Source organism: Podarcis pityusensis, assembly GCF_964106645.2.
Source record: "Podarcis pityusensis genome assembly, chromosome: 12".
In the NCBI taxonomy this organism is placed as follows: Eukaryota; Metazoa; Chordata; class Lepidosauria; order Squamata; family Lacertidae; genus Podarcis; species Podarcis pityusensis.
This window is the reverse complement of record NC_138037.1, coordinates 17,543,166-17,831,523: the sequence shown is the minus strand read 5'-3', so window position 1 is coordinate 17,831,523 and position 288,358 is coordinate 17,543,166. Positions and strand designations below refer to the sequence as shown.

Genomic DNA, 288,358 nt, shown 5'->3' with positions numbered 1-288,358 from the left:
AAATCTTCACTCTGCAGACCAATCTTGGCCCACTAGGGGATCCCCAAACAATGTCCACCTGCCCATCAGCTGACAGTCCTTGAGCTGGGAAAACAGCCCACCCCCACCCTGGTTTAGAAATGAACACTTGACCTGCCCCTTGATCTAGTCCCTATCCAGGTTGACAAGCAGGAGGATACCAATTGTTGGAGAGGGGGAACAGGTGAGACGAATTTACTTCAAGGTCTGCTTGTGGACTTCATCTGGATGACTGCTATGAGAATCTTGTTGCTGAACTAGAAGACCTTTAGCCTGCTCCAGCTAGGTTCTTCTTTTATTTATTTTGGGGGGAAGCAGATCCAAATAATCATTCATTCCTAGATATGCCCAAATTTCTGGGAACCTCTGCCAGCAGACATGTCCAAGAGGCCATCATAAATGTGTGCCTGACAGATGGGCCAGCTATAAAAGATTGTCTCCTGTCAATGGCAAGCTTGGTCGTATGCATGTAGAACTTAGAAATAAATGTTCCATGAGCTGCGTTCAACAGGACTCGCTCCCAGGTAAACATGGAGATGATCATATAATTGTGAGCCTGTGCAGCATGCTTACATGGAAGTAAACCCCACCAAGTTCAGTGGGGCCTGCTCTCAAGTTAGTGTGCTCATGTTTGTAGCCATAGCCCAGGGGTGAGGAACTGCAGCCAAAGGACCCAGATGCTTAGGTTCCATGGGTCATATAGACATGATGTCAAGTGTAGGACAGGTGGGCATGGCTTAGGGAAAACAGACTCCTGGGCCACATTTGGAGCCCTCTGGGGCTGAATTAGGCCCTCAGGCTGCTACCAAAATCCTATTTGGATTTTTGAAGGATGACAGTTTTAATGCAAGCCACTGGTAAATAAGACGATGGCTGCCAAATTAGAGTACATTCTGTTGTGCGCTTGCTGTCCATAATTTTCCAGTTGCATTAAAAATGAAACAGAATGTGTAGTGCCTTGTAAAACTAAAACTGGCATAAACAGTTTTACAGCTGATACGCCTAGAGTGAGCAAATGCACTAGCTGTTTAATAGCAATGGGTTATCAAATTTATTGTTGAAAACCATCAAGTTTTCCATCAACCTGCTATTGTATTTTCCACTGACTGTTGATGTTCCTGGAAAATGTGCCTAGTTGAGGGGAGGAGGATAAATCATGGTATTATTATTATTAATAATAATAAAAAATGTCAACCTGAGAAATGTTGTTTAGGAGCAGTAACTTGAGAGAGGCAATGCAGAGGAGCACTGTCTTTAATAAGTAATTTTTTTACAGTGGCATAGTAAACTTTGCAATATGCAGTTTTAATGTGTCACTTGTCATATCCATTAACTACTGAAACATAATAGCACTGTAGCATATCCAACCATCTCTCTCTCTTGCAAAATTAAGTACATATAAATAATAATGTTGCTGGTTGGAAGCCACATTTTTTATTTAGACTCATTTTACTGGGCATTATAGAGGGAGAGGAAGGATCAGCTGAAAGGAGAGTCTGACCACACATGAGGAAGAACTTTCTGACAGTAAGAACTGCTTGATAGTGGAACAGACTCCCTTGGAAGGTGTGGTGGACTCTCCTTCATTGGAGGTTTTTAAGCAGAGGTTGGATGGCCATCTGTCAGGGATGCTTTAGTTGTGATTCCTGCATTGCAGGGGGTTCAACTAGATAACCATTCTATGATGGCAGGTTACCATTTTTAGTAGCAGCAGTATATTTATCATAGCATCTGGTTTGGGCCATTTAAAGCAAAAGGACCTGAAATTGGGCATGATTAACTTGCTCCATTAGGGTGACAGACAACACATTCTTACATCTGGTTACTTGAAAATATATAGTCTTATTCTCATGCAAATTACATTGGATTTAAACAAATTGAACAGGATCAGAAGCTCTGCCTTCAAGGGTTACCCTTTTTTTGCTTCTTCATTTCTCTCAGCATTATGTACTGTTCTCTTAAACAACACAGAAACATGCTTGGAAAGAACTTTAAATATTTCATCATATCCTCACAAATGGATAAACTAGATTTGCCTGTTTTGTTGACTGAAAGCCAATTCTTGCAAACCCATGGGAATATTTTACGTAAGTAATCACACTATCGAGTTCAAATTAATAAAGTGTTGTTGTTGTTTTTCAAGATTAGGAAGCGGAAGAATTATGTGACTGCCAAATCTTAAACCCAAAAAGGGGTTTGAAAATAGTAGAGCAAATACATCTCATCCCTCAACTCTGCCCAGTATTTTGTGATCATATATCCAAAGAGACATCACACAGATGATCAAATAAAAAATGGTCCAGGAAAAATTAAGCATATCTCTGAAAGTGTCCACAAAATACCTGAAATATAAAACATTCCTAACATAACAGATTATAGTAATCAGGAGTAAAACTGGCACAGGTTACTGATTTATACAAATTAGGAATTCTCTCTGTGTGCTGACTAGAACAACGCCTTGCTTCAGTGTGGGTGGCAAATAAGTATCTGAAGTTTCTTCAGGTGCCAGTTCTGTCTTTTTGTTTTTTTGCTAGGACTAATATTCTTCAAGATATGACAAATCCCTCATTAACCAGAGAGTTACTGGGTGATTTCCTTTATGAGGCAATTACTATTGTGACAACAAGGAGTCATTGAGAGTACCAAAAGATCCCTTTACAAAAAAATAATGCCTTGTGGAGTCACTTAAGAAATAACTTTGTAGCTTGTGCTTCTGTTTGGCTACTGTGAGAACCAAGTGCTGGAGGATCACGTATACAGAATCATAGAATTGTAGAGTTGGAAAGGACCGCAAGGGCCATCTAGTCTAACTCCCTGCAATGCAGGAACACACATTTAAAGCACGTTGCTTCCCTCAAAAAATCCTGGGAATTGTAGTTTGTTAAAGGTGCTGGGAATTGTAGCTTCAAGGCAACAGTTCTCAGCACCTTTAACAAACCTCAGTTCCTGATATACTTTGGGGGAAGCCATGACTGTTAAAATGGTATGAGTGATATAATTGTGGATGTGACCTATTATTGCTCTTTTGCACTTATTTTTCCAAGTTGGTAGTTGAATACATACGATACAGAATTTGACTGATGCATATGGAAGATGCCAGTCTAGTTTTGGTAAGGTAAGAATATTCTGAATAACTGGACCAGTTTACTTGGAAGTACTGTAGTTTCCCAATGAGTTAAATGTGGATACTTCCAAAGACATTAAGCTGGATTTCAGCCAGGGGTTTTCAGGCAATGCTTACTATGAATCTTTTACATATTGGGATCTATTGACAATTGCCTACTGCCAAAAGGCACCATTTTGGTACCAGTTAATGTTTCCCACAAGTATGGAGAAATGATGACAGGGGCAGAGCCAGCAACTCTCAAATCTACAAGCACACGCAAAGCCCTCTCAGACTTGGCTGCTTCTGCAAGGTCCATCTGGGTATGTGGTCTGGCTGGTACCACTGATCTGGGAAAGCTTGGGTGGAGCCAGGACTGAGTTGACCAACATAGTACCTAACGTTGGCAGAGACTTTTCTGGTCACTTAAACAGCTTGTCCATGACATTCATTTCCCTCTGGCAATTTGGTGAGTGGCCTGAGGTGTCACTGGCGCTGCATCTTGCCCCCTGCCCAGAAGTTTAAACTGGCAGCAGCTCATACTGTATCTACACCTAGGAATATATAAATGAAAGTATGGATGCACACTAATATTAATACTTACTCGAATCTTCCGAAAGAGGGAGGCGGACTTCCTGTATTGAACCTCCCCATTTCGATGCCAGATTAAACGTTTAAAAATCCAATTCTTCCCAATTCAGCTCTACTCACGGGTAATTACTTTAGAGTCAAATTGTCCACAGGAAAAAGTCAGCGCTCTCCAGCAACAGCTATGCGGCTTCGCTCCGTGGAAGAAGCAGATAATTCGAAGCACCACGCCACTCACCCCACATCGCTCCGGATCCCCAAAACCAGGTTTCCCCGCGAGTAGGGGAGGCGCAAAAGGTGCCTGCCGAATCCCACATTCACAGGCTTCTCCCGCCTGTGATTTTTACGGGTCTCCGCCTTCGCCGTGGCGGTACAGACCCAAATTCCCACGGGGCAAATTCCTCCCAGTCAGAGGAATTCAGCCATTGCCGATGGCGCCAACCCGGAAGTCCGAAGTGATTCATAACTTTCATTGACAGGTTTTCTATAATAGTTTGAAAGCGTTCAGAAGGCTGTGACAGAAAATGAGTAGGGAAGAACTTGACATGACTTAAGTCAACATCTAAACTCCATAGTCATGAATCATTGGAAGAAGCTTGGGTTTTTAAAAGGGATGACTGTATTTTACTAGCAAAATTCCTGCCACTTTAATTGAAGGGGTATTTGTGGAGGGAGGAACTGTCTGCATCAGAAACCTAGCATTGGGTGGTGGATCATGGTTTACATAGCTTCCCCTGTGTACATGCACTTTGCAGAGGAGAAGAGGAAAGATCTCTGCACTGAGAAGCTTACAGTTTGTAATTTGACACAGGGAGAGACAACAGAGAAAGAGCCAAGAGTTTGGAGAATGGATTAATATACATTCATTTGCTTGTATTTAGGCTTAGTTACATAGTAGGCCTTCCTCAACCTGGTGTTCTGCAGATTTTGCAGAACTACAGCTACCATTATACCCAGTGCTTTTCTTCCTTAAAAAATGTTTAGGGGTACTCTCATTTTCCTACTCATATTGAAATACTGCTCCTCAATGAGGCCAAACTTAGATTCACAAAATGTTTAGGGGTATGCCTACCCCTGTGTATCCCCAGAAAAAAAGCACTGATTATATCTAACCATTGACCATGGGCCATGCTGTGACCTCTAAATATTGTCTAACAATAGATGTATTGTCTAACAATATCTGGAGGCCCAAAGTTGAGGAATGCTACTGGACCAGAAGGACAGCATTCAGATAGCATTTAATTCTATCTTTCTACTGTTCCTTACCTGTTAATTTCCATGTTTTATGCGACCTTTCACACAATGTAAAATCCACTTCTAGAAATCTAGCAGAAGTTTAGTGCTCATTTCCATGGTAATTGTTTCCAGAAAGAAAGAAAAACATTTGCAATCCTGGAACCTAGAATTTCTCATGAGTTTTGCATTGTTAATTTCCTGCAGTTTTCGTGAATTAGTTTCCCGCACTGCTCATGTAATGAAATTTTGGGTGCTGTTTTGACATACTGCATGGTAAATCATGGGGGGAAAGAAATGTGTGTGTGTAGAAAGGGTGAGAGAGTTGCAATATGTCTGATGGTGTTCATTGTTGTGTCACATCACACTTGCAGGTGTGGATGAAATGTAGCATGACATGGCAGTATATCGATCAAAGAGCCACAGTTCTATAGCACAACAGGTACCACAGTATAAATGGAAGATTAAAAATCAAGACAGAAGTGCTAGCATTATAACCAGTAAAACTACCATAATAAACTCCATGTCTGAATGCAGCTATGGTTTCATGAAGGTGTTCTGCGAAGCAGTTCCTAGAATAAGGAGCAGCAAAAGGGAAAGAGGCATGTGAGGAAATCAGTCTTGTCTAACCTCCCAACCTAGGGCCTTATAGATCTTCTACAGTCTCAATGTACTTGCAATACATGATGGTCTCCTTGGAGTCTCTGTACTTATTGTAGTCATTAGAGCAGGACTGAAGAACAATTGCCCAGCCTTGCCCAGCCTTGTGCTCTCCACATGTTTTGGACTACAACTCCTATCAGCCCTAGCCTGTATGGTCAATGGGAGTTGTAGTTCAACATCTAGAGAGCCACATGTCCCCTCCACAACTTTATAGTATCATAGGAGGATGACTAAAAGGAGGGAAATAGATTTACACAATAACATGGCCAAGCATGTGCTCCTAAAATTTATTGAGATGCTTTTTGCGGTCACCAAAATTCGAACCACATATCATTTCCTGTGTAAATATTGGATCCAGAGCAATATTCTCTTTTGCTCACAGAATTAACATATTGTTTTAGGTTGTAAACAAGTGGCTATGTGGGTAGAATGTTATTGGAAGAACACCGAGTAAAATTAATTCCCAGAGGCATCACTAGGATTTACTATGACTTTCCAGATTGTTAATTTAGTTCAGTAATTGTGCAGCTACTGCTCAGTTGCTGTACCTGATCCAGAATGCTTTTCTCCAATATGGCCTATTGTTGTATTTTCCCAACACATAGGCCACAATATTTTGCCCTTTAGAAAATGCAACTCCTTTCCTACCACACCCCTAATCCTACTACATCAATTACAGCTCAGAGTACAGCATGTAACACACTCAACCAATGTCTGTAGGAGCATGACTAGTAACCAACACAACTACCCAACTCCATCTGCACCATTCATTGTGACTACTTTTTGCAAGGGTTACTTTTGAATCCTTTATTGAAACAGTTCCTCCACTCTCCTGCTCTATAACTCTAAATACTTACCTAGCTTGCTGGTTTCTTATGTTTCTCTTTCCAAATTAAGCAACACGTGACTTAACTCTCATAACTTATTGGTGGAACTAATTTAGTATTAAGATTACCATGCTCTATTTGGAATGGTCTTTTGTGTTTCAGAATTGGAATGATTATTTTATTTGTTTCTATAACTGTAGATTCTGCTGTTGTAACCCACCTTGGGACCTTATGGCAAAGAGTGGGTAAGGAATATTGTTTATAAGTAAAATTATTTATTTGTACATGCAAGTATGTCAACATCCCTTTTCTATGTGGATGTACATTTGTACATGTTTCTGTACATATTTTTGTTATTTATAATTAATGCATATTATTATTACAACTATAATAAAAAAAATTCCTTCTTTGCATAATGTATACCCTACATTACTAATACAAATAGGCACTTGAAGTAGACAATTTCAGCAAGAGTGGCCTTTTAACGCACATTGTTTTGGGTAACTTTTCCTTTCCTTTATACCGGTATTCTTCCCCCCTCTCGAGCTCTGCAGCACACATCTTTAGGGCTGCAGTAAAGGGCATGTGACCTAGGCAACTGGCTGGGCAACTGGGCTTGGGGGGGATGCTAAGTTCAAGCCTCACCTGTTGTGCACTATCTACTTAAGTATCCACGCAACAGGTGAAACAATAGTTGAAACAGTTCATCTTCATTTTCAAACTGGCAAAACTGACGTATTTCCCCAACACTGTCTTTCTTTACAATGTTCGTTTGGTGTGAGCATGTGGTGCTTTTTAGTTTGCAGGAAAACAAATCGTACCAGTGCTCATTTACAAACACCATGTGCATGAGTGTTTGTGATTAGATCAATTGTTTGGATCCAGACTCAGCTGGATTTAGGTCCTACTGAAAAATGTGAAAGAGCAGATGAATGTTCAACTTTCATTCTAAAAAGTAAGTCTGTAGCTCCTTCATTAAGGAAAAAGGTGCAGGCAGTATTCTACTTAATTCCTCCCTGTGGTGTAATTAAATGACTTTTAAATAACTTTGAACATATCTGGCTACTTGTATTTATTATCAGGCTGATCTGCAATTTTTCAGCAAGCTCTCTCTGATGTGCAGAAATATCCTGCCTCTGTGCATTCAAGTGGTAGGACAGTCATATGGAAAAGAAGGCAAGACTCCTGTACCTTTAAGGGTTGTGTAGAAGGATTTCAGCTGGTGTAGCTTGTCAGGCAAGATACACCTGCTGAAACACCCTCTTCTATATCACTATTAAATGTGCAGGGGCTCCACCTTCTTTTTGCATCTGGCCACTGTAACTGGTAAACCTAGACCCATATAATTTATGTCTTTGCCACCTTCAACGGGTTTCCCAGGGCAGTCCAGTGCATATCTTCTGGGAAGCGAGTCCCACTGAATTAAATTGGACTTTCTCCCAGATGTGTATACTTAGAAGAGCGCTATTCATTTGTCAAGGGGCAGGGAGATATTATCAAGAACTCACTTCTTCAGACCTGTCCCCTTCCAGTAAAGGTAAAGGGGCCTTGACCATTAAGTCCAGTCGCGGACGACTCTGGGGTTGCGGTGCTCATCTCACTTTACTGGCCGAGGGAGCAAGCGTTTGTCCACAGACTGCTTCCAGGTCCAGTAAAGGGTAAAGGTAAAGGGGACCTCTGACCATTAGGTCCAGTCGTGACCGACCAAATTGTGAGAAAACAATGTAAAGAAAAAATCAGAAACAAAGTCTAAGAAACAGAGACCAAGAGAGTAAAAAATTCTATTGAATTATTTTCTCCTTTACCATTTTGTTTTGTTTTGCACTACATTTTTTTTTGTTTCCCTACCATTATTTGGTATACAATATATCCTTTTCTTTACCACTCCTCTTCACCTTTTATCCACTGTCGTCATCTTCCACCCATCCTGTCTTTTCAAGCTATAGTTTTAGCTCTTGAGATGCAGCAAGAAAATGCAGTGAAATAGGAGACCCCTTTCTGCTGAGCTAAACCCCATTTGACAGTATGTCATATACTGTAAATACATCTGCATTTTGCATAGCATAAGGAAGACGTCTGACAATAAACAGAACAAGATAAGATGTCTGAAATGCAATATTTATGTTGTATGATTCAGCTTTTAAGTCCTGCCAGGCCTGCATTTCAAAATGTGCTCAAGTCCAAGTTTACAATTCTTTCTACCCAATATTTTAAAAACGATGTGTTACCAGTTTTGTTAACGATGTTTTGATGTCATAGCACATTTTGGGTTATATCAAATTGCCTTCCTCCACTTATAAAAGGCTTTTAGATACAACTGAAGCTTCTGGGAAGGGAACAGGAAAGAAGGTGATTTTTGCACATTCCATCTTTCTCCTGTAGCCACCCCTGCATAACTTCCCAAGCAGTTCTAAACTTTAGAGGATGGTGTGTAGCTTAGGAGTAGAGCATCTGTTTTGCATGCATTAGATCCTGGGTTCAATCTCCAACACCTCCATGTAGGGCTGGGAGAGACTCCCTGCTTGAAATTCTGGAGATCTACTGTCAGTCAGTGTGGAGAATACTGAGCTAGATGGGCCAATGATCTGACTTGGTATAAGGCATCTCCCTGAGTTCCTAGGATCTCCCAACCTTCTGGAGCAGATTTGGAAAGGTGCAGGGGGATGCAGATGTGAGTGGGAACCAGTGAAAATTGCCTTTCTCCCACTTGTGGAAGACTCTGATAGATTGAAGAACTGTTCAGGGAAGATGGGAGCTGCAGTCCAGCAACATTTGGAGGGTTACAGTTTCCCCACTTCTGGACTACATAGACCACTGCTCAGACCCCCATGTTGCATATTCAGTGAGCTGGTCTGCTTTTACAGCTACCAAAAATAGTTGCTAGCGTTCTACAGCAGAAGTGAGCAGACGTCTAGACTCTACTTTGTGATTTCTTTCTTCTTTTCCTTTCTTTTCCTTTTTATTTTTATTTTTTTTACAAAAACCCTGAGATCTGTTAACTGGAGCCTGATGAAAAAAGGCATACCTTAAGATTGTCAGAACTCAAGAGCCCAGGAATTTGTTTTGAGTATGAGAACTAAGCAGAGCTCACTGTCCTTCCACATGTACAAATCTCCACTCCTGGTTACCTCAGGCTTTCTTCAGTTCACTAGTATAATTTAGAGCAGGATGAGGAGAACATTAGCTCATAAGAAGAGCTCTGCTGGATCAGACCAGGTGCTTATCTAGTAGCTAGTAGCCATTGATAGCCTTATAATCCAAGATAAGGAGAATCGTTTTTTTACTGCTGTTGTTAAACACAGTGACAGAGAGTAGTCAAACTCTCTGTAGTCAAATTCAGGGCGGGCACTGAATGTGCTCCCAAGGGGACAGGATCTGGCATGGCCTAGCATATCACCCCCCCCCCAATGCTTCCCCACGCTACACCACTGGTTAAACAGTTGGGAGTCAGACATCCTTGCCACTCTACTACAAATGACTCAGATATTTGCTGGTCGATCCTGATCACCTTCTCTACCCTACACTTGAGGAATGCCACGGAATGCTAAGAACCATGGGCTGTCTGTAGTACTTGAGTAGCGGTAATTTTAGCATGGATAAAAGGTGCCAGATCTCAGAATGTAAATCTTTATTGTGTTTCCCATTCACCAGTTTTTGTAACATTTCTGTAGGCTCAGCATCTCTCTGATTAACACAGTAGTTCAATGGTTACGGAATCTATTTATATATACACCTAGTCCCTGAAGTTGTTTCTTGTTAATGCTGTTACTGGGGGTACTCTATGCACCTCTATAAGCATGCCCACACATGCACCTGCTGATAAATGTGTCAGAGTGGCACATGCATTTTCAGTATTTATTTATGAGCATTAGTAATGCCTGTAAGAAGAATGAGCATCAAGCTATCTGAAGAAGCCAGATGAACTGGGGACAATGTGGCTTTATCGTTAAGGAGGTACAATATGACACTCCTACTTTTCTCTTGATGAGATTTTTTAACAAACACAGTCAAATCCTCTATATCCTCTCAGATCCTGTTTGTATAGACTGAGAAATCAATGCATTTCATTTGGGAGGGCTGGGAAACATTGCATTGATCTTGCACTATTAAATATATGCTTGTGCATTATGTAAATATTAGTTACTATTTAAGCCCACTGTGCACCTGTAGCGTCAATTAAGGGAAGCTTTATTGCCCAATGTTGGTCCACTGGCAATAACAAGTCTCTTGAGTCTGGCACAATAGTTTGCTTCTGGGGATAATATTTGGATATTATGTGGTAGAGTAGTTAGAGTAGTTTGTCATGGGAGGCCAAGATTAAATACACACTCAGCTGATTGGGTCACCTTAGGCTAGTCACCATCTCTCTGTCTAGCCTACCTCACAGGGTTGCTGTGAGGATAAAATGGGTAGGGGGAGAACCATGTACACCAACTTGAGCTCCTTGGAGGAAATGCAGGATATAACTATGATAACAAAAAAAATCAACTTTGGAAGCTGATTTGGAAGCATTTACCTTTATTAGAATGGGGGCCATCAAGCTCAAGTTGTATAGTGCAACCTTGTATATGTCCATTCAGAAGTTTATTGTCTTTTCTGGGACTTACTCCTAACAGACTTAATAAACAGAAGTCCTTATATAGTGTGCTGTGATTGAAACAATTTGATTGTAAAGTTTGCTATCAGAAGTTTTAATTGTTCTTCTCATGGCCTATTTTCTCCTTATCACAGATCATATCATGATTTTGGACTCACTATTAAAACATATCATGATTCTATGTGGCAGTAAGCAATAATAGGCTATTAATGGAGTCCTCCAGCCTTTCTGGGATCTTTGTTGTAACAATAGTCTTTAAACAAAGATCTTTAAACTGTATATTTATATATACAACTCACTACATGGCATAATTGTTATATTATAGCCAGGTTTCTATTTGCTCAGTGCAAAATTCTGTTTAAGTGCAAAAGATGATCCACATTCTATATATTAGCTGAATTCTACGACCTGTGTACTTTATGTAAATTAAGCAATTTTTGTGTAACTTAGTACACAGCTTGCAAGCATGGGGACAAGCAAGCAGAAAATGTTCCACATTGGTGCTATTTAAAAAGCACTTTTTAGTGTGTCTTTTGAATTCTCAACCATCAAGTGTTTTCATAGGATGTGATTATTACATCTGTTTTGAGGATTGGCATAGTGAGTAGTCTATAGATTACAGTGATCCAATTACTGTACCAAGACCACATAGAATGTTAGGGGCCCACTCATTGATTGAATCTAGGCATATTGCCTTTCATTTTCGTGATTTAATTTCAGAACCATACTTAGGTATCTAAAGACCTTCTTTTGCTACACTTAATGCTATTTCATGGTTTCTCATAGCTCATGCATGGAGCTTTTTTGGAGACCTGTAAAGAGCCGACCATTCATATAGACATACGCAAACCGAACCAAATTGTTAACAGATGCAGTAATATAACAGCTCGGCCACACTGATGTTTGCAAAATGAAGTGTAACGACAGAAAAGGAGAGCTTGTTATTGTCTTTTATATGAAACCCATCAAAGCAACTAATGACGTGTGTGTATTTTTAACCCTGCTTTAGGGGGGGGATGCAATGTGAAGTTTAACATTCCTACAGTTTAACATATAGCTAGCTTTCTTTTCACTCCTAAATCTCTCCATGCCAAAACCATACTTTGTCCCCAGACATTTTCCTTTTTCACTCTATCCTATAATTCTCTAACCACAAGGTTATAAGAGTTCAGCTCCAGCGAGATTAATTGAAGGCTGCAGACCTCTCATCCACAGGAGCAGGAGCCATTTTAATTTGAGGGCCCTCTCTGCTAGCTAGTGCAACACCCACAGTTTACACAAAAGTCCATCTTATAATGGTTGTCACACCCCAATTACATAACGCCGTTTCACCAGGCCTAGCAATGAACCCAGTGGTAATTAAAGGGGTCTATAATTCCAAAGTATCTAGCTTGTTTTGTGGAAATAAATTATAACAATTGCTTAAATCTGTGCATTTGGGATGGACATGATGCATTTTGTTGTTTGAGATGACAGACAAGATGATGTCCATCCCCATTCCATGTATAGAAGTTGTGACTGCAGGACTTAAGATAACAAAATTAATTTAGGGAGTGATGGGCATCAGGCTATGTTAGAAGTGTGAGACAGGCTGTATGGCATATACAACTCTGTCAACCAACACCTCACCACCACTTGTCACCCCAAAGCACTCTGTGCTGTTGCCCAGTGGGTCTCCAGGAATATTAGAGTGGCTGGGAAAACCCAGTCAGATGGGCGGGGTATAAATAATAAAATTATTATTATTAGATATCAGGGAGTGGCAGGGCTCTGAAGTGTATGTGTGGTGGAGGCAGGGGACGAGGAGAGTGACCTAGGTGAGGGCACCAGTGATTTGTGGAGTATCACGCCACCCACAAGGAGCCAGGGGATGAGGGAGAGTCAGGGCAGTCTGAAGCAGAAAAGTGAAGAACAGTGATGACTTCAACCTATCAGATGAGAGTATATAAGCTGGAGGAGGAGAGAGGTCCCACTGTTGCTGCAACTGCTCCATATGGCCCAGATCAAACCCTAGCTCATGATTACTCATATCTAAAAGCAAAGCCAGGAAGCTGAAGTATATTATTAATATACCAACACCATATGGAAATCCTGCAGTCCTGTCCACATTTTCCTGAGAAAAAGCCTCACTGGGCTAACGAAGAAAGCACACAGGATCAGGCTGCACCTCTCCAAAATGCCACTCGAACAAAATATTTTTCTCCCCCCTCCCTTAGAGAGCTATAATACAATCACTATGAAAGACAGAAATGGGAACCTGAAATACAAAGCAGCAAGTTATTAGACTTGCTGAAGGCTAAGTAATGAATCAGCTCTTAGACTTTGGGAGTGCCTGGCTCCAAGCTCCAAGAACACAGAGAGAGTTAGAGGATAAAGTAAGCACTAGTTTTGGGGGAAGAGCCAAGAAAACAACACATGGGCAACAGCATGGTTCTCAGGCCAGGGCCATACAGCCTGACTGAAAACACATGATCCAAAATGAAGAAAACAGAAGCACTGCCCAGAATAATCAGTAGCATTTAATCCCACAGTATAAGTAACAAGTAATTTAAATGTTCTAAAACCTTCCAAGTCAACCTGGGTGTCACACCATTTGACCTGGAAACTCTATACTGGTAGGTTGTGATGTGCTAGTGATGAGGAAAAGCACTATGTACATATTCAAAGGAATTTTGCCATTATTTATATGTCTCAGACAGAGTTATAACTTTTCAATCAACCAATCAAAACTCTGTGCCTTTAGCAACTGTATAATAAGTAGAGATTTGCCAGTGAATGTGCATTAGTGAGAAAATATTTACATTTAATTTATGCCTATCATGCAACCATTAAAGGCTCAGCACCTTGTCCTGGGGATGTATGTATTCCGTATGCAAATGATTTAGCTATGGAAACATTAAATTTGCTTCTGCTATTTGGTTCAAGCTTCTAGGTAAAGGTAAAGGTAAAGGGACCCCTGACCGTTACATCCAGTCGTGGACGACTCTGGGGTTGTGGCACTCATCACGCTTACTGGCCGAGGGAGCCAGCGTTTGTCCACAGACAGCTTCTGGGTCATGTGGCCAGCATGACAAGCTGCTTATGGCGAACCAGATCAGCGCACAGAAATGCTGTTTACCTTCCCGCCAGAGTGGTACCTATTTATATACTTGCACTTGACAAGCTTCTAGTCCTCACCAAATGACTTGGTGTACTTGTTCTCATTTAATGTTCTCCCTCTTGTTTGTGCAAGTGCAATTGTGGCCTTTAGGAAGGCTCCCATTGAGGACCCACTTCTTGGAATCTGACCTGGTGCCTAAGGGTGAGACAAAGCCAAAATGAAGAGCTCCTGACTATTTGGAGCTACGCAGCTAAATAAGAAGAAAAAAGTGCTTGCCCCTACAGAATTAGGACAAGTCTCAACAAGTGAATAGTGACTATGGGCTGTGGGAGGAAGCAAAAAAAAAAAAAAGGAGCTATGAAATTAACACACCACATCCTGACCCCAACAAGGAGAAACAAACCTCTGAAAGGTACAGACATTCTCATTCTAATTAATCACAGAGAGTGCCAGAGAAAGAATCCAGAGCCACCTGATGTGTGTAAAACGTTAGTTCTACCCAAATGACAATGCAGCAGGTGTGTGCATGGGAAGGCTGAAGGCAATGACTTCAGAAAAGGGAGAATGGCTTTTAGGAGATCTGCCTCAACCTGTCTCAATCCACTCTTGAGAAAGAAATGAATGGGCCAGGGCCTCAGGTGTTGGCACAAGGCAATGTGCAAGTCAAGGAGCAGCAGCACAGAGATGGCTTAAAGCCACCTTTACATCAGTTCAGTTCAGCTGGAACTGGAAATTGCTCCCAACATGCATTGGCCGATAGCTGCCAAGGAGGTGTGAAAATATCAATAATTACACTTATATAGACATTTCAGATTATTACCTAGTTAAGCCTCACTGCCAACCATTTGTGTGGGGGTAAGAAGGCTGTTGTTCATATTCTACTTATCTTTTAAAGATTTGCTAATGTCAAGTTAAGGAAAGATATTCATCTGTTGAGGGCCCATTTCCATATAATATTTTATGTTCCTGCAATGACTTCTGGATGCCACCCTAGATTCTTGTTGAAGCCTGTGCAAGGGACTATGCCTGGAAATGTTACAGGGTTACCTCATTCCGACTCAGCCCTTGTCACACACGTTACAACTTCCTTCCAAATGTTAATGCGGAAGCCCTAAACAATAAATTGAAATCTGAACCTCCAAAACTGCAAAAGGGCTAATTTTATCTTCAAAACCAACTGACGCCACATTAACATGGCCTTCTTATAAAAGTAGGGCTACAAGCAATGGAGATGAACCCGTGGTCATCCAGATGATATGGGACTACAACTCCACTCATTCCTGATCTTTGGTCATGCTCACTGCGACTGATGGGAGATGGAGTCCAATAACATCTGGAGGGCCAAAGGTTGCCCACTCCTGAGCTACAGACTCTTCCAGGGGTAAAAGCAAGAGCACAGCTATTTCCTACATGAACAGGGATGGTCAGCTTTCAAGGGGGTGCTCTGTTCTCCCGGCAGTGGTTCACTATAAACTCAAAAGAGTCTAGTTTCCATAATAAAATGATGCAAATATATGTAGACTGGTTGACTTATTAGATAAGGAGGAAGCTCTCTGCTATTGCAGCTGCCTTGAAAAAGGTGGAACCAGATGGAAAGAAGACAAAGTGCCTACCAGAGAGGAATGGCAAATTAAGCAGTTGGAGTACGCCGAAATTGCAAAACTGACCGGAAAGCCCAGGAACCAAGAAGAAAAAGACTTTAAGAAAGAAAGGGAAAAAATCACAATCTATTTAGGAGACCACTGTAAGCAGATTAAAACACTTGCAGGATTTTAATAACACTTGTAGCGTAACAAACACTGTGGATAATATGAAGAGATACAGTTTATGGCCTGTGAAATAATATGCAGTTGAAGATGTTGACAATAGGACCCACGGAGGGGAGGGTGGGAAGTCAGGAGATTCAGAGAACTCTCAATACAGTGGTACCTTGGGTTACATACGCTTCAGGTTACATACGCTTCAGGTTACATACGCTTCAGGTTACACACTCTGCTAACCCAGAAATAGTGCTTCAAGTTAACAAGTTTGCTTCAGGATAAGAACAGAAATTGGGTTCCGGCAGTGCGGCGGCAGCAGGAGGCCCCATTAGCTAAAGTGGTGCTTCAGGTTAAGAACAGTTTCAGGTTAAGAATGGACCTCCGGAACGAATTAAGTACTTAACCTGAGGTACCACTGTATATGGTTTTGTATTTGATATTGTTATAACTTCTTGTTTGTAAAATCAAATAAAAATTATTTCCAGGGGAAAAGGGGGGGGGGGAGCTGCACACAGAATCATCTCTGCTATTGCGTTTCCACCATCCCTCACATCATTCTGGCTATAGTTTGGCACTCGCAGGGCAAAGATGTACAGGTCAATACCTGCATGCAGAACTGTTGTTAAAGATATTGGGGAAGATCTGCAAATAAAGTTCGAAGTCACAAGGGGGGGGAGGCGGAACCAATCTCACCATCTTTGTATACCTGCAATAAATCATTTTCTTTGCCAGTCTCATATAAAGTAGGTGGCCAAATTCCCACTCGTATCTTTTGAATCCTTCAGAGATGCAGCCAGCAGTCAAAAATCCAAGAGAAAAACTTGCATTTATAATATCCTCCAAATGCAATTTTTGGACAACATCCCCGTCTGAATTCAAGAATGGGGTGGGATGACTTGGGCTAGGCTGGGCAAAATAATTGGATTGACATCTGGATATTTGCCACCTTACAAATCATTTTAAATACAAAGGGGGGAAAAACAGGATATAAGAGTTCTGAGTAAGTTATATATTACCTCTGCGAAGCTTCTGCTAATGTATCCAAGTTATAGCCGTCAATGTTAGAAGGAGCATGGGCAGGTTGGTTCATACTCCATGGAGGAGGGAGCTAAATATGGGGAAGATCTGGAACATGGTTGCTGGGTAGGAGAATTTCTCCACATAGGCAATGAGTACCTCCTAAAAGCCATGCTTCTGGATTCCTACATGAAGAAAGACTTTTGTAAGCATTCATAGACAGGATGTGTCATATAATAACTAGAAGTCTCCCAAGCAAGCCTCTAAATAGCAATAAAACAGCATAAAACAATTTATGTTTTTATACTGTTGTAAACCACTGTGATATGTTTTTATGATACAGTGGTATATATTTTAAATAAATAAATACTTAAAATCTGGGAAATGATAACCATGTGCAAATTCACTGAAGAAGTACAGCAAGCATAGAATTACAGAAGATACTCTGATGGCATATTTTCTGCTTCTGCTCTATATGAAAGGCAGTGAAGCTTCTGATCAAATACTGATTTGATCAACTACAGGTTTTTTTCTGTCTGTGCTGCAGTTTATATAATTTACACATCCAAAGTCTATCCATAGTTAGCAATAACGATTGGCTACTACATATAACCCATAAGCCCACTCATTATAAATTAAGGCGTGTAATTGGCAAGTTTAAATTATTGATTTATTTACTTTCTCTTAATTTATAACTCTCTTTTCTTCCCTCCATCTGCTCATAATAAAAAATCAAAATTCATGTCCAGTTAAACCAGGAGCCCTCTGGGAATAAGGGTTTTACAAGTCAGGCAATGATGGGGCATTACACACAAAATTCCCAAAGACAATAGTGGTTAGCAGGGCTTTTTTTTCAGCCAGAACTGAGTTCTGGCACCTCTCAGGTGGGTGCCATTGCCATTATAAGAGAACAAGGGAGGTGTTCGTGGTGATTTCCGGCACCTCTTTTTCTAGAAAAATAGCACTGGTGGTTAGTGCTTATAGGAACTGGGAAGGAGGAAGGCAAGGAGACCCACAGTAGGGGAACCATCTTCTGACTGGCTGGCAGGTGGGGTGGGTTGAGGACAGGCTGAGGGTTGTTGGGGCAGTGCCCCATTTGCCCTAATGGACCAGGGCCCAGGGCCCAAAGAGAAAAACAATGTTAAAATGTGAAGTATTTTACTACTATGGGTGCATTCAGATTATTATTGTGAGGATTATTGCATTAGTTTTCCTAGTTATGATGCTATTAGCACTTCTGTCCTAGCTTCTAATGCTCCTTTTACATTGCAGTACCCATTCTGTTCAGGAACGGTGGATTATTTATGTCCTGCTAAATTCAGTGGTACCTCGAGTTACAGATGCTTCAGGTTACAGATGCTTCAGGTTACAGACTCTGCTAACCCAGAAATAGTACCTCAGGTTAAGAACTTTGCTTCAGGATGAGAACAGAAATCGTGCGGCGGCAGCAGGAGACCCCATTAGCTAAAGTGGTACCTCAGGTTAAGAACAGTTTCAGGTTAAGAACGGACCTCCAGAACCAATTAAGTTCTTAACCCGAGGTACCACTGTATCTGAGTGTGACGTGACATAACAGCTGATGTCACCAAATATGTCACTCCCCACTCTTTATACACGTGTATTTCTGTGCCATGAAAATGGTGGTGGTGGGGAACTGTTGTTATTGTCATAAAGGGCAAAATAGTTTCAAGGTCCTTTTTTCCACCCGTTTATTATCCATAGATGTGATAACTTGTTCAATATACGCACTTTTAAAATTGCACACAAACTAGTAGTTGAAATGGGCAATTCTTCTTCACCCCATACCTGGGAGCCTACACAAGCAGTTAGGCTAGTCTCACATGTGAAGAGGATTGGCAGTTGTAGTGAGGGAAATTGTACTCTGCATATGCTCAGAAGCACTCTCTTTCATTACTAATGCACAGGGTCTAGGGCTGAGCTCTGGCAATCTCCTGAGCATCAGAGATTAAATTAAATCCCAAGAATGCCCCTAATTCAGAGGAAAAGCGCTATAATGTAACATTTACCCAGCAAAGCAGAGAAACGTGTATTAATGTGTTCTTTACTATGATGCAATTGCAGAACGGTTTAGCCAGCTGGTGGAAAAGCCTTATGCAAACACTTCTTGCTAAGTGGAATCTGTTTTGTGTGCATGTGGTGTGTGTCTCCCCTTCTACAAGAGCCCACAACTGCATCGGCTAACATGGGCGGAAAGATCAATGTGTACAAAACGGTAACCGAATCACAGACACCAGATGCAAGGCCAAGTGTTCAGTTATACTGAGACAGCTGAGTCAGGAATTCAAAAATGGGAGGTGGGGTGGAGGGAAAGAAGAGTTATCAGTGGGTTAAAGCTGTGTAGCTGCTGGCAGCTGCCACCTGTCTGCCTTTGCTCTCACATTCCTGATTGCTGGCCCATAGGCAGTTGTTAACTAACTTGCCTTTCAGTGGCCCCTATTCCTTTTGCACCAGACCTTTGACAGCTTATCTAGCTTCTGAGGGCAATCATCATTTAACATTGCCCAGGTGTAGGAAACACAGGAAACTGCCTCATTCTTGAGTCAGGGACCATGGGAACATCTAGCCCAGAACTGTCAACACTGACTGGCAGGGGCTCTCTGGGGTTTCAGTCAGGGAGTGTTTCCCATGGGAGAACTCAACACTATTATTCTATGTGAAGGGCACTGCTTGCCATTGTTTACTTGTAATGTGGAATGGTCGCTTCAGTTGCGTAGACTGAAGAGACAAATGTGGCCTTTGAAAGCAGCCGTTCCTTGGCATTTTGGAGTGAATATTGAATGCCCTCAACAAAGCATGCCAAACTGAACTGTTTTTGTTTGTTTGTTTGTTAACTGAATTTGAGAAGGCCATGTCTACAACAACCCTCATCAGGCAAACTTGAAATTTGGCGTGGTCTGTCCTCAAACTACACTGCCAAGTTTCAAATCAGACCACTGCTATGCAGCCATTTTCAAGCCATCAAAGTTACAAAAAAAAAAAAAAGACACCAATTTTTTTCAGCTTAATGGCAGAATGCTCTTTACCTGACTCACCCTTGACAAATAGGACTACAGCTGTGGCCTTATAATAAAGACATATATTCATTTTATTTATTTGCATCTCTCTTGTCTCCTCCCCTCCCCCCAGTTTTTCCTGTTCCTCACACCGCCTCATCTAACTGTCATTTTCCAACTGTCAACCTCTCTGCCTGACACTCACTCCACCCAACATTCCATTCAACACCCCTCCCCCTCCCCCCACTTACCCTCTCAAAACAGGTTCATGCTGAGCATTTCTGGGAAGAGCCTTGTGAAATCCCTTTGTCTTGCATTGCTCCCCCCCCAGCCTTTAATAAACTACAAACATGTAACACATCTACTACACAAAAGCACCTCCTGAACCTAATACATCAGACAATTCCCCCCCCCCCCCAAAATGTAGTGAAAACAGAGAAATCTTTATGGAAAGCACACCCCAGGAAAGCGTGTGGAAGAAAAATGCACAGAACTTGTCAACAGCCCCTCGTCAAATGTTGCAATTGTTAAAAAAATAAGCCACTTATTATTGCTTCTACCCCAAATGCAGCAAAGACCATACACAAACTTACTGCTCCTGTTCTGTCAAGCTTCAAATGAATCTGTTCAACCATTTTCTAACAATAAACCACAGAACTCCCCGTTATAATAGTAGAATGATTTCCCCGATCCCTGAGAAGGATTGTTTTTTTAAAACTACTCTGGATATTTCTGTGAGGGGAATATGGGTCTCCAAAGAATTCTCAGCACCCTTAAACCAACAAAGCTCCCAGGATATATATATATATATATATATATGGAGTGAAACATGGCTGTTTAAAATGGCTCCTTTAAATATACAGTGCAGATGTGGCGGTAATGAAAATTATTTTTGCATGATATGGACTGAGACAATTCAAAGAGCAGCCATTAGGATGAATAAGTACTGAGCCACTAAGTCCGTAATAGTAGCTGCTTGTTTGTACAAAGCACATATTGCGCCTTTGTGAAGAAAAGTATGTGGCTGCTGCTGAAGGAAAGCATTGCTGGCTTGTTTACTACAGCCTTTAATCATTTGACACAGAGGAAAGCTTAATTTTTATTTCCTCTTTCATCCGAGATATCAGAGTCTCACTTGTTGCCAGCATTTAACACGATTCCCTCAAGACCAAGCCGCAGATGCTCAGGCAGAGCTGCTAAGACTAGAGCTGGCTTCAAATTACTTATAAAAGCACCTGAAATTTCTGCTCTTTGGGAAAGGGACCCATCTGGTTCTCAAGAGAGTAGGCCAGCAATGCTACGAAACACTAAAACACTGTATACGTGTATATTAGGTGTTTTTTTCCATGGCTACATAATGAGTGAGCAAACAAGCGCTTTTTATTTCTTGTGTGTTCCTGTGAAGTGCCCAGGGAATAGATTTTTTACCTCAAATCGCAAGTAGGGGTGAAGGGGCTGGTTTAGTAGCAACCTACCCAAAGTAGCTAGCATTGGATGCAGCCTTTGATCAGCTACGAGAAAATTGCCTGTGGTAGAGTACAACAACTCTTCCCCATTTTTCATGATGTTTCTCCAGTCTGGAGCCACTAGCTGCTTTGCTCTAGTACCTATGTGCAGCTAGAACACTATATCAAAAAATCGCTTATTTCTGGAGTCATAGAACCAACAACACACCTTAATGCTTCACTCCATATTTGCTTTTGTTGTATTTTCCCCAGTTCTGCTACTTTCCACTTCTCTGCCCAATTCTCTTTTTGGCACTGACATTAATAGTTACCGATCCACCAGGGACTATATCTAATCATGCATCAGCATGTCTCTACTGTTGCAGGAAAAGAGATGTTCCATTTGAGATTTGTTTTAGATTTGTTCAAATACTAAGCCATGCTTCCATAACAATTGTGGTTTGGCCTTGTTCTTAAAAATGGAGAAATGTTTCTTATCTCATTTTCAAAGTTAGAATCCCCCAAAGGACAAATAGTTAATATTCTCCCAAGTGTGGGAAATGTTGCTCTAAAACACGACTGTATTACATTCAAATAGAAATATACACAAACGCCTTCATTTCCTAATATAAGGCAGCCACAAATACACACAACAATTGCAACATAGGATCACATTTCCTTCCCTGAAGAAAATGTTCATTACACAGTTTGCTTTTCCTTTTTATATACATTTTTTAAAAATCATCTCAAGGGCAGAAAATTCACTTGCTCTGACTTTGGTCAAAAGAGCTTCTCAAACACACACTGAAATTCCCAGAGGACTTGAAAAATAAACAGCTCATACTGAAGAGCCCAGATTTCATCCGCTCTTTTCCATAATGAGCTACGCAAACAACTGCTTTGCCTTAAATAATTTAAAATGCTCCCACTAGGCTCCTCTTCACTTAATAAGCAGGAGCAAATCCTGCAATTACAGAGTGCTTCCCACAGCATGGAAGTCATGCCATTATCATAGGATCACTATCTAGAACCAAGCCTCAATTTTCACAAGAGAATGCCAAGGGGAATATGCACACTGTTGCAACCAAACAACTGATGAAATTCCAATGTAGACCCAAGTTTTGTACCATTTATTCTGGGTAATGTTATTAAATTTGGAGGAAAGGCAAAACTGATCCCAATCAACTGCAACAGTGTTTTTCAGAGTCCTATCTAGTTTAAGAGGACTAGTTGTTAATAAGGGGAAACATGGCTGCTTCTTTTTTTTTAAAGCTCACAGCAGAATTAAATATAGAAAGAAGAATAAATATCTCAATCAGCTGACAAATACACAATGCACTTCAATTAATTATAGTGTTCAGTTAACTCAAATGCACAATGTTATTATGTCAAAAATGTTCTGGAGAAAAGTCTATCAAGCAAAGAGATAGTTGGCTTGCCTGTTTGCTACTTTTTAAGATATGTCATGTGTTCTCTGAGTGGAAATGAGAGGTTTGTTTGTTATGATGAAGACAAAGGGGGCAGGATAAGTAATATTGCAAATTCTTTTATTTTCTGCCATAAGCAATGGCATCTTCAGTTTGGGCTAAAGCACTGAATCTGGAGATGGGAGACTAAATTGATCCTGGAAAAGAGAAAGGAACACATTGCAGGCATAAAATAGCCTTCTATATCGCAAGAAGAAAGTGGGATGTTCAGATGAAGAAGAATTGATCCTCTGAAAACGAGGTCAGCATCCAATAATCAGACAGAAAACCTGTGTTGGGCTTCAGCTTTCCCTTTTCCCTTTTAATTGCAACAAATGTGTTGTCCCCTGCAAATTGGCACAAAGTTGTAAATTAAATGTTACACAATGACACCTTTACCTGAAGGAGCTCAAGGTGCAATAAATCAAAGTGCCATATTCCTTTCTACTTTTTAAATCCTCAAAATAACACTACAAGGCAGATTGACCTGAGAGACTGTGACTGGCTCAGGGTCACTTTCATGGGTGCATGGGGCATTTGAACCCTGGTCTTCCAGATCTCTAACCACTTTGCCACAAAATGATATCACACTCTAAATGATCTTGAACTACATCTCCCATCAGTCTCAGCCAGTATGGCCATTGGTCAGGGACAATAGGAATTGTAATGCAAAATATTTGGAGAGCACTAGGTTGGGGGAGGCTGCTTTAATTGGTTATGGCTTTTACTTCCGCTCTCCTGTTTAGCAGCCTTCATATTAGCTACCAAATAAATTGCCATTTTAAATTAATTTTTTAAAGCAGTAAGTAAAACAGCTTTTTTAAAAAAAGGAAAACCCAACCATGTGGTTTCTTAAGCAGTGTTTCTTAAGAGGAAAATGATCTCCCTCCTCAAGGGCTATTTAGAGAAGATGGTAGTATCAGCTAAGCAGGTCAGCAGGGTGGCGTAGCCCAAAACAGCGTGGCAATTATTAGTTGGCAAGCACTGACAGCTGAATAGGCTCAGGAGACAATGGTGGCAAGTGTGGTTGACAGGAAACTCATTTGCATTGATTTTAAACACAGCGCAAGTCCTACTGTCAATGCAGATGGGAATCGGAAACTATGCCTCATATAATTAACCCCCCACCCTCCATTATTTAAAAGGGCCTTCTTTAATTATTATGGAGTGGTAGAAGCCATGTTAGATTAACAAATGGAGCACATGTCTTTAGGATTTTCAGATGCTGCCACAGAACTCCTACTTCTTGCCCTCTAGGCATATTTCCATATAAATAAGTTCAATTGTAAAGTCAGAAGCCCATGGCAGGCCACTCTGCTGCTAGAGATGAGGTTCACTAGTTTCCAATTGCCTGGAACAAAAACAAATTCAATGATAATGCCATACCGGATTACCTGCGAGGTCTCAACTTCAATTTATTATGTGCCTGTTTACACATTGATAGACTGAAGGCTTGCACTGAGATGTCTGATTCATGCATACAGTCCCATATTTAAATCCTCTGCTTCACTCTAGGGCTTCGGTTAAATCTCTGCTTCACAGGTGGTAGATTAAATTAAGAAGAGTAAGTTGAGAGCATTTCATGCAACTAAAGTGCTCCCTAGAAGGGAATAACTACAAATCTATGGCACAATGTTATAGAACTATGATGTAGATAACATTTTGTTTCGTGTTCAATATTCCTTTTGCTCCCCAAAGTATTAAAATTTACCTATCTTATATTGTAAAAATATATATACTAAAATAGATAGGGCTTCCTCCGAATACTTCAATATGAGAAACAGGCATTTCACAACTCTTGACTGTCAGAACATTACTCCCTCAGACAGTTCCTCTGCCCATTGTGGGACATCGCAAAGCATTTCATTTTCAGCCCATGCTTATTTTATTTCAGACTGTCCAAGCCCTGCCAACTCTGATTTATTTTTATTATTATTACCTGAATTACTCTGTGTCGCAAGGTGCTGAACCTAACAGCGCTTTAGAGATGTTCCCACATGAAATCTCCTCACGGAGCTGTCAACAAAGCAAGGCATGTTGGGACCCATTCTTCCCTCCCCACACTCACAAGAACAGCACAAACAAGGGAAGGAGTGGGTTTACTGGCCCTGACAGGCCCACACTCCAGAGCTCCTTCTGGGTGTGAGAATGAGTAAAAAGAGAAAGAAACACCCACAGCGCATATTTTTATTTACTGGCGAAGCTCCTCTTCAAATAGGGGATTTTTCCTCTCTAATATCCTAGCGGGCTTTTTTTTCTTTTTCTTTTAACAACCTCAAATTTTGTCAATTAACTGAATTAGCCCAGCTGGATCAGATCACAGACCTATGACAGCACATTCACACCATACATTCAAAGCACTTCAGCTGCCTTAAACCAAGAATTATGGCAGCTGTAGGTGATGAGAGTTGTTAGGAGATCCATGAGCTGCCCAGAGCTACAATTCCCAGAATTCCCTGGAAAGTGGGAATTAATTGCTAAACTGCTCTGGAAATTGTAACTCTGTGAGAGGAATGAATATGGGTTTCCTAACAACTCTCAGTACTCTTAACAAACTACAACCCCCAGAATTCTTTGAAGGAAGGTAAGCCATGACTGTTATAAAGTACAGTCAGACCTTTGATCCCAAATGCCTTGCGAGTCAAACGTTTTGGCTCCCGGATGCCGCAAACCCAGAAGTGAGTGTTCCGGTTTGCGAACATTCTTGGAACCCAAATGTCTGATATGGCTTCTGTGGCTTCCAATTGGCTGCAGGAGCTTCCCGCAGCCAATCGGAAACCGTGCCTTGGTTTCCGAACATTTTGGAAGTTGAATGGACTTCTGGAACGGATTCCGTTCAACTTCCGAGGTATCACTGTAGTATACTAGTGCTTCAAATGTATAGTGTGAATGGAGCACCAGTCAAGCCTCCTGTTTCTCCACAGGGGCTGATCAGATGCCTCTGGGAAGCCTACAAGCAGGGCATGAAGGCAATAACCCTCTCTCACTGTTGCGCTGTAGCAACTGGCATTTCTCAAGGACCAGTCAGAGCAGCTGGAAGCACCTAGCCAGCTGCAACAACCTTTAGATGGTTTGATCTAGCAAGACCATTGTTTCACCTTTTTAGAAGCTACATCAGAACACACAAAGCTGCACCTTACCGATGTCAGATCTGTGGTGCTTCTGGCTCAGCATGCCCTTCTCCGACTGACAGAGGCTTTTAAGTGTTTCTGGCAAGGCTTCTTTCCAAACCCTATTAACTCAGGGATCCTTTAACAGGAACATGAACTAGGCACACATGCAGCATAAAGTAATTTGGTTGGCCGTTAATTGGAGTGACCATATGCAAAAGAAACGAGATTTCTGAACTTTCATTTGGCATGTGTTAAACTATGGGATTTTCTACCACAGGATGTAGGGATGGCCAGCAACTCAGATAGCTTTAAATGGCGATCAGGTAAGGCTATCATTGGTCATGATGTCTATATTACTTCCAGTATCAGCTTACCTCTCTGAATACCAGTTGCTGAGCATCTTAAGGGGGAGTATGCTATGGCACTCATGTCCTACTTATTTGATTATTTTATTTATATACAGGACCCCAGCCTGCTTTTTTTGCATCTGACCACCCTATGTGGCATACTGCCTAATTAAGGTTCTCCTCAAGTATTCCAATTTGATTACTAGGGCAAAGTATAGCCAGTGAAACAGTGAGGGCCTAGAATGTGGAAAAGGGAACAGCCAAAAGAATGTAAGAACCGTTAACTGGATCAGGCCAAAGATCCATCTAATCAGCATCCTGCTTTCACAGCGGCTAACCAGATGCCTATGGGAAGCCTCCAAGCAGGACATTAGTAAACCAGCAATCTCCCTGCTTGTGATTCCCAACACCTGATATGCAGGAGCAAGAATATAGCTTTATCCTCCCATGGTACTGTACATAAAGGTGTGGCATTTCACAATGAATGTGATTCAGCAAACAAGCTCTTCCACATCACTAAGCCAAGTTGTGTTTAGCAGATAATGTTATTGACAAACAATGAACATTTAGGATTACACTGAGTTACAGGCTTGAAACAAGACACCATCACTGGTGCCAAAATAAATTGCAAGGCAATTGCAAGGGGTCTAACTGCTTCACAGCTGCAGCAGAATGCACTTCAATATTGAAGAAAATAACGGGCACTCAAAAGGCCAATAATTATAGTATTTCTCATTCACTGAATGTGCTGAAAACAGGGTAATCTCAGCTGCCGTCCTCTTAACCTTGTGTTTTTATGCATCCATCCCTCTTGTGATAATTGTCTAAGACGTAATTTCTTTTTCCTCTACCCCCTCCCTCATGGAAGTTTAACTTCAGCTGCATAGAGAAGTAACAAAATGAAGGAATGGCCTGGGTGTGGGAGATGCATTTTCCAATTTGTATTGAGGAAGTATTGTCCTCTCTTAGGGAGATCACCTCTACCACCTTGCCTTACAAAATAATATGTTTATTCACCTTTTGGTACAAACAGGGCTTCCAAAGTAGCTTACAAACGTATTACAACAAGAGAAGAATGGTGAAATTTAGCTGAGAACTTAATAGAAATGTTGAAAAGTCAACCTGGGATCCCAAGCAATAACCATAACTTTGAATTGTTTGAGTTTTATTAATTTTTGTTCATTTTATTGCATGTTGTGGATTGTTTTTGTGCACACTGCTTAGAGTTGTGAATGATTAAGCAACACATAAATGCGTTAAATAAAACAAATAAGAGGAAATGGATCACATACACAAGAGAACAAAAGTGGACAGACTTCCATAAAATTTGCCTGGTTTAAAATATTGTTGCAAATTTAGAAATAATCGCTGTAATTTAAATAGAAATGCAATCCGTCTCAGCAGTGAGGAAGCCTCTGGCCAGTGTTGTCTGCTCACGTCAGCTGCCCTGGTCCAGCCTCTATTCTCTTTTCTTAGCAGTTTTTTATCTTCAGACAAGGTTTGGAGCTTCAAATAGAGTATTTCTGAAAACAGAGGACTGTCCTTTGTCAAGTAGGATATATGGTCATCCTAAGCACATACCATCCATGGCACACACACACAGTTTGAACAGTGGTCATGAGTAGGGCAGAGGGCATGAATGTTCAGTCAAGACCTGCAGCTGTTTGAGCATACTGCCTCTCTCATTCTGTCTCTACCTTGCCTATATTGGGGAAAAAGTATTCTTTACTTCAGGCCAAATGTTTTTAAGAGCTGGAGGAAGTTCACATTCTTCCATACATTACCTTGCACAATCTTGGCACACATTTACCCTACATCCTTATCCATTTGTTTAAAATAAAACCTTTCAATGGGGAAGGGAAAGTGTTTGCACACTGCACTGCAATGATGCTTCAAGCACCGGCAAAGTGTGGCACCTCCTGAAATGAAAACTTGACATCCACTTTGCTAGCACAATACAAACTTAATTTAATTCCCGGCTGGTCTAACAGGAGGCCATGCTCATACCATTTCAATGTGTTCGGGGAAATGTGGTGCTGCAAGAGATGGACATAAAAAGTGGAAGTGTAATAAATAAAAAGGCAATAAAAAAGGAGTAGTTAGCGCTACATTGCTGTTTTCCAACAAGCCTGATGAAAAATAAAAACATGCTCTAGCAAAAGAAAGCACCAGAGAATTTGGGTTATAAAAGTGCCAAGGAGGTTTTGGAAGAGTACAATATATAAATAAAATACCACTGAATTAGACAAATTGACATCACTTTATACTCTGGAAAGGGCAAGCTATCTAGCTTGCTAACGGTTCCCGTTCCATCCACTTTTCTTTCAAAAGTCACAAGTTCACAGGCTCTCAGGAGATCTGACTAGAGAGGAATGCAGCCGCCATAGAACTGCTTTTTATAAGCAGGTGTACATTCCACAGTACAATGGATTCACTCTGGCCCTTCCACCACAATGAGAAGTATGCACACCACCCCAAACATTTTATACTTGGCTTCAATGCTCCCTTAAACCTTGACCTCTCAGAAAAGGCAGAGAGGTAGCAAAGCAGAGGGGCAGTCATGCTTTTAAAACAGGAGGCAGAGGTAGTGCTCCAGCAGTGGTGTTGCACAGCAAGTAAGCAAGTTAGAGCAGGGGTGGACAAACAAGGGCACTGTGTCCCATTTCACAGCTTGAGGCAAAATGGGAAGTGTCTCCCTGCCCAGCTGCCTCTGCCAGTGGTGAAGTGGTACAGACATTAGCACCAATTTCTGTTGAGATCTCACTGGAAATCAGCGCTGATGTCAGTTCTGCTTCTCCCCCAGTGGCGGGGTGGCAGGGTGCCTGTGAGGGTGCTGTCTCGGGGCTTCCACCACCTGAGATAGTGGTGTCACCCTGCCAGATGGGTTGGTCTGGGCCAGAAAGTAGTTTGGGATCTACTGGTAGATCTCAAGGTGATTTGCAGTAGATCAGAAAGTGTTTGACCCCCCCCCCCCCAAGTGGTTTCACAATAGCAACCAAAATGCCTTCCAAATAAAGCTTGGGGAGTGGAATTGTGTATGACAGGATCTTCAGATCAGTTTGGGTTGTAAAAATATGCTCCTGGGCTGAACATCTGCTCAGAAGTACCTTGGTCCTTGTTCCACAGAGTGCAGAAGCCTGTCAATCATAATATTCTAGTAAAACCACCAAGCAGAACCTGACATCTGCTCAGGGATAGGAACATGAAGGAAGGTATGCATTTCTTACTATGATATCTTTCAGTCAGACGCCATATAAGAAGGGCAAGGAAAGGATGCTGAAATCCAACCAGCAGTAAACAGGAGAGAAAGGGGAATGACCATTCTACCAAACTGTACGAGAGCCAGTGTGGTGTAGTGGTTAATAGCAGTAGTCTCGTAATCTGGGGAACCGGGTTCGCGTCTCCGCTCCTCCACATGCAGCTGCTGGGTGACCTTGGACCAGTCACACTTCTTTGAAGTCTCTCAGCCCCACTCACCTCACAAAGTGTTTGTTGTGGGGGAGGAAGGGAAAGGAGAATGTTAGCCGCTTTGAGACTCCTTAAAGGGAGTGAAAGGCGGGATATCAAATCCAAACTCCTCCTCTTCTACTAAAATGAGCAAAAATCACAGCAGCAGCATGCAGCAAGTGCATTACGCTTCCTTGTGCTACTGCAGAGTAGGAGGCTGCGTGGTTTGCAAAAATGCTATTTAATTAGGGGAAAGCCAATCATATCAACCTCCTAAGCATCCAAACATTTTTAGGGGTAGCAACTAGACCACAAGTAGTTGAATTTGCAAGAACACAGTATAGAATTAAAACCTCTCTCCTTTCTTCTTCATACCCAGCCTCAAGCTCCCCTTCCTTCCCTTTACCCAGCAGTCAGGTAGCTAAGCCAGAGTCCATGTCAACAATTAAATATGTCATGTGCTCAAATATTGTTCTAAAAATCTCATGAATAAAAGAGCCCATCTCCTTCCGGCTCCTTCTTGGACTTTATATTATTCTTTCCCAAAACCTTAATAGCTGGTTGATGTAACTGCTGCTGCTGCTTGCCCTTGTGGACTCATTTCCCCAGGGCATTAGTGCTATTTAAATTCCACTACACTTTTCACAGCAAGACTTAACAAGTTTCTAGCAGATTAAAATTCATCAAGATGGTATTTTGTACTCTGAGCCAATCCAAAGAATTCATGGCATCTTTATATCTAGCCAATGGTCAGGGATTATGGAAGCTGTAGTCCAAAAACATCTAGAGGGCACTAGGATGGGGCAGGCTCGTTTATCCTAGCAAGGATACTTGCAATTTGCTAGCAGACAGTGATGCAAGTTCTTAGCTGCTATATGCGGCTCCAGTAGCTTTGTCCCACCCCACCACTGAGCGGAAAAAAAGTTTAAAAATTATTATACTGCTATGGCCACTTTAAAAATGTTAAGGGGAAAAAAACACTCAGGAATGTGTCTTGAAATAAATATTGTGCCAATCTTTTGCCATGTTCTACACAAGACTATTTCTTGAAACTTGCTGCTGTTGTACCATGGATGACCCACCTGCGGCAGCTGCTGCTAATCTGAGCAAAGGAATGGAGCACTGTGAGCCTGATAGAAATGGTGTGCGGTTGCTGTGAGAAAAACAGGCGGTGGTCCTCCAACAGGGCTTTCTGGTCCCAGCACAATTCATTCTGAGTAAGGAGTCCTTCAAGAGTGAGGCACTGTGGGTGAAGTTGTCCTGGAGACGATCTATGCCACTGCAACTTAGGCAGGATGGTGGCAAATCCTGCTCAAAGTTTAATGGTCTCTGAATGGCTCATCGATAAACCAAAAGTGGAACAATAATGGAAAAGATCAAAAGGAGGCTTTTAAGGATTCCTGGATGGGTCAATGTTTAGAACAGGTATTTCGGTTATGTTTAGGAGAGTCAAAAGAGATGACATACTGAAGGAAATATTTGCTAAAACATCCTTAGGGACATGTTCGACAAAACGCAAATGCATCTGTTTGCAATCCTAATGTAAGTTCAAAGGTTAATCATTTCCCATTGTGCCATTTGCTAGAAAAAGTGCAGCCACAAACAAAGAACTGTTTCCTGGCTCCTTATAACTGGTTTACACACAGTAGTCACATGGTTGTGTACTCACACACACACCAATTCTTTTAAAAATAGATAAATTGACACAAATAGCCCTAATCATATTGCAGATGATCAGAATCCCCGTTTCCAGACTTGCACTTCAATGCTGGACAGCGTAACTTGGAATATGAACAACTGCCTTAACATAATAAAACTAACTAGACCACAATCTCACTGACGTGAGATAAACCCCACTGAGCTTAGTGGGCCTTTGCTTCCAAATAAGAAACACACAGCTACCTGCAGGTAGCTCTGCGCAGCTGCAGAACCCATGGATGGAAGTGCAGATAGAACAGTAATTTAGATGTCCTTCAAAGTTGATTTATTAATTAAAATCAAATCACCACAACATATTCCATTTCTTTATTTATTTGACAAGCAGCAGTATCATGTTCTTTTTACATTTTAATGTAGATACAATTATTATGTTATCTGCCATATTACAATATTTAGTCTGTTTTAACTTTGTCTTTTAAGATACATTAAAAAACATCAACTGCAAACGTGGGGGGCATGGAGGGGGTGGAAGGGGGGAAGCATGGTATCCAACCAAAATTTCCACATTTCAGCAATACTTTACTCATTCTTGTTTAGTAAAGTTTTAAGAAATGTCATAATGACATGAGCTTGGAATATCTATAGGCTTTTCATTTCTTTTCGTTGACGCTCATGACGTGGCACTGGTGATGTTGTAAACAGCAGAAAAAACAGGGGCTGCCAAAGTGACCAATTATGGAGACACAGCAGGCCTGCTTTTTTCCCCCCCACAGGACACACCAAGCAGTGACAGCAATGATCTCCGTACAACCATACCTGCAGGATATTAACCTCATGCTACATAGCTGTACTCATCTGCTGAGGACTGGCTCCGCTCAATGTATTGTTTGTCAATCAGAACTTCAATACACTTCTTAATCATGCTGATACTTGGATTAAACCTAGCTCTTGATTGGCTAATGACCTGAAAGAGAGAGAGAGACGCTTTATTTAACATACACCTAATTCAAATGAGTTATAAAGCTTCAAAACAAAACCAATGTCACCTTCTGCACATCATTCTAAAAGGGCATACATTCATTTTTTTCCTGAACTGTGGGATAGTTCACATAATATTATTTTTCCTCCTTGTGAACAGTCTTGAGCTTTCCACAGAGTATACAGTCGTACCTTGGTTCTTGAACGCCTTGTGACTCGAACGTTTTGGCTCCCAAATGCTGCAAATCCAGAAGTAAGTGTTCTGGTTTGCTAACTTTTTTTGGAAGCCGAACGTCCAACTTCTGACTGAGTGCAGGAAGCTCCTGCAGCCAATTGGAAGCCTTGGTTTTCGAACGTTTTCGGAAGTGGAACGAACTTCCAGAACCGATTCTGTTTGAAAACCAAGGTACAAATGTACTTCATGTGGAGGAATACACATGTAAACCTGCTGGTAAAAATGGAAACTGCTGCAGCTATTTCCATAATCAGCACTGCTGGTAAAATGACTTTTGTGACAACAGAAATTATTGCTGTCAGTTGCTGTTCTCGTGTACCACTCAGTTTACAGCACTTCTCTAGGCAACCTCTCACTGAAAGCCCAAGCATCTTTTGGGTGCATTATGACACCTCTATGTTGTTTGATTTGCATCTGCTTGGGGATACCTAACATGGCATTTTGTGCCCTATGTTTTGTATTTAAAGTTGACAGTTCTAACACCAGAGTTCCAATGTATATATAGCATTAGGGGCTTCCAACCTGGCCAAAAACAGCAATAACCAAACCACTGTCCTTAACAAGATCTCCTACTACATTCTACAAATTTCCACCAGAACAGAATAAGTTACATGTTTTCATCAAGTCCATAACACTGGTCAGCACATGCTCTTACCTCCTGAATAAGAGCATTGTGTCGCAGAAGCTTCCGCGCTTTCATGATACGAACTATAGCAGCTTGAAGGTACATTTTTCTATCTTCATCTACAGCGCTTCTGGTTTGCTCCATTTCCTGCAACACACACACACAAACACACATATTAACTGATTTATATACCAAGAGACTGATTCAATAGTCTAACAAGGTATAATTCAGGGGGTTGGCTGTGAAGTTTGCACCAGGAATGCAGTCGTGGAATTGTATGTTCAGGCTGTGCATTGCACTGTGCTCATAGCTAACACTATGGTTTCTGTTAGTGAATCCTGATGGCGACGCTAATGCTATTGTGCACTTGGAAGTTAAGGTGAGTTGGATCTCAGCAGTGTCTGGATGTGAGACCACTGAAACACTCTCTAAGCTACTTAACAAAAAGTCAGCAGACTCACAGAGAAAACAGGGAGGACTTTGTACCATCCTGGTCCTTGCCTGGTCTGTCCTCCCAGCCAGCAAGTGTCGCGCTACAGCATTTGCTTGACCTGTGTATCATCTGGCTGAAGGTAACAGTGTTTGCTCTGCTTAATAGCGTGGGTTATTGCCTGATTGCTGGCTGAGTGAATGCAGTTGGGGGGGGGGTTCCAGGGCCTGCCTTGCTATAACCAGCTTGACACCAAAGGGGTTTGCCACTTTTGAGTCATACGTCAGGAAGAGACGGGGCAGGGGCGCCCCATACTGTCAGTCAGGATATAGAAGGCACTGTGTGAAACACCTGTGACCCTCAGCTAGGGTGAGAGCCAGGTGGAGGGGAAGTCTTGCTTTGTGGAAGTTGTGAGTGAGAGGCAGGGGGAAGAGAGTGGCTAGGGGATTTAACATCAACTTCTGGCTGTGTAGGATGCATATAGTACTGGTCCTGAGCTTGCTATTCTGTATTCAAATCTCCAAGCTGCATATGGGGTGAATTATGGCATGCTAATGCTTCTGGATGGGCAAGATTTCAGTGGTGTTGGGCAGGGGAAGGCACATTTTGAGCAGGGGTGGGGGCTGACCATCAGGGACAGAGGCCTAGGGATTTGGTCTCCGATCCTTATTTCAGCCCTCTGACCCCATCAGAAGTTACTGGTAGCATATCCACTGTCTCCTCTGGTCTGGTGGTGCTGTTGCTGAATGCTAGATTGGTCCATAATAAAACCATGCTCATGCACAACCTGATTGTGCATAACTAGGAGGTTGAGGTGGGGGTGTTGCTATTGTCCATAAGAGCAACATCTCCTTGGCCAGGAAGCCTCTTGATCTTGGGATGGGCTCAGAGGGTCTGCATCTGGTATTGGGCCAGAAAGACAGGGGTGCTGCTGGTCTACTAAACATCCCTGATCAGGCTTGCTAAAGTAGTCTCTGAGGAGGACCCTCAGATGATAATCTTGGGTGATTTCCATATCCATATCCACATGGAGGCTGCTGTCAGGCCAGCTAGAGACTTCATGACATCCATGACAACCATGGGTCTCTCTCAGATGGCCATTGGTCCAACACACCAGGCAGGGCACACTCTTGATGTAGCAGGAGTGCAAGGCACTTCCTTGTCATGGTCAGACCCCTGTCATTATCTGGGCGGACACTGGCAATTCTCCCCTGTAAGAATGGTGGGCCCATTCAGATGGCCCGCCTTCAGAGGCGTGATGGAGCTGGAGCAGCTCCTTGGGACTCTAAGGAGTTCTAGACCAGGGTTTCCTAAACTTCTCAGCATCCCTGATCACTGGCCCTGCTAGTTAGGGATGGTGGCAGTTATTGTCCAATAACAGCTAGAGACCCAAGTTTGGGAAACTCTGCTCTAAACTATGGACCAGGTAGGAGAAGACTGGAGCACAAGTGGCTAGTCTCGCTCTGAAGCCAACCGAACACTGGCAAGAATTCACAATCATGCTTGCCATGTGGAAGTGTGGGCTGTGAATAAAGCTCTTTTTGCAGTTTGCATTATGTCCTCTAGTAGCCAGCCAGCTGAGTAATTATGGAAGGTCCAGAGGTTACTGACTCCCAGCTATCGGCCAGTTGCAATATCCGGTTTTTGGAGAAGGTGGTGGATCAATTGGATCAGTGAAGTAATAAGACTAATTTGATAAAAGTTTAGTTCATTATGCAACTGAGATTCAAGAAATATTAATTCTTAGCTTATCTAGATATCTGCCATGACACATGGTTGAAAGGAATGACATTCCTAGTTCAAATGTTTTATTTTTCAAGCTGTAATCACTGTGAACAAGTTGGAATGACTAATGCTGTTAGCTGTAAAGGACTGATGAGACTTAGAGCAATTTGGTAAATTGGAAATTCCCAATTTAATCCACACTTCTCAATTTGAAGCCCAGTTTGCACTGGATCGCCTTGAAAATGCCATGCTGTTTATACTAGCAACCTCATTGCAACGATCTTGCTTGCCTCCCATTAACTCTTTCTACTTCTAACACCAAAAAGTTAGCAGTTTTAAAAATAGGTTTCAGTTTTATACTATTCATGCAATTCAAGCTAGTTCATATCAAAGAAGTTGATACTTGCCTGCGGTGTATCTTTTTGCATTGATGTAGTGATTTTAAATTTTGTCCGTTTACTGCTGAAGTTCATATTTAATGAAAAAGTAGACTCTGCTTCTACATCTTCCTGCAATGAGAAAAGCATGTGTATTTCACACACAAATGATGCCAAACACATTAACAGCTTGTCTGTTTCCCCAAGAACAGTGAACAGCTTGCATGAAAAATATCTAGAGTTACATATGGCTTACATCTTCGCTGTTGAAATATAAACATATTGCTATTTTTTTTTCTTCAATTTGGCAGGTCTGAATTATTTAACTTCCCTATGGAGCAGTTTGGCAACTCAAGGCACTCAAGATAATGCATTTTACATATATGATTGTTTTTAAAACGAGCCCAGTGCAATTGTTCCACTACGCTGAACACAAAAATGCCTAATGTTGTTAACAAGATTGAAATATAGCAAGACCAATTACTGAAAAATAATTAGAACATGTTTTAGTCTATCAATCCTGTGACATTCCTGGGGAAAAGTTAGAAAGTGCACTTCCTTGTCCTCTTAAATTGAATTACAAAAAGGCACTGAGGAAAAATGGACCATTTCTTACAGATAATCTCATTTCAGCCTATGGGGATAGATATAGCTTTAAGAACATGAGTTTGTTGCACTGCTCAAGGATTAGGTTTGTAATAACGGTCTACTGCCTTGTCTAGGAGACCCACAGTCAGGAATGTTCTGGGTAAGCTGTACTTCAGGATGTTCTTTTTGCTAACTATGGAAACTCAAGTCCCCTCAGATGCACAGGAAACAGGCACACACAGCACTCCAAGCTTCAGTACTTTAGGTGGGATTTTTGAGGTTTTGTCCATTTTGAGGAGTAAAACTTCAAGTCATTTTTACCAACTGTTTCTGAAAGAACACTGAGTTTCAAAAGCAGTTTGCAAAGGGGCATGGGGACTGGTACTTGAGAGGGACGTGGGTGGCGCTGTGGTCTAAACCACTAAGCCACTTGGGCTTGCCGATCGAAAGGTCGCGGTTTGAATCTGCACAATGGGGTGAGCTCCCGTCGCTCTGTCCCAGCTTCTGCCAACCCAGCAGTTTGAAAGCATATCAGTGCAAGTAGATAGGTACCGCTGTGGCAGGAAGGTAAACGGCATTTCCATGCGCTCTGGCACTTGTCCCGTTGCACCAGAAGCAGTTTAAGTCATGCTGGCCACATGACCCGGAAAGCTGTCTGCGGACAAACGCCGGCTCTCTCAGCCTCGAAAAGTGAAATAAGCACCGCACCCGTTTGATGGGACTTAATCATCCAGGGGTCCTTTACCTTTACCTTACTTGAGAGGCATGAAGTTCAAGGTTTTTAGGCAGGTGTAATTTGCATTGTTCTCATGGACAATGTGTTAGAATTCCTGCTCCACAATGGCTCTTATGGGATTGTTGTATTTCACATGACGTGGTATGTTTTGACTCCACAAAGTGGGAAGTGATAGAGACAGGATGTTTGTGTTACTGTGTTCCGTGAAGTGGGACTATTGTCCTTTGTTCTTTCTCTTTGCTGTCTGATGCTAGAGAGAGAGAGGGAGCCATGTTGCAGTGCTCCGTGTGTGTTTATACATAAATAAAGTAGATTAGCCAAAATGCTGAGTTGCTGAGGTCTGTTACGCAAGCTGCCAAGACTCTGTGGATCCCTAAGTGTGCCAATGTCTGTTGGCATCGGTCGCTGTGATGTTCGGGCAGAAGAAAGCTTTTGAAGCTCCTGAACGAAAGACCAGGAGGGAGAGAACATGCCAGTCGGGCATGTGTCTCTGCCAGGGTCCTTCTCGAGTGTAGGTCAAGCTCCTGACACAGTGTTCCAAAACCACATAAAGATGTGGCCAATCTGAAATTCTATAAGCAAAAGATGAGGAACCTGTGGCTCTCCAGATGTTGATGGACTCCAACTCCCATCACTCCCAGCCAGAATGGTCAATGGTCAGATATGATGGGAGCTGCAGTTCAGCAACATCTGGGGAAGCACAGGTTGCCCTCCGTTACTATACAAGCTGTGGGCGATAGTGACGGAAGGCAGTGCTTCATCTCCCCCATAAAACAAGCACAAAACACTTGCAAATGTCCAGCAAGTGGAGACAGAAGCAAATACATTCTATGTCCCTTTGGCGACGTACCTTCTCAGAGTCATGGTTGATCATTTTGACATCAAGTAACGACTTGATCGTTTTTGTCAATTCCTTCTCATTCATCTGCGTACTGTCTTGAAGTTCTCTATAACTGACAGTTTCACTGTTGTTGAAGGCAAGCAGCACTGCCATTTGGTATGTTGTAACCATGGCTACATATGGTTTGCACAAATAATTCATTTTAACTTCACCTGCAAATCAACGATGCATTTCATGAACCGGTTTAGCTCACATTACAAATTCTAAAAATGGCACTCTCCTTCAACGTGGGGCCAGGCATGGAGTAGCCCAAGGCCTGGTGGTTAACCGAACCAAGCATGCAGAGAAGAAATGAGCTAAGGGTTTTATTAACTGGTTCTCTCAGTGAAAGAAATAACTCAAATAAAGCATGTTTCTGTACACAGCTGGGATACTGAGGTATATAAAAATTATGCACAGTGTGAGAAAGTGGATAGCAAGACATTTTTCACCTTCTCTCATAGTACTAGGCCCCAAGACCACCCAATATGGCTGAATGTTGGAAGATTCAGGTCAGACAAAAGAACAAACGTCTTCACACAGCGCATAGTTGAACAATGGAATTTACTCTCACAAGTAGCAGCGCTGGCCACCTATTTGACAAATTCATGGAAATTAAGGTTATCAGTGGCTACTGGCAATGATGGCTATTTACTACCTATACTGCCAGAGGCAATGTGCATCTGAATACCAGCTGGTGGGAAACGTAAGTGGGCAAAATATTGTGGAGTTAAGGTTGTTTGCTGACTTCCCATGGGCATCTAGTTGGTCACTGTAAGAACAGGATGCTGGACCGAATGAGCTGCCAGTCTGATTCAGTGGGGCTATTCTTATATTCTTTCATTTAGTGTAGTCATCTCCACATCCATTACTCCCCAATCCTGTCTCCTGGTGTCTGCGTTAATTTGTTCCTTGTACACACACTTCCATAATGCCCTTCTGTCCCAGCTTTCCAGGTCTTGCTAACAAACCTTAAACTGTTCCAGCTCAAAGCACTGTTGAAGAATCAAACTATGCCGAGTTGCCTGTATAATCAAACTGAATCTTATGCTAACATTTTCTTTTTTCAACCTATACTAATAACTGGGTGTTTTCCAAAAGGCTGTCTCGAAATACAACTCATTTCTGGAGAACACTCTGTTAATATCGCAAAGATACAATCTGTAAAGCAATAAATCCTATAGGCACGCTTCAAAGGAGATGAAATTAAGATACCTATTAGTGCTAAATCAGCACAACCATATTAACAATGTCAACGAAAGTAATTTTAAGAGGGTTTTTAAAAATTTACTAAACTTCCAAAGGATTTATGGGTTCCAATAATAAAAAACTAGTATTAGCATATTAGAAATTTCCAGAAGGTAAAAAGCATGCACACTTATTTTACCTGTGCAGAGATAATGAAGCCAGGTGAGTTTCCTCCCACTGAAATGCTGACTGTAAAATAATTCAAACTGTAAAACAAAATCATTCTTTGGGTCAAATATTTTAAGAGATTAAGACCTCAGCCAAATACCTCAAGACAAAGAATTCTGGTTAGTGCAAAGCTTAGCATAATAATACACAATAATACAATGAACCTTCTTCAAATGTCAGATATAATGCAACATATGCTTGTAAACTCATGAAGCAAAAAGATCCAATCACAAAGAAAGTGCAAACACAGAATCATGGAATTGTAAAGTTGGAAGGAACCCTGAGGATCATCTAGTCCAACCCCCTGCATTGCAAGAATATTTATTAAGAGTTTAACATTTTAATCATCCTACTCCCCATCTGAATACAACATTTTAACCACTGTAGAACTGGGTAGTGGGGTAGTGTGTGTGTGTGTGTGTGTGTGTGTGTGTTGCATCGCTACCAGCACTCAATGCTTTTGATAGCATGGTTTGGGCTAGGCCACACATCTCTGAAAGATCACTTCCTTTCCTACAGACCCTCTTGGGTGTTAAATTCAGCATAGTATGCTGGAGACATGCATCTTTACTCTGGCTTTTGACACTATGCATTTTCAGGACCTTCTTTTGACGAATCTGTTTTAACTATTTTTTAATATTGAAGTTTAAATTGCTGTAATCTGCCCTGGGACCTGATGGTGATGGGTGGATAATACAGTTTAATAAGAATAATAATTACTATTATTACTGCCAACTTTAATTAGTACAATTATTGACTTGTATCTTTAACTGGATCTATTAGCATTCCACTGCAGAATATACCTTTTTATTTATTCATAGTTAATCACTTTATATAGATTTTTAATATGACCAGCCACCACCCTGTGAAGAAAGTAACTAGCTCCTTAAGACACATGAAGCAATTTCAAGCAAGCAACTTGAGAGGCAGGCAGTTCCCGCTCTTCTTAAAGCTTAGACTTGCTGGGCGACTGACAGTGTTTCTCAGGAAATGTGTGTTGGTAACTCCTGAGCACACCATTGAGTCCCTCTTGGAAGACAGCAAAAAGGTCACTAGAGGAGCCAGCAAATCAGGCTTTGTTTAAGGGTCCCTTAACTCTAAGAATTAGCTTCAAAAGCTGCTAGGTAAGCTCTAAATTCAGAGCAAGTCATGGATGAGAGGAGTATTCCTAGTTCCTTTCTTTTTCCCTTACTTTGAGCTAACTAACTATACAGCAGTATCTTCGGAGATGGTAGAATGTAATACCACACACTAGTCTATTTCCTAAGAGGGTTAAATCATATTATTGAAACTGGCCACAGAATCTTTAAACACCACAACAGAACTTTGAACATTCTGTCTTTTGTTAAAGGAGGAATTGGGAGAAAAGCCTGCAATTCTTCAAGCAAATCCAAAGAATGCCTCATGCTATACTTACTATAAAAGATAAACCAAAAGATTAATAATTCACTAATGATAATTAATAAAGGTTTATTATTGGAATTGAGCACTAGATAATTCATGAAAGTCAAATGCACACGTTAACTATTCAAGTAATAGCCTTTAGAGCTGTATTTCATATCTTTCCTATGAAGAAACATTTATCACTCATTACTTACATTAATTGCTCATTAAATAAAACTGATAGCTACGGTGGAGATTGCTAATACAACATCAAAAAACCCCGGTCTAATTTAATTCACAAGCCTCAGGGGTTAGAATTTATTGGGGCCATCTCCCACTGACACAAGGAGGTTCATAAAAAGAAAAAGCACAGGAGAATTTCCATTTCAGAGCCTCCCCTTTTCCTTTGAAGCCTGTCTGAAACCAGCTCAGAAAAAAGGCAAACTCTATCTAAATTCTAAGTACATTAGTTAATTTTGTCTGATCAAATAAATTAGAAAGCGGGATTTAGAAAGCAAATCACTGATTAAAATGACAATTTAAATAGCACAGGGTTAAGCCCTTATTAAGGCTGTTGCTAACATTTCAATTCTGCAAATCTGCAAGAAAGGTTGATGTCAACTAAGAATTTGTGCATCAGTCCCGTCATTACCATTCACTATGTAGCAGCATCTGCCCCAAGGGATGTACACAAAAAAGTAAGAAGTATCCCTTTGTAGTCATGCTGGACAGTCCACTGGTATCAAGCTGTTCCTACTAACCATAGCATTTTAATGTGGTGCATTTCATACCAGTTTGTAGTACTAAAATTTCCTACTAACGTCCTTTGCCCATCTGTAAGGACACACAACATATTTCTGCTTCTCAGGATTGGGTCGATATCTGGTTTTTGACAACATGATATATCAGCAGCTAAATACCGCAATATGCTGATTTATCAGGATGTCTGAAATGTATCTCGGCTGCCTCCCCACTTTACCAATAATTACAATAAAAACAGCAGCGCACCAGCTCTCTCATTATAAGCCGCCAGTTTCCAAAAACCAGTTGGAATAAGAAAGTCTTAACTCTGATGCCCAGTTAACTGCATATGAAACTTAGTAAGAATGTACCACTCGACAAGTTACTGTAGTTATATGTTGTTCTCGTATTTACATGAAAACCAATAACAATTATTTGGATTAAAAAAAAAAAAGTCTTAAACTGCTGGCAGGAGGACTACAAGGAGGGAGCCTGTCTAGCTTCTCTAAAAGGTAAAGGGACCCCTTTTAGGTCCAGTCGTGACCGACTCTGGGGCTGCGGCGCTCATCTCGCTTTATTTGCCGAGGGAGCCGGCGTACAGCTTCTGGGTCATGTGGCCAGCATGACTAAGCCGCTTCTAGCGAACCAGAGCAGCGCACGGAAACGCCGTTTACCTTCCTGCCGGAGCGGTACCTATTTATCTACTTGCACTTTGACATGCTTTTGAACTGCTAGGTTGGCAGGAGCAGGGACCGAGCAACAGGAGCTCACCCCGTGGCAGGGATTCGAACCGCCGACCTTCTGATTGGCAAGCCCTAGGTTCTGTGGTTTAACCCACAGTGCCACCCGCATCCCTCTAGCTTCTCTAGGGAGTTGCAAAATCTGGGAGCAGTCACTGAGAAGTCCCTCTCCCGCATCCCTACCAAGCGTGCCGGGTGGAAGGTTAGAAAGGAATGGCAGCAAAAATCCAACAATACTGTGATAGTATCTGTTGTCTTTTTATTTCAACTTTTTAGGGCAGAAGAGGGAGTAGAAGGGGAGACCAAATAGCCCCAACGTATTAGGAGGCAGGAATCCAGTGCAAATGGAGGATGAAAAGAGTGGAACATTATTAGTTATGCTGCCTGCAGAAGAAGCTGCCAAAATGTGAATTTTACATGGTCAGATTACACAGTTGGCTCTGATGAAAGGTGGTTGGTTGTTGAGGCTGTCTCAAGCACTGGGTATTAGTTACAAACTGTCCTTACCTGAAAGAAGCCCTCCCTTTATGAACAAACCAGGGACCTGAGTTAGGATTGACCAGCTTCTCTGTACCCAAAAGAATTATCTCCCACCCACTATCATAACCTTGCCACTTTAATTTCTACACTTCTTGGAACTTGTGAGAAGATGCACAAACTGCAGCAGTGGCAGTTCTCGGTTTCCAACCCAAAACCAAACAACGACTGATACCACATGAAGGATGGAAGGAACAAGCCTACAAAACCAACTGTTAGGAATGGGAAAAGTTTAGAAACTTTTACAATGCCTTTTAGGTTTGCTATCATAGGACAGCTATGTTTCTCACCTGGTCTCCTAATATATACGCAGTCTGCCAATCCTCACACTGGTAAAAGTGAGGTTGCTATTTAGAGTGTTCTTGGTAACCAGGCCCCCAGCCTATAAAGGCAGAGAGTACCTCATACTCTCCGAGGAGATTCTTCCAAAACTCTAAAGCATCCATATTTATATATATATATATATATATATACACACACACACACACACACCCCGCCCATCTGGCTGGGTTTTCCCAGCTACTCTGGGCGGCTCCCAACATAATATTAATAATGATAATAATAAAGCGATAAAACATCAAACATTAAAAACTTCCCTAAACAGTTAACAGCCTAGCAGCAAACAGGAGCTTTAAAGACTCCATGGGAAAAATCACCTCATGGGCAAAGAGCAGATACTTCCCATTCTTCCACTATGTCTAACCCACCAATCCTGATAGTGCTAGGGAGAAAAAAGCAGTTTTTTAAAAAAGAAAATGATGGTGGAAGAGGAAAGCTAAACTGTTTCTGACTTCTTAGGGAACGAGAAAAGGTTCCCTAGCAGATGGGTGTCAAATTCATTTTATCTGACAAGTTCTGTGTACGTGCCACAACGGAAGTAACTTCCAGTCTGAAGGCTGACTACTCCTTTCCCCAGAGATCTGAAAAGATATTCAGCAGCCATCCAAGATCTGCAAACAACACAGAACTGGTCGGATTCTTTTCATTTAACTAGTCACTTGGAAACAGAGTGGCCTCTTCCTTTGGTGCCACCAAGTTGCATCAAGAGGTTAGGGCCGAGCTGATGGCTGTCTAAGTGGAGGAAAATAAAAAGGGGTCTTTAAGAGAGCTTGGTATTTTCTTTATGTCAACTGGAGTACATCAGGTTGCAAGTACAAGGCTGTTTTAAAAGGAAAAGCCATCTTTCCCCCCAAACTGCCACAAAAGCAACAAGAAATCAGGAACTATGTTCAAGAATGAATTCTCTGGCTATAAAATGCACAATGCAGACAGAAAGATGTGTCTCATGGTTTCTAATAATGGGAATATGACCCAATCTATGTTAATCAAAGTTGCCAGAAAGAAAGAAAAAACAAACCCTGACACTAAACATGGCATATGAACTCTTAAGACAATTGTGCTAACGATGAAGTAGATGCAAAAGATCTTCCCATAATGAAGTGATGGAAATTGGAGCACTCTTAGAAATAATATATTCCAATCAAATATCATACGTAATTTGGATCGTGTTTTAGGAGGTAAAGTCTATCACATGAAGAAACTATTTTCACTGGAGGAACAATATTTTGCTTTTTCTTAAAACCCAGAAGGAACAGAGAGTTTCTGAATTATAAAATAAAATGTCAGTAGCAATTAGTGTTTTCAAAACTGTTAGGAGCAAACTATGAGCCAGTGGCTTGAATTCAGTTTCTTTCTGTGTGTGTGTGTGTGTGTGTGTGTGTGTGTGTGTGTACGCAAGTATGAGAGAAAATATATTTCAGTAGAATCAGCAAGAGTTTTATGACACAACTAATCTTTTCCTAAGCACCCAACTTATAACCTATAGAAAGAACAGGTGGTTTTTCAAATTATACAGAAGAACATCAAAAACCGTGCTTGCCAGGGAACACAGGATTTATGCTAGCTGTACACATGAAAAAAAAAACCTGAATCAAACTACTTGGAAACTGAACATTTTATCCAGACATCTTACTGATATTCCCACATACAAAAAACCTTGTTTATTAGAAAAGTCAACAATACTGAAATTTCAGTCACCTTCAAGTTGTGATATACCAGGGTGTTAAAAGTTTCTAATGGTTGCCAGAAGCTTAAAGCTGAGTATTTGCTGCTAAATTTGGGATGTTTCTCACGATTAGCTCCAAAAATATATTAAGCAGCAGTTTGTCCAAGATGAAAGTGGGCAGAGGCAGTGAAAAAGTGTCCAGAGCATTCAGTGCTCAGCAAGGGAGTATGGAATGCCAAAAAGTAAAAGCAGCAGAGGGGAGCAATGAACTTATGAACACACAGGTTTGTCTCAATGCACCAATACTACAACCATGAGAATGGGGTCAAGTTAATCAATAGCATAAACTTGTTGTAAATCATAACACATAGGAAAATATGCAGCGAGCAACATATACTGGAAGGATACTGATGCACCCCCTTGTTGGAGACAGTATACAGTATTCCAAACACTTTGTATGTTTTTATGCTTGCAGGTTACATTGTAACTTAGAGAGAAGTACAATTAAACTTCAAATCTGAATGAGTCAAAATGGGAATTTTAAATATATGTTTACTGGCAATTTGGAAGTGCTAGACATCAACCCTTTTCTCTGTCACAGGAGGATTCTCATAATATTAAAGGATAGGAGATTTGTGCTGTCCTGTTAGCAGAATATAAGTTATCATACCTCACGTTCCTTACAGAACTATGAAAGCACTTTGTGACAGCATCCAAACTGAACAAGCATTTAGGTTACAGTGGAACCGTCCTCCTTGCGAATGCTGCAGGTTGCAAGTTCCGCTAACCTGGAAGTAGATGCCCCTTGTTGCAAACTTTGCCCCGGGATGTGAGTGGAAGTCGCGCCCTGGCAGCACAGCAGGAGCGGGAGGTACCATTAGCGAAAACATGCCTCATGTTACAAGCAGTTTCGGGTTACAAACGGACCTCCGGAACGGATTGTTTGTAACCGAGGTACCACTGTATTTATATGGATTGTGAATTATTTCTACACTAACACTGATCAGTTAAAGGCGGCTTTTCTTCTACAAGCTGGTGCCCTCCACATATGTTTGAACTATAGCTCCCATCATCATTGACCAATGGCCATGCTGGCTACGGTTGATAGGAGTTGGTGTCCAACAACATCTGGAAGGCATAGGTCAGGGAGGGCTGGTTGAAGAATTTCAATTCTCAACGTAAGACTGTTAGTTATTAAATCTGCAAGAAATCTCCTACTAACCTACCATCTGTACACTTTTTTCCAGTTCCTGAGGAATTGCAAATGTAGATGAAGGCGCCTGAGTCAAAGGCCACGCACCAGCCTGAAAAATAAACACATTAAATACATTGTGTTATACTAAAACTTTTCTAGAAAAGGCATATAAACCAGCTGTCATTCTCTCTCTCATACGCCCACCCCCACCCCCACACGCCATGACAGCCAAGCTGAAACACAGCAACCTTCTTTGAAATTATGGGGTGCAAATGGAAACCCATGGAATACCATAAAAAAAGTTTCAGAACACAAAACAAAAGCTCCCCACATAGGAAGACTTGGCTCCAAAGCAGAGAAAGCCAGGACTCTCCCATCTGTCAAAGCCAGCTGATAAGGGTTTCAGTCTTGATTGCTACAGGCTGAAAACTATGGCTGCTTTCCCTACTAGCAACCAAGGAAGGAAGGCTGGGTTGACTAGAGATTGACTGTTCGGGCACATACTGTTTATCCTCCCATACTGCATCCATCCAAGCTATACCTGGTTGTGATCACTCTGCTTTTCTGCTCTTGCCACCTTGTCCCCGGAGTTGAGTGAAATGCTTCGAGCCTTGGTTTAAAGCAGGCCTGCTAACATGGGTCCCAATTTGGCCTGCAAGGACGTTCCCCACAAACCACACCCATCTACCCCATATCTGAATTTCTGGACACAATTATACAGGGACACCTGGGAGTTTTGAACACACTCCCAGTTGCTCCTTCATAAGTGGTGCTCCCTATCACACATATAGCTTGGCCACACTAACTGTACTCAGACATTCAGAGTGAACACAAATGGGCTTAAAGTGGGGAGCGAGTGACTATGCACATGCAAACCCCAGTCCCAATGCACTGAATGTGGGAACGCCCTCCCAGCAGATGTCAAGGCAATAAGCAACTATTTTACTTTGAAAAGACATCTGAAGGCAGCCCTGTTTAGAGAAGTTTTTAATGTATAATGCTGTACTGTATTGTGTTTTTAATATTCGGTTGGCAGCCACCCAGAGTGGTTGGGGAAACCCAGTTAGATGGGCAGGGTATAAATAATAATAATTATTATTCTTATTTCTGAATTGGAACAGACATGCACAACAATATTAGCAGCAAGGCCTGCATGCTCACTCCCACCACCCATCTCCACTTTAAGGCCACATGTGTTCACCCTGAATGCATGAAGAAGGCTATTTGAAATGAAGCAACACACACACACACAAGCACACGCCTCAAATACCTGAAGAACATATATCTGAAAACTAATTCCCAAATCTACGACGGTGTCCTGATTTTTTATGAAGTTGTTGAATTTGTTGTTAAGATCTGCACTGACACTCATGTCTGTATACATTCGATGAAGCTTGCTAGTAAACTCATAACCACAGGCTTGCTGGAAAACAAAAAATGCACATACAAGATTTGTAGTTAAGGCACACATAGGCAGTCAGCAAGTGAGTAGCCAGCTTTTGTTTTAAAGAGCTACAGCATAAATACTGAACAGGCACACCATCTTTACTTTTGAGGACAAGCTGTAAAACCACTACAGCACTTGGGGTTGGAAGTGCGGTGACACTAGGGTTGAAACTGTATTTCTCTTTTAAAAGCTACCTGATAATAGCAGATATGCTCTCACCCTCGACTGTAATCCAGAAAACCACCTAAAAGGGCTTTAGGCATGAGGGCAAGGAGGTGCTCAACCTAAGTGGTGCCATGAGGCTCAACAAACAGAACCAACAGCCATATACACACTGATCGCAGCAGTGCCAGGACTAGTTTTGGCTGTTCCCAAGATACCAGCTGATGAGCTCTGCAGAACCAGACTGTGGTAGCAGACAAAATTAAGATGCATATTTCAGGCAGCAAAAGCTCCACAACGGGTGGGGAAGCTGTGACCACATGTTGTTGTACTACAACAACAACTCCCATCACCCATAGCCATTGGCCAGGCAGGCTGGGGTTGGCAGGAGTTGAGGCTCCAATAACATCTGGACATCTCAGCTGTACTGAGAATGGCAAGGAATGCAATTTGTCAGCTTGCAGCTTTTGGGCACCATCTGCTGGTTGGTTTTTAAAATGACAAGCATCGGCTAGCTAATTCTCAGATAAAAAGTACAGACTGGACAATCCCACCAGAAGCTTTTCGGGGGGTGGGGGTGGGTTTGCAATCGTATGATTTTATAAGCACAATTAAAAGCAGGTTCCTAAAATAAGCATGTTTAGGGACATTTCCTCAGAATCAGCTTAGTAGCAGCTTAAAAGTGTCAAGAACGGCTACTACTGTACTGTTGATTTTACTGTTCTAGTAAGCTGGAAATTACCTTCAATTTGTTAATCATAGCTTCTTCAGAGTCCATGGACATAGACAAACCATGTATAAGTCGTTTTGCCAACATTCTGGCATAGAACTGTATAGAAGAAGAGCAAGAGTTCAGATTTCTTTGCATTTCAAGACACTCTCCGAGAGAGGAAAAAACCAGAATATAAATAATTTTTTTAAAGCGATTACTTACTTTTTGGAAAACATCTTTGTCGTCAATGTATTTGAAAACAGTAATGAAGCTAGTAAGTTTGTCTTCTACTTCATTTTCTGTCATGCCTTTTGCGGATTTTTTTAGCAAGTTGTCACAATACTTGGCCAGCTCAAGTGTAAAGAAAGAAGAAAAGGACATTCGTCAAGCTGAATAGTATTAAGGGGGGGACTAACAACGTAGTTAAGGCAGCATAGTTGTGTCTTCTTTTGCAAAAGGTACGTGCCACGGCGAGTACTTTTAAGAATGCACAGATCAAGTGTCCAAAGAGCTTCACACACACTTTCAGTTATTGTTAAAAACAGGCTTGTAAGTCAAGGATGGGCAACCTGCAGTCTTCTAGATGATACTGGTTTACCACCAGCCATGCTGTCTAGGGCTGATGGGAGCTGGCATCCTACAATATTTGGAGGGCACACAGGTGTCCCACCATACTTGTATGTTAAGAACAGGGGTCAGCAACCATTTTTTTTTTAAATGTTTATCTTTATTGTTTTAAAATAGATACATTTATGCCAGGAAAGCAAACCAACCAACCAACCAACCAACCAACAAACATACATGCAATCAAATAAACAAACAAACTATAAATCGACAAACAGACATAGTTATGTTCGTAAGATCATGGAAAGAAAGCATTTTGCATTCTCTAAACCAGGGGTCAGCAAACTTTTTCAGCTGTGGGCCCACTGTCCCTCAGACCATGTGGTGGGACGGGCTATATTTTTTTGGGGGAAATGAACGAATTCCTATGCCCCACAAATAACCCAGAGATGCATTTTAAATAAAAGGACATATTCTACTCATGTAAAAACACGCTGATTCCCAGACCGTCCGCGGGCCAGATTTAGAAGGCGATTGGGCCGCATCCGGCCCACGGGCCTTAGGTTGCCTACCCCTGGTTAAGACAAAGCAAGGACCATTTTGCCTCAACAGGGCATCTCAGTACTTAGATGCACTAGTCTGGAAAAGCCTTTGAAAAATCACAGGATGTTACCTTAATAAAGTTAATGCTTACATCTAAACACTTTAAACAAGTATCTGGTACTTACCAGCTCAGGAGCTTTGCAGATAGACTTTGGTTCCCTATAGTTCACTACGGATGTCAAGGCCTATTTCGGAACACAAGAAATGTATCAGCCCCACTCACATGGTCATACATAATATCAGAGCCATTCCAAGTGGGTCCCCAACAAATGTATATCATGCTTCTTCAACTAGATCCTGGCAAAATCAAGCTCTTCACAACTGTTTTTGATTACTAAACATTTATTGGGTGCTAGCAGTGTACTGTAAGGTACAAAAGTGTATATCAGGTATACACACAAAAACAACAAACACAAAAAAAACCCTGCTCTGGCCACTGGGTAAACCTAGTGTAAAACGTAAAGGTGAAAAGTCAAGCCCTTCCCACTAACTCAAGACTGAAACATTCAAGTAACTGCTTTTAAGAAAGTCTCAGGACAATATTGGGGAATAGTATAGCTGCTAGATGCAAAGCATGCTGGGAGACATGAATATGGGTGTCTGTTATTAAGGACTGCATTCAATGTCTGCAAAGGATATGTGTTTTAGGAACGCCAAAAACTAGATTTCCAAGATTTTAGAAATTGTGGGTTATATTCAGTGCTAGACAGGTTCAGAAGAGACCCAATGAAGTAAATGAAACTAAGCCATGCCCATTAACTTCAACAGGTCTACTCCAAGTAGGACTAGTACTGGATACAAACCTAATACAAGTAGGTTAGAAAGGAGTTAGTCTCCTTCCAACGTGCAATGAACTTACAGGTATTTTGTGATAATAAGCAGGATTTTTAAAAATGCAATACCATTGTATGATAATTACCGTATTGTTTGCTCTATAGGGTGCACCAGCCCATAGGGCACACCTAGTTGTTTTTTTGGGGGGGGGAATAAAGAAAAAAATTTATTTCCCCCCCCCCCCCCAGGCGCGGGGCTGGGACGGGGGAAGCCCGAGCTTCCCCCAACCCCAGCCCCCAGAACAGGCTGCTATCCGCAAGCCTTCGGAGCCCGGCGGGAACTCCCCCGCGCTCAGAAGCCTTGCGGATAGTTGCCCGAAGCCCGGAGAGCCCAGCTCTGCGCTCTCTGGGCTTCAGGATGCAGGCTGCTATCCGCAAGCCTTGGGAGCGCAGCGGGAGTTCCCGCCGGGCTCCCAAGGCTTGCGGATATCTGCCCGAAGCCCAGGGTGTGCTGCCAAGCGCTCCCCGGTCTTCGGGAAGCAGGCTGCTATCCGCAAGCCTAGGGAGCCCAGCAGGAACTCCCGCCGCGCTCCAAAGGCTTGCGGATAGCTTCCTGAAGCCTGGAGAGCGAGAGGGGTCGGTGCACACCGACCCCTCTCGCTCTCCAGGCTTCAGCGAAAGCCTGCATTCGCTCCATAGGACGCACACACATTTCCCCTTCATTTTTGGAGGGGAAAAAGTGCATCCTATAGAGCGAAAAATACGGTAAGTGTACCTGCAAGCGAGGAATGCAAGTATTTAAAACACTGTATTACCAAAAGGAGTATACTTCTCATAACTGAATGATTAAAAAATCCACAATGGTACTGTGTAGGCCATTAACCTATGCCTCCAATTCCAAATTTGTGCGCATTTTCCATAACTGCTCATTTATTGGGATAGAAACCTATGGACAGACCACTGTAGATGACTACGAAAAGCCAATGAGCATGTGTAATTCAGGACCATGGATTATGCTTGTGAGTTTCCCAGTAAACACAATCCACGAATGGTTTGTTGACATTAGATCCTGAAGCACATGTGAATGGTTCTCTCTTTTATCCATCTAACACAGTGTGGAAGATTAGTTTAGCACAGGTGTGGGAAACCTATGGCCCTCCTGATCTTACTGAACTACAACTGCCATCAGCCTTAATAATGGTCAGTGGGCAGAGGTGATGGGACTTGTAGTCCAACAACATCTGGAGGACCAAAGGTTTCCACTATCTGGTTTTATACAATGACATCCATGTACCAAAGACTTATATGTTTAAGGAAACCTGTGCTTATTTATTTGATTTTGCTTCCAAATTGACTTGAAAACATTAGATAGCCATCCTGTTCCAATTACTTTATGTCAGGTGAAATCATTTATACCAATTTATGATGCATCAAGTCATATTCACAACTGACATTCAATTTCACTATTCAATGCAACAGGTAGGATTCCTCATAAATTATGTTCCTTACAATTATTTGATAGACGAAGCCTTTTCACTAGGCTTACCTTGTCAAGGGCACTCATAAATCGCTGGTCACCGTTCAAAACGCTGCTGATGAGCTGAACAAATTTACTGTGTACTTCCAACACTGACTCCACAAACTGAGTGGGCATCTGAGGATAGAATCACAGGTATGTATTTTTTTCCAAATGCAACAGAGTAATATTACAAACAGGCACTTTGCTTGGCCAAAAGGTGTTGGGAATTATGCCAGAGAGAAAATGTGAAGTGCAGCACAGGCCCTATAATGTCTACTCAGAAGTAAGTCCTACTGGATTTGATGTGGCTTATTCCCAGGTACTAGGGTGTGAAAATGTAACAGAATAATACAACCTCCAGGGAATATTTGCTGTGCTCAATTTACACAACTGTGCATCACAGAATTCACGTTGCATTAGTTTATGCTAGCAATAAGTACAGTTACATGTCTCATATAGAAATGTAGTGATTGCACCTCTCTTATTGAAAGATTGGCAGCAAACTGCAGCTATAAATGCATTTACTTTAAGCTAGTTCCATTCTATTGGTTCCCTGGGTGCATGAATACTAAAGGACACATGAGCATATTAACAAATGTCAGATTTCACACTGTGTTAGAAAGAGTAGTGAGGAGCACTACTACCATGTAATCATTTTTGGCAGGGTCAGAAACACAGTAGACTTTCTTACACTGATGACATGTTCAGTAATAAAGGAATGCCATGGCTATAATAATAGTTTCTATCCCACTGTATGCTAAACCACTAGCTCTTGTGAAAAAACAAAAATGGCAGCAAAGAAAGCACACAGATTTAGTATAGACTAAATGGCGACAACCTTATAGAAGCACCCCCCCAACATCATCTTTATGCTTAGATTGATCAGAAATTCCACGCTATTCCCATTGAAGACAAAACTTACGTTTTCCTGAGAGAGATTGCTGGTTGCTCTAAGGCCCTCATCATGGATATGATTTTGTAGTTCCTGAATCATATGAGGTAATCCACTTGGCACAGCATGAAGCAACGTGTACATATTTGCCATGTCTGCAAAAAAGGAAGGTCCAGGTTTTCAGATGTACTAAAAAAAATAAATCACTATAACAACATCAATGTTTAAACAGCATAATGATACTAAAAAATGAAGGCACCACATACATGCAAATTTGGCAAAACTGCAACAGGGAAAGGAGAGGCTGTGGTCAAGACTATGCTGTAATTCAGGGGTGTCCAATGGGTCGATCGTGATCGACCGATCGATTATGGGACATCCATGGTCGATCCCGTTATCCTGATTGATTTCCCCCTCCCCCCCAAAAAAAACTCAACTTTGGTCAAATCACTGCCAGCTTTTTTTATACTGGGAGTAGATTGCAGTCTCTTGGGAGGTGGAGATGCCTGCTTAATTAATATGAAAATTAACTGAAATTAAAGCAGAAAGGCTCTCAGAGCAGTTTACAAAAATTAGGAAACCCCCCCTCCCAATTCTCATTACTTTACATATCCTAGACCACCACCACCTGAGCAAGCACTGGTTAAGCTATCGTAAGTCACTCAAAACAGCACCAGTGAAGAACCTGTGGTCCTCCGGACATCGTTGGACTCCAACTCCCATCAGGCCCAGCCTGCATGGCCAATGCTCAGGGATGATGGAATTGTAGTCTATCAACATCAAGAGAGTCACAGCCTCACCACCTTTGCTTCCCAACATGGGCAATAACAGCACAACATTCTTCTAGCTTCAAGGTGTATTTCTAAACCTTTGATGTATTCAGAAATTGTATTCTGTATGGATGTTATGTATCAGAAAGAGCACTTGCTTACAGAATTGCTTTAAAGTAATGTGTGAATATATTGTTACCAATGTTCCTGCTAGAAAATACTATGAAACTTTGTTACGATGTGTGAGACGATGATATAGACAAAATGACAAAATTGCCCTGGAACAGATTGCTGAGCTGTGATACTGAATCATCAAGTATATGTGGATTCCTTCCAGTGCTACAGAAGACCTCAGTAGGTTACAACCCTGTGTTATTGAGATTACTTGCGACAAGGAAGCTTATTGTGAGGACACTATCCCTTTAAGTGGTTGTGCTTAAGCAAGTCAGGTGAGACTGGAAGGAGCCTCTGGATAGAATGATGCAGCAATAGAGAAGCTATGGCTTCCTTTAACAGAGACTCCTCATTTTGCAAGTTAATAAAGTTTATATTATGTTTATGGACATCCTGGATTCTGAAAGTTATTAATCAAAGAACAACACATGGCACCAGAAGTGGTTGGGCGCAGGCCGGACTGACTGCACAGAGTAACAAAGAAGGTGGAAAAGATACAAAAGACCAGGGAGGGAGGGAGATTTTTTTAAATAAGAAAAAAAGATGGAGCATCTAGTAACTCCAGAACCTCTTGCTTGCTCCAGGAATGCAGCAGAGTGCTGGAAAAGATTCAGGCAAGATTTTGACCTCTTTATGAAAGCAAGTGGAGCTACAGAGAAAGATAGAGAGCAGAAGGCAGCTAGTTTTCTAAATATTGATAGGTGAGAGGCGTTAGCTTTATTCACTCAATTTGCAACTGAGTGAAGAACTAACTAATTATGAGACCACGTTGCAGACAAATGAAAACTTCGAGAGATAACAGTTTCATAAAGGTAAAGGTAAAGGGACCCCTGACCATTAGGTCCAGTCGTGACCGACTCTGGGGTTGCGGCGCTCATCTCGCTTTATTGGCCGAGGGAGCCGGCGTACAGCTTCCGGGTCATGTGGCCAGCATGACTAAGCCGCTTCTGGAGAACCAGAGCAGGGCACGGAAACACCGTTTACCTTCCCGCCGGAGCGGTACCTATTTATCTACTTGCACTTTGAGGTGCTTTCGAACTGCTAGGTTGGCAGGAGCAGGGACTGCGCAACGGGAGCTCAACCCATCGCGGGGATTCGAACCGCCAACCTTCTGATCAGCAAGCCCTAGGCTCTGTGGTTTAAGCCGCAGCGCCACCTACGTCTCTACCAGTTTCATAGGAGAGTACAAAAGGCTGGGGAAACATTTGAATCCTTTATTGCACATCTTAGACTGTAAAGCAAGACATGTAATTCTGTAGGGGTATATGGGGTGTTGGGAGAGTACGTCTGCTGGGAGACCCGTCGTGCTGTTTCTGGGGTAGTTTGTCCACCTTTGGTCCCCACCCTGGACTCAGCTCTTACCTGTGGTTCCCAAAACTGTTGGCATGCAACTGTATCCACACCCCAGGAATGGCTACGGCTGGCCAGCTAAACTAAGTAAGGGTAGCCAATGGGTCTTAAACCCTTGGTAAATTAGGGACTTGTCCAGTCAATCTGCCACACAGAATAGACAAGACCAATAGCGGGTCCAAAGGTAAAGAATGTGGTTTCTGCAAGTGCTGTAGAGGGAAGTGAGGGACAGATGGGGCTCATCAACCTGGAAAGGTAGCCCATCTAGGAGAAAGAAAACTCTAATCTTAAACCTTGGCTGCCTTGTGGCTATACTCAATCATGAGAAAGGCTTTGGGAGTAAATCCTGAGAAATAATCCGCATCCCACTGCCTTGTGGGACATCATCAGGAGAGGAAAAGGCCAAGGAGTGAACCCAACACAAACCCAGAGTGCAGTCCCTAAGGTGGTTGGATGGCGCCTCTTTCTGGCAATTCCTGCATAACTGAGTGTTCACACTGTAGGAGCAGACATAGACCCAGCCAATGTCCTGCATTTGGAAAGACCTGTAACTTTTGCAAAGAACAAATTCACTTTGCAAAGGTTTGAAGGCAAGCACAGACTGGGCTCAGATCGAAACAAAGAGGATTACAGCACCAGCACAGGAGAAAACTTTTATTTGGGAAGTCTTCCAGAGGCATCAGGATTCAGTTACTGGACTGGACTCTGAATACAAATGGGACTTTTGTTACTTACAAATTGGATACTGGAGCTCAAGTAAATGTATCTGTATCTGAGGCTGCTGTGAAAGACTTGGGAGAGAAAGCCAAGCCATACAGCATGCAAACAGCTCCAACTTAAAACTTAAAAGTGGAAAGCTTATTTGAACTAGGGGAATTTGGAAAACTGATGTTCAAGTAAGCAACAAAATGGTAAAGTTATCATCTGTAGTTGTTGTTGCTGGAAATGGGATACCTATATTGGGACTGAAAAACATGTCAGATTCTAGATTTTATTAAGAAGTTGTACAGTGCAGAATGACAGGGTCACATGAACACTGAAGATCATGTGTCTTTATTGGCACTGGTAAGCTCTCAGCAGATTATAAAAGAAACTGTTTGAACCCTATTTTCAAGTTATACATGCATCCAGGAATGTCCGGCTGGCTCTTAGAGATAAAAGAGGAACTAGATAGACTGATTAAACTTGACATTATAGAGGAAGTTGAAGAACCCAAAGAATGGGTTCACTCTCTAGTCATAGTTACGAAAAAAGATGGATCCCTACGGCTGTGTCTGGATCCTAAAGAACTGAACAAATAAGTTGAGAGAACATTTTCCAATTCCTACTAGAGAGGAAGTCTTTGGTTAAATGGCAAGTGCAACATTTATTTCATATTTGAATGAATCTTCTGGATTCGGGAAGGTGCCCCTAGAACAAAATAGTAAATGACTGTATGTTTTCAATACTCCTTTTTGTAGGCATTGCTTTACTAGATTGCCTTTTGGAATTTGTTCCACCTCTGAACTCTTTCATAGAAAGATACAACAAATCTTTGAAGGGCCTGAAGGTACTAAAGTTTATATCAATGCTGTTCTGATATGGAGGAGAACATTAGATGAACATAACCAGAGACTACAGAAGGCTCTGGAAAGAGCTTGTAAAGCTGGCTTGAAATAGACAAAAATGAAGATTTAGAGTTAAGGAAATAACCCACCTAGGAGAAAAGTAACACTGATCCCAAAAGAATCCAAGCAATCACTAACATGCTACCACCAGCAGCTAAAGAGGACTAGCAAAAATTTATGGGCATAGCAAACTTCAAAATAATTTCATATTTTAATATATGAACAACCAATATTGGCAGAAGCAGACCACAAGAAATTGGTAGAGCTGCAAAATGGAGTTTAGCAGATACATCTTCCAGGTTAGACAGACTGTTTTCTGAATTACAATCAGATGATTTGCAACCGGAATATAGCTCTGGTAAATGCTTAGTAACTGAAGACACTTTGCCCAGAGCTTATAATGGGACTAAGACTGAGGCAAATTCAGATTCTGGAGTAGTACAAGAAATTCTGGTCTCTAACCAGATGTGGTCCATAATTGCAAGGGCCACAAGCTCAGGATATTATTTTGAAACAAATAATACAAGTAATCAATTCCAATGGATGTGGAAAACACAAAACAGTCCTGAGAACTATTTTGCAGGGGACTTGTATGTGCTGGATGGAGTTTTGTTCAAAGGCACCATACTGGTGGTTCCTAGATCTAAAGGAAGAGATGCTGCAATGGGTGCATGAAGGACCTATAGGCATGGACAAATGAAGGTTTGCTCCCCACACAGGTGTTGATTGAGCAGCACTGAGGAGATGCTTCCTGCACAACACCACCAAAGCCCTTGGACGAAGTGTTGGTCCATAGTTTTCCCTTCTCTCAGAAGTGGGAAACATTGATAGCATTGCAGCCTTCTTTCTCAGGTTTCCCTTAGTGGCAATGGGTGCTTGGAAGCCCCGCAAGATATTCTGGTGCGCAGGAAAACCTTTTTGTTAATCATGTCACATCATAATGACAGCACGTGATAAGCATGTAGGTAGGCTGCCCACTTGTCAATTCTGACCCATGAGGCTGATCCTGACAAGGATCTACTCTGTGGAGCCAAAAGGGTTCCCCCCGATCAAGACACTCGAGAGTGTCCCTTCCTGGATCACTATGCTTATTTATACTAGAAAACAACATAGGTGACTATAAATTCAATTAAAAATATTAAAAAGGTATATTATATTTTGAATTCAAACTTAATCACCCTGTATGTCTTTACCGTTTCTCTTCTCTTGTCGGATAATGTTATGGCATTCTGCGTGAAGGAACTGTAAGTGATCTGCTACCATTCGCTGTTGGCATTCATTAATTACTTTGCCATAGGAACTGGGGTGTAGATATTTTCGACACCTCATTTCTTCATCTTTTAATCTACATAAAACCTAAAAGAATTTTTTGAGATGGGAGAACAAAACGAAGCACTGCATGGTTAATTAGGGGCAGAACAAACATTCAAGTTTAAAGTAACAGAAACAAATTATGATCAAGGGAACTACCGTATTTTTCGCTCTATAACACGCACCCGACCATAACACGCACATAGTTTTTAGAGGAGGAAAATCCGTAGGCATGCCACCCGTAGGCATTTCCTCCATAACACGCACAGACATTTCCCCTTACTTTCTAGGAGGAACAAAGTGAGTGTTATGGTGCAAAAAATACGGTATTTAGGCAGAATGGATGCCCCAATACACTGCAAACTCCTGTCACAATTGCTCATATTCTTGAAACAGAAAGAACAGTGAACCTTATCCTGACTCTTTAGGATGCTAATCAAATTTATTGCAATCTTCTTAAGTTCTCTCAACTATCATCAGCTATGCATGATTGTCCATATGGATAGCATGAGATCTCTGAATGGAAATAGGCCTTCTGAATATCTCTCTTATAAATCAGCATTAGAAGTCAGCTGCATTTGAAGAATGGAACCTACTTAGAAAAATAAAAAAGCAATCAGTTGCTAGATATCTCCATTGCAAATGGATATCCTCTTCACCCTACCAAAAAACTTTTAGCACTCAGATCAACTTTAGAAGCCCTATTTTGGGTTTCTCCACTGCCTGGTGGCAGGTGGCTGGATATGAGGAGCATGTTAAGTGCCTTAATCAATCGGGCCAAGGTCCACAACTCCAGAACCCAAGGGTAGCACTCCACCTTGCTAGGGGGCAAGAAAGCTGAGCCTCATCCCTGAAAATGGTCAAGTTCCACTGCCGCACAGGTTGCTCACCCACATTTCTCATATGCCATGGAAGCTGACAATCCAGGAGTCAAATGATCCCCAAATGATAAAGTTTACAGAATGCAAAGTGCTTTCTTCCATGATCCTATGAACATAACTTGCGGAGTATGCTAGCCCCTCCCACTTGCCTTAATTTTGGTTGTTTTGCTGCCTTTTAATGGTGGCAACCTCTACCCTGGCTTATATTTTTCCTTTTCCTGGCAGTGCCAGTATATACAAGGGGGACCCACCTCCTCCCTGCCTGCCTTTTTCAAGGAAGGGAGATGGTACAAAGCCTCCCACAGGTGAGAAAGAGGCAAAAGCGTTGGCAGTGAACGATGGTCACTGGCATGCGTTGCAGAACCCCTAAAGTGCAGGGCCCAGGGCAGTCGCCCCATACTCCCCGAGATGGCCCTGCCTATGATGTACAGAAACTAATGAGCTGGTGTATATTTTCTCTTGAGGAACACTGAATAATTGGCATCTATGCTGCACATAAATATGAGTGCCTTACCTTTTCCATATACTGTGAGCAGTTTGACTCTTGCATTAAATTTGAAGCTTCTTGTTTATAATACTCCCCTGTTTCATTCAGAAAAGGACACTCAAAAATTTCCTGATAAAACTAAAATGAGAGAGGGTGATCAAGTACAAATAAGGCAAGGGACGGAACAATTGCCACAATAAGCCAAGACAATGAAAGAAAAAAGAAAGAAAGGATCTTTTACCTTCAGAGGGAATTTCTTCTTATACTGTTCAACATGAACAAAGGAGTTAATAACCCCATGGATTACTTTTTGATTTGGATCTTCTCCACAGCGATCACTGAAAGGTGGAAAAAAGAAGCTCTCATAATGCATGCAATTTTACACATGGTCCAGACTTCAAAACCAGAAAGACAAATAGGCCTGGCTGTTGGTAGCCTTTTCAAGGACCAAGCAGTCTGCTGTCTGCGCTGTTCAATTCACAAACCCTTTGGGGAGTGCATACATAATGCAGGGGTAGCCAGTGTGGGGCTCTGCACATGTTATGGGGCTACAACCTCAAAGCTCCCTGGCTGGGGCCGATGGGAGTGGCTGGACTGCAGCATCTGGAGGGAACCGCATTGACTACACTTCATTAGTGGAAAAAGCGAAATGCAAACTGACACCTATTTCAAAGTGCAGGCTTGTACTCTCCCAGTCCTCAGGCAAAGTCTTTGGATCTCATTCCCCATTCCCACCCCTTCTGAAGCACTAAGACCTCTCAACGCAAAACAGCCAAAACCAAAATACAGGTAATCTTTGTTAGTGCATCTACCTTAAAATTATTTAAAAACTGTATGCTTGTTTAATACCATCAAAAAATATGTAATAATATCTTAAAATACTATTTCTGTAATACTACCCAAGCATATTTCATTTGAAATGGAACTTGGCACCTCATTTTAATTTTTAAAATTTATAAAGTGCTTCTCGATCACCTTTGGATTTCTTGGCCAGAGCTCAGGGAGGCAGAAGCTGGGCTATTTCTTACTGAGAACAGAAGGGAAGCCTCAATTTCTCCTTACTATCAATTATTCAAGCTTTCCAGAAAGCATGGCTTTCTTGCTAGCGGAAGCAGGCAGAGTCTTGCCTCACTTGCACACAAGATTTGGGTAAGGGGAGAAAAAAACATTAGGAGAAATGTTTCTTTTATTATCCAAACTACAATGCAACTGAGGCTTCTGAGAGTCCTTCTCGCCAGAGGGCAATGAGCATTCACACCTGATAAACAGGTGAGGGTGACCTGTAGCCTGGCTGGCTTGCTCACCTATGGTGGGTTGAACAAGCCACAGTCCACTTTTTCCTTTTAAAATGTTTTCAAGGTGAGGCAAAAGCATGAGAGAGAGAAGAGTGGAGGAGAGCAAGGTAGACCAAGAAAGAGGAGAAAGTTCAAGGTATACTGTACAATATTCCAACTACATCCCACATTGCAGGCTAAGGATAAGGAGTTCTGACACCATTATATGATGCAGGCAAAAGTGCACAACAGCAGGAAGAGAGTCAAGAGAAATGTGTTTTCATTCCACCACATATTAAGAACAGGAAAAGGGGGGAAGGATGGCTTCGATGTTTAATAGCTGACACCTTACACTGACCTTACATTCTTATTTATGCCAAGCAGATTAAAACTTGAAAGCAGTGTTGCCACCAAAACTGGTACCCTCGAGACTGAACAGAGCGAAAATAAACAGACAAAAAATTAACCTAATGGCTTGGAAGCAACAAGTAGCAGACCTTCAGTTTCCTCCCACCTTCCTTGAACAGGCAGCAAAAAAGCAGAAGGTGGGCTTCTAAAGGACAAAAATTAAACCCAAGCAAATGGCAAATCCAAAAGTGTCTTAAAATCTGAGAGGGACTTGCTTTAGGCTTCCCTATGGTAGTTTCAAAACAGAAAAAGAGCTTCATTCGAGGCAGGCAAATGTATAAACCATTTCAGCTACACTTTGACACAAGCTGTATTCTAACATGCTCATTATCATCATGCAACAGATAGCAGGGGTGCGGTAGCAAGATCTACGCCTTTCTGCACATCACGCTGCATGTCATTGCAACCCCTCCTGGAGCCCTCCAAGAATTCCTCACACAATTTAGAACCCTGCAAGGTGTCGTGCTAAATGGGACAACTCTTGCCAGCATGCCTCTTCCTCCCCGTCCAGGAGTGAACTTGAGGCCAACTGAATCATAACCTAAGAAGATAATCAGTTAGGTATAACTTTTGTTCTCCAGATTTGTTCCTTGGTCTTTCACTTATGCCTGTGCTAATCTTTCCCTGACTACAGTACACGCAAGCATGAGACTGTCACAGAAAGAGCCATAGAACAACTAAGCTTAACAAGAGGCAAATGGAATGCTTCCTCGTGACTGGTTGCCTCTTCTCTTGGTAAGATGCACTGATTTCAAGCCGCAAACCTGCATGACAATGTCTGGCTCACTGTCACAAGGAAATGTTAAGTTCCATAGAACACAATTCTAATTGGTGACTAAAGGTAAAGGTACCCCTGACCGTTAGGTCCAGGGGTTGCATGCTCATCTCGCTCTATAGGCCGAGGGAGCCGGCGTTTGTCCGCAGACATCTTCCGGGTCATGTGGCCAGCAAGACTAAGCTGCTTCTGGTGAAACCAGAGCAGAGTACGGAAACGCCGTTTACCTTCCCGCCGGAGTGGTACCTATTTATCTACTTGCACTTTGACTTGCTTTCAAACTGCTAGGTGGGCAGGAGCTGGGACCGAACAAGAGGAGTTCACCCAGTCGCGGGGATTCGAACCACCGACCTTCCGATCAGCAAGCTCTAGGCTCAGTGGTTTAGATCACAGCGCCACCTGCGTCCCAACTGGTGACTACCTAGGACCAAATTCCAGCACTGCAGGGGCTTGGATTAGATGACCCTTTGCGTCTGTCCCCACTCTAACATTTTATGAAATATAACCTATGTCACATGAAGCTCTGGCGCAAGGAATTGGCCCAGGATATCCAAGTCATTCCCACTCCCCTTTTCTTTTTGTGTCATGCCTCTTAGATTGTATTTCTGAGGAACTGTCATCTCACTGATAATTGTAAGCCATTCTGGGAGGCTTTTGTGTGTGCTGAAGAACAATATAATAAATAACAAAATCAAGAATAATAAAAAATGTAAGGAAAAAAAACTATCTACAGACAGTTCTACGGGAAACCCTAATTCAAACTGAACCAGCCTCTGGGCTGTCAGCTCTCGGTTCTATGGAGTTACTCATATCTGGAAGTCCGGAACTAATTGTGAATGTGAAGGTTACCACATATAAACTTCTTACAGCACAATCATAGCCATGCTTACTCAGAAACAAGCCCTGTTGATTTCAGTGGGGTTTACTTCCAGTTATGTGTGGTTAGGATTGAAGCATTAACATCTGAAGAAATGTCTGTGGCTGAGCTTAACTAAAAGAAGTATCAGGTGTTCTTATGCAGAGATTTCTCCCCACCCCTTTCACCATGTCAGTTAAGATGACCACAAACTGCCTAGCATGCCTATGGAAGTAAACATCAGAACCTTTTCTTCATCAGATATGACACTTGTCTATATATGAAGGGGGAACGTGAACTCATGAAACTACTACAGTACATGTGCCAGCTGCCCAATATGCAAAAGTTCTATTGCATTCTTTTAAACATGATATCGTTTCTACATCTCTGCCTTCAACAGTTGCAAACTGAAACACACAAAACCTTCTGGCCACTAAAACACCAACACTTACATCTGCAAAACAGAAACTGATAACCCGCACAATATTCAAGAGGCTAGGTAGGAGAAAAAACATTAGGGGCAGGCAGAGGCCAACCTGAAGAGTCCTCCGTACAAACTATAGCAGCTTCTATAGATCTTAGATCAGGACAGTAAGAAGCAATCAAGAACAGTTTTACATGAAAAGAAAAGGAAGTTAAAATTCAGGATAAAAAGGGCAAGATATGTCCTAGTGGAAGACACTGATCATGCAAATGCCAGTACACACAGAACAAATCTGGTGGTACTCAGGATCGTGGCCACAGGACTGCTAACTTTACAATTCTGCCTCAGTTGCTGAGCACTGGGTCACTGCAGGTTTCACAGGAGCCCCAAGGAGCAAACTCCTATTGGGAGTATATTTTTTTCTTTCCTCTCCTGCACTTCTTAAAAGTAACAGAAGAGTCATGACTTGGCCCTGGAGTTTAATTATTTTTTCAATTGTCAAAAAGAACTGGTTTCTATGAAACACCCATCCAGGAAGATGGGAATCCTCTGTTCGTATGCTCAGAGAAGCTACTTCCATATGTGAGCTTTAAAGAGCACATTCAAGCTTGATTTTACTGTTATCTGCCCCAAACTGTTGCTTAGAGCTATAGGGCACTTCGTCCCTGTGCATTTATTTTTGCAAATGATACCAAATATAGCCTAGGGCACAGTTAAGCATGCGGAAGGAAGCCCTGCAAGATCAACAGGACTGAAGCACACTTAATTATGCCTTGGATTGTGGCTGCTCTTCGCAACTCCTGTAAAGGTGCCATAAGGCAAATTCTGTTTCACCTGACAGGAGCTTTGGGACAGGAGGTCACAAAGAAACCTCAGTGCATGGTGAAATATAGAAGGTTGGTTGGTTAGACTCGGTTGGCTTTTCTATGCATTTGCTAACAAGCTATAGAATATGCAATATTTTACATTGCTGGCAATCAGAGCCTTACCCTGGAACAAGGCTGACTGACAGAAGTAGCTGAAGCTTGTACTGCTGCTCAGTTCTGTAATACATTCAGAATTTCAGAAAGAATTCTAGATCTAGTGTCAGTCCTCTTTTTAAGAAAAACATTTATACAATACTCCATAACGCCTAATTTGAAGTAACTTAAAAGTACAACATTTGTATGGTAATTCAATAGATTCAAATGTTCTAGGCCAGACTGCAAAATCACTAGATCAAGATCAAGGTTTCACAGCAAGTAGCAGAAATGAACACTGGCTTTAGGGCTCCAATAACATCCTCTATTTACTAGGACACACTACCTGCTTTTAGAGCCAATTTCACATCTCAAAAAAGATTCTGCTTTCCCTGAATATGTTGCCAACATATAAAAACCCAGTTACGATCTAAAGAAACAACAGCAAGAAGTGAATAGTGACGTTCTTAAATCAAGAAATTACAAATCTCGGGTAAGTACAGTAAGTAAGCATATATAAAGCAGGCAACTTGCAGTAACAACAACAACAAAAGGATTAACTCACTTTTTGATTTCACGGAGGAGCATTCGAATGAGGACAGCCTGTAAAGGCTCGATCATTAACCTCCTCCACATATCAAGTGCTAGCTATTATGAAAAAATGCACAACAGAAACATGTCAGGCACAGATGATTCATTTGTTTATTTTAGATTTTTTTAGAATTAAAAACTGCTCAATCCTAAAGGATTCAGTAGGGTAATATTGCATTAAAATAGGGTAATATTGTATTTAAACGTAGAAAATAGCAGATTAAATTAAAATAATCTAGGGTTTGGAAATATGTGTTGCTGGCTGGGGCTGATGAGAGCTGAAGTTATTTCCAAATAACATTTGGAAAGCCACAGGTTCCCAACTCCTGTGATCAACAATAGCCAGTACCGAACTCAACCATCCCCTCAGATTAGCTTTGGCTACTCAAAGCCAGTCTGCATTTCTCTTTTGAAAAATCCTTACAATACTGTTGGAATGTGCAGAAAGGAAAAGTGGTCCTCGTTGGCCTGCTGCACATGTGTACAAAGCAAAAGAAACCAACAGCAGTAACACTAAGGCTGCCTCTGAGTGTATGCTCAACAGCCATGGTTTGTTCTTGCCTTACCACTCGTGGTTGTTCTGGGGGAGACAAACCACTAGTTGGTTCGGACACAAAAGCTGAGCTCTGGGAAATGTGAGGGCAGCAGGACGGGGGTGGGGGGAATCAAAGTGGCCATGATTTTTGCTCCATGCACTTGCATGGTTACTCATTCATGTTTTGCACATAATGCTAAGCCCAACCATGGCAAACTGGGCCTAAATTAGTTGAAATCAATGGGGCAAGTTAATTCCCACTGCAATCAATGGGAATAGATAACTAACTTATTGCACAATGAACTAGCCGTGTCTACTCAGAAGTAATCAGTGTTATAAGAAGGTGTCTTATATAGAGTCTAGTTTGATATAACTGCCAGCGGCTCTCCCAGGTTTCAGAGAGAGATCTCTACCAGTCGTACCTGGAGATACTGAGGATTTAACACGGGACCTTCAGGCAGCAAAGCAGATAATCTAACATGAACTATGACTCCTCCCAAGGGGGGACTTACTCCCAGGTCATTGTAGTTAGGTTGCAGGCATAGGCTGCAATCCTATAAACACTGACCTAGGAGTAAGTTCCGTTACACTCAATCGGGATTACTTCTAAGTAGACATGTATAGGACTGCACTGTTGGTTTGGATACAACCCACTATTATTTTTTACATGTGAAACAGCCCTAATACAATCCTCCTTATATCTGGGCTTTCTTTTATTCCATCAGAGATGTAAAAACTTATCAATTCCAGGGATCAATTAACAGGGTCCAGAGATGAGTGTCATTCAGAGATCAGACTTTCCTCTTTGAGAAAAATATGTATGTAGGGTTTAAGTATATGCCACCCCAAGCATCACTTCTAATGAAACAAGTTAATAAAACAATGCCTCACCAAGCCCTTATTCTTGTCAGCTTCATATTAAAGGCACTACTGTAAATTATTGTGTGTTGTGCATTTCGTACTTCTTTCTTTGCAGCTCTTTATCATCAGAGCCCCATTTCTCTTTCTGTATCCACCAATCCCACCAAGATACTGTATAATCTATATTCATTTCAGTAAGTAAATAATACAGAACAATAGTCTGTTCACTAAGGCTGGCTAAAAAACCAATAAAAGCATTGAATGCCTCACTGTGAAGACTTACGAAGGCAATAAATGAGGCATTTATTTTACTGATCCAACAAAATGGGCTATACGGTTTTCAACAAAGGTGACCATGGCAAGTTATTGTGAGGAAGAGAGAATTAAATGCACTTCTTATTAACTTTCTGGAAGAACATCCATAGATTGCCTACCTCTCCAATCTCCATCAATGGTTCACTCATATCCACACCTCCATAACCATACTGAAGATCAGCTTCAGTCAATTTGTTCTTCTTAATAAACTGTGTATTGAGGTATCTATGAAAACAAAACATATTGTGAGTGTTTTCAGATGTTTTCTGAAGCAAATCTAGGTCAGGAAAAAAAGACACATCTCACTATCAAAATCATAGAGCTGTAGGCAGAAGACAACACCACACAGGAAACAATGGCTGTGTTAGATAGAATTATTATAAATCTTTATAAAATTATTTGCTGTGTCATAAAAATATATATCAAAGTGGTTTACAGCCATGATGGCTCTGCTCTGCTGCTGCAGTTGGAGGCTTCTAAAAAAAACAAAAAACCAGTTCCTGGAAACTGGGAAGAGTGCTCTTGTGCTTGAATTCTGCTTGTGGGTTTCCCACATGCATCTGGTCAGCTACTGTGAGAACAGGATGCTAAACTAGAGGAGCTATTGCTCTGATCCAACAGGATTTTATTACATTCTTAAGCAGACCCACCACATGAATGCCTGATTACATGGAAGCCTGATGTACATGGTTTTCCTCAACTTTGAGCAGACCTGAAAGCCTACTGGAAACCTAGCTGTGTACTGAAGAGGCTTGTGCATTGCTGGATTTATGAAACAGGGTTTATGCCCATAGAAGCATGTTTAAGACCAGGGTGCACTCTCACTTTTTATAGCAACTGAAGCCTGTTCTTGTTCTTCCTCCAAGAGCCACAGTTAACTCTTTTCCCATTCCACTGTTACGTTACATTAAATGAATTAGTTAAATAAGATCACTTGGTGTCCATCCTACAAGCATTCAACAAACTATCCAAAAATATTTATCCTAAATCTATGGTTGCTGGATCCACTAGAGGATAGTAAGGCTTTCTCTTGAAAGGCATAGTATAATTGCAAGGGAAATGGACAAGTTGCTCGCATTCTTCCTGCGCATCTGCTGATCTAAACTGTCATTTAACAGCTAAACAAACCTTTATAAAACCCCACATTTCTGCATATATGCACACAACAAAGAATATATTTCATACAGAATATCTTTTTAGTTCTCATATTTTTATTAATCTGAGTTTTGTAAATAAGAGAAGCATCTACATGTTGTAACCTACATAAATAAAATAATGCTGGAAGCACTTCATAATCCTGTCCTAAACATAGTTTTGAAATCAAATTGTGACTGTGTCCATTTCCCAACAGCTTCAGCTTTCTTCTATAATTTTTTTTGCATCAATTACACTTTTAACATGTTTTCTCCAAAATTTACCTGTATAAACAGTCCATATAGTCTGCCCCTTTACTGTATTCATCCCAGTATCTATGATACATTACCAGTACCTGTTCTTCAGAGTCCATGACTCTCTACAAAAAAAAGCATAAGGGAAAAAGATCAGTTCCACAATTTGCACTGTAGTAACAATGTCAGAAATGCTAAAGAACAAAATTCTATAATACATTCTCATATCTGCACTGTTTCAAAAAATTTTTGGGGAAATACCATACATATTTACATGCTACTCTCAGGTAGGGTTGGGCAATATCTGGTTGTCAACACTGCAATATATCACCAGCTAAACATTGTGATATACCAATATATAATGATGTCTGAAATAAGGATGGAACTATGTAGACACAAACAGTAGGGCTGGGTGATATTTGGTTTTCAACTTCATGATATATCACCAGCTAAACGTTGCGATATACTGATATATCACAATGTCTGAAATAACAATGGAGCTATGTTGAGGGAACGGCTGGCTTCACGGTTTTTCCTACATTGTGATTTCTGCACAGCGCGAATACACATACACACACAAATCATGATGCATAATATATTGCCAGGTCAAAAATTATAAAACCAGTATCACAATAGGGTTTTGGACTATATATTGATATACCGGTTTTGGACTATATATTGATATACAGTAGTACCTCGTAGTGAGTCCGGCCTGTTTAGCGTCCATTTTGTGGAACGTCTGCAGCAAACCCAGAAGTACCGGAACGGGTTACTTCTGGGTTTGTCGCTTGCGCACACACAGAAGTGCAAAATTGCTCACGCGCATGCGCAAAGCTGCGCTTTGTCAAGCGTCCCTTTCATCGAGCATCCGGGGCTCCGGAACAGATCCCGGACTCAAAATGAGGTACCACTGTATCGGCTAGCCCTACTCCCGGGTTGTAATTCACAAAATATTTTACAAATTAAAAAATGACTGTAATCCTTAACAAATAGTGAAACAGCTTGTATTCACAGTCATGAAATCCTCATACAGTGAGAAGACTCATGTCTTGTACACTTTATAGTTACCTTGTGCAAATGGCGTACATGATTTTCCAAAAAATTCTTTGTTTCCATATAAAGTCTCTCCCCCAGTGGTTCAGGATAGGCCACACACAAAGCGTAAATGTCCCTGGGTTTAAAGTCAAGGATGAAACATATTTTCAAATTCTCTTAACCCAAACTTTTAACAAGATCTTAAAAACAAATGAACAATGTGGCTTGGTTTCAAGGCTTGCGCATGGAAAAGTTGCTGGCTTTCTCTTTCAGTTGCAGTTCCATGTACTGCAGAGAAGGCTGTTCAGGAGAGGCCTTCCCAGCCTAGAGAAAAAGCATCACAAGTGGGAATGTAGGGCCTGAAAATCACTAGAATGCCATGCATGGGCCTTTTGCCCTGGCCTGTATTTACAGTGTAGCATAAACTGTAAAGAAACGGTATCTTTCAAACAATCCTTTTTTGAGAACAGTGTTATTTCTCCAAGTCTAGAGCAGGAAGCAGTTCCTCACAACAAGAGCAAAGTTACCTACAGATTTTTAACAATACACCACTTCATACTAGTAGAAGCTTCAGCATGTTCTTCTTGTAAACTTTGGCTTCCGAGAGGATGTTCTTCATTATGGTCTGCTTCCTTTGAATACTCAACACTAACAACGTAACAGTTGGCCATATGTGAAATAATATCTCCTCCATAAAAATGTCTTGCAGTCTAATTTGTCTGTAATAACAGGCTACATAGTTCCTAAAATAAGCCTCCTCCTCCCAATACCCCACCTCTATTAAAGCTTTCCTGGAAGACAGAAGAGAAAAGTAAGATATCTAGCCAAAAAAATGATAATGGCACCACGTTATCATTGCTCATTATAAAAAACACACTGTCAAATTTGTTTTCCCCATAAGCCATCCAAAACACAAAGCATTGAAACAAGCAAGGTTTTTCCAGAAGGATCTGGTCCATAGCTGATGCATCTATGTGGAAAAAGAACTATTATACTCTTGGTCTTTTCTAAAGCAACTGAGTAGACTAGAAGCACGAAATAAAGGATGAAACAAAAAGAATTCTTTCTAAAATAAAATCCTGCCTATAGAAGGAATCTATGAAGCCAGCTTTTTATTTCTGAATACCAGACAATGTTGCTGCTGTTGCATTTATGAGAAACCTTTAAAGTCTGGGGAGTTCATTACATACCTAGTAGTTTTCATAAGGACTGACTCATTGTAGCAAATAATAAGCAGTTGCCCTAACCATGTTATTCTGAAAAACACAAAGATAAGCAACAAATTGTGAACTGGACTTTGAACCAAGTGGAAGCCCTTCTTCAATTCCTAAGCTTTTCTGCATTAAGATTCACTAAACTCATATATTTCTGTGTGATCAAGCCCCTCTGATAGTGACTTTTCCAATAATGATCAGAAGCTTGTCTCATGGCCCCAGAATCTGCAATATGTAGAATTTCAGTGGGAACTTTCCAAAGGGAGAAGAAAAAGTGACTAGACCTCAGGTCTTGAAATGGCAGCTGACCTTTGGGTGAAACATCTGAATTGGTCTACGCACTACCCAAAGCAATTTTCTGTTTTAAAAGGTAGAAGCTATCATCATCATTAAACAGCACCTGAGTCCTTTAATACCCAGCACCTTCATTTGATGGGTGGAGTTCTAGAGGCTATCCAACCTGCTTGATGAGATAAGGTCTCAGCTGAATTTTGGGTCCTGTTGTATTTGCCTTGCTTGGTGCTGCAAAGTCTGATTCTCTTAACCCAAATTCTGTTTCAGTTCCCTTCACACCTTGCTTAGCATCCTGGCGAGGACACTCCTGTAGCAGGCAGTGGGGGCACCCTCAAAAAGCAGAACCCTCCATAATTTGTTCTTCTTCCTATATTTAGATTTCTGTGTTTAGAACCAGAACTATACTGCAGTTTATGGATTACTGGGGCCTACTTTCCTGAAGCAACAAACAGGTTTCCAGGGGACAGAAGTGGTATTTTGGTAACCACTGGTATTATGGTAACACATTGCAAATGCTGCAATAAGATCTTGTTGAAAGCCTATCGACCAATTCAAGAACAACCAATGCCAAGAAATGAGAGCAGGGGCATAAAGAAACAGGAGTCATTTACTAGGGTGAAAAATGGAGTAAAGACAGAATGACAGAATTGTGTTAAAAGGCACCCTCCCACATCAAAAATCCGTTTCTACCAGCCTGAACTATTCAATGGAAACTTGGAAATGACTTTTACTTTAAAAAGCAAAACTAACTTTCTAGAATGAAGTTATAAAACAGTAAATTACTTCTAGTAACATGCTTAAGTTATGCTGCAAGGGAAGCACAGTGCCAGAAATATCTTGTTCCTGCAGGGGTTCAGGCTGAACAGATCTGAAGGTCAAAAGGTAGCTGAAAGTGAGTCAATGCTTTAAATAAAAGTAGCATGTGATCTTCATTGCTCTTTACAAGAGGACTTGGTATTATACTGGAGCACAGTATCCTGAGCATATTTACTCTGCTTTCAGTCTCAAGGAAGGTACGCACTATCGAAAAACTGAATTAAAACCTGCTGTGAACACCAACACATTTGGGCATCATATGAGCAAAGGAACAGCAACTGCCTACATAGGACAACTTGTTTGCACCCATCTGTAAGGTACAATAGATTCCCCTCTACTAATGCATCATGATGTACTAAGTTTACTGGGATGCAATATCAACATCATAGGTATGTAGGTTGTTTCTGTAAGAAAAGCAGGTTGTTTCCATCCCCTATACTACATATTCCAAAAGATAATTGGTCATGCATCCAGCAAAATATAGCTTCGATTCCTGGCATTTCCAGGTAAGGTCTAGGAAAGAATCCTGTCTGAAACCCTGGAGAGCGACTGCTAGTCAGTGCAGACTATACAGATAGACCAAGTGTCCAGCTTTGCATGTGCTGATGAGAACAGTCGCTCTGCTACTGAGTCATAAAGGAAATAGCTACTGACAGATTCCACCTGGCTTGAGGTTTTACTAGTTCCTTCAGTAGCATGTGTCTTATCTTGCAAACGTAAACATTCACAATTTGAATTTATAGATGGGTTGCATCCAGCTTATACAAATAATAAATTGCAAATACACTGACAATCCTTCAAAAAGGCCTTTTGTTGAACGATTCTCTGGAAAAAGGCAGTCACTGTTACCAATAATACAAAGGATGGCTATCCTTTCTTCCAGAGCAAACCATACATCAAGCTATCCACTGTCATAGTCAATCAAAGCAACAGTTAGAAATCTAACCCAACTGCAGTAAAGCAATAAACAGTAGTTCAGATGAGGCTACTTGTGCCAGTCGGACTGTTGGCATATTTATTAGGGATGTTAATTTGTCTGCTCTAAGTGAATAAAAAAGCCACATCTTGCATTCAGAATATATACCAAAAAGTCATGTACTAAACTCAATGTAATTAGACAATCATTATCATTTATCCATAGCAACAGTTCTTAGGAAGTGATCAATTCAGATTTTCCCCATTTCACTGTATGCAACATTTCTGACAACTTTTTTTTACAATGAGGTCCTCACTTTCTCAGAAACTGTCAAAAATGGGGGTCATAGAAGACATTTTATTCCAGCTGGCATAATGCTGGGCGCAAATTTATGCAAGGTTACGCCAAACCAATATCTGCAAGACACACGATGACATGCAATCAGAGGCCAGCTTCTATTAAAAGGATACGAAAAGCGGTCATTCCATGTTGATCTTTCCACATAATCCAACATAACAACAGCTTTAATTGTTGTAAGCAGCTTGTTCCATGTTTCATCAAAATCAACTACTCGTGGTTTCAAGGACATTGTGGGGCGTTAGTATTGATCTGCAAAAAAGAGAAAAATCCAGATGATTAGTTTCAAACTAATGTTAGCCACAAAATATTACTATATCGCTTAACTCTTTTGTTTTAAACCTTATAATTGGTGAGAGGAGGAGGAGGAGGAGGAGGATGTAGATCATTGTATTATTTGTATGCCGCCCATCTGACTGGGTTGCCCCAGCCACTCTGGCCGGCTCCCAACAGAATACTAAAAACACAAAACATCAAACATTAAAAGCTTCCCCAACCGACCTGCTCTATTACCCAGGCTGATTTCTGCTGGTACTCTTAGAAATCTTTGCTACAGAAATGTTGCTCTGTGGTACTTCTCTAGCGAAGTGCAATATTCCGTGGTCCTCACTGTTGCCATGTATACTACAAATAATGCGCGCAAGAATGAATCACAGAACAAACAGCGTGATTCCCAGAAAGAGCCTGAGTAGATTGGGGTCAATTACATGCATCAGACCTAGAGAGGTTTCTAGGAAAAGTACACAGAGTAGCACAGAGCCGAGAAAAAGTAGCCAAACTGTTTCCTTTTAGGTGTTTCTTGCAATAGCAAATGTAATCCCGTAACAATGAATGATTTTGCTGTTCCAACAGGAAGCCAATAGGGAGGTCGATGATGCTGCAATTAAGTAGCAAACAAACAGAAAATTTGAGTTGCACTTAAATAGCTTGCACTTCAATTGTAGAAAATTACTTTTAAATGAGTCAGTGTAGCAGAACAGTTAAGTGTACTGGAGGAGGACTGGACAGATCAAGGTTCAAATCCCCACTCAGTCATGGATCACTGGGTGATCTTGGGACAATCACTGTACCATATTAATGTCCCAAAGAGATCATTTATTTATACTGTGTATATATATATATATATATATATATATATATATATATATAAGATATGGTGTGTGTGTGTGTGTGTGTGTGTGTGTGCATTTTATGCTATATAGATTTAAAATTAAATCTGAATTTAAACACAAACCATACTGAAATGTACACTTAACCAAGCACTGAATCCAAGACTCTCTACAAAGCAAACTGGTTCAGGTCAACAAATCAGTTCTTCTGCCATCAGGAACTTACTGCGGGCTTAAACACCCCTTCTCCTTCTCATGCAAGCAGACTCCCTCCACCACTTCCTGGTCACTAGTAACCATAGTTTGCTGCTTACTGCTAATAACAGTCTGCTTCCAAAACAGAATCAGAACCACAATTTGAAATAATCCACCGAGTCAACATTGGTGCCAACCTGACCTTTAAGTGTGGTTACGGCAAGGCAAGGATATCCAGCTGAAGAGAGGATGGGGGGGCAGATATACCCATATCCCGATCTCTAAACTGCAGTTAATAACTGTACTAACCCTGGGCTCACTGAGGGCTAGAGCAGAGATTCTCAAACTCTAGTTCACAAAATCCATTCAGGTCCACAGAAAAGTTGCGAAGCAGCTGAAAGTATCTAGACTTGACATAGCACTTTGGTTTTTTGATAGCAAGAGTCATTTCAGAGAACTTAGCACTCCAAAAAGGTGCATCTGTCACACTAAAAATACTGTCATTATTAAAATATGAGTTGTGTAAGTGGTTTTATTTGTATAACATATTATAATGACTATTTATACCTAGACTCCTAGCAATTTCCAAGTGGTGTGGAATATTCAATATTCCTCAATAAGTTTGTATTTGTTCACTCATAACAGCAATACCAACATTACTTCAAGTTATCTGAGCAGACCAATGAGCCCAAATTTAGCTGATAATGCTGGCTATTCTAAAAGCACTATTTTTGCCATTCTGTAGAAATAAGCGAAATCGCCATTTTAAAACACAGCACACTGTATGCTTCCTTACTCATAGCAAAGATGTATCAATAACTATTTCAGAATACAACGAAAGAAGAGAAGAAACAATGGAAAACAAGGGGCAAACACTCGGAAGTAGAATAGAAACAGAAACAGAATAAAACCGTTGACAGTTCTCACAGTGGTGAATCAATTGCTATTACTTTTCGGAAAGATGGAAATTGGTTAATTTACTATGGGTGGTATGTCAATAAGTAAAAAACTGTTTATGTGAACAAACCTAACAAACCTAACACAGTTCTTTAAGGTGCATAATTTATAGAGTTACAATTTCCTATAGTATCTTCTTTATGAATCAATTACAACATTTTACCTTCAGGCAATTCTGTTAACACCAACTTACACCTGCATACCTATCTTATCCAGGCATACTTCACACACAAGAAGTTCAGACTGGTCTTTCTTGATAAATCTAAAAGATGTCTTAAGATGAGTTGGAACTAAAATTGCTTAATCCTGAAGTCTACAAAACTTGGGGGAAGATAGACACAATATAAGAAAACGATATCCTCAAGGACTGAACTTATCAGACAAGCGTCTGGAGGCCTGCTAGATTCTTCCCCATAACTCCCATGTGCAGCATGATAGTGATAAGTGTTTTCCCATGTTGGCTGCCCCATCACCTGATATTCAAAAGTATACCAGCTTTAAATACATAATTTTCATTGTCTCTATTATGGCTAATAGCAGTTCATGGCTCTATCTTTCATGAATTTCTGTCCAGTCCTTTTTTAAAAACAAAAACAACAAACCCATGACTAACACAGTATCAGATGGCATAATGACATTTTCCCTAATGGAGATAACAACTGTGCATTAAGGGAAATGTGGGCATGAATTTTGTTTCAGTCAATCTAAGCATGTTTTAGCTCACCCCTCATTAGCAAGTGAGCTGAGGGATAAAACAATAAAAGATAACTACAAAAAATATTCAATAATAGCATAAATGGGCCAGTTAATAAATTAAAACAACTACCCAGCACAGGGGTAGCCATCAATAACAAATGGCCAAGTCTTAGCACAAATGCCCTTTGTAAAAGCAAATAAGAGTTGGTGCCAGCCATTTCTCATGAGCACTTCAAAAATAGGAGCGCCACCATGGAGAAGGTTTTTGAGTCCCTATCAAGTGTGAAGTGGTCCTAAGATTCTACAGAATACAAGGACATTGTGGTAGTACTTCATTAGTGAGGTATGCACATTACATCTCTCCACATCTTAACTTTGTCTGAGCCTTGGGAAATTGATACCTGCTAAAGAAAAAATCCTTCCTGGTAGGTATTCTAACCAGGTCCACTGTTGAAGTCATCTTGATAGGATACATTAAGTGAATGGTGAATTTGGCGGTGTGTGAATGGATTTATAAATAGAGATACAAAACAAATGATTATACCAAAAAAGGAAAAGGTTTATATGCTAAAATGGAATGAGATACATATATACAGGTGACTCTCAACTTATGTGGTGGTTACATTCTGGTGATAGCATATAAAGCCAAAATCACATAGTCAAAGCACAGTGGGTTTAACGACAAGTGGGTTTGCAAAAAAAAAAATTCCCCTGGAAGCCCGTTCCCTTTCCAATTTTTAATTTTAATAATTTTTTTTGGCCAAGTATGTAAAGCTGATTGCATGCAAGTTAAATGTGCATAAGATGTATCCCTGGTTTACTGCAAGACACAGCATGATGTTTGTATTTTATAATGCTGTAATTATAATTCAGTTAATTCTCAACTAGAAAAAGTGCAAGAGCTATAATTCTTGCATTCACTAACATGCAGCCCAACAGTGACTATTTTAATTCATCTCTCACAAATCATTTGAGAGATGTCTGGAGAGAGCAGGAAGCAATGAAAGAAGGCTCACTATTGACTTCTGTCAAGGCAGTATCAACTACCTATCTCCTTATTTGCAATGTAAACCACAACAGGAATATGATGTTCATTGCTAATATCTTTCACACTCTTGTGCAGGAGGATTTTTTCTGATAGGATAAATGCCAGGAGAGGGTATTGTCAATGATACTTTTTTCTGGAGAAGTTGTTTTTAAGGCTATGGCTTTCTTAGAGGTAGTTCTTCAAAACTGTTGAAGATAAATTTAATTTTATGGGCCAAACAGTTGGTGGCGTTTCAAAGAACACATTTTGGATGCCCAAACTCCCAGTGGATTTAATAAAACTGTCTTGTTTTGCTGAGGCGATAATGGAAAAAAGTGATACATAAATTTTCAATTTACTGCATGCAAGCCGGATTTTTCATTATCAGAATTCTTAGAAGCATCACCTTCACTCTCAGTACCTGGTTTAAAAATCCAGCAGTATTACTCATGCAAAGCAAAACCGGAAACACTGAACTAAAACAACATTAACCCTCCCTGCATTTTGCCATTCATTTAGACACTTCTTTGTTTGTGATTGCCTTGCTATTTCTAAAATGGGAACAAAAGGCCTGCGGTTGTACCCTCGTAATGCTTGCTTGAGCACAGTCTTATTCAGGTGTTCTTTGATGCCACACACTTAACAGGTAAGGTTATGATCCCAAACTAGCAGCGCAATCCTTAACCGTGTCTACTCAGAGGTAAACCCTGATGACTTCAATGGGCGGGTGGGGGGACTTGCTCCCAGGAAACGAGCCCTGAACGAGCCAAGAGGCTTAAGCCCCATGGAAAGCAATGCAAAGCGCGGCACAAGTCTGGATCCGACCCGGAGTTTCTGAACACGCCCGCAAACATCCATGAGGTCGGGGCTCAGGGTAAAGGGCAGCAAACGGGGACGGGTCGCAGCAGCGGGACACATACCGGCAGGTTAGATCCTATGGCCCGTTCTCCAGACATGGGGAAGAAGAAGGCCGAAAAGAAAAGAAGAACGCCGGGGACGAGGCAGAACATAAGGGGCGCCTGACCCACAAGGGAAATGGGCGAGGGGGGTGGGGGGAGGCGGAGGAAAGAGAAGCGGAGAAAGAGGGCGGCCCCGCTCCCCCCCGTTACCTGGCAACAGGAGAGGCCTGGGTCAGTGTCGCCTCCCCGCCCCCTCCCCAAACGGCGCGTCTCCTGCGCAGGCTGCGGCTCCTGCCCCTCCGCTCCCCGGGATCCTCCTCACAGGGCTGCCATTACCCAGCCGCCACGGCTGCCCGTTGAGCCCCGCCCACTGGCTTCCCAGTAGCTCAGCGCGGGCAGGTTGTGGGAGGGGAGGGGGCGCCCATTCACCTCGCCCTTTTCCCGCGGCCGCCTCCGAGGCGCGCGCCAAGGCCGCTTCTCCCGGCTTGTCGGCGCGTCAGGCTCCCCCCATCAAGGTTTCGCGTTCGGCCCCCGGAGGCAGGCCGTTCATAAGCGCGCCTTCGTCTTCCCCCCTTTTTTCTCCTCTCCCTCGGAATTGCGGAGGCAGTTGGTATCGCCCGAGCTACGGGAAGCGCGAAAGGCCAAGCTTCCTCGCCACTTCCGTCCCCTCCAAGAAATAAATAACGCGGCTTCCTTTACCGCAGACGAAAAGGAGAGGTTGGGCTGCGCGTGCGCGGCTCTCTTCTTTTGTATGCGCGCGCTTCCTAATTTGGCCGTGCGTGATTACGTGCTCTTTCGCCGGGCAGGCTGCTCTTGCGTAGAGCAAGTTAGGACGTGCAAAAATAAAATAGTGGCCCCGCGGGAAAGGGAACGTTTTAGCAAAGTAGGCGTTTCTGTATTGTCCCTAGTCCTCAAGTCAGCAAATGCAAGATGGGGTATGGTGAAAGAGAAAAAATGTATTTTTAAAATTATGTATTACCGTTTGATTGTAAAAACAAAAACAAACACACGAAATCGCACAGCAGTAATAGAAATAGGCATCTCTGTGCGAGTGATGTATCAGCTGAAAGTTTTGGGGTCCAAGACTTCATAGAAATTCAGTATCTTAACGCCTGGTGAGAAGGCTGGGCTTTGATTGTACAATACAGTGGTACCTCAGGTTACTCAGATGTGGAATCCCCTCTGAAAACTCAGCAAAACCTGTGTTTTTGTTGTTAGAAGTTGGTATACAAGTTGATTAGTTTGAAATGAAATTTCAACCATTAGTGAAATTTGGTATTGACGATTTAACATAGATTTAACTTTGGCCACCTCATGAGAAGCCTCCCTGGAAAAGACCCTGGTGTTGGGAAAGATTGAGGGCACAAGAAGAAGGGGACAGAGGACGGGATGGATGGACAGTGTTCTCGAAGCTACCAACAGGAGTCTGACCAAACTGTGGAAGGAAGTGGAAGACAGGAGTGCCTGGTGTGCTCTGGTCCATGGGGTCACGAAGAGTCAGACACAACTAAACGACTAAACAACAAAATTGATTTTAGTAGACTATACATCCAGGCCAGCTTTATCCATTTGTATGAAGATAATGCTGCTGTTAACATTTTAACTTTGCAATCCCATGCAAAATATGTAAGCACTGAATAGGTTCCAGTTATACTTCCAAGCCTCAGCACTGTCTTGAATCTGAAAAAGCAGCAGCAGCAGCAGCCAACTAGAGGGCACCCGATCCTCTGCAATTTAAAGTTGGCAGACTGCAGAATGAGAATCCTCATGTCTTTCACTATTCAGCCAAATATAAAGTTCTGATACTAGTGAAGATAAATTATTTTTATCTAATGTAGGGTGTCTTTAATAACTGAGGAGAGTATTTTGACAGGATAATATTTCACACATCTGATTAAGTGTGCTGTAGTCTATGAAACCATATACAGTATACCATAATAAATTTGTTTGAATTTAAGGTGCCACAAAGCTCTTTGCTTTGTGTTGCAACAGATAAGGATACCTCTCTAGAAATTGTGTCATGTTTGCTGTTTGATTTAGAGAAACTAAATCAAGTAAAACTAGCATCTCATGCAGCCAGGTATCATAAAATGTGCAGTTTTTCCACCTTACCATAGTTTATTATTATCATCAAAGTATAAGCCAGTGAAAACATTTACAATAACAAAGAAGAGATACATGAATGATATAAAAATGTGTACAGTAAATAAAAGTGATTCTGAATTTTTGCAGAGTTCTCATAAGAAATGCATATCTTACATGGTACAATAATGGGAACAGTTACGGCTACCAATGTGATTAGTAAATCCCTGTGCTTTTTTTTCTGGGAGGCGCATACCCCTAAACATTTTGTTAATCTAACGGGAGAAGAAACTAAATTTTTAAAAAAAATTAGATTCTTCTCTAGCACTGTGAATGTCAGTTCTGTTGAAAAGCAAGGTGAATGTCAGTTCTGTTGCTAACTCCAATAGCGGCCTCATTTCCAGTCACGGTGTTTCCTGAGTCTCAGACGGAAGCGAACATTTAATATGTGAAGTAGGAGTTGGACTGTAGCACGGTGATTGGTCAGTTTCGTTGTTACCACCTCTGATGGCGGCTTCATTTCCTTTCCAGGTGATTTTCTTGAGTACCCCTAAAGAATTTTTTAGGGGGAAAAAGCACTGGTAAATCCCATGGAGTAAAAAAACCTGTAGGCTCTTTTATAAACAAGCAGGTCAACTCTCAAGTGTATTTTCTGTGCAAGTAAAAAGCTAACTTGATGAAACATTAAATATCAAGTGGGGGGAAATTGTGACAGGGTTGAGGAACACCAGGGTTCTTGCAAAACTATAAACAAGCAGCACTTAGTGGCAAATGATGTAGTTTGCAATCTCAAATGCCTTACAGAATTCTGCCAACAGCCTACTCCCAAGGCCAAGCTTTATGAAAAGGAGCACAGTAACTGCACAATCTGAATTGCTGAATTTGTATAAAGAACATCCAGGAAATCCTATTGTAATGCATTTGCTTCCAAATCCAGGAAAGACCATACCTCAGTGGTATAGTATATGCATATCACATGCAAGCCTGGTGGGGTCTCAGGAGATGCCTTCTTGGCGGCTGCTCCCAGATTTTGGAATGCCCTCCCTAGAGAAGCTAGACTGGCCTCCTACTTATTGTCCTTCTTCAGGCAGGTGAAGACTTTTTTGTTCCAACAAGCTTTTGGAAACCTGTTGCTTTTAATGAAAGGGCTGGTGCTGTGCTCTTATTGTAATTATTTGTATGGTTTCATATATGTATCCATATGTATCTATATTAACAGATTTTATGTATGTATATAGTTTTACTTCTAAAAATTTTAATTGTTATAAATCAGTTTTTTCTGTTTTTAGCAGTTCTCATTTTTACACGTAAGTCCCCTTGAACCCCATCAGGGAAAAAGGTGGGGGAATTAATAAATAATTCATAATATGCATTGCATGCAGAAGGTTCTGTTTGTACCCAGGTAAGACTAGGAAAGGGATGGGTGGCACTGTGGATTAAACCACTGTGCCGCTTGGGCTTGCCAATTGAAAGATCGGCGGCTTGAATCCCCACGACGGGGTGAGCTCCCGTTGTTCGGTCCTAGCTCCTGCCAACCTGGAAGTTTGAAAGCACACAGTGCAAGTAGATAAATGGCAAGAAGGTAAACTGTGTTTCCGTGCACTGCTCTGGTTTCGCCAGAAGCAGCTTAGTCATGCTGGCTGCATGACCCGGCAAAACTCCGCAGAAGCGGACAAACGCTGGCTCCCTCGGCCTGTAAAGCGAGATGAGCGCCGCAACCCCAGAGTCGTTTGCAACTGGACTTAATTGTCAGGGATCCCTTTACCTTTAGGACTAGGAAAGGCCCCTGCCTGAAACCCTGGAGAGCCACTGCCAGTCACTGCTGACAGTACTGGGCTAGATAGACCAATGTTCTGACTTAATATAAAGCAGTAACTCAATCTCAGTAAAGTTTACATAGCTTGTCTTATTGGAGAACTGATGCAATAGGAAAATAAAACTGCACATTAAAATATAAATTAATGATGTGCATTCCTGGTCTCATGGCGTACTCTCAATTATGTATGGTACTCCTACAGTTCAGTGATCTTGGGGAGACTATCAGAAATACATGTGAACAGTGTTTTGGGGGATGGGGTTTAATCGTCAAGTTGGAAGGGACCCTGAAGATCATCTAGGAATATGCAGGAATATGAACCCATCCTTGGTGGCTTGAACCCATGACCGTGGCATTATCAGCACCACACTCCAACCAACTGAGCTAACTGCCTTGGAAATGCTATATTAATTGCAGTTTATCCTTCCAGGCACCCCACTATGTGGAAATAAAAAAAAATCCTTCCAGTAGCACCTTTAAGACCAACTATGTGGGTTGAACATTTTCAAAATCTCATCCTTGGCAGCAAAACTATAAGCATAGGAATTAGGTTGTAAAACCTTGTTTTGAGCAAGTCCAGCTATGAAGTAGGCTGGCTCTCCCTTTCTTACCCGGCTTAACAAAGAAACAGGTAACTACTAGTATCAGTGGCTGCTAGCCAAGAAACCTATGCTCTGCATCCAGCTGGAGGCCGTTATTGCTTCTGAATACCAATCGCTGGAAACTTCCAAGAGAAAAGAGTGCTCTTGTTCCCAGTTTCTGCTGGAGGGACTTCCAAAACGCAGTTGGCTGCAGGATGCTGGTCTAATAGCTGATACAGAAGGGTCTTTTGTCCTTGCATATAGGGTAACCTATGCAGCTTTATCTATAAGCCTCTCCCTCTCTCATTAAGGAGTTCTGGGATTGCTCAGTTATAGAGGGGTGGACTAGATGACCCTTGTGGTCCCTTTCCAACTCTACACTTCTATGATCTAAACCTGTAGCTCTCCAGATGCTGCTGTTGGATGTCCAGCACAGGCAATGATCAGAAGTTCTAATAGGGAATAGTAGTCCAAAAACATATGCACAGCTAGCTTCACCACCTCTGATTTGTAACTTTTTTAAAAAAAAGCCCTCACTGCACACTCACTGCCATTGGCACATTTCCCGTCAATGTAATATGAATTACGCAGGCTGTCGTATTGAAGTCCAGCCTAACAGTAGAATCCTACCTGTTTTTACTCAAGAAATGTGCCCATGAGGCTAACCCTGCAGCAGCAGATCTCTTTATAAAGAGACCTGCTGCTGCAGGGTTAGCCTTTATTAATTTTTCTAATTTACATTTCAAAATATTCATTTAAACAACCTTAAATGAATGACTTCCCCAAATGCAAATGGATTACAAATGAATCAAATAACTAAGTATGTATGCTGTTGTTGTTTCCCCCTTGTACTATGTTTTAGAAATATATGTTTAATTTACAGAAAAATCTATTTGTTACAAAGTGATAGGATGAATGTATGTCTAAAGAAACCAATAAAAATGAATGGCAAAAATAAAATAAAATCAATGACTTCCCTTCTCTTTCCATGGTTCATTTGAATACTATACATCCCTGCATATTTTACATTAACTAGACCGTTCAGTAATCCGTTGTTATATCCATCAAAACTTATTTACACTGTTGAATTTATCTTAATGCTACCAGCGTTTTTAAATAAACACAATCTTCACCTATATCTTCAGTAAACATTTCCCAGTCTTCTTTGAACGTACGTTCTGGTTCTCTTATTCTATATCTCTCTCAGCCCATGACATTCCTGTTTAGGGAAGCTTATAATAGTTGATGAATTATTGTATTTTAATATTTTGTTGGAAGCCGCCCACAGTGGCTGGGGAAACACAGCCAGGTGGGCGGGGTATAAATATTTATCATCATCATCACGACGCGTATCGCTTTGTAAAACTTTACTCGGAAGTAAATCCCTACTGCTTAATGGAGCTGAAATCCCTGGTCTGTCAGCGAGCGCGGCCAAAATTCGGACAGGTAGCCTCGGGGTCTCTGTTTTAACACAGCAACGTTCATTTTGCATCTTGCGAGCGGGGGCGGGGGTGTGTTAACACCCATGAAAAGCACCGCAATCACCCTCGCTCTATTTCCGCCCCCCCCCCGCCGCCGTTCCCGATTAGCCAATCAGTGGGCCGAAACGTCGGCTCGGCGGTTGGCGCGAGTTCCAGCCGTTAGGCCGCCTAAGTAGCCAATGGGCGTTGGCCGGTGGGGAGGGGGGGCGAGGCTGGCCCTCGCTGGCTGTGGCCCCGCCCTCCGCTTCCCCCACTCTCCCTCTTTCTCTCTCTCTCCCCCCCCTTCCTTTCGCCGCCGGCTCAGGTGAGCGAGGCTAAAGGCGCGGCGATGGTCGCCATTTCCTGAGCAACCCTCCCCCCCACCCGCGGTGACGGCGCAGCGGCATCAGCGCTGACGTGGGGGCGACGCGCGGCCTCGCCCGGCCCAATCCCTCCTCCCCGACCTACTTTCCCCTGTGACGGGGGCGCCACGTACTCGGGTGAGTCGCAGGAGGGGGCGGGGACAAGGCGGGAGCGCGCAAGGCGGCCGGGTCCTTCGGAGGGGGCGGCCCGGGTTTTGAGGAGGGGAAGGCGGTTGAGGCGAGCTCTGACAGGCAGCTCGGAAGGGGCTAGGCGGGACGGCGAAGACCGGGAGAAGCGGGGCGGGGGGGGGGGGCAGCATCGGCGGCGCTCGAGGGAGGCTGAGTCAAAGCCTGGCTGCTTTCTCCCTCACACGCGAAGGCCGAAATCAACGCGGCTTGGTTGTGACACCCAGAGACCGGCCTTGCTGCCCCCCTCTGCGCATGTGCAGAGTGGCCACCGTCCCACGCACCGTGGCAGGTTTCAGAAAACACAGTCAGTGCTTTTTTCCTTGGAGGGACGCAGACCCCATGACATTTGGTAAATCTTAAGTTTGGCCTCATTGAGGAGCAGTATTTCAATATTAGGAGGAAAATGAGAGTACCCCTAAATATATATATATATAGAATAAAAGCACTGAACACAATAATACTAAATGTACAGCGCGATCCTGTTTAGGGTTACAGTGGTGCCTCGCAAGACGAAATTAATCCGTTCCGCGAGTCTCTTCGTCTTGCGGTTTTTTCGTCTTGCGAAGCAAGCCCATAGGGAAATTCGTCTTGCAGAACGACTCAAAAAACGGAAAACTCTTTCGTCCTGCGCGTTTTTCGTCTTGCGAGGTACCACTGTACTTGAGGGGAAGCCCCACTATGTCCCCCTATAGTGCATATGTGCCAGTAAGTATCCGTAGGGGAATGGCCGCAGCTCAAGGGCAGAGCATCTGCTTCGCAGGGCCTTCAGGCAGGGGTGGGAGAGAAATCCCATTTGAACCCGCTGCCGGTCAGTGCAGACAATAGTGACCTAGATGGACCAATGGGCCTCACTCAGAAAGTAAGGTAAAGGTACCCCCTGACCATTAGGTCCAGTCGTGGCCGACTCTGGGGTTGCGGTGCTCATCTCGCTTTATTGGCCGAGGGAGCCGGCGTACAGCTTCCGGGTCATGTGGTCAGCATGACTAAGCCACTTTTGGCGAACCAGAGCAGCGCACGGAAACGCTGTTTACCTACCTACCAGAGCGGTACCTATTTATCTATTTGCACTTTGATGTGCTTTCGAACTGCTAGGTTGGCAGGAGCAGGGACCGATCATCAGGAGCTCACCCCCTCTCGAGGCAAGCCCTAGGCTCTGTGGTTTAACCCACAGCACCATCCGATGGACCAATGGGCCTGACTCAGAAAGTAGCTTTCTGTATTTCCTTCCTAAAGGCATAGTCTTCAACATGTTTATGCAGGAGTAAGCCCTGCTGAGTTAAAACAAACTTGTTCCCTAGTAAAACGTGTTTTAGGATTGCAGCCTTAATCCTGAGTTTGTGCTTTTTCTCCTCTGGTGTTTCCATCCTTTTCAAGAGATTTCCTGTTTGGTAACTGCTGCTGCTGAGGGTAGAGTAAGGACTTTAGTAGAAAGAAAGGGGTTAAGTTAAGCCCTGCCTTAGGCTAGATATGAAAGAGGAAGCAACACATTAGGGATGTGGAGTAAGAACTCACATGGAGATAAGAAAGCAGAATTATGGGGAGGCCTCCCCTTAGTGATAGGTTTGGGCTTATCACATAAATTAAGAACGAGAAAGGAAAATTTGAAAATAAAGTAAGGAGGGTTCCATTGTGATCCAGTGGCTGCAGTTGGCCTCTAATAAGCAAACACATCATTCAGAAGACACAATGTTATGGTCTCACTGTCTGATCTGGCCTTGGTCAAGTTATGTTATCATAGCCTCAGTTTGAAGGCAAGAAAGGAATCCTAGCAATGATCTGTCACACTCTTTTGGTAAGCATGAGCACACAGATTGCAAAGCATATTACAGTTTAAATTTTAACAGGATGAGCCTGGGAAATGCAGTATTTGCTGATAGCAAAAGAAAGAATACATTCTGTGTACGGAAGGAAAGACAGTAGTTTACAAAACATTAAAGTGTATTTTTAGCTGATTGGTGTGATGTAACCCAATGCAGACCCCCCTTATAAATGTTTCATAGGTCAAGTCTTGTAAAGCTGCTTGGCTGTTAGTATGAAATAACTGGCTCTTCATTGAACACAGTGGGGCTTCCTTTTGAGTAAGCATGCCTAGGATTGCTTTGTTTGACTGTTTCATCTGTCTTCCATGCATACCCTGCCACAGATTGTAGAGAAAATGTAAGAAACAAAGGCACCATATTCTCCAGCAAGGCTGAAGGAAGTTGTCAAAGGAGCCACCAGTTTTTCTTTATCTTGAAATAGAGAACACTAGGCTTCAATTAGAAAAAAGGGACTGTATGAGGGGTAATATTACAAACAACCAAGGCATACATAATCTCCCTTCAGACTGTATATGGAAAGCCTTCATGCAGACCCTGGCTGTCTTCAATAACTTTGACTTTCAATTTTGTTGATAAAAATATCTAATTTATTTGTTGCAGGGTGGTGTCTTTTAAATACTGCTTAAATGGAGTAAAATAACTAGTAAAGGCAGTGCTTCTCTCTTCATCTTGCCCTCCCCCCAAAAGCTATACTCTTTAGGCATAACAGTGTTTAGTTGTTGGTTATACAGAATAACAGAGCAAGTGAGACAGTATCTGGTCCAGTGAAAGTAATCTTATACACAAAAACAGGAAACATAATTGAAAGTTTCACAACTTTCAAGGAATAGGGGTTTTTTGCCGTTATTTCTAGTGTTTAAACGAACTAGTACATCAAAACAATAGCTCAAGCCCTGCACTAATTTTAAAATCTAAAAGTATAAATGTAATAAGAATAGGGGTTGCTCGTGCGTAACTTGCCGCCACTCCTGGCTAGGTTGCCTGGTTAAACCTTTCCTGTCCGGACAGCCCTTCACTTCATGGCTGTCTCAGTCGCTAGCAGAATCCGTCAGTGGGCGTCTCTTAAACCTTTTCCAGCATAAAAGCTGTTTGACGCCAAGTCTCCTCCTACTCTCCCTGCGCGGAAGTCTTCTGCGCAGAGAGGGTGTGGGTAGCGGAGGACCCGTGCTCTCCCCGCTGGTCTCCGGCGAGGAGTCCTGGAGCCCCCTCGCCGATTCCCCCATCTTTCCCCCTTTATCCCTGGTGTTACGCTGATTTCCTTCCCCACCTGATGAGCTGCCTCTCTCCCTGCTGGGCCCTTCTCCAGCATCACTTGGGAGCCTAGCCTCCGCCTCTGGCTCCGATGTCAGTTCCCTGACAATAAACAAAAGGGAAGCAGAGGAAGGAAGGTACAGGAGAAAGGTTAGTTTTACATGACATATTAGTGAGTTTCTTAATAGGCATTTAATTCCAGTAGTGATCAGGTTGATCATCCCTTTATGTTATTGCTGGGACAGAGGTGATATAGCTATGTAATAGTCCTTGGTTCCATGTAACAGTAAGCAAAAGGTGTTTGGGAACACATAAGTCAAGAATCATTGCACTGTACCATGTCATATAATGAGGTTTGGATTTTCCTCTAGAACATGTTTATGTATGTATTGTAACAAGAAACGTAGCTGTTTAGTGTACCTTATACCTCCATTGTACCTGGATTATGGGTATGGGTTTATTGGCTTTTTTGAACTTGGAATGTTAAATGAAACAACTGCTGTTTAGTATGTTCTTCTGTAAATAGTCACCTAAAAATGATGCTGTATTAACTATAGTTACCTGAAAAGGACTTGTTTTCAGCTAAATGTGAGATTCATGCTTTTTTCAGTCAAAGTCACTGTAGTGAGGAAAATTTCAGGCTGTGCAGTATATGAAGCTATGTTTAGCATTTTTTTCCTTCATACTTTGACATTTCCTGGACTAGGATGCAGCTCCAGAGAAGCAGCACATATGATTTTTATGTCATCACGAGTTGAAGTGTGAAATTATGAAATGCAAGGTTTCAGAGTCTTTGAAGCCACAATGAAAAATGGAGAGAAATTTCTTTCTCTTGCACATGAACATGAAAAAATACCCAGCATCAAGATTTATAAACTACATCCATAAACTGTTAACTGCAAACAGTATAACAAGGCTTTGCAAAAATAAACAAAAAACAAACCTATAACTTGGAATAAAGTAAAATTTTGAAAGTGTACTTTTAAGACATCATCAGCATAATGCTGCATATTCTTATTCAATTATTCAGCAACTTTCATTATTTAACATTTGGATCCACTCTTGTTTCTAGTATGTGAAATAAGATTCTGTGTTTCCTGAGAATATATTCTATAAAGTGCAAAACTATGTAGATTTGTTGTAGGATGTATTTTCTTGCATCCAGGCGGGTGTCCCTCCCCAAATAAAGGTTTGTTTCCAAAGTTTGAGGCTCTTCTTTGTGTTAAAACCCTTCTATATTTGTGCTGGGGAGTGTTGGAGGTGCACTCTCACTTCACATGGGGTAACAAGCCTCCTAAACATGTCAAATCAATGGGGCATGTGCCCTACAACAAACCTATCCCAGAATCTTTGGCCATGGACAGAAATTCTCTGGCAAGTGAATGCATATTGTTTACCTGATGTATGGAAAATACTTGCTGACAAAAGTTTGAAAACCACAGTTGTGGAGTATGAAATCTCCAAAAATTGAGTTGAACATTGTGGCATAGGTACCTTGGATCATACAGTCTTCCTTGCATCGCAATTAGGTCTCCAAAACTCTTGTCAAATCTTTAATTCAGAACTTTAGCTAAGGTGCTCCCCCCCTCCCAATTCTTCACTGGGTGAGTGTGTTCCATAATACTTATAAAATCTCTTGCGTGTGATTGAACGAAAGCTTTTTTTCTCTTCTGCGCTTCTGTTCAATATTCTAGTGAACCTTGTGTACTGTAACATTGTGAGTGTTGGTTGCTATGGTAGTTAGTTATGACATCACAAATGGAACATAACTTCACTGCAAGGTTCACTAAGAGGGAGAGTGGTCTGGAGAAGGAAGAAGTCCTTAAAAAAAATTCAATCATAATGAGCAAATGTGGCAAAAAACAGCATGCAAGAATTAACATAAGGTAGCCATTGTATAATTAGTTATTGTTAAAATTTGTTTCCGCACTGCAAATATGTAGAATGTGTTTCATATATTAGTGGCTCAGATAACCTGAGGAGCAACCAAGCACATAAAGATCTTAACATTTAGAAAGAAGGCTTTTCTTTATGTATTCAATCTAATGCTCTCAATCTGACTAGCAACAAAGTTGAAAAATTTATGTCAAACTTTTTTTTTAAAAAAAATACTCATTTACTTGCTAGGCATGTTTTTTTGTAGGAGCCAATTAATGAAATGTAATATGCCGCAGGGATCTATCAAGGGCCTAGTGTTGTACAACATATTTATAAATGACGGCTAAAGTAATAGAGAGGATGCTTATCAGATTTACAGATGACACCAAACTGGGAGTGGTAGCTAATATCACAGAAGATAGAACAAGGATTCAAGACAAGTTTTACAGATTGGAGAACCGGGCAGACTGGAAAATAATAAAATGATTTTTGGTATGGACAAATATAAGGTTCTACACTTAGGGAGGAAGAACCAGCTGCACAAATTCAGGATGGAGGACACCTTGACAGCAGTACATGTGAAAAGGATCTGGAGGGGGGGGGTCTTAATGAGTCCACAAGCTTAGCATAAGAGATGTAGCAGCAAAAAGGCTAATGCAGTTCTTGACTGCATCAACATAAGTTTAGGGTCCAAAACAAGGAAAGTAATAGTACTACTCTATTCTACCTGGTCAGACCCTACCTGGAGTACTGCATCCATTTCTGGGCACCACACAGGATATTCACAAGCTGGAACATGTGCAGAAGAGGGCAACCAAGATGATCAAGGGTCTGGAAACCAAGCCTTATGAGTAATTGCTGAGGGAGTTGGGTATGTTAACCTGGCAAAAAGAAGGCAGAAGTGAAATAATAATCTTCAAATATCTCAAGGGTTGTCACAAGCCACCTTGTTTTCTGCTGCTCCAGAGAGTAGGACTTAAACCAAAGTATGCTAATTATGAGAAAGGAGATTCTGACTAAACATTAGGAAGAACTTTCTGATGGCAAGAGCTGTTTGACAGCAGAACAGACTACCTTGGAAGGTGGTAGGTGCCTACATTGGAGGTTTTTAAAGAGGTTGGATGGCTATCTGTCAGGGATTTTTTAGCTGCAATTCCTGCATTGCAGGGGATTGGATTACATGACTCTTAGGGTCCCTTCAAAGTCTACAGTTCTTTGATTCTATAACCCTTTATATCATATAGCTGCAGGTGCCAGAAAGCCAAGACTGCCACCATCACGGTGGCAGCTGCATCTCTACATAATTCACATTCACACAGATAGACACATGTTTTGGGGTCACTGTGATAACCTAGTTACCTTTGGGATAAAGAGAATTACATGGTGCATTACACTGAGACTTTTTGCAGACATGTGGTTTCCATATATGGATATCATGCACTGCTTAAGAAATTTTAAAAATATAAAGTGGTATATAAATGCTTTTAAATAAATAAGTCATGATGTCCACTGAAAAATGACATTAATAACTCTTGATTTCAACGAGTCTGCTTTGAGTGACTAATACCTGATACCACCCATAATAATTAGCTTCATGTATCCTAAGCTAATTCTACAAGCCAATGTTACAGGTTGAAAACAACTACAGTTCCTTCAAAATATTTCTCTCTCAAAAGATTGACATGCAGAATTTACTAGCCTACAGACAAAACCTTGATTTAGGAGAAACAAAGGCTGAATGACTTCCAACTGAGTTATTACACACTAGAGTAGTTTAACCCCAGTTCCAGCTGTTTAATAGAATGCTTTCCTTTCTCCTAAGTGATACATAAAGCTATTGACTTTAGACGTATTTTAAAACCAATGAATTTAACAGAAGTTTCTGCAAGAAAAACCTCTGTGTGTGTGTGTACTGGAAAATTGTTTCAGACCAACGTGGCACATTCAGCTACAACTTGTGTCCCAGCATCTGCTGTGATGTTCCAAGGAATCATGGAAGGCCCTTTCATTTCCTTGTTGGCACTTCCAAAAACATCTTCTCACCCAAAGGTACCAGTTTGGTTGCTTATGCCATCATTCTGGTCCTGGCATCTTGAAACGTACCGAGCATATGTTTGTCAAAGACACTTCCTGTAACCATAAATGGATGTGATCTTTTCACCTATCTGGACATGCCTTTTGGTACCTGAACAAACTGGGGGTTATTATGAGCTTCTTGTCCTTAACAGTGCAAGGACTCATGTTTTTATTATTAATTTTATCTCCTCTAACTTGTTTTCTTAAATACAAAAAGAAGAAAATCATGCTATTTTAAAAGTAAGAGCATATATATTGTAACATCTGCTATTTTACATAACCCAAGATATAAGATAGAGACCAAAACATAATATGTTACATGCACTCCAGTCTCTTAGTAGTGAGAAGTTTCAGGGCTCCCAGCAAAAACCTTGGGTTTTCTTTTCTTAGAATGAAGGTAATTGGAGACTTGCGATGCTAATGTGATATAAGTCTTATTTACACACATACTCTGCACAAACCTGTGATGGAAAATTTACTGCATTAACACTCCAATAGATCCTGTCCTGTTCCTCTTCAGATTTATTGGAAGTACATAGATTTGCTTTCTCCCAGAGAGTAAATCAAGCCTCTGTGCCTCTTTCAAATCCAGTTTCAAGGCTATTGTTCCCTTTTGTTCTCTTTAACTGCACAACAAACCTCTTGAGGACACCACCTCCAGCCCCTGGGTGGAGAATAAAGTTCTCTACCAGTTTGCTCCTATGGCTGCTTGGCTAACTAGCTATGCAAAGCCCATTCCTTTGAACAAATATGCCAAGCTAAACTGGTCCAATCTATTTTTATTTTCTTAGCAGTCTCTTTTTACAACCAAAGTCTCAGGGCTTGGGTGATGGTTCAGCAAACCAGTTAACAGGCCTGCTATTGGGACAGCAATGAAGCCCAAGAGATACACTACTAAAACTTGTATACTCAAGTGTAAACCCTGTTGAAATGGGGGGGGGGGGTGTGCTTATTCCCTGGTAAATGGGGTTAGGATTGCAGCCTAAATCTAATTCCAATCTATTTATACTAGGCAAAAAGGTAAGGTAAAGGACCCTTGGATGATTAAGTCCAGTCAAAGGTGACTATGGGGTGCAGCGCTCATCTCGCTTCAGGCCGAGGGAGCCGGCGTTTGTCTGCAGACAGCTTTCCAGGTCATGTGGCCAGCAAGACTAAACCACTTCTGGCACAACGGAACACCGTGACGGAAGCCAGAGCACACAGAAATGGCTTTTTATACTATGATAATCCAAATGGACCCAGTTTATAAGAAAGCCAAAGCCTCTGTGATTCTATGATTCCTGGCACACTCACACAATGCAAGTAAATAAAGCATAGCCCTTACATTATTGTAGCATACTGCTTGGGCTGATTCTGCTGTCCTGGGGTCTTTTATAATTTTAAGCTGACAACGTTCACTAATCCACCACTTTTCTCAGCTACATCTCTACAGTGGTACCTCGGGTTACAAACACTTTGGGTTACAGACTCCGCTAACCCAGAAGTAGTACCTTGGGTTAAGAACTTTACATTAGGATGAGAACATAAATCATGCGGCGGCAGTGGGAGCCACATTAGCTAAAGTGGTACCTCAGGTTAAGAACGGTTTCAGGTTAAGAACAGACCTCTGGAACGAATTAAGTACGTAACCAGAGGTACCATTGTATTGGTGTCAATTGCTCCGGAGTCTAGTATTTGTCCAACAGTATTCTAGCTGAAGTAAATTAGTTTGCAACCTAAGTTCTAAGTTCCATTCTTCTGTAGGATGTAAACAATTCAGTAATAGTCTGAAAGGAGACCACAGAATCTTATAGGCAGCAATACTCTTAATACAACCCACATACCCTTCCAGTATTTGGGGGCAACTGTATAGTCCCACCAACTTCTTTTAAAATATACGGTAACTGTATTTGTATGCTACTTGGGTGCTAAAAAGCTTTAAATAAATAAATAACATTTCCCAAAGAAATAATAATTCAAAAGCAACAACCGAGAAGCAAACTCAGCTTAACCAACCAACCCACACACAAAAACACAAGAAATACATGGCACTGTATGCAGCCCACCAAATCTCCCTGGGGACAGCATTTCACAGTTCTAGTGCCACCTCTGGAAATTCCCTACTCTGATCACTAGAAGCTGTTTATTCCTGAAACAATGGCATATGGAGGAAGGCCTTGTCCTCCAATCTTAAAGTGGGGATGGTGAACCCATGGCCCTCCAGATATTACTGGACTGCAACTCCCATTATCCCTGATCATTGGAAATTTTGGCTGAATCTGAGAGTTGGAGTCTAACAACATTTTAAGGGGCACAGGCTCCACAGGTTCCCTGTCTTAAATAATGGGGAGGACATTCATATATCAAAAGGTGGTGTTCCTTTATTTGGGTTTTCAGCTGGTGATAAATGCACTGGAACACTCTTGTGGTATCATAATATGATGTCATGCTTTATTTAACCACATATTAAAAAGAAGGCAAAAATGAAGAGATGAAGTGAATGGTGATAGAGGCATGAATTGTTTCATGTACTATCTTGTGCATTTTTCTCTCATTTTTAGACAAATGACCATGGAAACAGGTGAATCACAGCAAGATGGCAATGCAGCAGACTCTGTTGCAGAAAGTGATGCTGCTACTATACAGTCTCCATCTGGCCAAAATCAGATATCTACTATAGCACAGGTAATCTGACATGTAACCTGACACCAACACCTATATAGTTAGCTACTGCAGGCAGGTAGAAGAATGCAAGACTTGCCTGCATACTTTGGGCTTTGGGGAAGCCGATACAACGTTGGACCTCTCAGTTCAAAAGCCCACTTAGCTCAGTGGAAGGTCTTGTGCCATTCAGCCTAGTCTGCATTGCAGAGTTCCTGTGAGGATAGATTGGGATAGAATGGGGTACAGAGATAAATATCTGAGCAAAATGTAAAAAATAGGTTTAGGCCTTTCTAGTAGTTGGGATTCTGATCATAAGCAATGCATGAACTATGTGTAAAATGATGGTGAAATCTCTACTTACATATCCAGTTTTGTCCAGAACCCCCCAAGTACACGGACTCCATCTCTGGCTTAGGTTAGCAGTAGGTGGCTATTTCATCCATTCCAAGCCAGTGTTAGGAATATCTGTGCCATGAGGGGCTGCCTTGTTGGGAACATGGCCACTGTCCTTTGTATGCAGTGAAGTTGCACCTTTTCGTCCTCAGGTGTTTTCTTTGGGGGCAAGGACTGAGAAGACAGACATGGATTGATATTCAAGGAGATGAGACAGACTCTCCTTGCCTGTAATCTGCCTCTATGTTGTTTTCATCATGTTTCTGCTTTTTTTTCTGTCCAGGAGGGCTTTTTATGAAAAAGCATTCACTCTGGCAGCACAAACTCCCCAGTGTGGTGTAGTGGTTAAGAGCGGTAGTCTCGTAATCTGGGGAACCGGGTTCGCGTCTCCGCTCCTCCACATCCAGCTGCTGGGTGACCTTGGGCCAGTCACACTTCTTTGAAGTCTCTCAGCCCCACTCACCTCACAGAGTGTTTGTTGTGGGGGAGGAAAGGAAAGGAGAATGTTAGCCGCTTTGAGACTCCTTAAAGGGAGTGAAAGGCGGGATATCAAATCCAAACTCTTCTTCTTCTTCTTCTTCTTTAAGTCACATGTATTATTTGTCTCTGATTTTTAGTGCTAGCATTGTATGAGTTGTGAGCCAGGAAGGCCCTATTTTGAAATATTATCTCAGCCATGGACTATACTAGGCAGTCCAAACCAGCCAGTTTTGAGTTCAACCTCAAATCTGCCTTATGGGGATAATAATCCTAACCTATTTTACGGGGTTGTTGGAAGAATTGCTGCAATATATACACTGCATACTCTGAACAATTAAAAAGTGCTATATAATGGTAAGGGTTGGATAATTTTGGTTAATTGCATTTAGGTTCCATTGAAATCTATCAAACCTAAGTTCAGCTAACTTAAGCCCCAGTCTAACAATTATGATACTATTTTATTTCTTTAAAGCTTATAATGAAACCTTTGAGACTTTCCCCAGTTTTAAATAAATACCATAGAGGCTGGGTCTGACCTGGATTTAAATGCCTATATTGTACAATGGATTAAGTGTAGTTTTGGAAGTTAAGCATTAACAAGCCTGGAATACTGCGCATATGCAGTAGAAGCTGCAAAATACCTATTTATCTGAAATAAATTGCCCCTGAAAGAGCTGACTGTGTGTGTGTTTCTGACCATTTCTGGAATTACTCTGTGCAGTGCTATAAAACTTTGTTTCCCAGTCTGCTAAATTGTTCTGCAGACTGTCTGCTTCCAGTAATATAGAGTCTTTGCACGTATTCAAATGCAAGTGCCATAGCTGGTTCCTCTCCTTATTGACGTCAGGATTGCTAGAACTGCTGCCACCTCCACATGAGTAATCAAGCAAACATTTGTGAATGTCAGAATTGGAAAGGGTGCAGTTTTAAAATATTGCAACTAAAGCAGAGGAGGAAGCAAATGCATCTTTCAAATAATTTAAACTTGTTCATTGTACTGTCAGTTTACCATTAGAGAAATAATTTTGTAAATCCAAAAAAATAAAAGCACAGGTTGCTTGGGAGATTCCTTGTAAACTTTCAAATATTATCCAGCCATTTTAAGAAATTGAAAAGTGCCTTTAGTACTTCTCATTGTGCATGTAAATTACAAGAGAGAGGGCTTTTTCCTGTGATTCATGCTCAGTTCTTTATATGCTTGTCTTACATCCCAAGAGGGACGCGGGTGGCGCTGTGGGTTAAACCATAGAGCCTAGGATTTGCCAATCAGAAGGTCGGCGGTTTGAATCCCCGTGACGGGGTGAGCGCCCGTTGCTTGTCCCTGCTCCTGCCAACCTAGCAGTTCAAAAGCACATCAAAGTGCAAGTAGATAAATAGGTACCGCTCCGGCGGGAAGGTAAACGGCGTTTCCGTGTGCTGCTCTGGTTCGCCAGAATCAGCTTAGTAATGCTGGCCACATGACCCGGAAGCTGTAGGCCAGCTCCCTCGGCCAATAAAGCAAGATGAGCGTCACAACCCCAGAGTCGGTCACGACTGGACCTAATGGTCAGGGGTCCCCTTTACCTTTACCTTACATTCCAAAATGAATACACTGGGCACTTTTGGCACGAACTTTTTCAAATATTGTAATTTAGCATTACAATATCATATAGAGCAAACCATTGGGCATAGTTTTCTTCCTATGCAGCTTCAATATAAGCAGCTGCTTGGTGCACTAATAGCCCCCGTACAGTATTTCCATGAATGAAATGTTGTACTAAGATGGAGAAGATTCACTTTCAAGTTGACATTAAATGATGGACTTGCTGACTCGCCTTTTGACAAGTTGCTAGTTCTTCTGTTCTTCATTTGTAAAATGGGTCTCAGAGCTTCTTTGTGTTCAGTACACAACGTAGTGTTTAAACAAGAAAAAAATTAAAAATGGTTTTTATCATTAACTTGCACAAATAGACTGTCTATTGCTGTAAAAGGACTACAAAAATGATTACCCCTCTGTCCCCATCAAAGTTATACAATATAGGACTGCATTGTCATTTCAACCAAAAAAAGGCTCTTTCAGTTTTCACTGGGGTGAAGTACCATGTGCCAGAACTTTATGTGTTACATTTCTGAAGCAAGAAGCAGAAGTATGAATTATATTTCACCTGCTATTGGAAACCCAACTGTCATTGTAATATATTGACATCAGGCAGGTGCCTTCACTGTTCTCTTTTCAGTGCCTGCTAAAAACATTTTTGTTTAGGCAGGTCTACCCTGACATGTAGAATATTGATGTGTGTTTTAATCTGTTTTTGGCTTATTGCTGATTTTATTTCATTTAATATTTTAAATAGTTGTTTTTTAACAGGTTTTCCTGATAATTTTATTGTTTTATTCTCTAGGTAAACTGCTCTAAAGTCTCTCTCTTTTTTATAATTAAGCAATGTATAAATTTTATGAAATAACTAAAGTGATATAAGCTGATATAACTTTTACTCTGTTGGAAAACAGCACATCGTGTTTCAAAGGCTAAACCTTAATTTCACCCTGGAGACCTTTTGCCAAATCATCATCACTGGTATGCAGGTGCTCACACTGCTAATGTCTTCCTGTTATTTTTCACCAATGCAATAGGTTTCTGTAGCGGGATCAACAACTGGAAGAGGATCTCCCTCTGTAACTGTAGTGCAATTGCCTTCTGGTCAAACGGTCCACGTGCAGGGAGTGATTCAAGCAACTCAGCCTTCAGTTATTCAATCACCACAGTTGCAATCTGTTCAGGTTAGTTGCATCTCTCTTAACGTTCCTGCAGGCTTTACCTAACCTTTACTTGGCATCATTGACTTCTAATTTTTGCCCTAGCAATGAAGAGAAGAGCTTCATTGTATTTCATACCAAGGGTAGGCTGCCGGTTGACTCATATTCTGCCATCAGGAGAATATAAAGACGATACTTCTGTCTGCTTCTTTAAAGAGTGATTACTTCACACCAGAGCACGTTGGCTTGTACCTTATACATACATAATGATTGTCTCATTGTTATGCCCATGTGCTGTTGTTTTCCCCCCCTTTTTTGTGTGGATAATCTAACAATATTGCAAGGTATGCAGTGGCCAGGAACTCTGCATGTCACCAATTGTGACATATATGCTAGGAAAAAATCATGCATAGATGTGATATTTAGTGTACAGTAGTTCCTTCAGCACTAGTGTTACCTTTGCTTGGTGTAGTTTCTGGACCAAATGTAAGGGCAGCCACAACAGAGCACATTTCAAAATTATCCAATTGTAAAGCACTCCCAGCAACCACAGTCACTTAAGCCTCCAGCGACAATGATGGATTGAGTACTCCTAGATAGATTACATACCTGTTCTTGCATTTACCTTTTAAGCTCTCTGGCATTATGCTCTATGTTTTTCTCTCTCTCCAGCTGCATTCCTGCAAGCTGTTCTGCTCCTAGCCCCCTTTTGTTCCTTTCTCCCACTCTTCTTATACTATTATATGTAGATTATCCTCTCCTCTGCTGCCCGTCAAAGATATATATTTGCCATTTACTGAAAAAATGCATTTCTACCTGCAGAGCTGTTTCTAGTTTGTCATTAATTCACCTTGATGTTTCCTCCTTCCATGATCAAGATTTTGCATATGCTGTTAGAGGCATTGCTAGGTACTTAAAATAACCAGGGTATAGGCTCATGAAAAAAAAATTGCATATGCTAATATATAAATAGATAGAAGCAAGTATGGCATCCAACACTCCTGCTAATGGAAGGACTAGAGGAACAGAACTTTTCATTCCTCTACTCAGCTGTCGCCCCCTTTCCCAGCCTCAAGATAGGCACTGGAGACCTGGGGGACACGCTGGAGAAAATTTGGAGGTCACACTGGGGGGAAAAGAGGAGACAGATCTGGCACTGTGTTGGCAAAACACCTCTGGCACTGCTTTGGATGTGACCCAATAATAATAGGTGATCGGGGATATGACCAGCACAGTGATTTGAAGTATGTCCACCAGCTCTGCAAGCAAGGTTTTAAAAAGTTGTGGTTTTTTTTAAAAAAAAAAATAGGGGTGGTAATAGGCAGGGAATCCAAGATCCAGTACAAAACACCTGAGGATTCAGCCCTCTGGGCCACCCCCTATCAATAGCCTTACCATTAGATGCTGGTGCTGCTGTCCTTAATTTACAAAGCATTGTTAAATTTTCAAAGCAGTTTTATGACAGTCCTGTGAGATGGATCACTGGTAGTAAAATCTTCTCTGCAAATCTGGATTCCATGCTGCAAGTTAACTCTTCTAAGTCGACTCTTTAGACGGTTAATTTTTTAAATGTTCATATTTTAGGTAGCATCAGCTACAAGTGCAGATGAATCTACAGAGTCAGAGGTTGTCATTGATTCTCAGAAACGGAGGGAGATACTTTCAAGGAGGCCTTCATATCGGTAAGCTATAATTTCGTGTTGTAACAATTGGTGCCTTTCGGTTAAAATGAGTCACTCCTTTCATGGGCCAGCTGCTTTTAAATGTATATGTGTTTTTACTTGTGTCAGAAAAATTCTGAATGAACTGTCTTCTGATGCACCCGGTGTCACTAAGATTGAAGAAGGAAAGCCAGAGGAAGAAGGAGCGCCCTCTGGCATCCCTGCCATGGCAGTGCCAACGAGCCTTTATCAGACTAGCACCGGGCAGTACAGTATGTATCCCATAACATCAAACAAGATATTTAGCTTTCGTCCTTAAAACCCAAATGTAAATTGCAAATTTAGTAAGCTAGATCTATTGTGGAGAGTGGGGGGAATATTCAAGAAAAAGTCTCAATTAAAACCCAAGTGAAATTCATGTTTACATCAATAAAGATCCCTTATAATTTACAGTAATGATCTGATAAGCAAAAATTAAATTTTGCTCACTTTGTTCCATTCTGTTTCTTCAAATCTTATGCTCTTTAATGTGTGTTGCTTCCAATCAATGTATTTCATTATATAACTGGAAGCTAGGGTACACAAGGAAGTTTGTACAATTTTCTTCCATAAATACAGTCCTTAAGATAAAAGAAATGCAACTTGCAATTTTTTTTATGAGTTTAGAATTAGACATCAGTGCACTGGGAACTAATCCTGCACTAAGCATCCTTGACTTAAAGGAGGAAACACTCCAAATCCTAATAATTGTACAAAAGTTGTTCCCACTAGTTTGTGCCCTTTGGGGATTTTGTGTAGAATCTAGTTTTTACTGTTCTGCTTTAGAGTGCAGAGGCCAACAACTTGGCATTGACTGGAAAATGCAGTAGAGAGTTGTACATGGTGACAGATAAAACTTCAATAAGCATATCTTCCATGTAAAGTATGAGCAGAGTTGAAATATCTGTGATGGAGAACTTATTTAAAAGGTTGTTTTGTCATGCTTGAGAATGGAACATTTAACTTTGCATTGCGTTGTTCCTGTTCTGACACCTAAAATCTATATCCTATAATCTAGCATTTTGTTATGAAAACTGTAACAGGTCATGTAAGGAAAAGTTAACAGCTTATTCGTATTCTTTTCTCTTTTTAAAATTCAAATATAATTTATGCAGCTGTTTTGTACTGTCTTCTGTTGTACAAGATTTCACTGATAAAAGTCATCTCTGCACGGCAAAGCATCCCTTGAGGCAATACAAAGTTGACTTAGATCAGGGTTGGGGAACGTGTTACTAGATTTTTAGTTCCCATAATTCCTGTCCATTCACCATGCTGGCTTGGGCAGATAAGTGTTGAAGTCCAAATATATCTGAAGGGCTACAAGCGCCCCTTTCCTGACTTAGACTATATCCAAATTACAAAAGTGGTGGTACACACTGGATCAGTGTTTCCTAAACCTCTGATAGCTGAGTCACCCTTATTTTCTTCTAAATCAACACAGGAGGCGTACACAGGAGGCGTACTACACTCTTAATACTATATATATATATATATATATGTGTGTGTGTGTGTGTGTGTGTGTGTGTATATGAGAAAATAGCATAACAAGGATTAGAGAATTGCAGAGGTGAAATGATGAAATGGGAGGCCTTTTCTGAGGACAGGTAATTCTGTTCTTTGCCTGTATCAGGGGAAATCACTTGCTCCTGATGCAAAGACTCAGCAGTGTTGCCTGCATTTGTAGAAGAAGACTGACTGGAAAGCACTGGTTGCAGAGCCTCAAAAGAGCTCTTCATTATTAATTTCTTATGGAACACTACTAGTTCTTTTAAGGTGCACTAACGTGTCCCAACACACAGTTTAGGAATGGCTGGATTAGAGCTGTTCCAAAGACTCTTGTTTCCATTGGTTAATACCATTATTGCTTTTGTTAAGTTGCTATAGCCCAAGGTGGAGCAATCCAGATCTCTAACCAGGCATCTGACGGCGTTCAGGGGTTGCAGACATTAACAATGACAAATTCAGGAGCTCCTCAGCCCGGTGCTACAATTGTACAATATGCAGCCCAAACAGCTGATGGCACACAACAGTTCTTTGTACCTGGGAGTCAAGTTGTTGTCCAAGGTATGCTTTCATTTTATATTTGCTTTTAAATGGCATTTGTATGTCTCTATTTGTTTTGAACTCTTAATAGATTTTTCAACAGAAAAGTGGGCTATAAGTAGCCAGCAAATAACAAACAAAAACATGGAAAAGACCCTCTTCCCTTAACAGAATACAACTACAAAATGACAGAGTTAAGGTAAAATATTTAATGATGAACTTACAAACATGAAAATAAAGTTTAATGAAGCAGTGTACTTACATAGCATGGATTCTTGGATAAATGGATGATACAGTAACTTAGTCTGAAATGTTGAGGTGGGTGCAATGTATTTCTGTATATAATTTGATCAATGTTGGCCTTTTCACTGTGTGAGTGGCTCCTGCAGGACAGGAGGTCCTGCATTGGAAAGTCTTATTTTTGTTCCTTTTTGATGTATACCTTTACTAGGACACAAGGGTTGTTTCTGTGGTCTTTTGGATGCTATGCCAGGGAGTAACTTGTTCCCTTTATAATCCTCTTCTTGCTTTGAAAAAGTCTCTTGCACTTTACTTTCTGCCTTTCCTCTAATAGACATGAAAGAAGGGTTTGTTTTAATGTAGATGGTAGAACAGTTGGTAACTTCAACTCAAGTACCACATTTAAAAGTCAAGAGTCTGCGAAATTCAAGCTCTCTTTAGAGGTTTGGCAAATTTGCATATAACTTAATGCACTCTGAAGTAGTAGGTTCTTATGCCTCCTTGCCTTGGATGTAATGTCCAGAGATGAAGCACGTAATACACAGAAGTCTGATAATCTGTGATCTTTACCAGGCAAAATGAGAGGAGAGATTTGCAAATTGTTGTTCTTTCGATTTTGTTACAAGCAAGTAGTATATAAATTTTGTTAATAAATAAAATAGCCACATACTCTTCAGCTACACATGGTGCCCAGCTTATGGTGACAAGGGCACATTCTGTCCTGCTATACTACTGTGTGTTGCTTATGTACAATGGATGATGTGTGAGTAGGAATTAGATTAAATGTTTCTTAGTCTTAGACATAACAATAAACTGCAAGGTGATCCTAAGATGCTAGTGTGAAGCCACAAAGAAGCAGGGTCAAGAGTATTCTATTATTATTAAGTAATTAAATTTCTATACCGCCTTTCATCTGAGGATCACAGGGTGGTTTACAATATAAACATGGAAAAAATACATAACACAAAAACAAACAAAAACAACCCCCCTCCAGCTTAAAAAGCCATAGATTGTTTAATTAGCCAAAGGCCTGGGATAAGAGGAATGTTCTTGTCTGGTGCCTAAAGATATATAATGAAGGTGCCAGGTAAAAGTTGTGTTCAAAAGTGGTAATCTCATTTAATTCTAATCTCATTTAGTTACCAGTTTCCCCAAAGGAAATGGCTCGGACTACAGCTGCCTCAATTGACATGTCACAATAAACCAGTGTTGCTGGGTTATTATGGTTTGCTAGGAAAGGGAAGTGTGCTGTTGAACACTGTCAAATTACACCACTTCTCTCCTTCCCTGATTCAAGCAGGATAAACAAACCAGGAAGCCAACAATTATGACTGACTTCCTGTAACATCCAAACCCAGGATTGTGGCTTGCTCCCCAACTAGCCAGTACTCCTAAACCAACAGTTTTAGTCTGGTTAGCAATACTGGCTTGGTAGGAAGGAAGAAGCAATGATCTGAGGTCTAGACCTCATGGAAAGCTGAGCTTAATTATGACGTTCTGGTTTGTTATCCTACCGGGGAGGAGGAATGAAGTAGGAGCCATCAGACAATAAATCCTGTTTGCAATAAACCATGATAAGCAGCCACTTTGTGAACACTACCTGGAAAGCTGCTACAATAATGAAAAGAGATTGCTAACTTCTCTTGTGCACAGAGTAAACCAGGCCTGTTGAGCAAAATAGGAAGGAGGTTGAGAGAGAGGATATGAGGGTGAAAAATAGTTGGAGTCGAGAGTGGATTCCATGCTCTTTATTCAGCTCATAGTAGTGAGGAGGAATGGAAGTTCCCCCAAAATATCTGCTTTATATACATTATTTACTCAACGGGCTGCATGTGATTGGCTAATTCCAGATTTCTCCTGTAGGCCAATCAGGTTGTGGATTCACTTCCACCTGGAGCTGGATTGGGTGGCTCCTGCGGACCAATCATACTGCTGCATTGTTCTAGGACCAATCAGACTGCTGCATTCTGAATCCTATTGTTCTAGGACCAATCAGACTGCTGCATTTTGGATCCTATTGTTCTAGGACCAATCAGACTGCTGCATTTTGGATCCTATTCAACTCGGTACATAACAGAGGGTTTCTGAAAATACACCTGGGTGGACATTTACACAACAAAGCAAAGGCACCTCTTACATTAACTTCAGCACTAGAGTACTTTCCTTTTGCACTCTTGTGTTGCCTCTTCAGTGACGTGGAAACTAAGCCAGGGGTGGACAGACTTCAGGCTCAATGGAACTAATTTGATTTTTACTATAACCTCCAGATCTACCAACCAGAGCCAGATCAGAATGATGGCACAGGGGGACTTCCACACACTTAGAATTGCTGCTCAGCCAAGGCATTTGTTCTCACTGATGTTGCAGCGCTTTCTCACACAAATCCATTCCTGCTTTCCCCACAAGCTTTCTTCATTTCAGCAAGCTAATTGTGTGTGAGAGAGCCTTCTAGTTGTTGCTAGTGCTAAACCTCTGGGAGTCTAAAGCTCCTGCTGATCCACTGAAAATCACCCAGAGATTTACCTGTAGATCCCAATCTATCTTCTGCCTACCCTGTACTAAAGCACTTCTGTTCCTTTGCTGCTGCTTCTGTTCCATGCCGAGGACCGAAATATGCATGATACTTTTTATAGCAACAACCATATACATTTGGTGACTCCTGTGATTGCACTCCATTGTCATCACACCAGAGGCTGAATGGAACTCTGGTTCCTAAAACTGCATATGAGAGCCTCTTACTCCAAGTAGTTTATATACAAGTGGTTATTGCCCCGTAACATTCTTCAATGGAGTCCCTATAATAGTTGTTTGCCTTGATGCTGGAAAGAGTCTATGTACAGAAATGGGAGAGGCTCACAACATGGCTGTTGGAGACAAGAAGAAATTCCTATCAGCCACAAAATCTGCAGGAAAATATTTATGAGAGGTTAGTGTGAACTGATGGGTTTGGAGAAAATCCACATCATCTTTTTTGTCTCTTAGTAGTTACCAAGAGCTGTGCAATTTTTATCATGTGCAAGTTTGCCGAGGGCAACATGCCTTGAAAGGCAGGGGGGCAATGCATGAAAAGTAGATAAATAGCAATGGAAAAGTTATTCGGGTGGGTTTATATTCATGCTTGCTCAGAAGTGAGGATAAAGGTAAGAACATACTGCCCCGAGGGTCAGAGGTACTGTGCCTCTGAATGTCTGTTGCAGGGAAACAGCAGTCCACAGAGGATATTGCCTTTATGTCTTGATTGTGGGATATCTGGTTAGTCAATGTGAGGAACAGGATGCTGAACTTGACAATCTTTGCTCTGTTACCTGGTTTTGCAGAGCTGAAAGGAGACACACTCTAGCCTCTGTCACTAGCTAGGTGACTTAGGACCAACTGGGAGGCTGCTTCCCCTGCCTCCCAGGTAGAAAATTAGGACAAAAAGGAGACCAACCTGACTCTTTCCACTAGCTAGTGAAGAAGCTTCCTTTCCTCTTCCCTCCCCTTTCTTTTCCCCTTTTGTATCACGTCTATTAGACTCTGAGCAGGGGCTGTTTCATCTTTTAATATATGTATAGTGCTTGGAGAAACGTAGGTGTTTTAGTAAATGTTAAGTTGTCATCATCATGAAGCAGGAGGGCTCCTCTTACCGTGTCTTGACTGTCTAGTATGCCACAAAAGTCAACATGGTACGAAACAGTTCTATCCTGGCTTGCCAACTTTTAATTCATACAGATACTGAATTGCATTATTGTTTAAAGTACAGTTTTCAGAACCTTTATTTTGAAAAGCGTTGGCACCGAAATAACATCTGCCCTTGCTGCAGATGTGTCTGTGGAGCCTGATTTATAGCCAGCTCCCTGGATCTGTGCCTGCCTTTGTATTGCGGGGAGAGCGAAGCTAGGCTATATAAAAAGTCTGAAGTGATTGTTTGTTAGCAAAGGTTTTCCCTGGGCTCCTGTTTCAACGAGCTGTTCCAGTGAGAAAGCACATTAATGACGGGGTAGGCTAGTGAGGTCATTATGATGTCAGTGCTGGAGCTTGTAATCCTGCACATGCTTGCTTGTTTGGAACATTTCATGTTCTGCTGGTGGCAGAGGAGAAGCCTTTGAGCAGACGCTGGCCATGGCTGTAACCAGAGACGAAACCGGTAGGCAATTCTGTAAGCTTCTTTTTCGAAAGGGGAAATTGGGGCTGTAGACCTGCTCACAGCTGGGCTGCTGAAATCCCATGGAATCTGTGCGATTTAGGCAGCCAAACTGCAAGCGGGGGGAATTGTTTGCTAGAACACCCAGCGACAGTGTTGCTGGACTAGAGCACTTAGTTACCAAGCACATTTTTTTTTATAGACTCCTGGAAGCTGTCATTAACATTTCTTTAGCTGATGCAGCATTTTAGTTAGACCGATGGGTGCTCTTTCAGTTCTTGTCTTGTGCTGTTTTTCCTTGCTAACGTGAGCTTTGAAGCAATCCTTTTATTTAAGCAGTGAGAACAAGGAACTTGTCTCCCTTGGTGCTTTTTTAGAATGATTAAACAGCTTGGAAGTATATGAAAGCTTGCTTCTTCAGCTTCCGGCAGCCAACGTGTAGTTGTGTGGACTGTGCTCACTTCAGCCATGTAATCGGTCTTCCATCTCTGACAGGTAATAAAGAGCAGAAATGAAATCTGAGTGACCCGCGTGGGTGCTCCAGCAGTGCTTTGGGCTTTATGATTTAGTTATTTTGCGCCTCCTCCACTCGAAAAACTGCCTGTTCCACAGCAGAGTTCAGCAAGCTGACGTCAGATAGATTTCCTGGAATCGCGTTTCAGCGGGGCTGGAAAAGTTAAACTCCACAAACAACAAACACATTGACGTCAGCTGCGAGTCATGCTGTGATTTAGTCAGTTCCTTTCTGCTTCAACCAGTGCTGCCGCCGCCGCTGGCATGTTTGTTACAGCGTTAATTCAGTAGCCTGCATGCTGTCTCTGGAGCTAAGTAAGCCTGGCTTGTGTGTCTTTTGTTTGTTTGCTGATCCAACTGGATATTTTCTTTAAATAATAGAATTAAAAGACCTCAGGCTCACATGAGCCAAAGGACCAGGAACAGTGCAGCAGACTTGAGTGAAGTTTATAATCCTTGTGGTAAAGGTTGCTAGCCGTGTGTGGAGGGGAGTGTGGGTGAAACTCATATTTCTGTTATATGTAGCATTCCTGGTTCTGCTTGCCAGTACTGAGTGGCTGGTTTTTTAAAAAAAATAATATTTGTGGTGGGAGTCAGGAGCGGACTGATGATTCCTTGCAGTTACAGTTTTTGTACCACAGGATATTTGGTTATTTTATGAATTATTGTTTAGTTACAGAATGAAACCTGGATTCACCCCCCCTCCCCAGTTCAATTTATATAGCAAAAAAACAGTAACAGATATAAACATTGCAGATAGCCATATTGATACCTGGGAGGGTGGGGTGGGCAAAAATCCAGAAGACACAGTTGAGTAAAAAAATATATATTAGGGCCAAGTAAAATGTCTCAGAGTAATGGAGAAGTGTTGGAGTTCTCAATATTTTTTCTGGATGTTAAAATTACAAAAAGGGGTATGTATGGGGGAGCATGGGGGGGGACGGACAAGTTTGGCATAATGGACAAGACCAGAATTCTCCAGTTTGTATCAGTCTTGAAGTGGAGTTCTGTAAGCAAAGCTTGATTAAATGACCCCATGCAATGTACAAAATAGGTTCCAGGTTGCAGTAAGGGTAAAGGGGAACAATGACACAATGGCTGTTGTGCTTTTCTCAAACTGAAACTTGGCAAAAGTTGAACAGTGTATACATTTTTGGGAATTTTTTTATTTATTTCATAAAATGTATACACTGCTTGATTGGGGAAAAAACAACAACACCCTCAAAGCAGCTCACATAATACCAGAATAGCATCTGTTTACTTCTGCATTTTTGCATGCTGTTTTAAAGCCACTTTTCTCACATGGGAATTTAAAATGCTAATGGTCAGCAGTGTCAAAACTTCATAATATGGTGGGGGGTGGGAGCAGAGGAAGAATGATATCACTGACTGGAACATTAATCCCTACCTGTGTAAAGCTACCAGACTGCAGCCTGATAAATTTAATAAATAATAATAATTACAGCAGCGGCCATTCATATACTTATTGCTGATATTTGTAAATACTTTACAAACTGCAACAAAAACAGACACCCCCCCCCCCCAGAAATGGAAGTAGGAGCAAAAAAAACAATAGGGTGAATGAGATTCCTGCTCCCCAAAATGCTTTTCTTATGACCATAGGAAGAGACAGCACCATAGCTGTCAACGTTTCCCTTTTTTTAAGGGAAATTCCCTTATTCCGAATAGGATTCCTCACAAGAAAAGGGAAAAGTTGACAGCTATGGACAGCACATCTAAATGTTCAGTCTTTATGTCCCTGAAATTCCCTGAAGAAGGACTAGCAGGGTAAGACATTCATTAGAATATTATCTCTTTTATCTATCCTACTGCTTTTTCCTCCTACTTCCCCATACTTTACAAAGAACAATATTGGACATTGCTTGGTAGTGGTCACCATGACAACAGATTCAATATATAATAATTGCAGAATTTATCTGGCTGCATTGACATTTATTCTGTTAAAGGACAGAAGGAAGAAAATGTACTTTTTGATATTTACTTGCATTTAGCTATTAATTATGTTTAGCAAAAGTGAGGTAGAGCCCAAGCAAAATCTGCCACTTTGGCAGCCCATCCCACTTTCTGTGATCATTGGCTTCGAGAGATCAAGAGAGCATCCATCTGTCTGGACAGACCTAGGCTGACCTGAGGTTCTTGCTTCCTACATGTGAGGTCTTGAAGGCCCTGTTAAAATTCTGTTTAAAAATCCCTGTGTTTTCTGGAGTTACTGATTGCTGGTACCTCTCAAAATATGCCTGCAAAATATGTGACCTGCCAGGCTGAAAATGGCCTCCAACAGCTATATATAGTGGCCTGCCAGGGCTTGAGGAACTTAGTTGCCCATTGATTAGGTAACTTAGTTGGTAGAGCATGAGACTCTTAATCTTAGGATGGTGGGTTCAAGACCCATGTTGAACAAAAGATTTCTTCAGTTGCAGGGGGTTGTACTAGATAACCCTTGCGGTCCCTTCCAACTCTACAATTCTATGGTTTCTCTTTTGATTGTTTTTATTTATTTATATTTATGGAAATATTTATAAAAAAATACCAGAGTGGTTTACAGCAATTTTTGCTATTGCTTATAAATTAAGTCACATCTATAGTGTGATAAGCCCTATGTAGAGTATAGTATAAAGTCCCAACACTTTGTCACAGAGATGGAGAAATGTCTCCTAGCTGCTAAGGAGAGGGCTTTTTCAATACAGTCATACCTCGGGTTGAATATGCTTCATGTTGAGCACGTTTGAGTTGTGCTCCTCAACAACCCAGAAGTAACGGAGTGCGTTACTTCCGGGTTTCGCCACTCGTGCATGCGCAGACGCTCAAAATGACGTCACGCGCATGCACAGAAGCGTTGAAAAGCAGCGTGCGCGTGCGCAGACGTGCTGTCGCTAGTTACTTTTGCTTCTGGATGCGAACGGGGCTCCAGAACGGATCCCATTCTTATCCAGAGGTACCACTGTAGTGGCTTCCCAGCTGTATGATGCCTTCTTCAGAAAAGCTCACTTCATATCTACATTGTGGTATTGTCCATCCCACCTTTTTATTTTCCTGGGCATCTTAGTTTTTGGTTGTTTTTGTTTTATAAGAAAACATGTTTGTAGTGCTTTTTAGACCTTTGAACATTTCTGTGTTGCTGGTTTTCTCTGCAGTAAACAATGCACTTTTTGTTCTGTTTGCACTTGAATAGACGGAGAACGTTCTCGTCTGCATCTTATCTGTATGAGCATTTTTAGGCTGTCCATCATCCACAGATCTCAGGGTATAACTTTAAAATAACACCACCACCACATCCATATTAAGTAAATAAAGATCAGGTAAAAATACCAAGTTTAAACTACCAAAATGAACTTCAGCAGCAGACTAATATCCCCAAACTGCTTGGACAAAAAAGCAGATCTTAGCCAGGTGCTGAAATGTCAAAACTTTTGTGCCTGGGGAAAGGCATTCCGTAACTGGGGCGCCAACAACTGAGAAGGCCCTATCTGTGACACTGCAGTGGTGGGACAATGGGAGAACCTCCTCTCCATCCCCCCACCCCAAATCTAATGCACTGGTCACAGAATGTGAATTAAGTTCTTCCTGGTATTCGAAACCAACATGCTAACCAACGTTTTAGATCATGGAACTGTGTGACATTTCTTTTGTGTCATTTTCTTCTTTTGTCGCAGCTGCTACAGGTGACATGCCAACTTACCAGATCCGAACTCCAACCACAGCCTTACCTCAAGGGGTAGTCATGGCAGCATCCCCAGGAACGTTGCATAGCCCACAGCAGCTCGCAGAAGAAGCAACGCGTAAAAGAGAGCTAAGGCTCATGAAAAATAGGTATTGCTATTTCAAGAAAAAGCAATGAGTTGAATTTACTTTCAAGAGCTGATGACAGGAAAGATGGGGGTGGTAAATCAGTATAGTTGCTAAGGAACATTTTCCCAAAGATAAAATTGGCCAGTGGGTTTTTCCACGTAATTTACTGGGGAGAAGAGGGCAATGCCTTCTCTCTTTATTGCTGATGACCTTTGCCGTTGAATACTATACAGTTGCATTACTGAATCTCTGTGGCTTTTAAAGCAGGGTTCCTCAGTCTGGTGCCCCCCCAGATGTTTGGCCTACAACTCCCATCAGCTGTAGCAAGCATGGCCACGCTGTCTGAGGATCGTGAGAGTTGTAGTCCAGCAAATTTGGAGGACCCCAGGTTGAAAAAAGCTGCTTTAGAACAACTGTTCTCCAAAGGCCGAACAGCCAAACTTCCACCACTTCATGTGGTAGCGGATTTGAAACAGGCTGTGGCTGTTTGGGACAAGAGTCAGCCTAGTCTGTGCAGGTTTCTAAGTCCACCAACCTGGCGACTATCCAAATAGAAAAAAAACACAATTCCTTCACTTGCTATGGGGATATAAATGGCAACAAACCTCCTGAAATTCCTTATGAGATCATGGAAAGCTTAGATTACCTTTGCTTTATAGTTCCTGAGGGGAGATAGGAGGTTAAAGTAAAGGTAGGTTATTGAATTTATGTATTGCTCCCCGCTGAAAAAGTCCTGAAGCGATTTACAACCAAGTAAAATATAAAATAACAGAATTGTATGAACACAGGGAGAGCATTCCATAAACAAGGGGCTACGACAGAGAAGGCCCGTTCTGTCTTTGTCACCCTCTGGACCTCCCTCACACACTAGTGGCTTTTGGCAATGCATATTATTGAGTGTTTTGTAGAGTTCTCCCCCTTAAGATCTATAGCTTATGAAATGCTATATTCAGTATTTTCATATATTATACAACTATATATGGTGTAGATGTGGTGAGAGGTTATATTTATGCATTTCTCTTATTGCCAGTGTTTCTGATTTTGAGGCAGGCAATTTCAGTGTAGCATCTGCTTCTATAAAGGAAGGGTGGAAGTGTTTTGCTTAATTTGAGGGGTATTCTGTTAACTTCCCATCAGCTGATTTCGTGTCTGTTACAGCAAAAAAAAAAAAAAAATTGCTGTGGGATGTCTCCCCTCCCCCCTTTTGTGGTGGTGGTCAGCTTAATTGTGCTATTTGTGTGTCTTGTTTTTGGTGTCAGTGCATGACCTCTGCTATTAATGTCTGCTGTTGGCATGCGCTTTGTAGGAAAAGTTGTCTCAATTGCAACTAACCCTGCCATTGCTCACTGCATCCATGGTATTGCTTTTTCTCATGCCCTTTGTCTTAAGTTGCTCATCCATAAAAATTCATGCCTTAGATTCCAGATGTTTGCGCTCTCTTTTTCTCTTTCATTCTCTTACCAGGTTTAGCCTTGTGTCTGCCATCAGTAACACATGTGTTACACCAATTAACACAACACACACCAATTTTTCTTAAGGTGTACTTTCTTTCTTTCTGTATAAATAAATAGCTAGTAGGATCCCAGCTTGAGTGTGCAGATGTTTCTAGGGGGAAATCTTGCCCACCCCCACATGCAAGCAGAAGTGCCTTTTGTTCATGAACCCTACAAAGAGAAGGGTGGATCCCACCCTATAAAATCTCCCTAGCTTTTAGGTGAGCTAACACAAGTTGATAGCTGAAAGCTTCTCACTGTTGCTTGTTTGGGCTTATTTACAATATTTATATACTGCTTTTCAACAACAAAAAAAATGTTCTCAGAGCTGTTCACATAGGTGACTTTCAAACATGCTTCAGTTAAGCTGTTTTGAGTCTCAGAGGAGGAGAGAAGACGCTTCAGATTGTTAACCGAGTGCCCAAAATAGTATGAAAAAATGTGCCCATAACAGCAAATCCAAGATGGAAGGTTCCCATATTTACCTAAAGAAGAGCTGGATCTTATTGTATACACCTTCGATGGAAGGGATGGACTTTCCCTTCCTTTGTAAAGAGCACAACACGTTTGTTTAAATGCTGTTCCTGTCATTTGGCCATAGCTGGTATAGTAAAGTGGCTTATAATTTGAACTGTAGCTAGTAAACCTCCAGCTGGTCTGCTCAGCCATGAACTTACTAGGGAGTCAGGCAAGTCATGCTCTGAGTTGCAGTTAGGGCTAAGATGCAGCACATCACACAGTGCTTTGGACGCTCTTAAGAGATAAGCTATAATAGTTATTTTAAAACTTAAGATCCGAAGTGCAAACCCATTCGGGTTCCTTTTAATGCCTTTATAACTGATTTGACCTTTTGCCCAAAACATGATTTTGAGGGGCAAAATTTCAGTCTGGTATCTAGACTTCAGTCTGAAGAGAAAGCATGACATTGATCTTTGCAGACAGTTTAGTTGATAACATTTTGAAGGACGTAGGCTTCAGCCCCCTGTTTATACATGCGAATATGGCAAATTATGGAAACAGATGAGGTGGGATGTTTGTCAGTCCTGTGCTTTTTGTTCTAATGCGAGTTTTGATGTAGCAAGCGGTGCTTTGTTAACATCTGAATAGAACGCTGTCCATCCATCTGTGTTGCAATTTTCTCACTCTGAATATGCTACGTTGACGCTGTTCCTGTGTTTATCATCAAGCTTTTCCCGCTGCTCTGCATTGTCTGTAGAATTGGTGGTGTGATTGTTGTACAGTTTACCAATTTGGCACTTGCTGATTTCAGCTTTTCTGGTGCTGGAGGTTCTTTTTTTTTTAATCCTGGTTGTCATTGTGCTGTGCCTTTTCCTATAGTCATTTGCCTTGTGTTGGTTCCAGGGAAGCTGCTCGTGAGTGTCGCAGGAAGAAGAAGGAGTATGTCAAATGTCTTGAAAATCGCGTGGCTGTGCTTGAGAACCAAAACAAGACTCTCATTGAGGAACTCAAGGCCCTCAAAGATCTTTATTGCCATAAAGCAGAGTAACTGGCAATGGGCAATGGACCTTTTTTTTTTTTTTTTTTTTTTGCTAAAAATGCTAATCAAGGCATGAGATGAAGCAATTCTACAGATTGCCATGTGGCCCTTGAGGAAGGGACAGTGTGTTGCCCTTGCAATCCCAGTTGTCCTTAGGTGTTTTTGAAAAGTTGCTCTAAATTTTGGAAAGCATAATGGTGTCCATCTTATATTGACCATCATCACTGCGTTCCCCTGTCCCCTCCCTGCTCCCGCCACTCCAGTAGCATGCCAAAAAGTGTTTTTGTTTGCCCTTTTTACTTCTGCTTTTTTCAGGGAGGCTGCAAAAGAATGTCGACGGCGGAAGAAAGAATATGTGAAATGTCTGGAGAGTCGTGTTGCGATGTTAGAAGTTCAAAACAAGAAACTTATAGAAGAGCTAGAAACCTTAAAAGACATTTGCTCTTCCAAGACAGACTAGTATCAATATTGAAACTGTGAACTGGCTACAGCATGTACAGATGCTTCTGCAGGCAATGTCTAGTCAACAAGAATTATGACTTTTCCTTTGTATCATTTGTCTTCTACTCCAGCCTATAACATTCCTGAAACGCTGCATTTTTGTAGATTCTTAATTGAAACTTCAGGTGTCTTTCTGATCCAGAAAGAGTCAAATGGTTAAGGCAGTGTCTGTTCCATCTTTTCAAAGTGCAACATGTGTAAGAGCTGTTCCTCTGCCCAATCTTTGCATTAATTACTTTAAATGTATAATTTTGGTTGTTCCCACTTGCACCAGTATTTTAAAGTGATCAAAGATAATGCATCCAACACAATAAAATGAAAACCACCCTAAGTATCTCAGGAAAGAGTTATATATATAAATATATATATAAAGGTATGTTGTAATGACATACATGTATTAGAATACTAGTTTACAAATGAATTTATGGCATATTTTTATATTCATCACTTTGTGAAGAAAGTATTGTATTGCTGTCACTGAGTGCCATGGTTGAAACTAGTTTTTAAATAGAACCATGTTGGTTAAACTTTGTAGTGTTTGGTGTTTATTTGAACATCTGGCCCAGCTAAGAAATTTCAAAATTTATGCTGCATGTTATGAAGTAATTTTAGCAGACATATATTTACGGTGTGTCTTATATTTCATAAGCTACCACCAGAATTGTAATGCAGGGATTTAAAATCTGCTCATGCTCGGACCCACTGTTTGCACAAAGGCTACTTGTAAATAATACTGGCGCTGGTATTTTTAAAGGTCTGTGTCATACCAATGATTCCCTTGTCATCATCTTCCAGGCTAAGCAATCTTGTTTAAAGGGTATTTCACACAACGTGCACAACCATGGTTAGTCAGCTCTACTCAGTGGCTGTTGCCTGTCAAAATCTTATTAAATACCCCAAGTGGGAGGTGATTTTTACTGTTTGAAATGTGCTGTGGATGTAAACCACATTTGCTGAAGGTGATTTATTTCTTGTCCATCTAATCAATAGAAGTGCAAAGTGTTTCTCTCCACTGCCATCCTCCGTGCTATATTCATTTGGCTATATTGCTTTGCAGTTGTGTGACGCCAGTCTCTCTTGTGTTTCCTCCTGGCCTACATTCCCACGCCTGCTTAGCTGAAGCAGTGTTTCCTGCTGATCTGGAGCTATGAAAAGAGAAAGCACATAGGGGCATCCAGCAACTCTTCAGGAACTGTGTACACGCCACACATTTAAAGCACATTTCCTCCCCACCCCCCAAAACAGAATCTTGAGAACTGTGACTTGCTGGGGTGCTGGGGGTTGTAATTCTATGAGGGGTAAACTACAGTTTATCAAGATATGCTTTAAACATGAGATGTGTATGCAGCCACAATTGCTGTCACAAACAGGAGCTGGGGGGGGGGGGGGATTTCCTTTTGCGTGAACATAGCCGTGCTTCCTTTCCCTCTGATAGCATCCTTGGGCCTTTTTTAATGCCTGCAGTTGAACCGGATAGAGTAAAATCACAAAAGACTTTGCAAACAAATATTTTGAAAACAAATACTAAAACAGATTCATTCCAAGCTCCTTCTTAGATGATGAACTGTGGATATGTGCTGTAATTAAAATGAATTGCAGTTTATTCTTCTGTTTTTAAAAAATGAAATAAAAGCAGTAAACAACGAGTACCAATTCTACCGATTTGATGATGGATCTGCTAGAAGAAATTCCTCTAGTTGGCTGCCATTTGCTTTTCAGAAGATAGTGGAAAAAAGATATCTGGAGCAATTCTCAAGACTTCAGCTCATCGCATTTGGCAAAAAAAAGACAAGTGTTTCAGTTCTTTTAAAGCATATGTGAAGTGCAATAAATATGTCATGGTGAGGTAGGTGCTTGTTGCTTCCACTTTACAAATGGTAAACTTGAAGCTGAGAAATTGCAGTGTGTCCAGGCCTAGTCAATGAAAACGTGCAAGGAGACCCTGGAACTCCTGTCTTTTGCACTCCTGTCTTTTGCAAACAGGTTATTCAGACAGCTACTACAGGCTGCTCCAAAGCAGAAGGACTTGATAAATGTTTTATGTGCCATAGAATCCCAGAACTGTAGAACTGGAAGGGACCCTGAGGATCATCTAGTCCAATCCCCTGCAATGTAGGAATACGCAAATTCCCCATATGGGATTGAATCTGCAACCTTGGCATTATCAGCACCATGCTCTAACCAACGGAGCTATCCGTGGAGTTAACTGGGCAGCAGCAAATCGTTAGTACATGTAGTTCTAGAGGTTTATTGGAAGGAATGCCTTATCATTTCAAGTTCACAGCTCTAGCCAGACAAAACAAGAGGCAAGGGATGTGGCAGTTAACCTTCAATAAAATAAAGCACACAGTGTTGTTAGAGAAGAACAAAATACTTGCTTAGAAATAGGGTACTAAAGGTCTAATGAGTACGTAATTCTTGCAAAAGCTTATAGAATTGGCCAGTAGCTTTTGTTATAGACTCAGTGGGATTGATAAAGATATTCATAGTAAATAATAAAGGATTTTGTCTGTTTCCACACTATTTTTACCTACAGTTTTACTAACAGGTGCTCCTAGAGGGCAGACGTCTTACATTTTAGTAAAAGCACACGCAATGAGGATTCCAATTGTTCTCCATTTTTATAGAAATGTTTGTCCCCATGTGTGCTCTGTTCTTTAACCTCCTCCAGCGTCCCACTGATCTTGTGAGGTAAGTCATAACTCCTTTTTTTCCTGGTTTTGTTTTACCAAGAAGTATCACCAGCTGCGAGTTGGTAACTTATCCAAAGCCATCTGATTTCAGTCTAATGTTCTAAATGCTACGTTTAATTTGATTTCGCCAGTGAGAGGAAGTAGGTGTTTCCTGTATAGGTGACTGCTTGATTCTGGTTCTGAAGCTGCCGGGTCTGTCCTCATCAGCATTCTGTTGTAGCAGGATTGCAGCTCCTAGTGTATAGGGTTTTGATCCTGGGTGTTTCCTACTCATTCCCAACATGTTCTTGCCATTGCACATCACACATCTTTGGTCACCGATGACTAACACAGCTGCTGGCACTAGGAAATATGACTCATGTAGATTTAACAGAGAGGGCTCTAAATCACGTTAACTGCATCTTGAAGTCTCTTTAAAATCGGTGGCAACAACAAGGGAAAGGAAATGCTGTTACCCACTGAGGCTTTTCCTGCCCTTTTAATGACTGCTGATTGTGTTTGATGTGGGTAGCCCAACACAATGATGGGTTTGGATATTGATGTCACTCTTACATCTTTGTTTTTCCAGCCAAGATGTTGTTTTGGCATGTGGTTCATTGCAGTTTGAGGGCTTGTAATTTCTCTGTGATCTGTTGTTTAAAAGTTTGCGGTGGCAGCTGCAACCACATTTTGAGGCTCACCTTCTGAAATATGGGCAGGTTTATGATGCCGGATCAAGAAGCGTTGGGAGATGTATTCGTGACACTTGTTAAAACCAGCCTGAGTTGGGGAGAGAAGTGTATGACGTGGGAGGGGTGTTCTACTAACTTTGGAAGAGTAGATAGTGCACATGTTATAATTTTGTACTTCTTCCGAATGTCCCAGTGGCATTGTTGTTGTTTAGTTGTTTAGTCGTGTCTGACTCTTCATGATCCCATGGACCAGAGCACGCCAGGCACTCCTGTCTTCCACTGCCTCCCGCAGTTTGGTCAAACTCATGCTGGTAGCTTCGAGAACACTGTCCAACCATCTTGTCCTCTGTCGTCCCCTTCTCCTTGTGCCCTCCATCTTTCCCAGCATCAGGGTCTTTTCCAGGGAGTCTTCTCTTCTCATGAGGTGGCCAAAGTATTGGAACCTCAGCTTCAGGATCTGTCCTTCCAGTGAGCACTCAGGGCTGATTTCCTTCAGAATGGATAGGTTTGATCTTCTTGCAGTCCATGGGACTCTCAAGAGTCTCCTCCAGCCCAGTGGCATTAGTAACCATAATAACTTTTATGTAGGCAAAATGCTGTGGATTACACAAAGTAAGATTAAGTTTTCAGGCCAGAGAATTTCATGATATTTGAGGATTCTGTGTGGCTGGGATCTCAAATCAATCCCACGAACATAAATAAAGTTGGGTCAGTGTGATTTGGGTCACTGGATAAAGGCCACTTCTACATCATTGCCTTTGCTAGTTCATAGAATCATAGAATCATAGAGTTGGAAGAGACCACAAGGGCCATCGAGTCCAACCCCCTGCCAAGCAGGAAACACCATCAGAGCACTCCTGACATATGGTTGTCAAGCCTCTGCTTAAAGACCTCCAAAGAAGGAGACTCCACCACACTCCTTGGCAGCAAATTCCACTGTCGAACAGCTCTTACTGTCAGGAAGTTCTTCCTAATGTTTAGGTGGAATCTTCTTTCTTGTAGTTTGGATCCATTGCTCCGTGTCCGCTTCTCTGAAGCAGCAGAAAACAACCTTTCTCCCTCCTCTATGTGACATCCTTTTATATATTTGAACATGGCTATCATATCACCCCTTAACCTCCTCTTCTCCAGGCTAAACATGCCCAGCTCCCTTAGCCATTCCTCATAAGGAATCGTTTCCAGGCCTTTGACCATTTTGGTTGCCCTCCTCTGGACACGTTCCAGTTTGTCAGTGTCCTTCTTGAACTGGGTGCCCAGAACTGGACACAGTACTCCAGGTGAGGTCTGACCAGAGCAGAATACAGTGGCACTATTACTTCCCTTGATCTAGATGCTATACTCCTATTGATGCAGCCCAGAATTGCATTGGCTTTTTTAGCTGCCGCGTCACACTGTTGGCTCATGTCAAGTTTGTGGTCAACCAAGACTCCTAGATCCTTTTCACATGTACTGCTCTCAAGCCAGGTGTCACCCATCTTTTTTGCCCAAGTGCAATACTTTACATTTCTCCCTGTTAAAATTCATCTTGTTTGTTTTGGCCCAGTTCTCTAATCTGTCAAGGTCGTTTTGAAGTGTGATCCTGTCCTCTGGGGTGTTAGCCACCCCTCCCAGTTTGGTGTCATCTGCAAATTTGATCAGGATGCCCTTGAGTCCATCATCCAAGTTGCATACATAAAAACCTAAGAACCCAGCTGGGTCAGTTGAAAAGGTGCATCTGGACCAGAACCTTGTTTTCACAGGCACCAGCCTTTGGGAAGCCCACAAACTGAGCATGAAAGCAAGAGTACTCTCCCAGCGTCTGTTCTCAGCAACTGTGTCAGCATGTAATGCTAAACCATGGTTTAGTGATATGTGGACAAAACTTTTGTCGGCATCCTTCGGGGATTGAGATGCCAGCTGACTAGCCCTCAGCTGGATCATGCCCTTCCAGCCATGACAATCCCCCGATCTCTGGTGCCATGTAAATCAGCGACTCAGACTTCAAAAGCCTGAGCACGCTATATTAGCAGAGCATACTGCGCAAACAGAACAGGCATGAGGTTTGTAGAAACATACTAATAGCTAAAGATTTATTAAACATAAATCAGGACAAAGAAAACATGTCGTCTCCCTTTCTTCTCCTCGGAGAGGCAGAGAAAAGCAAAAGCTATACACAAACGGAAGTTCCCAGCATACTGTGCTGGAATGTAAACAGACATGTGACACGTAACAATCCCATGTCTACTCCTTAAGCTGGAATGGAAATTCTCAACAAAAACTACCTTGAGGCAAATGTTTGGCTCATGTGCTCCTCTTCACGTGCCTGGGAGGAGAGCTTCAGCATGGTTTAGTTTAAGTTTTTACAGAATCTCAACTTCGACAGTGTTCACACTTCTGTTTACTATGTGCTCACTGCATTTCCAGTGCTGTGATTTTAACCTGTTTTCACACAATTTAATACATGTTAACTTTTTGGCTGCAACTGCATTATGTACTGAAACAGGGAGAGGCAAATGTGGACATCAACTGAAGTGTTTTGCCGTGGCCTGTTTAAGGATTTCTCTGTGGCCAGAAGGGCTAGGACTCCCTCACCCACACCCAATGTGCTTTATTGGGGGGGGGGGATGAGATACCTGGGATTACAGCAACAGCCATCAGGCTATATAACAGCAGGGGTGTTTATTATAAATACAATATTGATACAAAGTTACAAGTATTTCATGTGTTAATGAATTTGGTTTGTATGCAATGACAGAAACTTCTTCAGCTTCCCTGAAAATCTATTTTGCTTCTCTATTCTGGAAGAAGATGCTGTCAGACATGCAAAAAGCTTATATTCTCTCCCAGAAATTCCAGTAAAAGGTATTAAAGATACCAGCGATCAGCATTTTAAAATGATTCTTTGCAAAGAAGCGTTAATTAGATGAGTTTTAAAACATCCCCACTAGTTGGTATTCCTGACCATAACTGTTGAATGGTCATCCATTTGTATGAAGAAATGGGTCTTAAGATGAGTGTCTGAAAAAGTTATGTCAGACACCTTTCAAATTCAGTTGCTGGCAGTTGAAATTTTAAGGGCTCTTCAAGAATAACTATTTAATTTACTTCAACCTCTGACTTGTCCACATATTTTAAGATTGAGGTGAAGCGAACAGCTCCTGCTGTTGACACATCATTTCTTCATCCTCTGATACATCACGGTCTGCTAAACAATAGCATTTTTATCTCTGGTGTTCTTTCACAATTCTCTGACAATGCCTTGTGAAACTTTCAATATTAGTTGTACAATGCCATCTTGTGGACACAAGGAGCCTAAAATATAGATAAAAGTGTACAGCAGTGATGGCCAAACGTGGCCCTCCAGCTGTTTTGGGACTACAGTTCCCATCATCCCTGACCACTGATCCTGTTAGCTAGGGATGATGGGAGTTGTAGTCCCCAAACAGCTGGAGGGCCAGGTTTGGCCATCACTGGTGTACAGGTGTAGAATTAAGAGGTCAAAAATGTAAATGTCAGGGTGTACTTCCTTAAATCTCTGAAAGTGGTAGCTGTATACTTTATGTTCCGGTATATTAATTAAAATTCCTCTCCGCTAGAGAGCATTATAGCTGCTCCTCATCAGCTACACACCATAAAAGGGCATGGCACCAAATGAAATAATAATCCCTTTTCCATATAAGGATGTTTCCTTGTTGGAAATGTTGTTGTTGTTTAGTCGTTTAGTCGTGTCCGACTCTTCGTGACCCCATGGACCAGAGCACGCCAGGCACTTCTGTCCTCCACTGCCTCCCGCAGTTTGATCAAACTCATGCTGGTAGCTTCAAGAACACCATCCAACCATCTCATTCTCTGTCGTCCCCTTCTCCTTGTGCCCTCCATCTTTCCCAACATCAGGGTCTTTTCCAGGGAGTCTTCTCTTCTCATGAGGTGGCCAAAGTATTGGAGCCTCAGCTTCAGGATCTGTCCTTCCAGTGAGCACTCAGGGCTGATTTCCTTCAGAATGGAGAGGTTTGATCTTCTTGCAGTCCATGGGACTCTCAAGAGTCTCCTCCAGCACCATAATTCAAAAGCATCAATTCTTCGGCGATCAGCCTTCTTTATGGTCCAGCTCTCACTTCCATACATCACTACTGGGAAAACCATGGCTTTTACTATACGGACCTTTGTTGGCAAGGTGATGTCTCTGCTTTTTAAGATGTTGTCTAGGTTTGCCATCGCCTTTCTCCCAAGAAGCAGGCGTCTTTTAATTTCGTGACTGCTGTCACCATCTGCAGTGATCATGGAGCCCAAGAAAGTAAAATCTCTCACTGCCTCCATTTCTTCCCCTTCTATTTGCCAGGAGGTGATGGGCCCAGTGGCCATGATCTTCGTTTTTTTGATGTTGAGCTTCAGACCATATTTTGCGCTCTCCTCTTTCACCCTCATTAAAAGGTTCTTTAATTCCTCTTCACTTTCTGCCATCAAGGTTGTGTCATCTGCATATCTGAGGTTGTTGATATTTCTTCCAGCAATCTTAATTCCGGCTTGGGATTCATCCAGCCCAGCCTTTCGCATGATGAATTCTGCATATAAGTTAAATAAGCAGGGAGACAATATACAGCCTTGCCGTACTCCTTTCCCAGTTTTGAACCAATCAGTTGTTCCATATCCAGTTCTAACTGTAGCTTCTTGTCCCACGTAGATATTTCTCAGGAGACAGATGAGGTGATCAGGCACTCCCATTTCTTTAAGAACTTGCCATAGTTTGCTGTGGTCGACACAGTCAAAGGCTTTTGCATAGTCAATGAAGCAGAAGTAGATGTCTTTCTGGAACTCTCTAGCTTTCTCCATAATCCAGCGCATGTTTGCAATTTGGTCTCTGGTTCCTCTGCCTCTTCTAAATCCAGCTTGCACTTCTGGGAGTTCTCGGTCCACATACTGCTTGAGCCTTCCTTGTAGAATTTTAAGCATAACCTTGCTAGCATGTGAAATGAGTGAAATTGTGCGGTAGTTGGAGCATTCTTTGGCACTGCCTTTCTTTGGGATTGGGATGTAGACTGATCTTCTCCAATCCTCTGGCCACTGCTGAGTTTTCCAAACTTGCTGGCATATTGAGTGTAGCACCTTAACAGCATCATCTTTTAAAATTTTAAACAGTTCAGCTGGAATACCATCACTTCCACTGGCCTTGTTATTTGCAGTGCTTTCTAAGGCCCATTTGACTTCACTTTCCAGGATGTCTGGCTCAAGGTCAGCAACCACACTACCTGGGGTGTACGAGCCATCCATATCTTTCTGGTATAATTCCTCTGTGTATTCTTTCCACCTCTTCTTGATGTCTTCTGCTTCAGTTAGGTCTTTACCACTTTTGTCCTTTATTATGGTAATCTTTGTACGAAATGTTCCTTTCATATTTCCGATTTTCTTGAACAGATCTCTAGTTCTTCCCATTCTGTTGTTTTCCTCTATTTCTTTGCATTGCTCGTTTAAGAAGGCCTTATTGTCTCTCCTTGCTATTCTTTGGAAATCTGCATTCAATTTCCTGTATCTTTCACTATCTCCCTCGCATTTTGCTTGCCTTCTCTCCCCCGCTATTTGTAAGGCCTTGTTGGACAGCCACTTTGCTTTCTTGCATTGGGTGCATTTTGCTGTTTCCATAGACATACCTCAGTGTGTTGGAAGCACTTAGCTTTGGCAAAAGTAGAAAAGCACTTTGGTTCTCCAGAATCCTGCTAAATGGACACTTTCTGTTTCATCCTGCTTTTTAGCTTCAGGTAGGTAGCCATGTTGGTCTGACGCAGTCGAAATAAATAAAAAAATTGTCCAGTAGCACCTTAGAGACCAGAACAAACTTTGTTGCTTTTTAGCTGTGAGAATATGCTATGTTTCCTTAATTTCCTTCTATACCTAAATGTATGCCCTGTTACTCCCTCAGTAATCGGATTCTTTGTTTAATAATATTTCTGAATTTTGTAATGGATATTTGGGTTTAATTTGGCCTGAGTCCACATAGGATTAAAAATTAACTATTTTGGAGATTTATGGTGTGCCTTACCACTGAATAATTCTTAAGGCAGTTTGCAACAGGTTGCATTAATACTGGCCCCCTCCCAAGCTTACACAACCCAGTCTTCTTGTCTTCTTATTGATTGATGGGGTCAGAGCATCCTGATTCCCTTCTGTTATGTATACCCTCACAAGTAGCAGTTGAAGTAGAGAGCTCTTTTAAGCAGAGAATTGGAGAAGCATGCTCTCTGTAGCTGCTCCTTTTCTGGCTGATGGATGAGGCTAGTCTTTCCATTGCTGGTGGCAGAGGCCGGAACATGTTTTTATCTAAATGCCATTGAAACAAGTCAGTTTTTCCGGGTTCGTAGCAGGGAAGGAGAACCTCTAGTCTTCCCAGTGTTGTTGAACTCCAACTTCCAGCATGGCAACATGACCAATAACAAGGGATGATGGGAGTTGTAGTTAGCAACCAATGGCAGTGGATGATGGGAGCTGTAGTTAAGACCACAAATGAACCAACCCTGATTTAAGAGATCAAAGTAAAAGTTGACTTTATGTTTATAATGCCACATGATTCACCTTAGCATTGAAAAACATTTACTGGCACATAGTTAATCTCCAATCTACTACCCAATTAAAAGTATCAAATAAGATTGCATATTAAAAACCTCTATGTACATGGCTTCTCAAAGCAATGAAGGAAGTGTATGATAACTTGCAATTTAATGCACATCTTTAATAACATCTCTTTCATTTCCTGTTGCAATAACACATCTAGGCCCAAACTAACTTTAAAAAAGGAATCTGTGTCTTTAATTCTCAGCTCCACTGACAAACATTTACTTTAGTGATTAAAACTAGCCTCTGCTAATGAATCATCATTTTTGTTAATTTATTTATGAAACCAAAGTTTGCAGCCTAATAGAAAAACATTTAGTAAAAATTAGCATTTGCCAACAGATTTATCTCAAGAAGATCACTAGAGTTACAATGGCTCAAGGTAAAGACCAAAACAACAACACCATGATGGTAAGTGTCATCATCTTTTAAAAATGGTTCCCGTTATTTTGACAAGGAATGCTTCCTGATAAAGAAAATGAAGGGTATTGTATCTGTGGATGATTTTGTGTGCATGAGAATTTCTAGGCATATGCAATTGTTCGTGATGATGTTCTTCGTTCCAGTTAACCATGTAAGTATGGGTCAGTGTTGGCATGAATGTGATAACAAATTATCCACTGCTGATAGTTGTCAGAAATGAAATAATGAGTAATGAACTCTGGAGTGCTATATACCAACATGGCCTGAGAGCAGTAATACCCCCATACATTAGGGAAAAGGGTTTTTAGGGAAGTGGCTGAAGGCCAAATTTGTGACATCACAAAGCCACCGGCCTGCTAGTCAGCCAGTTAGGCTCAAGTGTTCCTATAACGCTGATAGGAAGTGACTAGGAAGTGATAGGAAGTAACTGAGGTTGCAGTCCTATACACCTGGGAGTAAATCCCATTAAACAATGGGGCTTGGTTCTGAGCAGATGCAGATAGGGTTGCGCGGTGAATCTGTTCAGGGCATCCTCCAGCTAAAGTTAAGCATTTTTAAGTTCTGCTGATTTTATGGGATACACTTAAGCATGTGCTTACCTGCAGTTCTGAAAGTGTTTTGCCTTAAATACACTTGACTTTGACTAAATTGTGCTCTGCGTCAACCTCTGGCCTTCCAGATATTGGTTTGCATTTGATAGTCGTTTGCATTGAAACCGCTGCTAAAATAAAGGAGAAAGCTCCATTTTAGCAACAGTTTCAACAAAAACTTTGGCAGGTAGGTGGGACAGCCCACCAATCATCAGGTGTTATTATGATATTAGATGGTTGACAGGTGGGTTGTGCCACTGACTGTCAAGGTTGCCCCACAGTATGGAGACAAAGATCTGCCTCCCTGGAACAAGAAGGTTCCTAACCCCTGCCTTAGAAAGTATGCAAGTAATTATTGGTCTTACTTGCTTGCAGAAACCAAGGATTAAATATAAACTATTAACAGATGATAAAGAAAGAGGGGGCTTCTCTCTGCCAGATCTAAAATTGTATTATGAGGTGTCTTGTCTCTGCTGGCTAAAGGAACGGGTAACTTTAAAAAACACAGAGATATTAGACCTTGAAGGTCATGACAATAGATACGGATGGCATGCATATTTGTGATATGAAATGACCAAAGTGCATAAAGGTTTTTTAAATCATGTAGTAAGAAAAGCACTTTATGGTGTATGGGGAAAGTATAAAAATTTGCTGGAACAGAAAACACCATGGTGGCTTTCTCCAATAGAAGCGATATCCTTAAAACAGGCTAACTCAAAAGCTGAATGGGCAACTTATAAAGAGTTGCTCACTGAGGGAGAACAGTTGAAATTAAAAAGCATGGAAGATATAAGACATTTAGTTACAGATTGGTTTCAATATCATCAAGTAAATGATGTGTTTAAAGCAGATAAGAAAAGAGGATTTAGTACAGAATTTTCAAGGTTTGAAAAGGAATTACTGGAAAGTAATGAGAAACTATTATCTAGAATGTATAATCTGTTGTTAGAATGGCATACAAAAGACGAAGAAGCCAAATCAGTAATGATAAAATGGGCACAAGACATAGGGCATAATATTCATCTTGAGTCTTGGGGAAAACGATGGAAGGAAAATCTAAAATTTACAGTGTGCTGTTCGTTCAAGGAAAACTGTGAAAATGATGTACCGATGGTATTTATCACCAGTAAAATTAGCAAAGGTGTATAGAACTGCTTCTAATGTATGTTGGAAATGTAAAGAAAAACAAGGCACGTTCTACCATATGTGGTGGATGTGCAAGGTAACAAAAGCATTCTGGGAAATGATATATAATGAATTGAAGAAAATGATTAAAATAACATTTGTGAAAAAACCGGAGGCTTTTTTTTATTAGGTGTTTTACGTACAGAGATTCTGAGAGAGCAGAAACTACTTTTTATGTATGCAGTGACAGCAGCAAGAATGCTCAGAGATGAAAAGAATAAAAAGTTCCAACCAGAGAGGAGTGGCTGATGAATATGATGGGCTATGCCGAAATGGTGAAATTGACCGGGAGAATCAGAGACCAGGATGAGAAGAAGTTTAGGGAGGAATGGGGAAAAAATACAGTCTATTTAAGAGAACATTGTAAATAGCTGAAAATTTTGGCAGGATTAGAGTAATATTTGTAAAAGACAAAATATAATGGAAAAGTTAATAATAGATATAACAAATTGGGGGGGAAAGGATAAGCTGAAGAAAAAGGGATTGGCAATGAAAACCAGAGAAGGCCGGGGAAAAGTCAAGGGATTCTGAGAATCCTAAAAGTGTTTAAATTGAAATCTGTTATGTAAAATTTAATAAAAAATTTTTTTTTAAAAAAGAATTCAAGTAAACCAAGAAAGGTAGGGGCAGGGTCATAGCTGAGCACTTGTTCTGCATGCAAAAGGTTCTGAATTCAGTCCCCTGCATTGCCATGTCAGCTGGGAAAGACTCCTAACTGAAACCCAGAGGAACTGCTGTCAGTCAGTGTTTACTGAGCTAGATGTAGCAATGGCCTGATTCAATATAATGCAAATTCCTGTCACATGTTTGTGTACGTTCTCCACACACTCATGTGATTGTGCACCATCACCAATGCTTATTTGTGCTCTCTGCTGAATTTGCATGACTTGCGGTTTATAATCAGTGCCTCAAAAAACAATGAACTGTCAAGCTGCAACGGTCATGTGCGAACGGCAATCTGTGTGGCGACTGAACACCGAATTTAACACCAGGTTAAAGCCACCAGAGGGAGCCAAACTTATTCTGAATCTTGGAAAAGAACTGCTGTCTTCTGTATCTCTCAGACAGACGTTTGAGACTTTTAGGCAGCACATGAATTATTTGGGTGTGTTAGCGCCAGTAAAACTGCTTCAGCTTCTGATTGCTTCGCCTTCAGTTTATTGGCAAAATCGTGTGTAAGCAAACTAAGAGCTGGGGGCCGGATCTGGCCCAATCACCTACTAAATCCAACCCGCAGACGGTGCAGAAATCAGCATGTTTTTACAAGAGCGGAATGTGTGTTTTTATTTAAAATGCATCTCTGGGTTATTTGTGGGGCCTGCCTGGTGTTTTTACATGAGCGGAATGTGTGCTTTTATTTAAAATGCATCTCTGGGTTATTTGTGGGGCATAGAAATTCATCATTGTTTTTCCAAAATATAGTCCTGCCCCCCACAAGGTCTGAGAGACAGTGGTCCGAACCCTTGCTGAAAATGTTTGCTGACCCCTGGGCAAAATAACTTTTGTGTAAAATTGCTTTCCTACCTGTACCGTGAGAGCTAACACCTTTTCCTGTGCACTGTGAATGCAGCAAACAGATGCTTGCAGTACTATCTTCATGGAGCTTAACTCCCTTTTCAGTAGACACTTGGTGTCAAACCTGGTTTTGCTACTGGGGAAGGTGGCCCTGAGATTAGAACTATTCAACCTTGGCACACCAGTTGTACTTGGGACTACATCATCCCTGACCATTGGCTAAGCTGGGTGGGGATGGTGACAATTGTAGTTGAATAATATCTGGAGAACATACCGTATTTTTCGCCCTATAGGGCGCACCGGCCCATAGGATGCACCTCATTTTTTGGGGGGGGGGGGGATGAATAAAAAAAATTATTCCCCCCCCCCAGCCACGGGGCTGGGGCGGTGGAAGCCCGAGCTTCCCCCGACCCCAGCCACCAGAACAGGCTGCTATCCGCAAGCCTTGCGCGCCCAGCGGCAACTCCCGTCGGGTGCCCAAGGCTTGCAGACACCTGCGCGAAGCATGGGGCGCCCTCTGCCGGGTGCGCAAGGCTTGTGGATAGCTTCCTGAAGCCTGGAGAGTGAGAGGGGTCGGTGCGCACCGACGCCTCTCGCTCTCCAGGCTTCAGCGAAAGCCTGCATTCGCCCCATAGGACGCACACACATTTCCCCTTCATTTTTGGAGGGGGAAAAGTGCGTCCTATAGGGCGAAAAATACGGTAAGCTGATTTCGGAAAAGGACTTACGAAAATAACTTTGGGTGTGAGCAGTGAATGATCTGGGAGCATGGATGCTGTAGCACTACTGACAATGGAACAAAAGGGGTGAGCTCTCCAATCTCTGCTTGTCTTAAAAGCCTTCAGCAAGGAACAACCATCTGTTGAAGGTGCTCTGGTTCATGATTTCCTGCATCAAGACCCCTTTCAACTCATGTGCTTAAATGCCTACAGGTTTAAATATACTTTTAATTATTATTATTATTATTTTTGTTGTTGTTGTTGTTGTTGTTATTTATATCCTGTCCTCCCCAGCTGCAGCCGGGCTCAGAGTGGCTAACAACAATAAAAGTAACACAGTTTACATAAAATCACAACCAATTAATTGAAATGCATTCTAAAATCAATTCATTCTAAAATCAATTCAAAATCAAATTAATGGCAACCATTGAGCTAGACTTCTATGAGGATTACCGATGGAGCATGTCAGACTGTGCCTTGGCCAAAGGCCTGGTGGAACAGTTCTGTCTTGCAGGCCCTGCAGAAAGATGTCAAGTCCCGCAGGGCCCTAGTCTCTTGTGACAGTGTTCCACCAGATTGGGGCCACAGCTGAAAAAGCCCTGGCTCTGGTTGAGGCCAGCCTAACCTCCCTGTGGCCTGGGACCTCCAAGATGTTTTTGTTTGAAGACCGTAAGGTCCTCCGTGGGACATACCAGGAGAGGCGGTCCCGTAGGTACGAGGGTCCTAGGCTGTATAGGGCTTTAAAGGTTAAAACCAGCACCTTAAACCTGATCCTGTACTCCACCGGGAGCCAGTGCAGTTGGTATAGCACCGGGTGAATGTGATCTCGCAGCGAGGACCCCGTAAGGAGTCTCGCCACGGCATTCTGCACCCGCTGGAGTTTCTGGGTCAGTTTCAAGGGTAGCCCCACGTAGAGCGAGTTACAATAATCAAGTCTAGAGGTGACTGTCATGTGGATCACATTGGCTGGGTCAGGGCAAAAGAGTTAAGGAGCCAGCTGCTTAGCTTGGTGGAGCTGAAAAAATGCTGCCTTTGTTATAGCTGCAATCTGCGCCTCCATGGAAAGGGAGGTGTCAAAGATTGCATGGTGCAAATGCAGCCTCCGCAGTGCTGTGAGCATAAGCAGGTGAGGGCCTGACCATCAGTCTGGGACACCACCAGGACTTCCATGTGTGAGCAAAATATAGCTATAATAAGGGCAGAAAATACAAATGAAGGCCAAGAAGGCCAAATATATAACTGGGAAATTAAACTTTTCTACACCTTCCACGTCATCTAGAATCTTAATATTGTTATATGTTTTTTTGTAGGGTGGGACAAACCTCCAGGTGCCGTCAAGGGTTAGAATTTGAGCAAACTCATAAATTCATGAATTTAGCAAAGGCTGGAAATAACAGCAGCTAGTTTTATCATGAGGCCAGCCTGGTGATGGCTCACTGTGGGTGGGTTGTTGAAGACGCAAAAGGCTGATAATGGCTTGGTTTGTTTGATAATGGTAAGCTAGCCACAAACGTAAGACTCTCTGCCTGGCATGGAGCAGAAGGTTTCTTCTGTAAGTGGAAAGGGGAGAAGTTGTTTCTGCAAGTGGTTCTGGGAAAAAGGAGGAAGTTGGCTGAACACCATCCAGGGCTGAAGAGAAGTCATAAAGTAGAGACACAGAGATGGCATTCTGGCTTCCTTTAAATCCAGTGCTGCGTTTTTTGTAGCATGCAAGCCCCTCCTGAGATGTGAATGCTCTGAACTCTCTCTCTCCGCAGTAGACTCTGGTGCAAAAATAAACCATATATCTTAAAGACACTGCAGTTTCTACTGTGCCTCATTTCCAAAAGAGAAACAAACCCTGGGCGATCTCCTGGACCCCCCTGGGATCTTGTTACCTTTCAACAGAGATTGGAGGTGGCGTGTAACTATATTTACAGTGATTATTTGTGAACTCTCCAATAAAGCTTGTAAAAGTAATAAAGCTATTTGTTTTCTATTGTTTAATGCTTTAAGTAAAATAATAATAATTCACGCAAGCACCTTCATCAAACAGCACGACTGCAACAGCCAGAGGCAACCCTAGCTGGAGATTTCCCTGCTTTGTTTGTTTGTAGTGATTTTGATTTATTGCATTGCAATAAAAAATGGAGCGCTTGGTTCATAACTCTGTGACTTCTCTGGTTCTTACATCAATCTGTCTTTGCACCTAATAGAGTTACTGAATGCGTGACTGGTCTATAACAGTAGCTGTGTAAAGCTCATGCAGTTTACTGATCAAAAATAAGAAGGAAAGAGAGTTGTTCTTCCATGCATGATGAAAGCAGGTTGCTGTGTACATTACAATTACTGGCTCCAATGTCCATTCCAAACTATAACAGAAAGTGATGTTGACATAATCCCTCTGTCGGCTCCATCCAAGTATGACAGGTACCCTACCATATTGACAGGTAGGTTGCCTAAATGTGAATCTCAACCACACAAAGTTCTGAGATGTGGACAAATGCATTTGCTAAACCATTCCACCCGCCTCTGCAGCCCTTAAAACCCATGGATTTTTTCTGAGAACCATGGACTTCCTAACTTTTAAAGAAAGTTTGGCAACGCGGTGGGCGTATGAGTGACAAAATGAAGATTTCCAGAGGGGTAGCTGTTTTAGTCTCTTGCAGTAAAAAACGAGTCCTGTTGCCCCTTTAAGACTAACACATTGATTGTGGCATATGCTGTCACCTTTGTGAAAACTAGAGTTTAAGTAGAAATAATCCTTAATGCCTTGTTTTCCATAGTTCATTTTGTAATGTTGTTAAATCCTGAAATATAAAACACATCTATGGGCTGTAGTCTGGCATTTCTAATATTAATACAAGGTTCTAATTCATTTCTGACCTGCCCCAATCCTGCAAACTAGCTTCAGTATGTTACTAAGGCTGATACTGAGTTTCCATCATTGGTTACTTGGGCAATTCCAGTTGCTGGAAACCTCAGAAGGGGATAGTGCTTTTGTGTTCAGGTCTTGCTTGTGGGTTTTGCAGCCACTTGGAGAACAGGAAGTTGGACTAGATGGGTCATTGGCCTGATCCAGCAGGTCCTTATGTTCTTCATCGCTGAGAGCTCCCATTAAAGAAGCACAATTTTTGTCCAAATTGCAGCTTCTCACAGCAACATGCAGGTAACAATGGTACTCTGCCAAGGAACATCCTCTTTACCTGTCTGATGTTACTGAAGGAAGCTACTGCAGCATCTTTTCCAGGTTAACCCTGGTGGATTCCTTTAGCGTGCCAGTTCATTTGATTTTATTGATGCGAGAAACAATTCCCCTCCCCCCTTACTAAATGATTTTAATTATACATCAGGGCAAGGTGGAATAGTGAGTTATGTGGGTGGTATAAACCCTCTGGCCAGAATGTTTTGTGTTGACTAAGAGGTTTTCAGTAATTTTCTGGCAGGGCACTAAAACCATGTTTAATAGTCCCCCTGAGCTTCATGTTATGTTTGGCTAAGATAATATGAGATTACTGCCTGTTTTGGAAGTCCTCTTTGCTAATCAACATTTTCCAACGTTCTCTCAATTCACTTGATTAATTAAATGCAAATCTTCTGGTTTTAACTTGCAGCAAATTTAGGACTTAATCACACACTAATACTGGTGGGATTACTCCAAATGATGTCTACACAAGTGCCAAACAGGCAGCTACAGCCATGAATAACTTGGATGGCTTTAAATGTGGTTTGGACAAACCCACAGAGGATGAAGCTATCAATGGCTGCTGCCTCAAGTGTCAGAGCCAGTACAGAGGTACCTTGGGTTAAGAACTTAACTCGTTCTGGAGGTCCGTTCTTAACCTGAAACTGTTCTTAACCTGAGGTACCACTTCAGCTAATGTGGCCTCCTGCTGCCGCCACACCGCCACAGCGTGATTTCTGTTCTCATCCTGAAGCAAAGTTCTTAACCCAAGGTACTATTTCTGGGTTAGCGGAGTCTGTAACCTGCAGTGTCTGTAACCTGAAGTGTCTGTAACCCGAGGTACCACTGTATGTCTCTGAATACCAGTTAGTGTCTTGTTTGGAAGCTTCGTGTAGGTGTCTGGTTTGCCACTCTGTGAAAGGGATGCTGGACTAGAAAAGCTTGTGATATGATCCAGCACAGCCTTTCCCATGTTTTGACCAAAAGGGGCAAATTGATAGAGGAAGAAAGCATCTAAACTAGGGATGGGAAACTTGAAGCTCTCTAGATGTTGGGTTTCAACTCCCATCAGTCCCAGTCTTCAGGGCCAGTAGTCAGATACGATGGGAGTTGTATTTAATCCATATATGGAGAGACACAGTTTCCCAATTCCTCATCTAAAAAGAGACAAAAAGTGCTAGGAAGGTGTTGTGTGCCTGAGAAACCTATCACCTTTCAGATGTTGCTGGACTACAACTTCCATCATTCCCTAACCATTGGCAATGCTGTAAGAGGCTGATGGGAGCTGGAGTCCAACAATGCCCGGAGGGACATACATTCCCCAATCTTGCTACAAGGAGAGAGTGAACAGAGATTGAGTGAACAGAGATCTTTGATGAACAGAGATTGAGAGGAGGTCTATCAATGTCCATGTGGCATGGTAACAAAATGGAACTTCAGAATTCAGAAGCAATGTCTGATGGCCTGGGAATCTGATTCAGAATCTGAACCTGAGGAATCCCAGCCTGCACAGGAGTCCCCGCCTCCAGGGCCAGCTGAGCTGGGGCAGGTGCTTGAACCTGAAGGGCCCTCACCTGTGCCGGATCCTCAGGAGCAGACACCAGATGTATCCACTCTGGCTCCGGAGGTAATCAAGGACCCATTGCCTGCAGGTGCTCCTCTCCCAGCCCTGTCAGGGGAAGGTGAGGTTGCCTCTGGGTCCGGTAACCCTCCAGCCTCTCCGGAGCTGCAGAGGCTCAGGGCAGAGAGGCGGAGGGAACTAAGTTCTCACAGGAGGAGTGCTCGCCTCCAGGCCAGGAGAGGCGAGTCACCTGTGAGCCGGGACCGCCCTATGCCTCAGAGAAGATAAAGGCCAGTCAGCCCCAGTCCCAAGTTGCGGGAGCAACATCGTTGGTGAACTGTTCCTGCCGGCTCCCTGACCTGCTCTCCTGAGTTCCTGACCACGCCTGACCCCTTGCTTCGGACCTTCGCTTCGCTCCTGATGGATAGCCTCCTTACCCTTGACCTAGGACCGGACTTTGACCACGCCACACGGTAACGCCCCCCCCCCCGGGACCAGCACACAATGTATCTATGAATACCAAGCACTAAGAACAAACCAAGGGGAAGACTGTTACCTGCATGTCTGTCTTGTAAGCATCTCCGAGACTGGCCAGCAATGGAAACTGGGTGCTGGACTACATGGACCTTTGGTCTAATCCAGAAGGGCTCTCCTGATATTTTTCTAGTTTATTCCTTGGGAGATCTCATGTTTTGATTTAGCACTTTACTGACCCCAGGGTGACTCAAGCGCCCTTGGTTCATCTCCTGCTGATGGGACTGGTTGACAGCATGAAGCATGAAAAGAGGAGCCAAACTTGATAATCTTTGCAAGATTAGTTAATATCTGATGAAGTGGTATCTAGTTCAAAAAGGCTTATGCTACAACAAATCTATTAGCCCCTAAGGTCCCATGAATGAGACTCTCTCTCCTCCCCCCCCCCCCTTTTTGAGCTATGAGTATTATTAGCAAGTATTGATGATGAATGCTTTTAGTTCAGTGGTAGGCAACATGGGACACTCCAGACATTTGGACTACAACTCCCATCAGCCACAGCCAAGATAGTCAATGGTCAGGAATGATACCCTCTCAAATGTGTTGGGGAAGGGGGGATGTCTAGTTAGTTTTGTTCCCATTTTTATCATTTTGTGTTTTTTATATTGTGAAATTTACGCTGTGAATTGCCCTGAGATCTACTGGTATAGGGCGGTATACAAATTTAATTTTTAAGTAAAAAGCTGTAAGTGAGGGAGAAGTCCTACTTTTGCTGTATCCCAGAATTGGGGAACCTGTAGCCCTCCAGATGCTGTTGGACTACAAGTCCCATCGTCCCTGACTATTGGCCAAATCTAGAGGGCCTCAGGTCCTCCATCCCTGCTTTAACCTGACACAGCCAGCCGCCGCTCTCTCTCATCCTTCTCTTACACTCTAGCCGCCTTGTGCCAGTGTTTGCAGTGTGTGTGTGTGTGTGTGTGTGTGTGTGTCTGTGTTTGGCACTGAGATCGCTGCCTTCTTCCGTCCTGATGACTTGACGTTTTCATAGCTATAATTATCCAGTCATAGTAGGCTTTAGTGTTTATTTAAAATGGTGGGAGCTACTGCCTCCCTACCCCCACGAGAACAATAAAAGCACTTTCAAAAGGGAAATGTAAGAAACCAAACCGAGGCACAAAAACAAGCTGTGCTGCCATTAAACAGTTTCCCATCTGGAGTGCTTGCGTGACATACAAGTGTCAGGCTGTTCTGTTCCAGACCTCCTTGCCTGTTTCATCTGTTAAAGCTAAAAGGCCCGATTTATTATTATTATTATTATTATTATTATTATTATTACAGAAGGATTATTTAACTTAATGCAGCATCCACATTCAGCGCAACTGTCTCAACCCCACCATTTTAGTCTTGCTAAAAAACACCTCAAAATTATTAATGCTTAAAAAAATAAAATAAAAAATAGAGCAACAAATCACACTCCAACAAGGAAACACAGACTTGGTGCCAAAGGAATTGCATTATGCAGATAAATAACAAAGATTTGCAAAAACTTTTTGTCTGGGTATTCTGTATGGATCCTCTTGCATCTACAGGAGAACAAAGAACACCCCACACCACCCCTTTGGTCAAGAAATGGATTGCAACATTATCGTAAATAATAAGTATCTGCATTTTATGCAGATAGAGGATGAGGTCACCTCTTGAAAAATGGAACCCAGACTTTGGGCCAGGCTTAGGGTTACCAGACATCCCTGGTTCCCCTGAGACAGTCCTCAGATTTGCAAATTCCATCCCCGGAATGTCCCTAGATTTGCAAATCTGTCCCCAGGAAATGTGGCAGCGGCAGCCTCAGCAGCCCAGAGCCAGCCTGGTAGCACAGTTGGCTCTGGTTGGCTCCGGGCTGTTGACTGCCGCTGCCACTACTGAAGGGGAACTGGGGATGTCCGGCAGTACAGATCTTCTGCCCCCTTCCCCCTTTGTTTTGACTGATGGGGGAGGCTCGGGAGTTGCGGGCGGGTGGACGTTGCCCAGGAGGGGTGCAAGGCACGTGGTTTCTCTGCCGGGCAAGGTGCAAAGCCCTTCTTTTGCGCAGAGTTTTTTTTTTAACTGGGCAACAGCGTGCTGCCTGCCCAGGACTCCCGAGCCTCCCCTGAACTCCTGCCCCCTTCCCCCTTTGGTCTGACAGATTGGGGGAGGCTCGGGAGCCGCGGGCAGGCAGCCATTGCCCAGTTTTTTTAAAAAACTCTCCCCATTTATGTTTCACAGGGTGCGAAAGAAGGGCTTTGCACCTTTATACAATATGCATGTGTTCTTGGGCCCAGGGTCTTTTGCCTCATCATCCTCACTACTGACTCCCTGTTGCTACTCAGCTTCAAAAAAAAAAAAAAAAAAAAAAAAAAGGGGTCCCCGGATTCATTGAAAAAATCTGGTAACCATACGTGCATTTGCCATTTCCAACTGTCGTGCTACAGAGCTGTGGCCAAGAATATGTAACTACAATACTCATTGCCCCTGAAGATGTGCCTTGTCTGCTGGTTACGGGATCATTTTAGGAAACACTTCATATCTGGAGCCTCTCAAGGGGAATCCAGCAGCTTGCAGCTCATCTTCCAGTTCTTCATCCTCCCAACTGCTAGGAAAGATTGGCCATATGAAAGACACTGAGCTAAACGAGCCAGTGGTCTGACTTGGTATAAGCCACAGAACAGAGGAGGCTATCTTATACTGATTCAGACCCCGGGGCTGTTTAGCTCAGAACATTCCAGGATCAAGTCAGAAACCAGGATGGCTTCTGTAAATCCCAGACTGTCCCTGGAAAATAGGGACACCTGGGGGGCTGCAGCAGCCAAATCATTAAGGTTTCACCTTCCTGAGGATTGAACCTGGGACCTTCTGCATGCAAAGCAGGAACTCTGCCCTTGAGCTACAGTCCTTGCCCAAAGAGTCTATGTTGCTGTGTGCCAATGTTCCTCATCTCTTGTGCCCAAATCATGTGGCTTCAAGCAAGGCAATAGAGTGAGCAACGAGCTTTATGCCACCTCAAGGTTTCTGTTTTGAAGTCATGCTTGCTTGACTGTTAAAATTATAGGCAGATCAAGTGGGAGAAGGGAAAATCTATAAGGCTTTTGGAATCACCACTCATTTGCAGCTATAGCTGAAACAGTGCATAGCTACCATAAACAGAAAATATTGTACATTTCTGCTATCACTAGGCGTGTTTCAGTGACAAAAGTTAAGCTGGAAGTTCCAGGGTCATTGTGCTGCCCTGCGATATTCCCATGTGTCTCTGGCCACACTTCAAAACAAACATGCAGTTAGTGTCGCTGGTATTCAGAATGGAAAGGTCCTCTCCCTCTCACCCACAGATTTAGCCTGGATCACAGTGACGTGTGATCCACTCCCTCCGCTGAATACCCATTGCTGGGAATTGGAGGTGTGCTGTTGTGCTCAGGCTCTGCTTGTGGGTTTTCCATAGGCATCTGGTTGGTCTCTGTGATAACAGGATGCTGGAATGTACGCTCTTTCACATATGGTGGACCTGTAAAAGAGTAAGAGTATTGGGAAATAATTCATAATGAATTGAAAAAAAATGTTTAAAAATTCTTTAAAAAAAAAAAGACCCAAGAGTTCTTTTTGTTGGGGATAATACCGATGGAAATTCCCATCTGTATGTGAAAAAAGGTTATTTATGTATGCCACTACTGCGGCCCATGTTTTGTTAGCCCCCAAGTGGAAAGCAAGCGAGGTCCCAACTAAAGAAGAATGGCAACTTAAAATGATGGAATATGTGCAGTTTGCAGACCAAACATATAGAATAAGAGAACAAGAAGAACATATGTTTAAAGAAGATTGGAAAATATTTATTGAATATATGGGTGGGGGACTGTGTACACTTGAAAATGTTGGCAGCATTAAGATAAATTCAACAGTGTAAACAAGTTTTGATGGATGTAATAATGGAATCTAGACAGCATTTTAAAAAGCAGAGACATCACCTTGCCAACAAAGGTCCGTATAGTTAAAGCTATGGTTTTCCCAGTAGTGATGTATGGAAGTGAGAGCTGGACCATAAAAAAGGCTGATCGCTGAAGAATTGATGCTTTTGAATTATGGTGCTGGAGGAGACTCTTGAGAGTCCCATGGACTGCAAGAAGATCAAACCTAGCCATTCTGAAGGAAATCAGCCCTGAGTGCTCACTGGAAGATCAGATCCTGAAGCTGAGGCTCCAATACTTTGGCCACCTTATGAGAAGAGAAAACTCCCTGGAAAAGACCCTGATGTTGGGAAAGATTGAGGGCACAAGGAGAAGGGGACGACAAAGGATGAGATGGTTGGGCAGTGTTCTCAAAGCTACCAGCATGAGTTTGACCAAACTGCAGGAGGCAGTGGAAGACAGGAGTGCCTGGCGTGCTCTGGTCCATGGGGTCACGAAGAGTCGGACACGACTAAACGAATAAACAACTAAACAACAACAACAATAATACTAATAATAAATTTTTATTTATATCCCGCCCTCCCCAGCCGAAGCCAGGCTCAGGGCGGCTAACAACAATAAAACAAATAATGGAATATTGAATGGTTTAGTTTATGTAAAATATGCGGGGATTTATGATATGAAAAATGAACCATGGAAAGAGAAGAAGGGAAGTCATTGACATTTTAAGGTTGTTTAAATGAATATTGTAAATTGTAAAACAGAAAATTTAATAAAAATTATACACAAAAAGAAAAAAAAGAAAACAAAACAGAATGTTGGACTAGATGGGCCTTGGGCCTGATCCAGCAGGACACTCTCTATGTTCTATGTGCATAAACACACAAAAATGTAAATGTCCATGAGAAGGACAAGGTACACAACTCCCCGAGACTGCTTGATCGTGGAGGAAAGGGTGCAGTGTTGTCTACACTGATGGTAGGATTTCATGACTGACTCTTTCTCAGCCTTACCTGGAGATGCCTGGGAGCTCTGCACACCTAGCAGGGCCTCTACCACTGAGCTATGGCCTTTTCCCAAACACGCACCCCTTTGCCTGTATTCTGAAGTGGCACAGTCCTGGGTGTAGCACACACTGCTTATGAGAACATGGATCAGCTGCTTGTTTCTCTCTCGTACATCTCAATTACAACCCGGCAGCACAATGCAGGGGCCCACCAAACCACCCTGATTCAGGAACCTGAGCCACAGCTTCATCACCTAAGCAGGTGGGAAGAATCCGTCAACAGGAGATTGGAACGCCAAGGTGAGCTCTGCAATGCCATGGTTCTAAAAGTTATGAGACTTGCCATCTTTTCACTATAAATAGAGCATGGATAAATCACCCAAGCTTATAATGTGAGCCTGGGAAAAAAATTAGTCCCTGACCTAAAAACGCATCCTACTGGATCTTACTGGCTACACTCCACGGAGCGTAAAAAAAAAAAGTAATCACTGAAAAGAACAAAAGTAGATCAAGGAGACCATATGGTGAAGGAAAAAAATAGACTGTGTAAGCTGAGATAGAAGTAAAATGGTAGGAAATACAAGGACACTATGTTATTATGATATAGATATGTTTTAGGGAAATCATATGGAGATGACGGGAACAGGTGGCTCTGAAGCCTTAACAAGCAACTGTTTCCCCAGCAGAGGGGGTATGCATGCAAAATCTACCTAAAACCAGTATTTTTTCTTAGTTCATCAGCTTGTAATTAGATGAAGGTTGCCAAATGACAACTTTCAAACTCTTACTTTTTGTCTGTTTCCTTCCATCGCAGTCTCTTAAGTTGGAATTTCCCCCTTTTCCCCAACCTCTGTGATAGTCAACAGGTAGTTCTTAAACCACTAAATCTCAGCATGCTGTTTCGCATCCATCATGCAACCCCTCGCAGTGGGACATGATTAAGTACCGATGAAACATGCTGGTTCCTAAGTAAATGAAGTGTCTTCATAAACCAGACAGGCAAGAGAATGAGATTACATTTCTAATTGCCACGTAATTACATTTTCCTCGTATCTGCCTCCCATGCATCCTTCAGAAAGATCCTTTTTATTTTGGGGACTTAAAAAACAACAGATAATAATCTTTTTTAAAAAAACAAAAAACCCTATTGATTTAATGACTGACCGCAGATCACTGACATCCACTGTATGCACTGTAAGGTCCAAGGTTCAGTCCCTGGGCTATTCAGTTAAAAGGAGCAGGTAGCACAGGTAATGTAAAAATACCTTTGCCCAAGGGCCTAGGGAGCTGCTGTGAGTCAAAGTAGGCACTTCTGATGTATAATAATAATAATAATAATAATAATAATAATTTATTATTTATACCCTGCCCGTCTGGCTGGGTTTCCCCAGCCACTCTGGGCAGCTTCCAACACAATATTAAAATACAGTAATGCATCAAACATTAAAAGCTTCCCTAAACAAATGTACAAATCGTCTGACCTGGCAGAAGCAAGCTTACATAGGAATATCGCAATATCTGCCAAGTCAGACCATTTGTACATCTATCGACACTGACTGGCAGAGGCTCTCCAGAGCTGCAGACAGGGAGTCTTTTTCTAGCTCTACTTAGAGATGTCAGTGATTAAACCTGGAACCTTCTGCATTTATAGCAGATGTTCTGCTACTGAGCAGTGGCCCTCCCACAGTCTCCTATGTTTATGCGTTACTCAGAACCCTTTCAATAAAGGCTGATTTGCCTGGGAGTGATTAATATAACTGATATTAATATAAATGGATGTCCCTCTGTTAGGGATGCTTTAGTTTGAGATTCCGAAATTGAGGTGGGCTACATGACCCGCAGGGTCCCTTCCAACTCTGCAATTCTTAGATTCTATGCATGCGATGGGTGGGTTAAACCACAGAGCCTAGGACTTGCTGATCAGAAGGTCGGCGGTTCGAATCCCCGCAACGGGGTGAGCTCCTGTTGCTCGGTCCCAGCTCCTGCCAACCTAGCAGTTCGAAAGCACGTCAAAGGGCAAGTAGATAAATAGGTACCGCTCCGGCGGTAAGGTAAACGGCGTTTCCGTGTGCTGCTCTGGTTCACCAGAAGCGGCTTAGTCATGCTGGCCACATGACCCGGAAGCTGTACACCGGCTCCCTCAGCCGATAAAGCGAGATGAGCGCCGCAACCCCAGAGTCGGCCACGACTGGACCTAATGGTCAGGGGTCCCTTTACCTTTACTATGCATGGGATGATGACTTTAACTTATCGACGGATGTTGTCTGCTCATGTTAATACTAGAAGAAATAGACTAAAAAAATTACACCTGCAGGAATTTAAAAAAGAGAAACATTTAGAAATGGATTTGCTAGAATGTCGGAGGGATATTGAAGGAGATATAATGAAAAAGCATAGTTACTATTATTATTACACCCCGCTCCCCGCAACATACACTCATCTGTTCTCTTACTGTCACACTATCCAGCTTCATGTTGTCAAATACTTTTCTAAATGTACCTACTGCAGTTTGAGTAATGGCAGGATGCGATATCCTGCAAGGCTGTCTGCCCTCTCACAGATGTAGCCTGCTGAACTCTGTTGATCTGCAGAATCAGGCCAGTGAATGGCAGGAGATTACCGTAAATCACAGCTCCTTCAAAAGCAACAGGTTTCCATCCTGGTGCTGCTTACCAGCCCCTTGACATGCTTATGATTTGCGGCAGTGAATATACCACCACTTCAGCCTTCCTCGATAGACCCTTATTCGGGACTAGTAACTTGCATTTCTAAGGCCTGCCCCTGTTCATTTTCATTTAAGACTTCCAAAGTAATGGTTTGGGCTCTGTTCCAGTGTGGTTTCGGGGAAGAAAGGTTAAATACAATTTTCCATTTAGTTTGAATACAATTCTTTTTTTGTTCCTGTGAATACAGTACAGCCTGTGGACCACCCTACAGCCTGTGGACTTCTGTGATGCTCCTGTTTTTCTGCAGAGAGCTCCTCAGAGAATAGGGAAGCTCATGCATGTAAGCAGCAATCTATATAGTAAGTAGTCTCTAACTGAATGAAATGCGCCAAACAATATCGCCATTCAATAACCCTTTAAGCAAGCCAACCATGGCACAGTGGAGAGGCTTTGTTTAACAGTGGCTCACATGATGACCATTTTTACAGAAGCATCCCACTTTTTTAGTTTGGCTGAAATGAATTAATTTATCACCACCAAAGCTGGAGCATGCCTTTCTGACATTTAATTCCCACATTTATTTGGGTCAGCTGTTAAAAGCAGCAGCAGCAGCAGAGGTGTGTGACATTTGCTTTCAAAGACATAAGGTGACAACTAATCCCCTTTTTATTGAACATTCTTTTGTGTTGACTTGTGTTGGCAGAAATGCATTTGCTGGCAGATTGATTTTAGAGATTATAAACTGCTTTTCGAAATCTCAAAGTGGCACACAAATCATATGATCAGATGAAAGGAAAACATCAACAGAAACCATAAATAAATACGGAAACCAGCATCAGACCCTAAATCAGGGATTGGGAACCAGTGGCCCTCCAGATGTCATGGTACTACAGTTCCCACAATCCATTTCTCATACTGGCTGGGGCTGATGGGAGTTGGAGTCCAATATCTGGAGGGCCACAGAATCCCCACCTTCTCCTTAATTTAACCAACTGGTTGCTGACACAAGTTTCAGCTGTGAGGGGTGATCCTTCCTCTTGACACTGTTGAGGCAGGACTTTGAGGCAGAAGTGCAGGGCCCCATTCAGCAAGATTCACAGGAGGGGCTTCCAAAGGCAAGAATGTTAACTCGTATCACAGTTTGAAATAAGAAGAGTAAAACACACCACAGTCTAAAGAGTCCTTTTCCATTAGACTAACTGCAGCACTAGTCCTTCAGTACCAGGCTCTGAAGGTCTTTAGAGGCCCAAACTAGCACTTTTAATGGAGTCCAGAATTGGTAGCCAGTATAAGGGGAAGAAATGGAGGCAGTGAGAGATTTTACTTTCTGGGGTTGCACAATCACTGCAGATGGTGACAGCAGTCACGAAAATAAAAGACACTTGTTTCTTGGGAGAAAAGCGATGACAAACCTAGACAGCATCTTAAAAAGCAGAGACATCACCATGCTGACAAAGGTCCGTATGGTTAAAGCTATGGTTTTCCCAGTAGTGATGTATAGAAGTGAGAGCTGGATCATAAAAAAGGCTGATCGCCGAAGAATGGATGCTTTTGAATTATGGTGCTAGAGGAGACTCTTGAGAGTCCCATGGACTGCAAGAAGATCAAACCTATCCATTCTGAAGGAAATCAGCCCTGAGTGCTCACTGGACAGATCCTGAAGCTGAGGCTGCAATACTTTGGCCACCTCATGAGAAGAGAAGACTCCCTGGAAAAGACCCTGATGTTGGGAAAGATTGAGGGCACAAGGGATGGCAGAGGACAAGGTGGTGGGACAGTGTTCTCGAAGCTACCAACATGAGTTTGACCAAACTGCGGGAGGCAGTGGAAGACAGGAGTGCCTGGCGTGCTCTGGTCCATGGGGTCACGAAGAGTTGGACATGACTAAACAACAACAACATTAACTACAATAACAAGAAACACACCAAGATAAACACCCCAACCCATTTGTACGTGTAGGAACTATGGCTTGCACACCAACAAAGCATGTTCCACGTTTCTTTAGTGCTGGTGGATGTGTCCCCTTGGCAACCAGTCAGAAGTTCTGGAGCTACTATGGCTGCCGGATCCAAGAGTGAAGGAGAGCCCTCCACCTCCCAATGCCATTTGCTTCACCCTCAAATAGCCTCTGCTGTTAAGATGTTTCACTGGACGCCGCAGTTTTCCACTCACTGGGCCTATTCCTGCCCTCAAAGAACAAACCTGCTCCATTTGCAGTGTGACAACCCTTCGGAGAGATCTGGAGACTACCCCTTAATCTGATCTTCTCCAGGCTAAACATGCTCAACTCGTCCAACCAATCTTCAAAAGACTTAAGTTTCCAGATAATCCTGCTTCCCTTTCTTCTTGACACAATGCAGTTTGTTAGTACTGTTCTTCAGATGTGGTGTCCAGAACTCAGCATGGTACTCTCTTTCAAATGAAATAAGGGATTTCCCCCCTAGCTAATGAAATAAAACCTTTTAAACACACACACACACACACACACACAAATTCATTTAAAAAATACAAAACAACCACATCCTACAACAGCCACAGGAAGCTTTGGCTGCGCATTAAGAAGAGGAAAATTACGGCCAACAATTGCTGTGATTCAGGATCTCCTAACTCCTGAAAGGGTTGCTAACCAGATAATGTGCGGTCAGAGGGTATGCATGCGTGCGCTACATGCTGAAGAAGCATAATTTGAACCAGGCCTCAACAGAGCCTGCTTCCCAAGGTAGGATGTGACACATGCAATCCAAATAGAAAAGCATTGCATTTTTGAGGAGGGCCAGCCCAATACATTTTGGTGCCAGAGGCTAAGGACAGGATGGCACTCCCACTTCCACATACAGAATCTAACTGGACTAACAGTTTTCATTTCTTTCATTTTCTCATGTATTTGAGAATGTGTATGGTTCCTTTCTCCTATGACTAGGTGATCCAGGTGAGGCCCTATTGCTTGACATCAGAGGTATACCTGGGGTGGGCATGGACCCAAATGGGGCATGACCCCCCCCCCCAAATCTTTCTATGAGTGCCCACTTGAATATATCTGGGTGGGTTATGAATTTGGGAGAAACTGAATTTGTGTGCATGCGATCTTGGTTACTGGGTAGGATATAAATTTTGGGTAATCAATTTACTTAACTTTGCAGGGGTAATGAATTGGGGAGAAATAGTGTACCGGTAATTGATTTGCAAAAGAGAGAAATTAATGGGGGTAAAATGAATTGAAGAGAAGCTGATTTGGCGTGATCTAAGGTGGGGTTCAAACTAAACAATTTATTTACAGTGATTGGCTTTGCCTTCTGTGCCATGCCAAATCTGCATCCTATAAATGCGCATTTGCAGATTTGTGTTGATGCTCCCCTGCCCCGAAACTTTCAGGTATCCAATAACGCCCCCCCCGCTGGAAGCCAGCCTTTACATCCATCTGGGGCACTGGTGGTGCCCAGACTCGAACACAAGCCCTTGTTCCCTAGCAGCGTCTTTCGGATCGGGCCCTCCTAACCCCTAAACCAGAAGGCGCGCGGGTTATCCCAGCCCCTCAGCTTGTCACTTCCAAAACTAAGCTCAGTGGGGGCGGGAGGAAAGCGAAAGCAGAGCAGAAGACCTCCCACAGCGGAGCCACGCAGAGGAGGATCCCGGCCGCGGAGGAGCCTCCTGCCCGTTTCCTTCCAGGGCAGCCGGCAGAAAGGAGGAAGGCGGTGCTGTCTCTGGCCGCGGCCGGCTCTCCCGCTCCTTGCCGTGCAGGGGGCTTTTCCCTCCGCCCGCGGCTGGGATCCCCTCCCTCTCCCGCTCTGCTGCGGCCGGGCCGGGCTTCCCCCGACGGGAGGAGCGAGCAGAAGAGGCGCTGCTGCTGCTTAAAGAAACAGACGCCTGCTTGCCTGCCCTGTTTGTCTGGCAGCAGCAGCGAGAGCGAGCAAGCCCGGCGTTCCCACCCACTTGAACCGGAACCGTTTTTCCCCTTTTCTTCCCCCCGCTTCTTTTTTTTTCCTTTTTGCAAAAGGCAGCCTCGGGGTTCGCTGCTGCTGCTGCCGCTGCTCGCTGGCGGGGGAGAAAAGGCTGCGGTGTTGCCGCCGCCGCCAGCCCGCCCCTCCTGCCGCTGCTGCTGGGAAGAGGAAGAAGAGGCGGCGGAGCGGCGGAGGGCAATGGGGCTGCGGCTCTGCAGCAGCAGCAGCAGCAGCAGCAGAGGCATAGCCCGGCTTTGCAGCAGCGCCTGCCTGGGCACGAGGACTGAGCCGCGCGGCGGGGCAAGGCGGCTTGCATGAGCCTCGGGGCACACCAGCAGCCGCCGGGGAGCGCGGCCGGCGGGAGCCTCGCTTGCTGCCGCCGCCACCGTAGTCTTGCCCCGCAGCGGCGCTTGCCGTTTCCCAGCACGCTGATGGCTTCTCGACGTCGCTGGTGACTGCTGCCTCCCTCCTCCTCCTCCTCTACCATAACCCTTCCTTCCTTCCCTTCTTTTCCCTTCCTTCCTTCCTCCTCTTTGCACGGGCGGCGGAGATGGGGAACACGACCTCATGCTGCGTGTCGTCCAGCCCCAAGCTGCGGAGGAATGCCCATTCCCGGCTGGAGTCCTACCGCCCCGACACCGAGCTGAGCCGGGAGGACACGGGATGCAACCTGCAGCACATCAGCGACAGGGAGAACATCGACGGTAAGGAGAGACCCCCTGTTCGCCCCCCCCCCCCGCCCACAACCGCGCGAGACCCCGGGTTTTGCGGCGTGCATATGGGAAAAGAGAGAGAGATTCCCCCATTCATGCACGTGGGAAAGCCTTCCTGCACCCGTCAAGCAACAAGCAACATTCCAAAGACGGCTTAATAAAAACTTGAGCCTTGGAGCGGTCTCTCTTTCTTTGCATTTCAATTCTTTGCAAGCTAGAGATCGGCATCCCCGAAGAAGGAATGCGGAAGAGCGCTCCTGAGCATGTTTTGGGTTGTGTGTGTGTTAAGCGGGGGGGGGGGGTAGCCTCTGAGCATGTGCTGATTGCTCTTCGGGAGGGCTCTGCCTTTACGCGTGATGAGGAGAAAGCCATCTGGGGTGTCAGATTTTGGGGGTTCTATTAAGGGTTGCAGATTGTCAGTTGCATAAGAGGATTGCATTTTTATATTTTTTCTTCACCTGCCCACCTCAGGTAACAAAATATGCCTCCCTTGCTTAATGACAGAGCCTTTGGGAAAGGGCTTGATTTGAGACACTGCTGGGTGCCTCAAGGATCCTTTAGCAGAGGCCACCAAAGAGTTAGAGGTTTGAGGCCTTCCCGTCGTTTTAGTTCTGTTTATTTATTGCATGTATTTATATTCAGGATGCAAAGCCTTCCAAGGCAGCTTGTGATGGTTTGTGGGTTGTTTTTTTTAAATCACAGTAAACAGCACCAACATATAAAAAGTAACCAGGATCCTTCCTGCCACAGAGCAGTTGGTAGTAGATAGAATGGCCCAGCCATGGTGGAATAGGCCATCTGGGGCAATATGTCTCTTCTAGCTCCTGAAATCCTGATGGCAGATGTGGACCATTTTTCAAACTTCCAACCTAAGAAATATGCCTTGGTTAAAAAAATAAAATATTTCCTCATGGGCTACTAGTGAGTCTCCACATGCTGCTTGTGCTTTTTGTGTGGGGGTCAGCGCTGGAGCCATGTTCTCTTGTTGAGAGCTGTGCGCGGGGAGGACATGCCTGTGCTCAAAGACTTTCTTAAAGCAATTGCCATGGAGCAGGTCCCACAATTTGCCTGGGGTCCAGATCACTTCCCTTGGTCTCTTTAGCAGAGTTGCGAAGGGAAAATGTCTCTCACCTCGCCCTTCTAATTTTCTTGGGGAAGCTAGGCTGACCTAGCCAGTGTACCGCAGAACTGGATGGTGAAGTTTTGTGGTATGTTGTGCTAGGCCAACCCTACAACTTCTAGGGTGGCACATTCTTTCCCCCTGCACCATAGATGGAGCTTTACCACAGCTACAACCATGTTTGACCATTGGCTGTACTGGCAGGGGCTGATGCATAGCTGTCAACTTCCCCCTTTTCTATTCAGAATAAGGAAATTTCCCTTAAAAAAAGGGAAAGGTTGACAGCTATGGGCTGATGGGAATCGGAGTCTAAACATCTGGAGGGTCACAGTTTTTGCCCTGCCACCATACCAAGGGGGAAGAGAACTAACCCTTCAGTCTGTGAGCAAGAGGTCTTGGGACAATGCGGGAATTTCTGCCCACTTCCCGATCTTCTCAAGTGTTTTGTGTAAGAAGGGAAGGGAATATCCAACAGTTGTTTCCCAACTCCAGTTCACAGAGGAATGTTTATGACCTTGAGTTACTAAGAGAAATAGCCAGTATTTGAAGGGAGGAGAAGGGGCAGCTCTAGGTCTTTTTTCCCTGACCGCCTTTTTGTGAAGAGAAACTGAGGACGACCATGAAAATACTGTTGTGGTCCCATGGACACTGTGAGATGGTTCTCAGGGTATGTTTCTAGGGTAGCCTAATTTATCCCTTAACCTGGTGCACTTTGCTGGTTTTTGGACTACAACTCCCATGATGAAGGGCACTAGGTTTGGGGAGACTGTTTTAGTGGGGTAGGAAAGGGACTGGAGTGTGCCTTTCCTCCCTCCATCTCGTTACTGACTGAAATTTTATTTTTTCCTCGTGTAGCTCCTGCCTGGTCCGGCGCTTTCATTTGAAAGTGGCAGCGTCAAAATGCTGTGGGGTTTTCTTGTTTTTGTTTTTTGTTTTACCTCATGCTGTTCATCCATCCACATGTGAGCATCACTGTCATTCTGTTGTGGGAAATGCTAGCATATGTTGCTCTTGCTTTTGATGGAAGAAGCTTTTGGATGTTATCGTGCCACTCTGGGGGGACGGCTTTTTGGAGGCCCTCATGTCCTTGGCCCGTCAGTATTTTTCCTCATACTCTAGAAGGGAAAGCCTCTCACCCCCTCCCCCCCAAAAATCCCATAGTTACTTTTTGTTTAAGGTGCAGTGTGTTCCTAGGCAACAAATTGCACTCATTTTTGTGTTGCCTTTTATGGGGTTCTCGCCCCCCCCCCCAAGTCTGTATAGCTGTGGGAAAGCCTGTAATATTTAAGAATGCTATCCTTTTGGGCTTCACAACATGTTGTGGACATATATGGGTTCTTGCAGTATACAGGCCTCTCAAGTTCAATCAAATTTGTAGGGTTGGGACCAACTAACTACTCAAGAGTAGACCCATTGAAAGTAATAGACCTAAGTTAGTCATGTTTGTTAACTTTTGTTCTGGCTTCTGCTCATTAACTGGATCTATTCTAAGTATGACTAGCACTGGATACAAACCATAGCTTTGAGAATCTGTCTATATTCAGTTTCAGAAACAAGCTGCGGTTCATCAGATCTGAATTAGTATCATGGGATAATTGTTCTGGTTTGTGCTAAATTTCACTGAGAAACGTAGACAGTCACAGATACTGGGCAGGTTTCTTCTGTGGCAGTCTTTACTGATGCCTTCCCCTGCATGGGTTGACAAGACATTGGTATAATGGATTAATAACTCTTGTGCTAGAGTCAGAGAGCTATTTGAAAAGTGTCTGGGAAATCCTGACTTGCCTGTCAAGTCGGTGTCCTTTGCATTAGTTAATTGGAATCTTGTCAGTTCTTTTAAAAGTGTGTCCATCCACACATGTTTCTCTTAAAAAAAAAAAAGCAAAACTGGTAGCTTCAACTTTTTCATACACCAGATTTTATTTTAACACATTATTTCCCCATGGGCATTGGTTTGATTTGAAATATTGCATAGATAGACTATTGTTTCTTAATAGTGTGTGGATGTTGGCTAAAGTTGAGACATTTAAAACACATTATTATTATTATTATTATTATTATTATTTGAAGACTTTTTTGGGGCCACAGATGAGTAGCTGATGAATATTCCTAATGCTCTCAGAGTGATTAATTCTTATGTTGCAACGTCAGAAATGGCCAGGTTAGCAATGAGTGCATTTTATGACACGCTAATAGGAAAAAAAATCTGACCATCTGACAAGATGTGCTCAGTGCTGCGTGGTATTTATTTTGTACCTTTTCAAGGTAAAATGACAGTTCTAAAAAATAATTATTTTGTGTAATATTTCTTTTTGCGAAATAATCTACACTTGACTTGGATTTGACCCCTTGCTGAAAGCCAGTGTGTTCACAGGGTTCATTTTGAATGAAAGCAGAGGTGAGGGTGTGGCCTAGCCTGAGCTCTCTACTCAGTTAATGAGTTATTCAAGTGTGTTTATATGTGGGATTTATTAACCCCAGTAGATAAGCAATGTAATATGTGTCAAATAGATCGAAAGAAATGTTGGTATTTGTTGTACTTTGATAGCTCAGCAATATACGAATATTTTCTGATATATAAAAATATATATAACCATGTGTCTTTTTTGTTAATTATTTGCATTGCTTCTCTGAATTGGATACCAACAAACCTGTTTCAGGTTCAGTACCTCAAGGTTTGGTGAGGATCGAAAGATGGAAGGGAAATACCGTAAATCTTTGTCTCTCAAACAGGCATATAGCACTGTGTATCTTTAATTTTGCAGTCAGAACTATTGGAGATTTCCTAGTTGGAGATGGCTAGGATGATTCCAGCTTGCAATAAAACAAATCCTCTCTCTCATGCCATTTCTTGACAAGACCGACACCATAATTCTTGTATCTCTTTAATTGTTTACAACTTGAAACTTCAAAAATCCCGCACATTTTCACAGTGGAGGAATTTGTCTGGCCTTGCCCTTTTACTGAAGTTACTCTTTATCATTGGCTGTTGAAGAAAAAGATTACTTCTTGACCGTAATGTTCAGGGTTCAGTTTATGTTGAATTTATGACACCCCCGCCTCCCCCGGTTTAATAATAATAATAATAATAATAATAATAATAATAATAATAATAATAATTTATCCCCCGCCCTCCCCGGCCAAAACTGGGCTCAGAGCAGCTAACATCAAATGTATAATACATTAATCATGCTTTAGCCGTTAAGTGATATTTCCCACCATTAAGACCTTTTTGTGGCGAGTGTAACAACTGGTTGTGCTCAACAAATGCAGGCCCTCTCTACCTTTTGCTAAAAGCAACTGTTTTATAAATTCCATTAATTAGGGGATTAATGCTGTTAAGAACCGGCTAAAGCATCATCTGATCCTTAAAATGCTCTTGCAACACGATCCTATTAGCTGAAGCACTGGCAAATTAGCATTTAAGATTAGATGCCATGATTTCTGCATTGCTATGCTGTCGTTATCTGTGATGTTCCCACTCACGTCACACGCTGATCCAGGATATTGTAGCCATATAACAATGCCAGATGCTGTTTGTGGGGTGGGTTTGAATATTAATAGCGTAATAATTTCAGCTCTGATGCAATGTTTTCCTCCCTCATGCTTGGAATGAAGCACTAACAAAGTACTGCTAGATCACATCTTGCACTGTCAATTCCGGATCAGAAATCTGCATCCCATATAACTGGGCCACTAATAAAATCCATTGAGGCCTCCTTTTTATGGCATGTCAATCGCGTGGTAAATTTTCTGTGCATGGTGGAACAACTCTTGACTGGGGATTGTTTTTCAACATGATTTATTTGCTAGACAGGGGCAGTTTATTTTCTTCAACCAAGTATGTGGGAAACTTTTTGATCAAAGGCAGAATTGTACAAGAGCTTTTAGGTTTGTCGAACCGGATGCAAAAGACTCAGGGTTTCAGAGCAGCAGACAGATGTTTTGCAGTCTTTGCATGGCTTGCTTAAAGAAAATTTAATAAAAAGGAACGTTCAGTTAGATTGGGTTGCAACATATTCAGGACGCATACCCATATAGCTCCATTGGGTCTGTGGAATAGTGCATGTGCTGTTAAGGATGGAGTGCATTGTTAAGGAATCAAAATATTTATAGTTTTTCAAAGTATTGCTACAATATAGTCTTCCATATATATATATATATATATACACACACACACACACACACACACACACAGTTCACACAAACTTTAGAGTGATTTCATCATCTGGAATGTGAGCCTTTCAGTGCTGCTGATACTTTTTTTGTATTTCCTTGCAGTTGATTGAATGAATTCTGATAAATTGTATGTCTAGCGTATTATTTCAGTTAGAAGTCTGGGCAAGACATATGCAGACAAGGTGTAAGACAGTTGGCATATCAGTCATTTTTAATAACTAGACATAAGAATAATTGAAAATGTATAAGTGATCATACTTTGTTAAAAGGCTCCCACATTGGCTGTCTTGGGACGACAAGGGAAGCCATGTGGCTTATCTATGGGAATGAGTACCATGCCAATTCATGCTGCTGAGTGCTCCTGCTGCACTCCTTTCTTAGCGCAAACAGGGTAATAAACCATAAGCCATAAGCCTTGGGCTAGCATTGCATTTGGACTAGTGATTGTGGTTGTTTCTCCCAGGGGGAGATCATGATTGGTTTCAGATCATGATTGGTTTGGAGAGAAACCAGCCATGAGGATTGATTTGGATGTCCAATGGTTTGTTGTTTATGGTTACACTAGAGGAGGATCGTGGGTGGCACCATTTGGCAGCATGCACTAGCTGCTTATTCACAGCAAACCATGGCTTATGGCTTACCATGCCATCCAGATGTAATCGCTGAAATTTATATATTATATATTATTATTATATATATAATATGATTTATATATTATATATTATAGTTGATATTGAACTGAGTGCTCCACCTATGTTGTGTGATATGCTTATGTGGTCATTCCGCAGCCATGGCACAATTTCTCCTATTGGTCTTGCCATACATGAGATGTTGCCTTGGGAACTTAGTAGTAATGGTAGCCAGAAACTTTTCTGTTTGCACATCTCATTAGAAACTCTTGTCTCTTAAAACCTTTCTGGATTCAGTGCTTGCTGTGGCAGAGTGGTGCTGGCTGCCAAGACCTTGCCATTCTTTCCACTTTGATAAACAGCCAAGGAAATTTTTTGTATATGCATATTTGCCATTGGTTTATAATAAAAAAGTACAAAATTATGCCTTGGATTGTACTGAGCTGTGAAAGTGGTCTTAATTCATGGCACATTGTACGGGTGTAAATTTAAATCACATGCATAATTTATTCATTTTTCATTTAAAAACCAGCTGTATTACATATTTGAAGCTTGCTACTGTGTAAAGAGTAAATGTGTAGAAATTGAAATGTTTCTGGCATATATTGCCACTTAAATGTCAAGTGCAGGAAGGCACTAGAAAGCCACTTTGGATGGCAGTGTTCGCCCCTGTGGTTGTAAAGCTGCTCATACAACAATAGCTTTGAGAGCGAAGACCTTCACCAACTTAAATCTCAGCTTTCATTCCTGGAGGATGCAGCAGTAAAGCAAAGTATAACTGAAGAGACCTGCTCCTTTTTAAAGAGGGATTATTAACTCCTTGCTAGTCTTGTTAGTTAATGAGGATACGTGGTGTATGCCAGAAAGAGTGAGTAGCAACTGCTGCTGTTCATCGTTATGTAGTTTGCATAAAACAGATTATATTTGATGGCATATAGTTGTATTTTTCCAGGTGTAGCAGTGTCATTGTGGAGAGAACAGGGAAGTTGAAGAGTGAAGTGGGTGAAGGAACCAGATCAAAGTTCGTTTGTTTCCCTGCGAAGTTTCCCTTGTGCATTAGTGATTCAGCAATTTATGGGTATGGGTGTCTGTTAGCAAATTGTTCTTGCATTCCTGTGACCTCTTCACAATTTCCAAATAATCAGTAACAGAATATGTGGTATCTCTGTCTCTACCCCTTTGCATGACTTCTGGAAATCTTTAGGGCAAATGTAGATGTTTGAACACACAATTCTGCCATGTTGCATCGAGCTCTCTTGCTAAGTTAGAGGAAGATAATAAGAGAGGACTCTGTAGCTTGAAAGCCAATTTAGATTTGGAATCAATTACTAATTTCCTTTCTAGCTATATCCATTTTATGTTGTAGGACCTAACAGTGACTTTTGCTTACCTGTCGTTTTTTTTGAAGGATGGGTAGGGAAAAATTTCTTCTTCATTTCTGTTAGTACATGAACTTGCATGCGCAGATTAAAATGTATTCACTTTCTCTGTAGATACTTTGCATTTTGCTCTGGGCAAGGTCATTGAGAATGTAAAGAAAGCAAAATTGATGCTTCCCTCCCCCCTTTATGTTGGAGTAGTGGTTTTTTTTTTTTAAGTAGGAGTAAGAATCCATTGGGAGCTCCAGTGACAGACCCTTTTCTCAGCCTCCTTTCCTGTACCTGAGCTAGTAGAGACAGACACAAAATTGTAGGTTTCATTACAGTCTTGATAGTGACTTTAAAGTTATGTTCCTCACCACATGTCCCACTGCCCCCCTTTTTGCTGATGCACATTTATTATCTCCCATTATCCCAGTCATTCCTCTCTGTCACCCTTTGTTGTCGTTTAGTCGTGTCCGACTCTTCGGGACCCCATGGACCAGAGCACGCCAGGCACTCCTGTCTTCCACTGCCTCCCACAGTTTGGTCAAACTCATGTTAGTAGCTTCAAGAACAGTCTCCAACCATCTCATCCTCTGTCGTCCCATTCTCCTTGTGCCCTCCATCTTTCCCAACATCAGGGTCTTTTCCAGGGAGTCTTCTCTTCTCATGAGGTAGCCAAAGTATTGGAGCCTCAGCTTCAGAATCTGTCCTTCAAGTGAGCACTCAGGGCTGATTTCCTTCAGAATGGATAGGTTTGATCTTGCAGTCCATGGGACTCTCAAGAGTCTCTTCTAGCACCATAATTCAAAAGCATCAATTCTTCAGTGATCAGCCTTCTTTATGGTCCAGCTCTCACTTCCATACGTCACTACTGGGAAAACCATAGCTTTAACTATACCGACCTTTGTCGGCAAGGTGATGTCTCTGCTTTTTAAGATGCTGTCTAGGTTTGTCATCACTTTTCTCCCAAGAAGCAGGCGTCTTTTAATTTCATGACTGCTGTCACTACCTAGCAACCCCTCATTAAGAGAATTAACATTCTATAACTTTTTTTTTAAAAAAACTACCTAAATTCATTATCTCTACAAGAAAGTTAGCATAATGTGGGTTTTTATTTCTAGTCGTAAGGATTACATGAGAAGACTCTGCTTTCTTCTCCTTTACAGATCCAGCTTAATTCACATGCCGCTATAGCATTCTGTTTTCAACTGGGATCTATGGCACACAGTCTCCCTACTTGGGAGCTCAAACCAGAGAGTGCATATTCATGAAGTAACATCACTCAGTTAATCTGCTGGTATACTGGGCTCAACTCCTTGACTGCTTTCCTAGTGCCAGGTCCAGCCGCTATACTTATAGTACTATTTATGCTCAACCTTAAATAATAATAATAATAATGGCCTCCATGTGTAAACAAATACGGCTGTGCCCAATGGCTTCTTGTGCTTGGGAGTTCCAAATGGGCATGTTCTTTTTTCCCCTCTTAGAAGCTTTTTGCTGTGTGACTATGCATTGTCTTGTGAATATGTACGCCATTGGGTTTGGTCCGGAAGCTGCGGCTCGTGCAGGATGTATCGCAGCCCCTCTTATGGCTGGGGTTGTCTTCTGTGAACACATCACGTCAGTGCTGAGGGAACTACACTGGCTGCTATTACGTTACCGAGCCAAGTTTTAAGGTTTTACTGTTGCTGTATAAAGCCCTAAAAACGTGGGACTAGGTATTTTGGAATATCTGACTGCCAGGAATGAGAAACAAGCTATCTTGATGTTTGTAGATGCTGAAAAGGCCTTTGATAATATATCATGGGAATTCATGTTGAAAAACTTAGAGTATATGGAGGTGGGGAGTGATTTTTATAATGGAATAAGGGCAATTTATACGGAGCAGAAAGCAAAATTGATTGTGAACAATGTAATTACGGAAGAAGTGAAGATTTCGAAAGGTACAAGACAGGGATGTCCTCTTTCGCCATTGTTATTTATAACGGTCCTGGAAGTCTTTTTAAGGTCAATTAGACAAAACGAACTAATAAAAGGGGTAACAGTAGGTCAGAACGAATATAAAGTTAAAGCCTTTGCAGACGATCTGGTAATTACGATAGAAGATCCTCTAAAAAGTGTAAACGAGGTGTTGGAGGAGATTGAACAATTTGGTAATGTGGCAGGATTCAGATTAAACAAGAAAAAAACTAAAGTGATTGCAAAAAATATGGAGCACAGAATGATAGATGAAATGCAACAACAAACAGGATTGAGGTGGCGAAGAAAGTAAAATATCTGGGAATATGGTTAACTCCTAAAAATATCGATCTATTTCAAAATAATTATATACCGGTGTGGAATGAGATTAAAAAAGATCTGGAGGTGTGCGGAAGGATGAAACTTTCTTTCTGGGGCAGAATTTCAACGATTAAAATGAGTGTGCTTCCAAAGATGTTATTCTTATTTCAAATGATTCCAATAATTAAAGGGACAGCGATTTTTAAGGAGTGGCAAAGAATAATTTCAAGATATATATGGCAGGGCAAAAAGCCGAGGATACAATTCAAGTTACTAACAGATTCGAAGGAAAGAGGAGGCTTCGCCCTGCCAGACTTGAAATTATATTACGAGGCGTTGTGTCTCTGTTGGTTAAAAGAATGGATAAAATTAAAAAATACTAAATTGTTAGATTTAGAAGGATTCGATAACAGATTTGGATGGCATGCGTATTTATGGTCAGAAAAGAAGAAAAGTCATAAAGGTTTTGAGAACCATATCTTCAGGAGATCTTTAATAGAAATATGGGATAGGTATAAAAACCTATTAGAACCAAAAGTTCCACACTGGCTGTCTCCATTAGAGGTTATGAGTATAAAGAAAATCAATATGAGAGGGAGTTGGGCTACATATGGAGAATTGATAATCAAAGAAGGAGGAAAATGGAAAATGAAGCCATATGAACAAGTAAAAGAATATGTATTTGATTGGTTGCATTATTTTCAGGTAAATGAAATGTTTAAAAAGGATTTTAAAGAGAGTGGATATGCAGAAAAGGAATCGAAATTTCAAATGGAGATAATAAATAATGATTATAAGGTACTGTCAAAAATGTATAAAATGTTGTTGGAATGGTATACGATAGATGAGGAAGTAAAGTCGGTTATGATACACTGGGCCAGAGATTTTGGATACAATATACTATTGGATGATTGGGAAAAAGTATGGAATGAAAATATAAAATTTACAGCATGTACTGCGTTAAAGGAAAATATCATGAAAATGGTATATAGATGGTATATCACATCGGTTAAGTTAGCAAAAATGTTTAAAACGTGTAATAAGTGTTGGAAATGTAAAGAAAAAGAAGGATCATTTTATCATATGTAGTGGGAATGTAAAAAGGTGAAGGGTTTCTGGGAGATGATATATAATGAGTTGAAAAAGATGTTGAAATATACATTTGTAAAGAAACCAGAAGCCTTTCTGTTAGGAATAACAGGAAGTGAGATAAATAGAAGGGACTATAAACTTTTTCAATACGCAGTAACGGCAGCAAGAATATTAATGGCCCAGAAATGGAAACAGGAGGAACTACCAACCCTTGAAGAGTGGAGAATGAAACTTATGGACTATGCAGAGTTGGACAAACTAACTGGGAAGATTAGATACCAACGGGATCACAAGTTCATTGAGGACTGGGGAAAATTTACAGAATATCTGAAAAGTATATGTGATGAACGAACAACGCTAGTGGGATTTAAAGAAGTTTTGTGAAAGCTAGAGGAATATTGTTAAAAAGAAACAGGATAGTTAGGGTATGCTAAAAGCCAATATTATATTTAGAGAATGCGGAAAGTATGTAAAAATATGGATGATCTGCAGAGAAGCTGATGGAAGTCTAAAAAGTTGAAATTTGTGAAAAAATTTTGATATGGTGAATTGGTATAATGGAAAACTTAATAAAAATTATTATATATATATATATATATATATATAAACACGTGGGACTAGGGTGTCTATATACCTTCCTGTCCGCTGCCGTCATCTAGAAGGGGTCGTCCTTGTGGAGCTGCATGCCCAGATGTTCATTTCATGGCAGCTTGGACAAGGTCCTTCAGCTATCCTATGGAACAGAGTGCCTGTTGAAGTTAGATTCCAACTCTGTATGCATTTTGTCAAATGCTGAAAACTTTTTATTTTTCATTTTCACAGTCTTTCTCAAAAGAATGAGTTTACTCGCAGGCAGTATTTGCTTTTCTTTCTTTTTTAAAGAACTATTCTATCTGTTCTTGCTTTATTTTTATTATTGTATACCACTCTTGTTTTATACCGATGATACTGTGATGTGTAGTAGTTCACCAACGTTTCATTTTTTAAATAAGCATTTTTATTGAAAGTTTTCAATAAATACATTAAAAATCCAACCAAATAACAAAAATTTTAAGAAACCCAAGAAATGAGAGAGAAAAGAAAAGAGAAAGGAGGGGGAAAATAACTATAAGGGGCCTTTATCACATTTGTATCATAAATATCATTTCATCTATCCACACACAGAAAGGTAGACCCTCCGAGTTCCCACCTGGAAGCCTACCTCATAAACGTTCCAGATCAATCAGAAAAATATTATCTGCCGTAAATCCCAATGTACTATCTTTGTGTACCAGCAAGGAAGGAATTGCTGTCAGATATGTCCAGCAGGAAATGTACAGTGAAATTGAGGCTTTATGCCCAGTATACCTTGACAGCGTACTTGCTGAAAGTAGCAACCTACCCTTTGGCCCTGACAGTAATTGCCAATTCTCTCTTCATTAGAGAATGTGATGACTGTGAGGGCCAGGTTGTGCCAGGGGCATGATTTGTGACTTCCCCCTCACCCTTGATGGCAGCTGTCTAATAATTGCGTCACATGTCTCCTTCCTCTTCTCCTGCTCAAGTAAACTGAGAGACTGATTTTTGCGTTACTTAGTTAGTGAAAATAGCTGGCACTTAGATGAACGAGCAGCTGCTGTTGGCGCTAAGTGGTGGATGTGTAGTTCTGGCACCAAGAAATTGCCTTAACCTGGTGATTGTTTCACCTTCTGGGGATCACAGAGGAAAGGGCATGAAATGACTGGTGAATGCTGGGAGTGAGCCCTGCAGCTGAGAGTACAGTGGATGCTTGGGTTGCGAACATGATCCGTGCGGAAGGCACATTCGCAATCTGCAGCGTTCGCAACCCGCAGTGTTCACAACCCACAGCGCCACGTCTGTGCACACGTGAGTAACGATTCGGTGCTTCTGCGCAAAGCGTGATTTAGTATTTCTGCGCATGCACGAGCTCTGAAACCGGTACTTCCGGGTTTCGGCGTGTCCGTAAACCCAAAAACTCACAACCTGAAGCATCTGTAACCCGAGATATGATGTATGTGATTGTCCCTTCTAAAGGTTAAAGAATGAGGATGCAGGTCTATTCCCACTATGAGGACAAGGAGATGCTGGGGACTGAATTTGTGTACAAAAGCATGGGTAGGCAAACTAAGGCCCTGGGGCCGGATCCGGCCCAATCGCCTTCTAAATCTGGCCTGCAGATGGTCTGGGAATCAGTGTGTTTTTACATGAGTAGAATGTGTCCTTTTATTTAAAATGCATCTCTGGGTTATTTGTGGGGCGTAGAAATTCGTTCATCCCCCCAAAAAAATATAGTCTGGCCCCCCACAAGATCCGAGGGACAGTGGACTGGCCCCCTGCTGAAAAAGTTTGCTGACCCCTGGACAAAAGGGACCTACCACTGAACATTCCTTTCTCCTTCCATGTGTATTTTCTTCTGTAAACCCTGTAGGTGGAAACCATATGGTCTTTGCATCCAGCAGGAGCATTGGCCTCAAAGCCAAAAAATACAGAGTTGTCGGCAGAGGACAAGGTAACGTTTCCACAATGTACGCAGGTATTTAGAATAGAAACAAGAATGCTTGGTGTGTTTGATCTACCACCTCTGCCACCCAGGGTCATTTTCAGCTTTTTGCCTGTTGCTTTTGGAAGGAAATGAAAGTGTTTCTTGGTTGAATGTAGGAATCCAGGGCTGAAATAAATATATAGCTCCATTTGTCATCTTTGGTACTAAGGAGCATTGTTCCTATCCAGCAGAAAAGGCTCTCTGTATTTCTGGGCCCATTCAAGGAATTGTGTATTTTAGATTTCACAGGAGTTCATATCAGCTGAATAATTTTGTCTTCTGCTCCAGGGTGACACTACCCGGGGCTTTTCATTCTCATTATTCCCCACCTCCCTGCACGACCACTGTGTTTTTAAAAAATACAAACAATATTCACATTCAGAAAGCTGAGTATAGCTTTGTGCAAGCCAAGCTTCCTTGTACAAGGCTAGATACTGTTTTGATGGTCATTTTGGAAATGGTTATTTAGACGTTGCATGTAAGAGCCCTGTCTGTGCCTGCCAGATAGTTCTGCAGCACATTTGTTTGAATGAAGCTTGCCTGGCGATTTCTCTCTTCAGTCAGCGTGTGCCGACACAACTTCCAAGTCCTGCTACAGATGACTTACTGACCTCCTTTAATGCCTACAGTCAATGAGGCAAGTTGAACAATGAGACTCCCATTCCACTCCGCTGGTCGTAATTTTTCCTTAGAGGTATTTGAACTGTATTGATGTTTGTGTGTGTGGTTAATGCTAAAACAAAAATCAGCTAACAATATACATACACCCCTTTACTGACCAATTATACTAAATGAGCTTGAGAGAAATCCCCAGGAATTTTTCCTCTTAAATTTTAGATTGCAATTAAGAGGTTTTGATTAGTTAAAACACTTCTTTGTTGTTGTTGCTTTTGTTTTGCATTTTAGGAACCCAATCAAGGTGTGATTCTTGAGGCCCTGCATCAGTGCACTTGGGACAGAATCCACCAGGGATGCCTCCTTTGCAAAACGCCTTTGACATTTATGAGAGTTGTGCCAGATGGAGAGATGTTGGTGCACAGCTCTGTTTCATAACTTTTGCTTGGAGATACATTTGTTGGGTTCCTTCCTGGCACATCACAAGCGCCTTCTCTCCCCAGTCTCTGCACAATTTCAGGGGGTGTGCAAAAATTGTGATTGTTCCACGTTGTCACAGATCCTCTGACTTTTGAACATGGTTGTCAGGTCTTCAACGCCACAAGCAAGCAAATAACATTGCCGGAGATAAATTATTATTTTATATGACTTTTCGCCGACATCGGAAGGCAGCCCTGTTTCAGGAAGCTTTTAATGTTTGATGTTTTGCTGTAGTTTTTTTTGTAGTCTGTTGGAAGCCACCCAGAGTGGCCGGGGCAACTCAGTCATATGGGTGGAGTACCAGAAATAATAATAACAATTACTAGCAGCATTTGGATAGGCAGAAAAGAAGACAAGTTAGTAGCTTGTTCATATAGGGAGAAGCTGGTGGTCTCCTTTGGTGATATGTCCCATGCTGTTGTTGTTTAGTCGTGTCCGACTCTTCGTGACCCCATGGACCAGAGCATGCCAGGCACTCCTGTATTCCACGGCCTCCCGCAGTTTGGTCAAACTCATGCTGGTAGCTTCGAGAACACTGTCCAACCATCTTGTCCTCTGAAGTCCCCTTCTTGTGCCCTCCATCTTTCCCAACATTAAGGTCTTTTCCAGGCAGTCTTCTCTTCTCATGAGGTGGCCAAAGTATTGGAGCCTCAGCTTCACGAACTGCCCTTCCAGTGAGCACTCAGGGCTGATTTCCTTAAGAATGGATAGGTTTGATCTTCTTGCAGTCCATGGGACTCTCAAGAGTCTCCTCCAGCACCATAATTCAAAAGCATCAATTCTTCGGCGATCAGCCTTCTTTATGGTCCAGCTCTCACTTCCATACATCACTACTGGGAAAACCATAGCTTTAACTATACGGACCTTTGTTGGCAAGGTGATGTCTCTGCTTTTTAAAATGCTGTCTAGGTTTGTCATTGCTTTTCTCCCAAGAAGCAGGCGTCTTTTTATTTCATGACTGCTGTCACCATCTGCAGTGATCATGGAGTTCAAGAAAGTAAAATCTCTCACTGCCTCCATGGATAATGGACAGAACTGTGAGCTTTTGATCACTCAATGGCACAGGATTGGCTGTTTGGTGTCACCTGATTGTCCAAACCAGGAGGTTCTGGGCCGTGGTCCAAATGTTTCAGCCTGATACACCCACTGTTTCCTCCTGGCCAGCAACCCTCGGGATGCAATGCCACATTTTCAGATGGACAGAATTGCAGCTGTGGAACCTGATGACTGGTCTTTTGTGGCAGCAGCGGCACATTTCTCACTTGCTATGGGCCGTGTGCCACTATCTTGTCTGGTGAGCAGGACAACCCCTTCCTTCTTTCTGAGAAGTGGGTGGGAATTGTTCTGGCAGTTGTCCTGCCGTCACCACCCCTTTCCCACTCCATGGTTGGAAACAAGGCTGAGAGGGATTTGGCCACTGTGCTACGGAGGTGATCTGGCCCCCTTTTTCTGCATTGGCGTTGGGGTGGGTAACTTTCAGCAGGGAAGGGCAAGCACCCAGAATGTTGGGCTTGGCTTCCAAAGGCATCACAAAACTGTGATCGCCAATGGCAAAGAGCAAGCTGCTTTTGGCCTCTGTTGTCTTCTGCTGCTGACATGTTCTTTTTAGTTTTCTGTGAGATCGTTGAACTGAAGGAAAAGTACTGAACTGCATAGTCTGCAGGAAATGGCAGCATGCTTTCCCTCCTCCCTTTTGCACCGTGTGCTTCTCCCAGCACGTGTCAAGAGTGGCAACTTCCATATGATTGCTGAAACAAGGCCCTTTGTGGGAAATTGCCCAAATTGCCTGTGCTGCTTCCTGAGCCTCACCTGCTGTTATGACCATTCCTGTTGCTAGCAGTCATTCTGACAAGCATCTCTCCCTGTGTAAATCATGCTGGGCTAATCCAGCCTTGGTTGGAATACAGTGTGCTAGCATGGAATACCTGGTGAAAGATATGATGGCGTAAAAGGCTGCTGAATAGCTTTGCCTTCGCTCGGCATGAACTAGCAAGAGATTGCCTTGGCTGCAAAAAATAAAATAAGTGTGAACCTTCTTTGACTCCCTCCCACCTTGGTCAGTTCTGGAAATGGAAATTGCAATGCTTTTATATCACTGAAGTAGTTGTTGAAAAAATAACACAGGGAAAATTAAAATCTTCCAGGATGCAGCTCTATGTACACTTACATGTGCATAGATCACTCTGAATAGAGGGGTAATTCTGAGTCAGCATGCGTAGGTTTGTTGGTTTATGACCCTATTTGTTGCCGCTGCGTTTTAGCAAAAGCGACAACTCAGTGTCAGCTGAGTTGCTGGGGTTTCATTTGGGTCCAAATTAGATATGAAGGTGGCAGATCTGTGTTTTAAAATACTGTCTTTTACAGTCATGTAGAACAGTGGTTCCCCAACCCCCAACCCCCCATAGACCGCTTAAAAATTGCTTATGTTCTTGCTGGACCACTTAATTGTTTCTCTGCCTGTTGTAGCAATTGTAATGGGCCGTGTTAGATGCTGTATGATTTCCACACAATTAAAATCTTAATATAATATAAGAAGAAATAAGAACACAAGTAAAAATCAAACTGAATGTTTTGTGCAATGGATGTGCCACCTCCCACCTTTAGCTGCACATTCACAGGCAGACTGAGGGCCACCTGAGTGAAGCTTGCAGACCGCTGGTGGTTTGTGGACTGTGGTTTGGTAACCTCTGGTGTAGAAGGCAGGAGGAATCTGATTTGAGCAAGACGAGCATGTGCTGAAACCCTCCTATACCTGTGAGTATTTTATTATTAGTTCGCTGCATTTTTATCCAACCCCTTTATCTTAGGAGGTCAAATATAAAACCACGCTCCTGTACTCCCTCCTACAACTTGGCATGCTAAGAACAGCACTATGTTTATGAGAAGTTAGAGAATACAGTCTTGTTTTGCATATCAAATAAAGCTGTGGCCTGTTGGGAACTTTTCTTTGGTGTTTTCAGTTAAGATAGAAGGAATAGCTTTGTTCATCTTAATATGGGGAATGTTGACCCAGAAGACCTTTTTAGGGCTGGGAATTTCCTGCAGATGAAAATGTTAGGCTAATGCCATTATGAATCAACTTGTTTAGCAGATAAATCTGTCATTGGATGAAATTACATGCTCTTTTCCTTAAAAGTTCATGGAGTAATAACCTAGTTTTACACACACACACACACACACACACACTTATCTTTATCCTCCACCCAGACAAGCAAGCAGTCTTATTAGAGTTCAAGGACACATTCCAGCAAGGCAGAACATACAAGGAGGGTACAGAGCAGGGCTGGCAAGAGATGCGGCTTGGAAGAGTGTGCAGCCCGAAAAGAGTTCTGAAGGCTGGATAGAGAGGTCTGTGGGGGCCATATTTGGTCCCTAGGCCCGAAGTTCCCCACCCCTGGCACATATCCTATTCTCTCAGTCACCTCATAAGCGAGAGCCCTGACCTGGACTTTCTCAAATCTCTACTACTATTGCCAAATAGAGCGCATGACTTGTTACTCACCAAGCTGAGTGCGGCTCAGCAGCCATGGATGACAGGAGTCTTGAAAACTTCATAAAGGAGGTGGATGGGGGTGTTCTCTGTTCGCCTCGGTGGTTCACAAGTTGTGTAGGACTGTAGTGCCATGAACTGCACTGGAAAAAGCAATTTCCCTCTTTTTGACGATTCCAAGATTTGTAGTTTGAAAGGCACTGAGAAATCTATTAGTGTACAGTGGTACCTCTACTTACAAACGCTATCTGTTTCGGGGTGCCGTTCGCAGCCCGAAAAGTCTGTAAGTAGAGCGCCGTTACTGTGCGTGCGTTAAGCGCGATAGAGCGCTTCTGTGCGCGTGCGTGCGGTGAACCTGGAAGTAAACACTTCTGGGTTTGCCGCGTTCGTAACCTGAAAAGCCGCAACGTGAAGCAAACATAACACGAGGTATGACTGTATACCTTTTAAATATATCGGTTCAGACATAATGCCGAACTGTTTTCATGTGGTCTTTGATTTTCCCTTTTACTACTTCTTTTTAAAAAATAAGTTTATTTATAATTTTCGTTTATAACAAACATTTCAATTTTTTTAAAACAATTCTCACATATCAAACCTTGACTTCCTTCCCCCTCTTTCAGCGGTTCTGTGAATTTATCCTCTTTCTTCTTCTTCTGCATATCCCAATTGACTCTATTTATTATTTTCCTCATCTATTTTATATATGTTTTAGAAACTGCGAGTTTTTACAATAATCCTGCTAATGTCGTAATGATTTTCCCTTTCACTTCTGATTTAGTCGTGAAACATTGTTTGCCATTCAGCTGCAACGGGAAACAACTGTTTGCTGCTAGATCATTAGCTGGAGAAAAATCTGATCTCAGGTGAGGGAGAACATGGAAACAGAGCTTGTTTAGTGTGATATTGCATCTTTGTGTTCTCTGTTCATGGTATTCCAGTCCAAAGGATGGGAGGAGCAGGGCATCTAAAGATAATACGGATTCCAAGAAATCAAAGCGAAACTTTTAGGAGCCATTCCTGACCACATCTAAACTTCAGAATTCCTAGGCACCATTACAACATTGCTTGGAGCCCGTCCCCCTGCCTCAAATGTTTGGCCCTCTTATCTTCTCTTGCAATCATCCTTAGGTGGAATCCTGTCAGATTCAGGACCAACAAAAAAAGTAGTTCAAGGCACGTATAGCTGAACTTTGGAATTTGCTCGCATGAGATCTAGTAGCTGCCACCAACCTGAATGGCATTAAAAGTGGATTAGACAGATTCACAGGGGGATAGAGCTATCAGTGGCTGCTTGCCATAATGGCTGTGTTGTATCTCCATTGCCATTGGGAACATGCTTCTGTATACCAGTTGCAAAGAATCATATGCAGGGACAGAACTGTAGCACTCAGGTCTTGCTTTGGGGTTTTCCTCAAACACCCGTTTGGCCACTGTGAGAACAGGATGCTGAACTAGATGGACAACCGGCCTGATCCAGCAAAGAGTTGCGCAGGTAGAGCACACCTCGCTTCATTTCTTTGGTCAGCAAACCTGCTGGTAATGCAGTTATATGTGGAGAATGTATTCGTCAGGTTTTTACCTTCAATTTAAACCATGCTGTAACTGGCATAGGACAGCAACAAGTAAATATTACTGAACAAGCACTTTCCGTTCTTGGCATATGGATGTGCTTTAAAAAAAAAATCGCCAGTGTGACATTGAGCTTAAAGCCCCCACTTCTTACGAGAAGAATTTCCATTACCTAATGGTTCTGTGCAAAAAAACCAAAAGAAGAGTATGTGGGAACAAACTGTGTGTGTGTGCTGAATATCAAAGGAATGATATTTGGCACATTTGGGTGTGTGGGGAACAGGTTGAATTAGTCATGGCCTCCTCACTGGAGGATGCTATAAACCTGTATCCTCGGGTTCATCTTTATTCACATTGCAACCTGGGGAGTTGGAAGTATGCTGTGCTACATAATCCAGCCGCTCTGCAGACAGACTCTCTCTAAAAATACTTGATCCCTTGTTTACTTGATTCCCTGTTTTTAGAACTTCAAGCACTCTAATTTTCTGGGAAATCCCAATAAATAATGCTAATGCCATCAATTATCTGGAAGTTAGCATCCTTCTTAAAGGCTCAAACACATTCTTTAATCCCCAAGATTGCATTATGCCTCTTTCCAATCCATCAATTCGTGTACAGTAGCAGCTGATTTCATAGATAAGCACAGATGAGTTTAATCTTTCAGAGGATGGATTTGCCTCACTTCCCCCATCCCATCCCTCCCCACCCATGCTCTGCATATGATTGGGTCTATATAGTTACTTAGATGATTTTCATGCATGGCAAAAATAAAATAAAATTATTATTTAAAAGGTCTTGGGTGAAACAGAACTGATTTTATGGACTTCTTAGTGCCCATGCTGAATAGCTTATGGAGTTTACAGATATTTCTTTCCACCATCTGATGCACAGTCATCAAGTCTGAGAAGGATGCGAGGAAGCAGGCAGAGTAATCGCTGCACATGTTAATTTTGAACAAATGGTTTAGTCATGCATGTTGTGCCACATATTTCATCACTGAAGAATAAAACTCCAGTCTTTGTAAGTTGGAGGGAAGGAAATGATGTCATGTTTTGTTTCTGGTGGCTGATTCAGAACGGCAGCACGTAAGTTCATTGGTGAACGCTTCCATTTCCAGGCCGGCTGTCAAAAGTAACAAGCACTGAAATTGGGATGGCAGCACAACTATTAAAAATGCTAACTTCTGGAAAGATAAGCAAACTTTTGAGTGTTAAGTAAAGCATAGTGCATGGACAATCTCTTTCTATAAGGTTTGGAATAGTAAATTTTAGTCTGAAGTTCTAAACCAGGGTTCCTCAACCTCGGCCCTCCAGATGTTTCGAGACTACAATTCCCAGCATCCCTGACCACTGGTCCTGCTAGCTAGGGATCATGGGAGTTGTAGGCCAAAAACGTCTGGAGGGCCGAGGTTGAGGAAGCCTGTTCTAAACTCCTCCTCTTCCCACCCACACCATGTTGAGATCCAGCGCTGAGGGCCTTCTGGCGGTTCCCTCACTCTGAGAAGTGAAGCTACAGGGAACCAGGCAGAGGGCCTTCTTGGTAGTGGCACCCACCCGGTGGAATGCTTTCCCAACAGATGTCAAGGAGATGAATAACTAGATTACCTTCAGGAGACAACTGAAGGCAGCCCTGTATAGGGAAGCTTTTTAATGTGTAATGTTTTATTATGCTTTTATATATGTTGGAAGCCGCACAGATAATAATAATAATAATAATAATAATAATAATAATAATAATATCAGCTCAACAATTCACTATTAACTCTGAGCACTACTTTGCACATTACATAGTGGCAAATCCAGGTACAGACTAAGCAAGGAGCTGCTGTCATTCAAGGCTGTGTGATATAAGAAGATAAGGTGAGCCTGCTGGATCAGACCAATGGCCCGTCTGGTCCAGCATCCTGTACTTACAGGGGCTGACCACTGCCTATTGGAAGCTCACAAGCTGGCCATGAGCACAACAGCACTCTGCCCACCTGCGATCCCCAGCAGCAGGTATTTAGAGGTGTAATGGCTCTGCTAATGGAAGTAGAACATAGCCATTGTGGTTCGTAGGTGTTGATAGCCTTGTCTTCTTCCATGAATTTTAAAGCCACCCAAAGTTAGTGGCCATGATTGCATCCTGTGGGAGTGAGTTCCATAACTTTGCACTGTTTGAAGAAGTACCTACTTTATCTGTCTTGAATTTTCAGCTACATTGGATGCCCCTGAGTTTTAGTGTTAGGAGAAAGGGAGAAAAACTTTTCTCTATCCACTTGCTCCATGCCATGCATGATCTTATAAACTCCTATCACATCACGTCTTGCTCTCCGATTCTCTGAACAAGTGCATCTCGGCGGTAATGTCAGAGAGCCTGGTGAGAAAAGGGTGCCAGGTGAAAATACTTCTTTCTGCATGACTCCTGCAAGGGATGAGCTGAGAATTGATCTGTCTGCTGTTTCCCTTTCCAGAGTTTTGAGAACCAAATCTGTGGAAGAGATCCCCCCCCCCTTTTGCTGAGTACAACAAATTGAAAATTTGTGATTATGTGGCATCAGAAGAACTAATGTTTTGTTGCTTAAGTAAGCAGTTTTGCAAGCTGTTGATACTGGTTTGAGGTTTACTACCTATAGTATCATGGGGTTACTAGCATATAATATCTAACATATTAAAAACAGTGTGATATAGTGGATTGTCGCTTAGGGTTGGTCTGAAACTGCTATCTAGCTCCCTGGGTAGCCTTGAGCCAGCCATACCTCTCACCCCTATGAACCCAATGGACAGGATAAAATGGGATAAGCCCCATTCTAGGGGTAGGTGGGAGAGAGGGAGATAAAGTTGATGGATATTTATGGTGCTTTGAAAATTACCTAAATGACCTTACTCAACTGTAGAATGCACTCTTTACAATGCATATTTGAACATGTTTACTTAAGCTGAAATTTGGGTTTGGAAGCATAAAGTTCACATTTTTTCTTTATGCTGTGTGTTAGGGTTTTTCCTTTCATCATTGGGAAATTTCATGTGTGATCATTGATGTGTAAAAGGCACTTATGACGTCTGCCAGTCTGAGGCCCCTTTCAAAGGGAGAAATATGCAGTGTCCGTTAGGGTGTGCCGGAATTTCTGAAGAGGGGCCACTAGACTTTAGAAGTTGAGGGGTTTTTTGTTGCTTTTCCAGGATAAATTTTAACTCTCTTGCTGCTGTGCTAGCAGGAGAAATGTCTGTTGGATAGTTCTTGCTTGTACATGGTCTCTCATCTAACACATTTACTGGTTCTGGCATCTCATTCCTGGTTTCAGACTGGAAGGTGGCCAAGCCCGATTGGCTCTTTGGATATGTTTTAATTACAAGAGGACACACACACCCATTTCAGTTTGTGCTTCCTTCTTATTTTGCATGTGTGCTGCAAGCTTCTTGCCATGCCCACAACAATAATTAATTTCACTTTTAACAGAAGCCTGTAAAACCCTTGTCTTCAATTCCTCATTTGAGAGAATTAAAATGGGGAGGTAGCAGCTGTGTATACTCATCACAATATTAAAACAAGTCAGCGGCAGCACCAGAGTAGTCTGTTACTTATTTCTTTATTACAACAATACACGCACTTTTGCTTTGAGCAGTGGTAACCCTGCTAACCCTGGCCATCAAGCTTCCCTCTCCTCCTTAGCCTCAGTGTTGCCCCTTGTAGAACTCAGAAAGGAAGAGGATGGGGACCAAACTGGAAGAACTGCCTGTCATGGGCTTTGGCTCTGGTTCCACCTACAGTTTGGGCTCCTTGCCTTCTGCCCTGCCAGTCCCAATGGGTACCATCCACCACTGGCTCCGAGATATTCAGACTGTAGTCCTCTTTGCATGTGTACCTGGGAATAGGCCCTATTGAACTCAACCAGAATTACTCCTATATAGGATTGCCTTGCTGGAGGAGTCTCCCATCCCGGTAAGCGTACAAAGCTCAAGTGGCTCAGCTTCCACACTTTGCCTTTTCTCTGCCCTTCTGATATTATTGGACTACAACTCCCAGCGTCCCTGAACATTTGCCATAAACATCTGGCATGCTCCTGGATGGGGCTCCAGGGTGCTACCTCTGCTCTAGGGTATTTGTGTTGACCTAAGAAAGAAGAGAGGGATGCAGGTGGCGCTGTGGGTTAAACCACAGCGCATAGGACTTGCCGATCAGAAGGTCGGCGGTTCAAATCCCTGCGACGGAGTGAGCTCCCATTTCTTGGTCCCAGCTCCTGCCAACCTAGCAGTTTGAAAGCGCGTCAAGTGCAAGTAGATAAATAGGTACCGCTCCGGCAGGAAGGTAAATGGTGTTCCTGTGCGCTGCTCTGGTTTGCCAGAAGCGGCTTAGTCATGCTGGCCACATGACTCGGAAGCTGTACGCCGGCTCCCTTGGCCAATAAAGCGAGATGAGCGCCGCAACCCCAGAGTCGGTCACGACTGGACCTAATGGTCAGGGGTCTCTTTACCTTTAAGAAAGAAGAGGTTCCTCCCTGCCCCTCAGGAAGTGGGTCAAGAACTTTGGAAGTAGCTTCATGTGATTTCAAGGATCACATTCTCCATGAAGGGTGTTGTGTTCATTCCCCGCCCTGCCGTGGGGGAGCATTTGAACATGTAACTTCAGCCTCAAGCCAAACTACTGTGGTCCAGAAAAGTGTTGCTACTCAATTCTGACAGTGTGAACTGACCATGATTCTAGACCTGTGGTTCTCAAAGGTTGTGGTAGGAGAGGATGGCAAGAGTGGCAGGAAGATTTCAGGACAATCACAGAAACATAGAAACATTTCAGTGTAGTATAGTATCAAAAAAATAGTTTTATTTGTTGGCAGATTATGGAGATACATCTTTTCAAAACGAAAGCAATAGCATCAAGTGATACGGAGGGCAATCCTAGTTGTGTTTCCAGTGTATTTCTTGTCAATGAGAAATTGGACATGGCGTGAGCAAATTTTTATTCTGAAAATGTGTCGCAGAGAAAAAAACTTGAGAACCTCTAGACAGTCACTGGAAGAGTTATTCCAGCAGGACTTATTGCTTTGTGAAAAGCAATAGCTTTTTTTCCACACTCTCCAGTTATCATGCTTGTGGAGTTAATCTCTGTTCTGTTGCTTTCGCTCTCAGAAAACTTTCCCCTTTTATTTGTTGTCCTTTTTGCCCCTGGAAAACTTGCTTTCGTCAGTAACAGGAAGACTGTTTTTCCTTCCTCATTGCAGAGTTGATAGCAAAACATGAAGTAGTTTACTGGGGCATGGTTCAGTAAGATAGCCACTGGTCCTGTATTTCCTCTTTTCAGCAAGTGAGTGCGGCATATTGGGTTTTAGAATTCGGTTCCTCTATTGATTATGACTGCTTAATGTGCTTGATTGAAGGATTCCACACACACACACACACACAGAGAGACAGTTAAGGTAGCATATGTTGTGTGGTGTTGTGTTGTAGCCCAGCCTTTGCCAACCTGGTGCCTTCCAGATGTCAAGACTACAACTCCCATCAATCCCAATTAAAGCCCCCAAAACACATGGGTTGGACTGACTGATTTTCTCAGTCTCATGGAACTAGCACCCTCCTGGTGTGGATTCCTTTTGCACACTACAGCTCTGTCACAGGAACTGCTCTGAAGCAGATTCTTTCGTAGTGCATCTGCAATTTTCCCAAGACCCACAACCACAGGCTGGTGGGGTGGGTACGTGACAGGAAATTGGTATCCTGCTGGAATTGAAGTTGCTGATTCTGTAGCTCACCCATATCACTGGCCTCATGCTTATAGTTGTGGGTCTTCAAATGGTACAGCTGTCCCACAGGAAGAACCTGCACTAAAAATGGACCCATGGCAGAACTGAAATAAGTGTAGGGCAATCGAAGATCTATTCATATATGTGACTGATACACATTTTTTTAAATGGGAGGGTTGTCCTCTGTTTCATTCTCTGTATGGATGTCTACCTTCCTCACCTCCAGCTTTAAAAAACATAACAAAGCAAAAACGAATAAACAAAAAATTGATGAACTTAATTCTATTTCCTTCATTCTGAACATTCATTCAGTGTTTAGTACTGAAATGCTGGATAAAGAGTTGGATAAAAAGGGATTCCTTTTTCTTCATTGGGAACTTATGTATATTGAGAATTCTATGCTCAGTAAATAGAATTGCAATCATGAATATGTTATCTTTCTTTAAAATATCTTATTGGATGGTAGGGTCTTGCAGTCATTAGGCGCTTCGCCTGTCTGTCTTTCTCCTTGTTTCCTCTCAAAAACAACGACTGTCTAGTGGTGTTGTGGAGGGGAAGATAGCAAAGTGCAGCTCCAGTGGTTTTTTTTTTCCACAATAGGAGTGATAATTTCATCTGTGTTGGAGTAATTTACAGACCACCCTGGCTCTGACAAATGAATAATGTTGAGACTTTCTAGTTTGTTTGTGATAGATTAGCATTCTGGAAGTTGGAGAAAGAAGAAAACAATTAAGCAAGCTATTTATTTCCCCCACTTTCCTTTAGCAAGGTTAATTGATGGGCCTAGTACTTTAAAGGGCAACATTTCTTTGCAGGACTGCTTACATTTGTAAGTAAGTGATAAGTACCCAGCTGTCAGAAGATGCTTCATTAAAGTTCAGTGAGTTTTCAGGTTGAACCTATGCAACTCAAAATAAGTAGTATCATTAAGTTCAGTGGAGCTTACTCTCAGGGAAAATGCGTAGGATTGCAGGCATGCATAAAGTGCTGCTATGTCTGCATGTGTATAATAATAGATCAACTTAGTTCCCTGCATTTGAGAACTCTGCTTGGGGCACGGCTGTTTTGGGGGTGTCTGGTTATGGGGAGTGTCAAAATTGAGCCCCTACTTCTCATGAATCCTCAGTTTCTGTCCTCTTCTCCTTCACTTTATCCATTATTCCCTCTTCTTGTCCACAACTTTTACAGTCATATAATTCCAAGTTCTTTATTTTAAAGCTCAGCATCTTAGAAGCAAGAATTAGTTATGCACCGTAAATAATATACATATAGAGCTACTTGTATATGTCATTAAGGGTACATTACTACAGTGGTACCTCAGGTTAAGTACTTAATTCGTTCCGGAGGTCCGTACTTAACCTGAACCTGTTCTTAACCTGAAGCACCACTTTAGCTAATCGAGCCTCCTGCTGCCGCCGCGCCGCCAGAGCCCGGTTTCTGTTCTTACCCTGAAGCAAAGTTCTTAACCAGAAGCACTATTTCTGGCTTAGTGGAGTGTGTAACCTGAAGCGTATGTAACTTGAAGCGTATGTAACCCGAGGTACCACTGTATTTGAAATCTCTTGGCACTGAATTAGGATATATTTTTAATGTTTTCAGGAGGCTCCCTGGTGTATCTTTTGGAGTTGCACTGGCAATCTTTAGAATACAGGCATTCTGACGATAATTATTTTAAAATACTTTGGCATGAAATTTGAAGGGGCATGTTCCTCAGAACCGGTTGGCTGATGATTCATAATGCCCCTTGAGTTCTTACTTCAGTTGGGTAGATGTTGACTTTAAAGGCATGTCCTATACTAGAAAAAATGACCCTGTTTTTGTTTCTGGATTTAATGAGGATATCAACTGTATTATAACTGTGTTCCAATCGCTGACAAAATTATGCATCTGAAGTGAGTGCGTGGGAGTCATTCAAAGTGCTGCTCATGGGCACTTGCAGAAAATGAATAGTTACAGGGATTTTTAAAAAGTAGTCCCTGGTGCCCATGTGTGGGAGCTTGCAAGGACTACAGGATTGGTTGGGGGAGGTATGACTGTAGCAGAGTAAGAGGGGAAATGAAAAGTTTTGTTGAAGAGCAAGTAAAGATGCAACAGTTGAAGAATGGCAGCGAAGAGGAGGGAGGGCAGCAGTGAGTTGTGTGGGTTCAATTTTTGACCACTGAAAAGTTTTTTCGGACTGCGTTCCTCAGCTTGGGGACTTCTATCTATTGCAGTGGGGAAGGGACCTTAAAGTGCAGTTGAAACAAAGTGGTTGTGATGTGGAACTAAAAGCAAAGTGCTTGTTGTAGCCGCAGAACTAGATAGCCTTCATGGCAGAAATCCCACGATGTTTCATACAACTGGTCACATGAAATTTGTCATGGGTCTGCTTTTATTGATGGATGAAGAGCAGCTGGCTTCCAAGGACTATCAAATGCCATAAATGTGCCAGTATGCATAGTACTAATTTGTCCCTTGTTCAGAGCGCATGCTGTTGGACAGGGATGAAAGCTTCCCTCTCCACCACCGCCAAAGGAATTATTTTCCAGTTGGTGTTTTGTAATTATCAAAAGCATTGTGTTCAGAATATGTGCACTATACAAATCACAAAATAGATGAAAAAAATATGTCAGAATGTTAGAACAGCTGTGCGGTTTCTGCATAAGGGATTTCCTTGTCTCTCTGACTTGGGGGTAGTGAGGGATGCCTCAGAGAGCGGGGTCTAAAAAGAAAAGCAGGATTTTCTTATCTTCGTAACATGGCTAATTTATATTCATATCAATATATAAACAGTTATGCAGGTGGATAGCTGGCAGGGTTGTGTGAGCTATCCTCTCTCTTGCAGTGTATAACATATACGGCTACCTGCCCACTTGAACATAAGTTGCAGCATGTGCTGGGTGCAATGAGCTCCTGGCTTCTCCAGTTGCAAGTTTATTCCATTGAGGTCAAGGTTGCTGACCTGGAGAAGCTTAGAGGCTTGCAGATGGGGCTTTTGGGGATGTGATGGCAGCACCCCACCCCCCAAACTGGCAGCTCCTGTTCTGTCATCATGGATGATGAGGGTCTTAGGGAAGGAGGATGTCAGTGGGGGGAAGAGAAAGTGAAGAGAGGGGTTTTGGACCTCTCGAGCATTGTGGACCAAAAGAGAGAGCAAAAATGGTACCCGCCTCCTTATGCTTAATATCAAAACAAGTGGTAGAGCAGCTTTTAAACTCACCCCTGAGGGAAAGAACCAGTAGGATATGGTTACAAACTTCACTGGGACACCAGGGATGAGTGTACAGGTGTTTCTCCATATGTCAAAGAGGGCATGGAGCCAAATGAGCTAGAAATCCCAAGGGGTTAAGACTTCACAGGTTGGCTATAGGTGGTAAAACTTGATCTCAGTAGTAATTGGGTATGGAGGACCAACATTTTCAGGGTGATATTGAAGAAGAGTATTGAATCAAATGGGCATTCAAAGGAGAAAGTGTTGTTGTTAATGGGTGACAACAATTCCCCCCATGCAGATTGTCAAAATGTGTTCTAGTGATGACAAAGAGGTAAAATGCAGACACCCTAAGTGACTGTTGTAGAACAGTTGGACATGGAGTCAGCTAGAGAGGCAACCCCAGACTTAATGCTAAGTGGTGGCTGGATGTTGTGAATGCAGTTGGAAACAGTGGCTAGAGTGCAATTGCATTCAACATATACGTAAGTGGACAATCACCAAGAAAGTCCTTGCAATCACAGTTGACTTCAGAAGAGGAAAATTTCCCCCAAATGAGGGGATTGGTTAAAAGGAAGTTAAAAGAGAATTTGAAGCGGGTCACATCTCTCTGGAATCCTCATGGGTTGAAAAAAATCACAATTAATAGAAGCTAAGCTAGAATGTATTCCACATGTCAAGAAAGGTGCCACTAAGGCCAAGAGGATGGCAGTATGGTTAATGAGCAGACTTCCTTCAAGAATTGAGAAGTCTTTGCCCAAATGAGAAGAATGAAAAGGAACACAAACTTTAACAAAAGAAACGTAAGCAGGCAGTATGGTATAAAAAGAGGAGCATATCACTAAAGACAAAAAGACCAACAATAAAAAGGAGCGTTAAATACATTAGAAGCAGGAAACTGGTTATTGAACAATAATCAATAAAGCTTTAAGGTTTGCTGAGGAGGGGAAAAAAGATTGCAGAGAAGCTGAATGAATTTTTTGCCTGAACTACCTTTCACAGGAAGGGAGTCTGAAGAACTGAGGCAAAAAGTGGAGATGAGAGGAGGGGGGGAAAAGAACACATCATGCTTAGTGACCTTTTGACAAAAATATGTCCCTAAGTTCAGCCTCTGCTCCAGAGGACTATAATCAACCCAATGGAACACTAATTTTGATAAGAGATCTAGGCTATTACAGGCCAATTAGCTTAATATATATTCTGGATAAATAAAAATTATAGATTGGTGACTAGCTGAAGAACAGGAAGCAGAAAGCAGGGATAAGTGGACAGCTGTCACAATGCATCATGCCTCTAAATGCTAGTTTCTGCATAACAAGAGCAAGAGAGGGCAGTTGCAGTCATGTTCTGCCTTGGTGCTTCCTATCAGAATCTTTTTGGCCACTGGGATTTAGGATGCTGGAACCAATAGACCTTTTGCCTTATCCAGCATGTCTTCAGTAATGAGAGGTTTTTGAAGCTATTGGACAACATAAATTAATGCAATTTATATATTTTAAAAATCATTGCAGCACACAATGAGATGCACACACCTTCCAAGTCTTCACCACCTTGGAGAAACTGCACAACGTTGTAGTGGAAAGTGAGCAGTAAAATCAAGGTTAAAAAAGGAAGACCAGTGACGAGTCAAGAGATCTCATGGGTTAGAACTAAAAAGCTTTGTGACAAAAATAGAACAATAAACATTTCCTGAAATGATACATATCGACCACATGCGGAAGTGCTAAACTCTTACTGACATTTTATTGTGTGACTTTTTTTGTGGGGTGTCTGCATGTTGTGGCACACACTTGTGTAGTACATTGGGCTATATGCCGATCCTTGAATATCAGGAAGAGAAATTATTGGTTAAATTATTTCCTGGTGTATGTTGTAGTATGTACTTGAAATGATAAATGTGGTTAGTACTAGTTACCTGATCTATACAGCGCTGCAGTTGCTTGCCATCCATCTCTGTCCTGTGCCAAAGAACTTGTCAATCATACTTCCTACTTAAATCTGGAAGGGGGAAGCAGATGTTGTTGGACATCAGCCCCAGCCAGCATGGCCAGTGGTCTGGGAATATGAGAGCTATAGCACAGCAACATCTGGAGCACCATAAATTCCTCATTCCTGAATCAGAGGAATGCAACATGGACAGTCGCTTTGGTAAATTCCAAAATCAGCACTGCCACGTTGTCGCCAGCTGTGCCATCTCCATTTCCTGATAGGTTCTGTGCAAGTGGTCCATGTCTGAAGGCCCTCGGCGGACCAGTACCATCAGCGAGGTCTGTTTTGCTAATTCAGGTTGCAGTTTTCTCTTTACAGAATTACAACTCATGGTATTGCATTGTTAGGGCTCTATTGCTGCCAGAACGTTTGTATTCCTCTGCTAAAGTGGTAGCATTCTATCCCTGGGTGTCGCCAGTAAATGGACTACATTTCATGTTTGCTGTAGAAACAATGAAGAGACTTCACAGCACAGGAAAGACTGACAAATTTATAATGGTGAAATTTTCATGGAATAGAGTCTGCTTCATTAGGTGCTTTGTTGTAGGTTATCTTTTGCAGGTAACTAGGGAGGAAAAGGTGAAAAGCGTGTGCAATTCTGCCATCTTTTTGTCTTAATTTCTCCAACAGCGCTTATCAGTATCTCACAGATTTGTTTAGAATTTGGCACTTGTTGTCTCACTCAAACTAGCCTTCATTCTGCACTGTGGCTCATGTAGAACAGTAATTTGAATTTAAGATAGTGCTGGTGATTCATTTACAGGACTATATCATATTAGTTTATATAATAGAATTAGTTCACATAGAAGGACTGTATTAGTTTATAGGACTATATCATAGTTCTATTATGGGTTAAATTATGCCACTTCATAACAGAGATAATTGGCAATTCATACAGTGAATGTGTGTGTGCTGTGTATTCCAAAGTTCTTAAGTAAAATTTTAGGCAATCTTAAGGTTTATTTTTTAGGAAATCATTAATACTTTTTTGGGAGGCATGTAGGAGGAGGAAGGTATACAATGTAATTATAACTAAAGCACAATTATATGCTTACAGTGTTAAGATAATTATAACATGGGCTGACACCACAGAGCTGCTATAGTTGTTAATGGGCTTGGGAACATGTAATGCTTTAATCATGGTTAAACAACTGGAAGCAATCCTTGGGGGTGTACTGTATGGTATCCTCTGAGTGCAAATTCTCTCCTGCTAGCCTTAACAACAGTTAAATGTGTTATTGACATTCTTTAGCAGAGTTTGTAACCAACTTGAAACCCTGATTGGTTTGAAATCCTGGTTCTTTGCTGCTCCTGCAGTCCTATAGCTGTGGTTTAGGCAAGCAGGGAAAGGGGCTGGGATTTGAGCTGCAGAAGGGAGGAGCCATGGGGAAGGAGCTCCTGATCCCATATCCCATTCCACAATTGCTTAGCCATGATTAAGTGTTTGGGAATGTTTGTGAGCTTCAGTCCATTTGTTGCCCTTATCTTGGTTACAGAAAAAGTCAGATGTCTCTGGCGTCTTTTTGTACGTGGCCTTTAGTTTCTGTCTTTCTCTATCCCCTACCTCGGTGCCATCAATAATGTCATTTTGACATATTGTCAAAATGTCATAAGACTCTTTCATCTTCAACTAGAATCACATGCAGAAACCTTCTCCTTCTCCTTGTCTCTCTATTGGTGCTGATCAGTAGGTCTTTTGCATAGGTTTTTTAAAGGTGCCACACTGATGGAGGAATAAGCTGCCTCCAATGATACAACTTTCACAGAGAAAACAATTTCCCATTTTATGTTTTGGCTTACTGAACTTGGCAGCAAGGGGATTCTTCTCTTATTACCATATTTATTGATTTCTGCAATGTGCGGGTTTCATTCCAGACCTTTACATAATTAGAAGCTGCAGGCCTGTGGGGATTTCTGCTCATGAGAGCCATGTTTAGACTGAGATACTGCCTGAGCAGAAACCACCGGCCGCTATAAATCAGCATGAATGCCTCTTTTTTAAAAACAAGAGTAGATTTTTTTATTATTGTAATGCAGGACTCATTCAACAGCTTTAGCAGACCTTGTTGTGTATGTTTGCATAGTGTTTATTTTGAATGTACTGATATCCTCATTCAGAATTTGGTCTACTTTGACTCTTGGTCATCCAAATAGTCTTAATGTCAAAATAGGGGGTTTGCAAAGTATGAAAAACAGTTACACAATGGAGAGGAAATCTTCTCTTTCAGGTAGCCTGGTCTAGAGTTACTTAAGTAACAGGACCTTAAAACTGACTTGGTGGCTAATGGACAAGCCAGTGCAGATCCTTCAGCACTGGCCTGATATGTGCTTGGTACCAGCTGTAGCTTCCAGACCAAACATAGAGGAAGCCCTACGTAGAGCACACTACAGCAGTCTAAAAGTGAGGTTACCAGTGCTTGAGTCACGGTGGCCAAGCTATCCTTGCCCAGGAAAAGGGCACAGTCGATGCACCAACCAAAACTGTTAATATTATTGTTATTATTATTTTTTATTAAACATATGTACTACCTACTTGTCAAAGTGGCTTCTGAAAGGTTGACAAGTGTAAAACTGGTTTTTAAAAAAACATGATTAAATGTGCAATAAAGACAACAAACACCCACAATTAAAATGTACAATGAAACAAACCCATTAAAAGAGCACAGTCATTAAAACAGTTGAATCAGTGACTAAAACAAGACAAGAGGTTCAGGTCAGGAGATCAGGGGAATGCTTGTCAGAACAGATATCTCTTCAAGAGCTGGTAGATAGCCACACTTTTCCCTGGAGACCACCTGGGTCTCTGTGGGGCCAGTTGCAAATACTTCCACTCCAGTGGAATTTTGAGGACGCTGTCATCTGGGACCTGCATGTCCATGTTTCAAGGTGCTGAAAGGCAAAAGTAATGCAAGATATGTTTTCCAGAGGGCTAGGTGCATTAGTCTTTAGCAGCATTTCACTCTTATGACACTGTGTTTTTCAACAAACAAACTTTAAAGGCTTCTGAAATTTCCAAATTAGAATCCAACTCTTGGACAAATTCTATCAGTCTCAACATGAATAGAAACAAGGGTTTCTGGTCCCACCCCAGGTGTTCATTAACACAGCAGGTGGGGAATAATTGCCTTATCACCAATTACTCCTGAAAGGTCACTGTTCTTATTAACCTTTAATTGATATGTATTTGAAAAGCTGAGAATGACAGCGGATGGAGTGGACTCTAGTCTACAAAAGTTTATTTGTCTTTAAGGTGCTACAGGTTTTGCCTTGGTTGCCACTGGAGCAAAAGAGGCCGTGATCCTTGATTCAGACATAACACTGAGCCAGGGATTGTGGTTTGTTTCTCCCAGGCATGAGTAGGAAGAAACAAAACCAGCCCATTAACTTCATAATAACATGCTCGTGTTTTGATCCCAGGAAAAAGATGTTACGGTTCTGATCTGCTGATTTCCCAGATCATGGCAGTTGCAACTTAGGGCAGATCCCGCTTTTGTTCCATAGTTTTAAGAATTTCTTCTAAGGTTTTTGGGGGAAAGCTGCTTTGTTTCCCTCAGATCAGATGCTTTGCTGAGAATAAGCTCCCTGTAGCTTCCTACATGATGACCATATAATAGTAGTTCTATAATGTGTAACTACAGTGGTGCCTCAGGTTAAGTACTTAATTTGTTCCGGAGGTCCGTTCTTAACCTGAAACTGTTCTTAACCTGAAGCACCACTTTAGCTAATGGGGCCTCCTGCTGCTGCCGTGCCGCCGGAGCAAGATTTCTGTTCTTATCCTGAAGCAAAGTTCTTAACCTGAAGCATTATTTCTGGGTTAGCAAAGTCTGTAACCTGAAGCATATGTAACCTGAAGCGTATGGAACCCGAGGTACCACTGTATTACAAGTGTGTATAAAATAACAGAATTTCTGAGTAGTCAACCTTGAAAGCTTTAATTAAGATCTAAGAGGTTGTTTGCAGGGCTTCTCAAGGTCCTTCCCTGACTGAAGTGCTTTGCACTCATTCTCTTCCCTTTCCCCTCCCCATTCTCTGTATGCCTGAAGCTTCGTATTCATGGAATCATAGTAGTCAAAGCTGTTCAGTTGCTGCCGTCTCCCTGACAATTATTTCCAAGTCCTCCCTTGAACCTTGTTGATTAAAGAGCTTTTCTGAACATTTCCCTTGCAATCATTAGTTGGTAAGTTAGCAATAGTATCATCACTGTTGCTCTTCCACAAGATAAAATTAATTTGAAGCAATATGAGACATAAAGGGAGATACGGCTTGCCACTGTCATTGCAGTAACCTTAGTCATTGCTAGGTACGTTTTCATTTATTTCTAGACTCTTATATACTGGCTTTCTTTTTTGAATGGAAAGTTAAAGGCAATTCAGAACCATTGCAATAAGTACAACTGAAAAATCTTCAGCAAGTGGGAAAATGTTCCACAGAGTGTGGCGTCAGCAGTGTGTTAAAAGTGCATGTAAAAAACCACAAGGCCAAGCAAACCATTCTTCCAGCATGTCCTGGGCAGGGTGGGGGTGCTCCTTTTCAGTTTTTCTCCAAGAGACCTTCCTTGCTACTACCCAAAATCCACACCACCCAAATGCCTTCATTCTTGAAGGTCTCTCTAGTTGTCCTTTCCCTTCTATTTAGGTCATGGGTAGGCAAACTAAGTCCCGGGGGCCGGATGTGGCCCAATCGCCTTCTAAATCCGGCCCGCGGACGATCCGGGAATCAGTGTGTTTTTACATGAGTAGAATGTGTCCTTTTATTTAAAATGCATCTCTGGGTTATTTGTGGGGCATAGGAATTCATTCATTTCCCCCGAAAAATATAGTCCGACCCACCCCAAGGTCTGAGGGACAGTGGACTGGCCCCCTGCTGAAAAAGTTTGCTGACCCCTGATTTAGGTGTACACTTTTGGCCATAGTAGAGGCATAGGCTAATGCTGCACATCTGTGCGCATAGTAGAAACATTAGACTAATGCTGCAAATCTATGCACACATCCATGTGCATACATGCATGCAGTCACACAAACTGCTTTATGGGTAGCAAGCACAGTGCAATCCCATGGCACAGAGAGAGAGAGATAGAGAGAGAAAGAAAGAGAGAAGGAGGAAGTGAAGGTAACCTTGTTTTGAACTGTGCAGTGTGAGACCCTTGGTGGCAATTATCCTGGGCACTTGTTGTCCTTGAACATAGGTGGCTGCAGTCTCCGGTCTAGACTCAGGAGGTCTCTGGCATCTTGGTTCTGGAGTTCTCAGACATCTTGGGCTTGGGGGACTTGGGTTCAGCAAGTCCCGCTGAGTCTGTGCTCAGGTCCAGAGTCATGACAAATGGGAGCAGAATTGGTCATGCTTCTGTTTACTGGAGTGAAATATATTCTGGTTATTATTTGTCACCTGAATCTTACTGGCTGCAAAATCACAGTCTGCAGATGGCCATTCTGTTATAATCCATCGTTTCTTTTCAATAATATCTCCAAATGGATTAGGTTGAAGAATGAGCTGGGCAGTAAGTCATATACAGTGTAACACACTTTTTGGAAATGAGGTCTGTGTATTGTGTTACACCAAACCCAATACCTGCTGCTTTTGTAATCTGTTTGGCTTTGGTGTGATGCTGGGACATAGATGTGATACATTGCAGATTTATTTTTTTCCCTGCAAGTAAAGATGTATGAGTTTCTTACAGTTGCACACATCATCATAGGCAGCTGATGATCTTATGACTGCCTATTTGTTCTTGGGCATGATTGAACTTTTGGCTATTTTAGATCATCAGACTTTTTTGGGGGGGGGGATAATTGTTTATCACACCCTGCAGTTTCTACATTTTTTGACATTTACTGCCATATTTTTGAACATGATACTCAATGGTCCTGAATGGGGTAACTGTGCCTCTGAAGGACCAGGTGTGCAGCCTGGGAGTCATTTTGGACTCACAGGTGTCCATGGAGGCACAGGTCAATTCTGTTTCCAGGGCAGCTGTCTACCAGCTCCATCTGGTATGCAGACTGAGACCCTACCTGCCCGTGGACTGTCCTGCCAGAGTGGTGCATGCTCTTGTTATCTCCCGCTTGGACTACAGTGGTAACTCTGGTTACAGACACTTCAGGTTACAGACTCCGCTAACCCAGAAATAGTACCTCGGGTTAAGAACTTTGCTTCAGGATGAGAACAGAAATCGTTTATAAATACATAATATGATCAGTTGATGCAGCACAGTAGCTAAGAGATTGAGCCTACAACTCAGAAGTCGCTGGTTCAAATTTTGTCTCTGCCTCTGCCATCAACTCACACTTTCTGTAAGCTTCAGTCCCTCCTCTCTGTAATTTGGGGGGTCATAATTCTGACTTCCTTACAGTGTTATTGTTAGGATTAAAACTAAACCAGAGGTAGCCATCATTGTGCTCTCCATATGATTAGGAACTCCCATCATTCCCATCTGGCAGGGCCAGTGGTCAAAGATGATGGAAGCTATAGTCCAAACATCTGGCTGACACCTTATTGGATACCCCTAACCATGATAATGCATGTGCTATGAAAGCGCTGTGCAAATGCTAGGTGAACTAGTCTTTGGGCTTTTTCGGTAGTCTTCTGTGTTTTATGCCGATAACCTTGTAAACTGCCTGCAGAGTTTGAGAGAGCTAAATCTCTGCTCTTATCTCTTGATTTCTCCGCATTCCAGCTTTCAATATCCTCTTTTGGCCTTGCACGTAGACTGTTGCTTTAGTTTTCAAATATTGTGATCAACTTGTTCTTCTTTTGCATTGTGCCACAAAATATGTGGGTGTATGTCTACAGAGGAAGAGAGATCGGCTTTTGTGATATTATTAGCTCGCGATTCTGTGGAGTGGCCTTAAGATTATTGTTGTTTTTGGTCCTCACTAGTTTGTTAAAGAATGTCTGAAGTCTCATGAATTTGTGACAGTTGGTGAGTGGTGTTTGACGTAAGAAAGCCAATTGAGTGGGACAGCTTAGGGACACCAGTGGCATTTGTGATTTGATGTAAGTGATGTGTTATTTCTTTTTTAAAAATAATCCTTTGAGAGAGGGCTCTTTTATCTCTTTAAGTATAGCCAAAGGTGGTAGTGGTGGCTCTGACACTAAGGATAAACAGAATTTATGGCTTCATGGTGTCAGTCCATATTTTTGGCTGCTTGATGAGTCCATCCAGTGGTAGCTTGATTCTTGTGGGGAAAGAAGTCACGAGTAGTTAAAGAAGTCACGAAGAGGAACAATTCATAGGATTAAATTACAGTGATATTAAACATCAATATAAATAGAAATTATACTGCGTAAAAAAAAAAATGGCTTCAGTGCATGAGAACCTCCCAAAATCTGAAGCATTCGGAAATGCGGGGAGTGGGGTGGAGGTGGGAGTGAGGCCAAAATTTGACAACCTCCCCCCCAACCCTTCCACTGCCTTATCAAAGCTGGCCAGGTGAGATGCCCGGCTTTGGGGGGAGGAGGTGCAAGGCTTTGGCAAGGTCCTAGAGCATTCCCACCTCCTTCCCAAAGCGGGGAAAGCATTAGGACCTTACCAGAGCCCCCACACCTCCTCCCCAAAGTTCAGCACCTCACTTACCTGGCTGTGGGGGGCTTCAAATGTTGCAGAGGGCTACATGTGGCCCATGGGCTGCATGTTAGGCCCCCATGATCTAGGGGCTTGCTGTGGTCACAGCCAAACCATGCCCAGGTAATTTGGTTTATTTTCCCACTTGAGCTACCTGAAGCGGTGCACAGAAAAAAATATTGACAGTGAACATTCAGGAAACTTACCAAAACAATGTATTTTCTTTTCATGGTGGAAGAGGTCTGTTGTTGTTGTTGTTGTTGTTGTTGTTCCTAAGTAATGTTATGTTGACTTGTGAATTGCAAGGTTTAGCAGAAACCTTGTCTTAGCAGAGCAGAGGCATTTCTCAAACAGCAAGGGAGTATATACTTTTTGTACTCCCGCAGACTTTATGTGTGGTATTCCAAATACTACTGTGTTGCTGAAAGGCCCCTTGTGATGTTTGTTCTTTAGAACAGTATTAGAACATGCTTGTCTGCAACACAACAGCAATAAAACCTTTCTAAAAATAAGGCCCCTACAGACCCTGATTTCTGGCTCGTAAAATGAGAGCAGTAAGCTGAATTGGTAGCAACTGCATGACACCTGTATTCCAGTTCCTGAGCCCCTGAAAGTGATTAGGTGATATTTTCAATAATTTGATGCTGCTTGGCTCGCAGGAGGATATATTAGGGCAGTGCCACAGAATTAAATGAAGAAGGTTAGAAGCCGGCTTTCATTCACAGTCATGCCACACATGTTCTTTTATTCTCAACAGCCTTTCATGGAAGGAAAAGGGAAGCATTATGACAGGCAGTGCTCAGCTTGGTTCCGGTATTTGTTCACTTCGTATTTGTTGATGATTACAGGAAGAACAGGGCTGGTGTTGGATGCCAGGCGCTGGGCAGCTGCTGAGAACCATACCCCATCAGGAGGCCCATTTTCCAACATCTGAAGACTCTTGGCTTCCATGCTTGTTCATCTTCCCCCTCTAAGCATGCGAGCAGAGGCAAGAGTGAGGAGAAAGAGCAGTGATGCTCTGCAAGCATTGTGTTCTTCCTCTGAGCATTGTGTGGAATGGGTCCAGAGGGAGACCTGAGCAATAGTGATAATAGCAAGGGGGAAATGGGTCTACTCAGCACATCTTGCTGAATGGTCCCTCAAAACTTTGAACTGGTACTGGGAATATCATGCAGTGATCTTCATAGCAGTGACAGGCAGAGGGTAGATTAGGATCTTTTCTGTGAGACTTGGCAGTAGATCAACAAAGATGGCAGTTGTTTGACAATATATATTTTTTAGCACTTACTGAAGACCTCCCTCTTCCCAAAAGCCTTTTAAGTACAGGTCTTTTTCAGTCTGTCTCTGTACAGTGGTACCTCAGGTTACATACACTTCAGGTTACATACGCTTCAGGTTACAGACTCCGCTAACCCAGAAATAGTGCTTCAGGTTAAGAACTTTGCTTCAGGATGAGAACAGAAATTGTGCTCCAGCGGCGCAGCGGCAGCAGGAGGCCCCGTTAGCTAAAGCGGTGCTTCAGGTTAAGAAGAGTTTCAGGTTAAGAACAATTTCAGGTTAAGTACGGACCTCCAGAACAAATTAAGTACAGGTACCACTGTATTAGAATTGTTTTTAAAATGTTTCACTTCTTTTATTGCTTGTATGTTTGCTGCCTCTTTAGGGAGGAAGGACGGGATATGAATTTAATAAATACTGTAAATAAAAGACGGGAGTGGCTTTTTGAGTGACAGGACTGTGAGCTCAGTGTGGGTCCTAGAAACAAAATCCTGGGCTTGGCATGTGCTCAGATGCATTCTAGTCCTTAATTCTAAGAGGCTGTTTCTCGTGGCTGCAGCTGATGTATCTCAGGGTTTGGGTAAAAGTCAAGGCAGATCAGGAAGTCTGAAGTTTCCGACCCCTGCTTTAGTGAAGTATGTAATAGCAACAAACTCTATTGTATTTAGTCTTTGCAAATTTCTTCTGCAGTGAAACTTAAAAACAACAGCCTGGTCCTTTGCTTTACCTTCCTTGTGTGACAAATGGAACAGATGATGTTATCATATCAATTCTGTGAAGCTTAATCTGATTCCGGTCACACATGCTGACTACAGTAAGTTATTATTTATATTTTGGAAACAGAATCGCCTCTGAAAATCTCCCCCAGAATATGAAAGGAGACCATGCAGAAACGAAGGCAGTAGGTTTTAGCTGAATTGGAAACAGGATAAATAAGGAGTACTGTCTGATTGTATGTATTTCTCCTTCTGTCTTTCTCTTTCACCTACAATAGTGCTGCTTCTCTATACCATATTTTATATAGCAGCAGAATTTGTGTTTTGCAATGATCTGTCATTATAGACCCCTTGTCTTTCAGTGTGGGCAAGAATTACTAATTCACCTTGGCCTGTGCTCCTAGTGCCTTCCTGGAAACCAACTGAAACAAACAAACAAATCCCCAAATGCAAATCTAAGGTCTTGTTTTTCCAACACGTGGAAAGCATCGCAAGTTGGTTGCAGAAGAGTGAGTGCTCTTCAGTAGTGCACTGATATTAATAGATAAAAAGGCTCATTTTGTTCTAGGAAATGAAAGCAGGCTCCGTTCTGAAAGAAGCTTTTTTATTTAAGACTGGCAGGTGCACAATCCAGCTTCCCTTGCTCATGTTCAGTAGCACCTTCCCCAACACCAGCATACCTGGGGAGAAAAATAATTGCAATGCATATCTGGCATGGATAGCAAACTTCTCAGTGTAAGTGCAACATAGAGACTGAATGTGGCTCAGTCCATCTTAACTTGCTTCTTTCTATGTGATCTGTGCTTGTGGCTGTGTAAGCTAATCACACGACAGAGCAGACATGCTGTTGGCCATTTACCGCTGAGCTTTCATGTTTCTCCATGGATTACGTGAGCTGTGTGCTGCCCTCCCGCAGTTATGGTTGAGGGGAATAGCATGACAACAGGGTACCAGATTTTTCTCCACCCTGCTAAAATAGCCTGAACGTCAGTTTTTGTCTGTGTTTCTCTAAAGCTCATGGCCCTCACTAGGACAGGCAAGAGGCTTTTGAGAATCAGCAGCAATTCTCTGGGCCAAATAGACAGGAAGCTCCATCTTAAATATTAACATTGCCACATCCTGTTTTGTTAATCAACAAATAGCAAGGAACAGTTTCCGAGGTGTGAGGGTCCAGGCAACAGGTTGTAGGAATAAAATGAGTCTCGTTGGAATGCCGGCTGGGGGAGCACAGAAAGATGAAACACCATAAAATTGTAGAGTTGGAAGGAGGGATCTCAAGGGCCATCTAGTCCAACGCCTTCAATGCAGGAATCTCAGCTAAAGCATCCATCACAGATGTCCATCCAACCTCCTCCGAGGAAGGAGCTACACCTTCATCAGCACAACTGGACGCCTCCATCTGCCCCATCTGCAACAAAACACGTCTCTCCTATATTGGTCTCTGCAGGTGCTGTAACTCTCCAGTGGTTTGACTTCACCCCTGAAGGCACACTCTTCCGTTACCTCCCGAGCAGATAGATGCCAAGCAGTTGTTACAGGCAAAAGCAGGGCCAGAAGTGAAAATCAGTCCCGGCACTCTGGAACTGGCTGGCAGAAACCACAGTCATTACAGAAACGAAGGACCTGTTGACAAGCAAGCCCTTTTTTTGTGGGGTAGCCGTTGTGGATATGTGGATAGCCCCACCCCAGCTCCCCCCTTTGCTTATCACATTGGTACCCCAGGTTGGTCTCTGGCTCCTCTTTCAGTGAAGCAGTGGTCATCCAGTCCATCTGCCTAGTGAGCTTGCTGACCTAGCCTCAGACTTTGCCTGCACAAATTTCAGGCCCTCCTAGCAGGGTAGTAGAGCAACTAGAGTCCCAGATAGATTTGAGTGTGAATGTTGGGTGGGTTCCAAGTTTTTGGCATCAGCTGAAGACCTTATTCACCCTGACTTCTGCTGGATCTTAGTGCTGAGCTTGTTGGTTGTTAATTAACTCTGGCTATAAAATGATTGGTTGCTTTCCCTGTTTTTTATGATTTTTTTGGGTGTGTGTGTGTGTATAATATGTTATATGCTTGACTTTTAATTGCAACCTGCTCTGGGGTTGCTTTGCAATGGAGAAATATTTTAGATGCATAAAAATCCGTGTGGATTTACATTACAGTATCCTGCTTTCACATTCAAGCCCAACAGTAATCAATTGAGGACCAGGTTACCAGAAGTAGCACCTGCCTGTCTATAGACCTGCAAGATGACTTCCATCATCTGAAGAAATTTTACTCATGGCACCGCAGAATATCCCAAGGCTGGGATCCAGAAATGGGCATTTTCTCCCATTGCCCCTTAACTTCTGAATTCTCTTCCTTCTGCTATGCATGAAGCATCATCCACCAGTTGCTTCAGACACTTTGTAAAGACTTCTGTTTTTTGTGACATGGATTTTACTGGCCCATAAGGTTTATATTTTTATGCTACTGTTCCAGAGGTTTTTGATTACTGCCTAGAGATTTTTTCAGTAATGGACAGTTAAGAAATACTTTCCAATCAAACAAACAAACAAACAATCTGGCCAGTGTTGGAAACTGGATGTTGATCTGCCACAGCTTTGTTGGTATAATCCAGCACAGCTCTACTTTTGTGAGGTGTGTACAGTATGTGGGATAGGGTATGAGGGTCTAAAGGTGAGGGGGAAAGCTGCTAAGGGAAGTTTGACTTTTTCAGCCCACCCAAGCCCTGTGACTGGGCAACAGTTGGAGTGCCAGTATCCCCTCTCCCAGTTTATGCAACTTGGTTAGCTGTGGGCCACTTCTCTTTGGTTTACAAATGTGTGAGGTATTGCACATTACTTATTTACTCAGAGAACAGTAACTCCCAAGTAAGTCTCATGAAGAGTGGAGGCTCACTATGATGGACTTCAAGAGCCTAATACACCAGTTGTTCTGACACAGTTCACAGTATGTGTGTGCGCCTATTATTGTGTGCGGCTAATGGAAATACTTCAGATGGTAGAAGGTGGGTTTTCAGGACAAAATTCTTTTATGCTTGGCAATGATTTAAGGACCTGAAAAGAAGGAAGTCAGTGAAGTCACACCATCATCTTGGATGTACACTGTGTTTGGAGACATGTTGTTGATGCTGCTCACCTTTGCCTGTATCTATACCAATGAAACAATTGCTGAGCTACAACCCCCATTATCCTTGACCATGCTAATGGGCTGATGGAATTGGAGTCTGCAGGTTTCCATCCCTGCTTGTATGTGGGGTCTTGGAGCCTGCAAGCAATAAAACAGATGGTGTAAGAACCAGCAGACAATGGGGGAAGTTATTTCCCAAAGACAATGATGTCAGTGGAGCCATATATTAAAGTCTTGCAGTCTTTTGGTGTGCACCCACAACTTGGGGGACTCCTTGTTGTCCATGCTGGTATTATATGAAACCATTCTTTCTTCATTCTTTCAAGCACCCTTATTGGAGAGGTGTCTGGATTTGCAATGGCTGTTTACTATTAAATCCACCCCCACCCCAATAGGATGATTGGCGTGAATGAGAACTCAGATGTTTGCCGAGAGCTTGTGAACTGAGAAAAGACCTATCACTTCTTGACATTTAATTCTTAAGTCTGTTTTGATCTTTCCAGGATTTGGCTGCCTCTGTGTGTTTGTATCAAATCTGGGTCAGCTCCATTGATGTTATGAAGTTAAGAAACTTGGATTTGTGTTTCCAATATCTGCATACCTTTTAGCAATCTTTAACCAGCAGTAGGAAATGGTAGGGGATGATAAAGCAGAGTGGTGAATTTATCACTGTAACCTCAATATAAAAAGGTGTGGAGGATTCCCTGGTCCTGAATGGGGTAACTGCCCCTGACGGGCCAGGTGCGCAGCCTGGGAGTCATTTTGGACTCACAGCTGTCCATGGAGGCACAGGTCAAATCTGTGTCCAGGGCAGCTGTTTACCAGCTCCACCTGGTACGTAGGCTGAGACCCTATCTGCCTGCGGACTGCCTCGCCAGAGGGGTGCATGCTCTGGTTATCTCCCGCTTGGACTACTGCAATGCGCTCTACGTGGGGCTACCTTTGAAGGTGACCCGGAAACTACAACTAATCCAGAATGCGGCAGCTAGACTGGTGACTGGGAGTGGCTGCCGAGACCATATAACACCGGTCTTGAAAGACCTACATTGGCTCCCAGTACGTTTCCGAGCACAATTCAAAGTGTTGGTGCTGACCTTCAAAGCCCTAAACGGCCTCGGTCCAGTATATCTGAAGGAGCGTCTCCACCCCCATCATTCTACCCGGACACTGAGGTCCAGCTCTGAGGGCCTTCTGGCGGTTCCCTCACTGCGAGAAGCCAATTTACAGGGAACCAGGCAGAGGGCCTTCTCGGTAGTGGCGCCTTCCCTGTGGAATGCCCTCCCACCAGATGTCAAAGAGAACTACCAGATTTTTAGAAGACATCTGAAGGCAGCCCTGTTTAGGAAAGTTTTTAATGTTTGACGTATTACAGTATTTTAATATTTTTTTTTGGAAGCCGCCCAGAGTGGATGGGGAAGCCCAGCCAGATGGGCGGGGTATAAATAATTTATTATTACTACTACTACTACTACTACTATTATTATAACTGGCTGAGAGCCTGCTGGATCAGGACAGTGGCCCATCTAGTCCAGCATCATGATTTCACAGCGGCTAACCAGATGCCTGTGGGAAATCAGCAAGCAGAAAAACAGCACAAGACCACTCTCCCCTCCCATAGGGGTCAAAATATTCATGATTTCCACCACCACCACCACCACCCCATCCAGAAAAACAACAATGAATGTTCTATGTTCTAATATATTTTCATCTCATTTTATTTTCTGGTGGCTTGTGTCATCAGACACTCTTCTGTTGAGAGTCTCTTGCATATGTAGAGTAAAACTGCATGTTGCTTTTTTCAACATTAGACAGCTTTGCAAACAGATTACTACTGAGTGGGCGAATCATGTGAAGTTTCCCCAGAGGTATCTGACAGCACATCCTCAGCTGTGAAGTTTTGAAATGTTATCTTCAAAATACAGTTTCTTGAAACCTAGGTGTGTTGTTTTATTCTCCACACAGTCTGAGCCATTCACCTGCCACGTGCATTTAAAACACGAACAAACCCCATTGTGGAGTGCCTCCCTGCAGTTGAGATTTTAGTAGTTTCAACTTGGATTCTGTAATATTTGACCCTGAGTCAGGTCGGCTATGTGTAGATAGAAGCAGATCCCTCAATTGATTCAGCATCTTACAATAGCTTAGTAAATGCAAGTGGATAATAGGCAATATCCCCTTCAAGTAAGCATTGGGGAAAACATTTTTTGCGTGTGTGTGTGTGTGTGTGTGTGTGTGTGTGTGTTCTGGTGAAAGATACTCCCCTCCTTAGTATGGGATAATACCCACCTTGTTTTGAGTTGCAGCTGAAATCTTAAAAAACCCCACAACCCCCATTGAATACAGTGGTACCTTGGGTTACATACGCTTCAGGTTACATACGCTTCAGGTTACACACTCCGCTAACCCAGAAATAGTGCTTCAGGTTAAGAACTTTGTTTGGATGAGCAAACGACTTGGATGATGGACTCAAGGGCATCCTGATCAAATTTGCAGATGACACCAAACTGGGAGGGGTGGCTAACACCCCAGAGGACAGGATCACACTTCAAAACGACCTTGACAGACTAGAGAACTGGGCCAAAACAAACAAGATGAATTTTAACAGGGAGAAATGTAAAGTATTGCACTTGGGCAAAAAAAATGAGAGGCACAAATACAAGATGGGTGACACCTGGCTTGAGAGCAGTACATGTGAAAAGGATCTAGGAGTCTTGGTTGACCACAAACTTGACATGAGCCAACAGTGTGACGCGGCAGCTAAAAAAGCCAATGCAGTTCTGGGCTGCATCAATAGGAGTATAGCATCTAGATCAAGGGAAGTAATAGTGCCACTGTATTCTGCTCTGGTCAGACCTCACCTGGAGTTCTGTGTCCAGTTCTGGGCACCACAGTTCAAGAAGGACACGGACAAACTGGAACGTGTCCAGAGGAGGGCAACCAAAATGGTCAAAGGCCTGGAAACGATGTCTTATGAGGAACGGCTAAGGGAGCTGGTCATGTTTAGCCTGGAGAAGAGGAGGTTAAGGGGTGATATGATAGCCATGTTCAAATATATAAAAGGATGTCACATAGAGGAGGGAGAAAGGTTGTTTTCTGCTGCTCCAGAGAAGCGGACACGGAGCAATGGATCCAAACTACAAGAAAGAAGATTCCACCTAAACATTAGGAAGAACTTCCTGACAGTAAGAGCTGTTCGACAGTGGAATTTGCTGCCAAGGTGTGTGGTGGAGTCTCCTTCTTTGGAGGTCTTTAAGCAGAGGCTTGACAACCATATGTCAGGAGTGCTCTGATGGTGTTTCCTGCTTGGCAGGGGGTTGGACTCGATGGCCCTTGTGGTCCCTTCCAACTCTATGATTCTATGATTCTATGATTCTATGATTCTAGGATAAGAACAGAAATCGGGCTCTGGCGGCGCGGCAGCAGCAGGAGGCCTTATTAGCTAAAGTGATGCTTCAGGTTAAGAACAGTTTCAGGTTAAGTACGGACCTCTGGAACGAATTAAGTACTTAACCCGAGGTACCACTGTATAAGTCAGCAATCAACAACTCTGCTATTCTCTCCCCTGCTGACATGGGGCTATTCTTACCAGAATTAGACACTGATAGAGAAAAACAATAAAATCCCAGCAGTACTAGACTGTTGGCAAGCAGCAGTTCAGCCTCATCACATTTTATGGCAGGCATTCTGATGTTTGAATGAGAGAAGCTGCAGGATGGCAGCGGATAGCAGTTTCCAAATTCTGTAGCAGGCAGGAACTGCTGCTGCAAATGGCTTTCTATCTCCTAAAGAAAATATAAAACAGAATCTTTCATTTCCTTCTTCTGGAATATGTGCCTTAAACTGTGGGAGTTTGTTTCTCAGGGGTTGCTGATAACTTAGGGTCTTGCTCACCTTAGGGTCTTGCTCACATGAAACTTTCCCAGAAGCAGGATTAGTGGGGCTACTATAGCATAGATTAAAATAATTGATTTGCTTGAAAACTTTTATTTCTTCCAAATGTCTTTTAGCCTAGAGTACAGCCAGGGAAGCATTTTTAGCCTGAGGGCTGCAGTCCCTCCTGGACAACATTCCAAGCGCCACATCATCATCATTAATGATGATGATGATGATGATGTACACTGCTGAGACACTTTGGTAGTTGTGGCATATAAAGAGCTTAAATAAATATTTGAAAATATGCTACAAAATTGCAAATTTTAAATTTACTGTCCAGATTTTCAATCACACCCTGTCTCTGGCTAATTTCAAGTGCTGCCTGTAAAGTTTTGCTAAAGATCTTGAATGACTCTCTGCCACGTTACAGTGTTAAGACGAAGAATGAAGTCTTGCTTGTTGCAGAGACACTGGTGGTCAGTGTCAGGGCTGGAGTCAGACGCTGGTCAGCACGAAAGTCACAGGGCTCCATTGTCAGTGAAGTTAACTCTTCATTCAAGGAAACGGCATATAGCTCATCAACACTTCCTAGGAGGCCTTGCCCCTATGGAGCAGTTGCCAGGACTGGAGGTCCCTGCCTTCCACCCTTTCTAAGGCTCCTCCCAAATGTTTCCCAAGCAGTCTCAAACTATGCCTCTGCACCTCTGGCCTCTGTTCTGCTCACCTCATTATACTGCATGTTCTTGGAGACCAAGGGAGTGGGGTACTTGTCACAGCAGGAGAGGGAAGAGTCCTTGAATTCTGCAGTGGCCTCTTGACCCCCCCTGCTCTGCTTCCGCCTCAGAGTCTGAACTGCTCCCCATCAAAAGCTCTTCCTGCTCACTAAATCCTGTTGCCCCTTCAGCATCTGGCCCCTCCTCTCAATCCTCTCCCTCTGACCTCTCCTCTATGTCCCACCACCATCCCTTGGCTCTAAACATTTCTCCTCTGGGGTTTCCATTGAGGGTTCCCCGGCTGGTGCCTCCCACCACTCCTCTTGGTCCAGCCAGTCCCTGATAGTCAACTGCAGAATATTGCATCTGCAAAATCGGTTTTTTTGTTGCCAATTACTGACTGAGATCATAGTTCATATTCTAATAGGAATAGAAGCAGGGGTCAGCAACCTAAGGCCCATGGGCTGCAAGCAGCCCATGGGGGTTGTTTAACTGGCCCACGAGCCGCCCCTGAACTGAGCTGCTCACTCGCCGAGTCCCTGCACGCTGCACTAAACCGGCGCAGCATGGCGCAGGGGCTTGCTTTTGTGGCAGACACTGAAAATCACATCTGCGCAGACCCTGGAAATTGCGTGCACCCATAGAGGGATCTCCGCTGGAGTGAACCAGCCCAGGCAAGGTAAACCTTGCCGAGCCCTGAATTAGAGGAAGAGAATGGCAAGTTTTCTCCGGAGTTGTCCTATACAGAGATTCACAACTGCAGTTGTGTTAGGTAAAGATATATATTTTTTTGTTTGTACAGGCCCTGATGAATTTGAAAGGTCAACAGTGAGGCTGCTATCTTTCCTCTCTTTATTTCTCCTCGTATAGCCATTGTCATTAGTGGAGGCGCTGTCGTGTCAGCAATCTCTTGTAAAGAGTGAATACGATGTCTTAAGAGGATACAGGAAATCATATTCTCATGTAGGCCTGGGGAAACGTATGGTCACGCAGTCACAAGTTCTCTCTAAACACAGTAGTGAGAGAGAATTGTTTTAAAACAATGGCAAATGGATATGGAACTCCTGTTAGTAACTCTCACAAGCACAAATGGTTGGAAATGTCATGGAACAGATGACCTTTAATGAAAAAGTCCTGGGATGGGGGTGATATCTCTCTCTCTCCCCCTCTCTCTCTCCCTCTCTCTCTCTCTGTGTGTGTGTGTCTGTTGCAACTTAATGATGGAGAAATATCATATCTGGTTACAGCAACAAGAATAGTTTGTGTAGGACATTGGAAGCAACCTGCTAATATTGTCAAGCATCCCTTCTCTTCCCCGTTGTCTGGCATGGCCATGAGGAGCTGATTGGAAGCACCCACTTTCAGATTTTAAGTCAACTGTTGCTTCTTGAAACAAGTCAATGTCATATTGTGGTTTTGCTCCATCCCAGGTGGCGGCCTCAGCTTGACAGAGCTCTGGTCTAAGCAGCTTGCCTCTGCTTGCTGCTGGAGACAGAAGTCTGCTGCTATGACTCTTCGGCCTGAGCGCCACGTAGAGTGAGCCAGAGAGTTACCTGCTTTTCTTTGACTTTGCCATGTTGGAACTTGACCTCTGATTTGCTTGACTTTGCCTCGCCAAAACTGGGATCACGCTTATCATCTCCCCGCTTAGACTGGAACCCAGTCAAGCTGAGACCACAATCTTGTATAAGTTTCTTATAAAAGAGACATTTCTTGATTTCCCCACCTCAAGAAACGTTCAGGTAAATAATAATTATAATGATGATTAGATGTATTTGTTCTGTGTATATATGGAAAGACACACCGTGTTTCCTATTTCAGCATTTCAATATTTGAATTGCTCAAAGAATTTTTTAAAAATCAAAGAAAAATATTCTACAATAGAGCAATAAGCAACTTCCTAGCAGCAAGGTATCTCTTGCAAATTTCAGATCTCAGGATTTAGTTTCACCAGTTCTGTGGACCATGAATAATTCATCTGGCTGTTAAAAATACATGCTGATTCTTGGATCAGTCTGTTTCCAGGCTATAGTTAATTTATGGATTTATTTCTTGAAGGAATAATTCAGATTTGGGCTGACAGATCTTTAAAAACTCAGATAATATCATCGTTTTATTGAGGATGAAGGGGGTCCTTTACAGAGTCTGATATGGATTATATAACCAAGTACAATAATGGTTAGTATAATGCTAAGATATCACCTGGATGTAATTCAAAGGAGAGAAGCACCAACACTTTTACATTCTTTATTAAATAAATATTATGCCAGTATTATAGGCAGCATGGCAAGAGTTAATCTCCGTGCATGAGAGGAAAAAAAATAATTGGGCTAAAGTGAATCCCTGTGGTAAATTTTATTCTGATTTATTTCGTTTACTTAAGGCCGAATTAAGTGAAAACAGCAGTTCATTGTTAATTTTGCCTCTTCCTCCCTCCCCTAAGGTCATATATTATCATTTTATAGCTTGCTTTATCAATTTGTAAAAGATACCCAGAGGGTGATAATAAAACATTTTAAACAAAGACAGTTGAACAACAAAATCTTAAGCAAGGTAAATTAGGGGGAAATCACATAAAACACACAAATACAAATGACAGGTAACACAGTGGATTCATTATAAATTGGTGGATTAAAATCATTCAAAATAGGGAAGCCAAATCTTAACCAGACACATATAACATATTGATAAGGGTGCCAAGGCTAGTCTCTCTCTCTGGAGTGCATTCCACATGAGGTGCCTCTAGGGAAAAGGACCTCTCTCCAGTGGCCACCTGCTTCACCTTAGTTCTCAGACAAGTTCATGAAAGACAAGACAGTCTTTCAATGCACTCCAGACCCAAGCTATATAGAGTTTTGAAGACCAGAGCAAGCACTCTGAGTTATAACCAGAAACAAATAAGATGACTGTGAAATTTTCAACCCTGATGCCCTAATGCCCTGGCAGCCAGTACCAGCCAATCTGGGTGCTGTGTTATGCAGTTTATATTTCTGCAGGATTTTTCAATGGTGTTTCAGATATATACGTTTTCACTTAAACGCGCAATGACTTGGAACGTAACCCCTGTGTGAATTGGGAGTTGCCTGTATAACATGTCGTGATAGCCCTTTCTTGCGTGTGCAAAGGAAGTCAGTGTAATGAAGAGTGTGGCTCAGAGTGCTCCTCCATGAAGTTCACTTCCGTATGTTTCTGAGCACAATTCAAAGTGTTGGTGCTGACCTTTAAAGCCCTAAACAGCCTTGATCCAGTATACCTGAAGGAGCGTCTCCACCCCCATCGTTCTGCCCGGACACTGAGGTCTAGCGCTGAGGGCCTTCTGTCAGTTCCCTCGCTGCGAGAAGCCAAGTTACAGGGAACCAGGCAGAGGGCCTTCTCGGTAGTGGCACCCGCCCTGTGGAACGCCCTCCCACCAGATGTCAAAGAGAAAAACAACTACCAGACTTTTAGAAGACATCTGAAGGCAGCCCTGTTTAGGGAAGCTTTTAATGTTTAATAGACTACTGTATTTTAATATTCTGTTGGAAGCTGTCCAGAGTGGCTGGGGAAACCCAGCCAGATGGGTGGGGTATAAATAATAATAATAATTAATCATCATCATCATCATCATCATCATTATTCATAAATTTGCCTTCTTGAAGCTGCCATTCTGCATGGTCTGCAGAAAGTGGATAGGCTGCTTCCTAATACTAGCACTCAGGCCAGTGAAGCTGAATGGTGGAAGATTCAGGACAGGGGGGAAAAAGATAATTCTTCTTCAGCCTACACATAATTAATGATGGAATTCACTCCCAGAAGATGTAGGTAGTAATGACAAGCAATTTGGATGCCTTCGAATGAGGATGAGGCAATTTCATAGAGGATGAAGCTTGCCACTAGCCACTGCTTGAGGCAGTCTGCCTTTGAATACCAGCTGAGCATTGCAAGTGGGGGGGCAAAATGCTGTTGTGCTCAAGTTCTGCTTGTGAGCTTCCCATTGGCGTATTCTAGTAACGAGGACTGCCTTTGATCATCGGTCTTCAAAGAAATTGGATTAATTTGTAATATAACAGTAGATGCAGTTCCTTTGTTTGCTGTGCTAGGAATAATAGATCCATCAAATCAACATTTATCTCACTGGGATATGTTGACATCTTTGCTGCTGGCTTCTGGTGTTCTGCAACAGACCTGACAGTAGAATCATGGTATACTCAGGTGCAGTCCATTGCTGCGGCCGATAAATTGGCCTGCTGGGTAAGGGTGTCCAGAGGTTAGATGAGTCCTTTATCATCAATCAGTTGTTAGTCCACACTTTCCCAGTGCAGTGGGGTGGTGGGGTGGGAGAGCCCCAAATCCACATTGATTGTGTAACCAAACCCTACCTGCAAAATTGCAACCATCAGGAAGTGGCCTTAGTGTCATGTACGAAAATGCCCTTAGAGCAACGTTACATTATTATATGGCAATAAAGTCAGGTCTGCCATCAAATGTACCTCTGGAGATACATCTGGCAAACCTGTATCATGCATATGCTTCTTAAAAACACATTCGTTGCATTCACATGTTACATTTCTAGGTGTATACTTAAAAGAAATGTGGGAAGAGGCCTTCAAGGGCTTTGGGGGGACTGTGCATAACGGCGTGTCAAGTAAATGTGTACAGCTTCAGTTCTCATATTCCCTTTTTTTATCTGGAGGCTGTTGTACTATCTCCTTGACATAAAAATATGTGCAATAAATTATTTAGATACTGTTTGTCAAGAGAGGGGCTTTCTTTCCCACACATTCTCCTCTGTCTCATTTTGTCGCTTTAGATGGTGATGTTTTTGGAAAGCTGATTTAATACTGTCATTTGCTAGCCTGGTAATTTTCGTCTTTTTGCCATGTGCATGTATTTTTTGGAAGGGGTGGGGAAACGGGATGGGAGGGGTGGCATTTGTCCTTTACCAAGCACCCTCATTTGTCTTCTGCAGAAACGATTGCAAATTATAATTCTGCATATTAAAGAAGCAGCTGTGTTATCCTTGAAATCTCAGATTTCACCATGCAAGTAGCTTCTAATTATTTTCCGAGTGAAAAGGTTCAAAGTAATCTGAACAAGGTTTGTTTTTCGGTTTGTACTCTGTAACTAGGCATAATAAATGGGTCAGCATCATTATGAGTTGCACACACCCCTTCAATTCTATACACAAAGGAAGTCGATTTAAGACTTTCAGGGATTCGATAGAATTTTTCAAAAACAAAGGGCTTAATGAGTCCTTGTAGCTCATAAAATGAATGCTTGAGTCCTCAATGTGCTGGAAAATGAAGATGGTGTAAAGCAGATAAGCATTTTTTAAAGCAAAAGAAGGAGGGATATAATACATTTCTGTGTATTAACAAAAGAAAAACAGCCCTCTTTCAACACTTTGGTCACATGCACACCATACATTTTAAAACACATGTTTCCCTCCAAAGGATCATGGGATCTGTAGTTTGTTATGCATGCTGGGAATTTTAGGTCTTTGAGTGGTAAACTAGTTCCCAGCACTCTTGGAGGGAGACTCATAACTGTTAAAGTGGTGTAAATGTGCTTTAAAGGTATGGTGGACTTCAGAACATGAAATGGTTTGGGGAAAACATGATATAAATTGACTGTTTGGTTGAGCTGAAAGGCTGCTTCACACATTGCAATGTTCCTAAACAACATGTGGAGAGAGATCTTTTGGACTTACGAATGTCATCCTGCTCTGAATTACATTGCTGTTACTAACTTTGCTGGGTTTTTCTTAGAATTGTTGCAAATGTGATAAAAAATTGAAAAATCAATAAAAAATATTATTAAAAAGTATGAATACAGAACAGTGAACAAGTACCCTTGTTAGAGAGTTGTGATTGGCTTCAGCTACCACTGATTGTATACTTCGTGGCAAATCCTGATTTTCTGTTCAGTAATGTGTGATTACCCTTAATATGACCCTTAATTCTCTGGCTCTTTGCTGCTACTTCTAAGAACTTTTGGCAAATGCTGTTTGTTCTGCTGCTGCAGGTCATGAGAAGGGGAGAAAGGGACTGCCTAGGCAGTTCTGTTGGATGAAAATCTCTCTGTCTCTCTCTTTCTCTCTCTCTCCTCTCTCTCTCTCTCTCTCTCTCTGTGTCTGTCTGTCTTATCTATCTATCATCTATCTATCTATCTATCATCTATCTATCTATCTATCATCTATCTATCTCTATCTATCTATCTATCTATCTATCTATCTATCATCTATCTATCATCTATCTATCTATCTATCTATCTATCTATCTATCTATCTATCTGTCTATCTATATCTATCTATATCTATCATCTATCTATATCTATCTATCATCTATCTATCTATCTACCTATCTATCTATCTATCTATCTATCTATCTTTCTATCTAGCTATCATCTATTTATCTATCATCTATCTATCTATCTAGGGCAGCGCTCACACAACTCTGATAATGTGTCTTATTTTAGAAGAGTATTTGTGTTTGTGTGTGGAGTTCCAGCTCTTTAATTACATACTGAAAGCAACCATAATGCAATGCTGATTGCTTCTTCAAGCAAGAAATGCCTTTATTTTCCCTGGGTTGTCCTTTGCATACGCCTGTACCTGAACATAATCTTTAACTTGCACTGTCAACCACTGTAAGAAACAGAAAAAATTATGAATGAAGTAATGGTAAAGAAAGATCACTGTTTTAATAACAGAGGATAATGCTGGGCTCAGCAAGATTTACGTTCATTCACTTAATGAGGTCACAGAATCAAGGCAGTGTGTTCTCCAGGAGCAGCATGAAATGATAAGTTTCACCTTATTCCATTAGAGGGTGGAATTAACCTCCCTGGTAATTTTGTCGTCATTGGACTGTCACGTATTCAGCAGCCATAAAAATGCTTCCCTCCCTCTCTTGTCAGCTCGCCTAATATATATGCAGGGGAGTTTTTGGTTACCAAATTGCTGCTCAGTTTTCCCTTTGACATGTGAACATTTTCAGGAGCAGAGCATATCCGCCTTGACATAAAGCAATCACAATGATAGGTTCTTCCCTTTTCTCAGAATAGTTGACCTGACATTCTTCCCTGGGAGACTTGGTCTTCCTCCTTTCACTAGAACAGAAAAGCAACCGGCAAGCACCTGCTTTTCATTGTGCTCTCCTCTTCTTGAGTTTTCGCCTTATGCAATGAATTTTTTTTAATTTTAAAAATCATTTGTACTTGAGTGAAAAGCTGGTGCTCAGCAGCAGCTGTTATTCCAAAGGGGTTTCACTGCCAAACAGCTGAAATTAGAAATGAAGAGGCGCTATTAGTCAGTCTTGCTCGCCTCTTTCAGAGTGTTCTAATAGAACTTTATTAGTGATGCCAATGCTTATATAGTTAGACCAGAGGGACTTCCTTCAGTAGAGTTTCTCAGAATCAAATGCAGGGGTCAGTGTGAGTGTGGTTGTGTGTGTAAGAAAGCAACAACAGCTGGCTTATTTTAAGTCTTTATCAGTCTCTTGAAAGGGCAGGCAACTCTGTGTCCTTTGGCTACCGGTAATTAAAAAAGCTATGGCTCACTAGAAGGACAGATCCTGAATCTGAGGCTCCAATATTTTGGCCACCTCATGAGAAGAGAAGACTCCCTGGAAAAGACCCTGATGTTGGGAAAGATTGAGGGCACATGGAGAAGGGGACGGCAGAGGACGAAATGGTTGGACAGTGTTCTTGAAGCTACTAATATGAGTTTGACCAAACTGTGGGAGGCAGTGGAAGACAGGAGTGCCTGGCGTGCTCTGGTCCACGGGGTGACGAAGAGTTGGACACGGCTAAACGACTAAACAACAACAAATGGCCTTTTAAGCAGTGGGGGGTTAATTGTTTTTGTTTGTAACTATTTTATGGGTTTTTGTGTTTTTATACCTGTAATCCTCAGATGAAGGGTGGTACAGTTGTGCCTTGGTTCTTGAACAGAATGTGTTCCAGGAGTCTCTTCGACTCCCGAACTGTTCAAAAACCAAGGCGTGTCTTCCAATTGGGTGCAGGAACGTCCTGCAGCCAATCAGAAGCCATGGAAACTGTGCCAGATGTTCGGCTTCTGAAAATTGTTCAAAAACTGGAACACACACTCCCGGGTTTCAATTGTTTGGGAGCCGATTTGTTCAGGAGCCAAGGCGTTTGAGATCCAAGGTACAACTGTATAGAAATTTTAATCATCACCATTGCCTATGCTGAACTTTTGACCAGTTTTCAAAGGCAGTCCACATTTAGAGCAGGAGTGCGAAACCTCAATTTCATTGTACTGATTGCATCAGGAACTACTGGCATTGTCAGGTGTTTGCTGTGATGTGCACACACTGGCAGTGGTCACACTGGCAGTGGTCACACTGCTGACTCCCTGGGTCCTCTCTTTGCCATTGCTACTGGTTCATCTGCCATCTTCAAATCGTGAGAACAAAAACAAGGAGAAGGAGCCTCTGTTTCCTTGTCCTCTCATTCTGGACAATGGTGCAGATTGAGCTGGAGCAAATGAATGAGCTGTGAGTCATGGGGCGGGGGGGGGGGAGGAAGCAACTCTTGACAGAAGACATCTCCACCCCCATCGCTCAGCCCAGACACTGAGGTCCAGCTCCGAGGGCCTTCTGGTGGTTCCCTCACTGCAAGAAGTGAGGTTATAGGGAACCAGGCAGAGGGCCTTCTCAATATTGGTGCCTGCCCTGTGGAATGCCCTCCCATCAGATGTCAACTATCTGACTTTTATAAGACACCTGAAAGCCGTGTTTAGGAAAGTTTTTAATGCTTGATGTTTTATTGTGTTTTTAATATTCTGTTGGGAGCTGCCTAGAGTGGCTAGGGAAACCCAGCCAGATGGGTGGGGCATAAATAATAAATTATTATTATCATTATATTATTACAAGGGCCAACTAAGGGTGCCTTGCCCAAGGATTCCCCAAAATTTGGAGCCAACACTATCTGGGTGTGACCCGTTGGTCTGTTTAGTCCAGGAACTTCATATCAAGCAGTATCCATAGCAAGGAACTCATCAAAGGCATTATCAGTGCAGAATGTTTGTGCACAATTTTTTATTCCTGCTGAGAGGCATGCATAGGCTGTCTGCAAGAATAGAATTTTGATTGCTGCTGAGAGGAGTGAGCAAAGGATTATATAACTCCAGCTGGTATTTGTTTAGGCTGTAGAAATCTAGGGAGACAATTTGAGAATATGTGCTGGAACAAGAACCGTACAAAAATAGAATTTAAAAATCACTTCCAGAAAAGTAGCATGGATTCGTTCTTGGGTACAGAATGCTGTCATGTGCGCATGGCATACCAAGTTGAGGAAAGGGCAAAGTCTGTAGTAAAGAGTCTACTAGTTGCTGGGACTGGTGAGCAATACTTTCTAGAAGTACTTTTTGGCATTGATGAGTAATCTTTGGCCCTCCAGATGTTGTTAGACTCCAAGTCCCATCAGCCTCAGCCATTGTGGCCAATGGTTAGGGATGATGGGAATTACAGTCCAAAACATCTGGAAGAAAACAGGTTCCTCACCTCTGATTTGCAGTTGGGGGATATTACCTTACCTGCTCTGGGCTGTTGGTGGTCAACCACACCAGCAAGGAAGTCTTTCATCCTCCTGCCACTGCTTCTGCATGACCACAGACAGGTAGCGATGAACTGACTGAATCCCTGCTTGATAACCAAATTAGGGCAATAGGCGCAGGTCAGAGTTTGCTCATATTGTCAGGGTGAGCTGTAGGTAGCTGAGTTGAGCCAGGGAGTTGTGGGATCTTTAAAGCCCCAAATACTTAGTCCCCAAATATCGGAAAAATCGCCTCCATTCCTACAGATCTTCTAGGGCACTGTTTCTCAAACTGGGGTCTCCAGCTGTTGACAGACTACAACTCCCATCATCCTGCTAGCTAGAGATGATGGGAGTTGTAGTCCAACAACAGCTGGAGCAACACTGCTCTAAGGTGCAGGTTCCAAAGATCTCAGGAGCTCTCTAGTGTGGCTGCCCTTGTTCTGTGGAAGAGTATTTCTGTTGAGATAGAGCAGGCACCTATTACCTGCACTTTCCCTAAACAATTGAAGATCTTTTTTCGTCCCAATAACCCTTCCAAGTTGGAGGAATAGGTCTTTGCCATGGGTGACTACTTGGTGTTGTTGTTTTTTTAATTTATCTGCTGCTGTTACTTTGTCTGTTGAGGGTTTTTTTTAGCTGTTTTATTGCATTTGGTACATCTCCTTGAGATGTGCATGAAAAGCGATAAACAATAATATACAGTGGTACCTTGGGTTAAGTACTTAATTCGTTCCGGAGGTTCGTTCTTAACCTGAAACTGTCCTTAACCTGAAGTCCCACTTTAGCTAATGGGGCCTCCTGCTGCCACTGCGTGATTTCTGTTCTCATCCTGAAGCAAAGTTCTTAACCTGAGGTAATATATCTAGGTTAGCGGAGTCTGTAACCTGAAGCGTATGTAACCTGAAGCGACTGTAACCCGAGGTACCACTGTAATAGTTGGCATTGGGATTTAATGCAAGTTATGATTTCTGCTCTTCTTACAATTATTTAGGAAAAGCACATCATGAGTCAGATCACATTAGATTATTCCTCAGGAGTAACTTTGAATCTCTGGTTATAATATATAAAAATATAAACTCAGCAAGTGCTCTTAAAATCCATTGTGCTCTTTGTACCTGAGTCATGACTATATCAAAGGGCAGGCTTTTGAGCCGGAAGATGAACCTCCACCCCTTTCCTGGTCCTGGAAACTTGAAGTGGCATTCCTGCTTTCTGCTTGAAAGTGCTTCGTTTGTTAACAGGAGTTGAGTGCAAGCCTGGCCCATGTGAAAGTATCAGAAAATAAGTCTGAACTTTCTCTCCAAAGTGTCTGTGTGCATTCTTGTTTCTTCAGCTTGTTTCTGTAACATTTTGTGATAAAACCAGGCAGCAATCACTAGTGTTTCCTATTGCACACCCAGGGAAGCTGTGATGAGAATTCTTCAGAAGCAGCTAGTTGCTAGGATACCTGGCCTTCATTCTTTTTGTGGCTGTCTCCTTCCTGTGCACTAATGAGTTTAAGGAATTTCTCTCCCTTTCTTTAAAATGATGCCAGTAGGCTTTCACTTTTTCATTCCACCTCACTTGCATAATTATTTTTCTGGTCACTGTTTTTAAAACCTTGCGTCCCTTAAGTGAGGGATTGAGAAAATTTGGAACAATACATAACAAGCTTATTTGCTAATATGTCACATTTACTAATGAGCCACCAAGAGGCAGTTCTGTCCTGAGTGCCTTTGAGGATCAGAGTATATATAGAACTGGACTGAGTGAGTACTGGAAGTCTTCTGCTTTGGTCACTGACCTCTGATTGGAAAGTTTGCAGTCCCTGAAAGTTTGCAATCGTACATTTCCCTGAAAGCATAGTGCATTTTTAATAGGCACAATCTCATGCCAACTTTTTCCAAACAAGATAAATGGCTTCTGTTTTGACCTTTGGCATGAACTTAAGGAAATGCCTGGCAGTTTGATTTGTGTGCCTAAACCATATAATAAGGTGATTTACAGCTGTTTACATCATGATTGCCATCCTTGCCTTGCCACCTTTTTCCCATCTATCCCTTTTCTGTACCTTTAACATCAGGTGATAGTGTGCATACCCGTGCTTTGAAATAAAATTCTCAGGCTGACTTCTCCTGTGAAAGGCAAAAGAACAGATCAGACTGGTCCCTTCCTCCCCAGTTAGTTTGCAGATCACCCTAATGGACGGCACAAATGAGAGGACCATTTTCTCACATTGCCCTGCATTTGCTGCTAAGTGTATATTCAACAGGGAACTGCAGCTAGTCCGGACTTCCTGGGGACCATAGGGACACCTGTGTTCGAAAACACTCATTTGCCAAAGTCACATGCTTCTCCTTTTAGGTGCGCTCATGAAAACATAATGTATGAAGACGTCCTGTATCATTTAGAGAATCATCCAGCAAGTAAATTGGGTGTTCATTCCTGCCCAAGTTGGCGAATCCCCGTCTCTTCCAATTCATTTCCCAATTCTTCCTTGTGGACATGTCAAGGAGAAAACTGGGACAATATCCCATTCTCCCCATGCAGTGAGCCTTTTACATGGAGAAGCGTTCAGACATGTAAACCCCGCCCCCACGCAGTATAAAGTGGTACAGTCCAGAGCAGACTAGTAGCAGGTATTATTTCTGCATGCTTGTGTGAATCCACAGTAAGTCATGGCTGGCAAAATAAATTATGTGATGTGGCGTTGATGACCTCAGCATTTGCTTACCTCTTGCAAATGGCAACCAGTGAAGTGGAAAAGGGTCAGGGAAATACTAAGTGGGATGATGTTGGGTCACAAGCCTTCTTCCACTATATATTACTGGGGAGATGTGGGTCAGCAGCCATGTGTCCCTCATTATTTCTAGTGCAGGCCTGTTAAGCAGCATAGATTACACGGAACTCAACAGCTTGCTACTGTAGAGGGAGTAAACTGAGATTCTTAACAGCTTTGACTCTTACCATAATAGTGGGGGTATTCAGAATGGGTCTGCCTTTAATACCACAGAGCCTAGGGCTTGCTGATCAGAAGGTTGGCGGTTTGAATCCCTGCGACGGGGTGAGCTCCCGTTGCTCGGTCCCTGATCCTGCCAACCTAGCAGTTCGAAAGCACATCAAAGTACAAGTAGATAAATAGGTATCGCTCCAGCAGGAAGGTAAATGGTGTTTCCTTGTGCTGCTCTGGTTCACCAGAAGTGGCTTACTCATACTGGCCGCATGACCCAGAAGCTGTACTCTGGCTCCCTTGGCCAGTAAAGTGAGATGAGCGCCGCAACCCCAGAGTCGTCCGTGACTGGACCTAATGGTCAGGGGTTCCTTTACCTTTACCTTTACCTTAATACTTAGCTGCAAGTCAGCCATTAAGCTGGTGGGAGGTAGCTGGGGTACCTTCATTGACTTGGCTGCTGTGTGACTAGATTGGAAATGAGCTATTGAAAACCACCCTTATTCTTTCTCCTCTCCTGTGTGTGTTCCTCATACATAGGAAGTAGATGTAAGTGGAAATGCATCTTTTTTTAAAATAATATTTATTGATGATTTTAAGATTACAAAGAAACAAAGAAAAAAAGTAGACAAAAAGAGAAATTAAACAATACAAGTCAATAAAAACAAAAGTCAAAGAAAAAAACAAATCACACAAATACATCAAAATCAAAAAGCAAAAATAAACAAAAAATTTAAAAACAAATCCAATATTCCCAAATCTTTATCTTTCATTAACTTGTTTCATGGACCTCCTCACACCTCCCTTTTTTGTATTCTAGTTATTAATTATCTCAGCAAATCCTTTCCATCTTTCATAATATTCTGTCATTAAATTACCTTAATCTATTTTAACCTTATCTTACCATAAAAAACCCTAAAACTTAAAGCTTAAATCTTATTTATACCCATTTCTCATAACCATAACATATTCTTACATAATTCTTTTAAACATTTCTGCTACAGCCAAATAATTTCGTTCCAACATTTTTCTAATACTCATTAATTTTACAAAACTTTCCTAGATAAATTTTTTAAAACTTTCTTCCAATCTTCATCCAACGTCTCTTCCTCCTGGTCTCAGGTTTTGTCAGTCCTTTCTATCCCATCCATCTAGTTCATCAACATGGTAACCTTATATCCGAGGCTCTTAAATATCTTCCATGTCCCTTCCACAGGTCTTCTTCATATTTATACCTGTACTTTACTTTGTCTTCTGCTCCTTTCACTCGTGGAGACTCCAGCTTGACAATATTTTTGTCCCTTCTCGACAGATCAGCCCCTTTTCCATAGTCAACACTGAACTCCATGTGGTATTTAAAAGCATGTTTCAAGGTCCCTCTAAAGTTAAGGACCCCCACAACTCCGAACTCCTCCCGGCCCAAAGCCAGACTTGAAAGGTCAAAACATCCCTGCATACGGGGTCTATCCAGCCCCCCATCTCCAAGCCAAACAAGACTCTATCTCTCCAAATCTGGCTTTTTCCAGGTTCATTTGTCAAATCCAACAACTCATGTTCCTGCTGGGCCACAGTTCCCTCCATCTCTGCCTCCCGGGGTCCAGCAACAACCTCCTCCCTCATCTGATCTGTCAGAGCACACTCCTGGATTAATTCCTGAGTGGGTTCTATATAGGTACCCACTGCCTGTCCAAAATTTCCGATCGCAACAGTCATCAAATCTGTCTTCTCATGTAACTGTTCCAATAAGGCACTTGTCTTGCAGAAGGCAAGCACCAGAGCCTCCGAGTACATTCTTGTTCAAGGTCAGAGTCTAATCCCACGATCTTAATCTATTGCAGCTGCACAGCTCCCAGTTCGGATTTAATAACAGTTTCGCAAGCTCCCTCTAGGGGAAAAAGCTTCTATTTGTATCCATCTCTTTTTTTTCTTTTAAAAGCAGATCTAACAACAAAGTTTCCTTTTTCATATATTTTGTCAATATTTTGTTCCTTTTAGATGCGAAGGGGAACAATGGAATCAATATGTTTCTCTTCTTTTAACTATCTGTCAAAAACGTTTGTCTATAGTCAATGAACTTCCCGAGGGCGTCTGTCCTGACACCCCGCTCCCAGGTTCAAGACGGTGGAAAATTGCTTTTCTTTACTCTCTCTTCTGCAGGTTTAAACAGTCCAGAAAAAATTTTCCCCTCTTCTCCTGCTTCCAAGGGGGGTTCAGTAATTTTAAATGATGAAAATTGGTCCTTTACAGACGACTTTCTAAACTCCAGCTTACCGTGTCTTTGCTTTAATCTATCTACAAAAGGGGAAGGCAGACTTCCTGTTTAGACCTTCCCGCTTCAGTGCCAAATTGAAAGAAATTTCTTAATCCAATTTTCCGTTCTACTCACGGGCAGTTATTTAAAATTCAATTGTCCACAGGAAAAAGTCAGCGCTCTCCGGCAACAGCAATGCGGCTTCACTCCGTGAAAGAAGCAGTCGATTCAAAGCACCGCGCCACTCACCCCACGTCGCTCCGGATCCCCGAAACCGGGGTTCCCCACGAGTGGGGGGGGGGCGCAAAGGTGCCAGCTGAATCCCATGTCCACAGGCTTCTCCCGCCTGTGGTTTTTGATGGGTCTCCGCCTCGCCGTGGCGGTTCAGACCCTTTTTTCCACGGAGCGGATTCCTCCCGATCGGAGGAAATCCGCCATTGCCAGAGGCGCCAACCCGGAAGTCCGGAAATGCATCTTTTTTGCCCATATATGCTAGGTTAAATGTGTTGACCTATTTTTAAACTTGGAAGGAGTTACCCTGCTTTAGCAACCGCATTGCATTTAGCAATCACCCAGCTAATAGTTACTCAGCGCCACATCATTACTTACAGCGGTTTAAGTCTTCTGCAGTGGGTGGGTAGAGGTACACTCATAAAAATGTGCAATAATCAATTCCATGCTTTTCAGGCTGTTTTAGTCCCAATGCATCTCATCCTGCTTTGGTCATTACTCTTGAGTTGGTAATGCAAATAAGAGAATTTTGGGGAAAGGGCTGTAGCTCAGGGCAGGGTGTCTGTGTTATATGTAGAAGCTCCTGTGTTCAGTCTTCCACATCTCAAGACAGTGTTGACAATATGAACCTGGTGGTCTTGACTCAGTATAAGGCAGTTTCCTAGGTTCCTGCATCTCTTAACTCAGGCTAACCAGGAAAAAACAACAGCCACTCATTATGGGATTTGGTGAAACAAAGATTAATAATATTATTCCTCTCTGTTAGTGAAGTGGGTATATTACGTGCTAGGCATCAGAACAGTGGGAGGGCAGTATGTTGGATCTTGCCAGCTGTCAGTTCCACATCTGAAAATGATCTGACAGTAGTTGGTGTCCTTGTATGAACGATTTGCACAATACATGTTTATGCTGCAGTACAACTGATTTTTGCATCTACAAATTCTGCTTGAAAATATATCTGAATAGACTCAGCTCTTTAAAAAGAATCGGCTGTGGGAGTAGGGTCTCAAGGCCAAAGTTACTTAAATATGGGCTCACGTGGGGCATTATTTTAACGTTATCTCCCTTTTCTTTCAAGATCTGAACATGGAGTTCAACCCATCAGATCATCCACGGGCCAGCACAATCTTCCTCAGCAAATCTCAAACAGACGGTAAGTCACCAGTGTTATTATACAAACAACAAAAGATTCATGTGCACTTTATAACATACGCTTCATGCATAGTTTATAATATGCATATAGCCCTATTGCAAGACCATACCTGATAACAATTTGGATAGATAATTAGCTATTATATTTATTTTATTTAAAAAGCTGCGGTTTGTGGCTGACCTGCTATTCAGAGTGGGCCACTGGCTTGGATTGTTTTAACAGCAGCATCAGAAATGGAAATTAACCATGCAAGTCTTTCATCCTAAACATGTTTAGCATGAGAGTCTTATTGACTTATTTTCATTTTTTAGGACTTTAACAAAATGATCTGTGAGAGAGAAATAATCTTGCCTTCTCTTGAGGCATAAATCTGAACTCTCTGTTTTTAAAGCGCTCCATCAGCTAGTGGGCTTAATGCAATCTGATAAATGAGGGCCCCATACACACATAATCCTTTTTCCAAGACCACTTATGCGCCTATGTGCTATTGATTCTCAATAAGGGCTGTATTTCATAGTGAATTGTTATGTTTAGACTACTGGATTATTTATTTAGATTCCACCCCCCCAAATCCTTTGTGTTTATCAACAATTAATCTTTTCCCATTATACAGACACAGTTGTATAGTTAAGTGTTTTGAAATTGACGTATTGTAGCATAGAATTCTCACATATTAACTCGATACGAATCTTCCTTTTGAAAAGACTGTGGAGTAAGGTCTCACTTTGTTCTTAAGTTGTTGTGCTTTATCTGAACCCATCTATTTAGGTCGGTGAGGACCAAGTACACCTACAAAGACTGGTCCTCTCTTGTACCAAATAGGCTGAGAGACAGTTCTTTTGCTCAAGGCACTATTGCTTTGCAAGGACCTGAAGCTGCTTGCAACAAATTTTCCCCTGGACCACACAGGCTCATGTTGTAAATGATGACTTGTTTTACAAAACAGGCAAGAGTTACTTATTGGAAACTTTAGGAATAAATTTTCAACAAGTTAGTTCAGTTAGAGAGGCCTCAGAGCTGAGGTGGTTGATTTATAGCATTTTGCTTGCAGGCTGCACATTTTAAAAATAAAACAGTCTTTCTCCTTGCACTCATTGATCAGTGGAGTCGAACATCATCATTTATTAGTCTGGGTTTCTACAGCACCTGGAAATTAACAGTATTTGCCTTAGAGTGAACCTTGATGCAATCAGTGGAGGGAGATTCATTTACTGTTGGCTTATTCAATCTGTAGTGCTAGGCCTCAGTGATGATAGTTCCCCCTTGTTCTGAAGCTGTCAGGTATAATAAATGGCAATCATTTTGTCTCTGAAATGTTTTCTAGATATCCTTGACAAAAGTCAACCCTCTGTTAAGTCTTCTCTACCCCTGCTGTGATAGCATGTCCTGATACATAGCTGTCAACGTTTCCCTTTTCTTGTGAGGAACCTTATTCGGAATAAGGGAATTTCCCTTAAAAAAAGGAAAACATTGATAGCTATGTCCTGATATCACAAGCCAGTTCTGAGGTGTGGGGGCTCTGGGAAATAAGCTGTGCCCCCCCAACCTAGTGGACCCTCAAGGGAAAGAAAGATAGAGGTGCCTGCTGCATATTATATTGCTGAATGCCAAGGACCAAGCTGACCACTGCCACCCTTCTCTGCATTCAGCCCAATGCTCAGCAGAAAGTTACCAGTGGCTGCTGCAGCTTCCACCATCTTTGTTTTCCCAGAATGCATCTATAATTGGCTGGTGTGTGTCTGCTAGAGATATTCACAAAACAATTGCATCAAGACAGGGAGTAAGCTCTACAAGAGGGTAAAGAAAGCCGTCCCCAATATGTTTTGGACTACATGCTGGCAGAGGCTGAGGGGGTTGGAGTTCAAAACTTAAGGAGGGCTCCAGGTTGGGAAAGACTGATACAGAGGTATATGATTTCAAAAAGAGAATTGTTTTTCTGTGCAGTGTTTTCTTATGACTTAATGCAAGAGGAGCATTGGGAAATCAGGACTGTATCCAACTGTGTTCTACACAGTGTAGGCCCATTGGAATACAGACCATTAATTTTAGTGGGTCTATCCTGAATTGAACCAACATGGAATACAACCCTCGGTGTGCCATGTGTGATCTCTAAAATCCTTTTAACACTTATGTAACCTTCAGTGGTTGCTGAAACAGAGATGAATCCCAATGGGGGAATGATTTCAGTAAACCCTTCTGCACCATGACAACACCCTTCAGTGGTTTATCTGGGGTGGTGCAGATCAGAAGAAGCACAGTATAACAATAGATTTGGCTGCAGGATAGTTTCACTAAAGACCGACCCATTTCCTCCACTCTTAATGGAGTGTGAAAGAAGGATCACAATTGCCTGGTACCAAGACAAGTAAATTACACAGTTTGGTTAACCACAGAATGTCATATTGATCAGTTGGGGCAACAGGAACAAGCTTACTTTCACTTTCACTTTCCAGTGCCCATTTACAGCATTGCACTTGCTTATGTTGGCCTCCCTTCTATATCATCAGGTAGTCTGACTTTGTGGTACCATGTTATTCTAATGTTCTGTGTGCAAGTCCTCATTGGCTAAGATCGTGAAATGAAGTAGGATTGGCAACAAAATCTAGAATTGGCAACAAAACACTTGGGAGATAACCAGTACAAATAGACATGAGAAGTGTGAATGGTCAGAAAAATATTGGGCTAAGCTGAAAAAATTCACAGGCAATATCATCATGAATTCCAGTTTCTGGAAACCTCAGAAGGGGTAGACTGCTCTTGTGCTCAGTTCCTGCTTGTAGGTTTCTCACAGGTATCTGGTTGGTCAATGTGAGAACAGGATGATGGACTAGATGGGCTCTAGCAGGCTTTTCTTATGTTCTAGGTTTTCACATCAGAAATGTTTGTAAATGAACATTTGGTGCAGTCTTGCAGTTTTGTGATTTGTTATTCCAGCGTCAGCAGGGAATATTGCATCCCAGTGATTGTAAAACTGGATTATTTTGCGGACCATTGTTCCAATTCTGGTTTTCTTTACAATCTACCACAGTCTTACATTAACGCCCAGAGTGTGAACAGCTTCTCAATTATAAAACACCTTTATAATCAAGTGTAGTTTTCCTGTACTTGCAGAGTTAAATCAAATGGAAAGCATTGCTAGGAAGTGGATTACTTCTTAGGTTTGTTTTTGGATGTCAGTTGATCAGGATACTACTGTCTAGGCCTGGACAATATCTGGTTTTCAACATCATGATATATATCACCAGCTAAACATCACGATATACGGATCCCGAGGTTTCCGCAACCTGAGGACCGCTTCTGCGCATGTGCAGACTGCTTCTGCGCATGTGCGCACAGTGAAACCCGGTAAAATACTTTTGGGTTTGCCACACACGCATCCCAAAGTTTACGTAACCAGAGGGTTACGTTAATGGAGGTACGACTCTACATCGCCCAGCCCTACTATCGTCCTTGTCCAATTTTGTTGTAGCTTTAAGAACAACTTTCACTTAGAAGAATTTTCCTTGGGGCAGGGAGATAGCCTGTGCTTTGCAACGCTCTGTAATTGCTGTGAAAAGCCAGCCAGACGCCTAGTTGCATGCTGGTTCTGGTCTTCTGTGTGGACCTCTGCAAGCCAATGTAGGCTGACCAAGTGCCAGTACTGCAGGAGTTGGGAGTGCTAAAATATATACCAAGTACCTGAAACCTGTTGAAAGATGGCCTAAGGCAAAACAAAAAAGAAGCAACTTTTCCTACAGCCTACTCAGATTATAGGCACTGGGTCAAAACAGATTAGCCTGGGATTTGAATAAACAGTGGTTATGATTTTTATTGTTGCCGCTGAAATTTTACTAATTATGCTGTTTTGTTGTTGCATGATGCTTCCTGCTGCTATGTTGACTTTGTTTTTGTAACTTTGGACACTTTTATAATCATGTTTTGCTGTGTTTAGATTTCTTAGCTGTTGTGCTTTTAATTGTGGATGTTTTTTATTTATTTAAAAAGGTGGAACACAAATAAATAAAATAAATATATATTGCTAGATTGTGCTTTCTGACATTTGTCAGAGGGATTTGGGTTCTGTGCTGTTGCTCTGAGGAGACCATGGCTATATATATGCCCATTTCTGATCCTCTGGATTGCAGCCCGCATCTTTGTATAATAAACTGGAACATCTTTTATTGTCGTGCAGCCTCTCGCTCCCGAAACGCTGCTCAGAATTTCTAAATATAGGCCGTGCCTGCAAAAATATGTGAAATTCCATTCCCAAAATAAAACCGGTGGCATTGTGGAAGCCAGAGAAGAGCAGTTGGCAAGTAGGCTCTGGTGTTAGGAACAAATTCAGGTTGCATTTGAATTTGCTAGTTGCACACAAAGTTTGAGATGTATGTGGTGCTCTCATTTGAAGCCAAAGGATAAGCAGAGTCAGAAGAAGAGCATGATGCAGGTCCAGGAATAAGTTTTAAAGTTGCAGTGGAAAAGGAAAGAAAGTGAAATGGAACCCTGAACAGGAATGAGGTGATAACAGGGCAACAGCCTAGGTCCCATACCTCAGTTTGGGACTCACAGGCAGTAACCCCCTGGACCTGCTCCTCGTCATCATCAGTGCTTTATTTGGGGGGGAAAAAAAGTAGGTGACAGTACATACACCCCTCTCCCACCCGTTTCCCTTTGCCTACCTCCTCCGCTGCCACCACTGCTTCTTACCTCCTGGAGGCATTTTGGTGCAACCCACAAAAGTGGGTCTACTACAGAGTGGTGTGGCTAGAACGACCATTTCCTTGACATGCAGGCCACTTCAGCTATGCCACTTAGTGGTAGAACAAAGCAGTCCTCCTCTACCACAAAATGGCATGCCTAGAGTGGCCCATATCAGTGATGATGATGAAGAGCCACTGTAGGAGTTAGTGATAGTGATAATTATGGTGAGGAGGTGGACTCAACTGTGGAAGGGGGCTCCATGGAGTCCTTAAAGGTAAAGGTAAAGGGACCCCTGACCATTAGGTCCAGTTGTGACCGACTCTGGGGTTGCGGCGCTCATCTCGCTTTATTGGCCAAGGGAGCCGGCATACAGCTTCCGGGTCATTACTAAGCCGCTTCTGGCGAACCAGAGCAGCGCACGGAAACGCCATTTACCTTCCCGCCGGAGCGGTACCTATTTATCTACTTGCATTTTGACATGCTTTTGAACTGCTAGGTTAGCAGGAGCAGGGACCGAAAAACGGGAGCTCACCCCATCGCGGGGATTCGAACCGCCGACCTTCTGATCGGCAAGTCCTAGGCTCTGTGGTTTTAACCCACAGTGCCACCCGCGCCCCTCCGTGGAGTCCTTAAGTGCCCTTAAAAACAAAACAAAACCATTCAAGCAGGGTGGAGCAAGGCCAGTTAAAGCTGTGGCCAGTACAGGAGGTGTGGCCTGTGTACAGTCCTGAGGGCCACATAGAGAGGCCTGCATTTTGCTCCCAGGCCTGAGCTTCCCAACCCCTGCCCTAGAGCAATGTTGTTCACCTTGGAGTACATTCTGTGGATGCACCGCTTTAGATTTAGCCCCCTCCCTGCTTACTTGCCTCAGTTGAGTGAGATTGTGCTTGTTTGTTGCCAGTATGCACTTGTCAGCTTGAAAAGACCAAAGAAAACTCCACTTTTCATTTTAAGAGTTGAGGAGAAACCGAGTCAGCTTTTCTTTGAACTCGTGTAGTCCTTTGCTTAGATCAGTACCAGACAATTCCCCTAACTAGAAGAAACATAGCTTTTATTTCTGTACTAAATTATTTAAAAGCTATCAAAATGTGAGAGGTTGTAATTGATGTGTAATTATTAACTCAAGGATATTGCCTTTTGTCCTTTTGAAGTCTCCCACTAAAATTCTCTCTTACACACTGCACAAAAGACACAATAATATGGAAAAGCACAATAATATGGAAAAAGTGCCTTTTCTCCCTTAATTTTAATGCTGCTTAATTTCACCCTACGGCACTAAAAAGCTTAACAGTTAAACTACACTTTCAGAAATTAGAACTGGGCACTTGGCTTTAAAAATAAAGCAAATTAAGAAACCATAGAATGCAATTTTTGTTGGTTGTTGCAGGAGCTTGTCAGCTGAACTTTTCAACCTGGACTTGATTGTATTCAGTTTCATTGAGGCTTGCAGCCTTACACCTGGGAGCTGGTCCCTTTGAATTCTGGCTTACTGCTGAGTATACTCATAGAATGTTGCACTGTTAATGCACCATCTTTTCAGCTAGGTGTCCCTGGCACCTAAATAAAACAGATAATTATTGCATTTTGTTCTAAGGTCACCATGTGGTCAGCATGAGATGATATGAGATATATTCAAGACTACTTGTGGGGAGCAGGGATGGAACTCTTGTAGGTGTGGGGACTCTAGAATGTTGGTGATATGTCCTGCATCAGCCATTCATTGGATCGGCATCAGCACACTTTTTGGATCTACAGCAGCAAGGATGCAGATGGAATAAAAGGGGATGGTGGAGTGAAGTAGTCCTAAATGAAGTAGTTTGAGGTTCTGGAGGCAGCTTGTATCTAATTTGGTATCAAAAGCTTTTGGTTTGTCTTTTTAGCATATTGAAATATTTGAAATTGATCTGCAAGGATGTTTATTAACGGGTAAATCTCAATGTCTGTTAACACTTTCACATTGTTAAAAACAAATTTAATTGGCAGGTGCCATTCAAGTACATCAAAAGCTTTCTTAGAGTTCATAACAAAGTTCCAATTAAACTAAATGGGCTGTGCTTTTTCGTTTGTTTATAAACCATCTAATGTTTAAACATCTCAAATCAATGTACAATATAACATTAGCACAATTTAATTTAGAAATCAGAATTTTAATACACCTTGTTTTACTTTACACATGCCAGGCATTTGATTATTTACTAACTCCTTTTTTGTTAGCATTGAATTTAGTTTTTTCATTTTCCAATGATAGATTCTGTGGTTGGGAGAGTTAACTAAAATCAAACAAATTCATATAACATTCCTACAATGTGTTTTGTGTTTTCACAGTGAGAGAAAAGCGGAAGAGTCTCTTTATAAACCACGTAAGTGAAAAAACCGCAACTTTTTCTGGCTGAATAGCATGTTTTGAGTTTACACTAATAAATCTAAAAGTCTGGTTTTCAAGCAAATCAGCTGTCTAAGTGTACAGCCATGGAGTGCCAAAAGTTATTTAGAGACTGTAGAAAGAGACCTCCTGTATTATAGGAATCTGTTGCAGAAGCCTATGGCAAGGAAGTGTGCAAAAATTACGTTTTAGACTGGGGATGCAGTTTTAGACTGGAGATGCCCTTTTCTTATCTCTTCTTCTTGCCACATATTAGAACAGAAAAGTAGGGTGACAAAGCTAAATCAGCTGAATGGTTTTGCAGATGAATTTTAGGCTCAGTTGTGAATAGTATACATATATATACATTATCATTTTTTCTCAGCAAAATGTATTCAACTTGAGACCTGATCTGTTGCCATCTTGCTGTGTAGTCAAGCAAAGCAGTAATTTAAATATGCATGTGTCATCTATCATGATCGGTTATCTGTGCTCCAATAACCTGTTATATAGACTGTTGCAATGTGCTGTCAGTGGGGCTACCCTTGAAAAAGTTCCAGAAGCTGTGAATGCTGCTAAATGCTGCTGCCTGGCTGGTTTTGGGGTCAGCAAGAGGGAATTATCTCCACCCTAATTCTCAAAACACTATACTGGCTAGTAGCACCTTTAAGACCAACTAAGTTAGTTCTTGGTATGAGCTTTCGTGTGCAAGCACACTTCTTCAGATACACTGAAACAGAAGTTGCCAGATCCTTCTATATAGTGAGAAGGTGGGGAGGGGTATTACTCAGAAGGGTGGTGGGAATGGGAGATTGGCAGATAGCTGAGATGAGCCTGCTGACGACTCTTAACGACTGTAATAGGTCTTACAGGAAAAGGCAAGGGGTGAGAAGGTGAGAAATGGCTTAGTCATGTATAATGGGATAAGAATCCAATGTCTTTGTTCAAACCAGGTCTCTTCATGGTTTTAAGTTTGGTAATGAGTTGCAATTCAGCAGCTTCTCTTTCCAGTCTATTTCTGAAATTCCTTTGTAGTAAAACAGCTACTTTGAGATCTTGTATAGAATGTCCTGGGAGATTGAAGTGTTCTCCTACTGGTTTCTCTGTTTTGTGATTCTTGATGTCAGATTTATGTCCATTTATTCTTTGGCGTAAGGTTTGGCCTGTTTGTCCAATATAGAGAGCTGAAGGACACTGTTGGCATTTGATGCCATACACAATGTTAGATGATGAGCAATTGAATAGTCCCGAGATGGTATGTGTGATGTTGTTGGGGCCAGTAATGGTGTTGTCCGGGTGTATGTGGCAGCAAAGTTGGCATCTGGGTTTATTGCAGGCTCTGGTGCCAGTGTCCGTGTTAAGTCTGGTTGTAGTATTATTGTGGGTTAGGAGTTGTTTAAGATTGGGTGGCTGTCTGTAGGCAATGAAAGGTCTTCCTCCCAGAGCTTGAGAAAGAGAACTGTCATTGTCCAGGAGAGGTTGTAGATCTCTGATGATGCGTTGTACTGTTTTAACTTGGGAGCTGTATGTGATGACTAGAGGTGTTCTGTTATTTTCTTTTTTGGGTCTGTCTTGCAGCAAGTTCTCTCTGGGTATAAGTCTGGCTCTGTTGATCTGTTGTCTAACTTCATCTGCTGGGTATTTTAGTTCTGAAAAGGTTTGCTGTAGATCTCTTAGGTGAGAGTCTCTGTCTGTAGAATTGGAACAGATGCGGCTGTAACGTAGTGCCTGGCTATATACAATGGACTGTTTGGTATGTTTGGGATGGTAGCTAGAGGCATGTAGATATGTTTGTCGGTCAGTTGGTTTACGGTATAAGGTGGTGTCTATGCGCCCATCCTGTATTTTTATAGTAGTGTCCAAAAAATGTATTTCTTGCATAGATTGATTCATTGTAAGGTTGATTGTGGGGTGAAAATCATTAAATTTCTGGTGAAAGGTGTCCAGGGTCTGTTGACCATGTGTCCAGATGATAAAAATATCGTCAATGTATCGCAGGTACAAGAGAGGTTTGAGTGGGTAGGAGTTTAGGAAACGTTCTAAATCTGCCATGAAGATGTTGGCATACTGTGGGGCCATGCGGGTGCCCATTGCTGTGCCGCTGATCTGAAGGAACAGGTCATCACCGAATAGAAGGACCTGGCAACTTCTGTTTCAGTGTATCTGAAGAAGTGTGCTTGCACACGAAAGCTCATACCAAGAACTAACTTAGTTGGTCTTAAAGGTGCTACTGGAAGGATTTTTTTTATTTTGACTATGGCAGACCAACACGGCTACCTATCTGTAACTATACTGGCTGCCAGTGTATCTACTTGACCTGATTCAAGGTGTTCATACTAGTGTACAAAGCCCTGAATGACTTGGGGCCCAAGGATTTGAAGGAGTACCTTTCTCAGTATCTTCCAACCTGACTTTGTGATCAGTGGGAAGTCCTCTGATCGTGGTTCCATTAGTGAAGGTGGCAAGGAGGACAGCCACACAAGGCAGAGCATTCTTCGTGGCAGTACTCCACCCATGGAACTCCCTCCCATGAGAAATCTGCTTGTTGCCCATTCTGGCTATGTTCAGGCACAATTTGAAAGCTCACCTTTTATCCATGCCTTTGGGTATGATTGGTGTTAGGGGAGTATTTTCTGCTACTGCTATTTTTAATCTTAAAACACCCGAAACATCAACTAGATCTAGTTGATGTTTCAGGTGTTTTAAGATTAATGAATTGTTTTATGAGGTTAACGGCCCTGTGCTTCCTTTTGGGAAGAAGGTTGGGATATAATAACATAATAATAATAATAATAATAATAATAATAATAATAATAATAATGGAACTGAAGTGCTTGTATTTTTACTGAAGGGCGTGTACCTAAGTATTAAACATTTACTAACTGGTGGTCCTAGGATTAGGTGAGACTTCTTTGTTATCAGGGTTTAATAGGAATGTAAGTGTTGCATTTTCTCTCTTTCTCTTCCTCCCTCCCTTCCCTAGTGCCCCCCACCCAGCTCCTAGAAACTTACATAATATTAAACCTAATATCTGGCCTTTTACGAAATATATAAATGTAGGTGAAACTCCAGCAAGTGAAAATTCATCTTTTGACAACAGTCCATATGCTTTCCTCATATATATACTGTTTTGCAGAACCAGGAAGAAATATGAAAAAAAAAATCTTTTAAAACCTGAGAGCAGCTTCTCCTGTTTTCTTTTCCTTACCCCCATGTTGATATAAGTAATTTTGTTAATGTGTTTGCAGTTTCATTTTTTCTGCTCTCTCTCTCTCTCTCTCTCTCTCTCTCTCTCTGTGTGTGTGTTTGTGTGTGCTTAGGAGTTGTAGCATGCAGAGAGGTTAACTCTTTGCTCCTGGTGCTGTCTTCTTGTTGAAAATCACCCCCTGATGATGTTATTTGCTGAACTTCCATATCACGTCAGCCAAAATTCATAAAGCCTCATCTTCCTTCCTTCCTTCCTTCCTTCCTTCCTTCCTTTCTTTCTTTCTTTCTTTCTTTCTTTCTTTCTTTTCAGCAGTGGTGCTCATTAAAGGATGAATAAATAAATAATATCAGGCCTGCTGAAGGAAGGAAGCAACTTAAATGTAATCAAGGTAGCTGAGTCATTTATGACAGTAATTCTGAAGAACAATTTGGCTTCCCCATGCTCCTGAGCTAGTGTAACTAAGGATTTCTAGCTGGAGCCAAGATGCTACAAGATCTTTTCAGCAAACAGTATATGTCAGTGGCTTCTCTCTTTAAAAAAATCTGTGGTGGATATTAGCCCTCTACTAAAATGAGTTTGACATTGCATTGTCTAGGGTTAACATGGGCTATTTTCTGATAACTGATATAAATTAATAGCAGTACCTGCACATAATGTGAAGAAGCCATGGTTTGTTTAACCATGGCTCGGTCAGCAAACTGCAAGTTGTCACAGATAGGGTTGACCTTGCCATCAGGCAAAGTAATCACCTTAGTTGGCAGGTGCTGGGGGGCAGTGACAGCAACCCTCTGGCTGTTCCCCCTAAGCCCTCAGCCATTCCCCTCTATGGGATGAAAGAGCTGTGTATGCTAAATTTCCTGTCCTGACTCCACCCAAACTGGCCTACTGACTTTAGATGCTATGAAGGATGCTATCCTGCCACCAGGGTTGAAAGAAGATTCAGCTGCCAGTCCAGTCAGCATCTTTATATGGAATGAGGAAGGGCACCATCTTATCCTTTGCACCGGTTGGCAAAATATCTTGACTCTGCTCTGCTTGCAGATGAGCAAACAAACCACGGCTTGTTCTTCCAAAGTTTGTTTTTTCCAGCTGTCCCCCATCTACTTCTAGTCTACTCACGGTTTTATTTTCCAGCTGCTCTTACCTTGTGCCTCTGCAGCTTGGCAAGCATCTGGGTTGGATGGGCAAGTAATACATGGTTAAGCAAAGGCTCTTGGGTTTGGACATAATTCCAAACCATAGTGGAAAAAAGGCCAAGATTTGTATGGATCAGAGCCAGTTTTGGACTGTGTTGCCTCACTGAATAAAGCATATCATACTTGAAAATGACTCCTTGCCTTGTGGTGCTTTTTTACATGATGCTTAAAGTCTGAAGTACTCTGATCTCAACTGCTGTTTGTTTTGTCTCTCCAAACCTTTTCATACCCCTTTTTTTAAACCCACCTGGTTTTTGATACTGTGTCATCTGTTATTCGGCTTTCAGTACTTTGGGTTGAGATATCAAGGCTTTTCCCTCCCACCCCCGCACACAACTTAAAATACCCCATATTCTGTTAACATTAGAATAAAAATTGTGAGCCATAAAGGAATTGATAAAACAGCAAAGTGAACTACAAGTGCTTCTGAGCCTGTCCATTTTAAAAATATTTTTATCAGTGACTCTCAGGCTGCAAACTGTTCTGATTTAGATAAGAGGCATTCTGCTGAAGATTAGAGCTGTTCAGACATTTCCCCCACAAAAAATAAAATAAAGTAGAATAGCTGCTACAACAGAGCTAAACAGTGGGGTTTTGAAAGTTCAAAAATGATGCACAGTGGTGAACCCGTGTGCCAAATAGCAGCAGCAATATATCTCCAGAGTTCCAAATGCGTTGTGGCAAAGACAAAACAACAAAATGCCCCTAGCAATAATGTCAGAACTGGTCCTGGTCATTTCCTTTGTGATTTTCTTTTGTACTTTAAAGGCCACTTGAAAGCAGGTGTTGGGGAAGGTCACTCTTGTTTTCCAATCTGTGCCTTTTTTCTCAGTTTCTGGCAAATGCAACTTGATCCTCAAAACACAAACCACTGGTTCCATTTTCTCTGCCTGCTGTCATACAATGCTTTCCACAACCACAGCTTGTGATCTTGAGGCCCTGTTCAGATACTACTTACTGGGCCCAGGGTAAGCCAGAAGCAGTGTAGTTAGAGGCAGGTTAACAGAGGCAGAGTATTTGGAAGGCTGGAAAGTGGGAACTTAGGTTGGCGGGATGTTTTTACCCGGGGATAAGTTGGTGAAACTGAAGAGCAATCGGTCCTCAAGGCTGACACTTCCTAGGACCAGGAAAAGCTGCATTGGTCCACCAGATCATCTGGTGGGGCATCTGATACTGCCTAGCAGTGACCCTGGGTCCCAGTTCAGTCCTCAAATCCTTCAGCAGGCATGCTGCCTTGGTGCCCCCAGAAGGGAAGGTGCTTGAGTCTGGCTGGTAAGGCTGCTGATTTGAGACCCACATTTCCTTTTGTGGCTTTAGATGGCTCTGCCATTGCTGATAGGAAAGGGGAAGTTTCCTTCCTGGCTTGTAAGTTTGCTTGACTCTGCCGACACAAGTTCCAGCTCCTACCTTGGCAGCACAGGAACTGCATTTCAACTGATATAGAAAAATAGGGGTGGTTGGCTTTTGCTGCCCAACTCCCCAAGGGACTGAGTCCCCTAAATCCATGATCAGTTAGAGATGAATGAATGGAGGCAGGAGGCAGTGAAAGCAATGCAGATCTTTTATTTTTCTGTTGCAACAGAGTTCCCTCCCCTCCTAGCAAGGAGACAAGAGAGACCCAGAACCAAGAAGAAGCATCTCTCTTAAGGGTTTGCATTTTGGAGTGGAGAAGAAGGGACATTCCCTCTACAAACAGTCAGAAATGACATCACACATAAGGTGGGGTTTCTGTGGCTCAGGCAGGCCAAGGTGTGATATCCCTGAGGATTTAGCAAGTTTCACATAGTTCCAGACACAGTTTACACAAAACATGAGCGTTTGATAAGACAATCAGAATGCCTGTCAAACATCCTTTGTCCAGAGCATCTGGGCAAACAATGAAAATTAATACAAAGGAGGTTCATAGATACAGGAGAGGAATCTCTTCAGGAACTTCCCCGTGTTCTCAGGCAAGGGGGATTAAGGAGGTAGAGGAAATATCTAGCATCTTTAGAAGAGCCAAGGTGGCTTTTGGATTGCTCTCCTGTACTATTTTAGACATGTGGTTTATATACTTATGTATGTGTGTTTACCTTGTGCAATTACCAACATTTATTCTATATTTGAGACCTTAGAATTCCTATAACACTACCCACAGCCATGGACTCTCCCATGCCCTGGGATCTGTACTGCATCCTTTTCAAACCTGAGATGCAATGCCATTTGTTACATGCTCCTGATGGTAACGGGATGGGAAGAAGGCAATTGCCAGACTTCTGAGACATGAGGTCCAGAGTGGATGGACCTTTGGTCAGAACCAGTGGGGCTCCTCTTTCCTTCTGAAATAATATAGAAACAACTTCTACCAGTATTTTCTTGCAGTCAGATCAGGGCCAGCTGCACTGGGGGGTTTGTGAGGGGGGGAGGGCTTGACATGGGACCCTCTGGTGACCTCCTTTTCATGCTGTGGGCCCTCTTCATGAAGGCGCGGAGCCTCTCCCCCTCCTATATATTTCCTCTGGAGGCTCAGTAAGGGCACAGTAAGACTAGCCACAGCTCAAAAGGAGGAGGAAGAGGAGGAGGGGTGTGTGGTAGTGGCACTCTACCAACATATACCAGTCAACTGTCATTATATTTGCCCCAAAGGGTGCCACCTAATGGCATTTGGCCTGAGTCCGGTTATTGCAGGTTCATTATGCATGTTTTTAGACTGCAGTCATTTGCAATGGGCACCCATCCAGCAGACATGAGCTGAACCAGAGCCAAGGCTGCCACTTCCTCTTGTGCTAGTAGTCCCGGCTTCATTTTGGTTTTTATTTATTTTTACAAAAAGGTATCTTGAAGGAGCACAGGGGAGATGGTGATGATGATTGTATTTAAGTAGCCAACACCCTTTCTTCAGCTTACCAGAGTCTCTAAGTCTATAAGCTTATCAGATTGTTACCAGCTTATCAAAGTCTCTAAGCCTGGAAGCAATGTTCCCAGAGACTTAAAAAAACCCCTCACAGCAACTTTTCCCAGAATCTGATGAAGGTTTTCTGAGTTGCCTTGGTTCATAATCATAGAATCATAGAAGCATAGAATCATAGAATCATAGAAGACTCATAGAGTTGGAAGAGACCACAAGGGCCATCGAGTCCAACCCCCTGCCAAGCAGGAAACACCATCAGAGCACTCCTGACATATGGTTGTCAAGCCTCTGCTTAAAGACCTCCAAAGAAGGAGACTCCACCACACTCCTTGGCAGCAAATTCCACTGTCGAACAGCTCTTACTGTCAGGAAGTTCTTCCTAATGTTTAGGTGGAATCTTCTTTCTGAACAGCACTCCAAGAAATCTTCACCAGTTTCCTGGATAAAGGTTGTTTGTAGTCTAGATGTGGGGTTGGACTAGATGATCCTCGGGATCTCTTCCAACTCTACACTTCTTACTTCTATGGGAAGATGGAAATAAAGAAGGAAATAGTGGAAGAGGAGAGTAGAAGCCCAGGAGATCAAGGAAAGCAATTATCTGTAAAGCCCCTTAATAGTTTTGGATAAAGTAGCAGTGGACTTGGTGTCCACACTTTCTGACAAACTTTTGTTTAGAGTTGTTGGTTTGTGCTTTTGTATTTTATGTTTTTCCTCCGTAAGTGCATGGTGCATCTCTGAGCAGTGCAAGTTGGCTCCCCTGTACTGTAATTCCAGAGCAGTGCTTTCTTGCATTCTTCCTAATACAGACAGCGTGCTTTTAAAATGGCAATGTGGAAAGGACAACTGAGAGGTGCTGATGTTTGTTGGCATCGTACAAAAGTGTCAGAAATAAATACTATTGTGGTAGCGTTGAAGATAGCAGTGCCATAGAGTTCATGCTCAATTGAAATAGTTTCTGCAAGTCCCAGTGCTGTTTATCTTAAAACCAATGGGTCTCAAACTGTATAGGGCGGGCACAAAATCCCAGGGAGGATTGGGACCCAGAAGCAAGTGAAGCCTTTCTCCCACCACTATCCATGACCAAGGTAGATGGAACATCTTTCCCAGTATAGGGTTCCTCATTGATCCATTAAATTTGTAGCATTGGCTATGCAAGATGGTAAAGTTAAAGGTACCCCTGCCTGTACAGGCCAGTCGTGTCCGACTCTAGGGTTGTGCGCCCATCTCACTTAAGAGGCCGGGGGCCAGCGCTGTCCGGAGACACTTCCGGGTCACGTGGCCAGCGTGACAAAGCTGCTCTGGCGAGCCAGCACCAGCGCAGCGGTACCTATTTATCTACTTGCACTTAAGGGTGCTTTCGAACTGCTAGGTGGGCAGCAGCTGGGACCGAAAGACGGGAGCTCACCCCGCCGTGGGGATTCAAACCGCAGACCATGCGATCGGCAAGTCCTAGGCACTGAGGTTTTACCCACAGCGCCACCCGCGTCCCATTTATGCAAGATGGTAACTCAATATAAAAATGCTGCTTTTTACTAATGATGATCCAAATGTGTGGAGTAGCTATACCTCAGTAATAAAGTGCATGCTTTGCATTTGCAAGGTTCCTAGGTTCACATCCCAATGTCCCTTGTTCAGTTATCTGTAGGAGTAGCCTTAAGAGAGCTGCTACCAGGCAGTATGGACAATATTGGGCTTGAGGTGGACTGGTAGTCCAACACGATATGATTCAGCTTCATCTGTTCTGTATAAATGTGTTGGATTTTTTTTTTTTTAATGTAGAGCTTTCGATGAGATTTGAATTCAGCTGTTTGCCAGCTTGATCTGTTTTTTCTTCTCTTAAGGGTCAGTCTGCTGGTTCTAATATGTGTTCAGAGGCTTAGATGTGTAAAGTAGCAGGTGGTGGGACAAACGTTGCGAGGCACCTAAGTCATTTCCTTCTTTCACCACAGATAATAGGTATTTCTACAATATTTACACACCATCCTCTGATTGCTTAGCACAAAGCCTTTGCCAGCCTGGTTCTCTCCAAATATTTTGGACTACAACTCCCATCAGCCCCAACGATCATGAATAGCTCCACAATTAAGCCTGGTTCACCACTTGCACATTTATTGGCTGCAGCATCCAGTAGACTGTTTGGGTCTTGATAATGCAGCCCTGGGTGGACTGTAATAGGTAAACTTTATGGGTGCATTCTTACTATTAATCCACCCTTTACCCTGTTCTGGATATTACCCAGCTCATTATTGGTCCTGGAATAAAGGTTATGATGAAATAGCAGCAGGACACCCCTTACTTCTCATGTCATTCATTGGGACTGGGAGTGGATTAGTGAGAACATGGATGAGGACATCCTTGTAGTGTACCCATTACACATGGCATAGATGGGGCTGTGAATATATATAGCATCCATTGTTAGCTATGTAGGCTGGGCATAGGTGTCTTATCTGCTTTTCAGTTTGAAGACCAAAGAAAACCAATTTAAGAAATATGTTTCAAAGTCTCTGCTGAAAGACACGTATTTGTTTACTTCTGAAGATGGGGTAAACCAAGATGACCTCCTTCAAGAAAAATCCCTTTGCTGGATAAACCTCTTTTGTTGTTGTTGGTTTCTAATCTTCCTTTCTTTTGTCTCATGGAGAAGTGTTGACTGAGTACAGAGATGCCTGAAGTTGATTGGGCATGTGGTAGCTTGCATAGTCATACCTATTGTGTGGTGGTGAAAGGGGCAAAGAAGGCTAATTTGGTGTTTCCATCACAACCTTGAGTAGTTGGCCAGCAGAGTTATTCCATGTGGTGAGTGGACTTACTGTCCTCCTTGCGAATGCTTCGGGTTTTGAGCTCCGCTAACCCAAAGGTAGATGCTCCCAGTTGCAAACTTTGCCCCAGGATGTGAGTGGAAGTCGCGTGCCGGCAGCGTGGCAGCAGCGGGAGGCGCCATAAGCGAAAGCGCACCTCATGTTACGAGCGATTTCGGCTTAAGAACGGACCTCCGGAACGAATTAAGTTCGTAACTGGAGGTGCCACTGTATTGGAACTTAGGCAATAAAATAACTTGTTGTCTTGTTGAGTTGAATGCTCCCATTATAACAGATCCACAACTTCTTGCCTGGTCTTGTGGGATCAGTTTAATGGTAGACCAAATGCTCTTGTACAACATGCTCCCTCGACCCCTGTGCATCGTAACTTTATTTAAGCTAGCTGAGTTGGACAGGTGGGTCCAGGAGTGGTTGGTGTGTGTGTGTGTGTGTGTGTTGCCACAGTAGCAAATGCTCCTTTTCTGGGTAAGGTGTTTTGGCAGGTGGTAGCAGTCCAGCGCAGAAACTCTTGAAGGAAACTGATTACCGTATATACTCGAGTATAAGCTGACTTTTCCAGCACATTTTTCATGCTGAAAAAGCCCCTCTCGGCTTATACTCGAGTGAGGGTCCTTTCAGGCTGCTCCTTCCTCCGCCTTTTCCGCTGTCAGCAGCGGAGGAACGAGCAGCCTGAAAGCAGCCTTTTTGGGCTGCTTGTTCTTCCTCCTCCACCGCAGCCGCCACCAGGTTTGTGGTGTGGTGAACCGGCTTATACTCGAGTCAATAAGTTTTCCCAATTTTTGTGCTAAAATTAGGTGCCTCGTCTTATATTCAGGTCGGCTTATACTCGAGTATATACGGTATGTTGATTGACTTCAGTATGGGTTCAGGCCTGGTTTTGGGACAAAACCGGTCTTGATTGCTCTGATGGAGGACCTTCTTCAGGAGAGGGACAGCAGCTGGGTTTGCTGTGTGGAGTGTTTTTGTGATCAGCTACTGCTGATGAGCTGCTGGGTCAGGTTCACAGTTTTGTTGTTAACAAAACAACTGAACAACTCTGGAGCAAGTTACTTGAAACATAATCTGATCCTGTGTAGACCACTTAGATCATTTCGAAATTTCTACTCCTGATACTGCAGCCTGCAGAATATCATAGGGTGGTGAATAAAAAGCAGGTACATTCTGCTGTTTCCCCTGTAATATAGAATGGCTTTTTATCTCACACACGTGAAATGTCAACTATCCGTTGCTTCAGTCATCTTGTAAAGACCCCTTTTTTTGCCCAGGCTTTTCCTGACCCATAAAACCAGACCCTTAAAAATAATTTACATCAATTCCCTGCATTCCTCCTTTTATTTGTGTTTATATGCTTTTATACTACTGTTTTTGTTTTAATAATATTGTTTATTGCTTTGTTGTTGTTGTTGTTGTTGTTGTTGTTGTTGTACACCGCTTAGAAAATTAAAAAATACTAAGGGGTTTAGAAATGCCTTTGAAGAAATAAATAATAAGTAAACCAATTGCCTCAGTCCTTTAGTCATTGTATTTTGAAATGAAAGTGTGATGGTTGCGTTCTGCTTACAAACCCATGCAAACATTTGTGTGTGTGTGTGTGTGTGTCTGAATCAAATTATCCCCATTCGCTTTATTGAGCCACTTGCAAAGTCTCATTTCTGTGTGATTCATGAGGTACCCAAGCGCTGAAAAAAAGAATTCCCAGACCCCTGTTGACTTGAGTGTGCCTATGTGTGTGTGCAAGAGACAGAGAGGAACTGTTTACTCAATGTTGTGCTGTCTAAGGAATGCCTTTGGTCCAATGTCACTGCCACTATTCTTGTATGTTTGCCTTCTAGCATGCTCCTGGTCAACTGAGAAGGAAATACAGTTCTTGTTCCACTATTTTCCTGGATGACAGCACAGTCACTCAGCCCAACCTCAAGTATACAATTAAAAGGTGGGTATGGTGGCGTTTTTTTGTTTTTGTTTACTTATTTCTGCATAATTGCTTCTATAACAAAGGCACTCCAAAAGTGGAGGACAGACCTAATCCAGCCTTTCCCAACCTGTTACAGATAGGTAGCCGTGTTGGTCTGCCATAGTCAAAATAAAAAAAATCCTTCCAGTAGCACCTTTAAGACCAACTAAGTTAGTTCTTGGTATGAGCTTTCGTGTGCAAGCACTGGTATCTGAAGAAGTGTGCTTGCACACGAAAGCTCATACCAAGAACTAACTTAGTTGGTCTTAAAGGTGCTACTGGAAGGATTTTTTTTATTTTCCCAACCTGGTGGGTGCTATCCAGATGTTTTTGCAGTATATCTCCCATCATCCTTGCCCATTTGGCCAGGCAGGCTAGAACTGGTGGCAGTTGTAGTCTGAAACAGCTGGATTTGCTTTGAATGAAGCGCTCCAGTAATAAACCACATGCTTGCTGGCTTGTTCAGATCTGGTCTGAATGCTTGAAGTCAACATTTGGCTTCAGAAGTCGTCTATGTTTTTTTTTTTTTTTTTTACACATTAAACTGAACACAGGTACAAGCTATCTCTGCACACATACAGATGTTTGTGTGAAAGAGTGTTTTTGTACAGTTCAGCTATTGTGAATACAGCAACACAAGATTATGTACACGTTGAACTTTCCATGTGAATAACTATATGAGTGTACAGCTCAAGTATGCTGTACACAAATTGTACACTTGTGAAACTGCTATAGTGAAAGAACTGTGCCATCAATGAACACAAACATTTGTTTTTCTACAAGGAAACAACTGATTTTGCTGCTGCAGTCAGGTTTTTAGTTATCTGCTCAGACTTTCAAAATGTACATGTGGATGCAAACACACCATAAACCTTTGACCCATTAACATCATTGATGTTTATATTCAAAAGTTGTGGTTGAGCTTTGCAATTACCATGACACCGAAATGCTAGCATATTTGTTTGTAAAAAATTGTGCAAACTTCTAGAAGAGGCATAAATAACCCCTTTGTGTCCTTTCTTTCCTCTCCTCCCCAATTTGCTCCCAAAAGCTTTTGAAACCCCATAAAAGGCAAATCATATTATAATTGGACCGTGCTGTCTGTGTTAACTCATGATGCATTGGAAAAATAGTGGTTTTCTTGTAAAAGTCCTTTTGAGGAGAAAATCTAGCTAGACACACACACACACGTCTATAAAGGACACAGTGGGAAGTTGCAAGCCCAGATAAGACTAGCAAACAGTAAATTGTTGATAAGTAGATTGTTGTTCAAGAAGTAGATACTATAAAATATCTTCTCTATTTTTCTGCTCCATTAAGGTTTTCTGTTAATCTCCTCTGAACAGTTAGAGCAATAGTTCTTACTGCTTCCTCCTCTAGATTACCTGCTATTATTCCTTTTCCATAGTCAATTGATAAAACTCTTCTCCCCAAACTGATATCCTTATACCAAGTGTACGCCCTATTGCTGGTCTCTCTTTCTGTTCTCTCTCTCTCCCTCCTTCACTCAGTTCAGAAATTGTCCTCCTTGCTGCAATTGCATCTGACCTCTCTGTAAGTTTCTGCGCTGGATCCCTGTCAGTTTCTGCAATTTGTCCCCTTTTCCCATTCCACTTTTGTTCCTCCCCATTACAACTCCATGGCCTATCCAAAATATTTTGCAAGTCGAAGTATCTACACTTTGCTTGTGGTGCTGCAAAGGATATTGGGATGCACCGCTCCAATTTCACTAGATTTGCTGGTGTGCTAGTTTCACTGATGCCCCTAAAAGTATTGCATTTCCAAGCTACCACTTGAACTACTTGTGAGGCAGGTTGACCTGCCCCCCGCCCGCCTGATTCTGCTCTCGGCACACGGAAGACCTCTGCCACCGCTGGCGGTTTCAATTCCCTCTCCTCTTTTGAATCAATTTCTTTTAAAATGCGCTTCTCTCAAAGATCTGAAGAAGCACTTTATTTAGCGCTGTGCAGATTGATGGGAGCTAGCCCTGCGTGCTACAGGTTAACATCCACCACTTTGTTTATTGATCCCTGCTCTCTCCCTTGGCAAGAAACAGTTCCTACAGGTTGTCTGAGCCTTCTCGGAAGGTGAAAAATGGTTGTCAAAGCTTAGCAATGTGACTTTGCAGAAAACATTAAATTTGTATCCCAGATCACTAACTCTGTATTTTCACTCTGTTTTCTTTTACAGTGTAGCTCTTGCAATATATTACCACATCAGAAACAGGTACGTTTATGTTGGGAGACCCAATTATTGCCCCACCCTGCCATTCATTAGTTTCCTCTTGCCCCTTTTAATTGCCCAGTGTGCAAGCAATAATACCTGGTGTAGGACCAATTCATATGTTACCTCAGCGGCAACAACAGTTCTCCAGGACTTCAGGCGGGGGTCTTTCTTAGCCCTGTCAGCAGACACCAGAGATTGCACCTGGAACCCTCTACCCTGGCCTTTGACACTTGAGATATATGTATATTTCTAAGGTAAAGGTAAAGGACCCCTGACCATTTGGTCCAGTCGTGACCGACTCTGGGGTTGCGTGCTCATCTCGCTCTATGGGCCGGGAGCCGGCGCTTGTCCGCAGACAGCTTCTGGGTCATGTGGCCAGCATGACTCAGCCACTTCTGGCGAACCAGAGCAGCACACGGAAACGCCGTTTACCTTCCTGCCAGAGCGGTCCCTATTTATCTACTTGCACTTGACGTGCTTTCGAACTGCTAGGTGGGCAGGAGCTGGGACCAAACAATGGGAGCTCACCCCGTCGCGGGGATTCGAACCGCCGACCATCTGATCGGCAAGTCCTAGGCTCTGTGGTTTAACCCACAGCGCCACCCGCGTTCCCTCATGTATATTTCTAGGGCCCATCAAATTGTTGGGACTGTAATTTGTTTTAAACTGTTTTAAATAATTGTATTTTGAAATGGCTGTAGTTCACCCTGGCACCTTGTGGTAAAGGGCAGGCAAGAAATCTAAATAAATAATAAAGAGCAGTGGCATAGCATGGGGGGTGCAGGGGGGGCCGGCCGCACCGGGCGCAACATCGGGGGGGGGGCGCTCGCACTCGCAGCTCTCTGCCCCTGCCTGGCTCACTCAGGGTTAGGGGGCGCAAATTACTTGCCTTGCCCCAGGTGCTGACAACCCACGCTACGCCACTGATAAAGAGGATTAGGCAAATTTACGGAAGGCAAGGTAATCAGTGGCGGCCAGCCACAATGGCTGTGCTCTACAATGGCATTATGTCTCTGAATATCACTTGATGGTAATCGCAGATGGGCAGAGTGGTGTTGCACTCATGTCCAGCTTGTCCCACAGAAATCTGGTCAGCCACTGTGAGAACAGGATTATCTTTATTTATACCCTGCCTTCCCCCCCAATGGGATTCTAGGCAGCTTACAAATTGTCTTGCCAAATGCAAGGTGATTCTTTTAAAATTGGATTCAGAAGTAATACAAAACACAAGTGAGTGAGAAGATTAAAGATTTTATTCTAAACACCAGGCAAGCACCTCAATCTGCCACTTGGAAGCCTTCAAGAAGCGGCGAAGTGACTCCCCAAGTAGCCTCAGGTTGCACGGCCCCACAACCGTCAGTCCGTGCATGAGCTTATCTCTAAAACTCTGCCCACAACCATCCGATTTATAGATAGCTAGCCTGTGTGGTTTGCCCAACTGGCTACGTGCATATTATTCATTAGCCACCCTCTCCCAATGCCTCACTTTCTCCAAACAATGTCCAGCATCAAAGAAGGTACCTAGCCCTATCACTTCCTTCAACAGATTAGGACATTAAAGGCTGCTCTCATGCCCTCAAAGAACTTAAGAGACAAGGAGAGGAAGAAGGAACAGAGGGCAGGAAGAGGGCAACTGTGTCAGATCATTAACTCCTCGAAATGCAATTTTATCTTCCGGGTAGATTGCCCGTACACAAATAAGAACTGCTAAAAACATGAGAAAATCATTTTTTAAAAATTAAACATTAATAGGATTAAAACTTGCATGCATTTATAACATCTATTAAAACCATACCAATAATTGCAAGAATGGCATGGCACCAGCCCTTTTATTAAAAGCAGTGAGTTCCCCAAAGCCTGTCTGAATAAAGCCGTCTTCACCTGCCAGTGGAATGACAGCAAGGGGGGAGCTAGTCTAGCTTCTCTAGAGAGGGAGTTCCAAAGCCTGGGAGCAGCCACCAAAAAGGCCCTCTCACATCCCCATCAAGCCTGCCTGTAAGGGTGGTGGAACTCAGAGAAGGGTTTCCCTCAAAGATCACAAAACCCAGGCAGGTCCTGTACTAGATGGGCCATTGTCCTGATCCAACAAGCTCGTCTTATGTTTTTAAGATGACAACAACAAAAACAACACTATTGGAAGCTTTTGCTCTGCAACTGTCATATGAATCCTTCCCTACTTGATCGTCACCTGGAAGAGCAATGACAGAATAAAAAATGTGTAAATTGGCCATGCCCATATGGCTCTGGGATTCCAAACACTGTAACAACACTATTGGATGCGGCTCTTAAAATAAGGCCAGGTCTCAACTTTCAAATGTTCATTGTCTGCTGAGCTTGCGTAATTCTGATGGTGGCTTTTAAGTTTCCTTAGAATTTAGACCAGCTTAGCAAGTTCCTTAGACAGAGAGCAGGAATGCAGGGCAGGTGTAGGGTGGAAGGAGAATATACTCACATCCTGAAGTAGCGGGGCAGCAAAGCCACTAAAATCCTATCTCCTAGAAACTGGAAGTCTTGCCAAAGATTCCCTTTTAATTTCTTGGTGTTTCTGCAGACATAATATTAGCTGGCCCTTAACTAGGGTTGATGGCTCAAAGTCAGGTTTGGGGATTATGCTCCCTTTGCCATTTCTCTCTCCCCTTGCTCTTATTTCCCCCTCTTCCTATACTGATTATCACAAACTTAGGTGTGCTCTAAAAATAGTTTTCAGAACTCTGGAAATGAGTTGGGCATGAGCTTGGGGGCAGGTAAGAGCTGCAGCTGCTGGTGGTGGTTTTGTTCTTTTACAATCTAACCAGTAATAATTTATAATAATTTATTATTTATACCCTGCCCACCTGGCTGAGCTTCCCCTGCCACTCTGGGCGGCTCCCAACAGAACACTAAAAACAGAATACAACTCCAAACATTAAAAACTTCCCTAAACAGGGCTGCCTTCGAATGTCTTATAAAAGTCAGATAGTTGTTTGTTTCCTTGACATTTTACTGGAGGGCGCCACTACCGAGAAGGCTCTTTGCCTGGTTCCCTGTAACCTCACATCTCACAGTGAGGAAACTGCCAGAAGGCCCTCGGAGTGGGACCTCAGTTTCCGGGCTAGATGATGGGGGTGGAGACGGTCCTTCAGGTATACAGGACCAAGGCTGTTTAGGACTTTAAAGGTCAGCACCAACACTTTGAATTGTGCTCAGAAACATATTAGTAAAAACAGTATTTTTTTTCAAGTGGAAATTGCTGTGGGAATCTTATTGTGGTTGTCAGTACACAGGACATTCTCCATGCGCCCTCTGCTGGATCTCCGGGATATTGTGCTTGGCTCTGAGCTGGCTCAGAGCAAAGGTCCTGTCTAGTCCAGCATCCTCTTTGACCCTACAGGCAGCCAGCTAATGCCCATGGGAAGCCCTCAAACAGGGCAGGAAGACAGTAGCCCTCTCCCATTGTTCCATAGCAATAGGTTTTCCATAACAAACTGCCTCTGATCCTGCAAATAGTATTTATTTATTTATTTTATTATTATTACTCAGTCACTTTTTAATGAAATGGAATCTTAAAATGACTTACAATATAATACAAAAATTAAAACTAACGTAAAGCTAAATCAAAATAAAAGCTGAAAACATGGATATATGTAAAAACCAGCCTAACAAATCCCATCCACTAAGAGAGGCCTTTTGCAACAGTTTTATTGTGGAACAATCAGTGACTTAAGACTGGAGCAATTCCACTTCTTCTCTGCATTTCAGCACAGATTCTCCCTCCACAACCTGTAGAATAGGATTTCCCAAACTGTAGTCGATGGGCCACTGGTGGACCATCAGCTTCGTTCAGGTGGTCTGTGAGATGTCTGTAAACAAATCCAATTAAAGCTCATACAGAGTACATCACAGTAAATATAGCCATTAGCCATCATGATTTGTAGCCTGATCCTCTGTGAATTTGCCTGATTCTTTTTAAATCCATCTAAAGTACTGGTTACCCTTGCATGTAATGACAGTGAATTCTACACATCTATTAGGCATTGTGTGAAGTTTCACAAGAACTTTAAACATAAAATAAATGGGAAAGACTTTCACATTATGTTTGAGGTGTGGTTTTTTTTAATTGTCCAAAGCAGTGGCTCCCAGTTAGCTAAGTATGGCGGACCCTGTGTTTTCAAAAGCTAAACCATCGACCTCCTGCTTTTGAAAAATTTGATAACTTTATGGTAGTTTTTGTTATGTGAATGGTGCCACAGACCCCCTGGGTGGGTTGCACAGACCCCTCCTGTGGCCCATGGGACACCAGTTGGGAATAGTAAAACAACCCTCTGTCTACAGCATTTAAATTTGTGCTTCCACAACCAAAACTATAAGCACAAGTTTCTGTAATGCTTGTAGTTGTTTCTGTAGAGCAGCCTTCCCCATCTTGGTGCCCTCCCATTGTTGTTGAACTCCAGTTCCCATCATCTTTGACCATTGGCCCTTCTGCTTGGGGCTGATGGAAGTTGTAGTCCAATAACATCTGGAGGGCAACACATGGGCTATTCTGGAAATTAAGCAATTGATTAATTTAACGTGATAGGGCAATATTTGCATGAGATGAAACTTTATTATTGTCCACAACCATGTGGCTCTTTCATATACATTACTAGAGCAGAGAGAAGTGATTCCCAGTGTATAGAGTTCTTTCATTTTGCCATAATAATAGTTTCCCACTTCCTCCTCTTTCGCCCTCCATGGCGTAACAATTTTGTATTTTTCTTTTTTTCCTGTTCTCTCTTTCAGGGACACAGATGGAAGGATGCTCCTAGATATTTTTGATGAAAACCTCCACCCCCTTACGGTAAATATCATCTGCCTCATTCTTTCATTTGTTTCTTCTTGAGGTGCATTCTATCCCACCCCTGTTAGTGGCTTCAAAGCCATGGATTGTAGTTTGCTCACCTTTTAAATAATGCTGTTCCTGCAGAAATCCGAAGTGCCGCCAGATTATGACAAACATGACCCAGAGCAGAAGCAGATTTACCGCTTTGTGCGGACGCTGTTCAGCGCCGCTCAGCTGACTGCTGAATGTGCCATTGTCACCCTGGTGAGTATGCAAAGCCACTGTGCCGTCCTCTAGGTTGAACCATAACTCATTGGGGAAGGACCATATCTCACTGGTATGCACCTGTTCTGTGTGCAGAAGGTCCTGGACCACTGGTCCTGCTAGCTAGGAATGGTGGGAGTAGTAGTCCCATCAGCAGCTGGAGCCCCAAGTTTGGGAAGTACCACTACCTGGATTTGCTACTGCCTCTTTAGGATTGCCCCGATGCCGCTTCTGGTAGTACACACTCTTAGGGCATATTGTAAAACCACACGCCCCGGTACAGGTGCCCATCCCTACCTTACTGTATGCTTGTGAAACATGGACCACTTATAAACGCCATTTCCAACTCCTTGAAAGATTCCATCAATGGTGTCTCCAAAAATGTTTACACGTCACTTGGGAAGACAGGCAAACTAAGGCCAGTGTACTGGAAGAAGCAAAGATCATGAGTGCCGAAGCAATGATTCTTCAACATCAACTTCGTTGAACTTGTCATGTTGTTCAGATGCCTGATTATCGTCTTCCAAAGCAACTACTCTATTCTGAACTTTAAAATGGAAAGCGTAATGCTGGTGGTCAACAAAAGAGGTTTAAAGACTCTCTCAAGGCAAATCAGAAAACATGCGGTGTAAACACTGACAGCTGGGAAACACTGGCCTGTGAGAGCTCCAATTGGCAAACAGTCTTTACCAAAGGTGTCATGGGCTTTGAAGACGCTCGAACTCAGAACGAAAGGGTGAAATGTGCTAATAGGAAGGCACACTTGGCAAATCCACACCATGATCAACTCCTGCCCAGACACCAATGTCCCCACTGTGGAAGGACATGTGGATCCAGAATTGGCCTCCACAGTCACTTATGGACTCACAGTTAAGACTGTGTTCATGGAAGACAATCTTACTCGGGTACGAGCGATTGCCAAAGAAAAAGCAGCCCATCTTGAGGCATGAACATGATCAGCGTGGCATATCACAATCATTGATTTTCTCTTGGGGCAGTAAAGTACAATTTTTTCCTTGTAAAGAAATTGAGTGTTGTATGCAGCAAGGCACCTATGATTGGGGTGTTTTTGTGTGTGTGTGTGTGTGTGTGTGTGTGTGTGTGTGTGTGTATGAATGGGGAGGAGAGTTGTAGCCATTGCTATACAGTGGTACCTCTGGTTACGAACTTAATTCTTAACCCGAAACTGTTCTTAACCTGAGGCGCGCTTTTGCTAATGGGGCCTCCCGCTGCCGCCGTGCCCTCAGCACATGATTTCCGTTCTCATCTTGGGGCAAAGTTTGTAACCCAAGGTACTACTTCTGGGTTAGCGGAGTTTGTAACCTGAAGTGTTTGTAACCCGAGGTACCACTGTATAAGGTAAGGGAATCTATTTAAAGAGGGCTTAGCCTAGATTATAACTTGGCTGTGCGAAGGGATACTGTTACACTCTGCCCCGGTGATTGATTCATATAATACACAAGTGGGGGTTGTAGTTGTGCAGGCATCCTGTGGATGTTAAAGTCTGGAACTTTTCCATGTTTGTATGCGGCTGATTGTAAATCATTATAGCTTCAAGCAAAGAATCTTGGACAACTGTCAACAACAGACAGGAGCATTAATAAAAGCTGATGGATGCACAAAGGGCTGCGTGAGTGACTGGCACACATTTGTGGCTGATGCGAAGTGAGGTCTTTTTCTTTCTTTTTTTAAAGAATTAATCCTGCATACGCGTCTTGCTGGCGCGTGCTGGACGATCGAGCCATGTTGATAGCTGAGGGCGAGGGTCACCCACCTAAAAATAAGCCATTATTGCTTAAAGATCAAGCAGGCTATTGCAAAGCTGGACAAGGTTCAGAAAAGGGCAGCCAAAACAATCAAGGGGCTGGAGCTCTCAGGAGCTGAGCTTACACTATTTGGGGCTTTTTCGTTTCGGAGGAAAAAGGCAAGTAAAGGACTGAGGGCTGATAAAGACATGTAAGAATATGCACAGTATGGGAAAACTCACATGCATCGAAGGAAGCTGAACATTGGAAGGTTCAGCTATTACTTCACAACACATATCTGGAATATGGGATTTGATGCCACGATGGCCACCAGCCTTTAAGAGGATTGGACAAATCCATGAAGGCTAAGGTTATCGATGGCTGTCAGCCACAATGGCTCCGTTCTGCCTCCCTCCATAGGCAGAGCTCATATAGCTCTGAGTACCAGTTGCTGGGAGCTGCAAGAGCAAAGGTTTTATAGATGCAAAATCTTTGGCTGACCCCATCAAAAGTCTTGAAAGCAGATTGTCTGCATGCAGAACCCCTTCTCTGTCCATTGGGCCACTGTGACTCTCTTATTTAATCTCAGCTGCACTGGATATATGTTCCAGGGCCTTTCAGTCATGTGGCATAATCATTTAGCAGTGTCACATGTGTGCCAGCTTAAGATGAGGTAGAGCAAAACCCTTGAAGTTGTCTAGCCTTTGCTGTCAGTTGTTCATTACTTCATTGGCTGAGCTGCAAAATGTTTTTTTTAAAAAATACTTTATTAAGGATTTTCTTGTTTTACAGAAGTGTAGTGCCTCGTATATATATTTTTTTTCATGTAACATTTTTACAAATCCGTTTCATTTGTTGAGGCATTAGGGGGAGAAGAAAAAAGAAAGAAAAAAAGAAAGGGGGGGTGGAGAGAGGGAAGATGGATGGGGGTGGGGTCGGGTGGCGGTGTTTCTATTATGTTTAATGTATGTAGGGTTTGGTGTCAGCGTTGCTTGTGTTGTTCACTTGTGTTCCTTTGGTGGTGAGAGAGGTTGGGATTGGCCTAGGGTGTGATTGTTTGCTTGTGATTGGCTGTGGTGATCTTTGTTTTCGTGTGTGAGTGAGGTGGGTGGGTGTTTTGGATCAGGTTAGCCATATTGATTTGTATGCTGTTGGTGGATTATTGTCATTGTCCTGTTGGGCTGTGTATGTGATAAAGGGGAGCCATACCGGGGTGAAGGTGTCTTCTTCTGTTTGTCCCCGTGTCAGTTTCAGTTTATTAGTTATTTTTTCTAGTAGGGCTGTTTCCCATACTATTTGGTACCATTGGTCCCTGCTTACTCCTGACAGGTCTCTCCAGTGTCTGGTTATGGTGTTTCTGGCTGCTGAGAGCAGGTGGGTTATGAGTTCTTTGTGGTGTAAATGGGCATTGTTGTCTTGGAAGATGTTTAGTAGGGCCAATTCTGGGGTGATGTCTATTACTTGCTTAGTTATTTTACATATTTCTTGTATGGCTGTTGTCCAGAATAGTTGGATTTTGGGACACTCCCACCACATGTGGAGGTATGTGCCTGTGGAGGTGCAGCCTCTCCAGCATTTTGGTGAGGTTCCTGGGTGTATTAGCGCTAGTTTCCTTGGTGTTAGGTACCACCTGTAGGTGAGTTTCAGTGTGAGTTCTTTTCTTTTCGTTGATATGGATTTAAAGGGGGGTTTAGACCACATTCTGGTCCATTGAGTGGGGTTAATCTCATAGCCTATGTCATTCTCCCATTGTTTTTTGATTGCGTCTAGGGGATTTGCGGGATTTTGGAGTAGTATTTTGTATATTGCGGATACCATCCCTTTACTGTTTCCCTTTGTTGTTAGGAGGAGGTTTTCGAAGGTTGTCAAGGGCCTAGTTGCTGCTGATTTTACTGTTGGGTTGTTTAAGAGGGCATGTAGTTGGTGTTGTGTTAACCAGGGCATTTGGGTGTCTTCTAGTTTGTCTTGTATTTCTTGTGTTGACAAGGGTTTGTTATTTTTATAAAAGTCTATTAGGCGATATAAGCCTTTGGTTCGCCAGGTTTTTATCTTGAGGTTTTGTGCTGCATGGTGGAATAATGGGTGGTACGCCAGGGGGATTAGTGGGGATGGGGTTGGGGATAGTTTGCCTATTTGTGTTTTCCATGCTTTGAGCATGGTCTGTGTGTACCTGTTAAGTGTTGTGGGAATTTTCTTTAGTTTGTTTGGGAGGAGTGGGTATGTTGTGGTGCAGGTGTTTTCAGTTGTGTCCCTCTCTAGGTGTACCCATTGTTTTGTCTCATCTTCTAGTATATATGGGATTATGTGGCGTATTTGGTTGGCATTGTAATATGCTTCTATGTTGGGGATTCCCCATCCTCCTTCTGAGGTGGGGAGGTGCAGGTATTTGGGGCTTATTCTTGGTTTTTTATGTGAGAAGATGAAAGAGTGTAGTTTTCTCTGCCAACTGCGAAGTTGGGTTGAGGGGATCCAGATTGGGAGGGTTTGGAATAGGTAGGTTAGTTTTGGGAGTGTGATCATTTTGATCATGGCTGTTTTGTCTGAGAGAGTGAAGTTCATGTTATTCCATCTCTTTAGGTCTTTGTTAATTTGTCGCCACAGGGGCTTGTAGTTGTGGAGGTACAATTTATTGAGGTTTCTGGTTATTTGTACCCCTAGGTATCTGAACTTGGTGTGGCAAAGTTTTATTTTGGTGACCTTCATGAGTTCTTTTTGGGTGTGAGGAGGGGTGTTGAAGCACATAGCTTCTGACTTTGTAAAATTTACCTGTAGGCCTGACACCATTGCAAATGTGTTGAGTTCTCTGATTAGGGAGGTTGCTGTGCTTATGGGGTCTGGTGTTGCGACCATTAGGTCATCTGCAAAGAGCCCTAATTTATAGGTTCTGCCTTTTATTTCCACTCCCTTGATGTCTGTGGCTGCTCGGATGCGGATTGCTAGGGGTTCCAGAGCCAGGATAAATAAGAAGGGAGACAGTGGGCATCCTTGTTTCGTGCCTCTTTGGATAGCTATAGTGTTAGAATCCATATTGTTAGTTCTGCATTTTGCTGAGGCTTGGGAGTATATTTGTTTGAGGATTTGTAGGAAGTTGGGGTCGAATTTCATGTTAGTTAGTACTGCTAGTATGTACTTCCACTCCAAGCAATCAAAGGCTTTGAGGATGTCTAGGGACATAATTGTCAATGGGAGTTTGGTTGCCTTGCTGTGTTCGATCAGGTTCAGTAGTTTCCTGATGGGGTCTGTTATATTGCGGCCAGGGACAAAGCCAGTCTGGTCTGGGGCTATTAACTTGTGTAGGAAGATTTTTAGGCGGTTGGCCAAGATTGATGTGAATATCTTGTAGTCTTGGTTTATTAATGAGATTGGGCGGTATGATTCTACTTTGAGGCTGTCTTTTAGTGGTTTTGGGATTGAGACTATTTTGGAGTGGGTCCAGGTTTTGGGGATGGGGCCCCCTTTTATGATGTCGTTGAATAGGCGGGTCATGTAGGGCATCAAGGGTTCTTTGAATTTCTTATAGAATTCTGCTGTGAAGCCGTCTGGGCCTGGGGCTTTGTGTGGTTTCAGGTTTTTGAGGACCGCATCTATTTCCTCTGGGGTGATAGGGCTGTCCATGAATTCCTGTTCCTCATCAGTTGGGGTAGGCATGGTCAGTCCTGCTAGAAATGTTCTGATTTCCTTCTCTGGTGGGTTATGGGAGGTGTATAGGTTGGAGTAGAATTCTGCAAATTCTGAGGTTATTTCTTCGGGGGAGAATGTTATGTTGCCGTCTTTTTTGGTGATGCAGTGTATTCTTGTTTTGAGTGCTTTTTTCCTACATCTATTTGCTAGTAATCTGGAGTTTTTCCCTCCATATTCGTAGAAACGTTGTTTAGAGTATAGAATGTTGATCATTGTTTTGTTAATTTCTAGGGAGTCTAGTTCTCTCCTTTTTTGTTCTATAAATTTGAGGAGTTTTTTAGATCCTGTTTGTTTGTAGTGTGATGAGAGGGCTGTGATGTCTTGTTCTATTTTGCTAATTTTTGAGGAGGTTTGTTTTTTAAGGAATGTTTTCTCTTTTATGCAAGCTCCTCTGGTGACCGCTTTCATTGCGTCCCATAGGAGGGGGGTTGTTATATTGTTTACATCGTTTTCTTTGAAGTAGTTTTGGAGGGTTTTTGTGAGACTCTCTCTAATTTGTTTGTAGTTAGGATGGGACTGAAGGAGCATGATGGGGTGGTTTGTGTTCCTTCTCCTATTTTAACAATGACTTCTACTGGGGCGTGGTCTGTGATTTTAATGTTACCTATGTTTGTTGATTCTACTGAGGGGATCAGACCCTGTGTGAGTAGAATGCTGTCCAGTCTGGACACTGTATCATGGCGTCCCGATTGGAATGTATGGCTGATGTCTCCCGGGTTTTGCTCACCCCAAATGTCGTAGAGACCCCTGTTTTTTAGCATTTTTAGTAACTTGTAAGAGTTCCTGGTTGTTGGGGGTTTCCTTCGGAGGAAGGTTGCCCATGGGGTTGTGGGGTGGATATCTTTCAGGGATATACCTTTCATATTTAGATTGAGGTCCCCTCCTAGAATTGCTTCCCCTTCAGAGAAGGAGAGGAATTTGTTTAGTGTCTTCTGGAAGAATTCTAATTGTTTCGTGTTTGGGGCATATATGGAGCCGATTGTCAGTTTGATTTTGCCATCTAGTGTCCCTTTAGCGAAAATGACTTTTCCTTGTCTTTTGTTGGTCTCTTTTTTAATTTCTTTCCTTTCTCATTGAGGAGTAGGTCTCTGGGGGGTTCCAACCCAAAGTTATCTCCGTCTCCCTTCATCAAACCAGCCCATTCCCCACAGTCCCACTCCCCACAGTCATCAATATAATCCAAAAAGTGTTTACAAGCATATTTCGAAGTCTCTCCAAAGTTAAGAGCCTCCACAGCTCCAAACTCCCCCTGGCCCACTCCAACTTCAATTTTCAAAAACAGCGGCTTATGCTTCTGTAGGGCCTCGGGCCTCTCCATTTGTATTATTTGAGGTGCAGCCGCAGCTTCCTCCGTTATCTTCTGCACTTGCCCAATCAATACAGGTTCCTGAGTTGGGCCCTGGATAGTTTCTATATCACTATTCACTATTTGTCCACAGTTATTGGCCACAACAGTCATCAAATCCATTTTCTCATTCATCAAATCCATCTTCTCGTGCATCTGTTCCAACAAAGCATTTGTCTTGCATAAAGCAAGCACCCAAACTTCCTTCCAGCTCATATTTAGTCAAGGTCAGAAGGACTAATCCCACGATCTTAATCTCACAGCTGTGGATTCTTCAAGTAGACTGCAGCAACAATTTAGCAAGCTCCCTCTAGAGGAGACAATTTCTATTTGTATCCATCTTTTTAAAGCAAGTCCAACAAAGGAAAATTACTTTCATTTTTCAGATATTTTGTTTCTTTAGCATGCAAAAGGCAACATTGGAATCAATTTATTTCTCTTCTTTAGCTATCTGTCAAAGTATTCCATTCACAGTCAATGAATCTCTCCAACAATTTCTGTCTCTGACACCCCGTTCCCAGGTTAGAGACGGTGGAAACTTATCTTTCTTCACTCCCTCTCCTGCATGCGTTACACAAAGTCCCCCCCCCTTTTCCCCTGCTTCCAAGGGGGTTTCAGTAGTTATAAATGAAGGAAATTTAGACTTTTTAAACGGCTTTCCAGGCTTTAGCTTACAAGGTTTTTGCTTCAGTCTATATACAAAAAGCGGAAGGCGGACTTCCTGTTTTGAACCTTCCCGCTTCGATGTCAAATTAAGAAATTTCTTGATCCAATTGTCCGTTTCTACTCACGGGTACTTATTTTAAATCCAATTGTCCACAGGAAAAAGTCAGCGCTCTCTGGCGATGGCTGTGCGGCTTCACTCCGTGAAAGTAGCAGTCAGTTTGTAGCACCGCGCCGCTCACCCCACTTCACTCCGGAATCCCAAAAAGGGATTCCCCGTGAGTAGGGGGGCGCTCCTGGTGCCCTGCCGAACCCCACGTTCCCAGGCTTCCTCCGCCTGGGATTTCTAGCGGGTCCCCACCTTCGCCGCGGCAGGAAGACCCAGTTTCCACGGAGCCAGTTCCTCCGGTCGGAGGAACTCCGCCATTCACCGATGGCGCTAACCCGGAAGTCCTTCTGGCAAAAGCATTTCCAGTAGTTAAGGAGTTTCTGGGATCTGCTCCGAGGGCAGTTCCCCTTTTGAATAGCCAGGCTCATCCACCAACGAAGGGGAGCCCAAACACAGGACTGTCCCAACAGCTAGGGTTCAAATCTTGCCACTGGCTGATCACACATTCTCACCTAACCTGCCTCTCAGTGTTGTTGTGAGGATAAAAGGTAGCCATGTGCAATCTTGTGCAATTTGCAGGAAGATCAGAGGAAGGAAGGAAGGAAGGAAGGAAGGAAGGAATTTGTGATTCTTTTTTTTAAATGCTCCTTTAAACTGTACCTTCATTTTTGTCCCCTTGGCCAAATAAGATGTGATGGCAGCAATATACAATAACTTTATTTTTTTACTGTAATGTTGATGGTTTCTTCTGTTTTCAGCTTCTTCTTTTGCCTGCTTCTCTTAAACAGGCAAAAACTAAGTGATGCTAGAGTAGCTCCATTAGTAACCAAAATTAAAGCATTTAAAAGGAACGCCAATTAAATTTGCAATCAGTGTCTGAATAAATTGTATTTTATTCTATAACAGAATTATAGATAAATGCATTTTATGTTCCTAAAGTAATAAAATGACCTTAGCTCTGTAAAGGATGCCAAAGAAAGTATTGCCTATTTTTCAATCCCCCCCCCCCATTTCCATTTAAAGCTACACATTTTTTTATGATTCATAATTTTCAAAAAAAATTACATATCTGTTCTAAAGAAAGGAGAGCTGAACTCTTTCCTTCCTCGGCTTATTTGTTGATCATCTTACAAAATAGTCCTCTGAGGCCAATATGGTTTGGGGATGTCTGATAACTTTGGGCATACTTACGGACTGCTGTGGTGGAGCTATTTCACTGTGCTGTCTTCCTGTACCATCCTGCAAACATGCATATGAAGGAACCTACTTGGCAGACCCAGTAATATGTTTCTTTCCCATCCAAGGAAGTTCCCTCCCCATCCAGACTTGTGGTGGGAAGAAAAATGAGTTTGAGTGTCAGTCTGCAAGGAGGCATTCCATGGAATGGGAGAGGGTTCTTTTCCCCTCACCCAAGGAATTTGGATATGGGACTGCATGGGAGGGGAGAGGATACAGTATCCCTCACCCAAGTTCCCCCCTTTCTTGTTCCGTACACCTGAATAAATCACTCTAATTGGAATTGCTTAAACTCAACCCTGCTTCACATAAGGCCCACTGCTCTATCATGGCCAGATTCAGTCTCCAATTGTGAGCTACTTGGATCCATGTTCTTTGCGCAGTCGCTGCAAAATCAAGTTGCCCTGCAGCCCTACATCTGGAAAGATGGAAAACATGACCTCGGACCGTATGTACAAGAAGTTGTGCTCCTTGCTTTGAAATTGGGAGACACCTGGCTGGGTCCCCTTCTGTGACAAGGCCTGCCAGGAACAGAACGCAAAGAACATTTACTAGCCCTTTCCTTACAGGATTCCAAAACCACATCAAATATATTTCCAAAATCCTGTCAGTGGGAAGAGCCTGTGGGTGGTGCTAGGCCAATAAATCCTGGCTTGAAGAATTCATGATCATTCTGTGTTAGCTTGTGGTTCTCATTTTACAAGCATGAACCCCCAACTCTTCCGAGCATTGTTCTGAGGCTCTCTGTCCTTAGGTTTCTTCATGCAGTCTTCTCCTTCATACTGTAAGTGGATCCAAGGTCTGTTGTGTGCTTTGGCTTTTAAATAATAAAATAAATATTTTTTTATTTATACCCCGCCCTTCCTGGTTCAAAAACCGGGCTCAGGACAGCTAACAACAAATTTAAAACACTTAATTATAAAAGCAGCATAAAATACAGTATAAAAACATGAATAACAATAAAATTCAAAAATCAATTAGATAATCTCCAGGGCTAGCTGGCTGAATTGGTCCTACTTTGAGACTTATCAACCAGTTTACAATATTTATCCAGGGAACTTAGACCTTACCAGTGCAGTTGAATTTACTCTACACATTTGCTTTCTTGCACATAACATTTTTAGTTGTGAGCAAGCTTCCTTGCTTGATCTCTCTGCAATAGACCAAAGGTTGACCTGATTCTGCAGCTGCATATTTCTGTGTTGGCATGCGGACAAAAGAGATGTGTCAACCCCTCTTGAGACATTTCACTAATCGCGCTGAAATATTTTGTGTTTTCTTCAGATGTTTCATCTGAGGAGAAATCTCCAGATTTGCCCTGTAGGTAGAATCTGGTGATAGCTTGTTTTAATTATAAAAAGGTAAGCACAGTTTTACCCCACCCTTCCTCCCAGGAGCTCAAGGTGGTGCACAGGAGGACTGGCTGCTGCTCAGGACTTCCTCTGCACAGCCTTTTTTCAGATTCAGTGGGATTTGCTGTAGCCACTAAGCTAGGTGAGTTCTTCCTTTGCACTGGAAGGACAGGTCTCCAGCAGGGGAAAAGCTAGGAGAGGGGCAAATTGCCAGCCCTCCGTGCCTTTAATTAAGTTCTTTTAATTAAAACCTGTTTTAACTCTACAAGAAAAGGCGAGTCGTAATTAAGCACAAACTATGTAATTTTTCTCACCGCTTCCAAAGCTGCCGAGAGATTTTGTGTTCTAATAGGTGATGAAATTAAAATCGGAGGGGATGAGAATTAAATTATGATCCCACATGCATTAAAAGCCTTAATGAACATTAATTGAATGTTATGAATTTTATTTTTCAAATCGCTGACTGAAATGTTTTTTGGGTTTTTTTAAAGCACGGTCATAAATAGCTAGGTTGTTGTTTTTTACTTTTTGAACTACGTTTACCTGTTTATAAGAATATTTCTATACCATCATCTCACAAAATATCAGGGTGGTGTACAGCAATATCTATCTATCTATCTATCTATCTATCTATCTATCTATCTATCTATATGGTAACAAACAAACAAACCCATATATAACAGGTGGGAGAAAGGCTTGAGATATATGAAATTCTATGTGCATTTACTATACCTGGGAGTTAGGTTTTTTTAACAGAGTTGGGCCTTGCTTCTGAGTGAACAGGTAATCCTGTTAAAATAGTATCTTGGTGTATCCTGTGACTATGTTACAGTGGGCCAGGAGCAGTAATATAAGCGAGTGGCAACAGCCATGCATTAGAATACCAGCAACACCATTCACTCAACATGCAATGTTGAGCATAGAATAAGTGGAAAGTTAGCTCTGGGGAAAAAACATAGAAGTGACTTCTCACTCTGCCTGCCATAAAACCCTAAGAGGTGCAGGATCAGACCAAAGGCCCATCTGGCCCAACATTCTGTTTTCACTGTGGCCAACTAGATGCCAATGAGAAGCCCATAAGCAGTATTTTTGTTGCCTCAGATGTTTAATAGCTACAGACCACAGCTGACTAAGCTCAGTTAGGACATCTTTAAATAAGGTGTTTTTATATTAGGATATTTGATAGTGGAATGCTCACTAAGGCAGTCTGCAATGAAGCATGAAGAACAGGCTCGTGAATACTGCTTTTGGAGTGCAATTTGCTGACGTACATACTGAGTTTCCCCCTGATAACATTGGTTGAGTTTAGTGGATAGGATTCAGGCCCTGAAGCCTGCAAAAACCGCTCCCTGGAGACATTGACTATTGCTTCATTGGAGAAGAAGCTCTGTTTCTTGAAACCTCTTTCCTAAGCATCGAACAGCAAACACACACACACACACACACACACACACACATCAATGGAAACAGTCATTAGGTGTATACACCTAGCATTCTAGCAACCTTGGCCAAGAGGCAGTTACTATTAGATAACACAAAGATGGGTGTGAAGTGGGTGTGTAAATAATAACACACATATTTCTGAAGTGGAGGATGATGCGTACTGCAGGAATGCCTGGAATTACCGTATTTTTCCCTCTATAACACGCAGATTTTTACTCCTAAAAAGTAAGGGGAAATGTCTATGCGTGTTATTGAGCGAATGTGTGGTCCCTGGAGCCGACTGGCCCGAGTGCATCACACATTTTCTTCGAGGGTCGTCTTTGTTGCGGTCAGCAGAAGCCAGGGAAGTGCTTGCTAGGAGGTTTGGCCACTCTGATCGCTTGATTGTGTGTGCAGCGCGACTGTGTGTTTGCTAGTGTGTGTGCTTTGTGAGTGTGTGGCTGCCTGTGTGTTTGTTCGCTAGCGTGGGTGCTTGGAGGGAGTGAGAGAGTGACTGACTGCTGCATCTTCTCCTGCAATTTGCCTTTTAAAAAATTGGAAGCAGCGGGGCAGTAAAAAACCACCTCCGAAAGCCCCATTTTTCCCTTCTAAGGCTGCAGCTCGGCTTTGGGAGCCCTGAACCCCTGCCTTGTTCTTGAGGGATCTTTGAGGTTTTCCTTTTAGCTTTAACCCAGCCCCCTTATTTTACCAGTTTATCTTCATTCTCGGTGTGGTAAACTGATTGCAGGCAGCCACACTTGCCTTCGAGCCTCCTGAGAGAGAAAGCTGTTGCTTTCCTGCATTCTGCCTCAGGGTCTTACTGCCCACCCTCTTCTGTTTCGTTACTGTGTTTGCTCAAACGGAACAAAGAGCAGAGAAAACCCCTCCCCTCCAGGCAAGCAGAGGGGAAAGCAGAGCGTCCTTCCTTCTACCGTAATTCCTCTCCGTGCTCCGGTGCTGCTGCGTCTAGGGACTCGCAGGCAACATGCAGGTGGGGGGGGGGGGGGAGAGAGAGCTAGCTGGCTGGCTGGCTTGGGTGGGTGGCTGGGGGAACTTTTGCCTTCCTTTCCTCCCTCCGGTAAAACCCCTCTCCTGCATTCTTAGCCAGCTGCTTCTCTTTTTTTTTTTTTTAAAGCAATTTATTAAATTTTACAATAAAAATAAACATGATAAACAATGTAACATTGATCTTAACATATTTTCACATTTTCTTTGGACTTCCTCACATCTCCCGCTCCCATTTTCATCGTTGAAACATTTTGTCAGCAATTTATCATCTTATTTAAATTCTTATATCCCTTCTATATTTCATAATCATATAATTCTCAAAAGGAGCTAAATTTCACAGTCTTACTTATTTTCTTAAAAACTTCTAAATTTAGTGGTGCTCAGTTATTTTGATCTAGCCTCTTATTTAGCATTCACTCAAGTTACAATACTTTTGTAAATAGTTCTTAAATTTCTTCCAGTCCTCCTCAATCCTCTCTTCTCCCAGGTCACGGATTCTGCCGGTCATTTCAGCCAGTTCCATGTAGTCTATCAGTTGTATCTGCCATTCTTCCAGTGTGGGTAGATCTTGAGTTTTCCAATGTTTTGCGAGAAGTATCCTTGCTGCTGTTGTTGCATACATAAAAAATGTCTGGTCCTTCTTTGCCACCCCTTGGCCGACAATACCCAAAAGGAAAGCCTCTGGTTTCTTAGTGAAGGTATATTTAAATACCTTTTTCAGTTCGTTATAAATCATTTCCCAGAACGCCTTCACTTTAGGGCAAGTCCACCAGAGGTGGAAGAACGTTCCCTCGCACTCTTTACATTTCCAACACTTATTATCAGACAGGTGGTAAATTTTAGCAAGTTTGACTGGGGTCATATACCATCTATAAATCATTTTCATTACATTTTCTTTCAGGGCATTACATGCAGTAAATTTCAATCCATTACTCCACAACCTCTCCCAGTCCTCAAACATGATATTATGCCCAATGTCCTGTGCCCACCTTATCATAGCCGATTTAACCGTTTCGTCTTGTGTATTCCATTTCAACAGCAAGTTATACATCCTTGAAAGTACCTTAATCTTTGGTTCTAACAATTCTGTTTCTAGTTTCGATTTCTCCACCTGGAACCCTAGTTTCTCTTAGCCAGCTGCTTCTCCGCACACCCTTCTCGGTGCTCCTTGTCCCTTCTATGTTTTTCCTTCCCTCCCCACTTAAAACGTGGCTACAAAGCATGGATCCACATGGATCCTCAGGATCTTTGCATTGGGTCACCCCAAATTCACCATCAGATCACATAGCATATCCATGGCTACAGCCTGCACCAAAAAAATCACGCACCCACTGTTGCCTGGGGCTGCAATGGTACAAAAACGTGGTTACAAAGCACAGATCCACATAGATTCTCAGGATTTTTTCATTGGGCTACCCCAAACTCACCGTCAAATCACATGTCTGTGGCCACAGCATGAAGCACAAAAATGATACATCCACTGTTTCATTCAGAATTTTTTTTTCTTGTTTTCCTCCTCTAAAAACTATGTGCGTGTTATGGTCAGGTGCGTGTTATCGAGCGAAAAATACAGTACTTGTTTTGCACCAGAACCGCTAGAAATATTGCTTCCTCTGATATAGGATATAATGTTTTAATTGAGTGCATCTGATGTTGCCAGTTGTAGAGGCCAAGGCAGATATGACACTGCTGGTTGTTTTATTATATATATATATATATATATATATATATATATATAAAATTTTTATTTGATTTTTCAAGTATAAATTTATAACAAAACCAATTACATTTCCATATACAGTCATACCTCGGGTTGAAGTAGCTTCGGGATGAATATTTTCGAGCGCGTTACTTCCGGGTTTTGCCACTTGCGCATGCGCAGGCGCTCAAAATGACATCACGTGCATGCGTGGAAGCAGCAAAACGTGATCCGCGCATGCGCAGATGTGCAGTTGTGTGTTACGTTCGCTTCAGGATGCGAACGGGGCTCTGTAATGGATCCCGTTCGCATCCAGAGGTACCACTGTACAGAGATTTCTCTCAATTTCGCGACTTCCCCCCATCCCCTCTGTGGGTCCTAATGTCAGCGTTTCCAACTGCATATTATATCATAATCTATATTTTATATCTGTCTATTTTATTCATCACATTTGTTACAAGTGTGATTAGAATCCTGCTAATGTTTTCATCTGCTTACAGTGGTCTCCTAAATAAATAACACCGATGATTGTTTTAATCATGGTTACATTTGCAAGCAGCTGAAGAGATCATGTGCTCCTTTTGGGCTTATCTCTCTTCCAGAATACTAATTTCCCCTGCTGGGAAGTTAACCATTGCCAGCAGTTTTAACCATGGTTAGGGCAAGTCAGGGTTCTAGCCTAACTTTGCATCTGATACCTGTGTTCGGTTTCTGTGTTAAGTGGGAACCTAACCTGTGTTAAGTGGCAAGGCGCTTCTGGCGCCTTTCGCTGATTGTCACTTAGCTGTTCTACATTGTCCTGTTTAATTCATGGTTGTCCTCCAAACAGTCCTGTCTATGCTAAACTGTCCTGTGGCTAAATACCTCAGAATACTATTTCCCCACTTACTTAGATGGCTTGGATTTGAAAATGCAATTCTCGAAGTTACCTTGATTTTTACCTATGACTCCTGAAGCTGTATTACCATACCAGTACTGATGAAAGCTGTCTCTCTGCAGGAGTCTGAAAATACCAGCAGTAAAGGGAGGCTAAATTGCTGTGGTTTTTCTTGAATATGGACCCATGAATGTTGTATCAGGAAAGTATAGGAAGCTTTTGAAATGTAGTTTGCATGACAAGTCTCTAGGGAACAATTATGTGGCAGTAAAGTGATGCTGACAGAGTACCAGCAATCTGGTATTTTGGGCCATATGGAGCAAGTAATCACAAGGAGAATGGAGGGAATTAATTTCATAGGATTGTGTTTCAAGGTACTATATGTGCAGCTGGTGGGAGAGGGATTCATATATACTTATGAATCTCTAGAGCATAATCCAGAGGTGAGGAACTGGATTTGGTCAGTCCTTCTCTCTACCAATAACTTGGGTCAACTTTCTTCCTCATTATTATTAAGCCACAGCATGTTTAAATGAAACACATTGTCCATTTTTTAAATAAAAAAAACCCTGCCTCCCCTCCACACACCCCTTTCTTCTGTTGTTTTCGTTTTGTCTGCTTTTAGATTGTAAGCCCCCTTGGGATAGGGATGTGTCCAACCTGTTATTCGTAAAGTGCCATGAATGAACAAATGAAAATACTGTGTCTTTTCAGGTATATCTTGAAAGACTTTTAACTTACGCGGAGATAGATATATGTCCGGCAAACTGGAAGCGAATTGTGCTGGGTGCAATTCTACTGGCATCAAAAGTTTGGGATGACCAGGCCGTGTGGAATGTGGACTACTGTCAGATTCTGAAAGATATCACCGTTGAGGACATGTGAGTTCACTGTTATATCTGTTGTCCCCATGATGTACAATAGAACTGACCATTATTTTTCCTTTTTTTTAAAAAAAAAAGTTGTTTAAATTTATTATGATGATCTATCTTGCATTGCACACCACTTTGGGAGCTATTTGGTAGAGAAATAAACACAACAGATAAATAAACAAGGTTCGAGCTAGACTAAATTAGTTGAGATTAGGTGCCATTTAAATCAATGGGAGGTTAGCCATAACTTAAGTCCCACTGATTTTTCAAAGAGAAGTAAGTTCAACTAATTTAACTTGGATTCAACCCGGTTAGATGGGTCTTCTGTCTTAACTATTGGCATTCTCACAATGGCTAATAGAACTACCACTCCGTAAAGGTAAAGGTAAAGGGACCCCTGACCATTAGGTCCAGTCGTGACTCTGGGGTTGCGGCGCTCATCTCGCTTTATTGGCCAAGGGAGCCGGCGTACAGCTTCTGGGTCATGTGGCCAGCATGAGTAAGCCACTTCTGGTGAACCAGGGCAGCGCACGGAAACGCCGTTTACCTTCCTGCTGGAGTGGTACCTATTTATCTACTTGCACTTTGATGTTCTTTCGAACTGCTAGGTTGGCAGGAGCAGGGACCAAGCAATGGGAGCACACCCTGTCGCGGCGGTTCAAATCCCTGCGACGGGGTGAGCCCCCGTTGCTGTATAGGAACTGGTATTTGGAAGCACGCTACCTTGGACAGTAGTTGGCTGGTAGTCATTGATAGTCTTATTCTAGTTATGCTTCGCTGCAGGCTTGAATGATGGCAGTCCAACACATTGCAGAGTGGTTTCCTTTATGGTCTGCTTATGTGGGTGCAATTGCTCACGCTTGATGTACCTTGGTGTACCTAAACAGAAATCAAGCAGAATTCTAAAATCTTTGCAACTTTCAAGAAGACTTGGGTTAGTTTTAAAGAGTAAGGAGCAAGGGAAGCTTTAGTCAAACGCATGAAAGAGGAAGAGAGCAGAGGAGGCAAGTGAAGGAGCGGCTTTCAGACTTCATCAAAGTAGGATGGTTCCTTGGCTTACACTCCCTTTGCCTCAGGGTGTTCTGGTTATACCTCTTCTTCCATTGCGAAGCATTGGAGTTTCCTACACAGGTACATCAAAAATGGGGAAAGTCGATCTGAGCTTGTTTATATTTATGTGTGTTAGCTTGAGGAACAGATGCTGCTTTGGAATGAAATTCAACAGTATACAAAAAGCCCTATTTAAAAGCTCATAAAACAAAGAGAATTTGATTCCCCTACAGATTATATTGTGTAGTCCTGTTACAGTCCAAAATTCCTTATACAAGTCAAAATGTGCTGGAACTTGTCTGACCAAGCAAATCACAAGCAACTGAAGCACATGACTGATCTAATACACTTCTTTTTTTTTTTTTTGTATTGACGACTGAGCACCTGCTGTTAAATTTCATACTTGGCCATTGCTGGGAAGTGAGCCACAAGCATGCAATGGAAATGAATGCTTGATAGTCCATTAACAAACATGAGATAAAAGCTTACGTATGACAACCTTTTGTTGAACCTGAACATTTGGGTGGGTGGGGAGGAGAAACTGTCCCCAAACTGCCTGGGCTGAAGATAGCTCAGGTTCCCACAAGATGTCTGTGACAAGCTTAAAATACGTTTTCTTTCTCTGGCGTCAGCCTGTTATAAGACAAAGTAAATTATTGTCCTTCGGGTCAAGAGTTTAAAACGTGTCTTGCTATTTATTTTGCAGGAATGAGTTGGAACGCCAGTTTCTTGAGTTGTTGCAGTTCAACATTAATGTTCCCTCCAGTGTTTATGCCAAGTATTATTTTGATTTGCGATCCCTGGCAGAAGCAAACAACCTGAGCTTTCCATTGGAGCCTCTCAGCAGGGACAGGGCATATAAACTTGAGGTGAGAACCTTGATCTCCTCCCATCACAAACACCTTGTGGATGTGGCAAGCTGACCCTTTATTTTGCACTCTCTGAAAAATTTCAAACAAAATGTAAGCCCACTAGAAAAACTTGAGTGTAGGCTTTAAAAAGTGTGTGTTTGTGTGTGTGTGTGTGTGTGTGTGTGTATACACACAATAAACAGAGCAATCAATTTACAACAGTGTCATACTGTACAATAGCAAGATAAATGAAAAAGCAAAGTTGGGATGTCACAGGAGAGAGAGAGAGAGAGAGAGAGAGAGGGAGGGAGGGAGGGATCATTGCCATTGCTAACCACCAGAGCCAGCATAGTGTAATGGTTAAGAGTGGTAGTCTCGTAATCTGGGGAACCGGGTTCGCGTCTCCGCTCCTCCACATGCAGCTGCTGGGTGACCTTGGGCTAGTAATACTTCTCTGAAGTCTCTCAGCCCCACTCACCTCACAGAGTGTTTGTTGTGGGGGAGGAAGGGAAAGGAGAATGTTAGCCGCTTTGAGACTCCTTCGGGTAGTGATAAAACGGGATATCAATTCCAAACTCCTCCTCCTATCTGGATGGGCTACAAAATTGGAGTAATGGAACAGGAAGGGGGTTAGTGAGCACCTGGGTGGGCTGCATGGCAGACAGGCTGTTTTTGGCTTGCTAGGGTCTCAACTTCGCCAGGCTTGGATTACAAAGAAAGATGGAAGGGCCATAACTTAGGTGGCAGAGCATGGGCTTGCAAGCAGAAGGCCCCAAAGTAAAGCCATGGCCTCTCCAGTTTTTTGGGGAAAGCAAAGCTCAGGTCTAGCTCCTGGTATTTCTAGTTAAAAGGGTCAGGTAGGACGCAGAGGATGGGAAAGACTTTCCTCCTCCTGAAGCCTTAGAGAGCTACTGCCAGTCGGAGCAGTCTGTACTAGGTTATTTCACGTGTCTGACCTTTCTCCCTTGCCCATCTCCCTACAGGCCATCTCCCGCTTGTGTGAAGACAAGTATAAGGACTTCAGGAAATCAGCAAAGAAACGGTCAGTCAGTTCGGACAATCTGACTGTAGTTAGGTGGTCACCTGCGATTATCTCCTAATGTTTGAAGTCTTGGATAGTCCTCAAAAATACTGTTTCTATCATCAACTTTGGGAGGGAGGGGGTTGTTATTTCCCCCCCCCTCGTTCTCCCCCCCTTCTCCTTATTCTTGTTTTTAGATCTGCCTTTACAGTGCCTCCCCCGTTGCGTAGCACACAAGAATAAATATACGGACAGGAGAGAGACATCAGTACATCGGGAAGAACTTCGGAAGAAAGCTGGTTCTGTTGTTTTGCTGCAGATTTGTCCTTTTTTTGTGAGGAAAAGGCAAACTACATACATATGCTTGGAAGAACAGAAAAGCAAGTGTGTGTGTTATTAAAAAGAAAAAGATCCTCAGCAGAGACAATAGCATGGGAATTTTAAAAACGCACCACAAGATTGGCTTGGAAGAAGCACTATGAGAGAGGATTTTTCACTTTCTCTTCAGTGTTTTCCATTGGCTTTCTGGGTTTTATATCTTTTTTCATTCCTCCCTTGATGTTTGTCTGGGAGTCGCTTTTCCTGCTTCTGCAAAGCAGCAAGTATGAAGAAGGCAGTATCTACTGTAGCACAAGCCTCTGAACCAGACGCCATCGGTTGTTTTCTTCTCTCCCATCGCCTCCATCCTACTCCATCCACTAGGCTTCCCTTCATAAGCTGTTTTATTAGCCTTTTCTCCCCTTAATTATTATGCATATTTTGTTTCTCGTATGCCTTTATTGTATTTTTTGAAAAAACAAAATTTGACTTGATTTCTAGTGCTGAACCAAAAGTATACAAAAAAAAGAAGATCAGGTGATTGTTTGGAATTCTTTCTTTTTTTAATTTATAGCGACCGTGTCCGTGGTGTGTTCCCACAGGTTGCATCTCGGATGCTGGCTGCTTCATAGTATATGTGGCTGCATGTGCCTTCCTATGTTATTTGGGATAGTTTTATTTTTCCTTACTATAAAGTTATGGTTGTTGGAAGGATCCAGGTGAGAGTGGAACTTGGGCCAAGGAGGTGAAATTTGCATTGGATGCAGTAGTCCTTTTTCTGTTTGCAAGTTTTTTCACTGCATTTAGAGATTTAGCAGAGATTAAGTGAGAGAGAAAGTGGGAGAGAGAGAGAGAGAGAGAATCTTCTTTTGTATGGCAGAGACAGATGATTTCCTTCACTTCCTGGTTCAATGTTGCAAGCAATAGCCTCAAGTTTTTTATATGTTTACTTTAAATGGAAACCAATCTGTTTGTATAAAATAGAAAAAAAAATGAAAAAAAGAGTTTTTGTTCTAGTGGAAAAGGGTCCATGGAAGAAGAGGGAGGAGGAGGAGAAGAAGAAGAAGAAGAAGAAATCTATATTAATTTTACCAAGTGTTTTGTCACAGGTTAGATTTCAGAATAAAAACCGTTAAAATGCATTTTTCAGTGTAGGTGCTTCTAGAAATTTAAACAAAATGCAAACTGTGAAGAAAATTTTGTTGCTTTGTTGATTATATTGTACTTCTGTTGTTGTTACTACTGGTTCCCACCCTTCTTTTCCTTAATGGGATAAACGAGTTGAATACCTTTTTTATATAAAGCAAATCACGTTATCTCTGAAAAAAAAGGAAAGGGGAAAAAGCCTTGTGCTCTATATAAGCATCTATGAATTATTTTGCACATTTTGAGAAGGATGCCATTTTACGATGCATAAGACAAACAAAAACCAAAATCAGTTCTACAGTAAGTTCCGTGATCTTGAAGCTCCACAAATTCTCCTGTGCAAGCCACAGCGAAATAGACGAGACCTCGTCTTCAATGTGTGGCACTTGCTCTACGTGCACTCCTCGAGTGAAACCATACACACCACATTCCACCAGAGCGTCTTCTGCAGAAACTCCTATTCCATATGTCTACTTGCACCCTGTTCCCCTTGGGTGTTGTGCAGGACAAGCTATCTTCCTGAGCTAATACCATTAGCTTCAGTGTCATCTCTTGCAGGAGACATGCCCTTACACATTTCTTTATCTGGTCTCATTGAGCCTTAAAACCCCAGTTAGGAATTGTTCACTTGACATTTCCAGCCCAACTGTTTCATGTGACAAGAGCACATCCATGCGGCTCTGATTATGGGGAGCTCTTTGCTTCCAATCCCTGCAGGATGCCAAAGAGGAGGTATGTCTGCACACCTGAAAGTTTTTTCTCAATTTCTTCTGCGACAGCTCCTGTTACTAAAGAGGCAACCGAACAACTGCTCCCTACTGGTGTGAGCTGCTGCATAAGAAACAGAAAGCGCTTAATTCTCTCGTGTGAATTCATGTTTCCGTTTGGGGATCTTGACTAAGGAGTGCAAGTTAGGGTGGCTTAGACATGCTGGTTCCCAGCAGGCCTACAGTCGAGGCTCTTATCACCTACACAGCCAGCTCCCCAGTCCTGGGTAGCTAGGAGACCTTGGTTTTCTTAGGACAGGAATGGGGAATCTGTGGTCCTCCAGATGGTGGACTCGCATCTCCCACCAGCCTCAACCAGCACGGTCAGGGATTATGGGAGTTGTAGTACAATATTAGAAGAGCCCCAGGTTCCCTTCCCTTCCCTTCCCGAAGACACTTACCATGCTACTAGCTTGGTTCCACAGTGCCGAATCAGGAACACAGAATGATGCTCTGTGTTCCCTAAATATGCTTATGACCCCAGAGCATTAAAGGTTTTTATCAGACAACTGTGTCCTTGATTACGCTATCTGCCTTAAAAGGGTAACACACACTGATGAGGTTAAATTGCTAATAACTAAGTAGAGTTTTCTACTAACATGTATTACATGACATGAAGGTTTTGCCCATCTATGTTCCCCAATCAGTTTAATTCTCATTACTTTGCTATTGTTGTTGCTACTATTTTTATTACTGTGCCAATATAGCAAAACTTCGATTCTTATCAAGTTTTGAGGGTCCCCCTTTTGCCTTTGGCTTTTCCTTGACTAGAATGTTTCAAATTTAAAAATTCTTTAAAAAAAAGAGAAGAGCGAGAGTGAAAAAGGCCAGCTTTTGTTAGAATTGGGTTAGAAATGTGATTGTACCTGGAGTTGTTTTATCAACAGTCTGCAGAACATTTTGGGGCTGACTTTCTAGCAAGCACAGTTTGCAATGGGTATAGGACAACCTTCCCCAACCAAGTCCCTCCAAATGCATTGGACTACAACTGGTTTGGACCAATGGGAGTTGTAATCTAAATCATCTTGAGGGCAGCAGGTTGGGGAAGGCTGGTGTAAGGGAAGATCAGAAAGAGAGCAAGGTTTGCATTATGTAAAGTTCTCAATGCATCTACTATAATTTTGTGAAATTTATTAAACAACTTTAAAGATTGTATAGTCTATTTATTGTAAAATTTCAAGTGGATTCCGTAAAACCTGGCTCAGTCTTGTTTAGACTATATTGGATATCGTTTTAGCCTTGTGCACTGGATTCTACCTCTGTATAGGAGAATTTTCCATATTCTTCAATTAGTACTGATTCTGTGATTTAACTTGGTTATGTTTCTTGCACTAAAAATTAAAAAACAAAACAAAATCTGTTAAATGTGGGTTTTATTTTTATTTTTGTTAATTTTACATTTTTGCAGTGCTTCAGCATTATTATTTTTTAGGGTTCTTCTCTGGATGATTCCATAAAGTTTACTGTTCCTAGGAGATCTGTTAGCATCAAAGGTTGCTAAAAACTGCTGAAAAATTCTGGCTTGTTAATATTGCCCTCTGTTTTCTTTTTCTTTTTCTTTTTCTAAATGATATTTATTAATTTTTTAACATTTCCAACACAACACTTCAAACAAAAAAAGAAAAAAGAAAAAAAGCTGATTCATTGCTGTGATTACAAAGGTGTACCCCTATTGCAAAAAGCAAACCCCATTATGCACTCATACATTTGATCTGTTTATTATTCTATTTACATCCCACCTTTCTTCCAAGAAGCTCACTTCTTCCTCTGTCTATTTTATCCCCATGACAATCCAATGAGGTAGGCTAGACCAAAGGACACTGACTGAACCAAGGTTGAGTGGCGATTTGAACCCTAGTCTTCCCAGATCCTAGTCCAATATTCTAAGCATCACACTGCTCCAGCTATAAGCTGGAGGACATTGCTTTGCAAAGAAGCATTGGCAAACGGCAGTGCATTTAGATAATTGTAGACTCTGCACTTGCTGGTTTTACTGGGAGGATAGAGCTCTTTAGATAGTAAAGTGCATTACTTTGCTTCCTTCAAAATGAGTTCAGCCAGTTCTGGTGCATTTGGCGCCCCCTGTCCATTCTCCTGACTGGGACCCTGGACTTCTGCCCCAAAGTGGCACCATTGTTTAACACGTGGTCTTGGTGGAGCTGGTGTTGGTCTTGGTGGAAGCTTAGCATGTGGTATTGTGGTATTTCCCTTTTATAGATATGAAAAAACGCTTGCAAAGGTATAGGGCATGGGTAGGCAAACTAAGGCCCAGGGGCCGGATCCGGCCAAATCGCCTTCTAAATCTGGCCCACAGACAGTCCGGGAATCTGTGTGTTTTTACATGAATAGAATGTGTCTTTTTATTTAAAATGCTGGTTTATTTGTGGGGCATAGGAATTTGTTCATTTTCCCCTCAAAATATAGTTCGGCCCCCTACAAGGTCTGAGGGACAGTGGACTGGCCCCCTGCTTAAAAAGTTTGCTGACCCCTGGTATAGGGAAAGCCTGCTGAAATCTCAGCAGCAAGAGAGGAGGCTGAATAAAATGTCCGGTGGTTGGAGGGGGGACTTTTGGCTCCTGCCCATGACTACCAAACCCAGAATAAATGATGCAGAATAGTGAAAATTACTGTGGAGAACAGGCCTTCTCCAGCACTTGCGACTACAGAATCCTCTCCTCTCTTCCCACGTCTCCATTGGAGTTGTCACCCTTGGTCTAGAAATCGGGGGCGGGGGGGGGGAACACTGTCTATCTCACCTTTTGCTCCCCTTCCCTTCAACCTGAGAGAGTAGATAGATTTTTAACACAGTTTTAAATCCTGCATTCCCAGAGTTTCCTTTTGGCACCGCTGGAAGATGGATAAGCAACGTGAAGAGTAGGGTGGCCCTCGATCTCTGTGTTTTCGTATTCTTAATGTGGTCTCTATGCAGCCTCCTAAGACCGTCAAAAAAGAATTAAGGGGAAAGGTGTTTGTTACTTTCTGCAACAGGGGAAGGACAAAGAATGCCTCTCGAAGCGTTGGTTGTTTCTTTGCCATGATCCACACACTCGCAGTCCTGTGTGTGTGACTACTAAAAGAGAACAGGCAAAAGGATAGGTAAGTAAACCTGTTTCATAGCATCAGTTCATTTATCGTCGCTTTGGTCTCTGTGCCCTAGTTGAAGTGCAGCCTCTATTTGTGGATATCACTTTTTCTTGCCAAATTCCCGCGGCCCATCTTGCCACCATCTCTCTCTCTCAAATGGCTGGAGGGGGTGAAGCACACACAAAACAGTATCTTCATTCAGTAACTGAATAAACAGATTTGAGCTTTGTCTTTTAACACGGTCACTGGAGAAACCCAAGAATGTGTAAAGGATTCTTATTTTAACTCTGCAGTGGTGACATATTTTTTTAAAAGCAACTTTAATAATGCACCTACAAGGACCCCCCCCCCCATCACCAAAATAATAAACGCTTGGTGAATGCTGCAAAGCAGCAATGTGTTTGGGCAGCCTCCTCTAGTTACTGCATGGAGAAATGCCATAAAACTAAACTGAGGTGCTACAGTCTCATAGCCTAGGCCAGCAGTTCCATTCAGACAAGGGAGTGGGATGGTGGAAGGACTGATCATTCGTTCTGTGGCAGCTCACTTGATTTCAGCCCTGACTACAAAGGAAGGAAAGTCTCTTCCTCCGAGGCCAGCACAGAAATGCGGTGAGCTGTCAGATAGACAGGATAGAAAGTGAACCACCTTAAAAACTGTTTTCTTCCTGTATGGCTGTCTTGCTGGCACAGGATGGGGACGAGGTGAGGGAAAAGTGGTGTGGCTTGCAGGAAATGGGCCATGGGAGTGCCAGGGACTGGAGTAAGGCATGGTTATCCAGATTAGATCTATGGGCTGGAGATCCTCCTTGCCTGCCGTAAGGAAATATAATGTGCAAGATGGGTTAAGAATGGCACCTTCCACAGGCTTTGTTAATCAGTTTTGTAATATTCCTTTTTTTCTTTCAAATTCTGAACTGCCTTTCACCAAAACAGGCTGAATCGATTTATTACGGTCACAGACCAGAGATATGGACATATACAGCAATAGAGGACATGTAAATAAAAATAGGTTAAAATTAAACTCCCTCAGCTAGAACATGGTAAATAATACAGGTGTAAAACCATTGAAATATGTATGTGGCAGGTTGTATCTAGACTTAGTCCTACGTAGACTAGATCCCATTGAAATGATTCGTTTAATTGGATCTGCTCTTTTAAGTATGATGGAGGCTGCAATTCTAGCCTCACATATCTGGGCGTATGTTCAATTGAATTCAGTAGGGCCTACTTCTGAGGAGACACAGTTCAGATGGTGCTAACAGTTGGGGAGTGCTGACCCGCCACCTCCATCTGCCGCCAGAGGCGATTGCCTCACTTTGCCTAATGGTAGGGCCAACTCTGCCAATCAGTTATCTATGGAAAGTCAAAAAGCAGGATGTGAGTGCAATATCTCTCTTCCATTCGTGTTTCACAGGGACTGCCACACTGCCCCTAATACTTGAGGTAATATATAAGCCACCATGACTAGTGGTCATTGACAAGCCTTATCATCCATAAATGTAAGTAATCCCCTGCTAAAATCGCCTTCCAATGTGGTGTCCACCACAGCCATAGTTGTAACTGGGCAGTGTGATTGAATAAATATTTCCTTTTGTCTGACCTGAACCTTCCAAAATTCAGTTTTATTTGGCTGACCCACCAAGTTTTATTATTTCTCCGTGCCATGTATAATTTTATATACCTCTCCCATTAATTTTCTTTGAGGGGCAGAATGTGTGAGGAAGGAGATGCTGTATATTTTGAGCACCTCTGTGGAAGGCATTCCACACAGACACACTTTTGCCGCCACCTCTCAGCGTTCATGCTTTTAAAGACCAGGCCGCCCAGCGCTGAGGGAGCAAGGCAGGTTTCATGTCCCCAAGTTCAGGGCTTTGTTGTCCCACAGGAATAAATTTCCTGCTCATTTACTGAGGAGAGTGAAACAGGAATGTGCAGAGACACCACTGATTTCCGTTGGTGACGCTACCGTGTGACCATCTTTTGGAAGCTGGATTTTATTTCTCATTTCATATGGCGCTGCTGTAGAGGAAAATGCCATTCACAGACATAACACTTGATGTTTCAGTATCCTCTTTCCTCACGTTATCCATTTTTATCACTTGTCGGGGGAGAAACAAAGCCGCTTCTATTATTTCTTCCCCTGCTTGATTTCTCTTTCACCACTGAACTATCCCAGCAATTTCAGGAGCCTGGAATGCCCCGGGAGAGTAAGAATAGCCGACAATGGCAGAGATAATTCCTGTTGCCTTTTGTCTTCTTGCAGTTGTCGGGGCAGAGGTAAGAGCAATCAATAGGACTGTGAAGTTGTGGTATATAGCTGGGTCTCCTAAGGAAGGCTCATTTCTCTCTGCAGAGGATTTTGTTACTCCTGTTCCTGGCCAGCTCTCGAATGTTTTTTGCCCTCTCTGTTTAGATCGCTGTGGTTTTTGAAAATGCTCAATTTTTTCGTATTCCTTCAGTAAGTGGGGGATCCCTGCAGCTGAGTTCAGACATGGAATGTTGGGATTCAGTCGGCTTTTTAATCATTGCTGTCAGCTACAATGTGACGATTATTGGTGAGTATTAAAAAAACAAAAACCCACATCTTAATTGTTGTTCAGGGTTGGCACCCAGTTCCTGGGAACTGTCCTGGTTTTTGTTCTGTGCCTGTGTATTTTTGGTTGTTTCACTCGTTTGCATTTTAATAACATTTGCTTGTAAATGAAAAATTTGCTTGATATTGCTGTTTGACGTCTATCCTTTATTTAAATTTAGGGCCATTTTTGGTCTTTCTCATTAGTTGTTTCGGGGCTTTTTTTCAGCCGGAACTCACTGGAACTCCGTTCCGGCACCTCTCAGATTGGCACCAATGCCATTATAGGAGAACATCTCTTTTTCTAGAAAAATAGCACATGACGACAAATGCAGATGCAAGAGCATGAACTTATTATGCCCTGCAAGATAGCCTAGTTACACTTTTATTAAGCAATCATTTCAACAGTGCAGATCCCAGATGAAAATAAGGAGGCTTGAAGTAATTTGATGGGCAATTGCTGAACCAAGTTCTCACTGAGTCCTCTGTTTGATTTTTGAGGCCAATAGCTAGCATGTGTACATCTGGTTTCCCCCTTAACTTTGCACTGATCGAAAAACTTGATTCTGTCAGTCCTCTTGGTGGGAGTGATTTCTGTGGGTGTTTATATTCACATTGCCTACAGCAATTTGGAGTAAATAAATTAATGAAGGTCATTGCTAAGCTCTTAATGGGTTCAAGGCATTCTAGAATTGGCTCTCTCTAGAGCTGAGATGCCTTGTGTTCCCAAACCGATGTGCCAAATTTTTATTTTTTAAAAATTATGTATTTATGCTATATCTTTCCCCCCTGATTTTTTTTCTCTCCCAGCAAATGGGGCTCCACCCTCAAGGTAGCAAACAAGCAAGCAAGAACAGTACTAAGAGTGCATACCAAAAGCTTTGCATTTCCTCCGTCTCCATTTCTCTTCTCTTGTGATGAAAAGTTGGGCTTGTTGACCCTCCGATTTCTGTCTGTGCAGAACTTCCAAGTCTTTGGGCAAAAGGCCATAGCTCAATGGTAGGGTGTCTGCTTTACATGCAGAATGTCCCAGGTTCAATCCCCAGCATCTCGGGGCTAAGAAAGAACCCCAGAGAGCTTCTGCCAGTCAGTGTGAACCATACTGAGCTAGATGAACCAATGCTCTCATTCAGCATAAGGCAGCTACTTCTGTTCCTATGCTTTATTTAAAAAAAGGGGAAGGGGAAAAAGCTTCTCTCAAATGTTCACCTGAGGTAGAGCAACCACCTATGCTTCAAAATTGGGAAGCGTCTCCTGAGAAATGTTGCCAGGTGCACCTTAGGAGAAATCCTCAAATCGTCTTTAATAATAGCAAACTCTGTTATCTGAGTGCTGCACCCAAGATAGCCAAAGTGGTCCATCCATGAGGTGCTGGAGGAACTGCAGGAGGCTCAAAAGAACCCCAAGTTTTTCTGAGGTATTGAAAAACCTTCTGAAAAGAACATTAAAGTGGGTGCTGGGGTGGACAGAACACAGGCTAATGAGGACACAGCATGTTGTAGTCTGACAATGTTTTCAGTCGGTTAGGTTGTGGAAGGCTGATAATCTCCGATCTTCATTTTGTTTCTCAAGGATTTCTACATTATGCACCTCAGCCACTTTCTGCCATGCGAGTCAAGATGCGAGCGAAAACCCTTTCACATCCCCTGTTCCCAATGTGAGCAGCAACAGAGCCTTCACAGAATTTATCATCATAGAATTTATCATAGAATCATGGAGTTGGGAGGGTCCGTGAGGATAATCAGGTCCAACCCCTGCAATGCAGGGATCTTTCACCCAACGTGGGGCTCAGTCTGTGCATCTCAGCTGTTGGCTCCCATACACATGACAACAGAGATAAATGGATGTGATCAGCTGAGTGTCAGGGGTGAACTCTTAACCAAAGCCCTCTGTTGCTGTATTTATGGAATATCTAGAGTAGGGTTACCATACATCTGGAATTTCCCAGACATAGCTGGAATATGGCAGTCGGAAACAGTGTCCAGGCGGAAATCTCTTAAATCTCCAGGGAAATCCGGATGTATGGCAACTCATGTCAGAAGTCTAGATTTTGGCGAATTTCCTTAAAAATAGCTCAAAACTTAAATTCTCAAAAAACAACAACACCTCAACAACTTTTGTGTTCACTTTTTGAAATATGGCAACCGTAATTTACCCTCTTGCCTGCTGGTTGGCTGGTGTATGAGTGAGCCAATTGGTGAAGCTGGTGTGTGTGTGTGTATGTGTGTGGTTGCCAACCAGGGTAAAAAATATGCAGGGATTCTGCAATACGACACAACTCCTTTAGCGATGACATGTCTACCTTTGTTCTTCCTTTCTAGGGAAGATTTGGTTAACTCTTGTGATCCTGCTGAGGTTTATGGTGATATTCTTAGCAGCCTACCCTCTCTACCAAGACGAGCAGGAACGCTTTGTCTGCAACACTTTACAGCCAGGGTGCTCCAATGTGTGTTACGACATTTTTGCTCCCGTGTCCCACTTTCGCTTCTGGCTCATTCAGACCGCGTCTGTCTTGCTCCCTTACGCCATCTTTGGCGTCTACGTATTGCACAAAGTGTGCAGGCAGGTTGTGAAGGCACATTCCGCAGCCTACCGTCGCTACAAAGATATCAAACCTTCGGCGGGCTGCAAAGTCGCAAAGAAATCGTCCAAAGGGAAAAGGAGCAGAGTCACCCATACAGGAAACGAAATGGCTGTTCCTGATTTTTCCAGGGCGTATGCAGTTCACCTTCTTCTGAGAATATTGACAGAGGCCAGTTTTGGAGTGGGGCACTATTACCTCTTTGGATTCTTTGTCCCAAGACGTTTCTCCTGCAACCAAGCCCCTTGTTCAAGTTACGTGGACTGCTACATCTCCAGGCCCACAGAAAAATCCATCATGATGCTTTTCATCTGGGGGCTCAGCAGCCTCTCATTCTTCCTCAGCCTTGTTGACCTGGGCTTTGCCTTCCGAACCAATGCTGTGAGGAATCGGAGAAGGAAGCTGCTGTCAGAAAGTTTCGCGGCCGGAGAGAAATGCAGTCCTGGCCTGCTGCACCAAGGGGACAAGCTAAGCAACGATTTGCTGGGGGGCCAAGGCAACACAGCCGTCATTGACAACTGCAGCAACTGTTTGCTTGGCCGAGAGGTGAAGGAAGTGTGCTCCTTTCAAGCTGTGTTCAATCCTCAGCAAAAAAATGGCCCTAACCTCAACAGCAGTAACAGTAGCAACAAATCGTGTGTTGGATCTGCCCACCAAGAGGGAAAAGGGGTGTCTTTCCATGACAGTGAGCAGCCAGAGATCTCCTGTGAGCAATTGAGATTTGAGCAGCCGCCAGGCGTTCTCAAAGGAGCGTTGGTTTTTAAAACCCTGGATGGGTGCCGTTATGGAGCCCATTCGCCTGCAAGTAGCCACAAGCCCTCGGTTCATTATTCTTCCCTTGAGAGAAAGGCTTCTGATGTCCAATCTGTCTGCAGCAGTGCTGGCTGCCCCAGATCCAAAAAATCCGAATGGGTGTAAAATGTCAGAATAGAGTGGCAGAAAAACTACTACCAAATACTGCCAATCTAAAGAACAGTGTAGGAATAGTCTCCTTGGTTGAATATACGTATTGCCGTTCTGTGCATGCAGCTAGGTGGTTTGTTTTCTTTTACTAGGGAGACTCGCTAATGAAGTGTACATGCATGCTACATCTGGAGGTGCTTATTTATAAATTTTGGCCACAAGCACAGAGTTTCTAAAGCAAAAGCGGAAATAACTAAATCTTCCCACATGTTTGCAATTGGATTGGGGGGGGGGGCAGCAAGGCTCTGGTTGCTGGATGTGGCCCCTCCATCAACTGGCCACCCAATCTGCATCGGGAAGAAGGTCTGAGGAGTGGATCCTGCTCTGCACAAACCGGCTTCTCATGCTGTTTAGAACCCTGTGCGGTTGGGGTACAGAGTCACACAGGGAACCTGTGCATGTTGATGGGGCTCCCATCGTCAGATCTTTCTCCCAATGCGTGGATGGGGGAGTGGTGCTGATGGAGACCCAAAGTAGAGGTGAGGAGGTAATCATAAAAGGGAGAGCCCCTGTTAAGAATGAAGGAATGTGCATTTTTGAGGCAAAATTCAGGACTCTGAGAATATTGGCTTGTGTGTGTGTTTTACAAAAAAACCCCGAACATGTTTCTGGACTTAATGATCACAAGAGAAGCTCTAAAATGCAGACTGAAATATCTGTTGAATTCTCAGAACTCCAAAGTGGTTTTAACAAGAATTTCTGTGGTCTTTACTGCTCTGCCTATCTCTCTCTTTTGCATCTCCTCCTCTGAATAGCAGAAATAGAATACTGTGGTACCTCTGGTTGCGAACGGGATCCGTTCCAGAGGCCCATTCCCAAAGTGCAAAAGAATGCAACCCGCAGAGGCGCATCTGCGCGCACACAGGTTGCAATTCGCCGCTTCTGCGCATGTGCGTGATGCCATTTTGCTCATCTGCGCCTGCACAAGCGGCGAAACCCAGAAGTAACCCTTTCTGGTACTTCTGGGTCGCCACGAGACATAACCTGAAAGAACATAACATGAAGTGGACGTAACAAGAGGCATGACTGTTTTTTGTTTTTTTTCTAAAGCAAATCCACGCACCAAGACTTGGATCGTGGAGTCGCATAGCTTTGATTCCCCTTGTTCAAGAAGCTGGTTTTAAAAAGGGCCCATTCACTTTCAAGGAGGGATTGAGGATGGGGGTCCCAGGATGCCTTGATTCCTCTGATGGAACTTGCATGCCTTTTGGTGTGAGATTTGGCTTAGTTGCAGAGAAGTCATTGTAAGCAGTATGTTTTGAATGCTTAGTAGCAGTCCTTTTATTTTCAGCTTTTGAACAATTTAGAAGTGCATACATGGCAGCAGCTACAAAAGGAAAGTTGGGGGGAGAGAGAGGAAATGTTCCACGTTTGTTTATGTCCATTCGCCATTGCTCATTAACCATTAAAATATGTGTACAAAATGTGCATTGACAAATATTTCATTCATTTCCTGTATATTCCGACATTCACAATTTCAGATTTCTTTTAAAAATAATAATTACTATTTATTAAATTTATATACTGCCCTTCACCCGCAGATCTCAGGGCAGTTCACAACATAAAACATAACATTTCTTCACTCATTCTGGAATCACTTAGGTGTCAAAAGACATACCACTTTGTATTTTTAAAAAAGTATAATTCATCTTGAAAAGCGTGTGTTCTGTAAAAGTGCACAGAATGTAGTAGATCAGAACAGAATATGGATTGCTCCGAACGTCAGCTTTCATATTTGAAAGAGAAAGCATCTAATCTTCAGCATTTGTGAAACGTATGCTTGAAAGTGTGGGGACAATGCCTGCTGAAAAATTCAAAATTTAAGGTTGGTTTAAAATGTCTAATGGTCAGAGATGGGGTTTCAGTGCTCCAAATGGCAACATATATCTTCCAAACCTGCATCATGACAATTGGTTTGGTTGCATGACGTCCAACATTAACAGAAATATATAGCTGTGGAGTAGGATTATTCTGATAGCTCAACCCTATTTATTTTTCTCTTGCTGGAATTTTGGAAAGCTTTGCTTCTGATCCATTTATCCCCAAAGTGTGCTAGAAGTGCAATTGCAGGCCTGTCTGTGCTGTTAAAATGAAATCTCCCCTTTAGTACAATCAGGTAATTGACATACTACTCTCTAGAAGAATTGGAAGAGTGTAAGATTTAAACCTTGGTGTTGCAAATAAGTCAGTAGATGTTTAATTTCAAGGGGTCTACTCTTCGTATGGCTATTATTGGATTCAACCCTTTACCTCCATGTTGTCCGCCCTAAGAACTAGCAGATATCTTAGCAGTGTAGAAGTTATTGAACATGTTCTTGCTACATTGACAACTGGATGCATACAAAAGTTGGCCTTGATAAATTCTACAGCATTGCAAACTGCCCAATGTTTTAGGATGAGTCTGATAGACCAGACTGTGAAAGGATGCCTGGCTTATAACGGAAGAGTGTAATCAAAACTCTTCTAGAAAATCTGGATGAATTTCCTATGAATGAAATGGGGAGGCTATCTCATTCTGCCCAATTTGATTGTCTTTTATTTCCCTTCTCTTTCCTGTTCTCTTATTAATCATTTTAGCTACTGCCTTTTTTTCAGACAAGTGTGGTTTCAAGACTGAACTTGGTTTTTGGTAGAGGGTTACCAGGGAAGGTAGGTAGGAGTTGTGACCCTCTTACGTTTTGCTAATCTGGTATTGAGTTGAAATGCACCACAATTAAATTCACGGTTTTAAAACATCAATGTGAGATATTTGTCTTGTAGTGTATTGGGTGAGTGGGTTTATACATTTTTTAAACCTCTTTGAGAGTTACTGTTACCTCTAAAATCAAGAATAGGCTTTCATTTCATTAAGTTATGGATGAGCTGGAGATTTTAGTATTATAGCATTAAAAATATATATATATTGCTAATATTTTACACATCTTGCGTTTATGTGTTACTATTCCGAATGTTCTCACTGGAGTAGGATAATAATCCCTAAAATATAAATTTGTGTACGTGGCTGTTCTCTACATAGATTCAAAATGAAACAAAAACTGGTTAATTATCATAGCTAACTGGCCTGAAGATACATTTCCTTTCAGTTGAATCACTTTTACTAGATATTTATGAATTTCATCCTTTTTACCAGCAGAGGGCATGGTGCAAAGTTCTGTTCTCTTATTCCATGGAAGGGAAAACATTAGGATACTTCTTGCTCATGCAACACCATATAGGCAACTTTCTCTGAAGCCAGATAGGGTAGGATATTGGTTTGCCTAGAGCCTTTACATTTGGCAATATTTCTTAACAAGCATGCCTGCAGCTAGATATTGTCACACTCCACTCCAGTCTCCACTAGTGCTGCAAGATTCCAGGGGCTTGCAGATGCTCTTAACGGGGTCTGTGGGGGCAATGAACCATGACAGAGATCCAGTTAAAGAGGCTTTGCTCTCCCACAGGCTCATTTTAGAGGCCTGACCGGGAAGCAATTGTCCCACATGTCTGTGTCTGCCATTCCTGCAGTTAGAAGAGGAGATGCTCCACCAGAAAATCAGAACTGGATGATGTAGCTGGAGCAACTTTCAGAGACAGAACCTGCAGCCCAACTTTCCCCTTGGAGTCTGAAATGAAACATTGCTGCGTTTGCAGGCTGGGGTTCAGAGCACCAGCCAGTCCCACGCCATTCCAACCCTTAAAAGATTGACACACTGAATGAATTTGCTAGTCCTAAATAGGATTCCACCTCACCCAGTCCTAACATTTCCCTGGGTATACTTTTTGCTTTGGGCTCCCATTGATCTATTGTGCACCATTTCCTTCTTGGCTTTTCTGCCAGCTGACCATCTTCTGTTAGGTATAAGTAGCTCCTCTCTTCACTGAGCCTGATGTGAACCCACTTTTTACAGGAGCCGAACCATGGCTTAGTGCAAACATGGCTACATACCCTCCAACACTTCTCTGAGGAAAATAGGGACGCCCCATTCCATAATAATTTTACTATTTATATAAGACACATCTTACTGGGTTGCCTCAGCCATGCCAGACGGGTCCCTATACAAGATTGCCTTCAGATGGCTTGGAGGTCAGGTAACTCCATGCTCTCCAACATTTCTCCAATGAACATAGGGACATCCTAAGGAAAAGTGGGACATTCCAGGATGAAATCAGAAACTGGGACGGCTTCTCTAAATCAGGGACGTCCCTATAAAATAGGACACTTGGAGGGTTTGTGGCTATTATATCTAGATTGCTCCTCCCTGGTCATTCTGCTGTGCCACTGTCTTGTGCTAGGCCACAACATGGCTTAGGCTGTTGTCCAAACCCTGGCTTGAGTGTAATAACCATGTACTGTAACCGAGGTTTGCCCCATGGTTTACAACAGGAGTTGGCCCTCTAAATGTTGCTGAACTACAACTCCCATCAGCCCTAGCAAGTGTGGCCTGTGATTAGGGGTGATAACAGTTGTAGTTCAGCAACATCTGGTGGGTCAGAGTTTCCCCATACCTGCTTTATGGCATGTGGTTGTGTATTCAGGAGAGCTAAACCACAAACTGGGTTTGAATGACACGCAAACCATGGTTTAGGTCTGTGCTGCAAATAACCAGGAAGCAGCAAAGTGGCTGTGAGCTCCTCTCCAGGAACATGCACATGTGCATTAAGTCATGGTTTCAGTTTTTGTGACATGCAAACCAGGCCAGTGGTTGCACCTGGGGAAACTGGTCATATATGCCTACTGAATGTCTGCAGCATCATGGAAACTGGGATGGTACTGGTGTGAGAAGAGCAGAGGGAAAGCTCATCATTATGCTACCTATTTAAAAATGTACACATGGTAAATAGAAGGCTAAGAAACTCCACTTGCAAATTCCTAGTTTGAACACTTGCTGTGAAATACACAAACACAATTGTCACATGCAGTGATGTGCTCCATGGCCATTTTCTTGATACACAATCCTGGACAACTTGCCCAGATTGCAAGAGGCAGATCATTTATTTCCCAGACTACAACCTGCACAGAACCAAGAAATCAGTACTTCACCCCAATGAGCAAGTTCTGCTCTGGTACCAGAAGTCAGGGGACTTTTTACCCGGAAAACCTGTAGAGTTCTGTGTCTCCACCAATGCTCCAAGAGGGAACTCTCAGTACTTTTGCCAGTAACAGTGTTCCTTGGGAGTTTGAGACTGAAGGAATGATGGGCACACATTCTTATATTTCGAGAAAGTTAAGGGTACCAACTTGAAACAAAGAAGGCAAGCTGCAAAGATCCAATAGCTGATAGTACCCTCAGTGGGTACTATGCTGTGGACATATGCTGCATTGGTTAGTTTAAAAAGCCATACAACTTTGCCATTCTGCTAATACAAACATTGTAGTGTTTGGGTCCACATCAGCCGCATCTCTAAACACAAAAGGGAGCAAACTTCTTTTGACACAGTGCACGGGATTGTGCATTCACAATGTTAAACTTTTAAATACAGAATACTTAATCCACAGTAAGTTCTGTGGTCACAAGTGCTAATGGCATTCTCTGCCTAGATGTTCATTGATTAACTCTCTTCCTTACACCAGGGGAGGGAAACCTGTGGCTTGTCAGAGGTTCAGTTCCCATCATGCCCAGCCAGCAATGGCCAGTGGTCAGGGATGATGGGAGTTCTGGAGCACCGCAGGTTCCCCAAAACTAATCTAAAGAAATCAAAGAGTGGTCAGTGTGTAGGTAGGAAGAGAGTGGTAATTAATATTAGTAGTTGTGATTACAGAACTGTAAGCAAAAGGAAGTGAAATGTTCAAAGGGAAACTGTGGTGTGTGATTTGAAGCCTGTTCTGGTATCTTTCTCCTTAAGTGTCCAGCTCAGTCCTATTGCTTTTTCACTTGAAAGCAAACCCCATTGATTTGAATACAACTTCAGCATATTGCAACTTGACTGTTTTTAAAATAAATTTAAATGCAGACTAATTTAAACTATGCATATGAATACAAAAAATCAGATAGTATTCAACCAGGTTTTCCTCAGAGCTGCACTACAGAGATGAATGAACATGGCTAAATTTGATTCATTTAATAGGTTTACTCTGAGTAGAATTTACTTGTAATACCACACATAGTAAAAATACCCACTAACTAATCCATGCAGCAGCCATGTAAGCCTGAATTAGCTTACTGGTGATACGACAAGTATGCAGTCCATAATGTGGATTGACACAATTTTCCTACATTAAAGTGAGTTGTGCACAGGGTATTTTTCTTATGCAAAGCAAATCTAAAGAAGTGGGGGTGGGAAGAAGCAGCAAATTATGACTGCCTGTTCTGAAACCAAATGTTAAAATGCACCTAATTCCCTTCATTCTTTTTATCAAGAGTGCATACTATTTAAATTAGTACAAATAAGTTGTTATTCACAAGCAACCTTTCTGTTCCACTTTGCTTGGGGTTAATTTCCTGTGTGGCCACTAAGTGGCACTGCTCCCTAACTATTCACAGGACGTTTTCCTCTACTTTTCTAAATTGGTCGTTTCCTCAAAGTCGAATTCAAGAAGAAACCAACTTGACTAATTAGGAAGACTGATCTTGAGAAACATCCACTTTGTAGGGTGTTTATAATTTTATCCAATTTGTTTTAACTGTGAGGAGTTCTCCAATGTGGTCATGAACTTTCACAGCTTTCTACAGATTCCTTCAGGCTTGCTTTTATTTGCACTGCTTTTTAGCCCAATCTGTTCACTGGGGGAAAGCAGTATTTCTTAAAGGACCAACCAACCACCACCTAGATTTGCAACTAATTACGGGGATTTAAAGAAGCTGTAAAGGGCACTTCACATGTGGAAACATGTGTTGTTGAAATGTGAAATAACCTACAGTCCCACTGTAGTTCAGCCTGGAGAGCTCAGTTGGTTAGAGCATGGTGCTGATAATGCCAAGGTTGCAGGTTCAATCCCCATATGGGACAGCTGCATATTTCTGCATTTTGTGGGGTTGGACTAGATGATCCTCAGGGTCCCTTCCAACTCTACAATTCTATGATTCCACCCTCAGGGCTCCTAAGATTTCAAGTGACTGACCTGTGGTGAGACAAAAATGGCATTTCTTAGTACTATTCCAGCTTATAAGGAAAAGAACAATCCTGCCAACGAATACAACAGTAACAAAGTTTCTGCAGTACCTTTTGCATTCATCCAGCCACTGATCATATACTACAGAGTAAACCCATTGCAGTCAGTGGGCTTAAGCTAGTCAAGTTTATAGATTTCAGTGGGCTTAATCCAAGGATGACTTTACAATACACTATGTCTTATTTCAGCCTGTAAGCCAAAGTGGTGACTACAACTTCCCATCAGCCTTGACCATCAGCCTTGATCATCAGTCATACTAGCTGGGGCTGATGGGAGTTGGGAGTCCCAAGCATTGGCTACCCCTGCTGTACGTCATTGTATTGCACTGGAGAGACTCTTGAGAGTCCCATGGACTGCAAGAAGATCAAACCTATGCATTCTGAACGAAATCAGCCCTGAGTGCTCACTGGAAGAACAGATCCTGAAGATGAGGCGCCAATACTTTGACCACCTCATGAGAAGAGAAGACTCCCTGGAAAAGACCCTGATGTTGGGAAAGATGGAGGGCACAAGGAGAAGGGGACGACAGAGGACGAGATGGTTGGACAGTGTTCTTGAAGCTACCAGCATGAGTTTGACCAAACTGCGGGAGGCAGTGGAAGACAGGAGTGCCTGGCATGCTCTGGTCCATGGGGTCACGAAGAGTCGGGCATGACTAAACGACTAAACAACAACAACAACAACAACAACAACGTTTCTTGGAAAGAGCACAAGTTGCTCCCCATTTGCTTTTAGTTGCTAGAAAATGCACATTCTAAGCTACTTACTGCTTGGACAAGTCAAAGCAACAGCTTCACTCCTTAACCCCCATCTCACTTTAAAAAAATAATTAAAAAAATGCTGACTGGGCTATTTTAACTCAGCAGGTTGTGTTCTGCTTCAGCAGCTGAAATCACATAGGAGCCAAAAAATAAATAAATTAAAAAACAAAGAAAATTCTTCGGACAAAACACATACGGTAAGTTAATTTCCCATCTTAAGTTTTCCCTTCTACAGGGAACAATAATCAAATGAGGAAATCCCTGTTTGGGGATTTTTAAAGGAAGGAAAGAGAAATGATGCCTCAAACCATGGTAGTTCTGCACTTGCAAGGAATTGATTTGTCAGCCTGGCAGAACTTAGGCTTTGGAACTCCCTGCCCATGGATAATCATTTTACTGAACCTTTTTGGGCACCTACTAGAAACCCTTCTTCTTTAAGCAAACCTACCCAGACACATAATTTAAGTATGTCTTTCATAACGCTTATTTTAAAACTGATTTTATTTTTGGGAAAAAATTAGGCTAACTTTCTTTAACATATGGTCTTATTGGTGAATTTAATGTATATTCTATATTTTATGTAAATCGCTTAGAGGTTTTGATGGCTAAGTAGTATATAAATCCTGTTTAATAAATAATAATGGGTTGCATTCAACTAAGTTTTACTCAGAGAATACCCATTGAAATTAGTCATGTTTGTTAATTTCAGTGGGTCTGCTCAAAGTACAACTGAGTTAAATACTGGTAGCATGGAGGCAAATGTGAAAAATATACCAGGACTACACACTCTCACTCAGTGGTGTCAGGGGACTTATATTGTCACCACACTGGGGGGAAATGGAGTAGACCTTCTTCCTTTTTCACAGTTCTGTTTGCAATTTTGGCCTTAAGCAAAATGGCTGCCTAGCACCAAACAGTCCTGGGACAGTTTCAGTTTTTGGGTTTTTTTTTACTGCTGACATGCCCCCTGATCCATTGAGCATGTATTCTAGAAGATATAACAGAAGCCACAGGCATACAAATATGAAGCAGAATATAGCTTTTTGTGTATTGAAACGTTGGTTATAAAACAAATATTGTAGTGCTAGAATTTCAAGCACTGAAGACTTCCCTTCACACACACACACACACACACACACACACAGTCGTGTTGGTAATAGTTCTCCTCTGGTTCAATTAGTGGCTATAGAGAAGAATTTTGTTCTTTGCAAAAAGAAATGCTTTAAATTGAAGCAATTGTAAGAAGACCACCTGTAGAGTATTCATGGATTACTCTACCTCCCCCCCCCCCTTTATAAAAGTCTAAAACGTGGGCCTTAATGCCTGCAGTCTGACTAACAATGCTAGGAAAATGTGTTTAAAAGGCTGTTCTCTCCTTTTCCTCTGGTGTTCACAAACTGTTACAAGTCTCCCTTAAAAAAAACAAAAAACGAAAAAGCAAACCCCACATTCTTTTTAATTGAAGGACTCCTGGTGGCCAATTGGTCTGCAACAAGAGAATCTGGGCAGGAGGTGGGATTTTTTGGGGGGAAAAAAGAAAAGAAAGCCACACCACACACTCCTATGCAGTACATTTAGAGAAAAGATCAAAGTTTTTTCCCAATCACAAAAGGAACCAAGATCCTGACAGATTAACCCTATTCATTTAGTTCCTCTTTAAAAGGAGATGTTCTGAGCCACTGGTGTAGACAGGTAAAAAGTTCAGCTTCCCCCAACCCAGGCATTCTGCTAATTCCACCGCCTCTTACCTCAATCAATTAGCTTTAGCCTTGACAAGGACAGTCTCCATCTCCCAGGAGGGAGATATCTATCCCTAAGTGCTTTCCCCCCACTAAAAAAAAATTAAAAAAAAATGCTTCTGACAATTCTCAGCTTACTTTTCTTCCCTAAACCAGCTTTAGCAATTCTGCCTCAGCCTGCAGAAGGGACAGGTGCTGATCACCCCAACAAGCATGGACAAAAACAGGCAAAATGGAGCATGCAGGTCTCTCGCATTCCTAAAGCAACATTCATTGGGCAGAAGTCAAAACAAAGCAGCCAAGAGAGACGAATACCCGGCCCTTGTTTATATTCCTTGTGACAGGGCAGCAAACGGCTGCAAGAGAAATGATGGCCCACAAGGAAGATCTCGAGTCTCCAGTACATCTGCTCTAAAGGAGACCTGAAAAGTCTCTGGGAGGAAGCAGTTTGGATTACCACTCTGGAATGGTTCCTTTTCTCTTTTTTTCTCACCATAGTGAGTATGGAGTTTTGCATCCACCCTGAGGATTTTCTGCTGTTTAAAAAGCAAAGCTCTGAGGCGAAATACCTCAGCTGCCCCTCCCAGCCTGCCTTAGATTTCAGATGGCACTATTTGAAAGCAAACTGCTTGTAGATTGGGAACCCATGTACACTTTTGAGTTAACAAGGCTGCTCCCTGTTGTCAAATCATACTCAGCTCCAGAGTTGGCAATGAATCTTAAGGGAGAGGGAACATGGGTCCTCCAGAGGTTGCTGAATTACAACTCCCATGAGCCCCAGTCAGCATTGCCAGTGGTCAGGGATGATGGGAGATGTAGTCCAACAGCATATGGAGAAACCATAGGCTCCCTATCCTTGTCTGTGGGAAACCTTTGGCCCAGCAGAAGTTGCTGAACTACATCCCCCATCAACGCTGGCCATTGGCATGCTTGCTGGGGCTGATGGGAGTTGTAGTTCATTAACAGCTAAAGGACCAAAGGTTTCCCATACCTTTCTGAGAGGAACACTAGTAAAGCACAGGGGGGGGAATCGGTGACACTTCAGATGTTGCTGGACTCCAGTTCCCATCATCCCTGAGCAGGCTGGCTGGGGCTGATGGGAGTTGGACAGCAACATCTGGACTGCCACTGATTCTCCAATCCTGACTTAGACAAGCCCATTTAAATCTTGAAGGTGCAAACCCTAGACCCCTTTAAGCCTCCCATGATTTTTTCCTAGTCAACTCTGCTCTTAGATGATATGCAAAATTTCACACTTACTCCAGAGTCAACCCACAGGAATAATCAGGGCATTGATAGGGGGATGTTTCCCCTCCCAAACAGATCATTTATCATTATTTTATTGACAAAATAGAATACTCAAATATTTGCTCTTAAGAGGGAGCAGTTGGTGGTAAGCCTCTAAACTTTTTTCTTTTTACAAAAAAAATTTACAGACTGTAAAGCATTTGGGTTATATACATATCTTACACATTTTGTACAAGGTACCAAATAATTATATAAATACATCTTTTAACATAGGAAACCCGTATTTATTTGGGGTGTATAATTAAGACACAACTTGAATGTGTTTAAGGCATCTGCCAGTTTGTTCATTTGATTTTGTTTTTTAAAAAAGAAAGTCATTTTGTTTTTGTTTTTTAAAAAGAAAGTTTCCCAAACCCTGCAGTCCTATCATAGACACCTGCTGCTTTGATGTCACCTTTTGAGTTTGAAAGGAGGAGAAAAAGCAAAGCAGGGGGAACCCCATCCAACAACCAAGAGGACTCCCGCCAGTCCAAGGACAGTCCTTTGCTTTGGGAGCCCGGTGCCTTGAAGTATGGAGCACGTGACTCTAGACAAGGCTGAGGAGGAGCTGGCCTGGCACTTGACAGCCTCCAGCAGCTGTATTCGTCCTGCACCTGGAGAGGCCACTGGGAAGCTTGGGAATGAAGGGGAGGCAGGGAATATAGTCAGCTGCACCCTCTCCCCACCTGTCCCCAAGAACTCCATCTTTTACACCTGGGACAAGGGCATCTGTTTTGGATATGAGACTGAGCTGGCGGTGCCAGACCTCCACGTTAAGCCGGTGCTGACGTCGCTGTACATGGACCCCGCTCCGCCCCCCAGTCCCCCCACCGCAGCGGCAGTCACCATGCCCCCTCCGCCACCGCCAACCGCTCCAATGCTCCCTGCCGCCACTGCGGCGGCGGTCCCCTTGCTGGCCCAGCAGCAACGGGTGCAGAGCGCCTTCCAGGACTCCAGAGTCTTCCCGGACCAGACCCACACTCCGGACGTGATGCCAACCACGAGGCACATGAAGTACTTGAGCATAAAGACCGCGTAGTCCGGCCGGCGCGCCTGGTCGGGCTGCTGGTCCCGCAGGCAAGGGCAGTTGTGCGTGGCCTCCCAGCGGGGGCGGTTGTGCTGCTCGTAGAAGAGGCAGGCCACCACGCTGGCGGCCGGGACCGTGTAGAGGACGGTGAAGAGGCCCAGGCGGATCATGAGCTTCTCCAGCTTGTGCGTCTTGGTGGGGCCCCCTTGCTGCTTGATGACGCTGCGGATGCGGAAGAGCGAGACGAAGCCCGCCAGCAGGAACATGGAGCCAATGGCCAGGTATATCAGCAAGGGGGCCAGCACAAAGCCCCGCAAGTTCTCCAGGCTCTGGTTGCCCACGTAGCAGATGCCAGCCACGGGGTCCCCGTCCACCGAGCTGAGAGCCAGCACGGCAATGGACTTGACGCTGGGCAGCAGCCAGGCGGCCAGGTGGAAGTACTGCGCATAGCCCGCTATGGCTTCGTTGCCCCACTTCATGCCAGCCGCCAGGAACCAGGTGAGCGACAGGATGACCCACCAGATGGAGCTGGCCATGCCAAAGAAGTACACCAGCAGGAAGACCACTGTGCACAGGGCAGGGCCAGTGCTCTCATAGCGCACGTGCTCCGCCACGGCTAGTTCCGGCTGCAGCTCCGCAGCGCCCCCTGCCGCCCCGCGCCCTCCGACTGCCGCGGCTGCTCCTGCAGCGCCCCCTCCGGCACCCGCCGGCACTGCACCCGCCGCCGCGCCGCCGCTGCAAGCCACTTTCTCGTGGCCGGCGACGAGGCGCACCAGGTAGCCCAAGGAGACGAAGAGGTAGCAGGCGGCCAGGAAGATGATGGGCCGCTCGGGGTACTTGAAGCGCTCCATGTCGATGAGGAAGGTGGAGACGGTGGCGAAAGTGGAGATGAAGCACAGGATGGACCACAAGCCGATCCAGAAGGCGGTGAAGGCGCGCTCGTCGGGGCTGAAATAGGGGTTGTGGCAGGGCAGCGCGCAGTTGGCGATCTGGCCGGTCTTGACGCGGTTGTAGAGCGGGTGGCGCTCGCTGGACACGGAGACCATGGGCGCGCGGCACTGGCAGCCCGGCTCGCAGGGCGCCGGAGGCCGGGCCTTGCGCAGGGGCGGCTCGGCGGGCGGCGGCGGCGGCGGAGGGACGGCCGCGCCGGGGATCCTGGCGCCGCCGCCGGCGGGCTTGCGGTGCGGCGGCTTGGGCTGCGGGGGCGGCGGCGCGGCGGTGGCGAGCTCGGTGCGGTTGTAGTCCATGCAGAGCGTGTCCTGGTTGCCCTGCTCGGGCAGGCGGTCGCAGCGCATGCGGTCGGGCCAGGCGAAGCCGTACTGGCGCATGAGGGGCGCGCAGCCGGCCTTGGCCCGCTCGCACACGCTGCGGCACGGCGGCAGCGGCTTCTTGTAGTCGTCCAGGCAGATGGGCGTGTACATGCTGCACAGGAAGAAGCGCAGGTCCGCCGAGCACTGGATCTCCACCAGGGGCCAGAACTGGTGCACCTCCAGCCCCGCCTCGTCCTGCGTGTCGTGGTTGAACTGGTTGGGCATGTACGTGTAGTTGTAGCCGATGCCTTTGCACAGGGGCACCGTGATCTCCTGGCAAGACAGCTCCTTGGCCGACGACGCCGACGCGGACGAAGAAGACGCCGAAGAGGACGACGACGAGGCGGCGGCGGCGGCGGCTGCAGCCGCGGCAGCAGAAGCGGCGCAGCTAGAGCGCGGCAGCCCCGGCGACCAAGCCGGCAGCAAGAGCGGGAGGAAAGCCACGGCCAACAGGTAACTGCGCTCCATGCTCGGCCCGGAGCGGCGGCGGTGGCGGCAGCGCGTCCAGGCAGACTCCTCGGGCGCCGAACGAGCCAGCCACGCCGGTCCTGCTGCTGCTGCTGCTGCCGCTGCCAAGCCGATCTCCTCCGCCGCCGCTGCTCCGGGCGCCACCTCTCCAAGCTCCAGCTCGCCTCGCCGCCTCCTTCCCGCGAAGCAAGTGCGCCCTCTGGCCCGGCAGAAGCGGCGGCTCGGGGGATCCCCCGCCGCTTTGGGGCGCCTCCTGCTTCTTCCCTTCTCGGCTCAGTCCGCTTCCCGCCGTCTCGCGTTCATCTCTTCCCGGCTCGGCTTTGTCGCAAGGACTGGCTCGGCTGCTGCTGCTCGCTTCCCGCAACTTTCCCCCAGCCGCGCAGTGTCAAGATGGCTGAGGAGCCCCGAAAGCTGCGGCGGCGTTCAGCGCGCTCTCCGCGCTTCCCGGGAGATCGCCGGTCCCCCTGCGCCCAGCGAGTCGCCTTCCCGATCCCTGAGCAGCTGCGGGAGACTTGCAGCGCTCGCTCGCTCGCTCCCGAAGAAGCGCTGCCACCTGAGAAAGAGAGAGAGGCTCGCGGAGCGGCAGTGGCGGCGGCGGCAGCAGCCCCGCCAGTCCCTTTGGCACAACTTCTCGCTCGCTCCAGCTCCAGCAGCGCCAATCCGGTGGCCGCGCTCTCAGGGATATTTATAGAGGAGGATGCCAGGCCCCGCCTCGCCTGTCCCAGCTACCTATCACGAGGGCTCCGGGCGGGGAACGGGGACCCCGACCCAGCAGGCTCGCTTAAGGTGGAGCGGCTTTCGCACCGGGGTGGGAAACCGACTGCCGCTGCTGGCCCTTTAAGGCCCTGGGCTCGCTGTCGGTTCCTCGGTGTTTTTTTCTTTTAAAAAAGTGTAAATGTCCCGCTTTAACGCTTTGGCAGGTAAGTTGCATAAAAAAGGGATTCTGCTCCAAACAACACCCAAGCTAAACACCCGTTCCCAGTCCTATAGTGGCTAGTATTCAATGCACATATAATAAAAATGAAGGTTTCTTCCCCAGAAGTTCTGTGTTACATTGTTAGTGGGGCTTACAAAAACACTTTCCCAGGCTTGAAATGCTTGAGCTCAGCGGGGGCGCATGCAACAGCGTTTCCTTTTAGTTAACAAACAGTGTTGCAAACAGGTGTCCTGTGTGTCTTCGTGCAAATTCTGCAACCGAGGCGCTCCCTTGGGAATATTATGGGAATGGGATGAGGCGCTGCTTCAAATGGCATCTATCTAGCTGGAGCGGCTAATGGTAGCAACTGCTGCTGCTGGATTTGCTACGTAGATTTCACTGGGATGTGGAGCACCATTACGTTTTGGTCTGGGTGGGTTGGCAGCAGGTGGCACCAGTTTATTCATTGCCTTCCCTGCCAGGTTCAGAAAATATTCATTCTTCAGGCAGTTTCTCTCCCTCTCCCTTCAAATCTTGGCAGTCACCTTTTATATTATGTGTTTATTTAATATGGACTTGCCTATCCCACTCAAAGGGACATGGGTGGCGCTGTGGTCTAAACCACTGAGCCTCTAGGGCTTGCCAATCGAAAGTTCGGCGGTTCGATTCCCAGCGATGGGGTGAGCTCCCGTTGTTTGGTCCCAGCTCCTGCCAACCTAGCAATTCGAAAGCATGCCAAAAAGTGCAAGTAGATAAATAGGTACCGCTCCGGTGGGAAGGTAAACGGCATTTCTGTGCACTGCTCTGGTTTTGCCAGAAGTGGCTTAGTCATGGTGGCCACTTGACCTGGAAAAACTGTCTGTGGACAAATGTTGGCTCCCTCGGCCAGTAAAGCGAGATGAGCACCGCAACCCCAGAGTTATTCGCGACTGGACTCAACTGTCAGGGGTCCTTTACCTTTTTTAAAAATTCCCACTCCATCCCCATACCAGAACTGGGGAATCTTCTTCATCCCCATCTCTATAAGCACGAGGCTTTTAATCTCAGGGTTGTGGATTCGAGCCCCACATTGGGCAAAAAGATCCCTGCACTGCAAGGGGTTGGACCAGATGACCCTTGTGGTGCCTTCCAACTCTACAATTCTATGATTCTATACACAACCCTGGAGGCTCCATTGCCCAGGAGACTAGTTTCTACACATGTCGCTCTGTATCCTCCATCCAAGGCAGGCAAGAGGCATCATCAGAGTTAAAGGACACTTTCCAGCCAGGCAAAACCACCTGGGGGGGCGGGCAAAGTGAAGGGCTAGTGAAGGGGTGGTGCCTGGGGAGAGTCCAGCGGGCCAGACAGAGAGGTATGGAAGGTCACATTCACCCTCTGGGCCTGCGATGCCTTACCCCTGGACCTCTGCAAAAACTCCTCTTCCTACGCTCCTTAGCTAATCACACCATTTCCACTGTCACAGTTTGGGCTCTGGGCTTAATGGTCTTCCAACTCTTCTCTGGGTGGCAATGTGTGTTGGTTCTCTCATTTCAAAAGTTGGCAAGCCAGCCAGTTCTACTGTGCTTAGGTATTATCCTGCCTGATCCACTGAGTTGGGGGCCCTGGTCTTTGGCCCCAAAGTCCTACCCTGACAGCACTACTGATAGCTAAACCTAAGTGTGTGTGACTCTGTATTCTGACTCTGTTTCTTCTTGCATCCATCCTCTCTTGTCTCTCCTGGTCTGAATTTTAGATTGTAAGCTTATTGGGGCAGAGACCCTGATTTTGATGTTAAGCGTTTTGTTCATTAACGGCATAGCATCTTTTTGCTATGCCAATTTCCTTCAGAGGCCAGGAAGCAACAATATAGGAAGTGTGTTGTTTAGTATGTGTACTAAGCAAATTGTGCACTTAACAAGTTTGAAATGGGATTTACTTTTGCTTAATGGGTTTATCATGCAGGCGCAAGGGATCTCATGTGCTCCCATGATAAGCTCATTAAGCAGACACAAATCCCATCTATTTTGATGGCACTTATCTTCCACTACAGATAATGTTTTGCAAGTGTGCTTAAATGGACCCCCCACTTCTAAACTTTTTCTACATTTGCTTCCCTGCTGACCCACCACTCATCTGCCTAACCGATGAGTAAGCAGAGAACATTGCGCACAGAGATGTGTCTCCCATTGCTGCACTGAATAACTGAGGGAAAAGCTTGCTAAAATAACTTTCAGCAGGAGTGCTGCCCTTTTCTTCTCCTTACCTCCATACTCTTGCCTGCTTTCAGTCTCGCTCACCAGTGAGCTTAGGGTTTGACAGCTGCTCCATCCAGATAGGGGCAGGGGAAGAACAGCAAGAGGGAGTTAACAAGACCTGTCTGCCTGCTTGCCCCAGGCAGTGACCCAAAGCCCAGGAACTATGAAGCTCCTTATTTCAGCAGCTGCAAAATGGTTCTGCTCAGAGTCTCAAACACAGAGGGAAGTTGCATGGGAAGGTAGGTGCCTTGTACCAAGTAAGGCCAACAGTTCATCAAGCTCAGTACAGTCTAGGGTTTCAGACAGTGACCATCCCCAGTTCTGCCTGGAGATGCTGTGGCCTGAATCTGGGACCTCCTGTGTCCAAAGCAGATGTCCCACCACTGAGCTATGGCCCTTCCATACAAGGGCACTTTTAGGATGAATTGACCATCTTCTGGCCACTGGCAGCAGCAGATCATACATGGAGTCGCACTGCACACTTTGACAACTCTGGAAGTAAAACATATCATCCATTCATTCATTCATTAATAAATAAATGGGAGCTCTTATATTAGATTAGACCACTAGTCTTATCTACCTTGGTTCTGACTGGCAGTAGCTCTCCGGGATCTTGGGAAAGCTTTTTTTCTAGTCCAGCCCCCCGAGATCTATTTTAATCCAAGAAATGAGATGTGGAACATTGGACCATTGAACATACTCCAGCATAGAGCTTTGGACTTTCCACAAGTGCTGGTTCCTTCAGTGTGAATAGAAGGGAGCCTGCAGAGCTGGCAAGGGTTAGGCAAATTCCACGTCGGGCCCCATTAGGAAAGGGATCAAGAAGATCAAATGCCAATATTGTCACAAGTCTACAGTGCGGCCACACTGGGAATACTGCCGTTCTGGTTGCCACACCTCAACAAGGATATAATGGAGCTGGGAAAGGGCCACCGAAATCCATCAAAGGGATGGAGAAACATCTGGGGCTTTGCAGCTTAGAGAAAAGATGAGTAAGGGGTGCATGAAAGAGGTGTGTAAAATTGGGCATGGCATGAACAAGTGGCTGGGCCATCATGTTACTATGTCCTTGGGTCATCCAATGTAGATAAATGTTGAGAGACTGAAAATACGTTGTCCTATGCCATAGTTAAAGGAGGGAATTGCAAGCTGTACTGGTGGCCACGAGCCTGGATAGCTTTAAAGGGGGAATTAAACAAATTCCTGGCCACCAACAGCTACATGATTGTTATATATTAAATCCGGGATCAGAGAGAGGATGCTCCGACTGCTGGGAACCATGAGCAGGAGAGTGTTATTGCAGTAATGTGCTACTTGTGGGCTTCCCATGGGATTCTCATTGGTCTCTGGGAGAAGCATGCTTGACTTGATGAGCCTTTGCTCTGGTGCCATGGAGCTTGTGGGACGAGGATATATAACCCCCCAATGCAGAGGCCCGTATTCTAAATATATTTTGCATATACCATGAGGACTAGAAACTGAATTTTTACATCCCCTCCATTTTATCACATGAGTGCTACGAGTGGCGTAGCGTGGGGGGTGCAGGGGGGCCCGGCCGCACCGGGCGCAACATCGGGGGGGGGGCGCTCGCACTCGCAGCTCTCTGCCCCTACCTGGCTCACTCACTCTCTCTCACTGCAGTGCTGGCTGTGTGAATCCGATCCGAGCCACTGGGTCGCCGCCCACTGTGGAGGGGGTGGGTGCCAGGTGTGCGGTGCAGAGAGAGAGCGAGGGACTATCTGGGGGAGGGACAGTGCAGCGGCCGCCCAGCGCAGCGCTGAGCGCGGGAGAGAACCACACCAGACCAGACCAGGCAGCAGCAAGAAGAAGCTGGCAGCGGCGGCAGGTTAGGGGTTAGGGGGCGCAAATTACTTGCCTTGCTCCGGGTTAGGGGGCGCAAATTACTTGCCTTGCCCCGGGTGCTGACAACCCACGCTACGCCGCTGAGTGCTACATATGAAAACATCATGGGTCCATGGTGTGGAAGAGCTGATGGATGCTCCTGATCTGAAGTGACCCAGTGAAAACACAGTCAAAGGAAGAACAAATATTCATCCTCAGAGCTACCTCCCTCTCTGGCACAGACAGATGCACATGGTCAGATTGCAGCAGAGTGCATGAACAAACCTAGAAGAAGAATAAAAATGTGGCTTTGCACACTTAATGGGTTATTGGTTGCTATTCAAATTAATTTTAGTAGGGGTGTGTGTGTTTTAAGAGGGGATCCATAACTAGGAGCATAGTCACAGAAAGCTTGCGTGCCAATGGAGGAAGTATTTGCCTTCAGAATTTTTACACAGGTTGAGCACATGATTAAGGGTGCGATCCAACCCCACCTTTGGCAAATAAATGAAATAAAAATTGGAAGCAAAGTATCACAAATGGAAGGGTTAAATGCTGAGTAACAGGTTAGATACTGAAACCCCAAGATAATAACTGTCTTAGCCATTAAAAGAGGAGTGGGATCACAACACCTTTCAGCCCCAGCCAGCATGTGCAATGGTCAGAGATTATGGGAACTGCAGTTCAGAAATATTAAAAAAAGGCCACCTACTACCCCCACTTTAAAAATAGCCCCAACCCACATTAAGCCCAAATGGTGGCCTTAGGTTCCTTTGGGGATCATTTCCAGAGTCCTGAAAGAGAAGAGCTTTGCTGTCTGTCTGTCTGTCTGTCTGTCTCTCACATGCAGATCTGGATCCAGACATGTAGAGGCCTCAAGCATTGAAAAGTGCATGGCCCTCGACCTTTTGCAATTCAAAATAAAAGCAATAATATGCCGTGAAATAAAAAATTAAAATAAAACACGGATTTATAACAGGAGCTGATTTTCCCACATTATTTCCATCTGGGTTAGTAGGACGCCTCCTGGTTTAGGTGGGATCATAGAATCATAGGATTGCAAAGTTTGGAAGGGACCACAAGGGACATCTAGTCCAGCCCCCTGCAATGCAGGACTCTTTTGCTCAAAGTGGGGCTCAAACCCACGACTTTGAGATTAAGAGTCTTTATAGCAGAGAAAAACAGGTAGAGCGTGCAGTGGAGTTCTGATTCTACCCCACGCCCCAGAAATGCCACGTTTCATGTTTGTTTTTTGTTTTTTTTGAAATGTCAAATCCTTTTAAAGAAATCCTCACGGGGGCGGGGCATGGTGCCCCTGCTTTGCTGCTGTCCCCCAAGCGCGCAAATGGTGAGCCTGTTGGGCGACCCCGCGCTGCACCCCCACCTGTTGCAGCCACGGGCCTCTCCATCCTCGCCAGCCACCTTAAGCGAGGAGGCGGCCGGGGAAAGAGGAGGCGGCTGAGGCGGAGAAAGAGACGGGGAGGGGGGCGCCGGGTGGCGCTCAGGCAGCCTGGCAGGTTCATTTGCGCCTGTTCGGCCGTCCCAGGGGGTTGTCTTTCCTTTTCCGACGGAGTGTTTATTTTTTAATTGATCTGCTGTTTCATTTAGCGCTGGTGTGGAGCTCACGCTGGGGCCGTAATTGCTGCCGTCTCGGGAACGAGCGCTCCGCTGAGCCCAAGAGGGTGGCGAAGGAGGGACAGCAGTAGTAGCAGCAGCAGGAGGAGGACTCGCCTTTTCTTGGGGGGGGGGGGGGCGGAGTTGGTTCGTCGGAAACGAAAAGTGGAAAGGCTGGAAGAAGAGGAGAGAGGGAGAAACTTTCCAGCCGCTGCAGATTGCTTTTCGCCTTGCACGGAGGGAACCACGTGGAGCAAAGTAGCCGGACGCCCCGTCGAGGACGCAACTTTGGGGCTATGCGTGAATGGAAGGGGCGCGTCCCTTCGCTGGGCTAGGCACATTTTCTGAGGAGCAAGATCCGCTGTTAAATCCTAGCTCCGATTCTGGGAAACCTCGAACATTAAGGGTTCAGTGAACCACTCGGTTTCCAGTCCTCCTTCAGTCCGGGTGGACTCGCAATTTCTTTGCGCGTTTATGCTGGGGGACAGGAGCTAGTCCCTGTGGGTCTCGCCATGCCCACGACTGGGTGGTTATTTACCGTGGTGTAAAGCACAACTTGCCCACGATCTGGCGGCATGAAACGGCTACCCTCACACAGAGAAGACCGTTTAAGCGTGAATGATCGATGTAAAAAACAAAACAAAAACCCTATCATGCAAAACTGCCAGAATTTGCAACGATTTCATCAGAGGGCTCACTTGTGTTCGTCTTTAGCCTTAGTGCATCTTGAACAATCATATTACTTCTAAGGAGCCAAGTTGCCCTAAGCACACGAGCCCCTTTGAGTTTAATTAAACTTGCTTCCAAGCAAGAGTGCTCAGTGCTGAGCTGTTCAAGAATGGCTCGATTTGAAATGCCTTTGCGACTTCGATAGGCTGCTAAGCAGAAGCAAGCCCTCTTTTAAGTTCAGTGGGGCTTGCTCCCAGGTAAGTAAGTACAGGATTGCAGCCTAAATGGCTTAGGTTTGGCTGAACTGTGCCTGGAGTTTATTGTGGGCAATATTTTGTCACCTTTCTCCCCCTACTGCAATCCATTTTTTTTAAAAAAAACAAAACCCACACACATTATCTCTCACACCCGAATAGTAACTTCTAAAACTTTTTATGGAGTATGCTTCAGATATGATTATATACACATATGAGTGCCTGCTAAGCTATATAATATAACTCATACACATAGATCGTCCCCAAATAATCTTGGTGCCCTTGAGGTGTCAGACCAGAAGCCCTGTTAATGTATTTTATGAATGGGAACCAGATGTTCATAATGTCATACTGCAACACACCACTAATCAGCCTGCTCTGTTGAGTCAATTTCCTCTGCTGAGAGACCAGCTCCATCAGGCTCCTCCTTCGACTATCTAGCGCTGGGCTGTCCAACAGGTCAATTGCAGTCTCTTGGAAGTTGGACAGCCCTGATCTATCGTATCCATTCCATCAGGCTACAGGAGATTGAGAGAAAGAGGGCTGTGGGGCCCCTCCATTAGCCCTGATGAAATACAAGCAGCCTTTAGCCTTTAGCAATCCTTGCCCCAACTCCTGCTGCTCAGTACAAATTCTTTGTATCTAAGAATTAGCATCTTGCTTTTTTCCTCCTCCCTCCCAGTCCCTTTTCCTTTTGTGCTGTACATCATAGATTGTGAGACTGAGAACAGGGACTGTATTTTCACTGATATTTTCAAGTTTCCTTGGGGGCCTTTTTCATCTGAAGAGTGGGATAAAAATACCTAGTAATATTAATATAACTTTAAAAATCCCTGGTACTGCTTTTTCTGGACAACTTTTGAACTGTAAAACACAGGGACAGGGAGGGCGACTCCTGCATTACTTCTGCATCTTTATAGTCCCAGGAGTCTTTCTCCATCCTGTTCTGAGCTTTGGGCTCCCAGTTGTGATTTCTGTGCCATTGAGAGGCCTTGTGTTATCACAGTGACTGAGCAGCCACTAGCCTCATATCAGAGTTCTCTTAAGTGGAAATGGAACCCATGCTCTGGAATACACTGGGAAATTAGGATGGGGCAAACAATTTGTTCTTATAGGTACTGCCTTTAGACTTCTATTTTATTCATCCAGGCTTTTTAAGCTGGATGCTATTGCATGCTAGCTTCACTAATGGATTTAATGCATTTTCTTTACCTGCAATAGGGGATATGCGTGTATACAACCTTGAGTTCCTTGGAGGAAAAGTGGGATATAAATTCTATCTATCTATCTATGTATCATCTATCTATCTATCTATCTATCTATCTATCTATCTATCTATCTCTATCTATCTATCTATCTATCTATCTATCTATCATCGATCTATCTATCTATCTATCTATCTATCTATCTATCATCTATCTACCTATCTTTTTATCTTTTTAAATTGATGGGTGGTTTATAAATAACCCAAGTAAATAAATAAATAAATGGTCATGGCTGCTGAGGTTGGGTTGACCTACCTTGAAAGTGTGTTTTTGTTTCAGGAATGGGATGGTGGGTAACCTGCCGTGGTGTTCTTGGCAATCAAGGTTGAAGGGCCACTGCCCTTTGTACTTCCAGCTCGCTCAGCAGGTCATCCTGCAGTTCTGTTCTCCAGCCTCCGCTGAGTGGTACCTATCTGATGGGCCCCAGATTCAGGAATAGGTATTTGAGAGCAGATGCCCAGCCAGAACAACCACACATGAGCCCAAAGGCAGAAGAAGAAGAAGACACACCTGTTCTCCGATAGCATCATCTAGAGATAGAACCCAACTTTGCACCCCTCATGGGGCTGCCCTCTTACAACCTTGGGTAAGCAAATCAACATGGTGCCCTTCAGATATGACTGGACTTCAACTCCAGTCAGCCCCAGTCAGCATGGCCAAAGGTTGGAGATGACCAGTGTTCAAAATTAGCCAGGCACCAGGCATGTTTCGTTTCTGGTGCGGGTCCAGTTGCAGCCATGAGGAGCTCATTTGAGGCAAGGTTCTGGCTGGCCCCTCCAGCTTTCCTAAGCAGGTAAACAGAAGAGCTTATTCATTGCATTTATATCCCACCATTTTGTG

At 42.8% G+C, this 288,358-nt stretch overlaps 5 protein-coding genes and 3 long non-coding RNA genes across 22 annotated transcripts; 4 read left to right on the top strand and 4 right to left on the bottom strand.

Moving 5' to 3' along the window:
• Positions 1-18,883: 18,883 nt before the first annotated feature.
• Positions 18,884-37,414, top strand: LOC308459230. The gene is made up of 2 exons (XR_013977928.1): positions 18,884-19,139; positions 36,079-37,414. It is a non-coding gene; the product is annotated as an uncharacterized lncRNA (long non-coding RNA).
• CUL2 (cullin 2) lies at positions 31,749-83,141 on the bottom strand. Of its 7 annotated transcripts, none has more exons than XM_080974069.1 (22): positions 83,010-83,141; positions 72,372-72,510; positions 68,695-68,797; positions 67,657-67,751; positions 66,358-66,463; positions 64,502-64,584; positions 63,967-64,020; positions 59,482-59,578; positions 59,268-59,378; positions 57,740-57,917; positions 52,691-52,815; positions 51,796-51,903; positions 49,602-49,661; positions 48,532-48,660; positions 48,340-48,426; positions 47,259-47,411; positions 46,020-46,097; positions 39,359-39,425; positions 37,942-38,144; positions 35,798-35,899; positions 33,266-33,382; positions 31,749-32,361 (listed from the first exon to the last, which is right to left on the bottom strand). In XM_080974069.1, exons 2-22 carry the CDS (start codon positions 72,488-72,490, stop codon positions 32,230-32,232), a joined length of 2,307 nt encoding a protein of 768 aa, XP_080830195.1. In that variant the 5' UTR covers positions 72,491-72,510; positions 83,010-83,141; the 3' UTR covers positions 31,749-32,229. The 7 variants fall into 7 exon arrangements, with proteins under 7 accessions (XP_080830195.1, XP_080830194.1, XP_080830193.1 ...); XM_080974068.1 differs by lacking the exon at positions 83,010-83,141 and adding an exon at positions 77,571-77,806; XM_080974067.1 differs by lacking the exon at positions 83,010-83,141 and adding an exon at positions 77,576-77,806.
• Positions 83,142-83,300: 159 nt separating this feature from the next.
• On the top strand, positions 83,301-113,160 carry CREM (cAMP responsive element modulator). Of its 9 annotated transcripts, none has more exons than XM_080974227.1 (8): positions 83,301-83,580; positions 93,197-93,320; positions 96,786-96,932; positions 98,493-98,590; positions 98,699-98,841; positions 100,484-100,672; positions 109,202-109,358; positions 112,193-112,872. In XM_080974227.1, exons 2-8 carry the CDS (start codon positions 93,201-93,203, stop codon positions 112,335-112,337), a joined length of 999 nt encoding a protein of 332 aa, XP_080830353.1. In that variant the 5' UTR covers positions 83,301-83,580; positions 93,197-93,200; the 3' UTR covers positions 112,338-112,872. The 9 variants fall into 9 exon arrangements, with proteins under 9 accessions (XP_080830353.1, XP_080830352.1, XP_080830351.1 ...); XM_080974226.1 differs by lacking the exon at positions 83,301-83,580 and adding an exon at positions 88,434-88,588 and having other exon boundaries at positions 112,644-113,160; XM_080974225.1 differs by lacking the exon at positions 83,301-83,580 and adding an exon at positions 88,434-88,588.
• Positions 113,161-143,686: 30,526 nt separating this feature from the next.
• On the top strand, positions 143,687-256,990 carry CCNY (cyclin Y). The gene is made up of 10 exons (XM_080974257.1): positions 143,687-144,651; positions 208,204-208,278; positions 215,284-215,318; positions 227,266-227,366; positions 229,578-229,613; positions 234,372-234,429; positions 234,556-234,675; positions 250,527-250,693; positions 252,441-252,603; positions 253,569-256,990. The coding sequence occupies exons 1-10, from the start codon at positions 144,498-144,500 to the stop codon at positions 253,683-253,685; spliced, it is 1,026 nt and encodes a 341-aa protein (XP_080830383.1). The 5' UTR covers positions 143,687-144,497; the 3' UTR covers positions 253,686-256,990.
• On the bottom strand, positions 177,346-183,017 carry LOC308459216. Its single transcript, XR_013977909.1, has 3 exons — positions 182,686-183,017; positions 180,033-180,268; positions 177,346-177,807 (listed from the first exon to the last, which is right to left on the bottom strand). It is a non-coding gene; the product is annotated as an uncharacterized lncRNA (long non-coding RNA).
• LOC308458972 lies at positions 246,423-247,274 on the bottom strand. Its single transcript, XR_013977794.1, has 2 exons — positions 246,985-247,274; positions 246,423-246,952 (listed from the first exon to the last, which is right to left on the bottom strand). It is a non-coding gene; the product is annotated as an uncharacterized lncRNA (long non-coding RNA).
• Positions 256,991-258,580: 1,590 nt separating the features above from the next.
• Positions 258,581-272,453, top strand: GJD4 (gap junction protein delta 4). Its single transcript, XM_080975591.1, has 2 exons — positions 258,581-261,478; positions 263,817-272,453. The coding sequence occupies exons 1-2, from the start codon at positions 261,415-261,417 to the stop codon at positions 264,992-264,994; spliced, it is 1,242 nt and encodes a 413-aa protein (XP_080831717.1). The 5' UTR covers positions 258,581-261,414; the 3' UTR covers positions 264,995-272,453.
• Positions 272,454-275,951: 3,498 nt separating this feature from the next.
• Positions 275,952-278,847, bottom strand: FZD8 (frizzled class receptor 8). The gene has a single exon (XM_080974084.1). It carries the CDS (start codon positions 278,719-278,721, stop codon positions 276,625-276,627), a length of 2,097 nt encoding a protein of 698 aa, XP_080830210.1. The 5' UTR covers positions 278,722-278,847; the 3' UTR covers positions 275,952-276,624.
• Between the last annotated feature and the right edge of the window lie 9,511 nt (positions 278,848-288,358).

What these genes read in the sequence shown, in the direction of transcription:
- CUL2 (XM_080974069.1), bottom strand. Translation starts at nt 72,490, where the DNA reads ATGTCCTTGAAACCACGAGTAGTTGATTTTGATGAAACATGGAACAAG. An exon ending in GCAATCTCTCTCAGGAAAAC is followed by an intron (nt 51,904 to 52,690) that starts GTAAGTTTTGTC and finishes TTCTATCCTCAG; the next exon opens with ATGCCCACTCAGTTTGTGGA. An exon ending in GCTTCATTATCTCTGCACAG is followed by an intron (nt 38,145 to 39,358) that starts GTAAAATAAGTG and finishes GTTGATTTGCAG; the next exon opens with GTGAAGTTAAAATGAATTAT.
- CREM (XM_080974226.1), top strand. Translation starts at nt 88,449, where the DNA reads ATGACATCACAAATGGAACATAACTTCACTGCAAGGTTCACTAAGAGG. An exon ending in GACTAGCACCGGGCAGTACA is followed by an intron (nt 98,842 to 100,483) that starts GTATGTATCCCA and finishes GCTTTTGTTAAG; the next exon opens with TTGCTATAGCCCAAGGTGGA. An exon ending in CTAAGGCTCATGAAAAATAG is followed by an intron (nt 109,359 to 112,643) that starts GTATTGCTATTT and finishes TGCTTTTTTCAG; the next exon opens with GGAGGCTGCAAAAGAATGTC.
- CCNY (XM_080974257.1), top strand. Translation starts at nt 144,498, where the DNA reads ATGGGGAACACGACCTCATGCTGCGTGTCGTCCAGCCCCAAGCTGCGG. An exon ending in AATGTGCCATTGTCACCCTG is followed by an intron (nt 234,676 to 250,526) that starts GTGAGTATGCAA and finishes GTGTCTTTTCAG; the next exon opens with GTATATCTTGAAAGACTTTT. An exon ending in ACAGGGCATATAAACTTGAG is followed by an intron (nt 252,604 to 253,568) that starts GTGAGAACCTTG and finishes ATCTCCCTACAG; the next exon opens with GCCATCTCCCGCTTGTGTGA.
- GJD4 (XM_080975591.1), top strand. Translation starts at nt 261,415, where the DNA reads ATGGAATGTTGGGATTCAGTCGGCTTTTTAATCATTGCTGTCAGCTAC. An exon ending in CTACAATGTGACGATTATTG is followed by an intron (nt 261,479 to 263,816) that starts GTGAGTATTAAA and finishes CTTCCTTTCTAG; the next exon opens with GGAAGATTTGGTTAACTCTT.
- FZD8 (XM_080974084.1), bottom strand. Translation starts at nt 278,721, where the DNA reads ATGGAGCGCAGTTACCTGTTGGCCGTGGCTTTCCTCCCGCTCTTGCTG.